General features: G+C 35.0%; 18 protein-coding genes and 1 long non-coding RNA gene across 31 annotated transcripts; 9 read left to right on the top strand and 10 right to left on the bottom strand.

Moving 5' to 3' along the window:
• Positions 1–1,532: 1,532 nt before the first annotated feature.
• On the bottom strand, positions 1,533–14,408 carry LOC115960762 (AP-4 complex subunit mu). 2 transcript variants are annotated; one of them, XM_031079751.1, is made up of 13 exons: positions 14,227–14,407; positions 13,009–13,103; positions 10,937–11,140; positions 9,376–9,483; positions 9,134–9,262; positions 4,988–5,114; positions 4,439–4,542; positions 4,221–4,325; positions 3,630–3,724; positions 3,114–3,201; positions 2,856–2,916; positions 2,643–2,716; positions 1,533–1,976 (listed from the first exon to the last, which is right to left on the bottom strand). In XM_031079751.1, the coding sequence occupies exons 1-13, from the start codon at positions 14,282–14,284 to the stop codon at positions 1,878–1,880; spliced, it is 1,347 nt and encodes a 448-aa protein (XP_030935611.1). In that variant the 5' UTR covers positions 14,285–14,407; the 3' UTR covers positions 1,533–1,877. The 2 variants fall into 2 exon arrangements, with proteins under 2 accessions (XP_030935611.1, XP_030935612.1); XM_031079752.1 differs by lacking the exon at positions 9,376–9,483 and having other exon boundaries at positions 14,227–14,408.
• A 2,902-nt stretch (positions 14,409–17,310) lies between these two features.
• Positions 17,311–21,466, bottom strand: LOC115960763 (beta carbonic anhydrase 5, chloroplastic-like). The gene is made up of 10 exons (XM_031079753.1): positions 21,350–21,466; positions 21,013–21,155; positions 20,819–20,871; positions 19,358–19,519; positions 19,211–19,259; positions 18,915–19,028; positions 18,757–18,810; positions 18,249–18,331; positions 18,035–18,140; positions 17,311–17,732 (listed from the first exon to the last, which is right to left on the bottom strand). The coding sequence occupies exons 1-10, from the start codon at positions 21,363–21,365 to the stop codon at positions 17,535–17,537; spliced, it is 978 nt and encodes a 325-aa protein (XP_030935613.1). The 5' UTR covers positions 21,366–21,466; the 3' UTR covers positions 17,311–17,534.
• An 824-nt stretch (positions 21,467–22,290) lies between these two features.
• LOC115960764 (transcription factor bHLH30-like) lies at positions 22,291–23,707 on the bottom strand. The gene is made up of 2 exons (XM_031079754.1): positions 23,279–23,707; positions 22,291–23,149 (listed from the first exon to the last, which is right to left on the bottom strand). Exons 1-2 carry the CDS (start codon positions 23,513–23,515, stop codon positions 22,649–22,651), a joined length of 738 nt encoding a protein of 245 aa, XP_030935614.1. The 5' UTR covers positions 23,516–23,707; the 3' UTR covers positions 22,291–22,648.
• Positions 23,708–37,369: 13,662 nt separating this feature from the next.
• On the bottom strand, positions 37,370–41,670 carry LOC115959352. Of its 5 annotated transcripts, none has more exons than XM_031077703.1 (9): positions 41,561–41,670; positions 41,323–41,436; positions 40,100–40,249; positions 39,902–39,987; positions 39,754–39,796; positions 39,538–39,594; positions 39,228–39,282; positions 37,926–38,041; positions 37,370–37,718 (listed from the first exon to the last, which is right to left on the bottom strand). In XM_031077703.1, the coding sequence occupies exons 3-9, from the start codon at positions 40,226–40,228 to the stop codon at positions 37,599–37,601; spliced, it is 606 nt and encodes a 201-aa protein (XP_030933563.1). In that variant the 5' UTR covers positions 40,229–40,249; positions 41,323–41,436; positions 41,561–41,670; the 3' UTR covers positions 37,370–37,598. The 5 variants fall into 5 exon arrangements, with proteins under 5 accessions (XP_030933563.1, XP_030933562.1, XP_030933564.1 ...); XM_031077702.1 differs by having other exon boundaries at positions 40,100–40,253; XM_031077704.1 differs by lacking the exon at positions 41,323–41,436.
• A 3,133-nt stretch (positions 41,671–44,803) lies between these two features.
• LOC115962333 lies at positions 44,804–47,781 on the bottom strand. The gene is made up of 3 exons (XR_004085384.1): positions 47,677–47,781; positions 45,047–45,156; positions 44,804–44,921 (listed from the first exon to the last, which is right to left on the bottom strand). It is a non-coding gene; the product is annotated as an uncharacterized LOC115962333 (long non-coding RNA).
• Positions 47,782–50,954: 3,173 nt separating this feature from the next.
• On the bottom strand, positions 50,955–53,620 carry LOC115960930 (chaperone protein dnaJ 49). 3 transcript variants are annotated; one of them, XM_031079964.1, is made up of 2 exons: positions 52,268–53,620; positions 50,955–51,119 (listed from the first exon to the last, which is right to left on the bottom strand). In XM_031079964.1, the coding sequence occupies exon 1, from the start codon at positions 53,449–53,451 to the stop codon at positions 52,336–52,338; it is 1,116 nt and encodes a 371-aa protein (XP_030935824.1). In that variant the 5' UTR covers positions 53,452–53,620; the 3' UTR covers positions 50,955–51,119; positions 52,268–52,335. The 3 variants fall into 3 exon arrangements, with proteins under 3 accessions (XP_030935824.1, XP_030935825.1, XP_030935826.1); XM_031079965.1 differs by lacking the exon at positions 50,955–51,119 and adding an exon at positions 51,226–51,652; XM_031079966.1 differs by lacking the exon at positions 50,955–51,119 and having other exon boundaries at positions 52,070–52,854; positions 52,965–53,620.
• A 55,370-nt stretch (positions 53,621–108,990) lies between these two features.
• On the top strand, positions 108,991–120,482 carry LOC115959879 (MADS-box protein AGL24-like). Of its 2 annotated transcripts, none has more exons than XM_031078518.1 (9): positions 108,991–109,138; positions 109,407–109,589; positions 117,467–117,545; positions 117,851–117,912; positions 117,987–118,086; positions 118,198–118,239; positions 118,800–118,841; positions 119,299–119,459; positions 120,189–120,482. In XM_031078518.1, exons 2-9 carry the CDS (start codon positions 109,408–109,410, stop codon positions 120,205–120,207), a joined length of 687 nt encoding a protein of 228 aa, XP_030934378.1. In that variant the 5' UTR covers positions 108,991–109,138; position 109,407; the 3' UTR covers positions 120,208–120,482. The 2 variants fall into 2 exon arrangements, with proteins under 2 accessions (XP_030934378.1, XP_030934379.1); XM_031078519.1 differs by lacking the exon at positions 108,991–109,138 and adding an exon at positions 109,145–109,268.
• Positions 120,483–139,725: 19,243 nt separating this feature from the next.
• Positions 139,726–159,907, top strand: LOC115962311 (probable ubiquitin-like-specific protease 2B). The gene is made up of 16 exons (XM_031081221.1): positions 139,726–140,190; positions 142,066–142,397; positions 142,517–142,607; positions 142,707–142,756; positions 143,530–143,727; positions 143,819–143,894; positions 144,540–144,648; positions 151,048–151,104; positions 152,063–152,194; positions 152,570–152,770; positions 152,863–152,918; positions 152,992–153,085; positions 155,019–155,109; positions 156,164–156,283; positions 156,725–157,141; positions 158,321–159,907. The coding sequence occupies exons 1-16, from the start codon at positions 140,031–140,033 to the stop codon at positions 159,677–159,679; spliced, it is 3,543 nt and encodes a 1,180-aa protein (XP_030937081.1). The 5' UTR covers positions 139,726–140,030; the 3' UTR covers positions 159,680–159,907.
• A 7,617-nt stretch (positions 159,908–167,524) lies between these two features.
• On the top strand, positions 167,525–172,501 carry LOC115960546 (O-fucosyltransferase 31-like). Its single transcript, XM_031079482.1, has 10 exons — positions 167,525–167,875; positions 168,009–168,071; positions 168,758–168,839; positions 169,142–169,209; positions 169,364–169,452; positions 169,542–169,745; positions 170,358–170,628; positions 171,155–171,382; positions 171,535–171,732; positions 172,092–172,501. Exons 1-10 carry the CDS (start codon positions 167,747–167,749, stop codon positions 172,299–172,301), a joined length of 1,542 nt encoding a protein of 513 aa, XP_030935342.1. The 5' UTR covers positions 167,525–167,746; the 3' UTR covers positions 172,302–172,501.
• A 1,213-nt stretch (positions 172,502–173,714) lies between these two features.
• On the bottom strand, positions 173,715–175,041 carry LOC115959687 (mechanosensitive ion channel protein 2, chloroplastic-like). Its single transcript, XM_031078188.1, has one exon. It carries the CDS (start codon positions 174,531–174,533, stop codon positions 174,048–174,050), a length of 486 nt encoding a protein of 161 aa, XP_030934048.1. The 5' UTR covers positions 174,534–175,041; the 3' UTR covers positions 173,715–174,047.
• A 1,186-nt stretch (positions 175,042–176,227) lies between these two features.
• On the bottom strand, positions 176,228–183,328 carry LOC115959686 (mechanosensitive ion channel protein 3, chloroplastic-like). Of its 3 annotated transcripts, none has more exons than XM_031078186.1 (14): positions 183,065–183,328; positions 182,337–182,505; positions 182,166–182,225; positions 181,524–181,681; positions 180,418–180,541; positions 180,225–180,322; positions 180,012–180,125; positions 179,721–179,781; positions 179,178–179,327; positions 178,888–178,998; positions 178,561–178,728; positions 178,337–178,450; positions 177,671–177,727; positions 176,228–177,419 (listed from the first exon to the last, which is right to left on the bottom strand). In XM_031078186.1, exons 2-14 carry the CDS (start codon positions 182,415–182,417, stop codon positions 176,541–176,543), a joined length of 2,175 nt encoding a protein of 724 aa, XP_030934046.1. In that variant the 5' UTR covers positions 182,418–182,505; positions 183,065–183,328; the 3' UTR covers positions 176,228–176,540. The 3 variants fall into 3 exon arrangements, with proteins under 3 accessions (XP_030934046.1, XP_030934047.1, XP_030934045.1); XM_031078187.1 differs by having other exon boundaries at positions 181,524–181,675; positions 182,337–182,510; XM_031078185.1 differs by having other exon boundaries at positions 182,337–182,510.
• A 9,111-nt stretch (positions 183,329–192,439) lies between these two features.
• Positions 192,440–203,175, top strand: LOC115959337 (kinesin-like protein KIN-4C). The gene is made up of 28 exons (XM_031077688.1): positions 192,440–192,649; positions 192,912–193,068; positions 193,191–193,337; positions 193,427–193,579; positions 193,675–193,928; positions 194,165–194,343; positions 194,553–194,677; positions 195,121–195,157; positions 195,276–195,367; positions 195,456–195,572; positions 195,664–195,777; positions 195,891–195,974; positions 196,081–196,288; positions 196,597–196,697; positions 197,068–197,166; positions 197,255–197,368; positions 197,446–197,562; positions 197,679–197,759; positions 198,873–198,944; positions 199,024–199,117; positions 199,214–199,245; positions 199,422–199,507; positions 200,290–200,361; positions 200,483–200,710; positions 200,837–200,981; positions 201,501–201,578; positions 201,886–202,461; positions 202,612–203,175. The coding sequence occupies exons 2-28, from the start codon at positions 192,934–192,936 to the stop codon at positions 202,951–202,953; spliced, it is 3,882 nt and encodes a 1,293-aa protein (XP_030933548.1). The 5' UTR covers positions 192,440–192,649; positions 192,912–192,933; the 3' UTR covers positions 202,954–203,175.
• A 467-nt stretch (positions 203,176–203,642) lies between these two features.
• LOC115959339 (kinesin-like protein KIN-4C) lies at positions 203,643–206,811 on the top strand. The gene is made up of 5 exons (XM_031077689.1): positions 203,643–204,011; positions 205,100–205,213; positions 205,293–205,409; positions 205,496–205,576; positions 206,743–206,811. The coding sequence occupies exons 1-5, from the start codon at positions 203,871–203,873 to the stop codon at positions 206,761–206,763; spliced, it is 474 nt and encodes a 157-aa protein (XP_030933549.1). The 5' UTR covers positions 203,643–203,870; the 3' UTR covers positions 206,764–206,811.
• Positions 206,812–206,907: 96 nt separating this feature from the next.
• Positions 206,908–212,771, top strand: LOC115961321. The gene is made up of 5 exons (XM_031080319.1): positions 206,908–206,947; positions 207,008–207,043; positions 207,116–207,147; positions 207,886–207,959; positions 210,648–212,771. The coding sequence occupies exons 1-5, from the start codon at positions 206,908–206,910 to the stop codon at positions 211,540–211,542; spliced, it is 1,077 nt and encodes a 358-aa protein (XP_030936179.1). The 3' UTR covers positions 211,543–212,771.
• Positions 212,772–214,125: 1,354 nt separating this feature from the next.
• Positions 214,126–220,940, top strand: LOC115959663 (kinesin-like protein KIN-4C). 2 transcript variants are annotated; one of them, XM_031078162.1, is made up of 13 exons: positions 214,126–214,244; positions 214,324–214,464; positions 215,344–215,458; positions 215,540–215,656; positions 215,741–215,821; positions 216,925–216,996; positions 217,131–217,224; positions 217,326–217,357; positions 218,109–218,191; positions 218,971–219,033; positions 219,156–219,300; positions 219,441–219,893; positions 220,330–220,940. In XM_031078162.1, exons 3-13 carry the CDS (start codon positions 215,378–215,380, stop codon positions 220,459–220,461), a joined length of 1,353 nt encoding a protein of 450 aa, XP_030934022.1. In that variant the 5' UTR covers positions 214,126–214,244; positions 214,324–214,464; positions 215,344–215,377; the 3' UTR covers positions 220,462–220,940. The 2 variants fall into 2 exon arrangements, with proteins under 2 accessions (XP_030934022.1, XP_030934021.1); XM_031078161.1 differs by having other exon boundaries at positions 214,126–214,464.
• Positions 220,941–222,264: 1,324 nt separating this feature from the next.
• Positions 222,265–226,781, bottom strand: LOC115959665 (argininosuccinate lyase, chloroplastic). The gene is made up of 6 exons (XM_031078163.1): positions 226,363–226,781; positions 225,277–225,657; positions 224,591–224,739; positions 223,771–224,062; positions 223,160–223,324; positions 222,265–222,774 (listed from the first exon to the last, which is right to left on the bottom strand). The coding sequence occupies exons 1-6, from the start codon at positions 226,678–226,680 to the stop codon at positions 222,526–222,528; spliced, it is 1,554 nt and encodes a 517-aa protein (XP_030934023.1). The 5' UTR covers positions 226,681–226,781; the 3' UTR covers positions 222,265–222,525.
• Positions 226,782–236,842: 10,061 nt separating this feature from the next.
• LOC115960579 lies at positions 236,843–240,058 on the top strand. Its single transcript, XM_031079522.1, has 3 exons — positions 236,843–237,025; positions 238,017–238,542; positions 239,911–240,058. Exons 2-3 carry the CDS (start codon positions 238,077–238,079, stop codon positions 239,958–239,960), a joined length of 516 nt encoding a protein of 171 aa, XP_030935382.1. The 5' UTR covers positions 236,843–237,025; positions 238,017–238,076; the 3' UTR covers positions 239,961–240,058.
• A 4,228-nt stretch (positions 240,059–244,286) lies between these two features.
• LOC115959412 (protein NETWORKED 2B-like) lies at positions 244,287–248,931 on the top strand. Its single transcript, XM_031077780.1, has 2 exons — positions 244,287–244,507; positions 245,320–248,931. Exons 1-2 carry the CDS (start codon positions 244,414–244,416, stop codon positions 248,751–248,753), a joined length of 3,528 nt encoding a protein of 1,175 aa, XP_030933640.1. The 5' UTR covers positions 244,287–244,413; the 3' UTR covers positions 248,754–248,931.
• A 2,706-nt stretch (positions 248,932–251,637) lies between these two features.
• Positions 251,638–259,557, bottom strand: LOC115960544 (AF4/FMR2 family member 4-like). Of its 2 annotated transcripts, none has more exons than XM_031079478.1 (6): positions 259,251–259,557; positions 258,959–259,151; positions 257,225–257,311; positions 254,521–254,913; positions 253,584–253,731; positions 251,638–252,738 (listed from the first exon to the last, which is right to left on the bottom strand). In XM_031079478.1, exons 1-6 carry the CDS (start codon positions 259,319–259,321, stop codon positions 251,771–251,773), a joined length of 1,860 nt encoding a protein of 619 aa, XP_030935338.1. In that variant the 5' UTR covers positions 259,322–259,557; the 3' UTR covers positions 251,638–251,770. The 2 variants fall into 2 exon arrangements, with proteins under 2 accessions (XP_030935338.1, XP_030935337.1); XM_031079477.1 differs by having other exon boundaries at positions 251,638–252,780.
• Positions 259,558–273,727: the final 14,170 nt, after the last annotated feature.

Consider the following 273,727-nt stretch of genomic DNA (forward strand, 5'->3'; position numbering starts at 1 on the left):
TATACCCACTCCATCCATGGACCATGGCGGACGACAGCAGTTTTAACCGTTTTATTAAGTGTCCCTTTTTAGACAAGGACGATGTCCCAGGTTTTCAAAAAGGGAACTATTTTTGTACATTGCAAACCATTTTGGTGTTTATGATTCCATTTCAAACGAACAACATTAATGTTTAAAAGTAAAACACAACTAAATAATTTAAGTCTGAGGAATGCTCAGAAACGTGCTAACTGCCAAGCAATTGCCAAAGATATCCATTAGCTCGCTCGTGTATGAAAATAGTAGATATTATGAGTTCTAATTTCTAACCAAGGAAATGAGAGAGAATAATTAGGAAAAGAAATTTTGAGTTTGCATTTTCTCTCACTTCTCAGTTCTCAAACATCTTTGAGTAATGTTATATATACATCGATCTTAACATTAGTTGAGTTAAGTTTTAATTGGTTCTCATTTGGATCTTCTACTAATATCACATTTTTACCTATTAATAGCTTCCCTTCATTTCATTTATTTTGTATTTTAAGTTAGTCACTTAGCAAATCGAGGTCATTTTTGCCTATTGCTAGGTTCTCAATAGTAAATCTTAACATGAAAATTGATAACGGATAAAAACTATAATATCTACCACAATTACAAGAAAACACATGGAATTTCCACACACAAAGAAAACACACTGCGGGTAATACTAACACCAATGCTGCACAAATTACCCAGATGGATCCTCCTATACTAGATTTAATAAGATGTGATTTTGAATGCCAAGCATGGAAACTCAAGGACTAGAAGTTGAGTGGGGTAGGGGTAAAGAAGAAACGGGTATGTCCTTTGGAAGGCTTGGGAATGGGATTGTAGGCAATGTTGGTTTTGGCAGATCTGGGAGATGGGGCAATTCAGGCAGTTTAGGCAAAGGAGGCAGTTCAGGCTTTGCCACATGAGGCAGTTGGAAACTCAGGTTTAGGCAAAGAAGGTAACTCCGGGTTTGGTAGAGTCGGGATGTGAGGAATAAGGGGGAGTTCAACCTTAGGTACTGGTACTTCAGGTTCGCAAGTTTGGGAGTGTAGGAAGAGGCGGGAGTTCAGGCTTAGGAAGCACGGGAACCTCAGGCAGTGTTGTTTCTGCTAGGAAGCGAGAGGCAAGAACTTCACTGCCACTTATTAGCAGCATTGCAAAGAATAGAATGCACATTTTCTTGGGACAATTCATGTCTGGATTACTATCTTTGATTGGCAATTCAAAAGAAAGTTAGGCTTCTTATGAGAATGGTTTGCAAGCAAAGTTTGACAGTGTTTTATAGAGGGCGATAAACAGGGATGTATGGAATGGCTGTCTGCTGTTGGTTGAACCACTTATCCATGGCACAATTATCAAACTGTTTGGTAGATGGGCTCGCCAGATATAGCAGAACTCTATCATGGAAGTCAATGGAAATTCATCTTTTTGTTCTTAGCTTCATAGCCTTCATTATACTACTACCACCTGGCAGTAGGCAAACTGATTGATTGGACCTCAACTCCTCCAATATCACGTGTGTCTTAGTGGCCAAGGGCTCAGAATCATTACATTTATTGTATCACACTCCATTCTTAAAAAATGTCCAGACACCTATTTAAATGTTGTATGTTGAACAAACAATGCCAACTAGAGAGACAAGAATCCAATCTAGATAAAAAGCAACTAGCACAAGGATCAAATGCAAAAAACATGAATACAACTTTGATGTATAATTCAACTAGAATGATAAGCTAGCAATAAAAGTGGGGGCAACTATGGTCATGTCCAGGTAGGGAAGCCATTTTGATCGCCCTCTCTTTTAACCCTTTTTTTTTTTTTTTTTTTTGGTTATAAAAAAATGGCGGCAACAGGAAGTTTTAACCACATCATATACGAGCAACATACGAATTGGCCTGAGTAACATATCTCACCCACCTATATGGATTATAAGTTCCGGATTTCTTTGCTATCTGCAAGTATTTCACCTGCACCAAAAACATGTAAGACTTGAGCATCTACAAAGGTACTCAAAAGGAAATAGAATTTAGCTCACTAAACCAGAAAACACATCTATTGCACAATAAAATTATCATTCAATTGGTTCCAACAATAATTACAGCCACAAAATTGCATGGTATAAACCCTCCTTGTTAACCACACACAAGAAAACTATAAGCATTAAAACAGGACCAAGCAATGCCCAATCTAACAGGCCCCAGTTTACTGGACTTTGTAACTTTTCCCAGGGGGAAGGTAGGGTGTTTAAGGGGTAAGAACCACAAGACTCTAGAGTATTCTGGCCATAAAAATACCAGCCTTACTTATGATCTGACCTAGTTCAGATCAAGTATTTAAATCATTATAAACAAGCTTTTGTTTTGACCCAAGTCACATTAGGCATTACTGCTGATTAGACTAGCAGCCTGATCTGACCCACACAACACATGCTCAGAAATAGCAAACAGGACCAAATCATAACAGCAAACGGTTCAATTGAATGTTCAAACTAATGACGGTAGAACAAAACAAATTAATATCAGAGCTTACAAATTACAATCCATCTCATGGGTTAAATGTGTGGGTACAATATGGTTAAGTTCCTAGCAATGAGCATATTATAACCAATGAGCAAAATCAGGACTTGGCTTTACCTGAAGCCTGGAAGCATTATACATTGGTATTGTGAAAGTCATGCTAACTGGCCCAGATTCTTTTGTAATATTTCCTGTAGTGAGCGATAAATGTTGCACACATAAGGAAATACATCAATCACAATGAATTAGTAAGAAATTAAACACAATTACTGGGATCATCAACTATGATACTCATATTACGACTGATCATAGCTGATTGATAAATCATACCATGTGATTCCGGAGAAAATGTTAGCTTTGCGCGCAGAGTATGTTCAGATCCACCAACAATCTGTTGTGTAGGACATGCATTAGTAACTTTAATCTATCTTTTTTTTAATTTTTTTGGCACAAGGAAACATAATAAAATTGGCTATGGAGCTTTATTTTATTATTTTAAACAATTCGATAGTTATAACAAAGGGGGAGGGGGGAATTGGCTATTGACCAAAACAAACAGCCATGAGAGTATTAATAAGAGATCATTGCCTTCTTTAGACCCCATTCAAGTCTCCTATTTGCTTCCTTGAAATTTGTTGTCTGTCCAATTGCTCCAGGTTCCAACTCAAAACTGGCTCTGAAAAAACATCAATTGATAATCTAATGAGTGAACATTGAATACTGTAATACAATGTGCTCTGTCCAACAGCGTGGCCTGTGTGTTGACTCTTGATTTTTAAAAAATAAAATAAAAATGATGAAGAACCATCTCATAACTAATAACAACCTTCTATCTCCATCCACATGAACATCAAAGGTCAAACTTTTTTTAACATAGCATTACTTTTCCACTTTAGTCTATTCAAAATCCATAACCGACCGTAAAGCTTTGTATTACTTTTCTGATTAATTACATTCACTAGAAGGTAAGCAAATTTATGCGGTTCATGGATAAATTTCTACTGCAAAATTGGTAAATCAAGGACCTCAGCTCTGAAGCATCAAATAGCATCACAAACTTTTGCTGACCTTATCAAATAATAGACAGATGGTATCGAATAATACCTCGTAGTATATTTTGGTAGTGGCATCTGAACCATAATTGTGTTTGCAGTAATGCTTGAGGAAAACTCCGCACGTACTTTAATAATTACTTCAGCCTACAATTGTAACTCTTAAGATGTTTGTGAGTTAAAGGATAACGATTTTACTATAACATCAGCATTTGCTTGGTGACCTTTCGATGGAACTGAAAGGTATTATTATGTTCAGTCACATGTTAAAATTAAAAATCATATAAAGCCAGGAGGAAAATAAAAAATTGATATGATGACATATGGCAAAGGCACCCATTTTATTACATACGAATAGTTCTTTATAAAAATTACATTTTCAACCTATAATTTAGAGGGAGTAACATATTCAACCCTATAGTTTTAAAAATAACAAATTAAACCCTGAAATTTCAAAAAATAATAAATTAAATCTTGAGGTTCCAAAAAGTAATCCTATAGTTTCAAAAGGTAACGTATTACTTATCCAATTAGGTTTAATACCTACAGCCCCTAAATTATAGGGTAAATGAAACTTACCCTAGCTCTTATTAACATTTCCAATGATAGTTCAAACTTAATTATAAACAAGGACAGTATTGACCTTAAGGGCTCCTGTTTCTTCAATCAAAGTGTTTACACGAAAAGGAGGTTTGAACTCCTGAGTCAATCGATAGTTCATGACCGTAAATTCACCATCTGGTGGTACCTGATAGAATTAACATGATTAAGCACCAGTTTAGACAACAAGAACAAATAAATAAGTTTCTTTTTTTTTAATTTAAAAAATTTTCCAAGCTAATTTATCTTGATTTCACTCACCAAGCTCAAAGTTTTGTCCATTTCAAAACTATCTAGATGTACAGATTCATGAAAATTACAATCATCCAATATCACTGCTCCAGTCCCAGATGAACTCCTGTAATCTATCATGGAAAGCAGCAGCACCAAATGTAATGGTAAAAGTAAGATTTAAAAGTATAGCGAATCCCTGGTAACATTTATTTGGACAATGGATACAAGGCATCATAACCAGCGACAGTAACCAGATATTTCATACTATAAGTCTATAACAAACAAAAAGCTTTAAAAAAATAATTAATTAATTAAAAAAAAATTTAAAGAAAGAAGGTAACCTCATAGAACAAACTTCAAAAACATATATCACCATGGACAATTTTAAGAATGAACTGCGTTACACCTTTAAAAATATTATCTTAAACAACATTACTGGAAATATGGCTTTTAAACTGGAAAGTTTTACATGTTGATGCAAGTGAACAAATTGAGAGCATCACAATCATAATGGAAAAGACAATTTTTAGAATTATTGTATCAGATATGCTGCCAGTAAAAACCAAAGAAATATACCAAATACTGATCTCCCTCCTCTTCCTATAGTCAGGTCATCATTAAGAGCTAATCGTATTTCTGGATTGCCAGTGAGATAGCTCTTCATTTGAATGGTGCCATCTATCTCAGAAGTCAGTATATATCCCTGTTTAAACAACTTTATACTGATTAACAATGGTTCAAGTAGTGATGAACTAAGAAACATATAACCAATAAAAGAATGAACGTAATAAATAAGACTATCTAGAAAAAGATCACCAAAATGAGACGTATGAAAAAGGAAGATTATCATAAATTTAATGTACCATGAAGAAATTTTTCAAAGAGAGATCAACCTTGAGTTTAGATCCACATGATGCATCCAACAAATTGATAGTACAGTCCACACAAAATTATTGGTTTAATTACACATTTGGTTCTCAACCTTTGCCCCATGTTTCAAAATGATCCCTAACCTTTCAAATGATTCAATTTAGGTCTAACCTTTTAAACGTGTTTCAAAAGGTCCCTTCTGTCAATTAGTTGATATGAAAGTCTGACATGGTAAACAGAAACACTTAAATCACACTTTGATGCTGACATGGAGCCCAGGTGACAGTTGAAAAAAATCAGCTGCTGAAAAAAAACCCGTGCGTAGAGGAAGGCCTAAATTGAATTGGATTTCCACTTGGAAGCCCCGAGAGGAAGGCTCTAAGGATGACTAAGCTTGATCCTCAAGATGATTGGCTTCCAATCACTGAGTCAAGTTTTGAATTTGAAGCCAGGTAGCACCAGGGGTTGTTGTGGTCAGGAAAGACAATGGTGGGCAGGTCAAGTTTTTGGGTACATCTGGGAGAGTACTAAATAGTGTTGTTGTTAAGGTGAGAGCAAGTTTGGACTTAGCCACTTCTCTCTGTGTGATGCCTCGTCATCACTCTCATCCATCAAAACTTCTCTTGATCCCTTCCATGTGGGTTCTTTTTGTTTCATTCAAAATCAAAAGGCTCCAAATTTTCACTTTCTCTAAATAAGAATTTAATGCCCACTCACTTGGTTTGAGTTCATGACTATTGACTACAGTGAGCTCGAAATGAATTCATTATTTCCTCCAAATGGGATTTTAGAATTTAGATCTAAAATTGGTCAAATAATTAGGGTGCCTTGTTAGAGGTCAGTTGCTGGGGGATAAAATTTCTTTCCTCTGTGGGTGTGTGTCAAGGATTGGAAATGGTAGGGAAACCACTTCCATTCCTCATAAAGAACAGGGTTAAAAAATGCCCCAAAGAAGGGATTTCCTGAAATCCCTCTTTGTTGACGTCTATATGTTGAGCTAGGGATTTAAGATGTGAAATATCCAAATTCTGCTTTTCACATGCATAGCACATGTTCTCTTTAACAAGCTGCTGTCTTTTTTTAAAAATAAAAATAAAATAAAATAAGAACTGCCACCTGGCTCCTTGTCGACATCAGTGCTTGATTTAGTGCTTCTGTTTGCCATGTTAGACTTTTCCATCCGCCAATCGATGGCAATGACCTTTTTGACACAACTTTAAAAGGTTAAGGACTAAACTAAAACATTTGAAATGATAGGGACCATTCTGAAACATGGGGCAAAGGTTGAGAATCAAATGTGTATAACATCATATTATTATTATTATTTGATAAGTGCAATATACTGTATACATAAAATTATAGAACTAAAAGTGAGCTCACAACAGATTGCTTAAGTTTTAATTAAGTAATGAACTGAGCAGTGAGGAACCAAAAAAAGAAGGGGGGGGGGGGGGGGCACAAAAACAAAAAAGCAACATCAATCTTTAGACAAAACCATCAACAAAGACATTTATTGACATGACACAAGCAATATAGGATTGATATTATGAACTTAAAATTGATTATAAAAGAATAAAGCAGATAGCTGTCATGGTTATCTTTAAATAGGAAAAAAATTGTATATTAAGTGCACACAATGCTTGTGGGCAATGCCTTTTTTTTAATGCATAAATTTTCCCTTGAGACTAAATAAGATTAAGAAATATACAATAGATATCATGACATAGTAAAATAAAAAGCAAATGGTTAGAAGATGGAGGCTAATGAGAAAGAAGATAGAAGATGCAATTATCACTGCTTAGCTATAAAGAAAGCTGAGGAATTTCTCATGAAGATCACAAAGAAAGGACGAGTGATTGAGAAGGAGAGATGAGGTTTGAAAGTGCTTACCCCCTAAACAGGTATATTCCGGAATATGTGTGGTGGTATGGTAGTTCTTTAGAATTCTGTGTGTTCAATTCCATGTAGTCTTTTTGATAATTTGATAGTTTTTTTTTTTTTTTTTTATAAGTAAAGAAAATTTTATTCATAGACATAATAATGAGTCACCCAAGTAAACAGGAAGTATACAGCAAGGGACCAAAATAATCAAATACATAAATTACAAGCATCCATCAAATCATAGACTAAAAAATAGAATGACTTCCTATGATAGACACCCAGTCCGATAGACTTATAAAGAAGAAAAGTTTTAAATCAACTATAGTCCTTTCAGAATCTTCAAAACACCAATTGTTTCTCTCCTGCCAAATGCATCACATCAAACAATGAGGGACAGCCATCCAAATAACACCATTATGATGATGACCAAAATTTCCTTGCCAACATGCAAGGAGCTCAACCATAGTCTTTGGCATCGCCCAATAGATACCAAACAAGGTGAACACCATAGACCACAACTCATAAACAATAGGACAATGTAGTAAAAGATGGTCTACCAATTCTCCATTACTTTGGCACATACAACACCAATCTAGAATCAACACCTTCTTCTTACGTGAATTATCAATAGTCAAGATAGTTCCTAAAGCTGCAGTCCAAACAAAAAACGTCACTCTGGAAGGAACCTTCTGCTTCCAAACACTTCTCAAAGGGAAGGACTGAGTACATACACCCAACAAAGCCTGATAATAACTACTTACCTCAAAGCCCTTGCTCTTAGCAGATGTCCAACACATCTTATCCTCACCAATACCTCTCAATAAGACTCCACATATAACATCCCAAAAAATAGACAAAGAATCTAATTCCCTCTCATGAATTTCTCGCAAAAATTCCAAGTCCCAAAAAAGAACCCCGTTAGGAAACTGCATGAGATCAGCCACATAAGCCTCCTTATCATTACTGATTCTGAATAAATCTGGAAAACACGTACTCAAAAGGATTATCCCCACACCAGACATCATGCCAAAATTTCACTCTAGTCCCATCTCCAATCAGCCACATAAGCCTTCTTGATAATTTGATAGTTACAGCAGGGAAGGGAGATTTGAACCCTGGATGTCTTGGAAATACCAGTAGATGCCAACTAATTGAGCTATAAGGCTCTTGGCTTCAATTTCATGTAGTCTTTTCCAATAAATAATTTATTTACTTTATCATAACCAAAAAAATGCAGTGGTATGGTAGTGGATTGGCTGTTTTTTGTGTAGAATTATCACATGTAGAATTTTTAGCTATCAATTACGAAGATTAGGGGCCTTGTGAGGAATTGCTACTGTTTTTTGTTTTTCTATTATTTTTTATTTATTTATTTTTATAAGAAACACAGATTTACCTTGGATTTGTCAAAATAGAATAAAATTGATGAAAGGCATATGATATATGTACAATATGAGCATCTGTAGGATGGAGATGGTCAATCATAGAGGCTAAGCTAGTTCCATTTCTACACTGAAGAAGCAAATTAACTACACGAAGATAAAGACTCTTAGAATTCAATGGATCTTGTGTAACGTTGCACTCTTTTAAATGCTGATTTAGTGTCAGTTTCTAGGCATTACTATTGAGACACAGAATTCACACCCCCTTCTACCCTGGCCAAAAAAATATATATATATCGATAATTGTGGGAGAGGGGATTTGAACTCTAAACGTCTCCATTGAAAACATCAGGAGGTGCCAGTTGAGCTACAAGGCTCTTAGCATCAAAGGATTCTGTTTTTATCTCATTACCATTAAAAATATGTACAGGGGCTTGATTCTAACTTATTATGTAGTGCCGCTAAACATAGTTAACTTCCTTCACCTGTCACTTATTAGGTAGATAATGTAAAAATTATACCACATGTGACAACACTGAAATTAGAATAATAGCTGATATTAGAGTGAAATGAAGACAGAAGTACGCACACTTGAGCTAAAGGTGATGCTGATTTTCTCAATTAGATCAACAAAAATCTCCTCCCTCCTCCTACCCGTAGGGTCATTTGCTACAACAGATTTTGTGACAGCTGTTCCTGGCATTCTTTTTGTCCCTTGCTGCAGACATCCATATATCAGGAATCAATAGGAAGAGACGTGCAAGAAGAAAAAAACAGACACCATTTAAAGTCCCATTATTGGAGAAGTAAATTAATCAGATGACATCATACCATAAAAAGGGCAGAATATTGCAAACGTGCATCTTCAACCACTATTGGCTCATTAAAAACATAAGACTTCAACATTTCGGTGGATGTTGTTTGTACATAACCAAAATCCTGGCAGTGAAATACAATCCAACATGCTTCAGAAAGTGCGATCAATAAGTAAAATCAAGCAGGTTCAATGAAGTGTCAAGACTTATTTACTGCAGAATGGAAATCTATAACACATCTAAAACAGAAAGAAAGCCACAATTATGCTCCATCAGAAACTCAATTTGATTTTTATATGTGCTATACTTTGATGCAAAACTCCAAATTGAATAATTTTCTCACAAGCATTACTCATACAAATCACGTTCAGATCTATTGCTTACAATTGTTATGGGGAATTTACAACAACGAGAACAATAAACCAAGCCTTAGTACCAAAATTTTGGGTGGCTATAGATCCTCAACAGACTAATCGGGATTGGCCAAACGTATTATTAGGAAGAATATATAAAGAAGAATGAACATTTTCAAATACAAGAATACTTTAAATATGCAGAACAGAATGCTCAAAATTCCTAAACTCATACAGTAAGGATAATGAGATAGTCAGTTCTTCAACACTAAGCAAAGTAGATGATAAATTGACAATTAATTAGCAAGATCAAGTTACTACATTCATAGAGCCAAAAAGAAAAGGAACGAAAATTTGGAGGGGACGGGGGAAGGAGATTTATAGTTAGCATAGTTATCATAACTGAACTGAGGGTTGAACCGGCTGAAAGATTGGTTAACTAGTTCAACCGGTGGCTCAATGGTTGAACTATAGGCTTATTACTAATTAATTAATATATTATATAATTATATAAATTAACTAAATTCAAATAAAATTAGGTCATTCAAATATATTAAAATAAAAAACTATATCATATGACATAAAATTAGAAAATATAAAAATAAAAATAAATAAATCAATTTATGTAAATATACCCAATCCTATAATCCAAAAGTCTACATATCAGATATCCCATAAAAGTTCAAAAATAAAAATTTTACCTTAAAAAAATTGGTACAGTCTTAATTTTTAAATTCAAGATTTTACCAAAGTAGTAAATAATAATAATAAAAACAAAATAACTTTTTAGTAGAGAATGGAATGACAATTCACTGTTGCAAAGGGGAGAGAATACGTTTAAAAGGCTACAAGCTAGTTATTATGTTTGAGTAATTGACTTAAACACGCACAAAAAAAGTCAAAAAGTAATTTTATTTTTGTCAGAAGTGTGATAACTTTTGCATCCTTTTTATGAATTTATATTCAAAGCATTATGTCTTTTAGCCGCAGGTCACGGTATGACTGCTTGAGTGGTATTACACTCCATACCAGTCCAGAAAATATCACAGAACATGGGTATTACCGTTTAATTGGTGGTACAGTCCGGTATTAGTAACACCGGTACATAGGCTTAATAAACATAAGACCAATGAATTAACTCTTTTTGATAGGAGTTTTTTTTTTTTTTTTTTTTTTTTTTATAGGAAAGACCAATGAATTGACTCAGCATGACAAGATGCTTACTATAACTTCATCAAGCAACTCGTACACAAGCACAAAATTTTTCCGCAATGATTCTTCATTCAGAATCCCAAGGTAATCTTTAATGACACGGGCAATCCTTTGTAAGAGCTCCAAGACGAGAGAGGGTGATACGTTAACTCTTGTGGTTGCAACAAAAAACAATCCAACAACCTTCACATGGAAGTAGTTTACACCATCCAGATTCTACCAATGGAAAAGACACATTAGAAAGAAAAATCAGCACACTGCACCATATAAGTCATTAAAGTAAATGAAATAATCTACACATCATATCAAAAACAGATAAGCAAATTTCACAAAACAATATCTGTGCAGGTGAAGTTTAATACTAACGAAATTATTGCCAACTTCTGAATAATAATATTTGTTTCTTTTGGGCACGTTTTGGTGTTGTGACCAACCGGAGAGAACATGAGGACGGGGAAATCACATCCTAATATCAACTTTAAAGGGTATAATGAAGAGTGTGAAGCCATTTTGCTAGTAAAAATCATCCCTGTCACAATACAGCAGGATTTTGAAAATTTTCATATTGACACAGAGCTCTTGATATTTCTTGTATACTAAGTACTAACATTAGTTCAAATGAGGGCCACTCTCCCCCCTTTTTAGGGAGGAGGGTAGAAATAAAGTTTTTTTTTTTTTTTTTTTTTGATAGGTAAGGGTAGAAATAAAGATAAAAGAGTGGTAAGACAAAATGGTTAAGAGAAACCAAATAGTAAATGCTTGCAATATCTTGAACCAATAATTCATAAAGATAAAGAGATTGAAAATGATGTGAATCATATTGAAACAGAGTAGGGCGGATGAAGCAAACAAGCAAATCAAGAGTATTGTGTGATAGCATACCTATTAAGTTAAAGGAAAAATTTTATAATATTTCTATAAGATCAACTACTAAGAGCCAGGCCATTAAGAAGAAATATGTTCATAAAATGAGTGTACCTCAAATGAGAATATTAAGATTGATACATGGAAATACATGCACAAATAAGATTTGAAATGAGGAAATTTGCATAAAGATAAGGGTGACCCCTACTGATGAAAAGATGAAAATGATACAGAATTGTTTGAGATGGTTTGGTGCAGAGGAGAGTGATTAATACAATAGCAAGAAATATTGAGTTGATTCAAGCTGAGTGAACAAAAAAAGTAAAGGAAGCTTAAAATAACATTAGTAGAGACAGTTAAAAAAGTCGTGTCAATTTAAGAGGTAACATAGAGAATGATTTTGAATATAGTAGACTGGGGGAGAAGAATATATACGATTGACCCTGATTATTCTGTTGGGGATGTACAGCCGAACTCAAAAAGTTTTGAAAATAAGGCTTTATTGTTGTTAGGGGTAGGGGGTGGGGAGAAATTTCTTAAGTTAGTGCAGATGATTAAGTCCTCTACTTTGGTTTATCAATATCTCTCCCAGAAAAGGCAGATGTGATAATATAGTATTTATTTTTACCTTTAAAAAATTCTCAAATATTCTAATCCAATAATAATTAATAAATAAAAAGTAATTACAATTAAGAGCAAAAGGTAATAAACGAAACAAGTAAAGAAGCTTAAGAAATTGAGTTAATGTATCCCACTAAAAGGACTCAAATCCACATACCATCCTTTCAAGACTTCTAGCAAAAGTGAATTGGATAGGAAGCAGACAATTATTTTTGAAATTTCAATGCAAAGATGAAAATATCCAGAGAACAACACCAACAATGAGATATATGATTTAAAGATATAAACTTAAAAGAGCTAGATTGATTCATCCATTCGATAACATTTCCAGCACATTACAGTCCTTCCTTTCAGAGACTTCCAATGAAAATTTTACTGTAATAAACCAGACAGTTATTGTTGAACTCTCAATGTAAAAAATCTACGTACCCAGAAGACATTTGATAAATTTTAGACCATTAACTATCAGAATGTTTTTAAGGACACATACAGGAACAGCAATGTGAAGTAATTGTGTGAATCTTTCATTTCATATAAATCAGCAGTTTGGCATCTAAGGAAACATATTGCCTGACATTCTTCAGTAAGATAATACCTACAAAGACAGGTGGTGCCTCCTCTTGCCCATCCTCTTTCCAAAACTTCACTTTACGGAAAAATATTTCTGTGCTTCCCTTTTGTATTTCACCACGATCTGCAAGACAGATATCATATATTCTCAAATGCTAGGTTTCATTATTAAATAGCTAACGGCAAAACAGTATAACAGTACTTCTATATATCAGAAAACTAAATGAACTAGATACTGACATTTTACAAGCACAAATTTATCATAGAAATATCGTAAAATCAGAGAAGACCAACCTAGAAAAGTGCATCTGCTACGTAATGCTTCAGCTATGATGACAATATTACTGAGAGATCATGTTTAGGTTAATTTATCACCAATTTTCTGTAACTACACAGTCATTCTTACTAAAATCAACATACATTAGGAACATTTTCTAAACGACCAAAGGGTGGAACATGAATAGATGGAATAGATTACTCGAAAAATAAATCAAACCCATATTTGTTACAAAACGATAAAAAGTACATACATCGCCGGTATTATTTTAATATGTTAAGAGTATAGGTAATTGCACAAAGTTCCATTTCATGTTTGAATTCATAACCTCTTTTTTTTTTTTTTTAAGTAGGGAGCCGCTCAAAAGAAGAGCCCTTTGGACTTGCTGCCAGCCAGTAAAACCCCGGGTAATCCAAGGGCATCCACCCCTGATCGGCTAAGAGTATAGCGTTTAGACCTAACAATCACGCACTTCATCATTACAAAAAACAACATGTTTCCTTTTCCCTAAACAATGTAAAGCCGATTCCGCTTACTATATGTCATTTTGAAGGAACAATACCACATTGTCATGCAAAATTCTTCATAAATATATAGCTCACCAAATCATTTCTTTATTTTTTATTTTTTTATTTTTTTTACCTTCTCTAAACCTAATTTTCATTGTTATATTTCAATTTTACTTTCTTACCAAGCCTCATTTTTACCTCAACTCCACATAAATCTAGTAGAATCACGTGTGATGTAGAAAATTTTCACTGGATCTATGAAATATTAACTAAATGCAAGAAAATTCAAATGAACCAGATATAGATTGAATTGAATCGAGTATAAAGCAAATCAAATCGCTTTCGGAATCGTAATGTTTCCGAGATCTAATTGGAGTACGAATTGCAACGCAACATTCTATTTGAAATGTACAGATTTGATTATTGAAATTTTGAGGTAAAATTCAGAGAAGGAAACTCACAGTCACGGAAGACAATGTTATCGCCACGCTGCGATAGAACGAAGAATTGCGAGATCATGATGGATGAACGATCTCTCTCTCGGTCTCGCTGTGCGAACTCTGTTCAAAGCTCAGATTGCTTTGGCTTTCGCTTTCGCTTGGCTTATTATTATTTCTTTTGTGTCTTTTAAATCTGCGAGTTTTTCACTTTCGACTATTTATAGAGCTCTAATGCTCTCGGTGTGCAAACGCGGATAAAATAGGTAACTAACACTAATTTTCTAACTATTTAGTTAGTAGGGTTAGGTATTATTTTATAGCATCTCGAGTCTAATAGACTCGATTTTGGCCCGTAAGTCGAGGAGAGGTCCACCTGTAAATCGAGTCTCTAAGACTCGATTTACATGTACATATTCATCTGTCTGGTTATCATTCTTCTATTCTCATTTCAAAAAACCCAAGAACAAAATCAAACTGAAAACTCAAGAAAAATCTGACCCAGGCCGCGCGGCCTGGGTCGCGCAGCCGATCTCTCCGGCGACCCAGGTCGCGCTGGCCCTGGTCGCGCGACCCAGGTCGCGCTGGCCCTGGGCCCGCTCGACCTGGGTCGCCGGAGAGATCGACCTCCTCGGCGGTCCAGAACGAGGCCTGCGCTAGCAATGGCTCTTCAGGTATTTGAAATTTGAAAGAAATTTGGATTCTGTGTTATGATTTTGGGAGTAGATTGTATAACTGTTGTAAATCGAGGCTAAAAGAGTCGATTTACACTCTGATGTGGAAAAAATACCACATCAGACCATGAAAATCGAATCTCTTATACTCGATTTACAGGCCAAAATCGAGTCTAAAAGACTCGAGATGCTAAAAAATAAATTAGTTTGATAACTGAACCAACTAACTAAATAGTTAGAAAATTAGAGTTAGTTACCCATTTTATCCTGCAAACGCAGGTAGTTTACTATTAACCAGAATTTGGGGGCTTAACTAGGTGAGTAATAAGAAAAATATTATATTCATGATATTTTCATAATTCTTGTTACCGCTGCAGGGTAATTTCAGCAGCGGATTCAAATTATAATTTATATCAACTTATCATTTAGGAGTTTTTGTAAAAATATTGTAAAAGTTACATTTCTCAAGTAATAAAGGGCTATAATAAAAAATAAAAAATAAATAAAAAGATATTGGCTAAAGGTTAAATGAATAGAGCAAGACCTAAGTACCGTACTTAGATGCTATTTCTTAAATTCCTCTTTTAAGATTCTGTCATATGAATTTTTTCTCAGGGGATGGAAGTGTATTTTTTAGATAAGTATCTGTGTGGCAAAATCTTAAAAGAAAAATTTAAGAAATAGCATTTAAAGTACTGTACCTAAGTTTTGGCCAAATGAATAAATGGACTTCTTATTAAGATGTAAACAATAATAAATTAGTTCTCATTAATTTTTTATTATCCATTTCAATATATCACTTATAGGGTCTTGATTTACAATCCAAACCCAAAACGTATAGGATATTGACCCAATGAGTCCAATACAATAAATTTGTAGAGAGTGAGTTGAAAAACTAGATCATAATGAACTGAACAACGGCTAGTTTTGATTTGAATGACAGTCAAATACAGATAAGAGATTTTGATCTTAATATACTTTCAGTCCGAGAATGTCCCTCTTGTATAAATTAATCACAAATGAATACAAAGATAATTTAGATTGCTACAGTGTTTTATCTCTATTTTTCCGATCTCCCTCTCATGAAGGCTCTCTCACATTATATAGCTCCCTTTGGGTAATCTTGGTCTTACACTTGTTAATCATTTGAGCCCCTACTTGAGTACTCGTCCTATCAAACACCCTCTCTGACTTTCTGTGAGTTGTGGTAACCAAGGCAGCACTGTTCGGAGGCCTTCTCCACATAAATGCGGTCAGAAAAGTAGCTGCGTGCATTTAATGCGGTAGTAACAACCTTTCCTTAGATATTTTTGGATTTCATTCTTTCTAATATGTTCATAAAGCACATTCCTATTATAGGAGCTTCTTGGAGGGTCACTTCAATTGTCGAAATACATATCTGAGCTGCTTTTATCATATCCGAGGAGGAGTTCCTTCTCGGATCATCCTCCACTTGTCCTCTACTTATGAGACTTTAATTGGGAACTCCTAATAGCTATTTATTCCTCCTCGAACCTATCAATATCCTCAGACAATGCCCAAGACTCAAGGCCCAATATATGATCTTGGGCCTTTATCCCTACAACTAATTTTCAATAATAAATAGTAGTGAACATTACCACAAGGTGAGTTGAGCTGGATAATAAACGAAATATCTCCCCATGCCTTAAGTGCATGGGGAACGTGGGGTTTTGGTTCAAGCTCAGGGAAGCAGTGAAATATTTATTTAATATTTCTAACCAATGCAAAAATAAATAAATAAAATAAGTTTTATTTAAAAAAATAATAATTAGTTACAATAGGAGAAAGAAAATTTAAATTATGAAAGTCTTTATTGAAAATGCCACAAAGTCCTTTTTGGAAATGCCACGAGATAAAACACATTAAAAGGTTTTTTCAATCTTTGCACATTAGGGTAATAGGGTTGTAACAGTCTATACTTTGGTTTCGATTGAGGATATGCTCTCATGTATCGAGTAATGTATTGCCCAAGATGTTTTGAGTAGGCAACAGCAGTTCACAACTAATAAATTTCAAAATAATTAATATTATCAACTTCAATTGTTCTTTGTACACCTACCAGGTAATATTTTACAGGTTTGATTTTTCTACTTATATGTATGCTTTGATTGAGTTAAAGAGTTTGTAACTAACCATACCTCCTAAAAACTCAAGTCAAATGGATAATGCACCCATCTTAGACCTATATTTTCATTACTCTCTCAATGAGCTGTAAAAAAATATCTTCATTTTCAATAAGCTGCTTGTATTGTCAAAATAAAAGGACTCAATTATCATTTTAATGGATACTGTGAAACTCTATGGTTGACAACATTATTAAATGAAAAAGGATTCATTATTATTACTGCTTTTTTTAAAAACCAAATTTGAAATCTTAATTTAAACTTACTATGGTTATTTAGTTAGTATAATATTTGTAAATCATTTGTGCAATTTGTTTGTTCAAACAATGACTTGAGTACATATTGAATGTTACTGTTAAATATGCCCGTGCATATGCAGGAATTACAAGCAAGTTGTAATTTCTTTTTACAGACAGATAAATTACATGATTTCAGTTGTATGAAAGAACACTAAGAAATTTAAGGGGAAAAAAATTAGAGTTTGTAAGGTCAAGCTCAGTTGGTGGCAGACAAGTCAATACCAAAATGCTTGATCTTTGAAAGAGTATCTGCCCCCTTCAATACTGCTTCCCTTCAAATCAAGAGTCCACTTCTCAAATGAACAATTCAGGAAATCATAATACCCTCCATGAATAGAGAGTAACTCTTTCCTGACTCTCTCTTGTATCCACGGGTACGTAAGCAAGTTCAGTAACGAACGGTTGATTGATTCCTGTTAACACATTAAACAATAATTACTTTAATGATCAAAACGTTTGAAGACTCAAAATCTCTACCATTTTTATAATTCTCTAACACCAATTCGCTCATAAGCTATATATTCACCAGCTTTAGAATTGTATATAACTATATATCTCAGTAGTGATGTTCTGCCAAGTTGAATCTATATAATCAAAAGTCTCAAGTAAAAGTACTTTCTAAAATGCTGACAAATTGTATAGTTCAAATAAGTATTCCAGGTAAGAATTTTCATGTGATAGTCTAGGAAGTTTGTGTTTTCAAATGGAAAGGAACCTTCTCACAGTGTCCGCATTGCTGGTCAAAGCTAGAGTGGGCCGCTTCAGCTTTTGCTCTTAACTTGGCAGATTTCCCATTAATGACCCACTTTTCTAGAAAGCTTCTGAAGAGAGAAATGAACTACAATAAGAAAGTAGGTAAAAAAAACTGCTACTAAGATTTAATATTGAACACGATCAGAAGCCAAAGAATTGAAAATGTATAACCAAACCCTGAGTCTACATCATCTTGCATGCTCATAAGGGCTTGTATTCCACCACAGCTACTGTGACCAATGACTAATATGTTTTCAACCTGGAGACAGTCAATATGTATTTTTCAACAATAAACAAGTATAGGGACATAAACAGAATGCGATTAAATATCCTTATACAATAAATTTTTTACATAAACTTTTATCTTGTGTATATACCCAATTATAAAGAGAGTTTTTATTCTGAGCATCTTGTCCAAAAACTTTCATTAACAAAATTGACTACAATTATACAAGAACCATATTAATTGTTACGACTTTGAAGGCCATTTTCCTTCTTCTTATTTCATGAAAAATTGCATTGCCTTTCCCTCAGCTTAAACTCATTATAGAAATTTATTTGCACTTCACTCAAATTATTGTTTAAAATTTTCATCTTCCAGAGCTTGCTTCAAATTCTTGTAATTTTTAAAATGTTATAAACTACACCTTTTTTTTTTTTTTTCTGGGTAAAGTCTTCACTTACTTCAAGAGTATTTACTGCGAATTCCAGAGCAGCATTAGTTTCTGATGGTCCATGCTGTAAAAAATAAAACATGTTATAGTGGCTACTGATAAAATCAATTGGAATGTTTTCTACTTTTGTTAGTATAGTACATAACATAAAGTTAATTTCTAGGATACCTCAAGTGGGGGAACAAGATTCGCAACATTTCGAATCATAAATGCTTCACCAGGTTGAAACCCAAGGATGATAGAAGGACATACTCTAGAGTCTGCACAAGCAATTACCATAAACTGTTCTTGCATTTGTCAGTTCAAAATATCTATCCCATCATATTCATAATAATATGGAGCAGCGAGGAAAGTAGGTATGAAAGACTATATAGTCATGTAGAGTATCTATATCAAAAAATAAATGAACAGACAAAGTTTGTGGTGTATCAAGATCAATTAACTGTATTGAGTTTGTTCATTACCTTAGGGTATTGAACTTCAGCAAGTGCTTGAAAATGCTCCAAATCCTCTCTGTTCAAATGCATAAGAGTTAACTGTTAATAGGAAAAGTAATTTCTTATAGCTAGGAAAGCCCTAATATTATCATACTAACTACTAGGACTACTCACAGATATTTCTGCTTCTTGAAACTAAGAAATCTTTGTTTCATTTCAGCAAACAAGTCCTGGTCCCCATCAGTTTTGCCCGTATTTTCCACTTTATAGCAGGTAAGTTCTTGTGCAAGTCCAAGGGAACAGCTTGAAGCCTCCGGTCTCGAAATTTGGTTTCTCCTACAGACACAGATGCCAAATATTGAAGGGCAGTTATAATATATGTACAAAGTTTACTTCAGACCCTTAAGGTGAATTTTCTCAGTACAAAATATTTAAGAAAAATGGACATCCTTATCTTCTGGGTCAGCAGCAAAAGTAACAGTTGCATTGATATGTCTGCAATGATAAATGTGCAGGATCCTTTCAGCAATTAAATTTAAAACTAGTATTGCAATACATGAAATAGAACTCTAGAATTGTCATGAATCACTCTCTTATTATGCAATGTCATCAGCTGAAAAAATTAGCCAGGTTGTCTAAATGCATAAACATCACAAGGAAAGAGAAGCAAGATCATTATATAAAGTATAAGTTTTATAATAAAAAAATACAGACATGTATACACATAAATATGATGTGACCGTTAGGTTGAGTAATTGGAAACTCAACACAGCACTACAGGGAGCAACCATTCAGAATAGTAGCAACAGTTAGAGCAAGTGTGTAATGCACAATGCATGACCTCTGAACCAAAATTGATGTATTTCATCACTGTTAACTGCAGAAACTAACATTCATGAACAGGAATGACTTCCATAATTTGTTCAAAAGATGAAATTCATTCATTTTAGAAACTTACATTGCCATTCTTGACAATAACATGGATATATTGTCAAACAGTGAAGGACCTATTTTTCTCATTTTCAAACCTTAACCAAACTAGATTATCCATAACAGTAATTTGTAGATCACAAAAACCTAACAGATATCTTTGCCCATAAACTCGGACCAAAGACCGGTAAAATTCCAGTACTCTACCTTAGGTTTTCCAATTCAATTCAACCATGTGGCTGCATTGACCAATGAACCACAAGTTTGAATTTTATCATCCTCGGAAAAGATAACACTAGTTGTGCTGCAATGGTCAATAGTGGTTGAATTCAATTGGAAAACCTAAAGTACAACACCTAAAGAATTATACCTAAGTTTTGCCCAATACTAGATTATGTTTCTTAATTGTTCAAAAGGAAAGGAACAAAATATAATAGCTTGGTGTGGCTGCATTGACCAATGAACCACAAGTTTGAATTTTATCATCCTCGGAAAAGATAACACTAGTTGTGCTGCAATGGTCAATAGTGGTTGAATTCAATTGGAAAACCTAAAGTACAACATCTAAAGAATTATACCTAAGTTTTGCCCAATACTAGATTATGTTTCTTAATTGTTCAAAAGGAAAGGAACAAAATATAATAGCTTGGTACTTAATTAATCATAATCAACCAATCTATCAAGGGGGCAAAAAAAACACCTTACTTGACTGAAGGCAGTAATCTCAAATGGGACTCCATATTCTTGCTCCACTGTGTCTGGGAATCAAACATTAGGAGAAGAAACGTAAGATTATTACTCAATAGGGAATAAATTGGATAGCTTTACCTTCAAATGCAACAAAAAACTTTCCACAACACAAATCAGATTATGCCTAAGAATTAAGTGTAAGAACTCACTGCGTTTGGATTAGGCCAATTTCTGGAAAACCCCACAAAGGAATTGGTTAAACCAGAAAAGGGTGAGCAATGAAAGGAGTCCCCATAGACCGAAGAGGAGCTTAGAACTGCCACTCTTGACATGACCGTACGAGCTCTAGAGCCTGTGTATTGTTTTTACTTTCAGTACTTTCGTAGGTTTGAATTGAAATTAAAGTTTTTGGTCGTTCAGAGAAGGATTTTTAAGACAGTAAATCACGTGCTTTATATGAAATGAAACAAATTCCAACGGTTTCCAATATATATATATATATATTGAGAAAACAAAATAAAAAACATTACAAACACATTTACTCACGAATTTGCCAGACCATCTCTGTTCCTTCCTCTACATTTGGCAACTATATCTTCTAAAACCATAATATATAGTTGGACCAAATAAATAATATTGTGATAAAAATGATATTTATATTTCATATTTTTGGTTAGTAACTTAGTAGTGTAGCTATCGTTTACAACAATAATTGATAATTTGAGAGGTGACGCGCAGACATACTTATCCAATTCAAAAGGTACCAATAGTTATCCATCCATTTGAATAGTGGAAAATTATCCTTTTGCCTTATTGGTTTATATCCTTTTGTACCGCTGGATGGACCATCAAAGTGATCAAACGGGCAAGACATAATCGGGGGGACCTCACAAAATTTACCAAGAGGTTTTTTTGGACAAGGCAACAAGCACATCACATGTCAGTCTCATTTAATGGTGTTTTATAGCTTGGCCACTCTGTGATCCCTAATTGCCGAAGCAGTCACTTTCACAAATTAATCCCAAAGTGAACAGTCATAATCATACAAGGCAACAAAACGTTAGGCCAACAAAGCTAGGATTGATGGAAACTTTGTCTCTGTTGGAAATAATTTATTTAGATTTTTTACTAAAAATTTTACTTAAAAATATATGTTAAAATATATTTGTACTTAAAAAAAAAAAAAAATTAATTAAAATTTTCAAAAACTGTGTACAAAAATTAAAAGTTTATTTTATAAACTCTAACCAAACAAAAACGTAAAATAAGCATAACTTCTATCAAATCTTCTAGATATTAGACAAAACTCAAAAAAGGACTGATTGGACCTTTTCTTGGGCTATAAGCTTCGGTCCAACGCTCTAATACGTTAGACAGACGAAACACCAAAATAAAAAGTAATCAAATTTAAACACCTGTCCCTATAAATATATATATATATATATATATATTTAATGTCTTTGTTGCATACTCTAAACAAAATATAGTATATTAGATCGAACACAAAAGTGACAAATAATCAGTTTTAGGCATATGTAATGTAATGTCTTATCTACCAAACTCCTCCAACATTGTTTTAAAACCCAATCAATCCATCTCATACTATTCCTTCTACCCATACAACTCTATTTCTTTTCTTCTCTTTTTGGCTTTTTTTTTCTTGGGACTGACTAATAATAAGACATTTGTTTTATTCTTGACATTTACAATACATTTGTAGGAATGATCGAATGAGAAACAACGTGGTAGAAAAATATACTCAACATGCAAATGCTCTTTGTCTTCTTCTTTTTTACACCTTTACATTCTAAAAAAGCCAAAAACAAATCCAAGAAATGAGTCAAATCAAAAAAACTCATTATCGCCCTCCTCATTAACCGAACCATAGACCCGAGCCCGTTTACTCCCAGACACAACCCGGCTCAACCCAGAATCCGAGACCCGGTTCTCCACCACAGCCTTCAAAGCCCTTTTCAAGGCCCCAATCTCCTCCTCTCCACCAATACTCTCAGCCCATTTCACCACCACCACACTCTTGGTTCGCCCACCAACCGTCATCATCTCCGCCCTGACCGCCCTGGCCCGACCCGCCCGAATCGCTCTGGCCAAATCAACATTCAAACCGGGTCGGTCCTCACAACACAAAATTGCTTTCATCTCCTTACAATTATTATTATTATTATTATCACCACCATCACCGTCATCGTCAAAATAACTCAGACTCGCCTCGTCCGACTCGCTCGGAAAAACCCACGTGTCCCCATCCTGTTTCGCCATGTCATCAGCTCGCTTCCTCAGCTCCTTCACGTGATGGACAACCTCTGCTAGCAACGAAGCCTTGTCGGTCTGTCAAAAGTAAATTAAAAAAAAAAATCCCAATTACTATAATACCCCGGCGTTTCGATCAAAATAACGTAAAGAATTTTAGTTCGTGAAAACAAAAACAAAAACAAAAACAAAACAAAAAAATGAAACCTTGGTGGTGTTAGGTAAGAGAGTACGAAGTGTGGAGAGATGAGCGTTAATCCTCTGTCTGCGTCTCCTCTCAGCTTCCTTGTGACTCCGACATGCTTCTTCCGATTTTCTCTCCACCTTTGACGCCGAGCTCATCGTTGAATCTCCACCGTCCATAAAGTTGACCACCAAGTTTGGTGGTTCATGACTCATCTTCTCTTGTTGATCAAAACCATAGTAGCTTTGAAAAGGAAGCATCTTTATTTGTTCACCAAGACCAAAAAAAAAAATAAACACAACGTTAATTTATATATATATAACCATAAAGAATAATAAAGAAGGAGTTCTTGTATTATTGAATGTGAAAACACATATAACAGGTGAGAAGAACTAGGAGGGAAGAGAAATATAGAGATTCTTAGTGGAGGAAACCGAAAAGGCAAGTTGAGGTTTAACTGTGAAGTGGTAACTGGTAATAGAGACCGAATGAGTATAAAAAGAGAGACAGTGTCACAGTGTTTTTTTTTTTTTTTTTTTTTTAAAAAAAAACCTCTCTACTGTTAAAAAAGTGAAACGTTAACCGAGGTAGAAATTGAGAGACTTAGATGTGTTTGAAATTTGTTTATTTTGTTAAAATTAAAATTTTTTTGCTAAAGATATCGTATATAAATGTAAAAATTAGCTAAAATAGTATAGTATGTTTCATAGTACAAAAATGTGTAATAAGTTCATAAATATTAGTAAAAATAAACATATTTTTTTAATTTAGAGCCAAATACACACTCAGCATGCGTTTGCTTTTTGTGGCTGATTCTATAACACTATTCATGAACCAACCAATACCTGAAAAACACATAAATAATATTTTATATTTTAAAAAATATTTTATTACAGTATTTTTATCAATAAATTTTTTTAGTAAAATAAACAAAACGTATCCAAATAGTTGAAACATAACCTAGAAGGGAATAAGAAGAAGAAGACTAAATTTGAGGAAGCTTAGGTGAAAAGTGAAAACATTAACTAGTCCATGACAAAGTGTACGTACACACAACTGGGTTTTGATATAAATTACAAGATTCTGATTGTTTGGATAGGTCATTTCAGGTATTTAATTTAAGCTCATTTTCCTTTATAATTTTGGATTTCTTTTTTCTTTTTAACCGGAAGTAAAAACTATGTGCTCAGACTTTAGACTGTTGATGCACATCCACTTATGTTGATTTTGGCATGGACCAGATTAAAAAAAACCGGGAAGTAAAAACTATGCGTTCAGACTTTTTAGACTGTTGATGCACATCCACTTATGCTGATTTTGGCATGGATTAGATCCTTCTATGTTTCAAAGGTATCATTGAGTGTGAATTGTCAACAGACAGGTTTAGCATAATTCCTGTTTGGTAAGGTGATTTTTGTTTTTGTTTTCAAAAAATATGAAAATAATTTTAAACAAATTGAAATTAAAACTAGTTTTCAAATAATAATTTTTACATTATATGTGTATTAATATCGTTGTGGTGGTATATTTTCCTGCTTTTCTTTTTCTTTTTAAATTTAGTTCCCTAGCTTGTCAAAAATTATACTATACTTCATAGTATTCATAAATATCATTTTGCTTCTACTTTTAAAAACAATTTTAAAATACTAAAAACAAAAAAATGATATTTGGGGTACCATTTCTATTATATATATATATATATATATTTTTTGGATAATGATAAGTTTCAAATTTGGAGCATGAGATTTTTTCTTTTCTTTTTTTGTGATGAAGATAAATTTCTTAATTTAAAAGATAGAAGAGTTTGAACAAATTTGTGGGGTTCGCTGTTTTCATTTTATTTACAACTATGCCATTAAAAATGTTTTATGTATCTTGAATATACCCTCTCAATTGTTTTCAAAATCCTGGTCTAAACGAGGAAAATATGATACAATTTTCTAAAAACTGTATTTAGAAAACATCCGCTAAACAATATATTCAAGTGTAGGACCCACAATTTTATGATTTGCAAAACAAAAAACTATATTTAAATTCTCTTACTAAACAGACCCTTAAAATCATAAATTCAATGTTAAGTTCTAAAATATTGTTTAATCGCATTTAGACATGTAGATGAAATACTAGAAAATAAGTTATATTGAACCCTAAGATATATTAAATAATTTTACTTATTTTTTTTATAATTAAAGACAGTAGAAGTATATCAATTAAATACCATCCTTGGTTTTAAAAATCAATAAAGTCAAAGAACCTAAAAGCACCTGATTTCAGCAGGTTTTTTTTAATTGATTTCTTGGGGGTTAATCGAATCGAATTGGCGTCCGGTTCTTGATTGATCAACCAGCTAATCCAGTCCAGTCCATTTTTTAAACTATAATACCACCACAACTTTCAGCAAAAGAAAAAAAATATACCACCACAACTAATAAAATTTACACCTAATAATACTAAATTAAGATTCTAAAGTGGTTCTTATGATTCTAGCGGTAAGATAAAAAATAAAGCACTGGGGAGGTTAGCAGTTAGGTAAGGGTCACTCCAAAACCTACTTTATGAGACCTAAACGTTAGAAAAATTTTGTCGACTATGTCCTCCTATCAAGGTCGAGTAATGTGGTAGAGCACTCTGCCAGACTGCCACGTCTACTTCATCCTATGTACTCTCGTTCCTCCACCCATTTATATAATATTTTTTTTTGTATTACTGTTGTTTATTTTTTTTAATAGAATTTCAACTTATGAAGTCTGTTTTTTAATGATATCTCTTTATCATCAGACCAAGATATCAATATGTCCGCTTCTAATAATAGCTCTTTTATCATCAGGTCAAGACACCAATCAATTTTTGGTATAGGCGGAGATTGAGCCACAGATCTCTTATACAACCATCAGAAATTTTATCAGTTGAGCTAACTGAAACCCACTTGTCTTATTAAATTCATATCATATTATTTTATTAGGTGAATTGTTTTAATTTATATATATAAAGTATCATGTCAATCAATACTAAATACATATCTAGTAATCATAGAGCAAGATACCAATATGCTTTTTTGTTTTTTTTTTTTTCCAACATATATAGGATTCAATCATAAAAGGCTTTTATTTGTTTTCATTAGTGTAGTTGTAATTACATCTGAAATCGAAATTGCTTGTTTTGATTTGGTTAAAAATATTATTACATAAATATTTCACCCTTCTTGAGCTCAAACGGAGACTTTCACGCTATTCCATTATGCTCAACTCACACAGCCTGTTGGATGATTAGAAGTTTAGAACTCTATCAATGGAATAAAACAAAATCAAACAGATTACTTTTATTTTAAAAATTAATCACAATGTATTGCTAACTCTGCCGCTCGAACAATTTCCCAACCAACTCAACCCTCAGCATCAAATAAATTACTTAGAGACTCGTTTGAATTAAGGGGTAGAGAGGGGGAGTAAACTAGAGTTTAATGAAAATAAGCTAATTTTGGATCAATTCTCCTCTACTGTATTCTACTCTACTCACTCCACCTCCCCCTTCATCCAAAACGGACTATAAAAGTGAAAAACTCAAAACAAAATTTACCACCCATGGTAAAATATCAAGGTAATTATAGAAGGCATGTATGGAATTTATTAGAGCATTCACAGTCGTGGAGTTATATTTTTAGCTATTTGGCACCATAAAAAGTTATTTTATCTATTTTACTTACTCACATGCTGCAGCACTGGATCTATTTTAGCTTTCGACACAATAAAATGATATAAACATCACAATAAAATAATATATCTACTACTATAATAAAATATAATATATCCCACTACCAAAAAAAAAAAAAAAAAAAAAACCACAAATATTCTAACCAACTGTGTAAACACAAAATAAAAAAATATTTTTTTTTACCTTTGAGCTGTGCTTTGTTAGAGCATTAGCATTAGGAAATGCTAATGCTATATCTAAGAGAAATTTAGCATTTTACACCTAAAAAACTATTGCATCAGGAAATTGTAAACAGCAATATTGCAAATTTTTTTGCAATACTGCTACAGTACAATTCTAAACATAGAATTATACTGTTCACAGAATTGTAAAAAATTAATAATATTATAATCCTCCTATTTCAACCGAAATTTCTCTCTCATCCCTCTCATTTTTTCTCCTCTCTTCTCACTCTTCCTTCTCTTTCTACATCTGCTCTCTCCCTCCATCTGCTCTCTCCTCTCCGAAGCATCATTGCCAAAATTTCTCACCCATCTCTGAAATTTCTCACCCATCTCACACGGCCACTCCTTCATCTCTCATCGCACGGCCTGCCTCTCTCTCGTTGCACCGGTGCTGGGTTTTGGATTTTTGAGGTTGGAGGTTGGATTAGCGTGGATCGGCGAGCTGGGTTTGAATCATTGGGCTGGGATCGGTTGATCGGTGGGTTTGAAATGGTGGATCCGTTGATCGGTGGGTGGATCGTTTGGGTGGATCATCGGTAGCTCCGATGGTGGCTCCGATGACGATTTTTGGGTATTTCGACGGCCTGGGTGTGGGTTTGTTGATCGGTGGTTTGGGTTTGCTGATCGGTGGCTTGGGTGGTGGCCGTTGATGGTTTGATCAGTGGCTTGGGTGGTGGGTTTGTTGATCGGCGGCCTGGTTTGTGTGGCTCTGTTGATGGTTTGTGTTTGTGTGTGTGTGGCTTTGTTGTGGTTGGGTTGTGGCTGAAGTGGCTGGTTATTCTGGGTTTCCGATGGGTTTTTTTTTTTTTTTTTATTAGTATGAGTTTTTGTTCCGGTGGGATTTTGTGGGCAGTGGGCAGTGGTGGCTTTGGTTTTTCTGGGTTTTTGTTCCGATGGGTCTGTGTGTGGCTTTGTGTGTTGAGCTGGTGCTAAAGGTTGAAGGAGAAAGAGAGGAAAAAAAAAACTGTTGGAAAGCCTAGGAAAACAAAAGATTCAGTTAGAAAAAAATAGTAAAGAAAGATTAAAAAATAATATTTTAATAAAAATAGAAGTTTGGGACGTGGAAGTATTGTAAAATTGGATGGTATAAATGATAAAGTAGTTTTTAAAATTGTAAAATAGAATAATATTGCAATTTTTCAATGCTAATGCTCTTATAGATCCACTGCTACAACTCCAAATAACTTTTTAATGGTGCTAAAAATAATTTTTTAACTTTTTTTGCACTACTGTTACAAGTGCTCTTATTATTACAACAAATAGAATATAGGCTGCTGCTACTACTATTATTATTGCTAGTGGGCGATGACTGATGATGAGTCCACTGCTCAGCATTGCCGTCAAGACCCAAAAAAAAAAACGAATCGGTGGGTGTGGAAATTGAAAAAAAGGAGAAAAGTGGCAAGAGTCATTTTCAAAGGCAAAGCACTATTACTTACGGCGGCGCAGACAGCTTTTATAATAGGGAATCAAAAAGTGACAACAACGATCATGAGCCGACAACCTCTTTTTCGTTTTTGGCCCTTTAGAAATTTTTGTTACAACAAAATATTGTTTCACACTTTCACTGTTTCAATTCACACTCATCCAGTCATCATTTTCCTTTTGTCTATAATGCCAACCCAGTCTGTGTTAGAAACGTGTACCACAAGTCCCATTTGGGTGGCTGTAAATGGATGTGGCAACCAATAACAAAAGCTGAGCCCATCTCCGCCGTCCATTTTTCTCATTTCCTTCTATTCACTATTTGATGACCAATTTTAGTTTATTTTACTTAAAATATAAATTAGATAAAACATATTTATTTATGGGAAAGTAATCTCATCAGAGTTAAAGTTCTAATATTTTTTTCCAAGTATAGTGCCACCTACTTTTTTTTCTAACTTTACCACAATTTTACTAGGTGACGACTCGTGATGAAATTTATGGTACTAGACTTACTTTTTATTTTTTTATTGACACAATTTATTAATTTGTAATAATTGATTCATTTGAAAGTGAGAAAAATATTTCTTTTTAAACTACTTTAAGAAAAATTATAGAGTTCTCTGGTGGATCAGGTCACTTGTTCACAATTTCACTAAAAAACTTCTATCTAATTAAAATTGCTGAGTCAGTAATTAATTTCTGTTTAAAATTTTTTTCTAACCAACAATTTTAAAAAAGTATAAATTTTTTAGTGGAATGATGGACCACATCACTTGTTCACCATGTAGATCTTATAATCTATCCTACTGTGGAAAGAAACTTTTTAAACTTCCTTTGTATCTTTTTATTCAATTTAATTTTTGAAAATTTAACCGTTAAATTACATGTTCTTAATATATACTCCATCCTTGAAAATTTTCAAAAATGTCAAATATTAATAACTATGTCATCAATTAAATATTTGAATTTCAAATTTGCATGGTCTAAAATTATGCATAAAAATAAGTTTATTAATCAAATAGTAAATAACATTTAATTTGAACCAAATTTGATTTGCGTATTATAAGAACATAAAAAACATGTAATCCAACTGTTAAATTTTCAAAATCTACATCTAATAAAAAGATATAAGAGTAGTTTGAAAAGTTTATTTCCAAACTAGATTTGAGAGAAACCTTATCCTGAAAGTGATGCTAATCACAAGGTTCACAACTAGAAAATATTAAGAAAAAGTTTATGTTTCTTGCATTGCACTTGACTAACCATTTATAGCATCCAAATTTTTAAAAGAGTTAACTACATACATTAATCATAATATTTGGGTACTAAAAAGATTTATATATATATATGAAAAAGGCTTAAATTAAAGGAAAAAAGAAGAAGATAATTATTACAAGTTTTGTTTACCACAAATCTGTTGTGTTGCTGACAACATATGTTGCTTTGGTACCATATCTTGTTAAAATAGATATATATATATATATATATATATAGAGAGAGAGAGAGAGAGAGAGAGAGAGAGAGAGAGAGAGAGAGAGGAAATACTTGTATATTTATTTTAGACAAATATACTTGTATATATTAATTTTTTTTTTGAAAGCTATATATTAATTATATTTATACCATATATATGTTGTTAAATACTTGTTAAAATAAATACCATATGCCGACAACATATGTTTCCACAAAACTGTTTGGTACCATATGTTGAAAAAATAAATAATTATTGAGTGGTGATAGTAATTAAAAAATAATTGCATATATAAATAATAAATAAATATGGTAAAAGGATAACATATACTCCTATATCTTTAAACAAAGATTCTTGTGGTGTTATTGTCATTTATCATTCAAACTTGATGATCATGACTGCACCTTACATAGTTGTTACATTTAAGGTGGAGGCTGACTTAGCTGATTTTATTGATGGCTTTTATTATTAAAAAAAAAAAAAAAACTAATTACTAAACATCAATTCAGTCGGTTCTGCATATTTGATTTGCAAAACCTAGCAAATCCACAAGTTTATTAATTTAACAATCGGGTTTTTCTTAACGAGTACCTTAAAACACATGTTAAAAAATAATATACATTCAATTACAAGTTATATAATATGTTTTTTGAGAATAAAAATATATTTACTAATAAATTCATTGATTGCACATATAAAATTATTGTGATAGTTTGTGTAGGTGTGTGTGTACAGTTTGCATTATATTCTAGATAATATCATTATGAGTCTTGCTGGGGCCTCCTTTTCCTATCATGTAGTTTGATACAGTTTCAACCCATCAAAGCAAGTAATGCATAAAACTACATTGCCCTAATCATAAAATCTGAAATAATGAAGAATGTTTTAACCACTACATTCCAAAATTTTCAAATGTGGGTATCAGAGAATTTTAGTTTAAATTTTTTGCTGGAACTCAGAGAAATCAGAAAATGTTTACAGTAAGAACAAAAGAAACGCAAATAACTCTGTCAAAATGCATGTGAGTATGTTGGGTGGACCCTCCACAAAGCTTATATAACTGTAGGAAGGTGAGACCAGCATCTGATGGCAGTACTGCATCAGACAAGAAGAACAGAGATAAGTTCAGAGAGACTGGTCAGAAGGCAGTTGGGGAATTTGTGGACCTCAAATCTGAAAAAGAAAAAAACCCTAATGGCCATTTTTGTTTTCTTATCTATATTGCTTGCTTAGAGCCATGAAAAACATGAACCCTTTCCACACTGCAATTGGCATGTTTCTTAGCTCTTAGAGTTTCAGGCTCAGCTAGGCCAGTCCCATGCTGCTAGTGCTAGTCTCTTTGGAGTTTTATAATTTGCATGGACCCCACATTTGCTTTGCTTTGCTTTGCTTCCAAGTGAACTCTCATGAATTGACATAGCTGACTCTGAGCTGATAGCCCTTATCCAATAATAATTCTCATCGTGCTGAAGAGGAGCTTTTTGTTTTTTGAAATTACAAGGAAAAAGGTGAAGAGTTATATGATTGTTTTAATTAGTTCATGGGTTTTTACTTTTGCCAATAAAAATCCTGTACTTATGAAATTGTTTCAATTTAAAACTTCCCTCCATCTTCATTATTTTGAAACAAAACCATTGATAAACATTACAGCAAATTAAGAAAGCTTCACGGTGTCAAAAAGTTAAAAAGGTGATAAAAATAAAATAATCAATTAGAGAAAAAAAAATTTCCTGATAACTTTTTCTAGCTTCTATAATTCTCCCTAATTGGATTTTCAGTTTTTTTTTTTTTTTTAAATTAGATGTGCAACGTATCATTTATTTAATTTTTATATGTTACATGCTACCTGCACTTTGAAAATAATTTTTTGGGTCAACGCTTTATCCTTTCGTGGTCTACCTGACGCGAACAGTGATTAATCTCTAGATGAAAACCTTGAAAATACACTTGAGCAAAAAAAAAAAAAAAGTCATATTCTCAATAAAAATTGAAGAATTTGATGAGAGAGAATAATTTGATAAAAATAATTTTTTCCAGAAAGAATCTCCAGTTAGTTTACCAACCTCCTCAGTCCTCACCAGTCATATTATTACTAGAGTTACTGGGAAGAGAGTGAAAACATAGGTTGAATACATGATCTGTTGTATTTTACTCATTTTATCCTTCGAGTAAAGAGAATGGAATTATGTAAGGTACTATGGCCTCACTTTTTGTCAGTCAAAGCCTTACCTCTCCAGTCCTGATGTACCTTCTGTTTTTTAAGCAATACCACTGTTATACATACACCGGCATAACATTTTTTAAAATAAATTGTGAAATTGTTATCAATTCTGGACCTACAACTGATACCATTTTATTGTCTACAATTTACAGGTTGACATTTCTACTTTTTTTTTTTTTGGGGGGGGGGTGGGGGGCGGGGCGGGAATGGCTCTAGATTTATTGTTTTTGTTTGTTTTTTAATACAATTACCTGCATAAAAAATTGACACAACTTTTTGTTACCATGTCAGCCTTCAAAGCAAGGTCAGGAATAAATAAACCCTTCACAATAATTGAGAGGATAAGTTATATATAATAGACAATTAAGTAGTACCAGTTATGGACTTATGTAATTAATGATAACTTGTCACCTCAATAAATTATAACAAAATGAAAATAGTGAAAATGTTGTGCTTACTCAAAGTCTCAAACAATGAATAAAAAAATCCATCACAACATTTTCACAACTTGCTAGATGATAAATTATTGTTACTTCAACAACATTTTCACATCCTCACACTACTACTTTATATCGATCACTTAGGAGTATTTAGTCTTATAAGATGGGCCTTGCTAATTCACACAAGATTCCACGCATCTCATGCTATTCGGGTCAGAGAATAAGCAACATGTCAAGCCCTAATAAGATTCTTTTGCTTTGCATACCACATGCTCCACCGCTTGCTGGTCTGTCAATTCCTTTTGAGTTCATTCTTCTCAATACATTACCTCACTTCTATTATCCTTCATCACAATTTCATAAAAAGCAGAAAAGAAGTCATAAAATGTTGTGTCGCTGATTGCAGAACAAAGAGGAAAAAGATGAGAGACAAAGGTTGGAGTTACCAGAAGGATTTTCAGGCCCTTCAATTGTATCAAAACCTTACAGATGGTCTGATTCGATGTCAACTTTTCAAAATTGGTTTCTGTTTTATTTCACACCAGAATCTCAATCCACGTTTCGCTAGGGGAAGAGCAAAGGGGGTACATGATTTACAGTGGTCGTGGGGAAAGATGTGCCTAAAGAGTAAAGATACACCTAAACAATAATTCAAGTTTCCACGTGAACATAAAAATTGACTTCGAATTGGTCTAAAATCCTAGCTAGAGAGTCCCTCCATTTTTATTTGGGTTCCCAATGTGGGTACTAGAGTTGTGATAGTTTTGGCACTTTGTTAATGCAATTGCAACAGAATTATTCCAAGGATGACACATTGACACAAGCCAAAGCATCAGGTCAGATCTCATAAAGTAGAGACCTAGGCGATTTTTGGCAATATATATTAAGCTTTTTAGGTTGAAAAATATCAAATTATGATTGTAGGGAATCCGGATCTTACATAGCCGGATTGTATGGAATATGTTTTTTTTTTTTTTTTTTTTTTTAATTTATCAAAAAAGTGAACTCGGATGTTGAACATTTAGTTTCCACTTTTTTCTCTCTCCAAAGCAAATTCGAATGTTCAACATCTATATTCCATTTGTTTTTTTTTTTTTTTTTTCTTCTAAAGCCAACATTAACATCTGGATTCCTTTTTTTTTCCTCTCCTCTGTCTCCCTATCCAGTTGGCTCTACATTGTGGACATTAGTAGCCTAACTTTTGAAATGTGATGGCCCTCCTTTTTATCCATCCCCACGACACATTGGCAAAGTCAAGCATCACTTTAATCCTAATGTCCCTTGTGCTAGAACACAAATGTGACCTTGTGAAGCTTCTTCACACACAACCCATCCCCAATCAAAGTAAAAAATTGCAGCTAATACGCACAAATCAAAGAGCTTCTACTTCCTTATCAAAAAAAAGAGCTTACTTCCAATAAGCATAATCACAAGTTCACAACCAAAACTCGTGAAAAAAAAAATGAGAATCGAAATTTAGTGGCTAGTTATGTATGGCCAATGCACAAGAATTATTGAAACAGCTTGTTTCGGAATACTCCAACTTCATTTATCTCTTAAAGTTACCAAATAGGTATATTAAAAGATCTGAGGTTCAATCCATGTCTTTATTAAAAACCAATTAGTGTCTTAGTCTGATGATAAAGATCTGAGGTTCAATAGGTATATTACGTTTCTTGTACCTTAAACACGCATCTTGATGTTATTAGACAACACTTAGTCTAGGCTTTTTATAAGAAGGAAGTTAGGTCTAGCACTCCGTAGAATGGGCTTCAAAGTACAATTCTACCGTTGCCAGTTTATGCGCAAACGTTGAGTCCAAAGTCCAAGGGAAGACGCTGCAAAGTGGTCTTATTCTCTGTTTTTGCCACAAAAGGAACTTTTCTCCAGTTTCTACCACAAGACTAACTTTTTTGTTATGCAGTAAAACATTCTATTGCATAGTAAAGCTTTCTGCTATGCAGTAAAACCTTCCGCTGTGTAGTAAAACCTTTTGTTGTGCAGTAAACCTTTTACTATAGAAATGCTTTTCTACTTCCTGCACATAAACAAATCTAAGACCCAAAGAAAATACCCGTCAAACAAATGTTAGTTTACATGGGTTAGTATATTCTCAAATATATACATACATATATTTGTATATGTACTTATACATATTCACATATACATATATAAAATATATTTTTGCAAAACATGAGAAACAATGTATATGTATATATACTTACGGTAGGATAATGATTAGTTTGTGTTAAAAGTAAAACACGTAATAACAAAGAAATAAGAAAGTTTCAACAAAAAATGTTTAGCTAGTAAAATAGCTAACACGGCAAAAATAATAAAAATGTGCTACAACAGAATAACTAGTACAGCAAGTAAATAGACCACAACAGAATAACTAATGCAACAAACGTGATAAAAACATGCTATAGTAGAATGACTAAATATAGAAGATATAAGTTCTAACGAATGAAATCAAATATATTTGCAATTGAAATCAAATATTGAATCTTCCTATAGAATAAGTAAACCAAGAAGGAACCCAAACTCTAATTTGAACAACCTTGTCATAGGCTTTTGCCATCAAAATTGTGCATTTTGGAGAATAGGTCTAAATGGCTACTGACTACTACTTTTGGGGGACTTGAAATAGTGGGTTTGCTAAGAGGGAGGAAAAAGATAGTCCATTAATGCATGCCCCTATTCCTGTCCTGTTTTTTCTCTTCTTTTTACCAATTTCTTTCTCGTCGTTCTTTTTATTCTTAGTTTCTTACTGCTCCCTTGCCGTGGGTTGTTCCCCCTTTAGTCTTACCTTTTCTTGGGTTCCTCTCTCTAGGTGCCTCCCTTAGGTGGTTACTACTCTCTTACTATAGGTTCCTCCACTTACGTATTTCCTCCGTTTCATCTATGACTACTTCTTCCTTTTATAGTGAACTAATTCAATGTGATTTTTCCTTTTTACCCCTAGGGCTCCACCAACTATTTTTGGCTTGTTGTGGACATTCCTTCAGGACTGCCCACCAACCCATTGGTTGCCTGACCACTACCTCTGCTCAGAATATGTTTGCTACACCACTACTCATTTCATGACAAAATTCTCTTTTGTTTGTTCTTGCTGTATACTTCTACCTCTATGTTCAAATGAATAAGGATTGGACTACCTCACCACCTACCTCTATGGCATGCATCATATAGTCCCAGCCATCTACTACCTCTTTTGGATAAGATACCATCCCAGCAGGGTACATTCCCAAAAGAAGTCACGACTGGAAACCAAATATAGATCCCTTTTTCCCCCTACCAATAAACCAAACTCTCTGAATCTTCTTGACCATGGGCCCACCTCCCTTGTATTGGCTGGGTACAAGTTGGTGGTGCTTCAGCCCTTGTGTACTTGTTCCACTATCTTCTGTTTTTGTCTTCTTTCATTCCCACACTGTTTTTGCCGCAGCAAATTAGTTTTGTTTCGTTTTGTTGTATCTCTGTCTTATTTCTTCATGTCTTTCTTGTGTTTATCATTTCCTTTAATTTGGCTTTTCTTTCTTTCACGCAATTCCTACTGCTAACACTTCCTACTGTTCCTTATATCTTTTCATCGTGCTTCTTCATATTAGTTTTCACACTTATCCTTTTATACAAAAGGATTTGGGCCTTTTGTGGGCCAAATTATGTTGCTTGGATCAAAAGGGTCTTAGGCCTAATTTGCGTTGATTTGTCGAAGCCATTTTGCTGCAAATCACTTTCCCTTGCACTTCTTTCTTTGGGCCTTTCTTGCTCTTTGGTTTTCTTTGTGGGCCTCTAGGCCTTGCTTTTCATTGGGCTTTCCTCTGTATGGGCTTTTGGGTACAGATTTGCAAAAATTGGCATCAACACTGAGTAATTTTTGGTCTACAAAACCTTCTATTTTCCTTCTGACAGGTAAAATTTATCCTAGGGCCAAGCACACCAAAACCCTTTACCACCTGAGTTAAGGTTCGGAGGAGTCTTAATTCTAAAACTGAATTGGTACCCAGTGAGTGGTAAAACAAAGAAAAATTATGATTAACAGATCTTTCAAGAGGTAAAACTCACTTAGAGTAAGAGTGATTAGCATGAAAACCAAATTTAACATACTTGTGCTGACTTGAATACAGCTTGTTTAGCAACAAAACTTTTAAGACATATGGCAGATTGCTAAACGCTAATCTGGATTGGATCACAACCCAAAAAAGAATGGAAAATGGAATTTGGATACGGATTCGGATTCAGATTCTTCAAATTCCTAATTTGTTCCAAACCACAAAACCTCAGTTATTTTGCTACTAACAATTATTTGACAATTTTATAAAAATGCACTGACTCAACTAATAAAAATGTAATAACATAAGAACCATTAAACTCGCTATTATAAAATCTCATGGGAAGGTTTTGATCTTGACCATAGCCATCATGAAAATGAATACTGGCATAGCATCTCTATGGATGATTTAAATGTAATAATGTATAACAAGAACCTCATAAATTAAAATTGAAAATGGGTCCAAACCCACTAATTCAACATGCCCTTTTTAATGTTCTACTATAAAAAAATTAAAAAAATAAAAAGGTAAACCAAATACTTGTCTCAATTTCAAAGAATTCTGTGCTAACCACCAGAGAGAGAACTTTTTTTTTTTTCCTTCTAAGTTTAGGATTGTTGCCATGACTGTCACCACAGCTAAGCTTCCATCAAAAACTTGCATTGGCCGAGCAAATTAAGCAAAGGATTGAAGTGTCAATGACCTTGTAAGCAAATAGAGATTTAGGCTGTACAATATAAAAGCACTAAATTTTCACAAAAATAATGGATCAGTACCAACTATTATCACAAACTCAGATAAGTGTGTCCATTTTGTGGAATGGTGACCCAGAAGGAGCAATCAGACCAAGACTTTGCATGACTTTCAGTTTTCGGGCACTGAGCTCTGGAGACTTTCCAAATAAAGTTGTGTCCTGAGAGCAATGATCCAACACTAATAGATTAATAGTCTTTAATTAGAAATTTACATGCACACAGTGATTCTTAATTAACGATCTCACCCTCGACGCTCTTATTACAAAGAAAGATGATGTTTCAGCTGAAGCCCATCGGCAACTTTATATACATTAATATAAGAAAACTTCTTTGAAAATGGGGGAAAGAATGTTAGGTATACTCACAGAGCTTGGGCTATTTGTCTCGCCATTATCAGCACTTTTGCTACCGCCATTATCAGCACTTTTGCTACTTTGCTTGGGTCTCTTCTGTTTTCTTTCTTTCTCAGGGGCTTCGTCATCTATGAACAATTGAAGAATCTATTTTAAATCCAAACAACTTATGCAGCAGATTAATTGAATTTAGAGACCAAGTTCTATATATTCCAAACAGATAAGTTCGAACACAGTTATTTACCCACAGTAAATATAACCAAATCAAAAGCAAAATAATGAAAGTAGCAAAAAGCATATAGATTTAGTAAAAAAAAAGTGGAAAACAATGAAAAACCTCTTCAATGGAAAAAATTAAGGGATTCAATTCCATAGAAAATTCTCTAGAAGAAACAGATACAACAGCCTGCTTGCAAGATTCACCGCAATTTTTAAATCCCTCTCACATCTTCTCTGACAACCCCCCCACCCAGAAATATATATATATATATATATATAAATCCTCTTTCTTTTTTGCTATAAAACTTGAACTGAATATTCTAATTTAAATAATAAATACATAAAGAAACAAGTATATCATAAACTTCCCTATTTAAGATTCTTTCTCTTAGTAAACTTCAATGCGGTTGGTACTATCAAAGCTGCCATTCTACTCTTTTTCCTTTTTCTTTCAATGGTATTAGTAACTCAATGACTTTGGCAATAGATAACAAGTATTGCGGTTGGCGTGCTATAAGTTCCAAAAACTACAAATTTTGATATGCTAGTAATCATTATACAGTATGACAGCATCTCCTCACCTTTTAAGAGGAGGTCTGACCAATTTGTTTTTTAAGGTCAGTGACTCTTCACCCTAATGTCCGCTAATTCAAATATATTCATTGGACATTGAAATAAACAGCAATACACACACACATGTACTTATTTATTATACCGTAGGATCTCAACATATGACCTAGGAAGTACAGACACGGACACGGGTACAGGTACAATGACACGAACAATTTCTGAAAAATTACAACATAAAACGGCCGGTACGACACCAGTATGACACAGATACGACACAAGTACAATACCCTAAATGAAGTGTTCATGCTTCCTATTTATAACATTGAAACATCAAGACCTTGCTCTTAGCTAATAATGTAGTTATTTATTTTATAGAAATTATAATTTATTATTCAAGTTTTTTTTATAGAAAACCCAGGGCCCATTGGATTCATGTCACCAACTCATGCATATTATGCAGCATGTTGTGCATTGTGCTGGGTGGGGAGGGAAACAACAAACACAACCACAAGAAATTTGGCTTACCTTTAGATTTGGCCCCTTGTCTCTTTGATCTACTTGGTTTTGAGTGAGGAAGATCCTACAGCCATATGCAAATAATAGGAAAAACCATCAATTACAAGCATCTAAGATCATTCATCACCCAAGAGGAGCAGAGTTTTGAGTGAGAACAATCCTATAGCCATATCCAGATAATAGAAAAAACCATCAATTACAAGCATATAAGATCATTCATCACCCAAGAGGATGAGGAACGGATTTAACATAAGAACCTCCTCATTGCTTGCTCAAAAAAAGAAAGGAAAAGTAAAAGAAAAAGAAAAGAAAAGCTTACCTTCTCTAGGGATTTCTCCAAAATTTTACTATAAGAACCATTATTCTGTTTGAGTTCCTGAAGAGTTAAAATGATTCAGTTTGATTAATCACAAAGTAAAGAATAAAAATTAAAATGGTGGCAAAAACAAAAAAAAAAAAAAAAAAAAAAAAAAAAAAAACTCAATTTATCTAAAAGGTAGTGTAATGATCATGTTAATCAGCATTAAACACTTACCAGCTCAAACTTCGAATGACATTTTACAGGATCCACGTACAAGCTGCAAGATAAATGCAAGTCATGTTAATGTGTATAAAGGCGTGTTAATGTGTATAAAGGCGTGGACCAATGGAAAAAGCACAAAGGTCAAGCAAGGTCAGGTTACTATTCATTGCTTCCGTAGAGCCTAACACGAACTTTCCCAGCTGACTTATCTCCAGGTTTAATGCTCCCCCTGTTCTCATCAATAATCTACCAAAACATTGTATATATAAACCAATAAACATCAAATATATGTTGGTGATATCAACATGTATTGTTGATGAAGACCATTTGAAGGAAAAATGAATAGAATTTCAAATACCTGTGCAGGCCACCATGAACCACCATCATGCTTGACCCATATCAAATCCCCCAGTGTGACTTTGTTAGTTGCAATCTCCTCCACACCTTTCTTGCCAATCTCGCCATTTGTGAGATTTTTGTTTTTCATGGCTTATCTTTGCAATGCAGACTGTCTAATTTCAAGAACAAGTGCATCAGATGGGATCCCATGCATTATCTCAAGCCATCAATAACAAAATAACATGATTAAAAATTTAAAACAGAACATTCATTTTTCAATTTAATCCTCAAAGTTGTACCATGTAATGCCTTGAGAGAATTTTATGATGCCTTTCCATTTTTTGTTGAAATCCTTCTATTACTAGAGCCAATTATCCAATAAGACAACATCTTAACACGCAGTAAGATGCATAACTCACTAAATTATACATATGGAAAATGCTAAAGCTTCTATCAATTTTACTATAAAAGACTTACGAACTTACATGTCAATGAATGCAATTGGTGCCTACATCAACAACATACTAAACAAATTTTTTTACCGTCCTTTTTGTGTTGCGTTTAAACAATTAAATGTTGACACATCAGTTTGTAAGCTATATGTAATATCCCTAGCATCGCTCTTTTACGTACGTTATAAAGTAGTCGCATACATGCGCTTTCCACTTTCAAGAACAAACTTATCTAGACAGAACTCTAGGGCACCATACTTAAAAGACCTCGAATCAACTCTTCACATTCTCCAGAGGGAGGTGGAAACCAATGATATAACAGAGTTAAGAATTGGTAGTACAGCATAGTTAGCACATGGAAGAAATTTCAAAAATGAAAGGCTCTCTACATTATTAAAATCAACCCTCACTCTAATAGTCCAAGCATCCTACTCACTATACAACAACATCAACCAAGCCTTAGCCCCAAAAAATTTTAGGCTCAGCTATGGATCCTCTACACACTAATAGGGATCTGCCACATATATTCTAAGCACCCTACTCAGTCTCACAAATCAAATATGGCCTCAATGAGAACGCTAACTGTGTCCTACACTACAATGACTGATTGCTCTAATATAACACATGAAAATGTTCATTAAAAACAAAAAAAAAAATTCAAAAATTACACCAACCCAGAAAATTTAAAAGCGACATTCTGGTTTCACTCAAATGGCTTGCACCCACATGCTCAAAAAAAAGTGCCGATCTCCTAAGAAATGAAAGCCCAAGCTAACCCCCATTGGCTTACCAGGTAAAAAAATTATCCATAACTTGTAAGGTTCTGAGAAAAAAAAAAAACGATTCAAAGCTTTGATTTTGCTTGTGTCTTTTCTACGTTTTCTGGGCAACCAAACACTGCAGACTGTGGACCCATAAAAAGAATTTGAATTTTGATCACATGGGAAAGTGTTACAGACAAAAAAAAGAAAAAAAAATCAAAAGTTGAAGCAAAAGAAAGGACAGGGTTGGTTGATAATGGTACTTACAATTAGACTAACAATGAAGAAGACAGAGGAAGAGAGACCAGACCGACCGCACGTGTGAAAGCCACGAACAAGAAGCAAATTGAACTAAACTAAAGCGAAGTGCAAAAGATTTTTGGGTCTTAATTGAAAGAGAAATAGTGAAGCTGCTTTTATTGGGTTCTGTGCCGGTTTAATTGTCTGTGTCACACACTGAATTTAGTGACGTGGCTATATTCAATTGGTTGATTGAAGGAAGATAAAAAAAAAAAAACTGAGATTTTAATTGAGGAAATCTACCGTCACAGCAATTTTAATAGGTGGTCTAAAAGCAAAAACAAAACAAAAAATTACACAAATTTTCTACCGAAACTTTGACGTGGTAAATAGTTTTTATCACTTACCCATCTACACACTATTTTTTTTCCATCAATAACACTTTCCCACATTATAATTGTTGTAAAAAAGTTATATAATTTTTTGTGTAAGTAGATTTTTTCATTTTAGGTTGCATTTGGAACTCTTATTTTTGCCAATTTATTTTACTATTTAGCTTATTTTTGTTATTATTCATGGCTTCATTGTACTTTTTGATACTATTCACGGATTTCATTGTATTATTTCAACTAATTTCTACTACTTTATCTACTATAGCAAAAAATTTAAAAATTTAACAAAAATAAGCGAAACCCAAACATAACTTTAATATGTAAGACCCATAACCTACTTTTTGCATACACGCACCTAACTTCTCCTAACTTCTCGCTGACTTCATCGTCCTAGAAGAAGTGCCAATTTTTTTTTTTTTTTTTTTTTAATGTGTCGAATTAATGTCTCTTCAAACATTTGGTTAAAACGTTGAAATAAATTTAGACAATATTCCTTCAAATCACTATCACTATGATCTTTGAGTTTGCTGTTGAGAAAAACGTGGGATATTAACAAGGATGTGTTTGGTTGCTAGAGAGTTTATAAGGTAACTCTAGATTGGGATGACCTTTTAATTGCTTAGAAAGGTAAAATTTTAAGGTGCTTTTTAGCAAGCAAAAAGAGTAAAGTTTTAATTTCTCTTTTCTTTTTTGTTTGGTAATGGAAGTAAGGTTGGCAATTCTCCTTATTCGTGTTAACGAGTTGTATTGTGTTAGGGTAAGAATATTGAAAATAGGGCATTTATTTATATAAGATAAAAATTTTACTTTAACTTAATCTAAATGTGTATGTATATGAAACTTCCTCATAGAGACTTGAATCTCAGTCCTTATCACCCATACCCCACAAGCACTTATACTTATAGAGTAACCATTACACCAAGGATGTGCAATGGTGAAAATGAGGCATTTGTTAACTAGAGTCTATGTTGTATTAAATATTGGGTTTTGTTAATAAGTGTCGTGTTGCATTCGTTGAGGAATCTTCAAATTGGTCTCACCTTTATTGAGAATATCAAAAGTTAACAACAGATATCTTTTTAAATTGAATGTTGCTCAGCTTCCTATAAATTCCCTTTATTCGTGTTAACGAGTCGTGTCGTGTTATGGTAAGAATATTAAAAATGGGACATTTTTAACTAGAGTCTATGTTGTGTTAAATATTGGGTTGTGTTAATAAGTGTCGTGTTGCGTTTGTTGAAGAATCTTCAAACTGGTCCTACCTTTATTGGAAAATATCAAAAGTTAACAACAAATATTCTTTTAAACGAAATGTTGCTCAACTTTCTATAAAAAGCCAATCAACTATATTATAATAAAAGTTATCATTAACAAATTACCTTAGGGGATCCATTACCCGAACCCTTAAATATAATAAAATACTGTTATTATTTTTATGAGATAAAGGAAAAAATGGTGGCAAATATATGCACCTGTGTCATAAGAGTAGAGAAAAGAAACTGTAACAAGACTGCATCAGGTTGCATTAAACACTTCCTTATCAATGCTCAAGAGAAGCCGTTAACTTGACAAAAGAAAAAAAAAATCAGTTCATTAATTATCAAAATATTGCTACCACTAACCCATCTCTTTTTTCTTTTCTTTTTTTTTCAATTTATTTATTATAAAACCCTCTTTCTTATATTTTAGTGATTAATTAACTTTCCTCCTTAACAATGGTGTGCATTAACTATGATGAACCTTTTTAACATTTCAAAATTACAATTTATTCAATAAAAACTTTGATTAGCATCGTTGGAATTCAAGTCAAATTTAACGAAAACTCAACCAAAAAAAAAAAGTGTCTAATAGAAACTTGGGTTTTCTGTTAAATTCGACAAAAATCTAAGAGGAAAAAGACAAAATGTCTATTATCAATAATAATTAATAGAGGACATTGCAACAACTCCATAATTGAAAGAGACGAGCCGAACCGAAAATGTTCATTTCATTGGGTACACCGTACACTAGAGCCATGGCCCATCTCACAACTGAAAACCCAAGTTTGGATGAAAGGGATGGAAAAATACCTCAAGCTTAACCAGTGGCAGCCCAAGCTACAATGTTACGAGCCGAAGAGTCTTGGCCTGTTTAGGAATACGCTTTACATCCCCACCACCGGAAAAAAAAATAATAATAATAATAATTAATCGCTAACCCGTGCGATGCACGGGAAAACTATTGGAAATAAGATTTTAAAAAGAGAATTTTATTAATTTTAGTTTATATCAAATATTTATTTATGGTAGTTTAAAATATTATTTTAAATCTTCATTTCATTTTATTTTAGTTGGAATAACTTATATAATTAATTGAAATGCTTATAAATAAGAGATGACATTAATAATATACTATATATAGTTAGTGATTATTCAAGATATCATTCAAATATGACAATTTTTTGGTTTTAAAAAAAGAAAAATATTAATGCATTTAAACACAAAATACTATATTGTCCAATAGATATTACAACTTTAAAACTAAAACATGAGTAGTAATTTTTAATGGATTGGTGTAATAGCACAACTTTTAATAGAAAAAAAAAAATTTGATTTAAAATTTTTTGGAGTATCACTATAGTAAAAATGCCAAAAGGAAGCAAGAAATTCCACTGAAAAATGCTACAAATACATTTGGGTTTTTTTTTTTTTTTTTTTTCAATGAGCAGGTACATTACTGTTTAGTAGAGTCTTAATACATGGGGGATACTCCTTCATCCAATACATCATTGTCTAGCAAACCCAGCTAGTTCTTTGCTTCAAATGCTATCTTCTCTGTTGGTCCGTTTGTTCAAGGAGCCACAAGAGAAAAATATATTCGTAATAGAAGAACCAACTACCAAGTAGTCTAACATCATTAAGGATGTGGCCAATGCTCAAATTGGTAGGTCCAGCTAACTTGCCTTTGGTTTCGATTTGACCATAATAGCCAACCTCCACCGCAACTAATACAATCAACTGGATTAGTTAAAACAATTATCAAATACTGGGAGTATAAAAATACAATCAACTGGATTGGTTAAAACAATATATCACATACTGGGAATATAAAAATACAAAACTTGGTATTATGTATATGATACCGTTGAAAGATTTAAATATCATTGCAGGCTTCTTGAATTCCACCCATCACAAAAGCCACGGCTTACATCAAATTGGCCTTTGAAATTTTGATCTCCTTCATCCCTGGAACCTGGAAAATCAAATTTCTGGACTAATTGAAAATTTGTAAATATTTCCAACTATCTTCTAACAATGAAATTATTATATCTTTTCAAGAACAAAAAGGAAAACAAAGACCAAATGTTCTATGTAGCAAATTTGAAACCTATCACCAAGAAAAAGAATTAAACCTATTGGAAATTCATTAATTGGTACCAATGCAAGTAATTGGTACGCTAAAATATATTGATGAGTAGATAATGGTGACGATGAGAGAATAAAACTTTATAGGAAAAAAATAATATGAATAAATTACTTGTGTATGCTTTGAAGTTACTACCATATCTATCAAAATTTTGAGGAGAAAAATAGAATGAAATATATTAATAAAAATAATATATAAATTTTATTATTGATGCAACGATTTCTCTGATGTTAAAGTGAAAAAATAATATTCACTCTCACAACAACTCAAAACATTTACTTAATATATTATATCATCCATACCATCTAGCCACCACTTCCATTCCGGGTGATCATCTCTAACCACCCTCTAAAATTTGGTGGTTGCCTATGTTTCCTGCCCAACAAAAAATTCTACTCCCCACCTTTAAACAAAACTTCACAACTTCGCAAATAATTCTTGTCACATTTAGAGATCTCAAACCAATAATTTTCATTGTAGAAACCAAAATACACACTCAGTAGTTCCACCACTATAAATTATACAACAAATTGAGCTATAGCAAATATTGGTAACACAAAATCTCATAAAGGATTTAAAAGTATATTCCAAGAGGAAAAAAACAACAAATTTTTAATACAAATAGTTAGAGTCTACCTTTTAATTTGGAGTATGTACATGTTTTCTTAAAGAATATAATCGTGTGAAACTTGAAAGCAAGTTCAAAGAATAGGTGCAACACTTAAAAGCCAGTCATTCATTTAAGTTGGAGAAAAAAAAATCCATCCTAGTTCAATTGAAAAAGCATAAAAAAAAATGACAGTCATGTTTTTACATCACACAAAAAATGACATTGAGAAATAAGGCCAACAAATACATCTCACCCTGATTAAATCAACAACACATCATCACATTCCCTACTTATCTTCCTTCTTACCACTCTCCATGTATTATGACTTCTAGAACAACAACAAAAAATCACTTACAAATTTTATCAAACGGCTTGTGTACATGTAAGAAAAAAAAAACTTAATGAAAAGAGAGAATTTTAAAAAGAAAAGAGAGTACCATGTTGCAGCAACACCAGCATCTAAGCATTCTATCAAACACATGTTCAACAATCTCAAACAACTATACTAACCAACCCCAACCTTCAAAAAAAATTCCCACGAAATCCAAAATAGTGGCAGCCCCAACATAACATTCCATAGGCTATCATATAATAAGATCCAGATATTATAATAATTTATAAAAAGGGAAAACCAATGTAAATGAAGACGACAGTAACACTATATATCAAACCAAAACAAACCCAAAATTGAAATCAAATAGAAGAATCCCAGGAAACAAAAATCCAATAAAAATTGCATAACCAAAAAAAGGGAAAAAGAAAATCCAAACCAATGTAAAATGAAGATGAGAAAAACACTATATATCAACTAAAACAAACCCAGAATTAAAACCAAATAAAAGAATCCCAAGAAACCAAAAATCCAATAAAAATTGCATACAAAAAAAAAAGGAAAAAGAAAATCTAATTACAAAAATTTTGTGATTCTAACACTATATATCAAACCAAAACAAACCCAAAATTGAAATCAAATAGAAGAATCCCAGGAAACAAAAATCCAATAAAAATTGCATAACCAAAAAAAGGGAAAAAGAAAATCCAAACCAATGTAAAATGAAGATGAGAAAAACACTATATATCAACTAAAACAAACCCAGAATTAAAACCAAATAAAAGAATCCCAAGAAACCAAAAATCCAATAAAAATTGCATACAAAAAAAAAAGGAAAAAGAAAATCTAATTACAAAAATTTTGTGATTCTAACACTATATATCAAACCAAAACAAACCCAAAATTGAAATCAAATAGAAGAATCCCAGGAAACAAAAATCCAATAAAAATTGCATAACCAAAAAAAGGGAAAAAGAAAATCCAAACCAATGTAAAATGAAGATGAGAAAAACACTATATATCAACTAAAACAAACCCAGAATTAAAACCAAATAGAAGAATCCCAAGAAACCAAAAATCCAATAAAAATTGCATACAAAAAAAACGGAAAAAGAAAATCTAATTACAAAAATTTTGTGATTCTTCTTTGCCATAGATTTGACAACAAAGTAAGAAGAAGAAAACGTGGAAATCTGCAAAGAAAAAAAAAAAAAAAACTTAAATCCAGAGCAACCCGCAACCCACAACCACAAACCAACAAAAATTCCATGAAAACAAAAACAAAAAAACTTAAATCCAGAGCAACCCACAACCACAAACTAACAAAATTCCATGAACAATTGAAGTGGATAGAAAGAGAGCAATATATAGAAATTAAGGAGAGTAAAAAACATGTTTTAATTACCTCAAAATAAAACATGATGGGCTAGATTGAGCGATGATGGAGAGGCAAAGAGAAATCGATGTAGTGGCGGTGATCCATGGCGGCAGCGGCGGCGGGAGGATTGAGTTTTGGCGTATATTAGAAAACAGAGAGATTTTGGGGTTTAGACGTGAAGGCTGAAGAGGGAGTTGTAACTTGGATTAGGGTTATAATTTGATAATATATATATAACGTTAAGAAGAATTTTAAAAAAAAAGAAGAAGAGGTGACGTGAAAGGATTAGGGTTATAATTTGATAATCTATATAAATATTTATATATATATATATATAAATATATAACGTTAAGAAGAATTTTAAAAAAAAAAAAAAAAAAAAAAAAAAAAAAAAAAGAGGTGACGTGGAAAATTGTGGAGCTAGCAGAGGCTTCGGTTTTATATATATATATAGACTAGTCGCTAATCCGTGCGATACACGGGAAAACTATTAGAAAATAATAAAACATGCATATATTAAAAGACAATTTAAGTTCATGTGTGCTTGCAAGGGATACATACCTAAATAGTTCTTGCGGTAGAAATAAAAGTCTTATCTTTGAGATAAAGAACTGATGTAAACAAACTAACCTTACATAAAACAAATTAAAAAAAAAAAAAAAAAAAACATAAAACTGATGTCACGGGAAATTCAGCCACATAGTAGTAATATATAAATCTCTTAATCTAAACATAAACCTAAACGTAAGGACTAAATATATAAACAAACTAACCTTACAAAAGCTAAACTTTATAAGCTAAAATCTATACCGTGAGTTGTAGATCTTGAATGCTATACCGTGCGTTTAGGGCTTCCTACATCTGGAGAGAGAGAGAGTTTGGAGAAATCAAAGAAAATCTCTCTATAACTTAAGAAACACAATATACTAAAATCAAAGAGATAAAATTTTCAGAGGACAAAATATTATAGATAATTTAAAAGAATTTTATAGATCTTGAATGCTTTAAGGCTTCCTACGTCTGGAGAAAGAGATAGTTTGCAAAAACCGTGGCTTTATATTTCTTAACTTGAGAGAGGGGTAAGGTTGCTAGGGTTTTGAGGAGTTATAATTTTTATTTATTTTTTATTTTTTAAATATTGTGCTGACGTGGAAAATTGTGGTGCCAGCAAAGGTTTCGGTTATATATATATATATATATAGATAATAATAAAATCCCATCACTTAGGCCTTGTTTGGATTTTGGTGAACTGAGTTAACAAATCTCAATTTTGTTAACTCATAACCCAATATCGGTGGGGCCCACGGGTAGTAGGCTTGTTTGGATGATTATTCAAACATTTAACTCAGTTAACATATCTCAATATTTTGAGATATGAGTGAGCTAATTCGGAAACATGGTGGAGGTGTTTCCAAGTAATGGATTATGAGTTATTAGTGGCAATTTTGTAATTTATGTAACAATATAGGTCCCACAGCTAGTGTTTCGTCTCATTAGTGCAGGTTTTGTGAACCCAATGGATCTATTGCCACTACTTTCCCAACCACTTCAGTCTCCTTTCTTCATCACTTTTAGCTCCTCTCAGTTCTCCCAAATCCACAACAACATCACAAGATCACAAGGCCTTGTGAACCCAACATCACAGCCACATTATAACAACATCACAAGAGCAGGAACAACTTACAAAGCTCTTAACAAACAATAATGTCTTATTATGTTAAAATAAAAAGAGAAAAAATAAATAAACAGTAGGAGTTGCAAATTAAGAACCGAATGAACATATCTTCGTAACCATCACAAGCCAACAACAAAGTCATCCAACTTTACATCTTCTATTCCCATGGCATACAAGCTTAAAAAATGGAAAGAGATAAATAGATTTGGAATCCCATGGCATACCCAACAAGATTAAATAATTTTTGCATAAAATTTCAGAAAGAACGAGGGATGAATCTATATATTGTTCACTCGTAATGCTCGGGGAAGTCGTTGAAGTTCCTTAGGCAAGTCAAGTGACCACCAATCTGGATGAGGAACAGTGACCAAGCAGAGAACTGACTCTCTTTCTCTATTTCTAGGTTCGGATTCAAGGTCGACACTAGAGGACGAAGGTGTAGTAGCTCAGGTTCAAGGATGAGAAAGGAAGATGATGCCGTAGTAAGGTGACATGGCGACGACGCAAATGGGCAAGGATGGAGGAGTTGATGCTTGGGTGGTCTTTTGGCTTTAGGGTTTAAGAGGTGAAGACAGAGGTTGGAAATAAAGCAAAAGCAAAAAAGGCATATGGAAACTAAAAAGGGAAAAGTAACGCAGGTAACCGTTCTGTGCCTTTGCAGGATGGACAGTAAGTGGATCCTACAAAAGGTGAGGTTTTTTTTTTTTTTTTTTTTTTTTTGTGTTTTTAAAAAAGAAAAGTTAACCGGGTTTAGTTGCCAAAAAGAGTTGAGTTTATTTTGGGGATTTTTAAGTGATGAATTATAGATTGATGAGTGACGAGTGATGTTGCAACCAAACAAGGCCTTATAATAAGAGTTTTCTCGATTGCGAGTAATGCTAGGGACACATAATAGCACAACATTTATGTGTCCCTGACATTACTCGCTACATTCCAAAAAGCTTCCTTGGTGAGCATTTTCGTGGGCATCCCATATTCCCATTTACCATTTTAATACGTGACGTGGAGGGCTGCTTTTGCCCGGAAAGATCTTTCCGATTAAATCCTTCAATTCTCTTTCATTTTTAGTTGGATGTAATGACACCTACCGTGACATTGTATATAACATCTAAATAAAAATAAGAATCTAAAAAATAAATAAAAATAAAAATAATAAGGAATAGGATGAGATCTTATCCCGTTTTTGCTTTAGCTCATGCGTGGATCCTTTCACCTTTGATCCAGTCCATACCTTGCAGATTGCACCTGTAGAGTCTTTACAAACTACAGCCAAATACAATGTATTGTACCTAAGTGCCGTGTCAAAAGTTACTTTCTACAACTGGGGGAGGATCGGATTCCAATACACTCCACTTCCTAAAGATGCTATATCTGTTGTCTATTTGTTTAACTAGCACCAGAAAATGGGTGTTAATGGCATGGAGTAGCTCATTTCTTTCCCACCATAGCCAATCAAAGCACAGCAACCAACGGAGTGAAGCTGTGTTCCTCAGTCTCACTTCCTCTTTCATCTCGCATGATTGACATGCATATATATTGTGCTATTTACCCGTTATGTAAAGAATTTGTTTATGCTAACAAGTAACAACATCACTGTAAATTGACATTTCATCACAAGCAGGGAAAAGAATATATAGCATTTCATCATTGATATAATAACAACAACTAAACCTTATGAATCCACAGCAGGCTAGTCAATTACATGTATTCATGATTGATGAACATAAAAAAATTTGATGTCTATTAACCATTCTCAGCAACTAACTTTTCTTCATTCCATCTTTCGATTTGCCATCTGTGATGTAAAGAGGGTCAAGGTGGCAGCTTATGGAGAAAAGTATTCTTACAAAGTACAAAACAATTCTAGCCTAAATCTTTATTTACTTAATCAGAAGTAAGAGCTGAAGGCAAAAGAAAATGCCATTTTGATTTATCATCATTCACAAATCATTCTGTCCTAACCATCTAGTTATGTGCGAAACATACAGGTTTAGAATAGTTATTAGAGAATCTCAAAACAAGCTTTACAGGGGACAAACAAACAAGCTGTCCAAGTATAGGGCCACATGATGTACAATAGCTCACATGACCCAACAACATGACATGGATTTCTAATTGCCGGAGTCGGCAAATCACAGGAAATGCTTTTACAATGTGGTAAATTTATTAGTTTGATTTAGCTGGCTAACTGTGGGGCCTTTAATTAAGTTACAATACAACAAAAATAGAGTCAATTTATAAAATCAAAATAAATAAATAAATAAATAATTCCAGCTTCCAAACATCCATGGTGCTCCAACAAACTTCAACTACCAATTGTGAAATTTACTGTTTAAACCAGAAAGAAAAATAAATAAGAAAAAAGGCAAAATAAATTTAGATGGTGTCCTTCAAGTTAAATTCAATCATATGGTTGTATTGATCAATTCAACACAAACAATAAAAGCCACACATGGTTGGATTTAATTAGAGAATTTAAGGCAAAACAGGCAAAGAATGGTACCTAAATTATGACCTAAGAACAAAATGTTGCTTCAACAAACACGAGCTTTTTTTTATTGTTTTCAGGGCTGAATAACATCAACTACTTCAAGATTAACAAGTAACAATTGATGCATTATAAAACTTGGATGAACGACAGAATAAAATTAGTGATTAACATGTAAGAAGTAACAACCAAACATCAAATAAACCAGCTATAGTTCCATACTACCAAATGCTATATATAGAAGTAGCCAAAAAGACTTTACTGAAAAGTGAAATCACAGTACTGCATACTATATATAGAAATAAAATTACACTATCATTTTTCATCATGATCCAGTAGTCAGTTAACAAAAGAAGATAAAATCAAACCCCTGAAATCTACAAACAACAATACAACCAACACCTACATTTATCAGTACATTACAACATCAACAACAACATTAACAACAACAATACCTCTTAAGTTTCCCCAATTCCGAGCATCTTCATTCTTCATCCAAATTGCCAGCCAGCAACACCAATCATCAAGATTGCACCGAATACTTCCGCGGCCTTCCTCTCTTCTTCGGCACCCTCATCCCCAAATTATTATTATTATTATTATTCCCATTCAAATTCACAATCACAGCATTTCTCGTCTCCCCCGCGGCCGCTGCAGCCACCACCGCGCTGCCATTTCTCCCGCTTTCTTGCGGCTGCGGCATCCAATTCGGGAACGTTGTGGCCCCACTAGTTGGGGCTGCCGCCGCCGCACTCGGCGGAGTCTTCGTTGCATTAGTATTACTATTATTATTATTACTATTACTATTGTTCTGATCCGAATTTCCAACCACGAACCCCATAGGGAAAAAACCCCAACAACAATAGTAAGCATCCTGGCCCGGAACAACCGGCGGCAAAGACGGAATAACCGCCGCATGAAAAGCCCTCTGACAATTCTGACACCTCAAACAACAACCTTCGTAAACCCTAGGATACTCAAACAGATTGTAACAGTACGGACACATGGTCCAGAAACTCGACATCCTCAGCCGTTGATCTTCCTGGTGAAAATTACCACTACTGTTATTATTATTATTACTACTACTGCTATTATTACCGTGCCTCTGATCCTTTTTACTGCTACTACTAGTGATATTGCTGTTGTTGTTACCTGTAGTAGTACTCGGACTCGGCCTCATGTTGCGGCGAACCGGCAATTTCGCCTGCAAAACCGAGGTGAGATCGACTTTCGAAAACAGGGTGAGCTCGTTGTCGTATAGGGCTTTCTTCGCCGTGTCGTTTAGGACGGCCCAAGCGTCGGCGACGAGCTTGAAAGCTTGATCTGCGAGAGGGAACTTGTTCTTGTCCGGGTGGAGGAGCAGCGCGAGCCTGCGGTACTGTTTCTTGATGAGTTCCTGATCGTCCGATCGGCGATCGAGCTGGAGAATCGAGTACCAGTCGTGGTGGTTGTTCATGCGCTTCTCGGCGGCCAAGAGGACGTCGGTGACGGCCAAGATCTGATCTGAGCCGTCCAAGAGCGGCTCGGTTTCTTGGGCTAAGATCGCGAAGTCGCGCGAACCGGTGAGATCTCGGGTTTGGAGGAGCTTCTCGGAGATTCCGAGTAAGCGTTCGGCTTCGGCTCTGTTTGGGTCTTCCATGTTTGTTTGTTTGTTTTTCTTCTTTTGATGGTGGTTTATTTTTGGGTGCTTGTGATTGGTTTTTCGTTTGTAACTGTGGAGAGTTGGTGTTGCTTCTGAGTTTCTACTTTTCTTACAGCAAAAGTTGAGATTGTAAAAAAAATCTTAAACGATGTAAGAATGTTATTGGCAAAATATAGCAAATAAATATGATATAAAATAAAATTTATTAATGACGGCTTTTTTTTTGGGCTAAAATATATTTCAGTTCTTTATTTTTATCTTCGTTCACTTAAGTTCTCTAACTTTTAAATTTATTCAATTTAATCTTTTGTTTAATTTTATTAAAAATTCTCCTTTAAAAAATATTATTTTCACATGGAAATGAATTCTATAAAATTAATAAAAATAATTTATAGATTTTCTTTTTCATTAGTTAATTGCATTCTTAATGATTTTTTTTAGTGAAATTAAATAAAAGCCTTAAATTAAATAATTTTGAAACTTAGAGAACTCAATTGAACGAAAATAAAATTAGAGGATTTAAATAATTTCAGTCAAACTTAAAGAGTGTACTCTACATTTAAGCCTTTTTTTTTTATCTATCTATAAGAAAATCTAGAAACATAACTTTTGAGCCACAAATTGTGTCTTAATTTTATAAATTTTCTGGTGAGTGGTTAGAATAATGATGTGTTTAAAAATGATTAGTCCACCACTCACAATTGATCCCATCATTAGAATATGGCAAATGATGTCATTGTGAAGAAATAAAAATAATTCATCTCATTTTAGTATTTATTTTATGGCTTACTAATTATTTTTTATTTTTTCTATTTTTATTGAATATTTTATTAAAAAATGTGTAATAGGTTGTAATGGGAGGAAGATAAAGAAAAATAATGAATCAAAATAAATCTTTAATAATTATAATAAATAAATGTCGTTTTTAATTACCACTTGTCACACGAGTGGCTTTAAAAAATTTGTAAGATTTTTATGATTAAAATTTTGTAATTTTTTAGCATCACTCCAAATGTTGTAAAAGACTTAATTGGGAATAAACTTTTCTTGATAATGACAGAGAAACTAAGGTGTAGCTCATGTTGGGTTGTGGGTATTATGGTCTTTTGACTTTCATCAGCATTGATTCTCGTTTATGTCGCTGCCATAGTTGGTTCTTTTTTCTGTCATTTTACGATTTTTAAATACCTTGCGTGTTACTTCCAAATTAACAACTCCTTCAATTTAGTATCACTATTAATTATTAAATGTTAAATGTTAAATATTAAATATAAATTATTTATTGGATATTAGATTATATATGATAATATGATATCTAATATATATTTTAAATATTTAATATATAATTTTTATTTATTTTTACTGAAATTCTAGCTTCCAAAGTTGATGAGGTGCCTTTGCTTGAGTGGTGAAAAAGAATAATTTATTTACCAAAAAAGAAAGATAATACTTTTTATCTATAAAAAGGAAATTTTTTCTTTTGGGAAAATTTGCAGAAAGAGCAAAGTATTGTTTATGGCAAGTTGGCAATTGGCAAGAGGCAGAGACAAATCCAAATTGGTATTCGTATTCTCTCCAACAAGTCTTTTTCACAGAATATGTGTCAGTCTCACACAATTATAAGAGAAATATTTGAAATTCACACCGTGTGATTCTGTGAAGCTCCAACTTCAAATGTTTTACCTTTTCCTGTCAAGGGATATTTGGGTTCTAGGGGTTCAAATCTCAATTCATGCAACATATGATTATGCCATGAGGCATGAGGCCATGTGGTTGGTATAAACTTATTTAACAAAACAAAACATGATGAGTTTCCATATTAGAGGTTGGCAGGAATTCATTCTATATAAAAAAAAAAAAAATTAAATTAAATTAAAGAGGATGACAAGAACTAAATTTAAAATGTTTTATTTGTTTTCAATACTTCAATGTTTTCAATGAATTAGATATGGCATGACATTGAACATGTTTAAAAATGACTTTATGTCAATCTCGTATTTTGTCTCGTATATCAAAGCACCAAATAACTTTATGTTAGGTATTCAGATATTATGAGGGGTAAAAAATTAAAAATGTTCAACTGCCAACCAACATTATTATTTATTAGAAGAGTGGGGGGAATTGATGTGTATAACAATATAAGATTTTTTTTTTTTTGGAAAACCATATAAAATTACATGGTTTTTGTAAGGACCAAATTTGAGTCCCGAGCCCAAACGATGGATGGACCAAGACCCAAAAAGCCCAAAATAATAAATTTGTAGAGAGTGGGTTGGAAAACTGGATTAAAATGAGTTGAATCACGAATAAAGTGGGCTCATTAGACAAGAACAAAAACATGGATTGAATTAAATTAGAGAAAATCGTCCTTGGCACAGTCTGAGGAGATCAGTTCTTATATATTTCTTACGAGTTTGGTTACAGAGTTAGTTCTTAATTACTACAGTGTTTCTCTTGTTATTTTCGGATCCCCTATTCATGGAGGATCTCTTACATTATATAGTTCACTTTCGACGATCTTGATCCTACACTTGTTAATCATTTGAGCCACTACTTGAGTGTTTGTCCCATCAGACACCCTCTTTAGCCTTCTGTGAGTTATGGTAGCCAAGACAGCACTGTTTAGGGTCTTCTCCACATAAATGCAGCCAAAAAGCTAACTGCAGGATATTCAATGCAGTGGCAGCAGTTTTTCCTTAGATATTTCCTAGCTTCCCTTCTTCTAGTACGTTCATAATGCACGTCCTTCTCAGTGGAATCTCCTAGAAAGTCACTCTGAGTGGTAGAATATACGTTTGATCTCAGCATCGTTTATCCGATGAGACAATCCTCCTTGGACCACATTCCCAAACTTTTCCACTTGCATGTTACTTATAGGACTCTGAACTTAACACCCTTACTATTGTTTATTCATTCTCAGACCAATCAATGCTCTCGGTCAAAACCCAAAGCCCAATATACAATTTTGGGCCTTTATCCCTACAGTTTTATTTGTTTTTTATATTTTATTTGTTATTAAAACTACATGGTTTAATTCGTTACAACCCTAACTTATAGGGTTTAAAATGTAGTTTTCATTTAAACATTAATAAAATGAGCCAAGTAAATTATGCAAACCTAAGATAACAACATCAACAACAGATTATGTTGTGATTGATGCTTGGGAGGGGAGCATTCATTTTGAAGACCGGATATCTCACTAAGGGTCTGTTTGGATACCGCTTATTTTACTGAAAACTGAAAATACTGTAGCAAAATAATTTTTAAATGTGTGAATAGTACCGTATGACCCATTTTTAATGTTTTTTTTATGAATAAAGTACTTGTGGGTCTCGTGAATAGTGCATGAGACCCACTGAACAGTACATATTGTCTCCTGAAAGCTGAAACGCGTGCATAAAAAAAAATTAAAAAAAAAAAAGGAAAATGCAAATGCAGCTAGTGAAACACCAATCCAAACGCATACTAACTAGGAAAAAAAAGATTAAACCAGTTTATTTTGGCACCATATTAAAAGTTTTTTTTTTTTTTTTTAAATCACAAAAATGTATGCCATGGGTCATCCAGTTATGCTACATAATTCAATATAGGGAATAATAAATTATAATATATAAGAAAATGGTGTTATAGTCTTTTACTAGACTATTTTATTTCTTACTCATTAGATATCTCAAAAATCCTATAGACCATAGTGTAGTAGATGAAATTTGGGATTTTTGAATTTACAACACGTCTTTCAAATCCATTGAACCTACTACCTGAGAAGACAGGATGTATTCCGACGAAATGCTATTGATTTTAGGAGGACTCTTTCTCTATTCTCTTCTTTCTTTTTTTCTCACGATCTACTAAAAGGAAAGTAGTTTGATCGGTTCGAATCCACTATTATGAAACAACAATGATACTACTTTATTGAAGTCAAAATTTAACAACCAAAAAAAAAAAAGTCTATGAAGTCATATAATGTTTCATGCCAAAAAATATGTAGGCCTTATTAAATTTTTTGAAACCTTTCCTTGATGACTTTTGCTAAAAAAAAGAGAAGATCCCTTTCCAGGTGAACCTAAGAGATGCACCAATGGTCCATGGGCCCTTTATTCCAATTTACGAGATACGAGGCACCTGGACGTGTAAAGTGTTACAGATTGGCTTTTGATGGTCCAGCCCAAAAGGTTACACTTATATGGAACTCGTTTTCTAATAATGCTGGTCCATTAAAAAAAAAATGGGACTCATAGAATTCGGCCTAACCCATGTAAAACCATGGGCCACTAAATATTTTATTTTATTTGTATATTGGACATGCGCCACTAAATAAAGCTGCAGTATTGCTCTGTATCAGCAAAAACTGGGGCCTGTTTGTAACTGTTGTTTAAATAATAATTTTTAGTATTTAAACAATATTATACATATTTTTATACACATTTTTATCCATGTGTATTTACAAAAAATACAAATAACGTTACTAGAAGTATCTTACTAAAAAGGCCCTTGATCTTTGGTGTAATTGAAATGCCACCGACTCGTTAAGAGCTTCTAATTCAACTGACACATTCTATTATTTATAACGAAAACATTTAAGTTTCAAATCACTTCATTCATACCGTAACTAATAATAATAGGGTCTGATTAATATATGTCTTTAGGTCATAATATGATTTACAAGGTTGTGAAATGGTGACACATGGGTTACTGATTGCCAAGTTAGTACAATTTATTAGCAGTGATACTGTGCTCCAGAGTCCAATAGATGTGAAAGGGAGGAATTATTGGAGATTGGCAGAAAAGGTATGTCAGTTCCTGTTTTGGGTGAGTTTCATTTTGGTCTCCTTTTTAGCTCTCTTGGTAAAATTTACTTCCTCACCTTCTTCTGATAGTGGCTGTTCAGCTATCAATGTGCTTATGTAGCCTTGTGCCTTCTCTGTGGAGCAATTGCTGAGTTAAAAGAATGTGAATTACCATATGATTTGCAAGAGAAGTGGAAATTTTTGTTGGTTCCCGTTTTGATGGGTAATTATTAAGAAATGTTACTTTATCTCAAGTAATAATAAATCTTGTTGATTAAGTTTATAATAGGATCTATTTATAAATACCATATGATTTGCAAGAGAAATGGAAATTTCTTTTGATTTCCATTTTGATGGGTAATTATTAAGAAATGTTACCTTATCTTAAGTAATAATAAATCTTGTTAATTAAGCTTATAAATTACAATAGGATCTATTTATAAATACCATACGATTTGCAGGAGAAATGGAAATGTCTTTTGGTTCCCATTTTGATGGGTAATTATTAAGAAATGTTACTTTATCTCAAGTAATAATAAATCTTGTTGATTAAGTTTATAATAGGATTTTTTATAAATATGAGATGAGGGAGAATGGTTCCCGTAATTTTGATTGATTTTCTCATTTGACATGTTATTTTTCATGAAAATCAATAATAAAACCTATTAAGCGCGCGCACACACACAGATATATATATATATATATATATAAAGATCTTCTAAAGTTTTTAAGTATAAATTTAATCTTAGAATTCTTAAAATTGTATTTATCCTTTTTGAAATGTGTAAATTGGATTTTGCCACATCATCAATAAAATATGTACCAAAACAATAAATATATGAAAATACCAAATTTCACACCCAACTAATATGTCTTGTTGTAATTAGTGCATAACAAGTTGTATTGGTCTATAAAAGGGATGGATGATCATACCATAATATGGTTCACCCTTGCTCATATACCAATAACCCTTACGTGGTGGATGGTGTTGCTTCACCAATCTGCAGTAGAAAATTAATTAAACGTTAAAGTTAGTTATTTACTGAATAGTCATGTTTCCTAGATAAGATACATCTATAGGTTAACAAATATATTTATTCCCAAGAGATACGAAGGAGTCTATAATTATTGACACTTCTCATTCATTATTAATGTTAGATTTTATTTTCTCTGTCAAAGTGGTGATTCCCACCCTAATGGGATTACCATCGACACTATAGGATCCAACAAGTTGAGTTTCAATGTGTGAAAATGATGTTGCTCACATAATAAATGGACAATTTAGCATAGTGAAAAATTGGACGTGTTAGTGGTATTGTTGATACCAAAATGTTGATAACTAATAGTTATTTTAAATTTCGATGACATAAGAAAATTATAGTCACTCATTTTAAAATGAGTAGATAGAATTTTAAAAATTGCATTATGAAATTATGCTACAAATTTTAAAAGACCCTATTAACATATACATATGGTAAGTGGAAACAAACATTTTAGGTCGTCGTTTTTGCATTATATTTGTCCTAAAAGGTAAATCTTTTAGATAATTTGTTCTTTATAAAAAGACTTGAAGTTCTGTTTGATGCTACTTTAAAACCATCATCTGAGAATTAGTTTATGGGTACGAGGGTAAGAAATTCCTCTTTTAATTATCTCTTAGCCATTATTTAGGGTGTATTTGAGAACTAGTATTAGAAAAGTGATTAAGGCCATGTTTGGTTTACTTTTTTTAATCACTCAATTTCTGTCACTCGTCACTCGTCACTCATCACTCATTACTCATCACTCATCACTCAAAATACCCTATCCGTTTGGCACCATCACTCACTTGTCATTACTCAATATTTTTCACACTATTTGTGGGTCCCATACTTGTCATACGGTGCAGGTTTTTTTTTTTTCATTAAGTATCACTGAACCCAGGAAAAAAAAAAAAAAAAGACCATGAAGACCGAACCAGTGACACCGAACCCAGTTAAAAAAAAGAACCAAACAGCCAACCTAGGAGAAGAAAGGGAAAAAAAAAAGTCAAAAGTGGTCAAAAGGTGCGGTTGGTACTGTTTGTGGGTCCCTTATGTGTGTTTAATTACAATATTGTTATTGAGTTATGAGTTATGGAAACTGAAAACAGCCAAAATGTGTTTTCAATTTCCATAACTCATAATTCAAAAATCAGAGAATTGAGTGATGGAAACAGAGTTATGGACTTCCCAAACAATCTTTTTGTTATGGGTCTCACAATTTTTGAGTTATGAGTTATGAAAACAGATATATGAGTTATGAAAATTGACAAACCAAACACCCCCTAAGCCTTGTAGATCTTTAACATAAATTATCGCAATATTCCAAATTTAAAAATTAAAAAGGATGGCAATAACTAAATTTAAAATGTTTTATTTGTTTTCAATACTCCAACGTTTTCAAAGAAATAGATACAGCATGACATTGCACATGTTTAAAAATGACTTTTTTTCAATCTCGTATTTTGTCTAGTATATCAAAGCACCAAATAACTTTATGTTAAATATTCGGATATTATAAGAGGTAAAAAATTAATAGGTTCAATTGACAGCCAGCATTGTTAGAAAAGTGGGGGGATTTGATGTGTATAACCATATAAGATATATATATATATATATATATTTTTTTTTTTGGAAAAACCGTATAAAACTACATGGTTTTATTTGTTATTAAAACTTCATGGTTTAAGTTGTTAAAACCCTAACTTATGAGGTTTAAAATGTAGTTTTCATTTAAACATTAATAAAATGAGCCAAGTAAATTATGCAAACCTAATATAACAACATCAACAACAGATTATGTTGTGATTGATGCTTGGGAAGGGAGCATTCATTTTGAAGACCGGATATCTCACTAACTAGGAAAAAAAATAATTTAACCAGTTTATTTTGGCACCATATTAAAAGAATTTAAAAAAAAAAACACACAAAAACGAATGCCAAGGGTCATCCAATTATGCTACATAATTCAATTTAGGGAATAATAAATTATACATAATATATAAGAAAATTGTGTCATAGCCTTTGACCATACTGTTTTACTCCTTACTCATTAGATATCTCGAAAATCCTATAGACCAATAACATAGTAGATAAAACTTAAGACTTTCGAGTTTACAAGACGTCGTTCAAATCCATTCAATCTACTAATTGAGACTATTAAGAAAACAACAATGCTACTACGTTATTTAAGTCAAAATTTAACCCCCCCAAAAAAAAAGGTTTACGAAGTGATATAATGTTTCATGCCAAAAAATAAGTAGGTCTTGTAAAATTTTCTGAAACCTTTCCTAGATGACTTGAGCTAAAAAAAGAGAAGATCCACTTCCAAGTGAACCTGAGAGCAGCACCAATGGTCCATGGGGCCATGGACCCTCCGATCTACTTCAGATTTGTTCGACTCTTATTTACGAGACACGAGGTTCCTGGATGTGTAAGGTGTTACATATTGGCTTTTGATGGTCCAGCCCAAAAGGGTATATGGGACTCGTTTTCTAATAATGCCGGTCCATAAAAAAAGGGGAATTAAAAAAGTTAGGCCTAACCCATGTAAAACCATGGGCCACTAGGCACTAATGTTGGCAAAAATGGCCCATTACCATCAATTTTGGAAATAATTTACTCAGAAACACTGTTTCCGAACTATATAGCAATGTACCACTTTTTCGGGCCTATAGCGGCGTTTTCCTGAAAAAAAATTTTATAAGTCCCATAACAGGTTCAAGGGGCCCTATAGTAGCGTTTTTAAGCCCTATAGTGACGTTTTTGGGCCCTATAGCGGCGTTTTCCTGCAAAATTTTTTTGTAAGTCCCATAACGGTTTCAAGGGGTCCTATAGTGGCGTTTTTAAGCCCTATAGTGACGTTTTTGGGCCCTATAGCGGCGTTTTTCTGCAAAATTTTTTTTTAAGTCCCCATAACAGGTTCAAGGGGCCCTATAGTGGCGTTTTTTAAGCCCTATAGTGACGTTTTCGAGCCCTATAGCAGCGTTTTCGGAAAAAGTGGTATTTCCCTAATTATTTCCGAAACAGTGCTCTGTTGCTAAATATTTCAAAAATTAATGCTATTGGGCCATTTTTGCCCACTAATGTTTGTATTTTTGTTTTATATAGGACATGGGCCACTAAATAAAACTGTGGTCTTGCTCTGTAACAGCAAAAACTTGATCTTTGGTGTAACTGAAATGCCACTGACACCTTCTATTGTTTATAACGGAAATATTTGAGTTTCAAATTACCTTGCTCATACCGTAATTAACTACCTACGGAATAATCACCCCACACTTGTAGGGTAGGAGGCAAGGATCGAAGTTTAAGCCTCTAAAAAAGAGTTTCATACAAAAGTAAAATTTCTATATTATATAAAATAAAATAAAAAATTATCAAATAATAATAATAATAATGCCACTGACTCTGGCCATTGCCCTTGTTAAAATCTGATTTACGAGTTTGTGTATAATGGTGACACATGGGTCACCGATTGCCAAGTTAGTACAATTTATTAGCAAGGATACTGTGCTCCAGAGTCCAATAGATGTGAAAGGGAGGAATTATTGGAGATTGGCAGACCTCACCAATAAAGGTCTGTCAGTTCCTGTTTTGGGTGAGTTTCATTGGTCTCCTTTTTAGCTCTCTTGGTAAAATTTACTTCCTCACCTTTTTCTGAAAGTGGCTGTTCAGCAATCAATGTGCTTCTGTAGCCTTGTGCCTTCTCTGTGGAGCAATTACTGAGTTAAAAGAATGTGAATTACCATATGATTTGCTAGAGAAGTGGAAATTTCTTTTGGATCCCATTTTTATGGGTAATTATTAAGAAATGTTACTTTATCTCAAGTAATAATAAATCTTGTTGATTAAGTTTATAATAGGATCTATTTATAAATGCCATATGATTTGCAAGAGAAACGGAAATGTCTTTTGGTTCTCATTTTGATGGGTAATTACTAAGAAATGTTACCTTGTCTCAAGTAATAATAAATCTTGTTGATTAAGTCTATAATAGGATTTATTGTAAATATGAGATGCGAAATTTTGATTGATTTCCTCATTGACATGTTATTTGTCATGAAGAACAGTAATAATAGTAGTACTACTTATCACCACCGCACACCCTTGGTGCGATAGTCACTCCACAAGTATAAGTGCTTGTGGGGTGTGGGGGGGTAAAGGCCGGGGTTCAAGTCTCCAGGAGGGAGCGTTACACACATATACACATAGATTAGGCTAGAGTAGAATTTCTATCTTGTATAAAAAAAAAAAAGTAATACTTATCCAAAAAAAAAAAATGAAGAACAGTAATAAAACCTATTAAGCACATATATTAAGATCTTCTAAAGTTTTTAAGTATAAATTTAATCTTAGAATTCTTAAATTTTTATTATTCATTTTGAAATGTATGAATTGGATTTTGCCACATCATCGATAAAACATGTACCAAAACAAGAAATATATGAAAATACCAAATTTCACACCCAACCAATATATCTCGTTGTAATTAGTACATAACAAATTGTATTGGTGTATAAAAGTGATGGGTAATCACATTATAATATGGTTCATCCTCACTCACACAATAACCCCAACTTGATGGATGGTGTTGCTTCACCAATCTATAGTAAAAAATTAAGGCGAAAATGCACTTTTGGTCCCTACATTTTGGGCCTTGTTACAATTTGGTCCCTAAATTGATTTAGATCCTAGGTCAGTTCCTGATTTTCAAAAATCGTTTTTAAAATAGTCCCTGCGATCAACCCAGTGACAGAAAATGCTGAGGTGGCAAACGGAGGTCCTAGCTGTCAAACCCATTTATTAAAATAATAATTAAAAAGCCAGTATGTCCCACTTACACCCACGTGACCCCTCACGTGACCCTGCCACCTCATCTCCCGCGGACTTAACCCTCACATGACCCTCACGTGTTCCTGCCACGTCATCTTTCCGCCTAATTAGCCCACACGTGACCCTCTCGTGACTGACTGAACTCATAACTGACCTTCAATCTTTACTATTCACTCTTCACTCCTTCACCGAAAATCCCAAACCTGGAAACGAAACCCTAACCCGTGTCGTCTTCATCCTCGTGTTCTTCCCCAACATCCAACCCAAAACCCATTCCCTTGAAACTGAAAACCCATTCCCCCTGAAACTGAAAAAAAAAAAAAAAAAAAAAAAAAAAAAAAAAAAAACCCATTCCCCTGAAATTGAAACTTGAAAACCCATTCCCCTGAAACTTGGAACCGTAACATTTCATCCTTGTGTTCTTCATCCATTTCCCTAAAACCGTAACATTCCCCTAAGAAAATCACTCACAGACAAAAACTCTGCTTCACCCATTCATCAAAACCACATTGAAGAGATGGAATCAAGCTCATCATCCACGACAAGCCTGAGGAGGAGAGCATCACCCACGTGTTATTGTCCCAGCCCTGGTAAACCAGTTGTAGTGGTTTCCTGGACGGAGAACAATCCAGGAAGAAGGTTCTATGGGTGTCCTAATTACTGGGTAAGGTTCTATAGGTGTCCTAATTTCAATTTTTTTTTCTTTAGTTCGTTTTTTTAGTGGGTTGATTGATTTGGTTTGAATTTTAGGTTGGACGGAAATGCAAATATTTTCAATGGATTGATAATGAGATTTGTTTGCGTGGTAAGGTCCTTATCCCAAAACAGAGGCAGACGATTCTCAGACTCCAGGATGAAGTTTCAACTTGCAAAAAGAGGGAGAAGTGTTTGGCAGTGTCTCTGATTTTGGCATTGCTGATGTGTGGGATCTGCCTTTGTGTAATTTTTGTTTTGGTGGTTTAGATGGGTGGGTTAAATGGTGATTTTAGTTGTGCTGATTGTGGCATTGCTGATGTGTGGGTTCTGACTTTGTGTAATTTTAGTTTTGGTTAGTTTTGGTGGTTTAGATGGGCGGGTAAGATGGTGATTTTAGTTGTGCTAATCGTGGCATTGCTGATGAAGCATTTTGTGGAGCATTTTGTGAAGAATTTTGTGGAAAACTATATCCCAATTACCTTTGTAATTTCTATTTGAATGAAATGAAATTATCATGGTTTTGTTCAATGTTATCTGGTTCAATGAAATGAAATGTAATTTTGTTCAATGTTATCTGGTTTTGTAATGAATGAATGTACTTAATGGTCACTGTGTGTAACTTACTGAACTGAAGTTACCAATTCAGTCATTGTGTGCAAACTACCCACTGGAAAATGACTGCACTAATCTAGCATGAGCTGCACATTTGAACTAAACTTATCTGGAAAATACTGAACTGATGTTACTAGTTTCACATGCACAGGGAAATAATGAACTAGTATAACTGCACTTATCTGTTATTATCTGGAAAATAATGAGTTGCACGTGCAACCATGATGTTACTAGTTTCACAACACACAATACACATTAATTGTGTGCAAACACAACACATTATTATCTGGAAAATAATGAGCTGCAACTGCACCATTGTGTGCAAACACAATACACAAACCAGACTGCATTATATACATAGCAGACATGAATCTATCCAAAATATAATTCCCTGCCATACACAAATCACAATACACAAAAACATAAATCACAATACACAAAAACCTTAGCTGCCATATAGAAAAACTTCTTTTCCATAATTTAGCCATTGTTCAGGCAACAAAAATGAAAAAGGCCAAAAAGGCCATTGTGCAGTACTTAGCTGCCATTGTTCAACACTACCAAAATGTACATAATTTAGCCATAAGTACAACATTTCACACTAACTACCACAAAAAAGTTCAAAGATACAAAAAACAAAGAAATTGATATTGCTCAGTCTCCACCAGCCTATCCCAGTGGCCCATGCACAGATGACTGGCTCAATGCTTTTCTGTACATAGATGCATTTCTTGATGCATTCAAAGTCTCACTTGTGACACTTCCCTTCTTTCTCTTCTTTGGATTTTCATGTGTGTTGCTGCTTGGATTGGATGCTGTACTATTGGGGGAGTGCACTGCTTGTAGCTTGTCTGGTAGTTGCTGCACTGCTTCCAGCTCTCGTGGTAGGTGGTGCCCTTGGTGGATTTGGCTCATTGATGGTCACTCCTCCACTTGGCTCATTAGTTGTCTACAAACAACACATACACTCAAGTTAACATTAAAAAATTGAAACAAGTGCAAACAAAAAAAAAATTAATGCACAAACAAGTATTATACCTGTTTTTGCCTAGAAATCCTGCTGTTTGGACCACCACCAACAGCTGTAGGCAGTGAAGAATTTCCTCCAACCTCACCTTTGCAACTTCTTTTATTGTTCCCTATCTTCCCACATGACTTGCACCTCTTGGCAATACCCAACCCCTTACTATGACCCCTTTTTGGTTCATTAGGTTCCCTTACTCTCTTCTTCTTGGGCCTGTCAGGTGGCCTTCTATTTATTGGAGGCTGCACAGGTGGGAGTCCAGTTGGGGTCCACATATTCTAACCATTAATGGGATCAATGACGAGCTCATAGCATGCCTTGTACGTGCTGACTTTGTAGCAGTCATTGGTGTATTTCTCAGCCGCCTCTCTGTTGAAGAATATGCATGAAATTGCATGGCAGCATGGAATACCAGTGATGTCCCATTTCCTACAGTACATATCCTCTTCTCCAGGTCCACAATGAAACTTTGTAGCCCACACTTAACCTCAAATTTTGTGTCAGAAGACCAACAAGCCAACCTTTTACTGCTACTCATCTTCTTCCTATGCAATCTTTTACAAACTTTAGGGCACAACTCAGACTCTACCTTCAAAATACTCAGTCTATTTTGTTGGGACCTATTCATCAAATACAACCTAATGTCTTCAAGCTGCATACATAAACAACCCACGTATTAGTGCATGCTAAAAAATATATAAATCAGACCAACATACATAAAGTATAGGAAATTTGCATACCATGCTAATAATGGGCTTCCCTCTAAATTTTATTATTCTACTGTTGAAGCTTTCACATATATTGTTGAGGACAGTATCACTTAGCCCATTACCCCTGAACACATGTCTAGCCTATATTGCTGTGGTGTGTCCTTTCAGCCAAAAGTATGCACCATCATCAGTATCTTTCATCTCATTCATTGCTCTCTCAAATTCATGTGCATAAGTTGCTTTTGCTGCTCTCCAAAACAATTCTCTAATTAGGAGACCAAGATGTTGCTTCCTCAAATTGTTGTACAAATGTCTACAACAACACCTATGTTCATAAAGAGACCAGTTATCTGCAAATGACTGCACTAATCCCTGTCAAATGCAAACAACAAGAAATAAGTATATATACATCACATACAATTGTTGTTTATATTTCTCATGTTACAAACAAACATAAAATATGGAAATACCTTCTGTTGGTCGGATATGAATGTCCACCTCTTACTATCACCAATGTCAGCTAGCAATAGGTTTATAAACCAAGTTCATGAGTCATTGGTTTCAGTTTCCACTACTACCACAGCCGAAGGGAAATATTCTTCATTGGGGTTCCTTGCAATTGCAACAATCAGCTGCCCCCCCAACTTGGTTTTAAGATGGCAAGCATCCAATCCAATTATTGGCCTGTAGCCTGCCAAGAATCCCTTCTTACACCCAGCCCAGCAAATGTACAATCTCTCAAAGTATGTCACTCCTATCTGTAAATCCATTTCAGCTGACAACTCTCCCTCATTATAGGTGTAAGTCTTCATCATAACTGTACTATGAGGACTAGATCTCCTCATTCTGCACAATAATCCCAGAGCTGATTGTACTGCTCTATGTAAGACCCATCAACAAACTCTTGAGCCTTTTCCCTAGCCCTACTGGCTTTCCCAGCACTGATATTCACCATATACTTCTCATGCCCTACTTCTTGAATATCCTTCAGCTTTATATTAGGTTGTCTCCTCACCTTTTTCATCAACTTCCTAGCAAGGAACTTGGTAGTGCACCTTGGATTTTTGTAGCTTCTGGTACATGTGTGCTCCAAGTTCAAGGTCTTAAGTTGGTAACTCACCTCCCTTGGCAGCTTTGCTAGGTAAGCTGTAAACTTGCAGGGAGGTTGACACTGGGCTCTAACCCTTACTTTATCATTCTTCACAAACTTCACCCCCCATCCACCCTTCACTGCATACTCAGTGACAGCATCCTTGAACTGTTGAGGGGAAACAAATAACATATTCTTTTCAAACCTCATGTGTTCAGGATTAGAAACTGGTTTAAACACTGGAAACTTCTTCCTCCTAGTGACATTATCCATATGTCCATGACCAACATCACCATCACCCTCACTGTCACTATCATTAAGCCCTTCATCACCACTAGATGATGACTCAGTCAGACTTAACAGCTCCTCACTGGTGTAATCTGAGTTCACTACACTAGCCCCCATCTGTTCTGGCAATGTTGCCTCACCATCATTGTCCCAGCTATCACTACTATCTTCACCCACATACCGTTGGTTGGGGTTCATTTCTCTAGCCCCTTCCATTTCAGTATCACTAGAACTGTCATTACTATTAGTGGTGACAGACCCATCCCCTTGTGGTACCTCAACAACTGGTTCCTTACCAGGTCTCCTACATCCAAGTATTTCAACATCAAAATTAGGATCATTCCTACCCGTATCATCCATATCATCCCTACCCCTATCATCCCTATCATCCTCATCACCCCCATAGAAGTACTGACCATCAAAATCATCATCACCATCACAGAAGTCATCTCTATCCTCATAAGCAGGTTCCCCATCACTTGAACTGTACCATTCGGGCTTAGGCTCATGCTTAGGCTCTACAACAAGGTCCAATGTCACACCATTACCATTATTAACCAGTATAGGTCATGTACTGGATGCTGGACATATACATGAATATGTCCATAACCCCCCACCAAAGTAGTCATGAACACTGCATCCTTGTCATCCTTGATCAAGTGGAACATCCTACCTTCCTGATCATCCTCCCTAGGTATTGTGTACCACAACCTACTCACACACGTGTACCCAAACTCTTTACAAATAGACTCAATTTCCACCTTAGACCACTTATCAGGATCACAGCCATCTACTATCCCCACATCACCCCCCACATACTTCTCATAATTTTCATCAAAATTTCCATCATGATGCACATACAAAGTAAAATACTCATCCATCCTGCATGCATGAAAAATTATCTACAGAATATTTTATTTCAATAAAGACAAAACTAAACCAAACAGTCAAACATGCATTGACTCTATATATTCTAAACATAAAACAATGCCAAAACATATAACATTTACTGATAACAGGGAACACACATGGTCCACCATGATCCTTAAAGGCCAAACAGAAAAATACAAATAAAAGTATAATAAAGCACTCAAACTGTGGTCTATAATCGATGAGAGATACAGAAAGTGTTAAAAGTAAGACAGAGACAGAGACAGAGACAGATATACACACATTCACACCTTTTCGAAGAGAGTCAGATACACACAAATACACACATAAATAGAAACACATAGAGAGAAATAGCTTCGCACCTCGCATATTATTAGCTCTGTTGTTCTAACTCAGTATGATTTCTTAGATTATGGGTTTTCAGTTTCAGGGGAATGGGTTTTCAGTTTCAGGGAAATGGGTTTCAAGTTGGATTTTGGGGAAGAACACGAGGATGAAGACGACACGGGCTGTTGGGAAAGAACACGATTTGGGATTGTTAGGGTTTTGTTTCGTTTCCAGGTGAACACGATTTGGGATTGTTTGGGGATTTTCGATGAAGGAGTGAAGAGTGAATAGTGAAGAATGAAGGTCGTTTATGAGTTCAGTCAGTCACGAGAGGGTCATGTGTGGGCTAATTGGGCGGGAAGATGACGTGGCAGGAACACGTGAGGGTTAAGTCCGTGGGAGATGAGGTGGCAGGGTCACGTGGGTGTAAGTGGGACACGCTGGCTTTTTAATTATTATTTTAATAAATGGGTTTGACAACTAGGACCTCCGTTTGCCACCTCAGCATTTTCTGTCACTGGGTTGACGGCATGGACTATTTTAAAAACGATTTTTGAAAATCAGGGACTGACCTAGGACCTAAATCAATTTAGGGACCAAATTGTAACAAGGCCCAAAATGTAGGGACCAAAAGTGCATTTTCGCCAAAAATTAATTAAACGTTGAAATTAGTTATTTACTGAATAGTCATGTTTCTTAGATAAGATACATCTATTGGTTAACAGATACATCTCTTCCCAAGAGAAACAAATGAGTTTATAAAAATAGAGATTTCTCATTCATTATTAACTTTAGATTTTATTATCTCTGTCAAAGTTGGTGATTCCCACCCTAATGGGATTACCACCCACACTATAGGATCCAACAAGTTGAGTTTCAATGTGTGAAAATGATGTTGCTCACATAATAAACGGACAATTTAGCATGGTGAAAAATTGGGCGTGTTAGTAATATTGTTAATACCAAAATGTTGATTACCAATATTTATTTAAATTTTGATGACATGAGAAAACTATATCCACTCATTTTAAAATGAGAAGACAGAATTTTAAAAATTGTGTTATGAAATTATTCTACAGTTTTTAAAAGACCCTATTAACATGTACATATGGTTAGTGGTAACAAACATTTCAGGTTGTCATTTTTACATTATATTTGGTCCTAAAAGGTAACTCTTTTAGATAATTTGTTCTGTTTAAAAAGACTTGGAAGTTCTGTTTGATGCTACTGTAAAACCATCATCTGAGAATTAGTTTATGGGTACGGGGGTAAGAAATTCCTTTTTTAATTATCTCTTAGCCATTATTTAGGGTGTATTTGGGAACTATTAGAAAATTGATTAAGCCTTGTAGCTCTTTAACAGAAATTATCGCAATTGTACCAAAGGGTTTTAAGGGGATTCTTAAAGCTCAAAGCTGGAAAGGCTACAATTGAAACTCGCATAATTCACTATTCATTCTTTATAAATTTAAGACTAAGACGTTAATTTTGTTATGAAATAAAATATTTTACATATAAGACCTTTCAGATTTTGGTATAACAAATAAAATTTTCAAGCAAATTATCAAAACTGGTGGCTAGCCACTGGAATTGGCAGCTAAAACGGTAGCTCTAGAGACCGGATTGTCAATAACTACCACCATAGCGATGTCTCTGGTGATCGCTGGCAGCACCGGTCAGTGAAATAGCGACTTCAAGCATCGGCTGTTCAATCCACTAGATTGGTGACCTCGCTACTTGATGCGGTGAGGAGAAACCACCATTTGTTTTGGCAAAATGTTTTACCAAAATTTTAAAAATAAAACATTTTACAACTTTTATAAATTATTTTACCAATGAAAAATATTTTATAAGTTTGATCACTTTTTCTTTTCTTTTTTTCATATGCAAACAAACTCCTAAAAATGAGAAAATATATATTTTAAAATATTATACTTTAAACATACCCGGCATAAAAATAAATACATTGTGTATCTGACAACCACTAAAAATGGTAAAGAGTTTTTCATCTAAACTTTACTTTCTAGATTCTACAACAGTGTCAAATGGACACTTCATAATGAAATTCAGTGTTCAGGTACACTCTCTTGCTGGGTGGGCCTAATTGACCATGTGGAGACTGATGAATAGTTTTTTAGTGTCATAGGCTTTTTCATCTTCTTGTTTTTAGTAGGGATGGTCCTGTATGGATGAACACTCTTGCTGGGTGGGCCCAATTGAGCATGTGGAGACCGATGAATAGTTTTTTAGTGTCAAAGGCTTTTTCATCTTCTTATTTTTAGCGGGGATGGTATCAACAACCCTCACTATCAAATTTTTATATCAAACAATTCTTAAATAAACATTGGTCATTGTTAAATTATTTAAATTCAAGTACGAAAATAAATATTTTTTATTGTTCTATTTGTTGATCATATCTCACTTAAAAAAAAAAAAAAAAAAATTCAACTTGGTTTTCATATTATAATGTAACAATTTCAAAATATACTTTATCATTTAACCCTAGCAAATCATTTTTCTCGATGGTTAAGCTTTACTTCCCAACTGTATCCCAAACAAGTTCTTAGGTAAATAACAATTAATTAGCAAAGAGACAGGCAACTTGGCAAGTGAAGAAACGAATTTCTAACCATTATAATATATAATTATATATGATATTTTCGGGGTTGAAATCAAATAATTTTTAAGGACTACTAATTAGGGTGGCACGTGCAAGGTACGTGCAACCTTTTGAGTGAGAACATTGAAATCAAATTTTTATTTGAAAAAGTATGAAACTATATAAATAAAAAAATGTCTATCATACAAAGTTAAACTTATTTGTATAAGAATTTTGATAGTTAATCACACACATAGTTAGGATAGCTATTTAACATATGAATATCTACTTTACTATAATAATTTCTTAGTACTTATTTGCTAAAGGAAATATTCACTCACTAAAAACTTCTAAGAATGATAATGAATATCATTATCTTCCAACAATAAACAAATGATTTATGTTAAGACATTGTCACAATATTTAAATTTTCATAATGAATGATGTTATATGTTACAATTAAATCTCTTCATCAAATACCTTCAACCATACACAATGAAAATTTTGTCATTCATACTTTTTTCTTTATCATTCTACATAAATCTAGGTGTAATGTTTAGCTTGCTTAGTTTTTAATGAACACCGATTTTAGACAATAAAAGAAAAAAGATAACAAAAGGCATATGTAATCAAATTTTCCATTAGATAAATTATAAGTTTTGAATATTTAAATCTAGAAAATCAATGTTCTTTAGGTAATAAATAAAACAATTTATATCACAATTCAAACTTTCTAAGTATTATTACCATCTAAAACTCAAAATACGTGAAGAAAATTGTTGGGATGTTAAAATTTAGTAGGAGTATTTTAGATATTACACAATTGATATATTTTAAGAATCATAAACTTTCATTAGGGTTTAACTAAGAGAATAACAATATGACATATTCGTTATTTTCCAAAATGTTAATGGAAAAATTGCTTGATTTTAAAGTTTAAGGAGGAATTGTGAACTAGCCCAAACATAAATGATGAAAAGTGTTTTAATGTTAATTTTTTTTTTTTTTTGGGTGTAAAATCATGTGTTTTCAGTTAAAATGGTGTGTAAATATAAAAATACAATAAAAAAATACAAAAAGTCAACCCAAGAAAACTGTATGTAAAACAATGAATTTTGGCTCAACAAAGTTAACTAAACTAAAAAAAAAAAAATATATATATATATATATATATAAGAAACACAACAAAATGGTACAACATTTTCATAATACATTTATAATTTTGTTATATTATATTTTAACTTGTAAATAATTGACACTTAAGCAGTTGTGAATAAATTATGACAATAACAAGATATCTTAACATTTTCACAAGAGAAATGCTATGTCTACATCATTTTCATAACAAAATCATAAGCAGTAGGTTGTTACGAGTTGTTATTGGTAGGCAAAAAAGTAATTTCATTAATAAGTTTAAATTAGAACCAATAATAATTTACCACAATATATTTGTTATAAAAGTGTTGTGAGAAATGTGGTGGATATATCACTTCTTTTTTCATAATATATTTATTTTTAGTTGTAGTTGATTCCAATATGATATTTTATTTTGACATATAGGGAATTAAAACTTTAGCAATTATGAAAATATTGTGTCAATTTGTTGTATTAATATATTATTATTATTATTATTATATATATATAAACAAGGTATCATATGTATATAAAAAAATTGACCCAACGATATTACTGGGAAAAAAAGGCCAATGAACAGTACATATTGAACAAACCAAAAGGTACTGTAGTTATTACAGTAGCTTTTACACATTCGTGCATTTATCACAAATGATTTGTTATGAAAGTGTTGTGAGAAATGTTGTGGATGTAACACTTCTTTTTTTACAATTTATTTTTAGTTGTAGTTGGTTCTAATATGATATTTTATTTTCACCTATAAAGAATTAAAACTTCAATAATTATGAAAATATTGTGACAATTTATTGTATTAATATATATATAAACAGGATCTCATATGTATATAAAAAAAATTATTAAAAAAAAAAGTTGACCCGGCAATATTACTGGAAAAAAAGAAGAAGAATGCCAATGAATAGTACATATTGAAGCAACCGTAAACTACTGTAGTTATTACTGTATTTTGTATATATACACGCTTTTTATATATAGAAAATGGTGCGCATGCACGTGGACAGTGACTTGTGGCCACTAAATTTATAAAAAAAAAAATAGTAATGTTGGGATTCGGAGAAATTGGAGTTGAAATTAAAACTAATATAGAAAGTTTCCCATCGTGCACTACTTTGTTGCATTGTGATTTGCATTAGCCTAGCCTCCACTTAGTTTACCATATTTTTCTAGATCAATCTGGTTTTGTTGCTATATAGCTTCCACGTTATTAACTTGGTTATTTAAATGGCCTTTGAAAAGAACAAGAGCCAAAAAGTTTTCGTAATTCTAAGTTCAGAGCTAATTAATAAAAGATTTGTCTGCTTCTAGAGATTCAAAATATAGATCCATCAATGCACGAATTTCCTAATCCCTTGCGTGTTCATGTTACAAGTTGAGATAAGAGAAAATATTTTTTCATAAAAGTTGTACTTAGAAACAAGCTCCCAAGGATATCCAATCCAACTCTCTCCCTAAAAAGGAGAGCTAAATATAGTACCATTTGAACCAATAGGATCGATAATATAAAACATATAAAAAGCCTAATAAGCATTAATTTACTAAAAATATGCATTTACAATTCAATACAAAATACAGGTGTTTGGTAGATGATGACTTACTTGTTCTTAACTTCTCTTTTTCGAGAATTGCTTACTAATGATGCAGTGTCATTGACTTCCCTATTGATTATTCCAGTTTGAGATTCAAATGGTGTCAATTTACATTGAGCGTTTGAAATTAGGATTTGTTACTTAGGGGCTGTTTGGTACCTGTTTAAATAACAGTTTTTAGTATTTAAATAATAATAACATTTTTTACACATATTTTTATAATACTAAAACACATATTTTCACAATATTAAAAACTGAACAACAATACTAAAAATCTTGAACCAAACGGGCTCCTATCTTGTTTGGTTCATGGTAAAGGCACTTTTAGGGCATGGGATATAATAGATTATTTGAGTAAAGTTTTGATACTACTTTTAAGAAAAATATAAAAATGTGTTAAAAAATTCAATTATTTTTTTCCCATACATTTTTTTATTTTTTATTTTTTATAAAGGTATCTCCTAAACCAAATTAACCAATACCCTTAGGGCATCAATTAATATTTGTCATCTTATTTTCATCAATCTCTAATGATATTAGTGTCTCTGTGTTTGTTTGAAAATAGTTTATTTATTTTTTATCAAATTTTTTTTTATTGAAAATGCTATAGATAAAAGTTAAAAACTAAATAAAATAAGTTGATAGATGTTTAATTGAAAATAGTCTAGCAAAAAATAAGAATAAAAGCTAAAAGCTAGTTTAATTATAGTGTGCGTTTGGGTTGCATTTAAAAATTAAAATTATTTCACTATTTAGCTTATTTTTGCTATTATTCATAGGCCCTACTGCACTTTTTGGCACTATTCATAGGTTTCACTGTACTATTTCAATTAACTTTTACTTTTATTTACAGTACTTTCAGCAATAATTTTTCAGTTTCAGCAAAATAAGTGGTATCCAAACACACTCATAATCTAATCTTAAACGCACACTTAAGTGCTCAAGCTACACATGATAACAACAGTAGTTCTTTTAATTTTTTTTTTCCTACTTTAACTTACATCATTTCATTAAATAAAGCATAACTTTTATTTGATTTTGATGTTAAGGATAAAATTACGTTCTATTTGTTTCAATGATATTGTTTTCTAGAAAATAAGTTATTTTTCAAAAAACATTTTCTATATAAAATTATCTAATTTTCCTATATTTGGTAGCAACCTTAAATGAGTTAAAAAAAAATCTTTTAACTTCTCTTATTTAGCTTGTTGTGAGATAGAGTTGTTCTTTTTTTCCTAAAAATAATTAGTGGAAAACAATCTCTAAAAATAAGTTATACTTTTATGTTGATTAAATATAACTTTCTTTTAACTCATTTTTTATGATGCCACCAAACATTGAAAAATACAGAAAACTATATTTACACAAAAATTTCCATCGAAACAAAAGAGCATAAGGGAAAAGTTAACGAGTATTGGTTTATAAAATATTTTTAGAAACTTTTTATTGGAAAATAAAAAAATAATTGACTTTTTTGACATTTTATTTATTTATTATAGTTTATATATAAATATATATATATATTTTTTTTTATATAAAAGTGGTATTAAAAAATTCCTAAAATAATCCATTAAGAAATGTCCCAATACCATCAATAAAAAAAATACTTTTTAAAACTTTCCAAAAAATTAATTGTTTTTTGAGTAAATTACAAATTCAAAAAATTAATTGTTTTTTGGGTAAATTACAAAACTAGTTCCTATCATTTACATCATATTTTAATTTAACTTTTAATTTTTCAATTGTGTCAATTCAATACCTGCTGATATCTTTTGGATGGAAATTACTGACGAGGTAAATAGTTTAAATAAAAAATTACATTTTCACCATTAAGAAATCCTGCGTAGCAGAAGCAAAGGCTCAAGTGAACTCAAAGACGCAATGATCAAGTGCAACGTGATGGTTCCAGTGAGGGGCGCCAATGATCACAGACAAAAGGAAACATGCCTATAGAAATGGTGGTGACTGCAACTAAGAAGTGCCATAAATGATGGTGAAAGACCACAAAACACCAACGATGGCCGGAGAACAATAGACACGATGAAGATTTTCGCAAACACCAATACATTGATGGAGAATGTAAAAACCAGTAACAAAGCCGAAAACAACGTTGCTGCAAGAAGACTAATAAAATACGAGCACCCCTGCTACAAAGTAGGTTAAATAATGCCTAAAGCACTGGGAAAAATAAAAAATAAAAATAAGGCTGTCAAAATGGCATCACTATGAGCAGGTCCGCTTGTAATGAAATAGAAGGAGATGGGTGGTGACTAACAAGAGAGAGAGAGAGATGAAGATTAGGGATTTCAAAGGGGGTGTTTGGTACAAATTTTCAAACAATAATTTTTAGTTTTTAAATAATATTACACGTATTTTCACACACTTTTTCATTTATACGTATATTTACACATGCTTTCAAATAATAATTTTCAGTTTTTAAGCGCATGTACCAAACACGAATTTTTGGAAAATATGTTTTTCAGATTTAATTTGTTTTTTTTTTTTTTTTTAAATTGATGTAGCAGTACATGTGTCACTGATATGGCAAAAAAATAATTTTTTATTCGAAACATTTGTCATGTTAGTGATTTCAGAAATAATAGCATAGACTAAATTAACACGTCATTGAAAGGTTAGGGACCAAACCAACTTTGTACTTTACTTTTTTTTTTTTTCATAAAAAATTTCTAAAAATAATTACAAAAACAATAATTTTAAGGCATTTTCAAAAAAAAAAAATCACATATTAAAATACTTAGCAAAATTTAGGTACAATATTTATTTGTTGTTCTTTAGGTTCCCTTCTTAAAATTTTGCTATGTAACTTTTTTCTCATGAGATGAAAATATATTTTTTGTTAAGTACGGTCATATAGCATAATTTTAAAAAGAGAATTTAAGAAATAATACTTAAATATTATAACTAAAATTTGTTAGAAAAATTATTAAATATTTCAGGAGTACCATAAATGCGTACTCCTACCTCTTACATGAATTATAGGTCCCTCCATAAATTTAATTAGTGAGATCTATAATTATGTGAGAAGAAAAAATATGTATTTATAGTATTCCAGAAGTACTCAATAATTACCCAATTTGTTAGGATAGCTGTCACGGTCTTACTGTTTAATACCCTGTTTAATACGGTATTTTGAATTGGTAAATGAAGTGGTTTCTGGTTTGCAAAAATGACGTAATGAGATGCATCATGCAACATATATGGTTACCAAGTTATGCTAGTACCGAGCACAATTTTATGTCATATAGTGAGTTGTAAGTAATAAAAATATATCAATAGACCATATAAAGACACATTTTTACTATTTACAATTTATAATATTACGAGTTGCGGCATAAAATTGTACCCCACCTCAGTGGTCGCAGCATTACTCATGGTGACCGGCTGTCAATGCAAAAGTTCTGGCTTTAAATACGATTCTGAAAAGGCTGACTAGAATTCACTGAAGCTAATCAATGGTTTCCTCTCTCGGGAGGCAAAAAAAAGAGAAGAAGAAGCTTTATTTGGCAAACATGTATACAGGCGAAGGCGATGTGTCGTACTATTCAGAAAAAAAAAAAAAAAAAGGGTAGTAGACTGGTAGTACATATTTTCCAGAAATATGTCTACAAATATTTAAAAGATAATGAGTTCTGAAAAATAATGGTAGTATTTTTTTTTTCCTTTTGGTAGGCGTAATGGTAGTGTGTGTATACATATAAATATATATATATATATATATATATATATCATATTTATATCTATAATAAAAATTGGGCTTTTTAGACGTTGGGGTTGTGCCAAATAGGTTCACCAAATTGTAGAAATTTTAATAAATTTTTAGATTTTAAGAATAGATATATACATATTTTTTGGATAAATATAACAAATCAAGTAATGAAAGAAATTAGTATTTGATTTACAACTATAACAGTTATATTTATCTAAAATGTTATCAACAAAGTCTAAAATCAATAGAATAGAATTACCTAAGGATAGAATTTAAATAAAAAAGAGAGATAAAAAACGTAAAATAAAAAAAAGATCGAAATTGCATTTTTTTTCCAACATTTCTTTAAAAAACGTAAAAGGAAAAAAAGATAGAACTTGCATTTTTTTCCTAAGTTTTTTTTTTTTTTAATGGATAAATTTGCATCTTATGTCATCTTTTTTCTAATAATAAAGTTAAAAAAAAAAAAAAAAGTATTTGAGTTTCACCTAAACTACTTTTTTTTGTTCGTATCATCTTCTTCACAATCTAAAATTCCCACTATATATACACACAGTTTTTTGGTGTTTTATTATTTCTACTATGTACTTTATCATTATTTGCTATATTTTTCTTATCTCCTCTCTGCCCTACCTACAACCTTGCAGGTTATTTTTTTTCTTTCATCAAATTGAATTGATTTTGTGTATTTGTTGCCTTTTTATTATATATAATATGATTTTGTGAATCCCAGCAACACTGTCTACGGTAAAATTTCTAATATGACCTTTTAAAAAAAAATTATTTATTAGAAAACGACGACGGTCGTTTTGATGTAGTGAGATTTGATTTGTAAATGATTGTCATGTTAAGGAAACTGTGATTTTGGAATGGTTATGTAGGTTTTATTCTCTGGTTTTTTTTTTTTTTTTTTTAATTTTTATGTGTATTTTTTCCTTTCTTATTAGATGAAAAGAGAGCTATTTCTATGAGTCTGTAGAAGTTATGTAACAAAAGTTCTTTCATTTTTGGGTTTATTATTATTATACTATTTTTTAGAATTAGATGCGACAATTTTAGATTAATTAGAGAAAAAAAAATTGCTAGATTTATGATGTTTTGTAATCTAATAATCTATATCATATCATATTATATATAATAAAAGTTTAAATTTTTAGATTTTAAGAATAGATATATATATATATTGTAAGGACGCGTTTCGTGGCGGACCGTAACAGTGTCGGGTTCGCACGTGAAAAGGCCTCTAACAATATCATTTGTAGAGCGTGGGTTTGGAATGCTAGGCCTTGGTTGATAGGCGGTGGGTTTTTCACGGTGTTCGTACCAGTTTAAGTTTTCCTACACCCCTGGAGTCTTTCTCCTGGAGGTGGGCTGGGAGGCTCAGGTTTCTGGCCATTTTTCCCAACCTCCTCTTTAGGTTGCTTATTTTTCCTTTTATATTTTCCTGCGTTCATTGTCTTTCGTCCACGTATTGGATCAACCTTTCCTAGATTGATACTTGTCCCATCAGCCCATATTCAAAGTCGTTGGGGGTGGTTGTAAAAGCCAAAGAATGCGGCTTTGTCAGGTTCAGAGCACTGAATGGCAGTAAGGGCAGCTTTCCCTGGATATTTTAGATCTTTTTTCCGAGTTTCAGTTTTATACCATTTTTACCCTTCTTTACGAGGGGGAACTTTGGGTCTGCCGAGGACTGAACTACCCTCGGCGGTACCCAAAGTCTATTTCGTTGAACTTGGGCCATAATCCTCCTCGGCTTGGCCCATAAATCATTTACACCCTACATTAGCCCCTCAAAACCCGGCTGTCCAACCCCTGGGCTGGACAGGGGGGTTTTGGTAACGCCAAACTTCTTCCTGTGGCCCAATCCATTCGGCCTATTAAACACGCTGGCGGTTCCTCATACGCCCAAGAGATTCACCGGTCTACGAGATAGTTTTTAATTTCGCGCTTGAGGCGTTCTTATCGCTTGGGGTATCCAAAACGAGCTTTGAATAATCACTATTTACGAGACTACTTTAATTCGACGGTTTATTCTGATGGGGTGGAGAAGTGGAACCGGCGTGTTTGGGTTTGCTGATTCCTTTGGAGATCTGAACCTATTAAATGCCTCCCGCTCCGCCCTCTGTATAAGTAGGACAGGAGGAGGTTATTGTTTTTACCAAAAATCCATTTTCATCCCCCTGCGACTCTGGAATACTTAGCCTCCCTTAGGATTCGGTTTACTCGCTGGTTTATACGCTTAATCGTAAAATACTTTACCATAACAATAAGGGATGCAAAAGCCCCACCCCTCCCAAAAACGCCACGTTCCGATAAAGCTTATCATGGCTCGATCGGGACAAGGATGGCGAAGACTCAAAATCAACCTCATCTTTCTTTCAGTCAAAATCCGAAGCAGGGACTCGTCACGTCAAACTTTCGACGTGACGGAGTCGAGAACACCCAAGACCGTTACCACCCGGCTCCTCACGAGCGTACCTAATATGGCACCGGCGTGTTAGGAGTCAGGGCTGAGGCAGGGGCTAAGCGTTTCTGCTTCTCCCTCTTTTGCTCCTTGGTGCCCTCCCCCTCCCTCTTCTTATTGTCTTCCCAGCACCAGTTCCGCCCTGATGCTGTTTCTTTTCTATCTTTTACTCCTCTCTTTGTCTCTTCATCCCTCTCTCTTCTTCTCCTCCTTCTTTACTCATGTCCTCCATTTTCTTTATTCATCCCCTTCGTCTTCGTCATTGATTTCTTCCTTACTATTTCCTTCTTCTTCATTCATTTTCTTTTTTAAAGTGAGTCCCTCTCTTAGTATGAGCAGCAATGAGGCAGAGATTGGAGAAACTTTGAAGACGAGTTTAAAAGACGCTTGACAGTTTACCTTTCTGTACTACAGATGTAATGGTTGCTTAGGCAGTTTACATTTTGTATAGGCTCGTTTGAGCCCCTTTTTGTATGTTGTAGCAATTTTTCATATCAATAAAGATTGTTGTCTACCTTGTTTCGCATATTATGTCTTTATGTTTTCATAAATTTGCAAGCACTGCTTGGCACAATAATATAGCATCTAACTCAATGACGACTAAGACCAAAATATTTGATAATAAAATGATGTCGCCATAGCTTTGATAGAAGTGCTTGGCACAATAAGGCCGACCCGTAAAAAATAGTACTTACCCGGAACTAACCGAGGAGAGAACCGAAGGCTTGACGCAGTGTGAGAAATAACCGTCCGAGGACATATCCCCTGCCAAATGAACAGCCCTCTTATACGACTAAATGCTGGGGCGTTCCACCACCTTCCTTACCCCCTTATTGGCCTTAACCTTCTATGGTGTTTAAGCCGTAGACGAAGTGACTTGACGTTTTTATCAAGTAGCCCATCTTACGAAATTCAAACCTTTACTTACCCAAGTATTTGGTTTCCCCATAGGCTTGAGTCCGAGGACCATGCAAGACATAGGTTCTGTCCAACACTTGTAATTTTCATCTTTCGTACTTGGTTTCCCATAGGCTTGAGTCCGAGGACCATTCAAGACCTAGGTTCTGTCCCCGGGCCCTTGTGCTAAATCGGGCCTGGGCCGTGAGTTGACTGGGCCCAAAATTAGGGGGTATTTCCATATTCTCAGGCCACGCGATATTTTCTGGGCGTCCCAGTATTCGAGGTGCGCCTTCTCGAGACTCCTCTAACTTCAGGGTTGCAGATGACGTTGGAAATCGAGCCAGAGACATTTTGTCTGTAGCGTTCCTTGGGACGCTGCGTGAATTAAATGCCACTATCTTATCTTTTGATATAAATAGGAGAGAAAGTTACTTTTCCTACGCACAAATCCTTCAGCTTCCTCCTTTAGGAAATCATGTTTGAGGCGAGGGTTAGGGAAAAAGAATTTTCTCCACCGCGGAGGCGCCGTGTCCTCCCGAGACTCGAAGGAGTGATGCACGGACCAAGAAAGCATAAATTTAAAGAGAAATTTACACTTCTACGGAGGGGGGAGGGTGTCTCCCCTCCTTTCAGTCAAAATCCGAAGCAGGTTCTGGTCATGCCAGATTTTTGGTATGTCCGAAGAAGGAATTTCCACCATCAGCACTGTCTACCTTGTAACTGGCAAATTCTTGCGGGGGCTTCCCAACTTCCGGCTCCCTGCGCCTTTTCTGTAGACGGTGTTAGCCTGAGGTCAGGTTCTTTTGCTGCCTGAGTTATGGGCATGCAGAAGTGTCGAGGAATAGTTTCCTTAGACAACAACTTGGCGCAGTAGCCAACCTCTCCTCTGAGCTGTCCCCACGGCCTTATCTCCACTCGCTTGTATTTTCCTTTACTTATGTAATCAGCTTTAGTGTAAGCTTGTTTCAGCTTTTCATTGTACACTGTACTGTTCCTTTGTCTTAATAAAATATGTGTCTATTTCTCCATACATATCTTCCTTCTCCGTAACAACTACTTTATGCATGAATATTAAATGCAAGCTTGCCCTTAAGGATATTCCAGGCAGAAAAAATGCTTTAACACAGGTTCCTTCTAATTTAAACTCACAAATATTATCAAGTATAACAATGGTAACTTTCAATAAATTAAATTCCTGGAACTAACCGGGATAAGCGCTGAATATTACGCGATGCATGCTAGACCGATGTTCGAGAACGATAATCTCTAAATAATTCGTCTGAAAGGGTAGCTAAGTAGCGAGGGACCTTGGTTGTGCTTTTGGGGTAATATGTTGCGCCGTATCGCATCAACCCCTTTGATACTGGGGATCCGAGGGTAGACCGAGGAATCCGCGCAATCAAGGTGTTAACCCGTCTGCTAACGCGGAATTCTCTTCGGAGGGATTTCGAGGTTTACGGGCCGTAGTTTTTTTTCTTTAAATAGTTGGTTCCTCATCCAAGTAGTTGGTTTCCCCATAGGCTTAAGTCCGAGGACTATGCAATGCCTTGGTTCTGTCCAAAACCTAGTTTTCATTACATCCGGGTAGTTGGTTTCCCCTGAGGCTTGGGTCCGAGGACCATGCAATGCCTTGGTTCTGTCCAAAACCTAGTTTTCATTACATCCGGGTAGTTGGTTTCCCCTGAGGCTTGGTCCGAGGGAGTCCAAAACTAGTTTTCATTACATTAGGGTTTCCCCTCCGAGGACCATGCAATGCCTTGGTTCTGTCCAAAACCTAGTTTTCCACATCCGGGTAGTTGGTTTCCCCTGAGGCTTGGGTCCGAGGACCATGCAATGCCTTGGTTCTGTCCAAAACCTAGTTTTCATTACATCCGGGTAGTTGGTTTCCCCTGAGGCTTGGGTTCGAGGACCATGCAATGCCTTGGTTTTGTCCAAAACCTAGTTTTCCACATCCAGGTAGTTGGTTTCCCCTTGAGGCTTGGGTCGAGACCATTGCAATGCCTGGTTCTGTCCAAAACAGTTTTCATTACATCCAGGTAGTGGTTCCCCTGAGGCTTGGGTCCGAGACCATGCAATGCCTTGGTCTGTCCAAAACCTAGTTTTCCACATCCAGTTAGTGGTTTCCCCTGAGGCTTTTGGGTCCGAGGACCATGCATGCCTTGGTTCTTCCAAAACCTAGTTTTCATACATCCGGGGTAGTGGTTTCCCCTGAGGCTTGGGTCGAGACCATGCAAGCCTTGTTCTGTCCAAAACCTAGTTTTCATTACATCCAGGGATAGTTTGGTTTCCCCTAGGCTTGGGGTCCGAGGACATTGCAATTGCCTTGATTCTGTCCAAAACCTAGTTTTCCACATTCCAGGGTAGTTGGTTTCCCTGAGGCTTGGGTCCGAGACCCATGCAATGCCTTGCGTTCTGTCCAAAACCTAGTTTCATAAACATCCAGGTAGTTGGTTTCCCCTTGAGGCTTTGGGTCCGAGGACCATTGCATGCCTTGGTTCTTCAAAACCTAGTTTTCCACATCCAGGTAGTGGTTCCCCTGAGGCTTGGGTCCGAGGACCATGCAATGCCTTGGTTCTGTCCAAAACCAGTTTTCATACAAATCCAGGTAGTGGTTTCCCCTGAGGTTTTGGGTCCGAGGACCATGCAATGCCTTGGTCGTTGTCCAAAAAACCTATTTTCCACATCCATAGTTGCTTTCCCCTGAGGCTTGGGTCCGAGGACCATGCAATGCCTTGGTTCTGTCCAAAACCTAGTTTTTCACATCCAGGTAGTTGGTTTCCCCTGAGGCTTGGGTCCGAGGACCATGCAATGCCTTGGTTCTGTCCAAAACCTAGTTTTCTCCTTGTGCGGGATCTTGGCTTTAGGGGAGTTAGCTCCTCAGCCAAGCCCCTAGAGTTTATCCATACGGTTAACGTTGCAAGGTACCTAGTTTACTCTTTACAGGGGACCTTGGCTTTAAGGGAGTTGGCTCCTCAACCAAGCCCCTAATCAAGAAACGTAGTTCCTAACAGAACTTTATACTTAGAACTCTGTAACCAACGGCTAGACATATCGGAGAAACTCTATCGACCCACTTCCTATACCAACACACAAGCCCTCCCCACAGACGGCGCCAATTGTAAGGACGCGTTTCGTGGCGGACCGTAACAGTGTCGGGTTCGCACGTGAAAAGGCCCCTAACAATATCATTTGTAGAGCGTGGGTTTGGAAGGCTAGGCCTTGGTTGATAGGCGGTGGGTTTTTCACGGTGTTCGTACCAGTTTAAGTTTTCCTACACCCCTGGAGTCTTTCTCCTGGAGGTGGGCTGGGAGGCTCAGGTTTCTGGCCATTTTTCCCAACCTCCTCTTTAGGTTGCTTATTTTTCCTTTTATATTTTCCTGCGTTCATTGTCTTTCGTCCACGTATTGGATCAACCTTTCCTAGATTGATACTTGTCCCATCAGCCCATATTCAAAGTCGTTGGGGGTGGTTGTAAAAGCCAAAGAATGCGGCTTTGTCAGGTTCAGAGCACTGAATGGCAGTAAGGGCAGCTTTCCCTGGATATTTTAGATCTTTTTTCCAAGTTTCAGTTTTATACCATTTTTACCCTTCTTTACGAGGGGGAACTGTGGGTCTGCCGAGGACTGAACTACCCTCGGCGGTACCCAAAGTCTATTTCGTTGAACTTGGGCCATAATCCTCCTCGGCTTGGCCCATAAATCATTTACACCTTACATATATATATATATATATATATTTTTTTTGGATAAATATGACAAATTAAGTAATGAAAAAAAGTAGTATTTGATTTACAACAATAACAGTTGTATTTATCTAAAATGTTATCAACAAAGACTAAAATCAATAGAATAGAATTACCTAAGGATATAATTTAAATAAAAAAGAGAGATAAAAAAACATAAAAGAAAAAAAAAAGATCGAATTTGCATTTTGTTTCCTATGCTTCTTTAAAAAACGTAAAAGGAAAAAAAGATAGAACCTGCATTTTTTTTTTCTTACTTTTTTTTTTTATGGGTAAATTTGCATCTTATGTCATCTTTTTCCTAATAATAAAGTAAAAAAAAAAAAATTATTTGAGTTTCACCTAAATTACTTCTTTTTATTCATATCATCTTCTTCACAACCTAAAATTCCCAATATATACATACAGTTTTTTAGTGTTTTATTATTTCTACTATGTATTTTACAATTATTTGTTATTTTCTTCCCTTCTCCTCTCTTCTCTACCTACAACCTTGCTGGTAATTTTTTTTTTCATCAAATTGAATAGATTTTGTATATTTGTTGCCTTTTTATTATATATAATATGATTTTTATCAACAAGTTTTACAGATAGACTAAAATTGGATAAAAGAAAATCCATCCGTCCAAATTTCTATGTAAGTCTATCTTTACTTAACTCATTTTTTTTTTTTTTTAAGTTAAAAAATTTTGATATTTTTTCATTAAAGAATTGAGGTTTTGGCTTAATTTTGTTTTCAACCATTTCAATTATTGAATTCATTATTTTTTCATGTGTAATATTAATATCTGTGTTTTTTTTATGATAAAGAAAATAATATATGTGTTCTTAAAGGCTAAAACACAATACAATTACAAACATTACTTTAAGTTAGGGTTGATATAACTTATAACCATTTGAATGAAATCAATACTAAAACAAATGATTTAAATATCAAAATAAGAAATAAAAATTGAATTTATTTCAAGTGTACAAGCACAATTTATTTTTTAATCTTAAATTTTGAATTAATTATTTTTTCATTTTATTTATTATTAAATTTAATTATATTATCAAAATATTTTTTATTAAGCCGTGCATTGCACGGGTATAATACTAGTATATATATATATATATATTTGGGGAGGATAATGGTTTACTAGTATACTATTAGTACATATTTTTAGATATATTTCTACAATTTTTTAAAAGATACTGAGTTATGGAAGATAATGGTATAATAATACAATAAGGACAATATTAGTTGTAAATGGAAGAGAAATAATAAATAAAGACAACTCATGCAAGCAAAAAAAACTGAAACCCTGAAAGAGTATTCGTGATATATAACATAATTTTTAGGCTAAAATGTAAAACTAATCCTTCAAGTTTTTTTAGAATTCATTTTAGTTTTCTAATTTTGCTTTCGTTCCTTTCAGTTTTTTAAGTTTCAAATTTATTCAATTAAGGTTTTTTTTTGTTAACTTTTTTTAAAATATTTTGAAAAAACAAATCTGGAAAATATTTTTCAATTATGAATTGATTTTTAAAAAAATTTAAAAAATTTGAAGAAGAAATTTAAAAATTGGAAAATTAACTACAACATATATCAAAAGTTGATGGAAAAGTCTTAATTGAATAAACTTGAAAGTTAGAGGACTAAAATGAACAAAAACAAAGTTAAATGACTTAAATGAATTTTGATGAAATATAAATGGTATATTTTGCATTTTAACCTAATTTTTATTATTAGTAGGTTTTAAAACATAATACATAGATATATAATTTTTATTATTTGTAATATCTCTAACATTACTCATATGATGAATGTTTATTTCTCCTGATAATGATAAATATAAGAATGAAGTTAGAATGTAGGATAAAAAATCCTTCAACCTCATATAATGTTTTTGCACGAATATAACCATTTTTATATCTAGAGGCTTCGAAATAACCTCATTTAATAGGACTTTATAATATAAGAATGATTACAAATAAGAGACGTTGATCGATGAAATTTGAGCGGTACAGAGTTTTTGGTGACTCCTGGCTCCAATTATCATTGTAAGGACGCGATTCGTGGCGGACCGTAACAGTGTCGGGTTCGCACGTGAAAAGGCCCCTAACAACATCATTTGTAGAGCGTGGGTTTGGAAGGCTAGGCCTTGGTCGAGAGACGGTGGGCTTTTCGTGGAATTCATACAAGTTTCGGTTTTCCTACACCCCTGGAGTCTTTCTCCTGGAGGTGGGCTGGGAGGCTCTGGTTTTTGGCCATTTTTCCCAACCCCCCACCTTTAGGTTACTTATTTTTCCTTTTATACCCGCCTGCGTCCACTGTCCTTCGTCCACATATAGGGTCAACCTTTCCAAAATTGATACTTGTCCCAACAACCCATATTCAAAGTCGTTGGGGGTGGTTGTAAAAGCCATAGACTGCGGCTCTGTCAGGTTCAGAACATTGAATGGCAGTGAGAGCAGCTTTCCCTGGATATTTTAGATCTTTCGTCCTGATTTCGGTCCTATACCGTTTTTACCCTTCCTTCAGGGGGGGACTTTGGGTCTGCCGAGGACTGAGCCGTCCTCGGCGATATCCACAGGCTATTTTGTCGAGCTTGGGCCATAACCTTCCTCGGCTTGGGCCTTCGGATTTTCCCCAGGTAGACAGGCCTGGCCCGTAAATCATTTGGGCCCCACAATAGCCCCTCAAAACCCGGCTGTCCAACCTCTTGGTTGGAAAGGGGGGTTTTGGTGATGCCAAACCTCTTCCTATGGCCCAATCAATTTGGCCTTTTAATAATGCTGGCGGCTCCTCATCTGTCCAAGAAACGCGCCGGTCTATGAGGCAGCCTTTTGATTTCGCGCTTGATGCGCTCTTATCGTTTGGGTATCCCAAAACGTGCTTTTAATGACCACTATTTTGGACAAGTATCAAGCCTCTGGGGAAACCAACTACCTGGATGTGGAAAATTAGGTTTTGGACAGAACCAAGGCATTGCATGGTCTACGGACTCAAGCCTTTGGGGAAACCAACTACCTGGATGTAGAAAACTAGGTTTTGGACAGAACCAAGGCATTGCATGGTCTACGGACTCAAGCCTCTGGGGAAACCAACTACCTAGATGTGGAAAACTAGGTTTTGGACAGAACCAAGGCATTGCATGGTCTACGGCCTCTGGGTGAAACCAACTACCTGGATGTGGAAAACTAGGTTTTGACAGAACCAAGCATTGCATGGTCTACGGACTCAGCCTCTGGGGAAACCAACTACCTGGATGTGGAAAACTAGGTTTTGGACAGAACCAAGGCATTGCATAGTCCTCGGACTCAAGCCTCTGGGGAAACCGACTACCTGGATGAGGAAAACTAGGTTTTGGACAGAACCAAGGCATTGCATAGTCCTCGAACTCAAGCCTCTGGGGAAACCAACTACCTGGATGGGGAACCAACTATTTTAAAAAAAAACTATGGCACATAAACCTCAAAATCCATCTGAAGAGAGCTCCGTGTTAACAGATGGGTTAATACCTTGATTGCGCGGATTCCTCGGTCTACCCTCTGATCCCCCAATATCAAAGGGGTTGATGCGATACGGCGAAACATATTATCCAGAAGCACAACCAAAGCCCCTCGCTACTCGGCTACCCTCTCGGACGAATTACTTAGAGTTTGTCGTACTCGGACATCGCTCTTGCATGCATCGCGTAGCACTCAGCCGTTATCCCTGTTAGTTCCAAGAGTTTAATTTATTTGATGATTAACCTTGTTATGTTTGATAATATTTGTAAGTCTAAACTAGTAGGAATCTGTATTAAGGCCTTTCTCTGCCTAGAATATCATTAAGGGCAAACTCATATTTAATATTCATGCATAAAGTAGTGGTTACGGAGAAGAAAGATATGTATAGAGAAATAAACACATATTTTATTAAGACAAAGGAACAGTACAGTGTACAATGGAAAGCTGAAACAAAGCCTACATCGAAGCTAACTACGTAAGTAACGAAGAATACAAGAGAGTGAAGATAAAGCCGAGGAGGCAGTTCAGAGGAGAGGTTGGCTACTGCCTCGAGACCTTATTCCCCCTCCATGTTTTTGCACGCCCATAACTCAGGCAGCAAAAGAACCCAACTTGGGGCCTGCACCGGTACAGAAAAGGTGCAGGAAACCTGACCTCAGGCTAACACCATCTACAGAAAAGGTGCAGGGAGCCGGAAGTTGGGAAGCCCCCGCAAAAATTTGCCTGCTACAAGGCAGACGGCGCTGATGGCGGAAATTCCTTTTTCTGACATACCAAAAAACTGGCATGACCAGAACCTGCTTCGGATTTTGACTAAAAGAAGGAGGAATACCATCTTCCTCCTGTCAAGGCGGAGGACTGGCTTGAATCTGTGCCATCCTTGTCCATACCATATCACCTTGAGGATTCGGTGCCTCTGAAGCGCGCGGAGACCTTTCATCCCTATCCAAGCCTCAAACATCTTGCTTTGGGGCAGTGGCACTAGAAAAAGAGATCGCGGATATGGAAGAAATATAGTTCTGAAGGGAACGGGAGAGTTCATGTGCAAGTGAAGTGATCCCCTATCCCATTTATACCCAGAAGTAAACCGATGGCATTTAATTCACGCAGCGTCCCAAGGAACGCTACAGACAAAACGTCTCTGGCTCGATTTCCAACGTCATCTGCAACCCTGAGGTTAAAGGAGTCTCGAGAGGGTGCACCTCGAACATGGGGACGCCAAAAGGTACCGCGTGATCAAAGGTTATGGAAACACCTCTTAATTTGTGGGCCCAGTAAATTCGCGGCCGAGGCCCGTTCAGCATATGGGCCCAGGGACAGAACCAAGGCCTTGTATGGTCCTCGGACCCAAGCCTATGGGGAAACCAAGTACAAAAAATTATAAAAATTACAGGTTTTGGACAGAACCAAGGTCTTGTATGGTCCTCGGACCCAAGCCAATGGGGAAACCAAATACTTGGATAAGAAAAGGTTTGAATCTCGTAAGATGGGTTACTTGATAAAAATGTCAGGTCACTTCATCCACGGCTTAAACACCATAAAAGGTTAAGGCCGATAAAGGTGTAAGGAAGGGGGTGGAAAGCCCCAGCACTTAGTCATATAAGAAGGCCGCTCATTTGGTGGGTGCTATATCTTCAAATGGTTATTCCTTACATGATATCAAGCCTTCGTTTTTCTCCTCGGCTAGCATGAGGTAAGTATTACTTTTCACTGATCGGCCTTATTATGCCAAGCATTTCTATTAAAGTTATGGCGACGTCTTTTTATTATCAAATCTTTTGGTCTTAGCCGTCATTGATTTAGATGCCATATTAATATGCCGAGCAGCGTTTGTAGATCCAAAAGAAAAAAAAAAGGCATAGAGACAAAACATGCGAAATAAAATAACAACGATTTTTATTAATACGAAAAATTATTATAATGTACAAAGAAGGGCTCGAACGAGCCTATACAAAATGCGAACTACCTAAGCGATAGTTACATCCGTAGTACAGATAACTAAACTCCCAGGCGTCTTCTAAACTCGTTTTCAAAGTCTCTCCAATCTTTGCCTCGATACTGCTCATATTATGATAAGAACCTTCTTTGGGAAGAAATGGCGGAGAAGGAAATAGTAAGGAAGAAATCAATGAAGAAGATGGAGGAGATGAATGAAGAAGATGGAGGACATGAGTAAAGAAGGAGGAGAAGAAGAGAGAAGAGATGAAAAGAAAGAAAAAGGAGTAAAAGAGGGAGAAGTGAAAGCACCAGGATGGAACTGGTGCTGGGAAGACTAAGAAAGGGAGATGGAGAATAGCCCCAGTGAAGGAAGAGAGGAAGAAGTAGAGACACTTAGTCCCTGCCTCGATCCTGACTCCCAACACACTAGAGCCATACTAGGTATGCTCATAGGAGAGCGGTTGGTACTGATGATGGGTGTTCTCGACTCAGTCACGCCGGAAGTTTGACGTGACGAGTCCCTGCTTCGGATTTTGACTGAAAGAAGGGTGAGGTTGATTTTGAGTCTTCGCCATCCCTGTCCCGATCGAGCCATAATGAGCTTTACTGGAACATGGCGTCTATGGGAGGGGTTTGGCTCCTGCATCACTCGTTGTTATGATGAAGTGTATCACGATTTAGTTTGTGAACCAGTGGGTAAAATGAACCCTCGGGGAGGCCAAATATTTCAAAATCTCAGAAAGATGAGAAGGAATTCTTTGCAAAAACAATAACCTCCGCCTTTCCTTCTAATACTGAGTGTGGAGTGGGAGACATTTAATAGGTTCAGATATCCAAAGGAATCTGCCAACACGAACATGCCGGTTCCGTTTCTCCACCCCATCAAAACAAACCGCCGAATTAAAGCAGTCTCGTAAATAGTGGTCATTAAAAGCACGTTTTGGGATACCCAAACGATAAAAGCGCATCAAGCGCGAAATCAAAAGGCTGCCTCATAGACCGGCGCGTTTCTTGGACAGATGAGGAGCTGCCAGCATTATTAAAAGGCCAAATTGATTGAGCCGTAGGAAGAGGTTTGGCATCACCAAAACCCCCCTTTCCAACCAAGAGGTTGGACAGCCGGGTTTTGAGGGGCTATTGTGGGGCCCAAATGATTTACGTGCCAGGCCCATCTACCTGGGGAAAATCCGAAGGCCCAAGCCGAGGAGGGTTATGGCCCAAGCTCGACAAAATAGCCTGTGGATATCGCCGAGGACGGCTCAGTCCTCGGCAGACCCAAAGTCCCTCCCCTGAAGGAAGGGTAAAAACGGTATAGGACCGAAATCAGGACGAAAGATCTAAAATATCCAGGGAAAGCTGCTCTCACTGCCATTCAATGCTCTGAACCTGACAGAGCCGCAGTCTGTGGCTTTTACAACCACCCCCAACGACTTTGAATATGGGTTGATGGGACAAGTATCAATTTTGGAAAGGTTGACCCTATACGTGGATGAAGGACAGTGGACGCAGGCGGGTATAAAAGGAAAAATAAGTAACCTAAAGGGGGGGGGTTGGGAAAAATGGCCAAAAACCAGAGCTTCCCAGCCCACCTCCAGGAGAAAGACTCCAGGGGTGAAGGAAAACCAAAACTTGTATGAATACCACGAAAAGCCCACCGCCTCTCGACCAAGGCCTAGCCTTCCAAACCCACGCTCTACAAATGATGTTGTTAGGAGCCTTTTCACGTGCGAACCCGACACTATTACGGTCCGCCACGAATCGCGTCCTTACAATAATATTTTTACAAACTGTTATTATGGACAACTGTTTATTAGTTTTCATTCAGGTCCACCACTAACAGCATTTTTTTATTTACCAATATTCACTTGATACATCAATAGTTTGTAAAAATGCTATAAAATAGTTTGTATCTTTTGCATTACTCTTTATCTTTAATGGTTGATATAGACTTTTAATACCACTTGTCATACATGAGGCATATATTTTCATTCTCAAATATTTTGGGCAAGAATTGGGGTTGAATTTATAGATATCACCTGTCCACAAATTCAGCAAACTTTAGAGAGAGCAAAAGATCAATGCAGGATTTGAATCATGATCTGGCAGTTTTTGGGTATATGCATGGGAGATAATAGGCATGATCAAGTTGCTGGATGTATATATATTTCTTTAAAAAAAACAAGTTGCTGGATGTATATCCTGAGCATTTCTAAGAGTTCTTGCTACCTTGAGGATTAAATTATTCCTTTTGAAATTAACTTGGAGTTATACTTATAAACCCCATGTTACCTTCTTCTTCTTCTTTTTTACACCAAGGGAAAAAAATTACTATGCCATCCTACTATCCTATAATATATACAGTAATATATCGAAGTGGAGGTTCAATAAAAAATCATAATTAGATTATAATTGTACTCTAATTAATTTTGTGCAAAGTGTCATTTCAATTTAAATTTTATGTTTATTTTTTTATGAATTAAATTTTATGTTTATTATATTTATATGCATATGTATGTTTATGAATTTGAAAATTATTAAAAAAAACTAAATTCAAATTTTATTATGCTTCTATATAATAATATGAATATATACAATTTATTACTGTGGGTGTGTAGTAGTGGTACACTCATGGTCGCTCCAGAAGCTTATACACCATGAGTGGGAGGGTTACTTAGATGATGTGGGACAATCCCATCATTTCGTAACAAAACCGTGAGGGACTGGCTCCCCAAAGCGGACAAAAACTACTTAATGGCGGGGCAAGCACCCACAATTACTTATTAAGTAGAAACATTTTATATAAATAAAATATAAATGTGTGTGTGTATATATAATTGTGATTCTTAATTACACTTGTGTACATGTAGAATTTGAAAGCAAATATTTTTGTTGAATGCTATATAGAGACTTTGAGTTACTTATGTACCCACAATGGCAGCTCTATAAATTTTTTTAGGGTAATAATTAAGAAACTTAAATTATATAAAATTTAATAAAAAAAAACTTCATATATCAACTATTAAAAAAAAAAAACACAAATATATAAAATTTTATAATTTTCTTTCATATTTTGAAATCCTTGTATAATATCTCTTACAAATTTCAGTTCAATAAAAATTTTCTCTGGTCTTTTCTTTTCTTTTGAAATGGCCTAATACATTGTTAAGGAGACTAAAGTTTAATTTTGTTAGACTTACAAAAATTTAGGATGGTCATAATTTTTTTTAAGGATAAACAAATCATAAATTTTTTTTTTTTTGAGAAAAAATCATAAAATTTTTGAATGTATTTATAACATTTATTTATTTTCCAAGTCAGAGTGACCAATCTGCATTTAATGTGGAGCCGCCCTATGTACCCATTTTCGACCATACATTTTTTTTTTTTTTTTTGATAAGACGACCATGCCTTTTAGGCATACACACCCAATCCCGTTGATGTCCAATGTTAACCCCTATCTCGCATAGCTCTTGTTCAACGTCAATCTAAATTAAGATATTGTTTGGGTTCTTAGGACAACTTGACAATGGAGGTTTTTTAAATCCTACCAACTCATCATTGTGAAACAAGTGGATTTTATTTTTCCATATCATCAATTATTTGAATAGATTTCAAAATATTATTAGTTAATGTTTGTGAATATTGATGGCTTGAAACAATTGAGTTTACTCAACTTAATTTACAGTGAAATAATATTAAATTATCATAATCTAGGAGAAATTGGCATTTTACGTTTGGAGAAAAAAAAATTCGGATGCTGGATTTTATTTTTCCATATCATCAATAATTTGAGTAGATTCCAATTTATTATTAATAATTGTTTGTTTAAATATATGACGAAGAGAAAGAATTGAGTTCACTCAACTTAATTTACACCACTGTGCATTCTTGGTGCGGTGGCAAGTATAAGTGTTTGCGAGGTGTGAGGGGAAAGGATCGGAGTTCGAGTCACCAGAAGAGAGCTTCCAACACATATACACTTAGATTAAGCTAAAATAGAATTTTTATTTTGTATATATGTAAAACTTAATTTACAGTAATATAATGTTAAATGATCATGATCTGGAAGAAATAGGCATTGAATTAATGTTTGGGGAGAAAAAAAAAATTTGGGTGCTTTTTGGGAATTTTTAGGGGATGAAATAATTAGCAAGGTGCATAAGATGAAATTTTGTTGTTCATTTTGTCACAAAAGATTTGATGTGCCATGTTGGAATATGAGTGTTGAAATCAAGGTGGTCGATACTGTATTGTACCAGCCAGTACGACCGATATTTACCCTTTTTGGTACGTGCATCGGTATCGAAACGCAGCTATTTCGTATCGATGGCCGTATCGATCAATTTCAGGTATACCGGCCAATACAAAAAAAAAAAAAAAAAAAAACCTTTTTTTAATTTTTAATTTTTTAGTTTTGTAATTTTCAAATTTTTGTAAGGGTAGAATGGTAACTTACTTGTATTATTTGTTTTCTTAGTATGCAATAAACAATTAAGCTTTATATTTTTTTTATATTGTGTTTATTTATTTATTTATTTTTAGTTGCTGCTAAAGACTAAAATCATGAATAATTTGTTCTAAATTGAGGTAATATTTTATGGTAAACTTTTATTTTTATTATATATATTTATTTATAAATATAAAAAATAGCTGTAAACTTGAAACAGTACACAGGTATTGACTCCCTTAGTTAAAATGCCAAACTTATAATATCTTGGAATCTAAAATAATTTAGGAAATATAATATGGGTGATTTAAAATTTATATTTCTAATAAATTCCCTCATTTAACAATGAGATTTAAATTTAAATTAAGTAATTCAGATTCTAATGTAATCTCATTGTTTCCCTTCAATTCTCTCTCTCTCTCTCTCTCTCACATATATTATACTTAAACGATAGACATGAAGCTGGTTTACAAATTAAAATTCTCCAAAGTTCTTCCATTTAAATCAACCATAAATTTTTTTAAATCCTATATATCTATTATGAGATATATATATATATATATTTATATAATTGTACACATCATCAATATTCTAATAAATATTTACTCATATTATTATTTTTTAAATTAAAATTGACAATATTCAATCCATTTACTACAAAGCACGGATAAGGTCAACTAAATTACTTTGATATTATTGGAAATATTTGAAACTCATGGTCAAGAGAATTTCTCATTTTTTATTTAAGTCCAGAAATAAAAACTGACACGACCAGTATGATCAGAGTGGATTTTTAGATTAAATAGGTGGCGGTCCACATAAGGCTGCAAGCCTGCAAGTGTAAAAAAGGTGTTTGCTATGTTTCCTCGATCTACATCATTTCACGTGCATCATGGTCCTTCTGCATTATGAAAAATGGTTTCCAACAATCCACTCTCAATGTCTCAACCAACCAAAATCAAGTTGAGTTACATTCTGACTTCATAAAAGACTGTTACATATGAGGAACACACCCTCACCCACTTTTGCTGCTAAATCCCCCACACCATATCAATCATTTTATTCGATTGAGATATAGAGGTTTAGGTAATGGGAATAAGGGAATATTGTTATTGAATTTGAAGGCAAGCATATAATGGCTGTTTCTTTTGGCCAGCCACTCCCTTTATATAAATCATTAGAATGTTCTTTCATTGATATCACAATTTCTATGGAGTTTATCTTTGGCCTTGGTTAATTAGATTAAACAAAACTTGAGATGTGTAATAGTTTTGTGAGTTACATGCATGAATTTTATTATGGATTGGCCTTCTCAGTTGGCATATGTTAGATTAGTAACTAATTCGTAGTCCTTGTTTGATCACTTTGGTAACATAATTATGGTTTTAAAAACTAAGTGTGCGTTTGTTTGCACTTTTAGGAGTTGAAAACGCGCATATTAGAAAAAGCGGTAGAAAAATTGCGTTTGGCTCAGCCCAAAACGCAACTTTTTGATAAAAGCTGCGTTTTGGACTCAGGCAAAAATAACGTCCAAAACGCGCAAAATTTATGGACCTCCTGAGGTCCATAAATCAAAACGTGAATGGAGCGTTTTGATATATCCGTTGGGCTCACAGCAAATTACCAAATTACCCTCTATTAAACAACAAATCTAAAATCAAAACAACAACAGCAGCAGATCAAGAACAGAAAAAAAAAAAATTAGAACCACAACTCTTTCGGAAACAGCAGATCAAAAAAAAAAAAAAAAAAAAAGAACAACTTTTTTTTCGGAAACAAAAGATCAAGAACAGAAAAAAAAAAAATTAGACCAACAACTCTTTCGGATTAACAGCAGATCAATAACAACAACAAGAAAATTAGAACAACAGCAGATCAAGACCCTCTGGCGGATTAAGAAGACTGACGAAAAAAAAGGGGGGGGGGGAGAGATTTACCGACCATCCAATCTTCCCGATCATCCAAGAACAAGAAAAAAAAAATAGAAAAAGAAGAAGGATGAGTTCTGGAGTTGGTTCCGATCATCCAATCTTCCCGATCCAAGCACTTAAGGTTACATTCTGGAGTTAGATGAGTTGGGTGAGTTGGGTTCCTTCGTTCGTTTTGAAGTGCTAAGAGGAAAAAAAAAAAAAAAAAAGAAGGAGAGCTGTGTTCTGGACCGAAGTGCTAAGAGGAAAAAAAAAAAGAAAAAGAAAGAGAGCTGGGAATTTTCTGGACTGAAGATGGTAGAGGAAAGAAGGAAAAAATAAAAGAAAAGGGTGTGGGTATGTGGGTGGATGAGAAAAAAAGAGGGGAAAAAAAAAAGAAAAAAAAAAGAAAAAAAAAAAGGAAGTAAGCCCACGTGTGTGGAGAGAAAAAAAGAAATTATATCACAATATTTTCAGAATAAATCTTAAGGTAGGTTATTATTAACTAATATTGGTAAGAAAAAAATAATTTTTTTAGAAAGAGAAAAAAAATAATTTTAATAGTATGTTAAAATTAAAATTAGTATTAATTTTTATCACAATATTTTTACAATACTTTCACAATAAATCTTAAATGGTAGGTTATTATTAGCTAATATTGGTAAGAAAAAAAATAGTTGTGGGGTCCAAATGATTTACGGGCCAGGCCCATCTACCTAGGGAAAATCCGAAGGCCCAAGCCGAGGAGGGCTATGGCCCAAGCTCGACAAAATAGCCTGTGGGTATCGCCGAGGACGGCTCAGTCCTCGGCAAACCCCAAAGTCCCCCCCTGAAGGAAGGGTAAAAACGGTATAGGACCGAAATCAGGACGAAAGATCTAAAATATCCAGGGAAAGCTGCTCTCACTGCCATTCAATACTCTGAACCTGACAGAGCCGCAGTCTTAGGCTTTTACAACCACCCCCAGCGACTTTGAATATGGGCTGATGGGACAAGTATCAATTTTGGAAAGATTGACCCTATACGTGGGCGAAGGACAGTGGACGCAGGCGAGTATAAAAGGAAAAATAAGTAACCTAAAGAAGGGGTTGGGAAAAATGGCCAAAAACCAGAGCCTCCCAGCCCACCTCCAGGAGAAAGACTCCAGGGGTGTAGGAAAACTTAAGCTGGTACGAACACCGCGAAAAACCCACCGCCTATCAATCAAGGCCTAGCCTTCCAAACCCACGCTCTACAAATGATGTTGTTAGGGGCCTTTTCACGTGCGAACCCGACACTGTTACGGTCCGCTACGAATCGCGTCCTTACAATTGGCGCCGTCTGTGGGGAAGGCTTGTGTGTTGGTATAGGAAGTGGGTTGATAGAGTTTCTTCGTTATATCTAACCGTTGGTTATAGAGTTCTAGTACAAAGTTCTGTTACGGACTACGTTTCTTGACTAGGGGCTTGGTTGAGGAGCTAACTCTCTTAAAGCCAAGGTCCCCCGTAAAGAGCAAACTAGGCACGTGGTAACGTTAACCGTATGGATAAACTCTAGGGGCTTGGCTGCGGAGCTAACTCCCCTAAAGCCAAGATCCCACACAAAGAGAAAACTAGGTTTTGGACAGAACCAAGGCATTGCATGGTCTACGGACTCAAGCCTCTGGGGAAACCAACTACCTGGATGTGGAAAACTAGGTTTTGGACAGAACCAAGGCATTGCATGGTCTACGGACTCAAGCCTCTGGGGAAACCAACTACCTGGATGTGGAAAACTAGGTTTTGGACAGAACAAGGCATTGCATGGTCTACGGACTCAAGCCTCTGGGGAAACCAACTACCTGGATGTGGAAAACTAGGTTTTGGACAGAACCAAGGCATTGGGGACTCAAGCTCTGGGGAAACCAACTACCTGGATGTGGAAAACTAGGTTTTTGGACAGAACCAAGGCATTGCATGGTCTACGGACTCAAGCCTCTGGGGAAACCAACTACCTGGATGTGGAAAACTAGGTTTTGGACAGAACCAAGGCATTGCATGGTCTACGGACTCAAGCTTCTGGGGAAACCAACTACCTGGATGTGGAAAACTAGGTTTTGGACAGAACCAAGGCATTGCATGGTCTACGGACTCAAGCCTTTGGGGAAACCAACTACCTGGATGTGGAAAACTAGGTTTTGGACAGAACCAAGGCATTGCATCGTCCTCGGACTCAAGCCCCTGGGGAAACCAACTACCTGGATGTGGAAAACTAGGTTTTGGACAGAACCAAGGCATTGCATAGTCCTCGGACTCAAGCCTCTGGGGAAACCGACTACCTGGATGAGGAAAACTAGGTTTTGGACAGAACCAAGGCATTGCATAGTCCTCGGACTCAAGCCTCTAGGGAAACCAACTACCTGGATGGGGAACCAACTATTTAAAAAAAAAAACTATGGCACATAAACCTCAAAATTCATCCGAAGAGAGCTCCGCGTTAACAGATGGGTTAATACCTTGATTGCGCGGATTCCTCGGTCCACCCTCTGATCCCCCAATATCAAAGGGGTTGATGCGATACGGTGTAACATATTATCCAGAAGCACAACCAAAGCCCCTCGCTACTCGGCTACCCTCTCGGACGAATTACTTAGAGTTTGTCGTACTCGGACATCGCTCTTGTATGCATCGCGTAGCACTCAGACGTTATCCCGGTTAGTTCCAAGAGTTTAATTTATTTGATGACTAACCTTGTTATGTTTGATAATATTTGTAAGTCTAAACTAGTAGGAATCTGTGTTAAGGCCTTTCTCTGCCTAGAATATCATTAAGGGCAAACTCATATTTAATATTCATGCATAAAGTAGTGGTTACGGAGGAGAAAGATATGTATAGAGAAATAGACACATATTTTATTAAGACAAAGGAACAGTACAGTGTACAATGGAAAGCTGAAACAAAGCCTACATCGAAGCTAACTACGTAAGTAACGAAGAATACAAGAGAGTAAAGATAAAGCCGAGGAGGCAGTTCAGAGGAGAGGTTGGCTACTGCCTCGAGACCTTATTCCCCCTCCATGCTTTTGCACGCCCATAACTCAGGCAGCAAAAGAACCCAACTTGGGGCCTGCACCGGTACAGAAAAGGTGCAGGAAACCTGACCTCAGGTTAACACCATCTACAGAAAAGGTGTAGGGAGCCGGAAGTTGGGAAGCCCCCGCAAAAATTTGCCTGCTACAAGGCAGACGGCGCTGATGGCGGAAATTCCTTTTCCTGACATACCAAAAATCTGGCATGACCAGAACCTGCTTCGGATTTTGACTAAAAGAAGGAGGAATACCATCTTCCTCCTGTCAAGGCGGAGGACTGGCTTGAATCTGTGCCATCCTTGTCCATACCATATCACCTTGAGGATTCGGTGCCTCTGAAGCACGCGGAGACCTTTCATCCCTATCCAAGCCTCAAACATCTTGCTTTGGGGCAGTGGCACTAGAAAGAGAGATCGCGGATATGGAAGAAATATAGTTCTGAAGGGAACGGGAGAGTTCATGTGCAAGTGAAGTGATCCCCTATCCCATTTATACCCAGAAGTAAACCGATGGCATTTAATTCGCGCAGCGTCCCAAGGAACGCTACAGACAAAATGTCTCTGGCTCGATTTCCAACGTCGTCTGCAACCCTGAGGATAAAGGAGTCTCGAGAGGGTGCACCTCGAACACTGGGACGCCAAAAGGTACCGCGTGATCAAAGGTTATGGAAACACCTCTTAATTTGTGGGCCCAGTAAATTCGCGGCCCAGACCCGTTCAGCATATGGGTCCAGAGACAGAACCAAGGTCTTGTATGGTCCTCGGACCCAAGCCTGTGGGGAAACCAAGTACAAAAAATTATAAAAATTACAAGTTTTGGACAGAACCAAGGCCTTGTATGGTCCTCGGACCCAAGCCTATGGGGAAACCAAGTACAAAAAATTATAAAAATTACAAGTTTTGGACAGAACCAAGGCCTTGTATGGTCCTCGGACCCAAGCCTATGGGGAAACCAAGTACGAAAAATTATAAAAATTACAAGTTTTGGACAGAACCAAGGCCTTGTATGGTCCTCGGACCCAAGCCAATGGGGAAACCAAATACTTGGATAAGAAAAGGTTTGAATCCCGTAAGATGGGTTACTTGATAAAAATGTCAGGTCACTTCATCCACGGCTTAAACACCATAAAAGGTTAAGGCCAATAAAGGTGTAAGGAAGGGGGTGGAAAGCCCCAGCACTTAGTCATATAAGAAGGCCGCTCATTTGGTGGGTGCTATGTCTTCAAATGGTTATTCCTTACATGACATCAAGCCTTCGTTTCTCTCCTCGGCTAGCATGGGGTAAGTATTACTCTTCACTGATCGGCCTTATTATGTCAAGCATTTCTATTAAAATTATGGCGACGTCTTTTTATTATCAAATCTTTTGGTCTTAGCCGTCATTGATTTAGATGCTATATTAATATGCCGAGCAGCGTTTGTAGATCCAAAAGAAAAAAAAAAGCATAGAGACAAAACATGCGAAATAAAATAACAACGATTTTTATTAATACGAAAAATTATTACAATGTACAAAGAAGGGCTCGAACGAGCCTATACAAAATGCGAACTGCCTAAGCGATAGTTACATCCGTAGTACAGATAACTAAACTCCCAGGCGTCTTCTAAACTCGTTTTCAAAGTCTCTCCAATCTTTGCCTCGATACTGCTCATATAATGATAGGAACCGTCTTTGGGAAGAAATGGCGGAGAAGGAAATAGTAAGGAAGAAATCAATGAAGAAGATGGAGGAGATGAATGAAGAAGATGGAGGACATGAGTAAAGAAGGAGGAGAAGAAAAGAGAGAAGAGATGAAAAGAAAGAAAAATGAGCAAAAGAGGGAGAAGTGAAAGCACCAGGATGGAACTGGTGCTGGGAAGACTAAGAAAGGGAGATGGAGAATAGCCCCAGTGAAGGAAGAGAGGAAGAAGTAGAGACGCTTAGTCCCTGCCTCGATCCTGACTCCCAACACACTGGAGCCATACTAGGTATGCTCATAGGAGAGCGGTTGGTACTGATGATGGGTGTTCTCGACTCAGTCACGCCGAAAGTTTGACGTGACGAGTCCCTGCTTCGGATTTTGACTGAAAGAAGGGTGAGGTTGATTTTGAGTCTTCGCCATCCCTGTCCCGATCGAGCCATAATGAGCTTTATTGGAACATGGCGTCTATGGGAGGGTTTTGGCTCCTGCATCACTCGTTGTTATGATAAAGTGTATCACGATTTAGTTTGTGGACCAGTGGGTAAAATGAACCCTCGGGGAGGCCAAATATTTCAAATCTCAGAAAGATGAGAAGGAATTATTTACAAAAACAATAACCTCCGCATTTCCTTCTTATACTGAGGGTGGAGCGGGAGACATTTAATAGGTTCAGATATCCAAAGGAATCTGCCAACATGAACATGCCGGTTCCGTTTCTCCACCCCATCAAAACAAACCGCCGAATTAAAGCAGTCTCGTAAATAGTGGTCATTAAAAGCACGTTTTGGGATACCCAAACGATAAGAGCGCATCAAGCGCGAAATCAAAAGGCTGCCTCATAGACCGGCGCGTTTCTTGGACAGATGAGGAGCCGCCAGCATTATTAAAAGGCCAAATTGATTGGGCCGTAGGAAGAGGTTTGGCATCACCAAAACCCCCCTTTCCAACCAAGATGTTGGACAGCCGGGTTTTGAGGGGCTATTGTGGGGCCCAAATGATTTACGGGCCAGGCCCATCTACCTGGGGAAAATCCGAAGGCCCAAGCCGAGGAGGGCTATGGCCCAAGCTCGACAAAATAGCCTGTGGGTATCGCCGAGGACGGCTCAGTCCTCGGCAGACCCCAAAGTCCCCCCCTGAAGGAAGGGTAAAAACGGTATAGGATCGAAATCAGGACGAAAGATCTAAAATATCCAGGGAAAGCTGCTCTCACTGCCATTCAATGCTCTGAACCTGACAGAGCCGCAGTCTTAGGCTTTTACAACCACCCCCAGCGACTTTGAATATGGGCTGATGGGACAAGTATCAATTTTGGAAAGATTGACCCTATACGTGGGCGAAGGACAGTGGACACAGGCGAGTATAAAAGGAAAAATAAGTAACCTAAAGAAGGGGTTGGGAAAAATGGCCAAAAACCAGAGCCTCCCAGCCCACCTCTAGGAGAAAGACTCCAGGGGTGTAGGAAAACTTAAGCTGGTACGAACACCGCGAAAAACCCACCGCCTATCAATCAAGGCCTAGCCTTCCAAACCCACGCTCTACAAATGATGTTGTTAGGGGCCTTTTCACGTGCGAACCCGACACTATTACGGTCCGCCACGAATCGCGTCCTTACAATAGTTTTTTTAGAAAGAGAAAAATTGATTTAAGTATGATGAAGAGTAATTGATTTAAGTATGAAACAAACTCACATAAAAAAAAAAGTATGAAATAAATTCCCTTATATATACATTGTCCTTTTTGGTAATTTATCCCTCAAACTGCCACTTTTATAAGTGCTAGCCAAACACTTAGATTTTTCATTATGCACTTTTTAACAGTTTTTACTAAACACTCGGTTTTTTGAAACTCCACTTTTTCATTCTGCACTTTTAACAAAACTCCACTTTTTCATTATGCACTTTTACAAAAAGCTGAACCAAACTCACCCTAAATAGGACTGGCCGGTTGAATTGGGAATCAAGTACAAATTCTTATGGTAAAACCTCTAAAACCGAGAGTCAAGAGCAAAAATAGTTATTAAACCGTACCGAGTTTTAAAACCATGGATATAATGCATTTTTTAGGGCAACGTGGAATTTGTGAAAATCTCTGAGACTATAAATTTAGTAGAACTCGCAATTTTTGAGGGTAAAAAATATTCATTTATTATACTTCTGGAGTATTTTATAATTTTTTTGTAGTGTGTAGACAACCTATAATACAATTGGTGAGACTTTAATATTTTCGTTGAGGTTTAAACTTCAAGGAGAAATGGTCATTTTAGACTAAAAATTTTATTTTACATGTTTATCAAACTTTATATTTGACATTAGTTAAAAATTCACATCATAAATTCATAATGGGTGATATAGTGGAATTAAGGGGCAAAATTGTAATTTTCCTAAGTGAACATTTGGGTTTTTGATTAAGCCATGTGAAAGAATTATTTACATTGATATAAAAATTATTTCAAAGTGAGCTTTAATGCATGGAATTAAAATTAATTGATTTTAATTGGTCCACAAGAATAACAAAAGTCAATCAAGTCGTAGTTTGAAAAAGATATAATTCATATAAGAATCAATTTATAAGAAAGAAAAATCAGATTATAACCAATCTTATTTTACTCTTAAAAAAAAAAGTTTTTAGTTCCTAGTAGTTCAGATTATAACCAATCATGATCTTGCATGCATTGAAAAATTACAAGACAAATATGAAATTTCTATTTATTAAAACTAATTAATTAGCTTTTAAAAAATAAATAATTAAACTCATAATTTGAAAGATCCAATTCCAGTTGGAATCACCCTCATCAAAAGAAGAGTAAGTCCATTATGATTATACTTTTTTAAAACATGGATTTGTCGTTCAAAATAACAAAAAAGAAAATTCACAAAAATTAAAAATCTAGGTGAAAGTGACACTCAACTAGGCCTTGAAGTCTATTATGAGAGATTGAGAGGTCAATTGGTACTCTAATTTCCCATCTTAAAAATATTCCACATTCATCTTATTTTTCTTGTCAAATTTTGTTAATTTTAACATTACGATGGATAAATGCATCATTTTATAACTCAGAAGATCCCCAAGTTACTGGAACTCTTAAAAGATTTGACTATAAATGAATAATGTAATTATAGAAAATGGGGACTTTTGGCTAAAATTTATTAAAACCCTTTAAAGATTCCGCCCTTACCTCTAAAAGCCACCAGCTTCATAGATAAATTCATCGTTTTCCCTCATCAAGACCTCCATTTTGAGGCTCAATATTTTGGAACATCGATCATGATTTTCCTAAAAGATACTATGTGTACTATTCTTGCTACTTAGGCTGTGTTCGTTTTGGCTTCAAATCACTTTCGGAAATGCTTTTCCGTAAATGTGGGTGTTTGGGTGCGTAAGGAAAATTGGGTCAAACGGAAAATCATTTCCATTGACCGTAAAACATGCCCTCTGACCCTGTAAAACCATTTCTGCTTGTATTTTACCTTCAAATCAATTCCGCCCCAAGAAAACAGAAGAGAGAGAAAAATAGCAAGGAAGAGAGATCGCACACCAGCACCGGCGAGCTCGCGCCACCTGAAGCACCACGGAGATCGCACACCAGCACCGGCTCGTCGCACCTTAGCACCGGCGAGATCGCACACCAGCACCAGCTTGTCGCACCCCAACACTGGCGAGATCGCACACCACCATGAGCTCCGATCCACATCCAAACTACCCAGAGAAACATAACACAATCCCCATTTCGGCAAACCCACACCCACCCGATCTCTCTCTTTCTCGATCTACCTCTCCCTTTCCCTCACTTGTCGATTACTCTCTCTTCCTCCTTCTCTCCGTTTGATCGAGTTTTTGAATTTTGGAACTGTTTTGTTCTGATTTTTGTTTGGTTTTGTTTTGATTTTTGTTTGTTTTAAGTTTATATATTGAAATTTTATATTATAAAAATTGTTTGGTAACTGAGAAAATGGGTGAGAAAATGTGAGAAATAGTAGGAAAATAGCATTTTTAGAATGCAACCAAACATATGAAAACATTTTCTAGAACAATTTTCATAATGCAGTCAAACACTTGAAAATATTTTCATTTCCCGAAAATAGCATTTTTGAAAAATATTTATTTTCCGGAAAATATTTTACATGAACCAAACACAACCTTAATTATTAATGAAAAATACATGAAGCATGGACAATTAATTACGTTAATATATAAGAAATTGCATGATTTGTTAACTTAAAAAAGATTAAGGTCATATTTGGTAATAGTGTTTAAACAATGAAAACTGTTGATTAAATACCACAACACGTATTTTCACACATTTTTTCACTCACACGTATTTCGACAAAACTTAAACAATGTTACTAAGGCTCTGTTTGGATTGGCGTCTGCCTCCAAGGAGTCTACGTTTTTGGCTTTTTTTTTTTTTTTTCTTTCTTTCTAAGGACCAGTGCCTCTTGCACTGTTCATGGGACATGAACAGTGCATTAAGGCAAATGAACAGTGTAAGGACTCAATTTGTAACGATCCCAAACTGGTATTGGGTTCATATGTTAAAGGCCCAAACAATAAAATTTGTAGAGCGTGGGCAGAAAGGCTAGACCTTGATCACCGGACAGTGGTTAGTTATGGTGCTCATAGTGGACGCTCAGAGGTGAACCAAGTTTGCCCAAGAAGTCTTTCTCCTTGGCACGGCTTGGGAGGCTCTGGTTCTTGGCATTTTTTCCCAGTCCCTTTTCTAGATTGCTTACTTCTCTTTTTATACTAGCCCTTACCCCCCCTTCAACGTCCACGTGTAGGTTCAGTTTTTTAGGGCTGATACTTGTCCTATCAGCCCATACCCAAAGTGGTTGGAGGTGATTGTAAAAACTGAAAAACATTGCTCTGTCAGGCGCAAAGTATTTAATTGCAGTAATGACAACCTTTCCTTTGTCATTTGTCACCATATTGTTCAGGGGTCCTTTCTCCATCAATGCGGAGGTGTTTAGCTTTTCCTTAAACTGTTCCTATACCGTACTTGTCATTTCTTTCAGGAGCGCTTTGGGATGCCGAGGACAGAATTGTCCTTGGCTATATCTCTAGGCCATTTGGACTTTCACCGTATGTCCTCGGCATTGTCCTTCCTCGGCTCGGACCTTGGGCCCTAATGTAAAGTGGGCCGGGGTCACAAGTTCTCTAACCCTACAAACAGTATTTTTTGTGTGAACAGTAATCATAAATTATTTTTTTGTTATTTTCAGTTTTCAATAAAATAAATGATATCCAAACACACTCTAAAAATTTCTTAACAAACAGACCTTAACATCCTTGATTTAAACTGATTCCTCCTGTAGAAGCTTGTCCTAGATTTCCCAGTACAGTGTCATCAATGTTTAGCTTGAAATAGCCCACTATAGGTGGTGACCAACCTATAAGTCTGCTAACATTTTTAAGCTTGGTTCCTCTGGTTGGTAAAGGGTAAAAGAAATCAATGCATAGAGTTTTGATTCTATCAAAATTGTTCATTGATTAAAAACTTTCTTGTTACGATCATTCTAGATTTGCCATAAAGCTATGGGAAAAACAAATCTCCAAAAGGGATTTGTATTGATGGAAGTTGGTGAGTCGAGGTTAGAAAGGGATTTGGAATGATCATAAAATATCTAATAATTTCTTAAACATACTCTAAGAACATGTATTAAAGTCTTAAGAGCATTCTCACATATTGGGCAAGTGTTATCCATGTTTTCAAAGATGATATTATTTCGTTTTAAAATATTTTTGATTGAGAGAAGTGTTACGTTTATAATATTTTTCATAACAAATTATAAATGATTACTTGTTATTGGTTTAAACTTGAACTTACCACTAAAATTACTTTTTTACCTTAATAATAACAATTAATAACAACATATCACTTAAAATTTATTGTGAAAATATTAAACATAACATTTTTCCTCGAGAAGTCAAGCAAATGAAAGTGAGGACCCTAAGAATTATATTGATTTCCCAAATGCACTTCCAAGACGGCAGTTTAGGAAGGGGGTTAGTGATAGAATTCATTAAATAAAAAGTAAAATCTATATAGAATTTAAAATAAATAAATCAAAAGTTTCTAGATTGAATTTAATTGTTGACAAAAAAGAAAAGAAAAGAAGATGCATTTGTGATAACAATAAATAAAATAAAATAAAGTTATGGAAATGTGCTCGTCCAAAACGAAAAAGAATCGTGAGCACTGAGCAATAATATATCGTGCGATAAATAGGGAGTGAGAGATCAGTGAAGTACACGGTAGGAGTAATTATTCGCTGTGAATTGATGGCGGCATGGCTAGGATTGTACGGAAAGCGAACATCCACATGTTAAACCTAAAATAAAATAATAAAAGCAAAAAAGAAAAGCACCTTATTTTGTCTATGGCCCCAAGAAATAGTAATAAAAAATCTAAGAAATATCCTAGTTTTCACTGATCCAGGTCTCATCTCTCTCTCTCTGTCAGTCACACACGAATATTTCTTTCTTTAACTTTTTAGGCAACAAAATGTCAAAAAAAAAAAAAACTCGAAGATAAATATAAAGAGGACCTGTTTAGCTATAAAAGGGAAGGCACTCTTTCCTTTCTTGAACACAAACCCAGTGTATATATATATTTTATCTTTTATCTCTACCATTTAAGTGGTGTGACTTTTAGTCTTAGCTCATACCTAACAGGCTAACTCGGTTCAAGTACCTGACCAGCCACCTGCATTTCCACAAGAAGGTAAAGAAGAAAAACCCACCAGTACCAGCTCTTTCATTTTTTTATTTTTGGGTACTGACTTTGCATTTTCATGAGCTATGATTGGTAGACTTTTCTGGGTTTTCCCTAACTAGATCTGTGCTATAGCTAGGTACTTTACTAGGGTTTCCTGCTAAATTTGAAGACACAATTTTTTTTTTTGCAGAAAAAAACATGCTATTTTTTGTTTCTTGCTATTTTATGTGTTGGGTATTATATGAAATGAAAATGTGTACGACTTGGTTTTAAGGATGGCGAGGGAGAAGATCAAGATCAAGAAGATTGATAACGTGACGGCAAGGCAGGTTACTTTTTCCAAGAGAAGAAGAGGACTTATTAAGAAAGCTGAAGAGCTTTCTGTTCTCTGTGATGCCGAGGTTGCTCTCGTCATTTTCTCTGCAACAGGAAAGCTCTTTGAGTTTTCCAGCTCAAGGTATTGCACTTTCTTCTTCTTCTTCTTCTTCTTGTATTTTTCTTTTATAGAGATGTGGCTTTGAAATAGAATGACTGAAAAGAATACATATGGTCAACCCTGACTCGTCTGTTGAGGATCCGTAGATAGTTGACCCCAAAATTTTAGGACTAAGGGTTGGTTGTTTTTGTTGTTGTTGTTGTATAGTTTTCTTTGTAGAGATCACTGTAAGTTTTGGTCTGTGTATGAATCTTCTAGTACTCCAGTATTTTGGTTTCTCTGTATGTGTACGTGTGTGTGTGAGAGAGGAGAAAGAGAGTTTGCGGTTAAGTTAGAGGGTTCAAGGCCGTGTCATCCTCGTTTAAATCAAGAAAAACGAGATAAGTTTTGGTCTATGTATGAATCTTCTAGTACTCCAGTATTTTGGTTTCTCTGTATGTGTACGTGTGTGTGTGAGAGAGAGGAGAAAGAGAGTTTGCGGTTAAGTTAGAGGGTTCAAGGCCGTGTCATCCTCATTTAAATCAAGAAAAACGAGATCTTTGCTCAAATTTCATGATTTTTGCGAATAAGAAATCTCTTACCTTAAACTCATATATGCAATCTGTTGTGGAACTTTTAAGGTTCTCTTAGGTGTTCAAGGGGATGTGAAATCAATTAAAGCTCATAAGGGAGTTTCCTAGATCGTCTAGGCTGAGCTCATGGAATAACAGTTTTAATTTTGCTTGTGGTAGTAGCAGCTAGCAAAGTTGCGTTTCAACCACAGGTAAAGAAAGATATGAAAGTTTGCTCATCAAAACAATTAACTTCTGGGTGTTTCAGTTTTCTGCTGTGGAGGCATAACTATTAGAAATTTTCTTCATGTTCCTTTTTTTTTTTTTTTGGTTTTTCACATGAAATCCTTGTATCCCATGTTGGAATGTTTAGAAACGTGCCCTCAAGGCATTAATTTCTACTATCATGATCTAATCTGTGGCTAATTGTGTAAAATTTTATAATAAATTAGATATTCCGTATGCTTTTCATCATGTTGTACTGCAAGGTTTAGTACCATGTAGCTTTTATCATCTTCACAGTCATCAGGTATTGGATATAGCTAGGTACCATTGGTACTTGGGTGGGGCATGCCTCGAAGAATGTCCATTTGTAAAAAGAACTTTCAAATATGCAGTTTAGGTGATGGGTAGGGGTCATTTATAAACACTCCCACCCAAAAAAGAAAGTCAAATGTTAATGTGTCTAATCAAGTAAACTTGGAAAAATTCTACATCAATGTTACTTAATTATGTTATGAGCTAATTAATGACCTTTGAATATGCTGGTCCCTATTCCTAAAGCCCTTCACTTGCAGTAGACATCTGTTTGTGAAAACATATAATTGAAGATTATGGAAGTTGAAGTCTGGAGACATATATGATCGTGTTCATGATGTTCCTCTCTATAAACTTCACTAAATATGAAGTGAGCATGTTTTAGCTCTATTTTGGTCTCTTAGCAGCCGAAAGTTTGAGTGAACAAGCTAATTAAGTTGGTCCTTTTACAACAATGTTTTAAGTAATGGTTGTAATTAATTAAAGCGTGCATGTCTGAAAACCAATTGAGAAAAATGATTAGCCTTGGTAGATGCCTATATGTGCAGAAAACGAGTTCAAGCAAAATGGGAATTGAAAATTATACTGAATAGTTTCAGATGGAATGCACTAATTATAAAGTAGCCACCATCTTTATTAAGTAGTAAACGAGAGGAAGTTATGTAAGATGGTCTGGTTTTGTGTAATGAACAATGGTGGATGGGATAGGATAAAGAAGTCTGAACAAAAGTACCAAATGTATGAAGGAGTGAAAATAGAGGATTAGATAAAGAGTATGAAATTGCCAATAATCTGAGGTAGAATGCTAATATTGTATATGGATCTAAATAGCAAAATAGAAGGAAAAAGAAGAAGATTCAATTAGTAACATCTTATGATTGGTTGACATTACAACTTTCTTGTGTCAGTTTAGAGAGTAAACTTTGCCTTGAATGTCCATGACACAAATTAGAAGATGTTTTGATCTTAGAGCATCTCCAATAGAGTAGGTAAAGCCAAAATATAGAGAATGAAACTAGAAAAAAGAGGTAAAACGAGCTCCAACAGCTTCTTTAAAACTCAAAAAGTTTTTTGCTAATGAACAACTATTCTTCGAACCTGATGTGCTACTGTTCATTAGTAAAAGAATAAAACATAATAAAAAATTAGCAAATAAAGGAGTGGGGATGGGTGTATGGGGATACGTGTGTTAAAAAATGAATAAATAATGAATGAAGAAATAATATTTAAATGAGATAGAGAAATGATAGAAAATCTGTTGGAAGATGTATTTGAAAAAGTAGGTAGGCAAAAGGTAAATGTCACTGTTTACTGTCCAAACAATACAAGTTTAGGGGGTGTTTGGTAGGTAAGTTCAAATACACTTTTGAGCATTTTAAACAACATTACACACATTTTCACACACTTTTTCACTCACACGTATATCGAAAACACTCAAACAACATTACTCAAACTCTACCAAACACCCCTAAACTTTCTAGTTTACTTCCTTAGAACACTTATAGTACAGACCTTCAGGCTTTCGCCTCTTTGTTCAAAAGAAGAAAAAAAATGTGACATATGAAAAAAATAAAGTTCTGATTGGATGTATGTCTTGTCAACCAATACTCATCAGTAGAATCTTATAACTTCAATTTCTCATTGCAATTTCCAGGTCTATGTATGTAGTGTAAAAAAAGTAGCCCTTTTGATATTGTAAATCTAGCATAAGAGTAACAATAAAGTAAGTTTAAATTCTACATTTAACATAAGAACTTTACACTGATATTCAAATACCTTAACCTGACATTACTTTGTTATTTAGAAGCAAATACTTGCCTAAAACCATCTTTTTGATGTTAGGGGTATTACACAATTTATTACATATATATAAGTATTATAAAGTTGTGTGTTAACTTTTAAAGACAAAAAAGAAAAAAAAGAGAGTAAATTTTAGTTTCATTTTTTATATTGTTGATGTGACACTAATTACATTCATTATCATATTAATTTATAAGTTATTTTGTAGTAATTAAAATTAGAAGTAATTTTAACATTTTCCTAATTGTATTGCTTAGGTTTAAATTAAGCCAACCCAAACAGCTTCATAGCCATCATCATATAGCCATCCTCACATTAATTAAGAGATTCAGTCATAGTTATATACTTAATTCCTAGGCTCAGTCTTCTGTACATAGTACCTTAATTTCTCTGTATAGCATCCCTCTCTCTGTATAGCACTTTCTTCTTAATTGGTTAACAACTTAACGTATATGACCAGAGGCCATCGAAAAATGAACATTATGGTAAGGCAGACCACCGTTATTATAGATCTTCTCTTGATTTGATAAGATAGTTTGAGTTGACTAGACTCACTTTTAGGCACAATGGTCAGTAAACTTGCAGGCAGTCCAGTGTTTGAGTTGTCTAGACTAGTTTGGCTGTTTGTGTGCATTTTGATTCAGAACTTGAGTATTTTTTACCTCCAGAAGCCATGGTTTCTTGCGAGTATTAATTTAGAGGATCAAAATAATATTATAACTTTAATTGTTAGGGGCATAAATTGAAGATATAAATTATAATCCCATATCCCAATAGCTTTGAGCCAATAGCTCTATAGCTTAATTGGTTTATTTTTTAATGTTTCCAAGACATCTAGGGTTGAAATCCTCATTTTCCCATTGTAACTATTCAATTGTTAAAGAGACATAAGCTCATATTGGATATTGTCCAAGAATTATCATAAATTGATTACACATTATTAAATTATTAAATAGCTCCTGTCTACTCACAAAAGAAATGCAAACTAGCAAAGTATTGGCATTTTTTTTTTTTTGGTGTTTCATATTTGTAATTCGAATCCCACCCCTCCCTCCTCTACTATATTCTATATACCTCTCTCTATATATATAAAATAAAATAAAAAAATAAAAAAGCAATACCAAAGTTCTATTTATAGTATATATGAATATTCTTTTATTAATCTTATTTGAAAATAACGGTCCATTTAAAAGGATGAGATTTTATTATTTACTTTAAAGATAGTTATAATATGCTGCTAACCCTACAACTAGAACCCTTTCTCCTATAGATGGTTACAATATGGTGCCAATTAAGTTATAAGGCTTTTGACAAGGATGAGGTTCTCAAATTAATTTGATGCTAACAATTTGCTAATTGCCTAGCTAGGTGCAGTCTTAAATATGACAAGCCAAAGAAATGAGTGAATAATATAAATTGTCTTTGAAGGTTATGATGTTGTATTTGAATGTACTACAATGATTTCCAAAAGTAGTTATTTTCAGTTTATCAAAACTGAAGTTGTAGCGTTCCTTTTGTTATCAACTGTATTTCTTAATTTCGTTAATTTCTGCTAGTCAAGTTATATGATCAAAGTGTGGAAGAACTTAACACAGGTCAGTTCTTCCCCTAGGTCACTTAAACAATTGTTTTAGGCCTCTAAGTGGAAGAATATCGTCCCCTATAATACTTATCAGCCTATAGTAAATATATATCATATCCAAGGAGGGGTTTTTCTGCTTTATTATTTTTTTTATAAAGTGGTTAATGTTTAGCTAAAAAAGAAAGAAATCTATATACCATTATTTCTTTCTCTAACTTCAAAAAGTCTTTCAATCATTTAAAAAAAAAAAATCTATCCATCAAATCTCTCTCTCTCTCTCCAATATCAAAATACATGTTTTTTACATAGATATTCTTAAGGTAAGTATTTTATATATATATATTTTTATATTCACTAATTTGGTTTTAGGTGAATCCATCTATTAGGTTTATTAATTGAAGCGGCAATAGTGTTGTTGATGAATTAGAATTTATTGCTTTACACTTCAAAAATTATTTTATAACCATATTATATATAGTTAATAATATCCTATAAATTTATCCTTTTTTATAAATATTCTTTAATTATAAATGTTTATTAGAAAATATGAATTTGGTTATGAAAAACTGAGAGAGAGAGAGGAGAAGAATAGAAACATTAATTGAATCTAAATAATAATAGCAACAAACAAAATGTAATAGCAAATTTAGATGAAAATCTCATAAATGAGCGAAAAATTCATTAAAAAGAGTTAAAAGATAACAAAATATTAATAAAATATAATGGTAATAATGAAAATTGAAAATAAAGATAATAATATTCAAACATGTAATATTAATATATAACAATTTTTTATAAAGAATATACACACACAAAAAAAAAAAAAAAAATTGAGAACATACAAAAATTAGAACACGCAATATTAATGAAAGTATTGCTGTAAAGAAAATGGAAAGATCTCATTTGAAGTTCTTACTATAGACCTCAAATTGTATCAAAGTGACCTTAAATTTATGAGTTGACATCAATGTTCGATCAAGATAAGGCTAATGTACAAGAAAAGACTAACTTCTTTTGATATTTGATTATGTGGTGACCTTTTTAGGGTTAGCCTATTGGACAATAAATCTAAATGGAAAAAGAAGAAGAAGAAGGAAAGGAATACATTGGAGTTAGGGGGCTGCTTATATGTGAGAAACAATAATTTCCAACAAATTGGCTATAGTTATCGTGATTGTCCTTTAACTTGGGAAAGAATGGTTGCATTAATCAATGATTAGTGAATTGGTCATTCTCTCCTCCCTTTGAAGTTAAAACTATCCCAAGCTACTTGACATAGAATCCTTACATTAAGTACGCTGGGGGTGGAAGTGACATAAAGTGCATAATTTAAACACTGTTGTGCCCATGTGTCCTTCAATTTGGCATGGAAATTTGATGTTTTAGAATGAGAGACATGAGCTTTTTTTAGAGATAATTACAATGTGTTGTTAATCCCGCAGCTTGAACCATTTTTCCCCTAAACCCTCAAGCACTTTAAGCATACGGAGGTGCCAGTTCAACTACAAGGCCCATGGCGAGACATGAGTTTGATATGAATACAAATCCTTTGTATCAATTTTTTGTGATTCACTTTATATTTCACCAATCACAACTTATTTTGTATTTATCTTACTTTTCTTATAAAAGAATTAAAATTTAAAATGAAAAAAGTGGTACAAAGGATTTGTAATCGATTTGATATCACGATAGAAAAGGGGAGATATAACTCTTTTACCATGATATAAAGTATATGAAATGAAGCTTTTGAACTGTCTTTTCCAGCCAAATAGTGAGCAATTGCTCAACAATGAACACTTCTGAAAGCGGCTGAGAATGAGTACCTATCCCTTACAAGATCGAACCTGTGTCTTTGACATGAAAAAGAGATGTCCTAAACACTACATAGAAGGGACCAAAAAATTATTCTTCATATAAAGGGGAGAGGTTCACTAGTGGAGGTTGGGGATTTGCACATATATCTAACCCCAATTTTGGGGATGAGGGGGTTTGATTTTGTGGCCCTATAAGATAGATCTCTCTAGGGATGAAAAGAAGTAGGCAAAGAAAATCTTTCTCAAAGAACGATTCTTTAGAGTCAGGGATTTCGTTGAAAGAAATTATGCCGATAATGATCCTCTCCTAATCTATACTTTCCAAGATAGCCTCACTGGACCAACAATAGAGGGTTGAGGTTCACTAGTGGGAGGCATGGGATGTGCTAGCTTGAATTGCCAGGTTGGTTTGATTACAACAACAACAACAAGTTTTAATACCAAATTTGTTGGGTCGGCTATGGATCTCCCAATTTTTTTTGTTTTATATATATATATATATATAATATAGAAATTTTACTCTAGCCTAATCTAAGTGTATATATGTGTGAGTCTCTATCCTAGAGATTTAAACTTTGGCCCTTACCCCTCCTTCCCCAAAACCACACAAGCACTTATACTTGTGGAGTTACCATCGTACGAAGGCTTCCGTCTACAACGAAAAACTTTGGGCAGCTACTTGGTTTCTTTTAAGTTCTAGGGTAAATTATACCAACCTTACTTGAGATTTTCTAAAATATCTCCCCTAAACATTTCATGAAATGATACCTCCCCCCCCCCCCCCCCTCTTTCTTGAAGTTACAGTAAAGTTACAATAAACAAGATTCCTAGTAATTATAAATACCTCAAGGGGGAGTGTCATTTATATTTACATTTAGGGGAAGTGTCATTTTGATAGACTTTAAGGGAGGGTAGTGTAAACTACTCTAAATCTAATGAAGAATACAAATTATATATATATATATATCAAATTATATATATATATAGAGAGAGAGAGTTACAAATGTTGCACTTCATGTGGGTATAGGAAAAATGAATCAAGACTGTTGATGTATGACTGACTTGGGCCTTAATATCACTAACATGGAGAATGCAAACATGGATAGGATAAACCTAAAACCTAGGAAAAATACCTCGCTTGCAAGCTTTAGTGATTGCTAATCTCATATATAATTGATTCCTGTTGTGAGTATATATATATGGTGGATCCTTCAAACCAATTGGTTTGAACTTAAGGTTGGAGTAGTGATGCGTACATCAATGGGTTCTTCGTGGACATCCTAGGCATCTCCTTCCCTTAACAACTGTTATAGATATAATTGTACACTTTAAGAAAATATAAACTGTGTTAGAAATTTTTTTGTGTTTGGTCCTTGTGCCTGCTTGCTATAAGCTAAATCACCGATTCTGTTAGGCTTGGTATGTACAAACTTCTAAGGACCATTGCGAAGATCACCTTTCACCTATATATAGATGAATGCTCAGTCAAGAATATATCTAGTCTTTTTTAGTTATAGAACATTCACTTCTCATCCGTTATCTATTTGATGTTTTAGAAATTCAGTTCCATGAGTGGACCATCTTCTAACTATGTAATCCTTTCGTCTTGTGAAGTATGAAGGAAATACTTGAAAGGTATCATCTGCACTCTAATAGCCATGAAAAAATGGACCAGCCTTCTCTTGAACTGCAGGTAATATATTTGACCAGATATTTTGTATTTTAGGGGGAGAGGGGGTGTGCATAAAGGAATAGAACCATCCAATATATGCATCTTTCCTTTTGTAATATGTGGATCCCTAGTTGTAAGGTCGATACATTCTGAGAGGGAGGGTGCATACATTTGATGCATGAGACGATGATTTCATTGTAATGCTTCATACAAAATGTTATGGATGTGACAACATTTCATATATTGTAAATCTGAATACCATATAGGGATTTCCTGTCCTTCAAGCCTTATGGTTTTTTTAACTGTCAACTCTTTCTCATTTTCAGCTGGAGAATGGTAACCACGTTAGATTGAGTAAGGAAGTGGCAGATAAGACCAACCAACTAAGGTATATTATCAGTTGCTAATAGGATCGCCCCTCCGTATATTTTCTGGTATTAATTCCATTACCTTTGATAACAGGCAGATGAGAGGAGAGGATCTCCAAGGATTAAATTTAGATGACTTAGTGAAATTAGAAAAAGTTCTTGAAGCCGGAATTAGCCGTGTGCTTGAGTCTAAGGTTTGTGCTAAATTTACTTGGTCTCTTAGTTTCTGTGTGTGCGTGCGCATTAAACTTTTTTTTGCATGGGCTTACGAACATAAATTGACATGGAACTTCCTTTTCTTTCAGGAAGAGAAGATTATGAATGAGATTAGTGCACTTGAAAAAAAGGTTAGCAGACAGTTTTATTGTATCCAAATCATTATATTTCAAAAATATATTACAATAATAATGACAGAATATACCTTTCTTCTTTTGTCGTTATATGGGATGAACTTCATGGTTCAATTGTTGTTGAAGGTTATGGTAGTGTTAGTACCTCCTATAAACCTCCAACCTATCTGCACATTCTTAAACAGGAATAGGTAAACAAAAATGAAAGGTGGTGTGGTGGTAATTATAAGCTCAAATTTTATGTGTTTATTGTTTGTGGCTTGATTTCTAGATATGCGGATCAAGTTCTGCGCAAAAGTTTGTTCACTTAGGCCGACATCTGGTGAACCTGCGTTGTGTTTTCTTCATCGGACAAAGATGTCTTGAATAAAATGTTTGAATATAGAAAATAATTCTTCTTCTTTTTCTTTTCTTGAAGTGTGTCTAGCTTGTTATCTAGGCTACATTTAGTTAATTACTCTTAAGATGTATTATTACTACCATTGACAGCTAAGTTAGTCCAAATTTCACTGGTGCCTTTGTTCATTTGCGCATTCTTCTACTGATTACAAATGCAGGGATCTCAGTTGTTGGAAGAGAACAAGCAACTAAAACAGAAGGTAAGAAATGCTACATGTTTTTTTTAGGCCTTCTAAGTGTTATATATTTATTTATGCGATGAATTATATGAATCTTTCCTAAGTGTCGCAGACCTCTATTCATAAATGATATTCCGCTTCTAAGGTTTCCAATCCATAAACTTCTTCACTTTTAGGACCACATACATACGTAACATACCTTTGCAAACTGTGACAAAATATTCTTCTTCTTCTTCTTCTTTTAATTAAATTTCCATATTCATACTAGCTTGAGAGAATGGCTATTTACTATACCAATTAGACGAGGAGGAAGAGCAGGAAAAAAATATGTAATTGCCTTAAGGGTAGAGTGTTATTTTAAAAGATATAAGCCGCAAGTTTTTACATTTTCTCAAACCCTTAGATGAATTAGCGTATTTTAACAGCCCCTTTACATGCCATCATCTATGAAATGATGGATGAGATTTTTGAATTGCAGATGATGATGTTGTCCAAGGGAAAAAGATCCAGTCTTGTGGACTCGGACATCATGATCCAAGAAGAAGGCATGTCATCGGATCAGTCTGTCACCAATGTCTATAGCTGCAACAGCGGTCCTCCTCCAGAGGATGATAGTTCTGATACATCTCTTAGATTAGGGTAAGTAGTAACACTTAAAAGGAAGTTATATTTTGTGTTGCTTCTGTTTTAGAATGTGAGGCGTCGCAAGTCACAAAATCTTCTTGAAATGCCTTTCCCATGCATGATATTGTCTAATAAGGGCACTGATGCACTAAGAATTATCTTATACATCTGGTGAAAAAAAAAAAAAAAAAAAAAACCCTTAATCCAACCCAATCCGACCCGAACACACTCCTAGTACATGTAACTGATGTGATGTGAGAGACGTAAGAAGATTATTATTTAGTATTATTTATGTTTGCAAGTTAATTGTATTTTTATGTTTTAGGTCCTAGTAGTTTATTAGGTTTTAGTATTTTAATTTGGAAGCAAGGTTATTTTTGTAATAAGGCAATTAGGGTTTCCTAGCCAATTAAAACTAGAGTTTAGCAATCCTTTATAAGCAACCTATTGTACTCCTTGAGAAGATAGTTGATATTTTGATGAATGAAAAAAATGATCGTTTGGTCTTTCTTTGGTCTGGTGTTGACTCCAAGTCTACCCTAGATACTGACTCCTAGGTCATATTCCTTTATTTTATTGTTGTTTAAGTTTTGTTCTACTTGTCCTGCATCATGATGTCTCACAATTGGTTAGAATCACAAACCTGTAAACTGATGTCTCAATTGGTTAGAATCACAAATATTCATTGAATACAAACGTCTACTTTAGGATATGATATAGTGATTTTTCATTGAATCTCTGCAGGCTTCCCTTCTCTAATTGAAGCTGGTGAAAAATGGAGCAGACCTGATGATGAATAAGGCTGAGAACTGGTCATATTAAAATGTTTTTATGTAACTAAGTTTAGTTAAAATGGAAGAAGTGACGATGGAACTTGTCTCTCCCTTGTGGCTGATGTGGTTGTTTTTTGTATTTTATGCATATGGATTAACTACTTCATCGGGCAGTTTGCAGTCAGAACTCCTGGTTGGTAGTGTTAAATTAAATAATGACTTTAGGGGATATTGAAGGAATCCATTGTTGCTTTTTCATTATGTACGTACATCTTGTATCTTTGAATATATATATATATATATAAGTTGGGCATAGAAACCGTAGTTGCGCCAAATGGCTATGTTGGATTTTTAAAAATTTATTAAATTTCTTTTAAAAAAAATTAGTTAGTTGGTGGCATAAAACAACTATGATAAAATAATCTAAAATAATATTCTAATTACAATTTAATATACAATACAATTATATTATACAATAGTCTAAAACCGTTATAAAATAGGTAAGATAACAACTATTGAATGTATAAATTAATATAATTAAATTGCTTATCATAATTTTTTGTCAGATTAATAATAACTTACTATATTTATATGTAATATCAATTGTATAAAAATATATGATAAAAAATTATTGGTGTCTTGATCTGATAATAAAAAGTTATAATCAAGAACGGACGTCATAAGTTGAAACTTTCTTAAAAAAAAAAAAAAAAAAAAAGTAGGACTAGGAGTAGATGTGAAACTAAGAAAAAAAATAGTAACTAATATAAGTTTTTACTTTTGAAGTCGATGACTTCTTAACCATACACATAGACGTAGTCGCTCTCTTGGAATTGGAGATAGAAAGAAAAACTAAGAAAAAAATAAAAGGGAGAAAGCGAGATAGAGAGAATGAGGAAAAAATTACAGATATAGATATAGATTTGTTAGTTGTCACAGTGATGTAATTTTTTTGTTAATGAAAAAGAAAAGTGTAAGGAAAAATAATTTCATTTCATTGTCAACTGCCAAGTAAGCCAAAATCTTAAAAAGAATATTCATACATTTTTTTTTAATGAATGAGCAAAATTTTTGGAACTGGCACAATACTTTCAAAAAAAAATTTCACAACAAAATCTAGGTGACCAATTGTTAAAGGTTGATAAAAAAAATATTGTTAGTGGGTCTAGATAAAAAGTAGTTACAACTTGCCTCATATTAATGTAAAAATATTGTGAAATTAAAATTAGGGTGATCATATTCAAGCTTATTTTAATTGGGTTCAAACAAAATTTAGGATTAAGGTATTCAAATTTTTATTTTAAGGGGTTAAAATGAAAAAATTTTGTTTAGGCCAAGTCAGGGGGTTCATTTGGACCCCTTGGCAACCCCTTGACCTTAATGTAGCGCCGCCCATGCCTAAGAGAGACGTAATCAATTTGAATAACAAAAACTAAGTGAACATGTGATCATTGTTTATTTATATCTATTCTAATTCTTGAGAACGTCTATATCCTTTTTGATACTGCATACACCTCATGGGCTCTTTTTTTTTTAGGGTATTTTATTTTTATGTGAACTCCTATTAGGTGGAGTATGTATACACACACACGATTATTGGGTGTTGGGCTTAGAAGTTGTGGTTGCTCTAATTAAGTGGTTGCACAAAATTGTAGAAAATTTATTAAATTTCTTTTTAAAAAATTAAATTTAGTTAGTTGGTAGCATACAACTACTATACCTAAGAGAGACGTAATCAATTTGAATAACAAAAACTAAATTAACATGTTGTTATTGTTTATCTATATATTTTCTAATTCTTGAAAATGTCTATATCCTTTTTGATATTACATACACCTCATGAACTCTCTTTTTTTTAAGGGTATTTTATTTATACGTGGACTCCTTTTAGGTGGAGTACGTATATATACACACATGGTTATTTGGTGTATTTTTTCATTCTCCTACCAATTATATGGTTTTTTTTATTTAGTCTTTCCTTCGCCTACCTACAACACCTACAACCTTATAAGTATGTATTTGTTGCTTTCGTTTAAACTAATTTCCTTAAATTTGATATATTTTATATGCTTATGGTTTGAGAATTAATGATTAAATGTTGTTAGACATGCTTTCATAGTGGTGTATCTTCCACAAGAATTGATATATTATTTTTTACAAATCTCTTATTCTCCTTTTGGAAGATCTATTATTTTGTATATCATATATGAATTACATGTTTATGACATTCTAATGGTGGTATATTGTTTCCATCCCCTCAATTTGTAAAATTAATTTGTTTTTATCGTGTAATTCACAAATTATTAATATAGACTCAACATATATAACTTTTAATTAAGTCATGCATCACATAAACATAATACTAGTGTATATATATAAAGAGGATTAAATCACTAGGCCCCAACTCGTCCCATGCAATAAAACTAAAAAAGGCATCCATATATAAGAACTTTTTTGATGAAGATCTTGATTAATAAATGTTATATCTCTTGTTTATACGGCCCAAGAGATTTAAACCTTAAGGCCGGCAAAGGGTATGGAAATTTTTTTTTTTTTTTTTTTTTTGAGAAATAATTACAATATGTTGTTAATCCTGCAGTTTAAACATTTTCCCCCCTAAACCTCCAAACACTTTGTGCATGGAGAGATGTCAATTCAGCTACAAAGCCTTTGACAAGGGTATGGAAAATGATCTGCATGTTAGTAGGATAAATTTGAATGAGAACTTAATTAGCCCTTCATTCTAGATCCCTTGCATGTGAATTTGGTTATATGTAAATGTTTCCCCATGATTTTTTTTTATACAAAATAAAATTTATACTATAGTATAATCTAAGTGTATATGTGTGTGAAACTCCCTCCTGGAGACTTGATCCTCGGCCTTTGCCCTTACACCCTACAAGCACTTATACTTGTCAAGTGACCACCACACCAAAGATGCGCGGTGGTCTCTCTGATTTTTTAATTCCTTTGTGTTTCGTCTTGATAGTGAAGAGTCATCATTGTAAGAGGACTTCATAAATTTAAATTGTATAATAATTTTTTTAAAATTTTTTTAAGAAGCACCATTATGCAATCACAGTTACAGTCAAGCATTTATTTGTTTTAATTTTCTCCTTCAGCACACCTCCACAACTAAATGGTAAATAATCCAAACTTCTTTTGAGGCTGGAAATATTGACAATGATTTATTTGATGGCATAAATTTTCTTCTACTATTCAAAATTAGTCATTAGTACGTGTAACACACAAGAAAGTTCAATAAAAAAAATTATATATTATGCAAATTTAATTAAAAAACAAATTAATAAAAATTCAAGCTAGAGAATTTTTTTAGAGATTATCAAAGTTAATTAATTTTATTCAAAAAAAATTGTGTGGTGATTTGTAATATCCAAAAACACAGATTGTTTTAATTTAAATTAATATAGTTTAACATTATTCACTCCAATCACCTGCATGCAACATTAATTGCGATTCAAACTATCTTGAAATGAGGATTGAGGAAGGCAGCCTTGGCAAAAATCCCATTAGTTGACTATTAGGCCTTTTAAGCCATTGTGAAATCAACCAGATCTAAGGGATTTAATATATGGAGAGAGGAAAAACAAAATATAAAAAGCTTTTCCATTTATGTTGGATATGGATAATTTTTTTAGAAAATTGTTGTATATGGATATTAAGTGCTTATCCAACACTTGTATATGCATTTTATTATCACTTAAGATTTTATTGAAAATATCCTTCAACCATTTTACACCCACATCACCCAAGCACTTCTAGACTTGAATGGAAACTTCATCAGGTCAAAAGGCTTTTCTTGTTTCTGTTAGTATATAATAGTAGTAGATGATCACACCATAATATAATGCACTCTCAGCTATATTATAACACCCATTTGGTAGATGGTGTTACTTCACTAACTAGCAGCAAAGAATCAATTAAGCGTTAGAGTTGGTTATTTAAGTGGTGTCTTTTAAATAAGATACCTATATAATAACACCCATTTGGTGGATGGTGTTGCTTCACTGACTAGCAACAAAAAATCAATTAAGAGTTAGAGTTTGTTATTTAAGTGGTGTCTTTTAAATAAGATACAACTCTTGATAAATAGGGATTTTATTAAAAAATAACTATAAAACCCAATCTATATTATTAGTTAGACAACATTTCAAACATATTTAGTTTCTAACAATTCGAGTTCTCTGCACTCGATTTTGCCCAGTGAATTTGCACTTGAAAATCGAGTGTCTCACACTCGAGTCCTCTGGACTCGATTTGCTAGAAATGAAATTTATTTTAAACCTTGCCTAACTAATAATATAGTTTGAATTTTATTGCTATTTTTTAATAAAATCCGATAAATAGACATATCTCTCCTCAAGAGATATGAGGAGTCTATAAATATTCCGACTCCTCATTCATTGTTGCGTTATATAATTTTCTCTTTGTCTGTGTTGATGATTCCCAATATAACGTCATTACCATACCCAAGAAGGGACTAACAGTGGTAACAGAGCCAATGGTTTCTAAGCGCTAAAACACACCACCACCACAACACCGACCACCACCCTCACCCACAACGTATAATCATTCTATCAAATTGTTGAAATTAATTTTTCAAACAATTCGTAGATAGGTATTAGGCTTAGTAACATCAGTGTCTTATTATAATTATCATCAAAACATTGTCTATCCCAATGAACCACCGTTTTGAGTGAGAATTTGTGGTTTACCATTAACCTGTGATATTCATCAGGTACATGAAAATTTTGTTCTTCAAGAAAAATATTGGGATTCTTATACTGAACAAGAAAAGAAACAAGAAGAAACACTGAATCCACAGCAATCTAAGATCAACGATTTGGAAATTGAAGAACAAGAAAATACCCATTTTTGGATTGTCTCGGAAGATCTAGATCAACTTTATTTCAATATTGTAGTAACCCCATCTGCAAGTGACCCATCTGAAATTTCAGATTTGGTCGAGAAAACTGCAATATTTGGAGAAGTTGATGCCAAAGAATATGTGTTAGAGGACTAGAGAAGTGGAGAAGAAGAACAGTTAGAAGAACATCGCTATAAGCATCAAACCCAGCAAGCACCGCTTCAAAAAGACACCGTTTCACGTTCTTCTAATTTCGCTAAGTTTGCAACATTGACAACATTGACTCCAAAGCAATCTGAAACTATAGTATATCCTAATCCTAATCAGCCGTTTATTCAATCCAAGGTAGGCCCACGTGTTAGACAAACTGCCAGGAAAACAATTAGGCCTTAAACTCCACTTCCTAGTCCACTACGTAAAGCAATAAAAACTTGGAGTTATTCAAGCCTTGAATCAAGCCCACCAGCAAGCCTCTCTTGGAGTCCAATTTGTGATTGTACCCAAGAAGAGCATATTGGAAGGCATCAATCAGTTTTTGGTGTAGGCAGGGATTAAATTTCAGATCTCTTATTCAATTATCAGAGACTTTATCAGTTGAGCTTGTTGGAACCCACATTTTTTTTTATTGTACTTAATTTGCTTATATAATAAAGAGTTTGGTGTGTTTATTAATTCTATTGTGTTATTACATTAAACACCTTTTTAAATATATTTATTGAGTGCTATATTTACTCTGCAATGGCAATTAAAACTTCATTTGATTCTAATTGTATTGAAAATCTTAATGGCATTAATTTCCGATCATGGAAGCGTCATATAAAATATTTATTGACGCATGAGAGGACTTAATATACATTGTCAACAACAAAACTTGTACCAATAGTTAAAAATGACAATGAGGGATTTAAAGCCAAAGATAATTGGGAAGTGGATGACTCAATTGTTAAAACTTCTATGTTACACCATATGAAAGACAATATAATACTTTTATTTGGAGATAATGAAACTGCTAAGGAATTGATAGAAGCATTAGAAGCTAAATATGGACCAAGACCTGACACACATGTACAATTATTATTGGATAAATTTAATAGTACACAAATAAACGAAGGTGATTACATAGGTGATCATATAAATACCACGGAACTTTTAGCAAAAAAAATGGCTGATGTAGATAATTCTGTATCGAACAAAATGCAAGTAACAACCATTTTAAATAGTCTTCTACCATCTTAGAATCATATAGTTACCACACTTACACATGGAGATAAAGAAGTCAATATGATATTATTACCTGCTTTTGTAGTACTCGAAGAAGAAAGAACGTAAAGAAGAAATACTGAAAATCAAAATCACAATTTGTGGATGACTCAAACAATTCCTAAATTAAGACCCCCTAAGCGACAATGGAAAAATACATCATTTCCATATAAGAAAAGAAATTTTCAAAGACTACGGCCAAATAAGCAAAGAAATAATGGAAGACCAAAAATTGCTTATTATCATTGTGGAAGATTTTGTCATATTAGGAAAAATTTGTCCAAATAATAATAATAATAATAACAAAAACAATTGAACAAAGCAAATTATAATGACCATTTTTGAAGTAATGATAATTGAACCATCATCAGACAATTGGTGGATCGATTCAACCGCGACTCGTCATATAGCAAGAAGTAAAGAATTGTTTGTTGATTTGAAGGAAAAGAAGATAGGGGAATATAAAGTCTATATGAGAAATAATACTTATAGTGATGTATTAGGTGAAAGAAACTGTAAATTATTCATTAATGGTATTGTTGTAAATTTAAGTAATGTATTATATGCACCAGATATTTGTAGGAGTCTTATTTATGTTTTTGTATTAGAAAAAAAGGTTATGAAATTAATTTAAAGTCCGGTTGTGTGACTATTTGTAAAGGTAAAGTAAAACTCAAAGGAGTAAGAATCGATGATATGTATGTACTTAACAATAATATTTATAATAAAGATTCAGTTTGCAGTTACTCTATTGTGTCAAATTCTTCTTATTTATGACATTTTTGATTATGACATATAAATAAAAATAAAATAGAAATGATAGGCCAAAATCGTCTTGACCATTTGTGATGAATTAACCAATTAATTTAACCAAGTGAATTTATTAAGTTAATTAACATGTAAATGCGTGGTAGTACAAATAAATCACCAAAAAACTAATTATGTAACGGAAAATAAATAATACGGTGATTTGTTTACAAATGGGGAAAATCTAACGACAAAAACCCCACCAGGTGATTTTCAGGTCACCACTCTTGAAACTCCACTATTATCATAACAAGCGATTACAAGTAAAGGAATCTCAAGTACCTTACCAACCTACAGTTGAACCCTTTCCCTAATGCCCAATTGGACTTGTTCTGTAGTGACAGTTCCTCCTTTCGATGCACGGCTCCCAAGTATGTGATTAACCAATTGTGCCGATCCCAGTACGTGACTTCAATCACCAACTAAGAAGGTTATTGGTTGCAAAGTTCTTCAATTCATCCACACGATGAAGATCAAGAAAATGCTTGGTCACAAAACCCTACGGTGCACACACACAGCAACTTCTTTAATAGAAAGAGATGAACTAGGGTAAGAACTTCGTCTCAGATCACAATTTGCTTGAACAAAGTTTGCTCAATGCTTGTGCAACTTATGTACTGTTTGATGACCCTTAAAACAATCCTTTTATATGTCTAGAGTTAGGAGAAAAGAAGGCCGAAAGACACATCTATGAATCCCAAGAAAAACATATCAGAAATTCTGTTTTTGTAAACCTTGACAGATAGAAGTTGTCGAGCATCTGTCGAGATAGCTGTCGAGCCACGGGGCTGAAATAGCTTCTTAAACCTCGACATATGCTAGCTGTCGAGCTTTAATAACTCTGCACTTTTAGCTTGTTTTCTTGGACAGACTTGAAGGTTTCAACACTTAATCTTGAAACATGGTTTCTTAAAGTATTTAAGCACATCCTAAATCTACCCAAATACAAGTAAAGTGCGTTTTGTCAAAAGATAAGTCAATTACATAAAATAGTGACATATGTTCCTAACAAATGAATCACATATGTCCTAACAATCTCCCCCTTTGGCAATCCGTGACAAAACCACAACAAACAAATGAATATATGAGAGAAGTCATAAATCACTCAACTCATATTCGCTTGTTGAATATAATAAAATATATCCTAACACAAACTCTTTAAAAATTTTGCAAGAAAAGAGTTTATGGCAAGTAGACTTTGACAACTTGTATTTCTGAAACACTTTAAACAAAACTAATCAAGGCATCTCTGTGTGAAATAGAAATAATAGATTGCATACACGTAATAAGAAGCATGTGCATAAAGAGAAAAAAGAAACAACACATGTGAGGGTAGGTGAAAGAAACATACATCAACATATATAAAGAAGATAAGTACAATGTATATCAAAAATGGTCACAAGACCTAAAGTACAAGAACACATGTATCTAAAATAGAGAAAAGAAAAAGATACAAGTAATCCTCACTACATCCCTCAGATATCAACACTCCCTCTAACAAAATGTCCTATACTAACTCTCCCCCTAAGTATAACTACTCTCATATCAAAACTACTCCCCATTTTTGTCACGAGTGATAAAGGGTAAGAATGTCAAGTAGACATCTCTTCGGTAGAGCTAGCATCTCCATCATCATCATCCGAAGTATCATCGTCATCACAATCATCATCATCCTCATCCTCAGAATCAAAAGCTACGGGAGGAGGTGGTGAAGGAGAAGCCTCAAAAGCATAACTACCCATGGACGCCTGTCGCCGTGCAATACAACCGACAAGAATGTTCACCTGATATAACTCCATAGAGAGAGTATTAAGGTGAGCATTCATGCGCTGAAGCTGTGCCATGATGTCTCCTAGAGTCACATCACTTGAAGAAGAAGAGGGAGTGGATGTGGATCGAGCAGATCGAGATGGAGTCGGACGGGTGGAAGATGCTGAATCCGTCTATCGCGACCTAAACTGAGTCTCGCTATGTTTAACGGTAGCGTAATCTATGGCACACATGAAGGTGAAAGGGTCGGACGTTGGAAGAGGGACGGAAAAATGGCGTAAGATCCTTGCGATAGCAGAAGGAAAGATGAGTTTATCATGAGACGCCGAATCTAGATGAACATCTATGATGGAAAGAATAAAATGAGAAGGGAAATCAATCGTAAGAAGCTCAAGAAGGGACAACAAAAATCGAGCACGAGGCTCGGTGATAGAGTTATAATGAGAGAGAGGATGGAGTACAAAGGTCATCACCATGTTCAAAAATCGCGAGCCTTTTGCAAAGGCCGAATAGTAAGTGAATTGGCGCTCACCCCACTTGGAAGGACATTCACAAAAAACTGATTTGAGTGTATCCTTGGACACAGTCCGCAGACGCTCACAACTAGGATAGTCATGAAACTCTACCCTAGGAATCCTAAGCACATCCGCAACAAGTTGCGGTGTGACAAGAATGCGCATACCTCAAATGCGAGTAAAGAAAAGAGGTACTGAACAATCAATCTCGTGCATGTTGGAGTAAAATTCTTAGATAAGCACGAGAGGACATGTGACCAGGACGTCACACAATGACTCCCATCCCCGACTGTGAATGACAGTGGAAAGGTCGATGTCGGCGAAGTCCACCAGAATGACTTGGCGTTTAGAATGAATGCCGCGTCTAGAAAAGTTCTCCGAGAATGCCTTGTGGGCATTATCATCATGGAATCGAAGAGAGAGAGAAGCAGAATCAGAAGATGAAGAGGCACCGGAACGAAGAGGGTTCCGAGCCGGAATGGACTTACGCTTTGGTGCCATAGACACAACTAACGTAAACAGAATAAAGAGGGGGAAGAAAGAAACAATCAGAAAAACTCCAAAACAGTTCAAATATAACAAGTATATTGAAAAGTAGATAACGTATGCATGGAAAATGCATGAACATGTGACATGCAAAATAAATTGCATCATGGGCTCAGCCCAATCCAATCCTACTAGCACACAATCAATTACACACATCTAAAATGCATGATAATATTGTTATTATGCTAATGTGATGCAATGCACGAGATTTTAAGATCAAATCTTTAAAACCCATCCCAAAATTTCAACAAAAACTCAACAATTTTGAAAAACCCCAAAATTTTTCAAAAACCCCAAATCCTAGGTTTCAAAACTTGAAATGCATGAATATGAGAGATTAGAATCTTACCAAGTGAAGAAGAACTTGAAAAAGCTTGAAGAAACCTTGAGGAAGAAGATTGCAGTAAGTGAGAGAGGATTGGGAGATGAAAAGACAGAGGTATTGAGAGAGAGATCGACATAAATGAGCTGCGGATTGCACGAGGAGAATATATAGGCTATTAGTAAATCTTGACAAATGAAGGTGTCAAAAGGTATCGAGAAATCTGTTGAGGTAGGTGTCTAGAAAAAGGTCGTCGACAGATGCAGGTGTCGTGCATGTGTTGAGGAACAAACCACCATATCAAGAACAGAAGCTCGATTGATCGACTTAGCTATCGAGAATCTATCGAGGAGACATGAACTTTCTCGATCGATCCATCAGGTGTCGAGGAGGTGTTGAGATTGTGATAAGAAAAAAACTTGGAAGCTCAACAGATAGCCAGGTGTCGAGGAGGTGTCGAGCAAGTTTTTAAAAACAATTTTTCGAGAAGAGAAAAACACAGATATGAATGTAATCAAACATGTAACATAACCAATGATCCAAACACCATATAAACCTCTCAAAATCATCTCTTAACAGCAATTTTAAGCACGTGGATCCCAAAAAACACACACACACACTAAACAAGTCTAACCAACTTTTATATTTCAAAAAACGTCAAGACAGTTTAGTGAGCATACATTAACACATGTAAAACCTTGTGATGACCAAATCATATTGTACCTGCATATGTATTAAGAGTAGCAAAGAATATTGTGTGTTGTGTGTGAAAACCATCGCAAGATTGTATAAGTGTATACATGTTATGACGATTTAAGATATAAGAAAATCACTTTAACTCACAAACAATCATAACTGCTTGATGGAGACTATTACCTTCGAGGTACATCCTATAACTCCCACATCTCCTAAAATACACGCTTGCAATCATATTTAAAACATTTTTGATCTTTTTGCTTTTTATTTTCTTTGCATATTTTTCTTTTAAGCAGATCATGCATGAGCATATAAGAGATAAAAAAGAAATACCTAATGATGGTAAGCATTTGACATTCCAATTTTGTTATGCCGAAACACACAAATGTCATTGACACTGCACTTTTGCTATGCCGAAGCATACATGTGTCAAATTATGATTGGCGGGTTATAGTGGTAAGATGGTTATTTATGTCTTTCTCTTAGAATTTTCTAGTCCTTCCCGTCAAAAAAAGTGATACGAGTGTTAAGTACAAGAGATAACTTAATCTTACTCATCACAAATAAGAGTCACAAAACTCACTTGCTTAGTTGTGCATAGAGATGCTCATCTAAACTACAAGAGATACAAAATTTAGAAAACTTTATTTCAATGGTCATTCAAGGTACACAAGTACCAATGTACACCAAAACATACACTGTTTTTGTATTTTTCTGATTTTTCAATTTTTTTTTTAATTTTTATATGGAAAAAAAAACAAAACAAAACTAAAAAAATAACCAAACAAAAACATGTTAAACAAAGCAAAGTATAAAAACTAGACTGACTCAAAACTTGAAAGCAAAACACACAAGTAATACACACATAAAAACAAGAACAGAGAAGGAGAAAAGTGATAGAATCACTTGGATCCCTTTTCCTTCCACACCCTGGAAGAACTTTTTCTTTAATTAAACCCTTGAACCGGCGGTGAGAGGGAAGAATTAAAACCGTTCAAGTTCGAAATGAACATGAGAGCTTTGAGAAGATCTCCAAGGGGAGCAAGAGAGGATTGAAACTGATTCTGGCTTCCAGATGCTATCATGCTATTGCTTTGTTAAGTGATAAGCCACTTATAGCAATTTGGTCGAGTATTACCGGTGGCTTCACAATGATGACAAAGATGCTACTTCTTTTTTTTAGGCTTTTGAGAGTTAGCCTTCTTAGTCCTAGAGTTCTTAGCTTCCTTCTTATCTTACTTAGGGGGTGCTCCTAAGATGGATTTACTTTTGTCTAAGTTCTCATTAACTAAATTAGTTTTAACATCATTGTTCTCAATTTCAACATTACTGGTAGGAGGAACAAAAATAGTAGTATTAGTATAAGCAATATTAGAGGAAGAGAAATCATACCCTAAACTTGTTCGATCAGAAGCAAATTTCTGAAGACTGAGCATCTCATTAAACTTTGCACTTCAAGCTTCTTGGTCTTCTCAGCCAAGAAATTGTGAAGCATCTCAAGCTTCACAAGAAATTGTTCTCAAACCTTAGTGCTCCAATAGTTTGATTAGCCTCATCAAACTTTGTGGAAAGCTCTTCACGATCAAGTTTCACATCACCAAGCTTCTTGGTTGTGAGCCTATACAGTTTCTCATGCTTCTCAGAAAGCTTGTACAATTTCTCATAGGCTGTATGGATGTCATCTTGATCATCCATTTTCTCAAACTTGGACTCCACAAATTCCTCTTCTTCAACCACATCTACAATAATCCCATCAGTAGGATTAACAGCAGCAATGAAGGCATTCAAGATTCCGTCATCTTCATTGTCGGAATCATCCTTAGGCTCGGTGTCGCTTAAGGTAGTAGCAAGCACCTTGCTCTTTCCAATGCTCTTGAGATATATAGGACACTTGTGTTTCATGTGACCGAAGCCTTGACACCCAAAGCACTTAGGTCTTGTGGGAACAGTGTACTGACCATCATCCCTTGCATCATTCTTCCCTTTATCTTAGCTCTTGAACTAAGAAGAACTGGATTGCCTACGGTCCTTGTCAAAACCCTTCCCATTGGCATTCTTCATGAATTTCTTGAACTGTTTGGTGATGTAGGACTTCATCATAGAATCTTCATCATCTAAAGACTCATCTGTCTCGCTGCTTTTGACCTTAAGTGCCATGCTCTTTCCTTTACCCATCTTGTCAATCCTAGTCAAACCTAGCTCGTAGGTCTACAGATTTCCAACCAATTCTGTCAAAGGAATCTTTTCAATGTCCTTTGATTCCTCGATTGCCATAATCTTAGCATGGAATCTCTTAGGTAAAGATCTGAGCACCTTTCTCACAATCTTGGGTTCAGGAATGGTTTCCCCAAGATTAAAAGCAGAGTTCACTATGTCCTTCAGCTTGGCATAGAATTCATCAAACGACTCATCTTCCTCCATCTTAATCTCTTCAAAGCTTGTAGTGAGCCTCTGAAACTTTGAATTCTTGATAGCCTTTGTTCCCTCATAAGTTGTCTGGAGGATGGTCCATGCTTCCTTAGTAGTTTCAGTAGATGATATCTTCTTGAACTCCTCATTGGTGATTGCACTGAATAAGGCATTCAATGCTCTGCTGTTGAAGTTTGCTGCCTTGATCTTGACATCATCCCAGTCGGCCGGCACTTCCTTCGGCTTGGTCTAGCCTATCTCAACAGCTTGCCACACTTTCTCGCCTAAAGACTGCAAGAAAGCTCTCATGCGTACTTTCCAGTATGCATAGTTAGTGCCATCAAATAAAGGAGGTATGATTAACGATTGTCCTCCATCTATTACAAATAGGGGTCAATTGATCAACATAGCAAATATTAAACCTTAATCAGAGTGTGCCTGCTTTGATACAACTTGATAGGCCAAAATCGTATTGACCAATTATGATGAATTAACCAATTAATTTAACAAAGTGAATTAATTAAGTTAACTAACATGCAAATGCGTGGTAACACAAACAAATCACCAAAAAACTAATTATGTAGTGGAAAATAAATAATACAGTGATTTGTTTACGAATGGGGAAAACTTAACGGCAAAAACCCCACCCGATGATTTTCAGGTCACCACTCTTGAAACTCTATTATTATCATAACAAGCAGTTACCGGTAAAGGAATCCCAAGTACCTTACCAACTGACAATTAAACCTTTACCCCAATACCCAATTGGACTTGTTCTGTAGTGACAGTTCCTCCTTTCGATGCACGGCTCCTAAGTACGTGACTAACCAATTGCGCGGATCCCAGTATGCGACTTCAATCACCAACTAAGAAGGTTGTTGGTTGCAAAGTTCTTCAGTTCATCCACACAATGAAGATCAATAAGATACTTGGTCACAAAACCTTACGATGCACATACACAACAAATTCTTCAAGAGAAAGAGATGGACTAAGGCAAGAATTTCGTCTCAGGTCACAATTTGCTTGAACAGAGTTTGCTCAATACTTGTGCAACTTGTGTATTGTTTGACGGCCCTTAAAACAATCCTTTTATATGTCTAGGGTTAGAAGAAAAGAAGGCCCAAAGACACATCCATAGATCCCAAGAAAAACGAATCAGAAATTCTGTTTTTGTAAACCTCGACAGATAGAAGCTGTTGAGCTAGCTGTCAAGCCACGGGGCTAAAACAGCTTCTTAAACCTCGACACATGCTAGCTGTCGAGCTTTAGTAACTCTGCACTTTCAGCTTTTTTTCTTGGACAGACTTGAAGGTTTCAACACTTGATCTTGAAACATGGTTTCTTGAAGTATTTAAACACATCCTAAATCTACCCAAATACATGTAAAGTGCGTTTTGTCAAAGGATAAGCCAATTACATAAAATAGTGACATATGTTCCTAACAAGTGAATCACATATGTCCTAACAAGAAAGAATGAGTAAAATTGGTATATTACCTAATTTAAACATTAAAAATTTTGATGTCTATGAATCATACATCAAAGGAAAGATGACAACAAAACCTTTCGCTAAACATTGGCAATCTTCAGAGTTATTAGAACTAATCCACTTAGATATTTGTGGACCTTTGAGAACCAAAACACACAAAGGAATGAAATACTTTATCACCTTTATTGACTATTATTCTCGATATGGATATGTATATCTACTCAAACACAAATTTGAAGCACTAAAAAAAAATTCAAAAATTATAAAACGGAAGTAAAAAAGCAATTAAAAGTATAAATAACGACAGAGGTGGTGAGTACGAAAGCTTTGATATGTTCTGTAAGGGGGAATGAATTAGGTATTTTTACACTATGCCTTATAAACCTCAACAAAATTGTATTACCGAAATACGCAATAGAACTCTAATAGAGATGTCAAGATCAATGATGGCTCATTCACAATTTTCACTCACTTTTTGGGGGAAGCTTTGTCAACTGCCAATTATTTATTAAACAGAGTTAATACAAAATCCAAGGATCTTACACCTTATGAATATTGGACTGGTCACAAACTAGATTTATCAAATTTAAGGGTTTGGGGATGCAAAGCCCATGTACTAATATCGAAACCATTAAGAGATAAGTTAAAAAGGAAGACACGGGAGTGCAAATTTATTGGATATGTTCAAAATGGTAGTGGTTATAGATTTCATAATCAAGAAAAGGGGTTAATAGAAAGCAAGGATACTATTTTCTTTGAAAGCACCAGTCAAATTACACCACTTAAAAAGATAAGGTTACAAGAAGACCTTGATAATGAACATCGGGATCACTATAAGGATGCTTCTAAAAGTGGGAGCAAAAGAAAATCAAATAAATTGGTACCAGATTAACAAACCTTTGATCCTGAGAATAGTGGGAGTAAAAGGATTAGACGACCATCAACTATGCTTAAAGATAATCATTTGTTTAACATAGAGGAAAATTCAAGTGAGGACCCAACTAATTATGGACAAGCAATGGCGCGCAATGATTCAAAACAATGGTAAGATGCTATGATGGATGAACTAGAATCCATCAAGAAAAATGATGTCTGGGAATTAATAGCTTTACCAAATGGAAGAAAGGCCATTGGATGTAAATGGGTTCTAAGAAAGAAATTTAAGGCTAACAGTAGTTTAGAAAAATATAAGGCAAGATTGGTGGCTAAAGGGTTTACTCAACAATCCAGTGTAGATTTTGTTGATACATATTCACCAGTAGCTAAATTTGCTTCAAATAGAATAATTACGTTTGTTGTGGGAATAATGGATTTAGAATTGCATCAATTGGATGTCAAAACCGCTTTTCTTAATGGTGAATTAAAAGAAGACAGATTCATGTTACAACCAGAAGGTTTTGAAATAAAAGGACTTGAAGATGGAGTTTACAAATTAAAAAGATCCTTGTATGGACTCAAACAATCTTTTAGACAATGGTATTTAAAGTTCCACCAAGCAATATTGGAGATTGGTTTTGAGATGAATCCACTAGATCATTGTGTTTACATATGGAGATGCTACGATGAGTTAACAATATTATCATTATATGCTGATAATATATTATTAGCTGGAAATAGTCCAGATATGATGATAAAGACAAAATCTTTCCTAGCATCAAGATTTGAAATGAAATATATGGGCCTTGCTACATGTATTAGGATTTAAAATAATTAGAGATAGAAATGCAAAATTATTATATTTGGATCAAAAGTACTATTTGGAGAAAGTATTTGAGAAATTTAATATGGCAGAATCTAAAGTTTTGAGTACGCTTGTAAGTAAAGGAATGATATTAAGTAAGAAAATGCACCCTAAAGATAAAGAAGAATAAGAATTTATGGAAAATGGTCCCTATGCCCAAGCTGTGGGTAGTTTAATGTATGCAATGACAAGCATAAGGCCATACATTTGTCATATAATAGGATTAGTAAGTAGATATCAATCTAATCCTGGAAAGACATATTAGTAGGAAGTCAAAAGAACTTTTAGATATCTCCAAGGTACCAAAAGTATGAAATTATGTTTTGGGATCAATGATCTAGAAATAATAGGATATACATATGCTAATTTTGCAGGAGATGTAGATGATAAAAAATCTACTAGTGGTCATGTATTCCTATTTGGTGGAACAACTGTCTCTTGGTTAAGTAAGAAACAAGGTTGTGTTGCAAAACATACCATGGAGGCATAATACATATCATGCAATACAACGATGAGTGAAGCGGTCTGGATTAAGCGATTTGTCGACAATTTAAAATTAGGTATACCAAATAGACCAGTTGATGTGTTTTGTGACAATAAATCCACTATCTCGTTAATAAAAAGTGGAGCAATATCTCTAAAGGCAAACACATCGAAACAAATTATCACTATATTCAAGATATAGTGGAGAGGGGTGAAATACGAGTTTAATTTATCCCCTTAAATGAGATGGTGGCTGATCCCATGACCAAAGGATTGACTTTAGATAGATTTAGAGTGCATGTAGGAAATATGGGACTCATGGATCCAAAAACCTAAGTGGGATACTATATGTATTTGCATAGATGGAAGGATTGGAGACGCTCGAAGAACATGGCTATGCATCTTTTGCTTTGGGGACACAATTGGTCAGCACTAGGCAGAATAGCATTGTATAAGAAGTTAGTGTATGAATGTAAAGTTCACTAATGTGCATCATATATAACACAACTTGTACAATGAAAAGTCGTTGAAGTCGTATGAGAAAACCTTTAGAATACTAGCTTAAAGGAAGTATCAAGCGATTCAGTGCAGGCTAACATGTCTGATATGTGTGGCTGAAAGACGTCGATTGGTAGTGTGGGTGTGGACTAAGATTCCCAGCTGCATGTGGTAACAAACGTTCCACATGTTTGATGCCATTCATTTGAAATAATAGTGAATGATAAGACATCTTGAGTATACTACAAGAGTGATATATAACGAAGGGTGCGGTTAGTGGTGCATGACAAGATGTGTACATAGTTTTGCCAGAGTCAGACATTGATTCCGATCTATGCAGAGCATAGATGAGAATTAACATTGGGCAATACCGCGATGACACCATAGTATATGATGATTGTAGTCAGCACCATTTATTATGGTGTGATCAAGTGAGGGATGTTAGTATATAATAGTAGTAAATGATCACACCATAATATGAGCACCCTCACCTATATAATAACACCCACTTGGTGGATGATGTTGCTTCACCAACCAACAGCAGAGAATTAATTAAGCGTTATAGTTATTTATTTACAGAAGTGGTGTGTCTTTTAGATAAGATACAACTCTTGGTAAATAAACATCTCTTTCCAAGAGACACGAGAAGTTTATAAATACTGAGACTCCTCATTGATTGTTATGTTACATAATTTTTTCTTTGTCTGTGTTGGTGATTCCCAGTCTAGCAACATTACTGTACACAATAAGGGACTAACCTCAATGTGTTATATACATACATCATTGATCCAACTCATAAATACTATCTTTAATTGGTTATTTAGTTCATTCAAATTTCTTGTATGACTTCCATTAAGAAGTTTATCAAAAAAACATTTTCATTTTAATTTATGATATTTGGTTTTGTTTTTAGATGTGTTGAAATTTGTGTTAAGGGGTTAAATTTCTTTTAGCTGAATTTGGTAAATATTTGGCAATTTCACACTAAATAACTTTAAAGGAGTCATTAGAAATTAAAACAATTTTAAGGATAAAGATTTACAATTTGCTATTCATGGTATTTTGTCAATTACTCAAAATGCTAAATAGCTACATCCTACTCGCAATGCCAAACACCCTGTGAATCTCTTACTCCTTTATAAACAATTTATTTATTTATTTTTATCTTCATCTTTAATGCATTTAAATAAAAAGTTTAAATTTATTGTTTTCATGGAATAAAAGTGGGAAAAAAAAAAGAAAAAGAAAAAAGAGAGAGGAAGAGATATAATATACAACAATATTCTCAACTTATAAGAGGTTTGCCAATTAGGGATGACAAAATTTTCCTACCTTACTTGATTGTCTTGCTGTGCATGGGTTTTTCTTGTCTTAAAGGAGAAACGTGGATTTAATTTTTTTTCATTCATATCTTATCTCATTTATGTTGAAATCATCTCATCAAGAATGATGTAAAATACTCTAAAGGTATGTTTGGATACTATTTATTTGCTGAAAACTGAAAACTTATTATTGAAAATATTGTAACAAAATAATTTTTAAAGGCATGAATAATGCTGTGGGATTCAATTTATCTAAAAATTTATATTTTGCTGACTTTTATGGCTATATGAACTATACACCCACTAAAAAAACACAAACCATGAATTGGGCAAAACGCGCAATCCAGTGTGACTGTGTGAACACCTCTAATCTGATTCATCCCCTTGCCGCTCCAATCAACAATAAGGGGTGACCAAAGTGGTCCAAGTTCAATGAGTCATTGATTTTACTCAAAAAGGGGAAAGTGCTCTGAAATTTTAGGATAGACCTACATAATTTGAGTAAAAAAGACAGAAATATACCTACACTTTCACCGCGGAAAAAAATAATTGTAAATTTCCATTTTTTTTCAAGTGTCTCATTGTCCTAAATTGCTAGGAAGTAGGAAAGCAAGTACGTGGTTACTTCCATTATCCAAAAAAATTATAAAAATAAAAAAAGAAAGAAAGGAAAGGAAAGCAGCTACTTGCCGCATTTTTTTTATATATAAAATATAAACTGCTAAAACCCACAAATTCCAAATCTCTACGCTCCGTTAAAACGAGTAGAAAATACTTTCCCCTTACAAACCGCGGAAAATCTTTTCCACGCTCCGTCACTGCGAGTGGAAAATCATCACTAAACCCTGCTAATTCCACAACTATTAATTTTTTCATTGAAAACTGGTTACCGGCTCTAATTCGTTCTTACTCTGTACAAAATTAGGGCTCTATTCAACTCGCCCAAAATTCCCCAATCTCTCTCTCTCTCTCTCTCTCAATTTCAGCGATTCTCCTAAACCCTAAATGTTCCTCACTCACTGACTCGAGCTTAACCGAGTTTGAAAACCATAATTATTCGCGATCGCGATGAAAAGCTCTCCGCGAAGAGGAGCTGGTGGTTTCGATGTGTTCGATTTCAAGGAAGAAGATGAGCTTGCTGATTTGGCTTCCGAAAAATTCCTCGAGAAGTTCAAAAGCTCTAGCGTCGATCACCATTCCACTTTGAAAGAAGAGTTTGTCGAATGTGGTAATGCTTTCCTCTATTTTCCAACAGTTTCCGGGAACCAAACAGACTTTTTGTTTGTTTGTTTTATTTGTCAATTTTCCGAGAATTCGGAAAATAGTTGTTCTCTACGTGATTATTTATATATATTTGAATAAATTGGCGCTAAATTTGTAGAGTACGTATGCTACAGATAGTGAACGTGTTCGATTTCGATACAGGTTTGATTTTGAATCTCTCATTGAGAATTTGATGCGCCACTCGTTTTTTCTTATTAATTGTTACTTACACACGCACTTGAGCCACGATCTCACACTCCACCATTAGTTTAGCTCTCAAATTGGAGCTAGGCATGTCCAGTTGACTGTGATTTGTCGATTTTGGAACCAATTGTCCAGAGTAGAGGAAGTTCCATCGTGTCTTACACATTGGCAAGATTTGTAAAACCAAGGCGGTTTCTTATGATTCAAGAAGGGTTTGTCCAGTTAGAGTTTAGATTTTCACTTGCTTTATACTCGTGCGGGAGTAGTTAATGGACGTCTCGAGGCTTGACTAGCTGTATGTGTGTGTTGGTGCGTTTGGTTTAAGATACCGAATGTTTTTTCACACACACAGATGTAGGAGGAATTGGAAGTATAGTATATGAATAAACTGTAAGTCAATGATCCAGACTAGGCTTAATGTATGCAGTTGTTGACCTTTTCTTTGTTTGGTAATTGCTGAAAATTTTGGTTGGGTCTGTTAAGTTATTATGTTATTTAGAGAAAAAAATATTGAATTTCATGAAATCCTTTCTGATTAGTTGGGGTTAAGGAATGTTGAGTTGAATGAGGTGTGTTTTCACTTTTCAAGCAGAGGTCTTTACACTTTCCTGTACATTTTGAACCGCTCATTTCTTGAGTTTGTCTTGACTGAAGGAGGATATATTCTGGGACCCTTTAGTAATTTATATTTAAATAAATTGCATGGCGAAGTAATTTCTTATGTTACATGCACTACAGTACATTAGAGGGAAGTTTTAGCAAGATGCTTGAGGAACTACCTTGCATAATTGTGTTGATGGTTTTCACATGTGTTTTTTTTTTTTAATATATATTTTTTTTTTTGGGGGGGGGGATTGTATTAACCAAGCTCACTTTTTGAGTTCAATTAATCATTAATCTGGTGAAATATATAATATTAAAACGTCCTGTTTAAAGTTACTGTAGACAGCATAGATTGAGCTTCTGTACCAATTCTAAATTGGCCGAAATTTGTGTGTAGCATCTTTTTTTTTTTTTTTTATTGATTTTTTAAAGGTGACACTGAATGCTTGTTTAAGAAGTTTGTTTCAGTTTACAGACTTTCATATTAAATGGATTCTCTTCTAAATTGCCCTCATCCAATTGCACAAGAAAAAAAAAAAAAAAAAGAGAAGAAAAAGGAATGGAACAATAGAAAAAGTATGACCCAAGATACCCTAAGAAGCACTAGGTAATGACATGTGGATATCCCTGTCAATTGTGTGTGTCAAGGCTTGTAGCTGAGCCAAACTGTTGTTTGAAATTCTTTCTTGACAAAAGGGAAAGAAAGGTTTCTGGGCAAGAATTTTGTATCAGTATGGTAAAGAATTAGAAAATCTTTAGCTGTATTTCTACCTGCATAATTTGGTAAATTATTTGCATGTGGTCATGAACCATAAATATAGACTTTGCTGGTTATGCCGGTTGCCAGGAGTTAATGTTAAACCTGTTCTTATGTTTGAATCGGTTTTTCTTGCCTCTGAATTTTTTTTTTCTTATTATATTTTTTTAAGACTTGTTTAACTTGTTATTTTAATTAAGTTGGATCTAAACTGATTCAACTTTAATATTATAATCCATTTCTATGTTTTCTTAATGCATTTTTAACTGTTTGCAGTTACTGAGGGAGCCAATCATGGAACGAAGGAAGTTGGTAGTATACATTGTGTAGATGTTGATGCAATTGACTGTAAACATGGTTGTGACAATGCTAATTCATTTAAACCTCTGGGCATAGAGGGAGAGAGCTTTGCTGACAAAAAGGAGTTCTCTGGGTTGGATGCTACCCAGGATTCCGATTCTATTAGTCACGAACAACCTGATTTAAAACCAGATAGTAATGGATCCAGATGTTTCATTTCTGAACTGGAGAGAAAAGATTCAATCCTTGAAGCTCCTACTCCAGAAAAAGGGCAGATAGATTCTGCACTTTTGGAGGCTCCATCCAAAGTACTTCTACTTTCATATGTTTACTTTTTTTTTTTTGTTTTTGTTTTTGATGTGACATATGTTTACTAATTATAAATGAATATTCAAAATCATGTTTACATTATCTGGAATTTGTGCAGAATGAGCCAGTTGATGTGATCTCAGATGCTGATGAGAGCATGAGTGGGAATTCTCCCTCAAGTCCTACCTCTGAAACTGCAGAAGATGGAGGTATTTCTCAGGATTATGATACTTATTAACTACATTGTGTGTTTTACATTTATGTGGACCACCTCCATCTTCTTACTATACTCTGTTGTATAATTTCAGTTTCATTGAATGGTTATGCAACAGAGCAGTCCTTTGGTGATATGGGAATGGTAATTATCTTTTCTTTTTATAAATTTGAAAATATTAGGATTATTTAAGTAGAGATTGAGCAGAATTTACTGACCTTTGAGGGTTTCAAAAATGATGTTGTTTAGATCTGAAAGACTAAACCGTCCAGGATTTCTTGATTATGTAGTCCTTTACCTAAATTCTCCATATCTATTGGGGCATTATCTGTTGATTGGCTATGTAAAACATTATTGTGCCATTTTTCCCACCTACTTTGGATGGATAATGTAATGCTTTGGAGAGCCACTTCGCACTTATGGTATTTTTGTCCGCATTTTCCTTGCAATGATTGCATGTGGTGATTTACAGCTTATCATCAAGGGAAAAATTGACCACTATTTGTTCCCCACGCCCATCAAGTAATGCTTATCGCATTTATAGATTATAATAAATGGCTTTGTAAGTTACTCAGTTCTGTTGTCACCTCATATTTTTTGTTCATCCTTGGTTGCATTCACACTGGCTTGGGATAATGCTTTACATCCAATTGGAAATAGCATATGGTTTTGCTTGGACTGAAGACACTAGCTTCTGTCTGACTCTTAGAATTCTTTTAAAATAAACCATAATTGTTTGGGGTGTATGGTTTTTGCAAATAGGATTAGTACTTATTCTCTAGATAGCCTTTTAAATTTTTAGGTAATTCTTGGCACCATTGTTGTTAAAACTTGGGCACATTTTACTAATATCTCTATTTGTAGTGGTTAGAAGGCCTCTTGAGTTGTGACTATTTATCATTTTTTGCAATTAACAGGATGACACAGATATGGAGGTCGTTCTTTATACGGATTATGTTTTATATCGGGATATTTATTGTACGGGTCCCCAGTTAACTTTCTCATCCAGTTGCATCAAAATTAGTGGTTCAAATCCAAATGGAAATGAAGGAACCTTTAACTTTGAATGTGGAGTCGATGATGTTATTGATATTGCTTGTCAGTGGACTCGAAGAGTGAGTTCTAATGCTCCTGTTAGGTTATTTAGTGATATTCATATATGTTTGGTTTTGAAGTTCTGTATTTTCTTATATGGGCTGCATTCAGGTTGAGACTGTCATTATAAAGCTCCGTGTAATTACAGAAGATGCAGTTCAAACAAATAATGAATGTAGCACTCCAGGTCAGTGCTCTTAAAATTCACATCCATTTAGTTCGATTAGCACTTCATATCGTAATTAGTCAACCGTTCTGTTTTCTAAATTTTGAGTGACACTGACATTTATTGGGTAAATTATCAAATATTTTGTTAGGTGAAAGAAACTAATGTAAAGTCCTGTGTTTTTTGCTATTATTCATCCTCCCTACAGTTTTTGTTCAAACAGTCACTTCCTTTTCAATGGCATTTAACCTATGGCTATGAGTGAAGACACAAAATTGGGCAACAGCCAACGTGATATATTCACAGTGACATTATTAAAGAAATGGGTGTGGATAAATTGGGCATATTGCAATAACAAAAAGTTACTTTATTAGAATGTAATTTTATGGTTAGTAAATACTAATAATTAGTCTTCATTGTAAGTATTGATGAGCTGTTTATTGTTATTCATATATGTATATAGATATTTTCTTGCAAAGATATGCTATACCTTATTGTAAGACAACATTTGCTTTTTTTTGGTCTAGAAGAATAAATATGTATGAACTTTCATTTTCTTGAATAGGATGTGGTTTAAAGTTTTTATCTGTTTTGCAGTATGCTGTTTTATTAAGCTAATAGTAGGTTCTAACTTTGCTGATTTACTCCACATGCCTGGATTTCTAGGCATTGAGGAGTTGAAGATTGCTGTAGTTGAGCCTGATTGGTCCCACAAACAGGAAGTGATCACCTCTATGAATGTGAAATACGAGGCTGTGTGGGATATTGTGGATAAGTAAGTTTTAAATTCTCCTTAATGTATTCATATGTATTTTTTTTCTTCTAGTTTTTCTTATGTTTTTTCTTCATAACTCAAATAATGTTTCATGTTTCTTGTGAAAGCTGAATGGTCATATGAGCCGTCTAACTAGATAAAGCTGTTGCTTAATATTGGAATTTGCTAAATTATCAAATCAAGAGAAAAAGATTTACGAATGCTATTTCTTTTATTTTTGATAAATTAAAAATGCTATTTCTTTAAACTTTTTTATTTTGATAGGTAACGTAAAAATTTTATTAAAAGAAAAAAAAGGAAAATACACTTTACCACCCTAAACTATACACTAGATTACATTTTGCACCCTAAACTATTCAAATGCACACTTTGCACTCCCACATTACTTTTACTGTTAAGTTAGACAGAAATTAATATCACAGAAATTAAAAGCAAAATGCTTATTTTTTTATTTTTTATTTTTTTCTGGTCTTTCTCTCTCTGCATACAGTCCTTCTCCTCTCTCCTGCCGAGCAGCTCTTCCCCTGTATGACTGACTGTATTTCTTTTCCAAGGACATCAGAGGTCAAAGCTAGCACTGTATGACTGACTGTATTGTATTTTATAAAGCGCTGAAGGACATTGCAATGAGTTTTAATTTTCAAAGAACTACGTAATATTGCTAGTCCGTTAATTCCATTAAACAAGAGCCAATTCAACACCATCTTTGCGTTGCTTGTAATAACTAATGAGCTAATCTTAGAAATGAATAGTAAAACAAGACTGAAATGTTTTAATCTGTTTCCCTCTATTTGGAAAACTGAACATAAATTCAAATAATTCCCAGAAAACAAGGGTGGTATGTTTAGGCAAGCCCAAAAGTAGGGAAACACCCTAGCTACCAATCACTTCATTTGACCTTAGGAGGACTTGTGCTTATCAGCAATTGATTTGGGGAGAAGAGAAACTGAATAATGGTAAAGAGGAGAAGAGCTGCCATGGGCAAGAGAGAGGGGAAGAGCTGTACTTGTACGCCCGAGAGAGAGAGAGACCTGGAAAAAAAAATGAGAAAAGAAATAAGCATTTGATTTTAATTATTAGTGAAAAGGGTGTTTTGGTCTTTAACAGTGTGCCACCTAAGTAAAAATCATGTGCAAGTCATGTGATATTAATTTCTGTCTAACTTAATAGTAAAAGTAATGTGGGGGTGTAAAGTGTGATAATTGTGATAGTTTAGGTTGCAAAGTGTGCATTCGAATAGTTTAGGGTGTAAAGTATAATCTAGTGTATAGTTTAGGGTGGTAAAGTGTAATTTCCCAAAAAAGAAAAAGCGAACTTGAGTACATTGGGGATGTACTATCAGGGCACAAATCAAAAACCAAAATTACAACGATCAAGTAAAACAGGAATGGAAAAATGGGATAAAGCCACACTCCAATCAAGGAGAGTTTGCAAGAAAAAAGACTTAATCTCTAGCCTAGAACGTTCACATCTAATCCCTATTTCTTTAAACTTAGCATCCACAACAAAATCTGTGATGACTTTTGAATTGAGACTAGTACTTTTCTTATGTTTTTTTGTGCTTCCAGTTTAATCTTTATTTGATTCATGTTAACCCTAAACCCACTACAAGCACAAATTCCCTTTCTTGACATGGGACAAATTCTGTGTGCTTGTGGTGGGTTTAGCGTTAGGAGAATTTGTGGGTCTAGGCTTTAGAATTGTTGAAAAAAGGGTTATGGGGTTGATGGTAGGAATTAAAAAGTAGTTTGATGACTTGTTTGGTGGCTATCTGGTAGAAGTATGTGGGGTTTTAGGCTTTTGAATTTTGATAGGTAAATGAAAGGGCTTGATTTGGGGTTGTAAAAAGGAAGAGAGAATTTTATGGTTTCTTGGAGCTGTATGAATAGTATATGTGGGCGTGTGTTTGGGGTTTTATGAATTGTATTTCCATTTTTGAATTCTTACGCTCTATTAGATTAAGTTTTTGAACTTGTATCTTTTCTTGATCAAAATGTTCACCATTGTGAACGTGATGTTCAACATTTTTGAGTAAAAGTTTTATTACCTATAAAAAAAATGTGAATAATACCACAAGAAATGAGAGAAGACAACGGGAGAAAATAAATGATGAGGCCAACTGTGCCTCACCACTAAAAACACTGAATAATATTCTTAATCAACTTCCTCTTGCTTTAGTACAATAAATTTTTTTTTTTTTTTTATAGGTAAGAAAACTTATATTTACTATTTAGAGAAGACTACTACATTATTTTTCATTAGAAAAATGAAGTAACCATAAAAAAAAAATATGTACAAGAAGAAAGGGAATCTAAAAACAGCGGAATGGATTCCCTAGAAGTAAATCCCCACACACAAGACCAATCAAACAAGGTCCCTGCAAATAAAGCTTCTAAGCTGATCCCTAGTAAGCTCCACATCTTCAAAAGTATGACTATTATGCTCCCTCCAAATAATCTACATCACAAAATGTAGCTTCTGCGACATCAATTACCAAATTCCAAATATTTGAAGAGTGCTTCCCTAGACAGTTTCTCCATCTTGCCAATAAATCAAAAACCTTCTTGGGTAAAACCCAAGCAACATTGCACGATCTAAATGCAAAAGTCCATAACCGAGAACTTTCTAACAGTGCAACAGGAGATGATCAACACTCTCTTCACTACACTGGCATAGGCAACACCAATCCACAATTGGAATGCCCCTTCTTCTCAAATAGTCACCTATTAGAATCTTCCCCCATGCAGCTATCCAATCAAAGAAAGATACTTGACGTGGGGCCTTCATACCCCAAATGTTGTTCCAAGGAAAAGTAGTGGAGCTAGATCCCCTCAAACCAACATAAAAGGATTGTGTGTCAAAATTCCCCTTCGACTTGAACCTCCACCTCATCCTATCCCTGTCCTCATTTGGAGGATTTTGGGACTCCAAGGCATGAGAAAAGACCCCCACCAACTCCATTTCCCAATCGTTGAAACCACGTTGGAGCCAAACATCCCAATTCCACCCTTCCTCTGCCGTTTGACTCACCAACATATTAGCCACATATGCCTCCCTATGAGTAGATGTGGCAATCTTAAATAAATTTCAAAGCTATCACCCGCCTCCATATGCGAGTCTCCTCAACCCCATACTGCCACAACCACTTGCCCTGAAGGGCTTTATTAAAGGATTTTCCTAATCCCCAACACACCACCAGCCATAGGAGAACACACCTTATCCCACCCTACCAAATGAATTTTATGTTCATCCCCTAAACCTCACAGAAAATCCCTCTATAACTTCTCAATCCTATTAGCCACTCTAATAGGAATAGTAAACAAAGACAAATAATAAGTGGGAATGCACTTATCAAAAAAATAAGTGGGAATGCTCGAAAGCAAAATCTTAAGCAAGGTTAGGCGACCCCCCATAGATAGATACCTTTTCTTCCATCCTGCCAATTGTCTTTCCATTTTCTCCAAAATCGGATTTCAAATAGAGGATGGCTTCTACTTATCAAAAAAAAAAAAAAAAAATGAGGACGGCTTATAGGAAGTTCCCAATGCTATACCAAGTAAGACATAGGCAAAATTCCAACCTTGCAGCCCAAAATGTCAGCTAGAACGTCTACATTATCCACATTACCAACTGGAACTATCTCACATTCCCTATGGACTTTTATGCTTCAAGCTTTTGGGATTCATTGGGTTATGCCAGGTTCAGTGGCGGGTTTGTTATCTTGTTGGCATCAGTGGCTTGGGAAACATAATTCGGACATTTGGAATTTGGTTTCAGGGTGCTTGATGTGGATTGTGGTTGGAACGAAATCGTCGTTCCTTTGAGGACATTGAAAAGACATTGGATGAGTTAAAGGTTTTATGCCAACGAAGTCTTTTGGAGTGGTCTCGTTGTTGGGGTTTTATTGATTGTTCTTCTATCACTGAGTTTATACTTTCCCTTAGCTTAGTTTCCTGATTTCTCTTTTTGTTGTGCTGTTTGTTCTATATTTTCTTGTTGTTCATAATCATGAACAACTTGTACTTTTCCTTTTTTCTCATTAATAATAGTTTTCTGATTACCTATCAAAAAAAAAAAAAAAAAAACATTTATCCTTAGCCCTGTAACCGCTGTGAAGCAAGTCAGCAACATCCTAATATGAAGAATATGCTCGACACTGGTATAACAAAAAAAGAATAGTATCATCTGCAAATAACAAATGAGATATACATAACTCTTCACCTCCAACTCCATGCACCTTGAATCCCTTGATAATACCAGCCCCCTCCATTCACCTAAGCATTCTAGTACACTTCCATCATCAAGAGATAGCATAGGAGATAAAGGATCCTCTAGTCTTAAGCCTCTTGAATTGTGAAAAAAACTGATTAGAGAACCATTAACTAATACTGAAAACTGGACAGAAGATATACATGTATGGATCCATTGTCGCCATTTAACTCCAAAACCCATCCTCTCTAACAAGTAAAGCAAAGCCTCCTAAATTTCATGTTCATAGGCTTTTTCTATGTCCACTTTACATATTACACCTGATATGTTACTCCGAATACGACCATCTACATGCTTATTCGCAACCAGAACTGAATCCAAAATCTGACGACCCCCCACAAAAGCAATTTGAGATTCAGAAATGAGACCATCTAGCACCCCTCTCAACCGATATGCCAACACCTTAGCCAAGATCTTATAGACATTACCCACTAAACTTATCGGTTCAAAATCTCTTATATTAGGTGCTTTATATTTCTTAGGAATACGAGCAATAAAAGAAGCATTCAAGGACTTCTCGAATTTACCATACTTGTATGGATCCTAAATCTTAACTTCCCCTGATGGCCTAATAGAATTATGACTCCTACCCCCAATTGAATCAAACCAAAGCCCACACATAAAGACCAATAAACTAAGGGGAGAAAACTTACTATTAATAAAATAAAACCCAAGGTCCACTACTTTGGTCCATACTCAACAATTATAGAATTACTAAAATACTTTTGACTCTTGAATAACCAAATAAAATATAGGAGAAAATACAAATAACACCCTTTAAGTTTGGTCAATTGTCATTTTGGTGTTGTAAGTTTTATTTTGTCATTTTGGTCCTCTAAATTCGCATTTGATCGTCCTTTCCATCCATAAGTCTTGTTAAATGTTAAAAACATATTAAAATCTCTCTCTCTCTCTCTCTCTCTCTCTCTCTCTCTTTTTAAAGAAAAAAAGTACAAATTACATCCTTTAAGTTTGGTCATTTTGGTTGGTAAAGTTTAAATCTTCTACCATCGCTTAAGGCTAGTTTAAGGCAACTTTTTTAACGGAATGGAGGAAGGACAAATGGTGACAACTAATGTGTACTTACGGGACCAAAATGACAAAAATGAAACTTACAGGACCAAAGCAACAATTGAGCAAACTTTAAGGGCGTTATTTGCATTTTTGCCTAAAATATAAAAACCTAATTTACTAATTACTACCATAGATACCTTTTCTTGGGCTTTGCCTTAACCTTTGGAAAACCTTAGGAAAACCTTAGGCTTCCAAAGAGGATATTGCTTCTCTAACCTTGCTATTGCTGCATCATGCCTTTGGAAGAAGGGGGGGGGGGGGAGATTGCTTGAAGCCATTGGTATTGCTACTATTACTGAGTAGTGAATATGCATTGGATAAATTTTTTTTTTTGGTAAGTAACATAAGGTGAAAACTCAAAATAGGAGCTTCCTCAAAGAATATGGCTTGGATATAAAAAATATTTGATTCTGGTAATGAATATGCTGTGTGTGTGTGTGTGTGTGTGTGTGTTTTTTTTTTTTTTTTGGGGGGGGGGGTGGGGAGGGAGATTAGTTTTGGCACAAGTAAGCCATTCTTTTGTGTCATTAAACCAGTTTTGATGTTGAAACTGCCACGCAAGTCTACCCCAATTAACCACCCATGTTGGGTTTCTGTATCTTACTGCTTAATTTTCTTATTTTCCTTTGTATCATAATGATTTACAAATTAGGTAAATTGTAAATAAAATAGTACTATTTTAAGGTCCGTGGTTTAGCCATGTACTGCATTTACAGCAATATGAAGTTGCTTATGGATTGTAGTGTGTACTGATTGCAGTATCATTTTGGTTTTATAAGAAGTTGTCAATCAAGATAGAATTTGAAACTGCATGTTAACTAACTTATATTTTATGCTGTCATTAACTGTTACACCATGCTTTGTTGTATTAATGACGTGTGGTGTGGATATTTTTCTCTGGATCTGCTTTGATTTGTGTACAATTGTGAAGATGCTGGCTGGGTGCAAAAATTTTGCAGATGTTATTTTCTCAACTCTGTGTTTGTGTTTGTAAAAAACACTTGCATATTAATTCTTTAATCTGCTGGAATATAACTTTCCACATTTTTCTTGTAGTATGGACATGGGAATGGAAGAGGATCATCTACTTGGAAGGAGGCGCTATTTTCCAAAGTGAGTGAAAGTGATCTTTTGCTCCTTTGTTTGATGTAACTGTGAAGATGTAAACTTTGATGCATCAGGCTGGCTTTGTCAGAATGTTCTTTGGTCATCTTATATTATGTCATCTGTCATATGCCTTTGAGGATTACCTCTTTTTTCTTTATTTCCTTCTTGTGTTCTCTTTCTCTTTTGAAGCTTGGAATGTGCTGAGATCCTTGCACTTTCCATGTCCTGGCATATTGTGCTGATAATTTATCAATTTAAATATAGGCAAATTTCTTTCCATGTGATTAACTTCTATTTGATTCCAAAATCAGTTTGTTCTAAATAGTATCTTGAAAATGTTTTCTTACATTTTTTGGACGTGCATTTTGTGGATTTTTGTTAAGTTTTCAGTGATTTACATAGGATGAATGGTTTAGGATTTATACCTAAATTATACCTTCTCTTCTCTTTTATTGGTAATTTTTTATTAGTAATACTTGTGATCCATAACTGTCAAAAGTAGAAGCATGCATGTTGCATCTTGCATTAATAGTCAATTTTGCATGAAATTCCTATGTAATATTTCTAATGATTGCTTAAATTATTAATAAAAGAGAAAATACAAATGCTGAACTGAAGGTAGCCTTTCTGTTCTAAACTGGCTATGCTGTTAGTGCTTATTAAACTGGAAGAGACTTTTGTATTTTGGTGCTTAAGCTTCACTTAGTGTCAAGTTATCCTCATCAGAAGATTTAGAATTTTCTTTACGTTAGATAATAGCATCATATTTTCTGAATTTTAGAATGATTTTCATTCCTTCACTATTTGTAGAGATGGTGTATTTTTTTCAAACTATTCATGTTGATACTCCCTAATGATAGCTCATGTTCAACTTGTGCTATAGAGAACGGTATGCTTTGGTGATATTGATGTGGTTATGTGCTGTATCATGTTTATCGAATAATTGTGAGATGTTTATATACAGTTTCGACGAGCCTTTTGAAGAAGTTATATATCCAAAAGGGGATCCTGATGCTGTTTCCATTAGTAAGAGAGATGTTGATTTATTACAGCCAGACACTTATGTAAATGATACAATCATTGACTTCTATATCAAGTAAGTAATATGCAGACATTATTGTTTTCATTCAATTATGACCTACCTATTTTCTTTGGTGGATCTTAAGTTTCAACTGGATTAATTTATGTCCTTACTTCATATTGGGACACAATTGAGTCCTCTCTCCAAATAAAACATATCTTTCACTGTCCATGTTTGTCAAAAATTGTTTGTTCTCATTGAGGCATAATATTTGCCCAGGTTGTAGTTATGATCTATATCCATTGGCTTATCTTTTAGGCTGGAATTAAGCATGGCTTAGTTACTAATGGAGCTTTACTCACCATTGTTTGAAAAGTTTGAATTTGTTCTGATTATGAGTTTTTGTTCCTATGTTAATGTTCTTGATTTAAAATCTTAATTGATTGGCAGGTATTTGAAGAATCAGATTCAACCTGAGGAAAGGAACCGTTTCCACTTCTTTAATAGTTTTTTCTTTCGGAAGTTGGCTGACATGGACAAAGATCCAAACAGTGCTTCCGACGGAAGGGCTGCTTTTCTACGTGTCCGTAAATGGACAAGGAAAGTTGATATTTTTGAGAAAGATTTCATCTTCATTCCCATAAACTTCAGGTAAGATTGTCTGAAAAAACATTATTCTTGTTAGAGTAGGCTCTAGTTAAATTTGAGCACTGATATGAACTGTGTCTGCATTCTGATGACAGTCTACATTGGAGCCTAATAGTTATATGTCATCCTGGTGAAGTGGCTAGATTAAAGGGTATGCTCTTTTTTGGAATTTGCTACCTCTTTTTTTGAATCTCCCCTTCATTCATGATATAGTTGTATTTCAGATGAAGGTTTGGACAAGTCACCTAAAGTACCATGTATATTGCATATGGATTCTATCAAAGGAAATCATACGGGTATCAAAACTCTTATTCAAAGGTATCCTTGAACTTTTGAAGTTCATATGTTTCTGTTTTCTGATAGATTTGGCATGTTATTATAGGAATGTGCCACATTATATGGAATTATCAGTGCCCTTTTGTGTCTTCCTGTATTGCCCTAAATATTTTTCTCTTTATGTAGAGTTCCACAACCACCCCCCCCCCCCCCCACATAAAGAAAAGAAAAGGGATGGTGGTTGCTCCAATGTTTTGTTCAAACATGTCGCTTTGTCTCGAGATATTTGCATGTTATCTATTTAATGGTTAATCGTTTGCTTGTGAGATAGTTCTCTCTTCTTCTTATTTTCAGTAATTATAAAAAGTTTGTATTTGAGTTTGTTTTATATGGTAAATTGCTTTTTTATAGTATGACTATTAATTATAATGATTTTTGACTGATGAAATAATTAGAACGCATTTACTAGTACTATTAATAATTTCAAATAATTAGTGCTTTGTGTCCCCTCAATCTGTTAGGTATTTTTCTTTTTCTTCTTCAGATTTGATTCTAATGGAAGATGGTGGTACTACATTTATTCTCAAACCAAAGAACCCAAGTATTCTTTGAGTCCATTTTACAATAACAGATTTTCTTCTTGTAACACTTTAATAACATAAAGAGTGAATTATTCTTTTGGTCCTAAATACTTAGAATAAGTTCCATTTTGGTCCACAAAATTTTGAAAAGTGAGCAATTTCATCCCTTTGTCTGTGGGTTCGATTTGATTTTGATCCCTCTAATATGTGTTTAGTTCAATTTTGGTCCTCTGAAAAATGGGGTGCCATAGCATGGAGAGACCAAAATTGTTGCCCTTTAAACATTTCAATGACCAAAGTAGAACTTCTTAATTGAGGGACCAAAACCGTACCTACACCAAATTTCAGGGACCAAAAGGATGACTTGCCCTGACATAAATTGTTACGTGACAATTACTTTCAAGTTTTTGCAGAAGATTGTTTATGCTTAAATCAGGTTTTGTTAAAAATAAAACTTGACCTAAGTTTCATTTCTTTTTTTGTCCTGTACATGACTCTTTTTGTGTCTGTGTGTTTAGGTATGCTTTTATCAGTTATTATTATTATTTTTATCAATGTCATTTCTCTTGAATGATTGGCTATTTCTTTTTATACCAATTGAAAAATTAGAGCATGTTATAACTTGTGTGCATATTATATCTACATGGGCAGTCTTTTTCTGATTGCACTGCTGACAGTAATAAACATTTCTTTTCATTCAACAGGAACCATTTCTGAGTCATATATACTTTTTTTTTTGTTGCCTTCTAAATATAATAAAAGTGGGTACTTTTTAAGTTGTTCTCTATATCTTTTATCCATTTATTAAGTTTAGGCATGATTATATTGGCAATTACATCCATTTCTTGTGTTAGTTAAGCCAAATCTGCACTAGGTCATGTGTAGTCATTTTCCATTCACAAGTAGATTAAATTAGTGAATAGCGTTACTTAGATAAGAGCTGATGAGAGGTATTAGCTACCTCTTTCTGTTTGTCATTTTAAGGCCTGTTAATCGTCACTTCTGATCCTCTACTGCTTTGTAAATTTGGACCCTTTTTCTTTTGTTACTTTGAAAATTTTATATACATGACTGATGAGCAGGCTGAATTTTATTTTAGATGGAGTAAACATCCGAATTGGACTTCATTCTTTAGCTAGCATTTTTTTTTTTTTACTTGGGGTTTGTCAATGAAATAACTACATTGCTTATGATTCAAAATTTCACATTGTGTTTCTTAATATTTCTCTGTTTTTCTCTCTCCATTTTCCCTTTCAGAATTTGTATCTCTAATATTTTTAAATTTATTCTTGATTAATCATTTCTGTTTCATTTTAAGCTTCTTTTGTTAAAACCTTTTCAAAAGTTACATCTGGCAAATTGTGCACATACTCATTACAATCTTGAAATGGCAGTTATTTGTGGGAAGAGTGGAAAGAGAGGCAAAAGGAGACGCCAGAAGATCTCTCTTCTAAATTTCTTAACCTGCGGTTTGTCTCACTTGAGGTATTGCCTCTAGTTTTAGTTGACAATCTTTTTTCTACTTTAAAGTGGAATCATGGATAAAAAAAAAATTGCTTGTAAAGTTGCTTCTAGCAGCCAAGCAACTATGGGTAAGCTGTGGGTTTGGAAGGGAATTGGCCCAACTGAATGTTTTGTTGATCATCAGAATAACATTTTAATGTTACTCAATACAGCAGAGCAAATATTTCACCTGTGATTTTATTCAAAATCATGTTAGTGAGTCTCCTTTTGTCATTATGGAATTTCAATGCTATGGAAATTACAATGAAATGTGGCTAAATCAACCTCCATTCTTATGATTATTCCATTCTTAGCCACAATACCTGCAAAAAAAGTTTGAACTGTGAAGAAGTTGGAGATGTTTGATGGAGCTTGAATTCAGTTAGTATTCTTCCATATGGGGCCCCCTACTACATACCTAATTGAATTAAATTAAGTTAGTTAAAATATGCTTGATTTATCCAGAGATATTTATCCAATTTTGTTAATGCTATTTCATATCAGTTAAAGAATTTTTTTCCCTATTATTCAAAGAAATGGGGTTAACCACAAATGTATTAAATCCCAAGAATTTGATTTTTATTTTTATTTTTTATGTGGCTTAATCTCATTAATCTATACAAACGATTGTATTTGAAATGTAAATCTTTTTTGTTAACTATTCAATATTATGGGTTTAATATTGAATTATTGACCCCTGTTTTTTTTTTTTTTTTCTTTCCATGTGTGAGCGGGTGGATGGTATGTGCACTCTATATAATGAGCCTGTTATAGATATCTCATATGAATGAAATACATTAATGTATTTTGTTGCATCCTTTCTAACACTTACTTTTGCTGATCGCTAATCTGTAAAGTTACACGATAATAAAATTTACATGAAGATGCATTCAACTTTGTTTAGTTACATAGATAACTAATCTGTAAAGTTACACAAGACAATAAAATTTAATAGAAGATTAATTTTAACATACAAAAAAATCATGGGTTATGTATAATTTTTGTTATTCTGACATTAATTCACATTCCATGTCAGCTGCCACAGCAGGAGAATTCATTTGATTGTGGTCTATTTCTGCTCCACTATCTGGAGCTCTTCCTAGCAGAAGCTCCTGTTAATTTCAGTCCATTCAAAATAATCGAGTCCTCCAAGTTTGTAAGTAGACTGCTTAATTGTCATTGTTCATCTAGCATCATGAACATTTTAATATGTTTTTGCGTTTTAGTTCCTTGAATTTTGATTGTGGCATGTAAAGTATTGAAATTGATTGCATGAAATCCTGACATACTTAGTGGAACCCTTTATTAAAGGTGTTTTGATTGTGGTGTAAGCTTTATAATTTGTTTGAATTGCAGTAATTAGCTCTCAATTTGAATTTAAGCCAATCTTTTTTTATGTTTCTTTTTCTTTTTTCCCCTTATTTAAATCTTCTCTATTTTTGCCGCCCCTCCCCCCCCACCACCCCTTTTTTTCCTTCTCTTCTGTTTGCTTGTGCTGTGTGGACTGTGTATTACACTATAACCTATTGATTATGCTCTTTCATTTATTTGATTCTTTAGATGTTATTCATGCATAATTACACTTGTCTCTCCCCAGCTTCATGTGAATTGGTTTCCACCTGCTGAGGCTTCTCTGAAGCGTACTCTTATCCAGAAGCTAATATCTGTACTCCTAAAAAATCATTCTCCGGAAATCTCGTCAGCTGCTTGCAGTGACGAAGATGGGCCCTTTGAATTTCCTGGGAATAATAAGAGTGAAACTGGTGTGGAGTTTCTTTCTCAGAGATGCAGTCCTGCAATAGCTCCCCAGGGCAATTTATCTAGTTCCCAGGCTGGCCAGGGGATTGAAATGACTGTTTTATCAGTATCTTCGATCAGTTCTCAATGTGTCAACGACACAGGCTTGGTTCTCAAAGAGTTTCTTGAGTCAGGAGCAACTGCAGGATCATTACTTGGACGGTTACCATCTTTTGACCATCCATCATCTTATTACCATCTCAATGGTCCAACAGAGGTATTAACTTTTCTTCCTTTTTTCATTAAGAATCTCTCAGTTTTATTTTTATTTTTTCAGTTATAAGAAATTAAGAATATTAACTAAGGATGCCAATTGTTCAAAACAACTGGTTCTATTTAAGGAAGTTTTTTATTCCACTTTGTGCTACTTCAGTGTTTCTGGATGTTGCTTGCTAACACTTTCTGTTTGTGTGAGTGTTACAAGCTGTTCTTTTTCAAGGAAGTTTATTAAATTTCGTGCAGCTTCAGTGTTTCTGGATGTTGCTTTCTAACACTTTTCTTGTGTCTCTGTATTATTTGCCAATTCCCTCTCATATCATTGAGTTTGAAAGGAGCAGTGTTTGGTGATAACATGAAACTGATTTAGAATTTTATTTTCTCCCTTTGCTAGTTAATGCATTGGAAATAATATCTCCCTGCCAATTTCTGGGTTAGACTAACCTATGAAATAAACCTAATGGATACTCCTGTCTCATTTCGTTTGTTCATTCCTTCAAATCTTTTTTCTCAATAAATAAATTATTAAAAAAAAAAAACCTTTAAATCTTAACTATTTAAGGGAACAATATTTATTGCTTTCACATGCAAATAAAAATCCATTGCTTTTCATATATATGGTTTTTCGTTTATTATATTTCATAATAAGTACACAAAGTTTAGTGAAGTAATATAATTATGTTTTCCCATTTTGGAAAGTGAATAACTGAACATCTATTTGTGGAATTTCCCAAAATGGAAAAAGGGACAGAGATTAAAGAGCAAGCAATTTTTCTAATCAATAACTGAAAACTGTTTGGTATAAAGCCAGGAGCCTTGTAGCTCAACTGGTTGACACTTCTAGGTATTTCCAAAGGAGGCATCCAAGTTCAAATACCCCTATCCCCCAACTGTTTAATTATAAAATAAAAAAATAATAAAAAGAAAGAAAAAATAAGATTGTGTACTGTTTAAAAATAAAATAAAAAGCTTTTCGTTAGTAATTACAAGTTTTATTATATTTATGCAGCTCACAAGTAGTGTTTTTCTGTTCAATAAAATAACATTTAAGTCACATGCAAGCCTTCAGAACCCATGGAAAACGGTATCCATTTTGTAAGATACATGTGATTCTAAATTCTTGTGAAACCCGACTGCCATATTTGCAAGTCTAATGCCTTATCTTTCTGTGTCATCATAGGAAGATGCAGAAAACAGTGACCATTTTGTGTTTTTGCCTTCCGGTGATACTGGTTTTCAGCAAATGGTTGGCATCATACCTCAAGAAAGTAGCATTCCATTTTCATCAAGAGATCTTGGAATGGAAACTTCATATAATTTAGGGATCTCCATGCACACAGAGCATGACAATGTTGTTGACTCATCTCCTGAGACATTAAGTTGTGCCTCTGATGATTCAGATGTAGGGATTATTGAAAATTGCCCAGTCAGGGAAAATGTGGGTACAAATCAGAGGGAAGAAACAGATGATCAAAGACGTCTATCAACGGCAAACATGGAATGTTTGACAGATAGTGTTTTGCTGGATGCTTTTGCTGTTGAAGGTTCCGAAGACCCTGATAAGATGTATGATGGTAATGAGAATAATGATGGCCTCCCCTCCCATCAAGAAAATTCAGATATCTTGTTGCATCAAGATTCTGATATAATGGGTAATGGGGAGGTTGCTTGTGATAATGTGCAGGAGATTGGTGACGATCAGATTGCAGAGACACATGAGCAACAACCTGCAAAAGAGCTGACAATGGGTAACAGGGAGGTTGCTTGTGATAGCGTGCAGGAGATTGGTGAAGATCAGATTGCAGAGACACATGAGCAACAACCTGCAAAAGAGCTGACAATGGGTAACGGGGAGGTTGCTTGTGATAGCGTGCAGGAGATTGGGGAAGATCAGATTGCAGAGACGCATGAGCAACAACCTGCAAAAGAGCTGATAATGGGTAATGGGGAGGTTGCTTGTGATACCGTGCAGGAGATTGGTGATGATCAGATTGCAGAGACGCATGAGCAACAACCTGCAAAAGAGCTGTTAATGGGTAACGGCGAGGTTGCTTGTGATAGCGTGCAGGAGATTGGTGAAGATCAGATTGCAGAGACACATGAGCAACAACCAGCAAAAGAGCTGTTAATGGGTAACTGGGAGGTTGCTTGTGATACCGTGCAGGAGATTGTTGATGATCAGATTGCAGAGACACATGAGCAACAACCAGCAAAAGAGCTGATAATGGGTAACGGGGAGGTTGCTTGTGATACCGTGCAGGAGATTGTTGACGATCAGATTGCAGAGACACATGAGCAACAACCAGCAAAAGAGCTGATAATGGGTAACGGGGAGGTTGCTTGTGATAATGTGCAGGAGATTGTTGACGATCAGATCGCAGAGATAAATGAGCAACAACCAGCAAAAGAGCTGATAATGGGTAACGGGGAGGTTGCTTGTGATAACGTGCAGGAGATTGGTGACGATGAGCAACCACCTGCAAAAAAACCACGTCTTATATCACCCCTCGAAGGGGAAGGAAATCTTACAATTATATAAAGTACATCAAAGGTCTCCCCTCTGTAAGTAGGACCGAGGATGACTTTTTTGTTTATCTTTTATCTACTCTAGGAATGATTTGCCAACCTGTGAATAGGTTTGTGTCTCTATATATAGTACCGTTGGTGGATGGATGAACTGATAGAACATGTTTAGGTACACCTTTTAGTTGAAGTTAAAATTCATTATTTTCCTTGCCTTGCAATGAATTTTTTTTTTTTTAGGTCATAGGAAAAATTTATTGTGGAAATTATGCTAATTTTCTTTGTATTAGAGTAGTCTCCTTAGTTTACTTATCTAAAAAATAAAAAAGATTGGGTCTCCTTCGTTTTGCTTTAATTTTGAGGTCTTCTTTAGGCTTCTTTTGAATGCCCCATACTGGTCCAAATCCAAATCCATCACCCATTATAGTGATGATTGTGTTTAAGTGTTGGAGCCACATGGGCCGTGTTGTGATGTTAATTGGGTTTAGCCAGCCCACTACATGGGAAAAAAGAATAGGGCAAGAGAGGGAGGGGAAAAAAAATGTAATTTCACTTCTTCTTTTTCAAGCAACACAAATTATAGAAATGACAGCTTTCCTCCAAACCAGATTGGCGGACTCTTTCAAATTATTACGTCATGTTTCATAAATAACATGAATAATGCTACGTGATTAAAAGTATATATGGATGGATTTATGAATCGTTATGTAATGGATTGTGATTAAAAGTATATATGGATGGATTTATGAATCGTTATGTAATGGATTGGATTGATAAAATTTTTGTACAAGTAGGCCCTTCATTATTAATTTTTAGTAATAACTCTATAAAAGTAAGGAGTCTTCCATTGGATTCTATATGAAGTTACTATAATCTTTCTTTGAGTTTATCAATGACAAATTGCAATTTTAAGGAAAACTTGTAATAAATTTTCAAAGGTTTCTTTTTCTTTCTTTTTTTCTTTTCTCATGTAGTGCCAATTGTAAACATTAAAGTGGAGAAAAGGAAAACTTTAAAGCTAATATGATGGATGAAAATTTATAGAATATTTTGGGAGTCAACTTTTCCTCATTTCATATGAAAAGTGAGTCTCATTAGGGATTTAATTAATGGAATCATTCAAGTGAGAGGGGGAAGAATGCATTTATGGTGCTTCCGGTGTTTTTCTCTAATAGATACCAGTATTGCAATACACATCTATCTCCCATGTAAGCTAGAAACTAACGTACAACAAGATGTATAAGAGTACAAAGAGGTTGAATGATCCATCAAAGGGAAAAAAAAAAAAAACATATTGCTTTAAGAAGAAACTAATGTACAACAAGATATATAATGGTCCGTTTGGATTGAGGGAGAGGAAGGGGGAGTAGAGTAGAGTAAAGTAAATTTAGCACAAAATTAACTTATTTTTAGCCAACTCTACTCTACTCCACTCCCTCTCCATCCAAACAAGCCATAAGAGTACAAAGAGGTTATCATTGTTGCAAAAGACATATTGCTTATGTCCATTCACTCCAATTCGATTTTCCTTTTTTTTTAGTACATTTCAATCCACTTCGCTTCAATTTGGTCCATTTAGGTGCACTTACTTAAAGATTGAAAAATATAGGTTTTGGATAAAAGTGCTTGTGGGGCTCAAAATTTGAGGTCCCAGCCCACTTTGTATTTAGGGCCCAAAACTCAGGCCGAGGAGCCCTACTGCCAAGGACGCGCAACGAAAATTCCTTGAAGGCCCAAAGATGTGGCCGAGGACGACTTTACGTCCAACATCTCACAAAAACGTCTGAAGAAAAGGACAGATTCAGTACAAGAGCAGCACGAAGGAGAGGGCTGCTAGCACCTTAATGTGGAGCCCAGCGCCTGACAAACCCATACTCATACCATGCTATCTAGCTTTTCCCAACCACTCTGACGTGAGGATTGACAAGACAAGTAACCACCCCAAATAAGGAGAAACGGCCACGTAGGTGAAGAATGGGAAGGAAATACTAGTATAAAAGGGAAGCTCGCTGCATTGACTAGGGGCGGCTTATGAACTAGGGGGAGAGAAGGAGGGACGAACCTATAAAAAAAGAAGAATGGCAAGGTTGGGACGCTCCTCGGACTAAGTCCGAGAAGATAAACTTTTCAAACCCCATCCGTGTAAGGCTTAGCCCTAGAGGCTAAACAAACCTTCGTATGGGCTTCCATGAAAATCCTAACTAAACCGTTGCCCAACGACCAAGGTCTAGCCTTTCCAAACCCACTCTCTACAAATCATATTGTTTGGACCCTTTACATGCGAGTCCAAGGTCATTCCCGGGCCGTTAAAAATCGTGTCCTTACAATTGGCGTCGTCTGTGGGAAAGGCTTGCGCGTTGGCACAGGTGGCGGTGGAGTCAACTCTCTAGCAAGTAGAAGTTCGTGGGGTTTCCTCCATCTCCAGCGACATACAGTTTTTGCTCCGAAAAAAACTTCTGCTAGGGGCTATGCCTTGCAATGCCAAGGGCGCGGGCATCTCTAGGGGCTTCTGGCCTCAAGCCAACTCTCCTCGTCCTGGTCTAGGGACTTACGTTCGAAAAATAAATAAGTACAAAAAAGAAAAAACTACAAGTTTTGGACAGAACCAAGGCCTTGCATGGTCCTCGGACTCAAGCCTATGGGGAAACCAAGTACAAAAAAGAAAAAACTACAAGTTTTGGATAGAACCAAGGCCTTGCATGGTCCTCGGACTCAAGCTTATGGGGAAACCAAGTACAAAAAAGAAAAAACTACAAGTTTGGACCTTAGAGTCTATCCAAGGAGAACTCCCCATTAACAGTTGGGTTAATCCCTACACTGAATGGATTCCCCAGTCTACCCTCGGATCCTCAGTACCAAAGGGATTGATGCAATATGGAGCAATATGCTACCAAAAACACAATTGAGGTCCCTTACTGCTCGGCTATCCTCTCGGATGAATTATTTAGAGTTTGTCGTTCTCGGACATTTGTCTAGCATGCATCGCACAGCGCTCGGCCGTTATCCCAGTTAGTTCCAAAAGTTTAATTTATTGAGGATTACCATTGTTATACTTGATAATGTCAGTAAGTTTAAACTAGTAGGAATCTGTTTTAAGGCATTTTTCTGCTCCAAGTATCATTAAAGGCAAGCTTATATTTAATATTCATGCATAAAGTAGACGTTGCAGAAAAGAAAAGTATTTAGAAAGAAATAAACTCATCTTTTGTTAAGACAAAGAAATAGTACAGTGTATAATGAAAAGCTGAAATAAGCTTATACTAAAGCTAACTACGTAAGTAAAAAAAAAAAATACAAGAGAATGAAGATAAAGCCGAAGAAGAAGCACAGAGGAGAGGTTGGCTGCTGTTCCAAGATGCTGATTAAGGAAACCATTCCTCAATACTTTTACATGCCCATAACTCAGGCAGCCAAAGAACCTAACGTGGGGCCTGCACCGTTGAAGAAAAGGTGCAGAGAGCACCTGGCTTTAGGCTAGCGCCGCTGAAGAAAAGGTGCAGGGAACCCAACTTGAGGCCTGCACCGTTGAAGAAAAGGTGCAGGGAGCCGGAAGTTGAGGAGCCCCCGCAAAAATTTGCCTGCGACAAGGCAGACGGCGCTGATGGCGGAAATTCATTCTTCTGACATACCAAAAATCTGGCATGACCAGAACCTGCTTCGGATTTTGACTGAAAGAGGGAGAAATATCATCTTCCCCCTGTCAAAACGGGGGACTGGCTTGAATCTGTGCCATCCTTGTCCGTACCATATCACCTTGAGGATTTGGTGCCTCTGAAGCGTGCGAAGACCTTTCATCCTCATCCACGCCTCAAACATCTTGCTTTGAGGCAGAATGGCACTAGAAATGGAGATCATGAGTATGGAAGAAGAAGTATAATTCTGAAGGGAACAGGAGAGTTCATGTGTAAGGGGAGTGACCCCTTACCCTATTTATACACAGAGCAAACCGGTGGCATTTAATTCACGCAAGTTTCCAAGGAATGCTACGAACAAAGCAGACTTGGCTCAATTTCCAACTTCATCCACAGCCGTAGGATCTGAAGATCCTTGTGAAGGCGCGCCTCGAGTACCGAAGTGTCAAAGGACTCCGCGTGAGTGAAAAATAAAGGAGTGCCACCTGTTTTGACACGTCTCCCATGTAAATGAGAAAAAAACACAAATACTAGTAGAGCACAGGATTTGAGCGAGTCATAATGGGGGCCTAACGTCATCAAAACCCTCATCCCCAACTAAAAAGTCGGGCAGCAGGATTTTGTGGGGCTCAAAATTTGAAGTCCCAACCCACTTTGTATTTAGGGTCCAAAGCCCAGGCTGAGGAGCCCTACTGCCAAGGACGCGCAACGAAAGCTCCTTGAAGGCCCAAGGATGTGGCCGAGAACGACTTTACGTCCAACATCTCACAAAAACGTCTGAAGAAAAGGACAGATTCAGTACAAGAGCAGCACGAAGGAGAGGGCTGCCAGCACCTTAATGTGGAGCCCAGCGCCTGACAAACCCATACTCATACCATGCTATCCAGCTTTTCCCAACTATTCTGACGTGAGGATTGACAAGACAAGTAACCACCCCGAATAAGGAGAAACGGCCATGTAGGTGAAGAATGGGAAGGAAATACTAGTATAAAAGGGAATCTCGCTGCATTGACTAGGGGCGGCTCATGAACTAGGGGGAGAGGAGGAGGGATGAACCTATAAAAAAAGAAGAATGGCAAGGTTGGGACGCTCCTCGGACTAAGTTCGAGAAGATAAACTTTTCAAACCCCATCCGTGTAAGGCTTAGCCCTAGAGGCTAAACAAACCTTCGTATGGGCTTCCATGAAAATCCTAACTAAACCGTTGCCCAGCGACCAAGGTCTAGCCTTTCCAAACCCACTCTCTACAAATCATATTGTTTGGGCCCTTTACATGCGAGTACAAGGTCATTCCCGGCCCGTTAAAAATCGTGTCCTTACAGTGCTAATTCTAAACTTGAATTTATTAAAAAAAAAAAAAATAAATGCCAAACTCGTTTCAAATTCTATTAAATTTGAGCAGTTTAATCCCAAATTTGTTTCACATATATTTAATGAATCCAAATTCATTTCAAACCCATATATTTATTTATTTTATTTTGCTCAAAAGAGACAACTTAACATTACTTATTGTTAAGTTCTAAAACACTATTAGATCATATTCAACTTTTAAAGCCACTATATTTAGTCCTGAGACTTGACATACATTGAGTAATATTAATCTATAAATATTTTTGTTGAAAATTTTGTGATTATATCTACCAATTACTATTACCATTGGTAATATTTAAACCATCTAATAATATTAATATTCCAAAAGAACATTCAAATTATACTACAAGACTGAGAGAAAGATAAATAAATAGTGGATAAAATTTATTATTTAAACCATCTAATAATATTAATATTCCAAAAGAACATTCAAATTATACTACAAGACTGAGAGAAAGATAAATAAATAGTGGATAAAATTTAGGACAAAGTTTAGCTATAAAATTAGTTGTAGTCTAAGGCTACAACCATACTCAACAAAATAAACATTATTACATATTTTGAAAATCTAACTGTCGAATTGCATGTTCTTTACGCTCTTAATACACAAGTCAAATTTTGTGTTAATCGGATATTATTTACTATATAATCTATAAGCTTATATTTTAAACTACAAAAATTTGCAATTCAAACAATTTATTGATGACATAGCTATTGTTATTTAATTTTCTAGAAATTTTGTAAGCATGGAGGATATAAGGAGAAGAAAATAAAAAAATTGCAATACTTAATGCACACAGTGTTTGCTAAGTATCAGTCAAAACTAAGATCCTTTTGCAAGATTAATGCATATGGTGTTTAAATATTTCACCACATTAATAGTTTGACATAGATTCTCAATTTAAAATTTATGAAAAAAAGGCAAATTTTTAAAAGTCAAATGTAACAATTTTCTTGGCATAATACACTTGAAATTAAGAATGAAAATGTGAGTAGTTTCAATTTGCTAGATTGTGAAAAGAAATACAATTTGATTTTTTTTAAACCTCTAATACTAACAAATTAATTAAAAAAATGAGCAATTTCCAAAGTGTCACTGACCTATCAACTTCCAAACTGATGATATATGAAAGATACTATTACCAACGAAGTATCACTTAAAATTAAACCAATGAATGTATAATAAAAATTTGGGGTCAAAAACACTTGGAAGCTCAACGAAAATCCTAAGGTTCTAATTGTCACAATTAATTTGTTAAACAAAAAGGTAATCCATAATAGGAAGATTGAACATGTAAGATCAATGATTGAAATGAAACACTTATATTTCTAGTATGTAACTACACCTCTGCCGAGATTACAAGGAAGCTTTCATAAGCAAGAACACTCTTAAGACTTTGACTCTCTCTCCTAATTTTTCCAGTCCCCCACTTAGTAAGTGGGTAGAGGTTATTTATACCCTCAAAATCATCCTTCTTCTCAATGAATTATCCAGATGTTAGCAAATCATTGTCCTCCTCCAATTTCATGATGAAAATGGACTTTTGGGGTGTCAAACACTGTTTAGGTCAGTCATTCATCATTAAATGCGACATACATTAGGTAGGAACACCTAATTAATGCAGAAGTAACTATTGCTTGGATTGTGTGCCACTGATCATGGCTCATCAAAAGTGTTTCTGGGCAATTCCTCCCTCAGCAATTTTCAGGGTCAAGAATAGGGGTGTTTACCAAACCGCATAAACTGCAAAAACCGCACCAAAACCGCCCGTAGAATAGCTTAACCGCACCGCATGGTGCAGTACGGTTTGCGGTTTTATAATAAGAAAACCGCACAAACAGCACCGCACCCTCTCTATATATTAATATATTAAATTATTTTTAATATTAAATATATTATTAATAGTTTAATAACTTTAGTTTTCAAAAAAAAAAAAAAGTTTGATAACCCTAGCAAGCGTTGATTAAGAAAGCCAGCCCAAAATAAAGAAAAATTAGCTCAATAGTTTAAAACTTTTTTTGCTCAATAGTTTAAAACTTGGACCAAAGTAAAAGGAAAAATTTGTTTTAGGCTGAGTAGAAAAAGCCTAAAATTTGAAATATATACCAATTTCAAATCATTCAAACCGCATTTTATACACCGAATCGCATATGTGACCGCAAAAATGAGGTGTGGTGCGGTTATGGTTTTGACTAAACTTTAAACCGCACCACACTACACTGCATCGCACATGTAACCGCAAAAATAAGGTGCGGTGCTAAAAATGACCCAAAACCGCACTGCATCGCATCTTGAACACCTCTAGTCAAGAATCTTCGAGTGAAACTTTTCCATGACTCAACAAGTTTCACCATCTTTTCTCAAGTATAATGGATCCAGACTGACTAGGTCTTTCCCTTCATTCTTGCGATGAGAACTTTCCATGGATTATGGATCGAGCCTAATACCTCGGGCCGTTATCCAAGCCCAACATCTCTGACCGACCTCGGGCGTTATTCAAGCCCAACATCTCTAGCCTATTTTACTCCTTAGTGGAGGGGTCGTCCTCCTCCAAAAATAAAAGGAAAAAAAAAATACTAAAGTCATAAACTTTTTTTTACAAAGTGCTGATATGATAAATGGTTATTGATAAGTGAAAATGTGATATTAGTGATAAGTCCAAATGAAAACTAATACAAAATTGTCACAACAACGGTCAGTAAAAATATTGTAAAATAATTTGCATTCATAGTATTCCTAAAAAAAATTATGAAAATAACCGAACCAATACAATTTCAAAAGTGCTATTGGTTCTTATTTAAGCTTATAATTGAAATTATGAAAATAACACACTTTATTAGTATTTATTACTACAGAGTCCACTCGATTTGTGTTGGGATTCCATTACACACAGACACCTCGAGATTTGCTATTTCACACTTGTCACGCAGTTCCAACTTCCACCACCTCCTCTCCTCATCAAAAATAATAATAAAAAACACGAAAATGGCTTCGCTATCTCTTCTCCCAAGCTTTTCCACTCTCAGTTTGGAGTTTCAATTCTAGGGTTTTAAGAGTTTCAATTCTTATTTCTCTCAACCATGAAGCTCAATTTCAGTGGGTCCCATTCCCAGAGCCACACTATTGCTGGGCTTTTCTTGCTCCTCTTGCCGCTTCTCCTCCCCAATCTGTTCGGCCCACTGGGCCGTGCCTCTCCTTCCATGTTCTCTGTAATTTCGCTGTGATTTAGTTTTCATGATCTCTATGAAGAAGTTATTTTTGGTTTTGGGGAAAAATTGTTGTAGAACATTCTCATTGTGGGTTCTTATATATAAAGCTAAACTATGAGTTATTGAATTGCAGGAATGGAATGCTCCAAAACCTAGACACATGGCTTTACTACGCGGAGCTTTACAGCGACAAACTGTGAGTAGGTGTTAACTTAACTTTTACCAAGCACTTCTTACTTGGGGCGCACGTAATTTCATAACTCGTTGAGGTGGCAAATTGTGATTGGTGCAGCGTCACTTTCACATAGGCACATTGCTAACACGGCTTTTTATTGTATATATATAACATGCCACATCAATAGTTGTGAAAAAACTTGTAAAATTTGTGCCACTTTGTTTTTGTTTGTTTTTAGTTTTTTGTTAGTAATGCTAGGGACTGTAAATTATGTTTTTTATAACTGAGGCGATAAGTTGTGATTGAAGCAATATTACTTTCACATGGGTACCAACACTGACACCACTTTTACCGTATACATATCATGACATGACGCCTCAATAGTTGTGAAAGAAGTTGTAATTTTTTGTGTCATCAGACTTATTGTTTTTATTTCCCTTTTCAGTAAGTCTGTTTTTATTTCCCTTTTCAGTTTTTTTATTAGTAATGCTTGGGACACTGAATTCTTACAATGTTTTTCATAACTACTGATGTGACAAGTTGTGATCAGAGCAATATCATTTTCTTATGGATCCATTATTGATGCTACCTTTATTAGCACCAATCACAACATGCTGTCTCAACAGTTATGAAAAATTGTGTGTCTAAACTTATTCCTTTCTTTTTGGTTCCTTCTAAGATTTTTATTGTTGTTGTTGTTGTTTCAGTCAGTTCAACAGCAGAGTAGACTCTGGTCTCCCTTGGCTAACCAAGGATGGAAGCCGTGTGCTGAGACTTCAAAAGTACCATGTGAGTGCTGAAATTAGAGCATATAATGGTTTGTTTATTACTAGTTCTTGTATTTGAGATGGAAGTGTTGGGTATAGATAATCTTGGAGATAATGTGATTTCAATATTTGTGGTGACTAGAAGGTTTTCTTACATTGAGTATGATTTTAGATAGGATAGAATGTCAGAAAAGAATACATCTGGCCAACCTTGATTAATTTGTCGAGGATCCATAACTAACCCCAATGTTTTGGGACTAAGGCTTGTTATTGTCGTTGAGAATGTTTTCTTGTGTTAGCTCACACATTTAATGTCATGTGCAGTGCCGGAAAAATCTAGGGGGTATATCCAGGTGTTCCTTGATGGAGGATTGAACCAGCAGAAGATGGGGGTAAGTGACCAAGAATATGCTGTGAAAATGCATTTAGGAGAGAATGGGAAAGAAAATTTATGCAGTAAATGTTATTTGTTGTGGCAACTGTAGCTAACAGTTTGCATGTATAGTATATTTCTATTTAACTTCAGTGTTTTCCTCTTTTTTGAAGATATGTGATGCAGTTGCTGTTGCCAAAATTTTGAATGCAACCCTGGTTATTCCACATCTAGAAGTGAATCCTGTATGGCAAGATTCAAGGTAGTTTATACTTGTTACATTACCTGCATTTTATTTTTATTTTTAATCAGAGAATAAGTTATTTATAATATCTGTCTATGATTTGGCAGTTCATTCACAGAAATATTTGATGTTGATCATTTTATTGATGTACTACGTGATGAAGTTTCTATAGTGAAAGATCTACCTAGTGAGTATTCTTGGAGCACAAGGGAGTATTATGGTACAGGCATTCGAGCTACTAGAATCAAAACAGCTCCTGTTCATGCTACAGCTAACTGGTATCTGGAAAATGTCTTGCCTGTATTGGAGAGGTCAGTGAATAACTAGATCTTATTTTTTGGGCTTAAGAATTCTTGCTAGATACTTTAGACTAAATCCTTTTTTCGTTGTTGATGATTTTATGATCAGTTGATTCTATGTTGCTCTTGTCCGTTAGAGTCCTTCCTTTTTTTGCAGTTAATCTGGATTCCTGGTATTGTTTGGGGACTTAGTAGTCTCTAGGGAAGGCATTTGACTGTCACTTCTTTTTCTATTGGTCCATGATAGATGTGGTTTTTAAAGAAACATGGAAAGCATCTGTGCAATGGAGAGGTGGTCGCAATAGGGGGACGGCATGAAAGATCTAATTTTCTGGGAATGTTGTTTTGAAAAACAAGCTACTCAGATAAGATGTGTAGAGTAGACACACTGAAGTAGTGAATTAAGATAATCATGAAGTGTTCCTATCTAATCCTGTGGAGCCACCTGTTTCTTAATATAGTTAATGATTTGGAATCTTAATGCCAAAATTTGATGATATAATGGTTAACCAGTAGCATTTAGCCAAATTTTACTTATCAAAGAGAAGGAAAAAAAAAAAAAAAAATCTTATCAGTGTTCAAAATATATCTATTGTTTACGTAGAAAGTTTTTCATTGATGCAGTAATGGAATTGCTGCTATTGCTCCATTCTCTCATCGATTGACTTTTGAAAACCTGCCTGCAAACCTTCAGCGTCTACGTTGTAAAGTCAACTTTCAAGCACTAGCTTTTGTTCCGCATATCAGAGCATTGGGAGACACCCTTGTCAATCGCCTCCGTTCCTCTCCCAACAAAAACCAAGCAGCACAGACTAAGTACCTACTGCTGGGAAGAGATCAGATCGGGAAACAGAACGCTGGGAAATTTGTTGTATTACATCTTCGCTTTGATAAGGTATATACTTGTCTGCTTTTATAAAGAACCATTTATGGTTATTTTTTCATTTTTTTATGGACCAATATCTTAAGGTGATACTTGGGGCTTCCCTTATTTTGTTTTGTAGAAATCTTAATGCTTTTCCTGTGGACCATAAATACTATGTATTATAAAAGGCTAGTGCTGGAGCAGGTTTACCAATGAAAGTTTCTGGGATAGATATTTAGATTTTATGGTGTATCTCTTATATACTTACCATGTATGCGGCCCCCTTGCACTTTTAACGGATTATATACTTTTAAAAAGAAAGTATTTAGATTTTAGTCTCGGGAAGTGGTAGTGGATCCAATTCCAATAATAACCCCCAGAATGGATTCCTAACAGTGCCATCTTTCTATGACCATCTCACATGACTATTTTAGCATTACAGGAATATGTTGTGAATTTTTGGGGCAGGGTAAAAGAATAACCTTTGTTACTTGTTATTCAGTTTAATGTGTTAGGTAATTCCTGGTGTTCTTAATGCTGACTTGTCCTCAAGCAGGATATGGCTGCTCATTCAGCTTGTGATTTTGGTGGGGGTAAAGCCGAGAAACTGGCTCTTGCAAAATACCGGCAGGTGCTTTGGCAAGGAAGGGTCCTAAACTCTCAGTTCACTGATGAGGAGTTGCGGAACCAGGGACGTTGCCCATTGACTCCAGAAGAGATTGGATTGCTGCTAGCAGCTTTGGGCTTTGACAATAATACCCGCCTTTATCTTGCTTCCCACAAGGTTTTTCATGACTTTTTCATTGAGTGCAATCATTTGACAACTAAGTGGTTTTTATGTCTGTTAGAGATTTCTCATTCAATAGTGGTAACAGGTGTCTTCTGTTAGGACTTGAGACCTGGATCAATGATTTTTATTTTTATTTTAAAAATCAGGTTTATGGTGGAGAGGCAAGGATCTCAACTTTGCGCAAGTTATTTCCACTAATGGAAGATAAGAAGAGCCTTGCCTCTGTAGAGGAAAGGGCCAAGGTTGAAGGCAAAGCTTCTTTATTAGCAGCAGTTGACTATTATGTGAGCATGCAGAGCAACATCTTCATTTCTGCTTCTCCTGGCAATATGCATAATGCTTTGGTAAGTATCTCCAGAAATTTTGTGAAATTGCCTTCACAAAGACTGTAGTAAGACAAGATTATCAAGATCATAAAATCATGACTTTTTTGGTTGGCCACATGATACGGTAGGACCAATGGGATAAAGGGTAGTGTAATGGCACAAAAGCCTGTTATATGTTATAAAATAAATGTAAAGTTACATATATAGTTAAGCATGGTATATAATTTAGGGTGGTAAAGTGTAATTTCATATATATATATATATATATATATAGTTACAAACTTACAATATTTCTTATTCTATGACATTGAAACATTTAATTCTTCTGTCCACGTATCGAAATTCTGGATCAAATGAAATTTTACTTTTATCAACAGGTGGGACATCGAGCTTACATGAACTTGAAGACTATAAGACCAAACATGGCACTCTTGGGCCAGCTCTTCCTGAATAAAAGCATGGAATGGTCAGAGTTCCAACGGGCAGTTCTTGATGGACATAAAAATAGACAAGGACAGATCAGGTTAAGAAAGGAGAAGCAATCCATATATACTTATCCTGCCCCTGATTGCATGTGTCAAGCTTAATTGAATCCAATCTCACAGATTTTGACTCCACTTTCTGTATGTTATGATTGCCAAGCACATTTATCTGTTTGCGGCTTGTGTATCAAAAATATTTGTGATATCGGTTTTCTCAATATGTATAGACGTTGATTTCACTTGAGCTCATACTATTTAAGGTTTCACCTCTCCATGCCAGTCAATAAACTAAGTGTTCTCTCTCCTATCTCTCTCTCTCTTTCTTGGTCTGAACCAATCTTCCATCTTCTCTGCTTATGCTGCGAAATTGAAAGACACGAACATACACATAAAAGGGAATGAATGAGGTGCAAATTTTACATCAAGAAGTTTGGCTTCTTGATTCAATTGAATATTGTTGCCAATGGGCTCAACTAACACTTTTATTTCCCATAATAATAAGCTAGAGATTGAGGTGCGTGTGTAACTTATCTGTATAATATTTAAAACTACACATTATCTATATAATATTTAAAACTTGAAGCATAACATCTATTATTGTTATGCTCCTGTTAAACCATATTAGCGTTGCATTTAGATTCATTTGGTCTATTTTAGTCTATTGCTGTCAACTTCAGTCTAATTTGTTCACTTCGATCTATTTGGTCCACTTTGGACTAGGCCTTAGGCCTTACATTGATTCTTTTTGTAAGTTGCATTTTAAAATTTGGGCTAAAAAGAATGAGATTTTATTTTATTTGGGCAATATTCTATACAAACAAAATAGGCATTAGTTATTAGAGACATGAACCCTAAAAATGCAATAAAAATGATAAAAATTTCTAAAACTACTTTAAAATTTAAGTTTCAATAATGTAGGCACTATACTTATATTTGGAAAGAAAAAAAAAATGCTACAATTCTAAACTTATATAATATTTAAACTTAATGTAACATGTTACATGTATTCCATGGAATGAGGATGTACATTTAAAATAAATAAAATAAAAAATTCTTGGATATGGGGGTGTACATTTATTAAAAAAAAAAAAAAATCTTGGATATGTTCAAATTAGTCCATCAATTATGGCTTATAAAAAAAATCCTTTTAATAACATCTTCTCCATTTATATAAACAATATTATAATTATGTAATTTAAATCTTTTTATTATATATATATAGTTAAAAAAATGGTTAGGGGGCCGATCAGTGTAACTTTCCTATCTGGGCGTAACCATAGTAACACCCTAACCGCTCCCTATCAGGACCCCATACTCCTAATCAGTTAAGTTAGGTTGACCGTTTGGGATGAAAATGGGATATAAGAAGCACTTACACGCAGTATGAGATAGAAATTAAATATATTACCTTTCCTGTGCATAGTATGAGTTTGCAACTAGTAAATAATAATAAAATAAATAAATAAATATGAGGTACAGTTGTACGTTGCATAGGGCATGCCCGATCCCCTTGTTATGCAAGTAATTCCTCTACAAGGACAGGACTAAAGCCCTCTTGACGAATTGCAATATAAGACTTGCAAAAACACTTCCAATGATGAAAAACAATGCGTACACTATTTTACGAGTCTTTAATCTACAGCAATGGCAAATCTTCATGTCTGCAACTGATAACTGGCCCCTACTGAACCACCACAGAATGTGCCTAATTGACTTGAAAATTATTTACAATCATACATCATGTAATGCAGCTTTTAAAAACTCAGCTGCATGCACTTGTACACAACTTGAATCAATAGGAGCATAGATGAATAGATGATCACATCAGCAATTATCACCTTTCTGATGCAGCTAATCACTTTGTGGTCCACTAGGAAATGCTGTACTTTGACAGTCTTTCTTATCATGGCTAACGAGAGGAGATTCACTCCCATTCCTGCGAGCAGTCAATTCTTTTGACTCAGCAAGCGAAGGAGATGGAGCCACTTCTTCCTCGATTGGAAGCGTTCGTTTTGACCCCTCCAAAGCCACACCAAGAACAATATTCTCTTCTAAGGGAGGCTTTGCAATTGATGGCAATGTAGTAGCCCTCCCACCATCTTTCTTTGCATGAGAAGTGGCTGAAGAAATATCCATTTTCTCACTGCCAGCTTCCTGGGAAGTAGATAATGATTTCTCAGACATCGATTCAAGTGGGTTTACATCTTTGGAATTCAATTCTGCTGTCTCCTTCCCTGCACCTCCTCCGCTTTCGTTCTTGAGCTGCAGCGTTTCGGAGTTGTTTTGGACCGAACTTTTAGTCACCGGATTCCCAGTTTGGGTGTCAGATATCTGCATTGCTGAAGCCTTGAAGTTTGAGCTTCCATCTGAGGCTGATATTGCCTCAGACTTATGATCTGTTTTGGGGTCAAGACTTGATACTGATCCAGCCTTGGTATCTGCTTTAGAGTCAGGTGTTGACACTGCTTCAACCTTGCCATTGTTTTCACCATTATGTGTGGGACGAGCTTAAGTCTTACTTTTAATTCTATGAAATTGAAACATTTAATTCTTCTGTCCACATATCAAAATTATGGATCAAATAGAATTTTACTTTTATCAACATGTGGGACATCGAGCTTACATGAACTTGAAGACTATAAGACCAAACATGGCACTCTTGGGCCAGCTCTTTCTGAATAAAAGCATGGAGTGGTCAGAGTTCCAACGGGCAGTTCTTGAAGGACATAAAAATCGACAAGGACAGATCAGGTTAAGAAAGGAGAAGCAATCCATATATACTTATCCTGCTCCTGATTGCATGTGTCAAACTTAATTGAACCCAATCTCACAGATTTTGACTCGACTTTCTGTATGTTATGATTGCCAAGCACTTTTATCTGTTTGCGGCTTGTGTATCAAAAATATTTGTGATATCAGTTTCTCATTATGTATAGATGTGGATTTCACTTGAGCTTATACTATTTAAGGTTTCAGCTCTCATTGCCAGTCAATAAACTGAGTGTTCTCTCTCTCTCTCTCTCTCTGGGTCTGAACCAATCTTCCATCTTTTCTGCTTATTCTGTGAAATCGAAAGACACAAACATGCATAAAACATCTATTGTTGCTATGCTTCTATTAAACCATATTAGTGTTGCATTTAGGTCTATTTGGGCCAATTTGGTCCATTTTGGTTTATTTGATTCATTTAGTCTACCTCGGTCCATTGTTGTCCACTTTAGTCTAATTGATCTACTTCAATCTATTCGGTCCATTTTGAACTAAGCTTTAAATTGATTCTTTTTTAGGTTGCTTTTTCAATTTTGGTTCAATTTTTTTTTTTTTAAATTAATTTTTGTGCTAAAAAGTATGAAATTTAATTCTATTTTAGCCATACACCATACAAACAAAATAGACATTAGTAATTAGAGATATGAACCTTAAAAAAGCAATAAAAATGATAAAATAGATTACTTTAAAATTAAAGTTTTAATAATATAGGTATGAATATTCATATTTGAAAAGAAAAAAAAAATGCTACAATTCTAAACTTATATAATAATTTAAACTTTAATGGAATGAGGGTGTATAATTTTTTATTAAAAAAAAAAAAAAAAAAAAAAATCTTGGAAGTGTTCAAATTAGTCAATCAATTATGGTTTTTTTTTTTTTTTTTTAAAGTCATTTTAATAACATCTTCTCCATTTATATATATATATATATATATTATAATTATGTAATTTAAATTTTTTTTATTAAATTATATATATACACTTTTAAATAACACATGCACATTGCACTATTTAACTTATAAATTTTACATTATATTTTTATAAAATAAATATATTATATTTTTCTACTCAGCATGAGTTTGCATCCAGTATATAATAATAAAATAAATAAATAAGAGGTGCAGTTCCCAGGGGCATGCCCGATGATCCCCTTGTTATCCATGAATTGCTCCAGAGACTATGCAAGTAATTCCTCTACAAGGCTGCCCTAAAGAGGATGTACTTTTAATGGGACTTAAGCCCTCTTGACGAATTGCAATATAAGACTTGCAAAAACACTTTCAATGATGAAAAACAATACGTACACTATTTTACGAGTCTTTAATCTACAGCAATGGCAAATCTTCATGTCTGCAACTGATAATTGGCCCATCCTTTACCACACTGCACCCCCACCCCAAGAGGGGCTGTGGTGGATGAATTTGGGCATGAATGTGCCTAACTGATTTGAAAATTATTTACAATCATACATCATGTAATGCAGCTTTTAAAAACTCAGCTGCATACACTTATACAACTTGAATCAATAGGAGCATAGATGTCTGCATCGGCAATTATCACCTCTCTGATGCAGCTAATCACTTTGTGATCCACTAGGAAACGCTGGACTTTGACGGTCTTTCTTATCCTTGCTAACGAGAGGAGATTCACTCCCATTCCTACAAGCAGTCAATTCTTTTGATTCGGCAAGCAAAGGAGATGAAGCCACTTTTTCCTCGATTGGAAGCGTTCGTTTTGACCCCTCCAAAGCCACACCAAGAACAATATTCTCTTCTAAGGGAGGCCTTGCAGTTGATGGCGATGTAGTAGCCCTCCCACCATCTAGCTTTACTTGTGAAGTGGCAGTAGAAATATCCATTTTCTCACTGCCAGCTTCCTCGGAAGTAGCTAATGATTTCTCAGCCATTGATTCAAATGGGATTACATCTTTGGAATTCAATTCTGTTGTCTCCTTCCCTGCATCTCCTCTGTTTTCATTCTTGAGCTGCAGCATTTCAGAGTTGTTTTGGACAGAACTTTTAGACACCGGATTCCCAGTTTGGGTGGCAGATATCTGCATTGCTGAAGCCTTGAAGTTTGAGCTTCCATCTGAGGCTGAAATTGCCTCAGACTTGTGATCTGTTTTGGGGTCAAGACTTGATACTGATCCAGCCTTGGTATCTGCCTCAGAGTCAGGTGTTGACACTGCTTCAACCTTGCCATCATGTTCACCATTATGTGTGGGACGAGCTGAAGTCTTACTTTTATCATCACTACTGATTCTATAAGAGGGTGGTTCAATGAGTAGTAAGGGACGGTTAGTAGCTGCTCTTGAACGACTAAAAATTGTGTCAGCAAATGGAATATTTTCCAAGTCAGCATCACTATATATTTTCTGAACTGTGCGGATGGGTGTGGCCAGCCGGGCTCTATGATGACTGATAACTCTGAGAAGATCCAAGAGTATTACTTCCTGTTTAATTGCATTAATTAATCATTAACGAGGTCAACTTTATGCTAATGACAAAATACAGCATGGTAAATTACTAGAAAAAATATTCCAGCTAATTGAGTTTAAAGATATAATCAAAAAACCAAAATGAGAGGTTTAAAAATATTCCCATACAATTTCCCAGCTTGACTTCTAGAGATATAATCATAATTATTACATTACTTTGCACAAGATGTACCACAATTGCATGAAGCATTTAGTAATAGTCATACCTTGACACGGAGGTACTCTTCAAAATGAGAGGTTTTCACAAAGCAAGAAACCAAAATCTGCAACAACATCGCCCAATGGATAGGTGTTAACACTTGTAATAAAACCAAGTCATTATTAACCATCATCCACTCGAAGCAAGGCACTATAGCAGAGTGTATATCTTCTGATTATATAACCGGGATAGAAGCAAGAAAAAGATGAACTCAAATCGTGGGGAAGAGGGCCCACCGGATGCTATATAGGGTATAAACCTTTTTTAAAACTTCTGTAAGCTAAAAAAAGTTATCTTACATGAAGCAATTGAATAGATGTTTACTGGCCTGTCAGTAAACACTATTTTCAAAGGTGGAATGTAACCCTCAAGGAGTTTAGATGATTAAACCAAAACTTAAGTCGAAATTGTTGACACAATTAAAACACTTCATTCTCATAATGCGTTTTTAAGTCTTCTTTCTACAAGCAGTAAAATTTATTATTAAAATAAATAAATATATATATATATATATATATATAAAAATACAAACTGTGAATACATCATTGAAACATTCTCAAGAAATGAAAAATCATACAATAAAAAACTATAAAAAAAATTTATTGCTGAAAAGAAATTTAAAAATTAAAAACAAAAACTAAACTAAACTAAAAGGTCAAGACAAGGCCCTTACCATAAGAGCCTGATTTTCTGGATTGATGCTTTCCAGGAAAACTCTTCTGTGCAACTTTTGCTGCTCTACTTGCGGATTTTTGGCCAAAACCTTACGCATATCGGCTACAATAATCTGCACACAGAAAAGAGACAACCAAGTTGCTCATAACAGGTGATAGAACCAACAGAAAGTCCCTAGTTACCCAAGTATAATGGCACAGATAAACCAAGATTGCTTCTAACATTGATCTTGTTGACATCCAAGTGACTGATGGCTAGATAGTTCTTGATGCGCCAATGCGTCTTCTGGCTAAGGTTCCTCACAACATTAACAGTGAACTTGTGGTTTGGAATGTGAACTGCTTCACGATCATCACCTCTTATAATTGTTGGAGACCACCAGCCCACATGCTGGAAAAATAGTTGGAAATTAAATATATATTTATTTAGAGGTTAAATAAAATAGAAGAAAAAGCTGTAAATTGTGAATATATATATATATATATATATTTGCCGCTCATGCAAATTCCCTTTCTTAGAGAATTTAGTAAAAAGACAGGTAATACAAACCTCTACTGTTCCAGAAACTTCATAGCCTTCAATCTTTGTTTGAATCCATTCATTTAAAACAAATGGCCGCGTTGCGTGAATCATTACACTTGAAAGGAAATTGGTAATTATCTGAACCCATAAAGAATATGAATCAAGTTTTGTTGTTTATCTTGACAACAAAAGGCTTAAGGAAAACATTGACAGGTAGCAATTTTTGAACATATATACAAGGATGATGCAGGGCACGCTACAAACATAAAAACTGCAATGACTTCAATAGACTATATGAAAAGAAAATGTGGTGGTACCTCACGGCCAGAAAGGGTAAGCAATACTGTACCAAGACCACCAGCAGTTAGCCACTTTTGGGTAGAGAAACCTAACAACTCCATGAACAAGGAAACAGCAGCAACCCAAACTGCAGTATAAACAGCTTTCCCGGCAAAATTGAAGCCCATCTGCCAAAGAAAGAATCAAATATTATAAAACGAGACTTTTTATTTGCTCTCAAATTATTCTCTCAAAAGAGCTAAATCATTTCCTGACCACTTGAACCAAAAAAATAAAAAATAAAATCAGACAAAATAAGTAAAAAGTAAAATGTGGGGGAGTATGCCATGATGCTTTCTCAGAAAGGCTAAAAGGTGTAATAGATGAGATACTATCTTACAAAGGTGTCTTTTAAATATGCGTTCGTTGTTTACTAGCCTATGTGATTCCTAATTTCACTGCACTTTTTTCTACATACATTCACTTTCCCAAAATAATTATTGCAGCAAACCAATATGCATCAAGGAAACATGATAAGGAAATGAAGAAATTCACATGATGAAAAATTAACAGAAGCATACATTTCTTGCATCACTGGATTCATTTGTCTCCATAAAGAATTTTTGTGCTTGTTGAATCAAGCTGCAAAGGAAAAGATAATGTCCAAAAAGAATCATAATTCAAACCACACTACCAGATGTGACATATGGAATAACTGAACAATCAACAGCAAAGATCAACCACAATGAATATAGATCAAACCGATTATAAACAATGACAACAGATCAAAGTAGAATATTCTAGAAAACCAGTGAATCTCCACACACACACACAGAGGCGTGCATTAAGAGACACCATAGCACCACACTCACCTTGAAAAACAATAGGCAAATGCTAGGACCGTTGATAGTGATCGTACAAAATTCAGAAGTCGTTGTTTAACAGCCTGGCTGGCTTCTGAAGGTAGGACTACAGGATCCAATGCTCTGAAACAAGAAGGCTGTAATTAGTACAGATAGAGTGAATGAAAATTGATGCTCTGGAAAGACAGTTTAATTCAAATTACTTGCAAAATATTCATGCACCTGCAGATGAGTATTGCCCCAGTCCATAGCAGCAAAGGCTGAAGATAAGAAGTCATAACATAGTGCGTGCTACTTTTCTTCCAGCTACTATCAGTTCTCTGCAGCAAATTGTCATAAAGGAGAGAATTAATTCATTAAGGGATTTGGCCACTGTTTAAGAAAAAGCATGATAGAAGGAAAGTAGAATAAATACATTAAGAAATACAATCCTGCCCAGTTGCATGAGTGGTCCAAGACCCCAAGCAGCAAAAGCAATGATACCAACTGCTGGAATCAATTTATGTATATGAGGGTTTCCACGTAACACATCATAGGACCTGCAAGATAAATTAGAAAATTGTAGAGAAAAAAGTACAAGACCATGGAAGAAAAATGCGGCTAATTTTTAGCAACACAGGACAGGAACATTGCCCCTTCTAAAGTGGAGAAAGAAGGATTTTTTTTTTTTTTTTTTGGGGGGGGGGGGGGGGTGTGGGGGAGACTACAGCATAATGATTGGTTTAAAGTGATAAGAAAATTTTCTGATTGAAACATCTTTTACCTGAATATTTAGTAAGAATTCTTTCCATAAGGCCAAATTATATGGAAGAGCCAAATGGTTTAGAAATGAGAAAACAATTCAAAACCTTTTTTCCACCACTGAGAAGTAATTTAAGGCCAATAGAACCATCAGTCTATCAAATACATCAAAACACACACACACACACCTAGCTACCTGAGAACTCCCAAAATAGAAAGTAAAGGTACAAAAAACTCAGAAGCGATCCCATTAGTACCATTCTCAGATATGTTCACTACGTTACTGATGCAAGTATAGGCAGGATGTCCACCTAGGCCATAAATGGAGCTCTTATTCGCATAATAGACAATAATTTTGTGAACTTAAACAATGTATTTGATGCCCTTCATATAATCCCCATTCACCCAGTCCAAAGGGAGGGAGGAGCTAGAAGGAGGAGAGAGAGAGAGATTGAACTCCAGAATTAATTGGGCTCCTCAATTAAACAGTTAACAAGCTACAAAAGGAATACCCCAAAAGTAAGTGCATGAAGCGACATCATAGGATGCTGATCCACTTAAAGAGTCACAATGACATTCACAAGATGCTATTAAATCACAACCTTTCCATGAGTCCAGTGAAACTAGATTCACCAACAGACAATCACAAAATGCAGGTAATTCTAATATTCTGAGAGTACAAATAATATTAGGAACTACATTAGCATGTTACCTGAGCTATGAAATAGAAAGAAAGAAAGAAAAAAACTGATAAAATACAAAGACCGAAAATTGATATACCTTGTCAAAACCACAGTTGCAGATTTCAGAAGAGGAATCTCATTTCCTCCACCAGGTACTAGAACAGAACGGCACAAGAAAACATTACATCTGGAGGATACAGGACATATTGGACCTCGCACACTGCTCAAGAGATGGAGACTCCAGGCATCCTGTCGCTGACATCAACAGACAGAATTTTCCATAGGTACAGATTCTATAAAAAAGAGAACTCTTTAATTTCATCTCACATACAAAGAGACATGCTTGCACTTGCAGGCTTTGCCCGCTAAACTATAAGCATGGACCTGTTGAGATCTTAGCATGCAGAATAAGGAATAGATAACCACACACAAGAATGCAAATGAAGTTTCCTCTTGGAGACTTGAATCCCGATCGTTGCCCCCGACACCCCATAAGCACTTATATTTGTAGAGTAATGACTAAATACGTCACACGACCAACTTAACAATCATGTAATTTAATACACATCGATGGTCTTCTAAACTACCACGTAATGGGTTGAAGGATATTTTCCCAATCCAGTTTGGAAGAAAACTTTGTCCTTTGAGAAACAATGTTGAAAGCAACATAAGTAAACATGCAGCCATGCACAAAACAACAAAAAAGTCGCATGAAATTCTGAAGCCACAGAAACCATACCAAACCATTCGATGAAAGATTGGTGCTAACTAAGTTTAATCGATCCTTTCCCATCACACTCTGTGATCAAAACAAAATAAAAAAAACAAAAACAAAAGCTTAGCATTGTAGGCCCGAAAAAAGAAACTCTAAGGCACGAGTAAACACATTAATAGGATAATAATCACGTACAGCATGTTGGTTGCCACATATATGAACACCGTATATCCCCAATTCATGGGACAATTGGATAGAACCAGCAGCGGGTGCCATTATTGGATCGAGGTGTAATTTGTGCAAATGCCACTAGTAACAAAATACCATTATGCAGTCCAGACTCTAAAATCAAGTTATATAGCACCTGCCCTGCCAATGTAAAGAGTTCAAAATTCAGTGCAAGGAAAAGCAAATACAGGAAATGGCCCAAAAACACACCCAAAAAAAAAAAAAAAAAAAAATTTCCATCTAAATAGTAGTACTATTTGGTTTCGTTAACTCATTTAAATGTAACAATATTTAAATACTAGTACTATTTGGTTCCTTTTAGCTCATTTAATAGTACTATATGACTTAATTAAGTACAATTTTCCTTCTTAATTTTTTGTAAACAAAAAAATGATTAATATATAGGGTCCATTTCGTTAGGCGGAGCTTAAAAAAGCGTTTTTAAAACCCAAAACACTATTTCGCAACAAGAAGCAGCTTTTTGCTAATTTTAAACCCAAAATATCGTTTTACGACGGCTTATCCAAACCGCACCCATAATATAATACCAATATTCAAAGAATCTAAACCAAAAAACCTAGATCTCAAAGAATCTAATACTTTACACGTCCTGTTAACAAATTTCATACTGTTGAACTTAAATTAACAACAAAAGCTAATATAAATAAATTCTCAGATAATTATACTAGACATACCAGACTAACTTCAAATTCACTTAGCCGAGAAAAATTCCAGCTGCGAGAGATATCCAACAACTTTCCTGAGAAACAAACACAAAGAACCAAAAAAAAAAAAACACTCTCCGATGTCCGATCAATTTCGAAGAACAAAAAGCAAAATAGAACAGAGAGAATACAATTCAACAGTTGGCGTGACGCTAAAATACGCCAGTGGGTAAAAGTTCAGGAAGAACACGTGTTCCAATGGGATTGCGAGGTTTTGGATGTGTGTATGTGGCGACCGACGGGGATAAAGACTATTTGAGTTGCGTGCGGTTTTTTTTTTTTTTTTTATTATAATAAAATTTTAAAATGTGGTTTTCGCTGCCGCCAACGTGACGGTTTGGTTGGTGATATTTCATTGTTGCTTGTTTGGGTGTGTGCTGACTGTGGAGCTATCACGCGGTTTGGGTTATATCAAATAAAAAAAATGTGTTTAAATTGAATTTGAAATTCTTAATTTTATCCTCGGTTCACCCAAAATTAAAGGATAATGGAATTTGATGGTTGATTCCTTTGGTTTGGTTCCTTTTTAAAAAGAGTTTGGTTAACGGATAATTTTAAGACATTTGTTAATAAATTAGTTTAATAAAAATTTTAATACTAATTTTTTAGGAAATATAAAAAATTATCAATAAAAAAAAATTTATAAAAAGTTTCTAAAAATATTTTATAAATCGATGTCTATCGGTGGCAGCTCCAGGAATTTTTTTTAAATGGTCATTAAAAAACTTAAATTAAACAAAATTTAATAAAAATAAAACTTGAATATATTGCCATAAAAAAAATCTCAAATGCATCAAGTTTTAAAATTTCCTTCTATGAGTTTTTCATATTTGAAATTATTGTATGATAGCTTCATTATTAATGCTATCAACTACATCTTTATCAATACACACAATCAAGTAATTTTAAATTACCAAAATCTTACCTAAATAAGTAACAATATAAACAAAATGCATCATCCTTTTTTATGACATGTTCCAACTAATATTTTATATTCTTTAAACTAATTAGGATTAAATCCATGCAATGTTCCACTGATTTCCTTTGTAGGGAAATCATGGTTAAGAGGTTGACAAGAATATCTTCGTAAATATACTCTTTTTATTTTCTCCTTATCATTAGGATGAAAAATATAAGACCTTTTCTCATAGTCTAGAATCTAAAAGAAAATTATTCAAGTAATTATGAATTTGCTTAGAAGATAAAATTTCCAGTAAAAGTGATTTCCTTATAAGAAATTTGTTAATAGTGCTAACAAAAAAATAAATGGTAAACTATAAGTTCATTCAAAATATTCAACTCATGCATTAAACCATTACATTAGTCATATTCAATAAAGTATTGAAACATTATTTTAGTGCATATGCGTATGTATAAGATGTATCATATAAATCCAAAAAGTTCAACCAAAGACTAAAGCAAGCACTAACCAACTAGTTATTTGAAAATATACCTTTTTATATATAAAAAATAGCAATTTAAAAATATGTCTTTTGAAAAAATAATTTAAAATATCATAATTGAACATTTGATTTGGACTTTTAGACTAATTTATTTGTTTGGACAATATTTGAGAAATACTGTCCACAAAATTTTCACAACAAATCTTAGTTGACAATTATTATTGGTTCTAATTTACATATAACTTTTTTTTTTTTTTTTTGTTCATCAGTAATAACTTACCACTTAGAATTTGTTGTGAAAGTATTGTGAATATATAATTTTTCACAATTTTTTGGTTCAATCTTTAATAGAACAAAATTTTGGAGAGGTCAAATTTTATTTTTAATGGGCTCAAATTTTTATTTAGGGTGTTCAAGGTTTTTTAAGGTGGTCAAGTTTTTTTTTTTTTTTCTAAGGTGCAGAGACAGACCTACAGATATTGGATATGTCTAAGCTTGCGAGCAAAGTCTTTGGTACTGAGTCATTAAACTTTGTCTTTGACTCTTTGTCACTTTGTATGGTGTGGGCCGTGTGGCCAATATATATATATATGAACTTGTGTTTGTCTCTTGTGATTTAATTTAATTCTTTGTGTGGTTGTGATTTAAGTCTTTGTGTGGCCAATGCCCAATAGTCAATAATTAGATAGCATTAAATAACTATTTAAATCATGGCTTTAGCAAACATTTTAGAGAGTAGAAACATTGGTGTCATGTTGTGGGCGTGGTTGTGTAATTGTATTCCATTCTTTTAGATTTTTTTTTTTTTTGAGAAGTCCTTTTTTTTAGTTGGTGACTCTAAAACGTTAACAATTTAACATTAATATTGTTGTGGCTTGTGAGGGCATATTTGTTTGTTTGTTTTTTTATTTGACTAGGTACAATAGAACTATGAAATATGGAAATAATGAATCTTTTTTTTTTCTTGAATATGAAATAGATGTTAGTTTTATTTTCATAATTTTTTTTTTTTGGTTTTAAGCTTTGGTCCCCCTTGGTTTGAATCCCGGTTCCGTCCCTACTAGGGTGGTCAACAATCCATATTGATTTAAAATTCATTTTGCTAAGGTATAAAAAAAAAAAATCCAAACTCATGATGGTCTTGTGACCATCCTGAATCATACATAGCGCTGCCCCTGATGTCCTTAGAGTATCCATTAACTTCTCCCTTTTAAAATTATTGAGATTGTTATTACTCTCTTAAGGGTCATTAATGATTTATGATGCATATCCAAATGAATGTGCTACAGCCTTTGATGGTGTCAGGAAATGAACCAACTCCAAGCTCGTCCATGAGGGTCATCCAGGGCAAGAATAGCAGAAACAAGCTATATATGTTACTCGTCCTTGACAAGCTCATCTATAAAAGTTTCTAAGACAAGCTTGATACGTTAACTACAGCTTTTGGGTGATCTCTCGTCCATGCAAGCTCAGGATGAGCTCCACACTTATAGCCCGGAACGCAAGAATCAAGGTTCTTTGTCATAGACCATTCCCAACGACGATTATGAAAAGTAAGGGCAAAGCATACAACTTCCATAGCAGTTATGGAAGTTAACTCCAAATTTTATGGACTCCTCAATAGTAGGGGAAGTTACTAAATAAAAAACCGTTTCCATAAATCTATATAAACACGAACCTCCGACAAACAAAGGTAAGTATTTTCCAAACACAATCCCCAGAAGTTTGGAATTCCATTTATCAGAAGAGAGAAACTAACTTCATCATTGGAGGGTTTATAGCCGGTCAACCCCAGTCTCTTTTGATCTTTTGTTTCTTCTTTTTTCAGGCCCTCTGAATCATCAAAGCCAGCGCCATCCAGCCTACTCATTTTCTAAGTATTATTAGGCTTAATCTGTGTTTTCCATGCAGAAGTAGTTTGATCATTAATTTCTATATGGTAAATGCCCACAAGTCTAAAATCTTCATATGTTTTTCCATGATGTACATAGGATATGCTTGGTGTATCAAGCATAATGAGTCCACGCTAGATGCTAAGTACGTTTTTACTTGATGTTGAGCATAGTAGATTCTACTTTGCTCAACCTTCCTTTTATCATAACCTAAAATATGGATGTTACCAATGTAGAGCAAACCAAGGTTGGATCATGAATGTATTATTTTCAAAATAGAGTACGTTTAATAAAGACGACAAAACCATTGGCCCTAGAATCGGTAGAAATTCCCCATGCCCATCTTCATCAAGTGTGGCATTGACACTTTTGAGAGTGACATTGTGAGAGACAAGGTCAGAGCCATGATTTATTGTTTGAAGGGAGGACAAATTTTCATGTCCACACACACATGCATATATATTATACACACGTTTTGTTTTAGAGGTAGTGAAAATTTTCATCTTTTATGAGAGAGTAGCAAACCAACACATGCATAATTATTGATTTAATTACTCTTTTGAACTTCTTAATTATATATATATATATATATATAATGTCTTAAAATTATAAGTTTTAATTAGATATCACTAGTTCATAAAAAATTGTATAAATTCATTAAGATATCGTCATACAAAATTAAGAATTTTAAAGACTTAACTTTTATACTAAAAGTAAATAAAATATACATTTATATAGTCTTTATGAAATATTTATAGCTTTTTGCTTGATTATCAAAAAAGAAATATTTATAGCTGTATTCTCATTTATAAGTTCCCCTTTAAGAATTAATAAAATTAACAGATTTTTTTATTTTGAAAGATAATTCATATATTGGGTGCAGGGGCGTGCCGGGGAGGGGGGATCAAAAGAGTAAAAATCTTAATTATTTATCTAAAGGAACCCTTGAACGTAGCTTTGTCTCTTGTGAGAGAGATAAGAGAGAAGGGAAAGGATGGCGGTGAGAGTATTGGGAGAGATGAATGTTTGCATAGGGTAAGAGACTAATCAAGTTGGATTAGAACCCTAAAATATTTGGGAAATATTATTGTTCATTTATAAAGGGTGTGTGTAGATCAATTTTTTAAGCTAATGAGAAATCAAAGTACTTAGGTAACTTAAATAATTAATGAACTTAGTTCAAACATAATAAAGTGTTCGAGAATAAAATTGTGAGTATGAAACTTTATTTAGCTCTATATAATATTATATTTTGTATGTATATATGTATTAAAAATATACTTTTATTAGATTGTATATGTTTATAATTATATTCATAAGATATGAATATAATTATTTATAATTTATTGATAATATGTACTTTATCTTGTAGTGAAATGATACACAATTTTTAACAATAAAATGTTTGTGAATATAATTGTTATAAGGTAATAAACAAAAATTGCCTCTCTAATTAACTCAAATAATACAATATCAACTATAATTTCCTTATTAATTATTAACATATGTTTGCGAAATGGTAAAAACTTTGTTCATGATATTTATTATATATATATTAAAAAAAAGTTAATCAAATATGTCAAGAACAAGGTCAAATTTATTTGACATGAAAATGAACCAAATTTATATATGTAATTTAATATGCTTTATGAGCTACAAGCTAACTCTCAGATTCAAATTAAAAATAAATGGAAAATCCTAAATTTTGAATACTAAACACTCATTGAAAATCCAAATTTTGTGTTAGGCTCATTGGAGTTTTACACACGAAGGAAGTTGAATTAAATGGTATGCCCTTTTACTCATATCAGGTCGAATTGGTTCCACGTGAAGCGATTGGGTGAGGATGAACAGTTGGATGAGGATGAACACTAAAAAACCAAAAAAGGTCTATGTGTATATTTTGGAAGGGGAAATGTTTTAACAAGCACAGATGAGCGCTTGTTAAGATGCAGAAAAGACAAAAAAATTATCAGAAAAAAATCAAAAAAGACATCAAAGCAGTAATTATAAAACTGAAAAAATAAGATAAAGTTGTAAAACAGACAAAATATTTTTAAAAAAATTTCAAATAAATTGTTAACGGCACTTTGCGGTGCTCCTTATGATGGCCCTTTTGGAAGATATGAAAGTATTGTGTAGGAACTTTGAGAATGTATCTTTTAATTTTGTCCCTAGGGCCAGGTAGAGTGGACTTTTTTTTGTTATAGTGGGATGGGCCATGGACCATCTATGCTATTTCTCAGTCCGTTTCTAGGGTACTCACTAAGCACCATAGTTGGTACCTGCACTTCTCCCAGCCCAAGTAGTGATGGGCTTTTTTTATTTTTTTACCTTAAAAAAATAAAAAATAAAAAAAGGAAAAGAAGAAGAAGAAGGAAAGAAGAAGGGCCATCGCTACTTAATAAGTTAATAGTTTTTTATTCATATAAGACGGAAAAGAAGAAAAAAATAAAAAAGTTCTGTAAAATAAAGGAAATATAATGATAAGAAAAATGAAATATAAGGATGAGATTATATTTAAATTACTTATTTTCTTTTCTAGTGGTTATCTACTACAGCATATTATTTATGAAACTAATATGGAGTACACATATATTTCTCTTTGCTCTCAATATTTCTCAAAATGCTTCTCCTTGTGTGAGAGCTTAAGTCTATATATATATATATATATAGAGAGAGAGAGAGAGAGAGAGAGAGAGAGAGAGAGAGAGAGAGAGAGAGAGAGAGAGAGAGAGAGAGAGAGAGAGAGAGAGAGAGAGAGGTTGAAATAGCTAAAAGATGACAAGATCTCTTAAATTAGCCGTCTCTATTAAATGTGATGGATATATGTCCATCACTCGTGGATAATGAATAGTATATAATGAAAATCTCATTTTATAGTATAAATGCTTTCTAATTGAGATTATCCTAATTCATAAAGTCTTTGCAATGGTGAATTGCTGATTAAGAACCTCCTCATAAGAATTGTAAATTTATTCAACGATTAAAAATACAATATTACTTCCACAAAACAAAACAAGCAACTAGGCTGCAAACACCTTACCCTCAGGGGCGGAGCCAGAAATTTTGGTTTTGGGGGGGCCAAGTTGTGATGTTAATATATTAGTTAATTAAGACAAACCTCTACACGCACATATAAAAATTAATTTACTCAAAGAATTTATTATCTTCTAAATTTTAATGAGCATACAAAAGTAATGTATTTCTTCTATTAGAGATGTACAAAAATTTATCATTTTTTACATAGTTCAATTTGTTAAATCTCTTAAATTATATGATTTTAATATAATTTCTCTTTCTTTTAAGAGCACCATTGAAATGACTCAAAATTTGGGGGGACCAACTTCAATTTTTACATGCTATATTTTTTAAAATATAAATAATATAAATACTATAAAATAATTTTTTAAAACTTTGGTGGGGCCTTGGCCCCCACCCTTGTGTGTGGCTCCGCCACTGCTTACACTTATTGCGTGTTTGAATGAGCTAATTTTTATCAGTTTGTTTCATATATTTTGTTTGTCTTGCACCAATATCACTGTGCAGTGAAAAATATGATATTTAAAAAGTTGTACATTATGATTAAAATGCAAAAAAGAAAAAAGAAGAAGAAAAAAAAAAACTCATCTAAACAATTCACTTGAACATATTTCTCTAAACTTTTTATGGTTTGAAATTGTCATTTCAAAGACTTACGAGAGTATTGTGTAGGAACTAATTACAAACTTAATCTCAGAGTAATTAAATACAGTCTCTTACATCTTTCTAATTAATTAATTCAATGAAACAAATTCCCAAATTCATGAGTTTCTTCCACCATGATTACACCTTTTCTCATATATTCTTCATCTTTCTCCCTTTTTGGACACTATTCTACGTGACGTGTTTTCTTCCTCATCTTCTCCTTGGTGCACATTTGAAATGATGGCTGTTAAATTAAAAAAAAAAAAAAAAAAAAAAAGGTAGTAGTAGGTGGAAAAGAGTTAACGGTTAGTCGGTTACCGTTGTAATTAAGAGTTCAATTTGAAAATCTAACCCGCCTGTTCTATACAAATTACAATCGTGTTGGATTAAACTTAAATTTTTATTTTTAATTTTTTTGTTTGAAAGAGGCTTTGCTCTAATTATGTGTCATTATGGGCCAATCCAGTGAGACTCTGCAACCTGTGATTTTAGCCTTAAAAAATATAGATTTTACTCATTTTAGCCTTTATTATGTTTGGAGGATTTTTAAAGCTTATGTGAAGTATGGATAACTTAAACTCCCTCCTGTACCTCTTCATATTAGAAGTTGAAACTGACAATCTTTTATTCTAATAAGAAATATTATGAACTGATTATTGGAATACATGAAATTGCCAATGTTACTGTAGCCTGTAGGGCAAAACTCTTGACACTTATGATAAGCATTATTCTTTTTAATTATTATTATTATTTTTGGGTTGAAATGATAAGCATTACTTATTACTTATGTTTTCTATTTATTTATAAAAAATTTTAATTTATGACGTTTGTTCTTGATGATTAATTTTTATTATTAGATTAAGACACGCAATTGCCTTTTGGTTTAAGCGAAGATTAAATTCGAAATCTTTTATTCGAAAACAACAGACACTATCATTTTTTATTAACAGTTGAAATTGGCAATTTTTTTTTTCCATAGGAATAGTAAAAAATGACAAATTTTTATTCTAATAAGAAATATTAAATGAGCTGATTATTGGAATACACGAAATTGGCAATGCTACAGCTACAGTAGGGCAAAACTCTTGACACTTTTTATTTTATTTTATAATTTGTTATAAAAAAAAAACTATTGACACTTACGATAAGCATTGCTCATTAACATTGTCGTTATCTAATTCGATATTAAAATGTAGGACTATACCTTAGTGAATAGAAGGAAAAAAGAAGAAGAAAAAGTCACGTAAATACACATTTGAAACTTGCTAAAAGTTATTGGCTTCATCCAGTTATAACTTACGAGTTAAAACATTTTAAATTAGAAAAACATTTTGCAATGAAACAAACGGAACCTAATGTATTAATGTATTCAGAAGAACCAGAATAACTTGATTACTTTAGTTCCAATATGATCAAGCTCTACGATTCTATATTTATCACTTAACACTTGAGAAGGAACTAAGGTGGTTTTATTTTTGATTATTTATTATTATTTTTAATACAAAGAAGTTGTGTCTAAACTATTCCACTATCCATAAGACATCCCAAAAAGTAAAAAAAAAATCTCATAGGTTGAAACTCTGATAAATAAAATTTAAAACGTCTAAATTTATAGCACATTCTTTAAATTAATTAAACTTATCACCTGCATGTCATGGACAATGAACTAAGGTGTTATTACGAGAAAATTGAACAAAAGTATAGTGTGTAAATGCCTTGGCATAGAATGGATTCATGCAGACTAAAGAATTTGTTTTACTTGAAAACTCATCGCGCTTAAATGTCTAATGTAGAGAGTCTCTTTGGAGTTTTGACTTAGCTAATAGCTTATAGGTAAACTTTTATTCTATTTAATGCTATTTCCTATTAAAATTAAAAAAAAAGGTATAATTGTATTTAAAAAACAAGGTTTTAAAAAATCGTACATAATTAAATAAGATAAACAAATTGAAAAAAAAAAAAAGTAAAAAACTAATCCAAATGCATGTACAAACTCTTTTTGTTTTTTTTTGAGAAGAAAATATGTGTACAAACTTAGTTGGGTTAACCTAAAATTTTTGGACTTTTTAGCTAAGTGTAGCTCTTTTAAAAAAAAAAATTAATTACTAATTGAGTTGGATTATTAAATACACCCATAATCGATAATCCAATCCGATACCAATATAGTGAATATACTTGGTACCATTTAAAGCGGGCCAGCCAGCCAGCCTGTTCGGCCGGCTCCAATAAAATTCCAAATATGCCCGCAAATTAGTACCGTTTCCCAACGCACATGACGTGCACGTGACCAATGCTATATTTGAATTCGGACCTAAGCGCCTTTTCTCCAATTCATTTTAATTCAACCCCTCTCGTCCGCTTTCAAATTCTCACAACTCAGTCAGGCCCCCCCCCCCCATTGTGTGTCTCTCTCTGTTTCGTTTCAAAAAAAAAAACCAAACCAAACAAAACAAACGCAACCAAAAAAAGCCCATCGATCTCTCTCAATCTCTTTCTCAGAGAGACTTTTTCTTCGATTTCCACTCTCCAATTCTATATCACTCGCTCACTTCTAACACTTCCATTTCCTACAGGTACTCTCTCAGAAACTCTCAGATCCAAGCTTCATTAGCTCATCTTCAAGCTATTGAATCTTTGAATCCAGATTTTATAGCATTTTTACATGTTCTACGATTCAAATCTTGCTCTTCGCATTGCAGCCTAATTTCAATCGCTGAATGATAAATGTTTTTTTTTTTGGTAGACGGATGACTTTTTTTTTTGTTAGATAAACCCTAATTTTGCTATTGTTTTGTTTGTTCGTTTTTTTGGATTTGGGGGGATTTGTTTATTTAGGGTTTGAGATTTGGGTTTGGAGATGGAGAATTCGGAAGTGAAAAGTGTAGATTCTTCACAATGCGTCCGAGTCGCGGTTAATGTCAGGCCTTTGATTACGTCCGAGCTTCTACTTGGCTGTACAGATTGCATTTCAGTGGTACCTGGTGAACCTCAGGTACTTGATTTTTTTTTAAAAAAAAAAAAAAATTAGTTTTGATCGAATTTGAAAATTTTAGGTTTTCATGATATGTGTATGACTGAGCTGATAGAATTTTGAAATTTGGTGTTTAAAATTAGGTGCAAATTGGTTCGCATTCGTTCACCTTCGATTACGTTTATGGTAGTACTGGCTCGCCCTGTTATGCATTATTCGATGATTGTGTTTCTCCTCTTGTTGATGCACTCTTCCATGGTTATAATGCCACTGTTCTTGCATATGGCCAGGTATAACTTTCATTTTATCTTATAGAGTTAGAATACTCGAATATACGTTTTGATACATTGCTGAGTTTACTCTGTTTGTGTTTTTTAAGACGGGGTCGGGGAAGACGTACACCATGGGGACTAACTATTCAGGGGAGGGAAGTAATGTAGGAGTCATACCTAAAGTAATGGAAAGCATATTCAAAAGGGTTGAAGTGACGAAAGATTCGACAGAATTTTTGATTAGAGTCTCATTTATTGAGGTAAAAGAAATACTTCTATTTAGCTTGTTTTGTTTTGTTTTCCTTCGCTTCACTACTTGAGTTTATTTGCTTGATGTGGTATGATGTGATGACAGATATTCAAGGAAGAAGTGTTTGATTTACTAGATCCAAATTCGCCCGTCTTCTCTAAAGTTGAAGGGGCAGCTCTAGTAAAGCATGCAGGGCCTGCAAGGGTTCCCATACAAATTAGAGAGACGGTGAATGGAGGAATAACACTCGCCGGAGTCACCGAGGCAGAAGTTAGGACAAAAGAAGAGATGGCAACATATCTATCTCGTGGTTCCCACGCTCGTGCCACTGGGAGTACTAATATGAATAGCCAATCAAGGTGCAAATTTCATAATGCTATATATTTTTGAAATGTTGCCAATGAACATCTATAGCTTTGTAGTTTTAAATGAACATTTCATAATTTGAACTGCTGCCAATGAGCTTTAGCTCAACTGGCACCCTCTTTGCAAGTGCTAGGTGTAGGGTGAAGTCTTGGGTTAAGGATCTATTATGTTGAAAGTTGTATAATTTATAATGTTGAACTTCATGTTAACTTTTTGTATCGTTTTCCAGTCGCTCACATGCTATCTTTACAATTACTATGGAGCAAAAGAAAGTTGCTCACTTCGTAGCCGGAGTAACAAATGAAGACATCGGTGATGACATATTATGTGCAAAACTGCATTTAGTGGATCTTGCTGGTTCTGAACGTGCAAAACGAACGGGTGCAGATGGCATGCGTTTTAAAGAAGGTAGGATGCTAGAGACTTAGTCTAGGGGTTTCAATCTGTTACAATATGGTTAATAAGATAGTGGCAAGATGAACATCTATAGTTTTGTAGTTTTAAATTCTAAAATAGTTATCTGTTGTGAATGTGATATATGGAATGATAAGTATGTTACATAATTTAAATTGGAGTTTTTCCTGTTTGTGTTTGTTTTAATAGTTTATTTGATGTAGGAATTCATATCAATAAGGGTTTATTGGCACTTGGCAATGTGATAAGTGCCTTGGGAGATGAAAAGAAGAGGAAAGAAGGAGGTCACGTTCCATATCGTGACAGCAAGTTAACACGCTTGTTACAGGCAAGTGAATAAATATTTATTTTTCTTACCTAAATTGTAAGTATAATTTCTCAAAATTTGTTTGTACCAATGAAAATTGAAGATTTTTTAAAGCTCTTAAATCTCTTTACTTTTTATGTAGACACATGTAAGTAATGGACTTCATTTACCTATGGTCAGTTAAACGGGAATGCTTTTTGTTTGTTGAATCTAGATGATCTACTAGAAAACAAGTATACATAAAGAAAATTGACCTAGGCTTTTGATTACGCTCAGATAGATGCAAATATTTGTGGAAATTGGATTAGTACATTATATTTTACATAACACAAGAAAACATAGTAAGAAGGTGTAATATGGAGACTGCAATAAGGGTTAATATTAACATTTTTTGATATTTAAAGTGAAAATTTGACTTTGTAAAAAATTCTCTCATGATTGTTTATTGAAACTTGAATCTGTAGGATTCTCTTGGAGGAAACAGCAAAACGGTTATGATTGGTATGTGTCAATATACTTATTCAAGCATCTTAAATCTTTCTTTCTTGTAATTCCTACTTTTTTTTTTTTTTTTTTTTAATTTTTTAAAAATGTTTACAATGTTTTGTATTGATTGAAGCTTGTGTAAGTCCTGCCGACACAAATGCTGAGGAAACCCTGAACACATTGAAGTATGCAAATCGTGCTCGCAACATTCAGAACAAGGCAGTTGTAAGTATTCTCTCATAATTATATTCTTTTTTCACCTCCACATGTTATGCTTCTCTTTCTGATGATCTTTCCCTCTTTCTTAATTTAGATCAATCGTGATCCAATGGCAGCCCAAATGCAAAGAATGCGGAGCCAAATTGAGCAATTGCAGACTGAACTTCTATTTTATCAAGGTGGAATGAATGCACCATTTGAAGAACTCCAGGTATGTCATTGAATGATAAAAGTCTGTTTGTGCTCCTAAGGTCCTAATTTGCTGGTTTTGGATGTTTATTAACCTTTAGTGGCTTTTCCAGATTCTCAAACACAAAATATCTTTACTTGAAGCAAGCAATGCAGAGTTACACAGGGAGCTTCAAGAACGTAAAGTTACCTTTGAGCATTTAACACAACGTGCTCTTGATGCTCAGGTTTTATTCAAAATTCTCTTTAGTAGTTATATAAGATGTCATGATTTTCTTATAATCTTCCCTACACTAGTTAAAATCCAGCTATATGATCTCACCTACATTAAACACTTCAGGTTGAAAAAGACAAGTTGGTCATGAAAATTGAATTAGCTCGAAATGGTAAATCTTGGGATGAGATCGATTCTAGTTCAAATCAGGTTTGAGTGCATTGATTTTTTTTAATTTTTTTTGGTTGCTCCAAGTTATTGCATTTTTCTGATGAAAGAAAAGACTTTGCTGACACAACATCATTAATTATTTCAGGATTTTGACGTGTTGAAAAATTATGCCTCAAAAATTCAAGAGTTAGAAGGAGAATTATTGCATCTGAAAAACTTGAATAGCTCAAAACGCAGTCGATTTGTTGAATGTGCTGACTTAGATGATGATGGGCTCCACTCAAAGAACGAATTATTTCCATGTACTAACGAGTTTTCATCTGATTATGACATAAAAGCCATGAATATTCCAGGTAGCATTTGTAAAGCTCTTTTTATTGTTTTACTGTCTTTCATTTTGTTGAACACATTGCTCTTTGTTACAACTAATGCCAATCCCTTATTAGTTGTTTTCCACAGGATGAAAGCCGTGTCATGCCATTTTTATTTTATTTTATATTTAGTGATTAGGGTACCACAGTAGTTAGGAATATTCTGCATTTGACAGGACATCTTTGCTCAACAGTTCCTTTTGTTGTAGTGATCTTTGCATTTTATCTTCCATCCTAAGAGTTGGCTACTTGACAATGAGCAAATTTAATTATATAAAACTGATGTACAGATGAGACTGTAGATGAAGAAAAGGAGCTAGAACATTCCTCTCTCCAAGAAAAATTAGATATGGAGCTCAAAGAATTGGACAAAAAACTTGAACAGAAAGAGGTAAAACAAATCACATTTTTAGTTACCCCATCTTGGCTACCTAGATTTACTTGTATGTTTGATTTAAGGAGATTAAAGCATTTTGTTGATAGATGTTTTCTGACTCATAAAATGGGACATGTTTTTGTTTTCCTCTGAAAGACTTCACACGAATCACTAGACTTTTGTAAAAAGTTTCTAATAAATAACTAGCTTAAGTTTGTGGGCATCTTAAACTTATCAGGACAAAAAATAACAACTATATAGTCTCAGCCATTTACATATTTGGTTGTGAATCTAGTGCTAAATATTTACATTTCTTACTATCTTGGATCTGCATTGTTGTCTGTTGCTGTGGCTGTTCACATCTGTCATAATTTACTCTGTGAAGGCTGAAATGAAGCGGTTTGGAAGTGTTGATACTTCGGTTCTTAAAAATCATTATGAGAAGAAAGTTCAGGAATTAGAACATGAGAAGAAATCATTGCAGGTTAGTGCTCTTTCTGTAAGCCTTGGCTTCTGATTTGAATGTCCTCTTAGTAAGGCTTTTTTAAAATACCTATGCTGTTAATTGGCAGAGAGAGATTGAGGAACTGAGACACAATCTTGCAAATATTTCATCTACTTCTGATGATGGTGCTCAAAAGTTGAAGGAAGTATATCTTCAAAAGTTAAATGCCTTGGAGGCACAGGTGAATATTGAAATTGAACCACTTTAGCCCTTTCAATGGCATTTACAATTTCAGGACTCATATACTTTTTGTTGCAGGTTTCAGAGTTGAAGAAGAAACAGGATGCTCAAGCTCAACTTTTGAGACAAAAACAAAAGAGTGATGAGGCAGCAAGACGATTACAAGATGAGATTCACAGAATAAAGACTCAAAAGGTGCAATTTGATTGTAGAGGAGCTTGTTGCAGTCAAATAGATACAATAATAATTTTTTATTTTAAGTAGATAAAATAATCATTTCTCTCATTATAGTACCATATTGTGTTTTATAGGTTCAACTGCAACATAAGATTAAGCAAGAGTCTGAGCAGTTTAGGTTATGGAAGGCATCACGAGAAAAAGAAGTTCTCCAGGTATGCAAAAATTATAGAGTGATCCTTTCTTGCATGTTCAATTGATGGCTTTATAATACTTTAGAGATTAAATGCTAATACTGGATATAGATTGCATAAGCTTAATGATGAAAGTTGGGTATGAATGTTCACTTATGAAAGATTTAAAAATAAAATATTCTTATGCATATAAACTAAGGTTACAGCAACTGGATGAAGAACATAAAATTAATCTACATGATTCAGAATCAAGTGTTTGATGCTCAACATACTTTATTGGTTGAATCTACTGTTGAACTTTGTTTGTGGGCCTATTAGATCCCATCTTTCTTAGGGTCTGGTCATGGATATGGTAGAGTGTAACCATACATACATATGTCAATCTATGTGTCTACCCATCTCTCTCCCTCTCTACGTGTTTTTTAATTGGCTTTATCAAATTATGACAACTTTTTCTTTATTTCATTTTTTTTTTTTACAAAGCAAAAGAAATTATGATTGAATGCAACTTGTGAGTCATTTTTTGAGGCTGTTATTTCATTGAGTGCAGCATACTGAGACCAGGTAATTTCTCTCTAGTTGATTACTTAAAAAATCAAAACAATATAAATTGAAGATATTAGATATAATAAAAAAGCACATATTTGTGTAACAAAGTTGCCTGTGTATAGTTGACTGTCGTTTTTATCATCATTGTGTGTTATCTCTGCTTACGTGTAGGGCTTTCACTATGTACATGAAGTCTAGGAAACAATTTTTGACGTACTTCATTATGAAATACTGATATAAAATCTTGTTCAACTTTGTCTTTGGAAAGTTCATTCTTTAAAAATAATTTGTGTTGATAAGTGACATCATTTTATCCCAAAAAAAAAAAAAAATGACATCATTTTTAAATGTGGGAGAATTGTTCTCGAGTCCTAGATTTTAACTTAAACCATTTTTCCATTTTGAACTTTTATGAGACAGCAGATATCTGCTTTTGCTAGATGCTGAACAATAGATATAGTTTTTATTTGTTAAGTTTTAAGATGCTATGCATAGAATAGCTTGACTATCGTGTCTTGTATTATCAACATTGTTTATTATCATACAATAGCTAGTCATTTGGATTTCATTTTTGTCAATTGCCAGCTTAAGAAAGAGGGGAGAAGGAATGAGTATGAGATGCATAAGCTATTAGCCTTGAATCAGAGACAAAAAATGGTAAGGTGATGTTTGCCTAGGATGATATGGTTTTCCCAGTTCAAGAGAGTTATTTCATACATTTTTTTTTTCATGCCAGGTTTTGCAACGAAAAACAGAAGAAGCTTCTATGGCTACAAAAAGGCTAAAAGATGTTTTAGAATCTCGAAAGGCTTCCTCTCGAGAAACTTCTGGTTAGGAGATATACTACATCATGCTGTTCACTCCCCCTCCCTTCTCTCTGCAGCATGTTGATTATAATTTGTTAACAGGTAAACTATTATGTGCAGGTGCTGGAAATGGCACTGGTCCTGGAATTCAGGTATTTATAATGTATAAGGAGTACTTCAAGAAGGAAAAAAATAAACTGTTTTAGGAGGATTGCTTTGTGTACACAATGATGTGTAAATGTGTAAATGGGATGTCATTCATTATTTCATGTTTTTGTTGAATCTGGGATGTCTCTCTCTTTACTAACATATTTTTATTATTGAGAAGGCTTTGATGCAGGCAATTGAGCATGAGCTTGAAGTTACTGTGCGGGTACATGAAGTACGTGCTGAGTATGAGCGTCAAATGGAAGAGTGAGTTGTCCTTATTTCAATTCTTCCACTTTAGGAATTCACTTAGATGCCTTTGTGCTTTTTGGAATTGACAAGGTTGAAGATGATCAGTTTTCATTTGATTTTTCTTCTAGTGTCTTGGGTGTGTTGATCAAAAGGCTTCTTCTTCTTTTTTTCTTTTTTTTTTTATAATATAAAAAATTTGTTGGTCAGATTTACAGGGTGTATATAATCTATTTGCAGGTTTTTGTGTATTCTGATAGGCATCTTTAAATGGTTTTGCATTGTAGTTTCATGCATTTTCTGTCTAAACTCTAACAAGTTTATTTATTTTTTTGCCCATTTTATTTGTGAAAATGATGAAGAATGTATAAGGAGTACTTAGAAGTTATTTTCACAAAGCTTTATTTTTCCATTGATTGAAAATATTTTTTTAAAAAACCAACATTCTGTAAGCGGTTAAAATACAACTTTAATGTTTTATAAATGGAACTCTATTTAATTTGATGGCATTATTCCTTAGATGAGAAGATTTGGATATTAATCTCTTTCAAGCTTTGGTTAAATTAATGTTGACTCAATGTTGTCTCTAATGCTTGAAATTTCTTTGTTGTAGCCATATTAATTTAGCGTTGGTTTCGTGCTTAGTACATTTTATTATCCTTTGATATAGAAACTCCAGAAATTTTTTTTTTTGCTTGTATGATATAAATTTTCACATGGAATGTTGAGACTTTAATGGCTCTTTTACTCAGTTCTTTTACTGCCTGAGTTGATCCAAGTGATGTTTGTTGGTATTATAGGAGGGCAACGATGGCCAAGGAGGTTGCAAGATTGAAAGAAGAAGCAGACTTGCTCAGGCAATCAAAATTAAGGTGATTTTTTTCCCCTAATTGAATGTTCTCTGTTGGGTTTCTTAAGATTATCATTAGATGGCAACCAATGCTTAAATAACATTGTTCTCTTTTTTTATTTATTTAATTGTTTTTGATGTAGTGACTGCCCTGATGCAATATCTCCTGGTGCAAGAAATTCAAGGATCTTTGCACTTGAAAACATGCTTGCAACTTCATCTAGCACCTTGGTTTCGATGGCGTCACAGTTGTCAGAAGCAGAAGAGCGTGAGCGGGGTTTTAGTGGCCGGGGTCGTTGGAACCAAGTCCGGTCCCTTGCTGACGCAAAAAATATAATGAATTATTTGTTCAATTTAGCATCCTCCTCCAGGTAGTAATTTTGTCAAGTCAAAGTTTGTACTGCTAACTTTGCCAAAATTTAAGGGTTTTTTTTCATGTGTTTTTTATATAAATTCTTTGTGATAAATTTAACTGATTTTTTCTCTCCATTCACCAGGTGCATGGTACGAGATAAAGAAGTTGCCTATAGAGAGAAGGACTCAGAAATAAGAGATTTGAAGGAAAAGATTGTGAGACTCAGTAGTTATGTCAGGCAGTTGGAGATGCAAAAAGCAGAACTTATACATCAAGTGAAGTCACAGGTAAGTGTGATCCATGCCTTTTACGATTCCTCTAATCTGGCCATGAGTAATATATCTTGGGAGAGGGAAAAAACAATTGTGATACAATCTACATATATACATAACATCTATTGGATTTGGGTGGGCCATCTATTTCATTAAATTGGATTTGGATCAACATAGCTATGCTTATTAAGTGACATCATACGTTGTTAAACTGTCCATTTGGTGTTCTAAAATTTTATATAGCTTTCTATGCCATTTTGATTTGTAAACTTATTTTAATATTTTTACCTGGTAATTGAATGGATGAATTATTCCTGGCTTGCAATTTGAAAGAGAACCTTTTTCCTTGGCTATGTATCTGACGCAAACAAATGCACTATTTTTAAAAGATTGCCTAAATGTCATTACCCACTATTCTATCTGATAATAAAAAAATGCAAACCTTTTGACTTTCTTGGAAATGATTGTCTGTTATTATTCTTATCCTTTTTTTTTTTCTTTCTTTCTTTTTTTTGCTATTTTACTTTGCAATAGAATTCAGCCTTGAAAATGAGAATGGCAATGGATGGGGACCTGAACAATGGAGGGCATAAGTATGACTTGCGCAAGCAGGTAAGCGCACCCTTCTGTAGGCCTCTTAATTACACTTGTGGACAACAATGTTTGCTGAATTTCCAGTCACATATTATTGGTTACTTGTTTCTATTTCTTTTCTTCTTCTATTTGACAAACAGCCAAAAATAGTTTGCTTTTTTTTTTTTGGGTATTTTACTTGCTGAATTATTCTATACATGATTTCCAGTCACATATTATTGGTCAATTGTTTCTATTTCTGTTCTTTTTTTTTTTTACCATCAGCCAAAAAATTGTTTCTTTTTTTTGTATTTTACTGGCTGAATTATTCTATGCATGATTTTAGGGCTACCGGAGCTCCTTCATATTGGAAGACATGGATACATCTGAATCAGAACATTCAGATATTGAAAGAAATAACGACGATGATGATTGGGTGGTAGAGTCAGTGGTAGAGTCAGAAGAAGAAGAAGAAAAACCTATTAAGAAAAGGATTTCTAGAACAAGTGTAGCATCCAATACATTAGATACCAAAGATTCAGGAGGCTTGAAATTAGACACTTCAGGTGGGGGAATTGTTGCTGTATCAGGTGTTTGCTGCTCTTGTAGTAAATTCTCTTCTTGCAAAACTATGAAATGCCAATGCCGAGCTTCTGGAGGTAGTTGTGGGACTTTGTGTGGTTGTTTGCCTAGTAAGTGTGCCAACAAAGGAACTGTTTTGAAGGACTTGGGTGGCTCACCAGAGTCAGAGAGTGTTGAAGGGAACGGGAGTGGCTCAGGTTCTGACGAAACTGAGAAGAGTCACAGTCTTGCTTCTCAGGGAGCATTGTTACTACAAAGTGCATTGGTTGAGAAGCCTGTTGAGGAAAATGATGATAACGGACCTAGAAGGAAGGCTCTTGCTGACATTGGAAACAAATTGGTATGTCTCATTCTAGCTTTGCCTAATTTCGATAAGCTGATTAGTATTATTCCTTTGTATAACTCATTATTCTTGTGATTTACTTCTCATGCTCATTCCACTTACAGAAATCTGTTTGGTTTGTTGATCATAATTTTTAACTTGCTACAGGCCAAGCCAAATGCACCAAAGCCTATTCAGAGAAAGAAATGGCGGAAATCTACTATTGTGCTTGTTTCTGATCCTCCTCCACCTTCCTCACAGCCAGAAAACACTGATGTCCCTCAGAAGCCCGAAAGTAACAGTGCTAGCGAGGTAGCAGATATTCCTTTGAAGTTACCGAGGGCTATGCGTTTGGCAGCATCCAATAGTAGCAACCCATTAAGAGATAGGAATGTCAGTCAATTGGATGAATCAGTTGTGAATAAGGAGTCTGTAATTCTTCCTCCAACAAGTCCTGTCCAGCATAGAAGAAAAAAGCCAGAAGAAAAAGAGAACAACAATGGCCTTTGAGCTAATATTTCTCCTTTGTCCCTGATTGGTGATATTTGTACCAACAATGTGACATGTACTGCTATCATGTTTCCATGAATGAAGCTTTTTTCAGATTCGTTGAACAGACATGATATCAAACACCTGATCTTTTGCTGTGGCTATCGCTCTAAGCCTTTGTGCAGTATTCAATTGTGTAGGGAAATGTAGTACGAGTTTTAATACATGAGTTTTTATTTTTTATTTTTCTGCTTTTGATCTTTGAGTGTTTGGGGAAATGGGCTTGCCATTTTTTTGGGCGACGAAGATGATTGTTTTGCAACATTGTTCATGGCTTTCTTAAAAAAAGAAAAAAAAAAGAAAGAATAAATCCATTACACTCTTTGGAGATTTAATTTTAGATTCACTTTGTTTTTCTGAAAAAGTCTATTTTGAAGACAAAAAAACAAGTATGAATTGTTTTCAATTTTGTTAAGTAGATTTTTCTCTGTATTTTAAGCAACTGGAATATGAAGTTCTTTATTATTTTTTTTTTTAATAAAAAAAAAAAGGCTGAATGGGCCGAAATTGTCGTTTTGTGTATTGGGTACAGACCAACGTTCCACACGTGGGCCGAAGCTCGGGTTGTTCTCGGCCCAAAATACTCGCCGAAAACGGCAGAGATCCCATATCGAAACGACCACTTTCTTTTACCGTTCCAAATTCAAATTCCAACTTAACGATTTTTCGCTCCATTGTACTAGTAGCGAATAGTGGTGACGTGGCAAAGCCATTGAATTAAACTCCAAATTCTTTGCTCCATTAAGCTCGAGACCTTTATTATACACAAAATCATCACAATTGATTAATCGATTTTTAGGGTTCTGAAATTCCATTTTCCAGTTTCTATTAGCTTAAAATCTCAGCCTTAATTGCATTGCAGAAGAAGAAGAAGAAAGATGAAGAAGAAGAATCGTGGTTCAAAGCAAGTGAGCCCAGTCGATGCTTCTTTGTCATCGTCAGCTTCTGATGATAAGCGAAAGCTTCAACATTACGAGGAGAGAGTTCGTCAGCTCGAACAAGAAAACAAAGCGTTTCAGGTCCAAGTCATTGTTGTTTTGTGTTCTATTAGTAGTCTCTGTTTGGTTGCCAAGAAAATGTGAGAAAACAATTGAAAGCAATGTGATACTGTGCTAATTATTGGTCCTTAAAGTTTAGCCCTACATTTATCGCTATATTAGACATGTTAGGGACTAAAAATGATTGCTTTAAGTTTGTTAGAGACTAAAATTGATGGCTTTTAAGATTTGTAGAGACCCGAAGCGATTACTTTTAAGTTTGTTAGGGACTAAAATAAAAATGATTGGCTTTTAAGTTTTTTAGGAACTAGAAGCAATCGCTTTATTAGACACATTAGGGACTAAAAACGATCATTTTAAGTTTGTTAGGGACTAAAATGTATAGCTTTAAGTTTTATAGGAACTGGAAGTGATCACTTTAACTTTGTTAGGGACTGAAATAATTCGCTTTAAGTTTTTTAGGGACTAGAAACAATCACTTTTAGTTTGTCAGGGACTAAAATGATCATTTTAAACTTGAGGACTAAAATGGCTCATGGGCTAAAGTTTAGTGACCAACAAGTCTTTTTGCCTGATTTTTTTTTTTTATATTTTTTGGGGGGTGTGGGGTTGTTTTTGAATTACTTGAGAAAAGGATGAGTTCCACTTGAAGTTGATACAAGATATTTGGTTTTGTGTTTACGAGTCTGTTTGGCTGGTAGGAAAATCTGTAAAAGTCAAAGCCTAAGTGTCAAGGTGATTTTGACTCTTTAAGATTTTTAATTTCTAGTCCTGGGAAATTGAAAAATAGGAAGACTAGAAACTCGTATGTTGCTAAGATTATGGGTTAAAATATTTTGGCATTGTAAAGCTATTTGGCTTATTTAAATTAGAAAGGATTTTCAGCCCCCGCCTTACCAATAATTATTTCATGAATTGGTGTTGTAAGGCTATTATTTCTCAATCCAGATATGAAAATGAAAGCACAGAAAAGAACTTTAAAAAAGATTATTTGCTTTTTGAGAGAACCCTCTCCCCCTACCCATTGAAAGTCAGTTATTTAAAACATCACCTTAAAAGCCAGGATATTGGTATTGCTTACTAATCATAATTTTTGTCAAAATTGGCAAAGGGAGATTGAGGAGCTAAGGGGAAAGCTTGCAAATGTTTCGTCTGCCTCTAATGACAGCTTAGAAAAGTTCAGAGAAGACTATCTGCTAAAGCTGAATGTCCTTGAAGAGCAGGTGAATTTATTGTTTGCGTTGTAACCAGATGTCTTGATAACACTATTTCATGTTCTGAAACCTTATTCTGTGTTTGCAGGTTAAAGAGATGGCAAAGAAACAGCATGTTGAATCTCATCTATCAACTCAAAGACCAAAAGGTGACGAAGCAACAAATGGGTTGCAGTTCGAGAATCAATGTTTGAAAGCTCAGAAGGTGCCTTATTGTTGAAGATGAGCATGTCTATGTAAATTATTGTTCATATTTATCATTTACACCATTAATGCTTCCCTATTATTTAGGTTCAATTGCAAAGTAAGATCAAGCTAGAGTCTGTGCAATATAGAGAATGCAAGGCTTCATTGGAAAAAGAATCTCTTCAGGTATATGCAATAAGCATTACTACAGGATTCAACATCATTCCATCTTTTGGTTAAGCTTGTATTTTAAAGATTAGCCCATGTTTAAGTTGGAAAAATAAAAATAAAATGTTTGAGGAGGGTTGAGTTCGATTTGTTTGATTTTTATGTATTGGTTTCAAATTGTCCAGGATTTCATGTTTGAGTTTTTTATGTTATCATTGTTCGGGTTCCTCAGAGGTCTCTGAGATGCATGCTTCAGATATTCATTATTTATCTAAATATATCTGTTTTGAAATATTGAACTAAATTGTGACTATTGTCATAAAAAATATTATAAAAGGGTAATTTGATGATCTTAATGTTTTATAATGCTCCCATCTTTATCTAGCAGCAATTCTTGTTTAATTTTTTCTTGCTTTCTGATTTTTATTGACAAATCTTTGGGAAGATTGAGTTCTTTTCTTTAGGTTTTACTATTTTATATATGATTTTCCTTGGGCCTGTTCTCATTATTTGATTGACTTTTTTATATTTATGTCAAAAGGCTGAAACACATAAAATTTTCAATTTCTTATGAGACCTTTTATAGATAATATTCATTGAATATGGTGCCACATTGGTAAATTATAATACTCTTTAGAATTTGGATATCTTATATTTCACAAAATGTTCAAAGTGTCAGTAACTCACATGTAAACTTCTCCATCAGAAGTTCCTTTAAACTAAAATTATGTAATAGAATCTTATTTAGTCTCAATATAGAAAAAGGTTGCTAGCATGCATTGTCAGATTGTGCTTTGAGTATGTTTTGGTGTATCAGGATATCTCATAGTATTGTCTAACACTTCATGCAGTTGGGGCATTGTATTATATTGCCTTGTCTGAAGTATGCATAGGACTTAGTTGAGGGAAAAATATTTTACTCAAGTTATGTTAGTTTAAAGTGGTAACGTGGTGCGTGCTTGATGCCATTGAATTTTTAGCTTGAGGGGATTGTAAAATAGAACATGTGCTCAAATATTTTATGTTATCCTCTAGCGGTAAAGAGATACAAGCTAGTAACTTGCTCTGCTTTGTTAAGATAGCTATTTATACATCTGGATGATTGTTGAATTCTTTTTATGATCTTAGATTTCTATTATGTCAATGTGTTTTATTTCTTTGAAATACCTGAATCAACAGCTTAGGAAGGAGAAAAGGAGGAATGAGTATGAGTTGCAAAAGCTATTAGCTTTGAACCAGAGACTAAAGATGGTGAATCTGTGTTTTCTTTAAGGCACTATAAGCCTACTACTAATTGAAACTCTTCTTTTTTAGTGAGACACTTCTGGACAACTATTTTTCCTACGTTTATGCCTCTTTTCAGGTTTTACAATGAAAGACAGAAGAAGCGTCTGTGGCTAGAAAACGGCTAAGGGCTCTGTTAGAATCTGGAAAGGTTTTGTCATGCAGATCAGCCCGTTAGGAGATCTACTGACCATCAAAGCGGTTCGCATTTATTTAACACAACTATAATACATTGACATTTGTTTTTCTTATTTTCGGTTAAATCTCATGTAGGTGCAAGAGTTGGCAATATTCCTGGAGTTCAGGTATAACCAAATTGGAAGCATTAAACTCTCAGTGATTTACACATGTGCTACTACATTTAGTAGTAAATGCTCTTTGGATGTACTTGTTTTGTTATGGGATGACATTTTTGCATATAATCATTTTGGGGACATTTACTAGCAAGTGAATTTAGGGATTCCTCATTGTAATTCCCGGTGCGTGTGAGTTGGGGATTTGGTTTGGTTATATTATTTGTTGAAGATATTAAAACCTTATTATGTTTTCATAATTTAGAAGAAGAAGTACTTGCGCACTTATTAAGTGCAAATAGCTACAAAATCATGGCTAGATTGCAGACAACTTTCTTCCATCCACTCCAATCCTAATTTTGCAAAATTGCAGCAAGTTCCCTTTGATACTACAGTTTGATTTGAAAGATTTGAATTCTTCAAGATTGCATGACACCCATTAAGCAAGTAGTCTTTTACCCATCATATTTATTTTGGACAGTAAAGCCTTCACATTAAGGGTGCACCGAACGTCTATTACACTGGGACTTCTTAAACATTTTACTATTTTAGTTCAATCATAAAGGCTAGGGACCAAAAGTTATATACGTCATGTGCATGTGTAATTTCTGGCTGCTGGATGGTAATCCTCTGTCTTTGAGTTTAATCCATGCCTAAATTGGTTCATGGGTTTTTGTTGGTCTATATTTTCTTTTGGGTGAGTTCTTATATTTCTTTTATATTACACTTTACTTGAAATGGTTGGTGCAGGTTGTTGAGCATGAACCTGAAGTCACAACACCATTACATGGATCATGTTCTGAATATGGAAGTCGAATGGAAGAGTGAGTCCTTGTATCTTTTCTCCTTTAGAATTACTACTAATGTAGTCCTTTCATCTGTTCTCATTGCTTCCCTCTCAAAGGTTCAGTCTTTGGCATGAATCAGTTCAGAATATTCTTCTTTAGTTTTGGAGAACTCAAGTTTGTGTTAGTTGTAGCTGTAAGATCTTTTTCAATTGGCACCTCCTTACCTCTCTAGAACAGAGTTGAGGTTGAAGTCGTGGATTTAAAACCCACCGGGTCCATGTGTAACCTACTTCAAAATGTCTTTTAGCAGTAATATAAGAATTTAATTCTTTTCCCACTTTTTCAGATTTCCAAATGAAAAATGGAATTATCATAATTTTCCTAAAGCATTGCATGGCTTCACGGACTTTATCAACAAGCTTGAATTGCTGGATTTTCCATTAGAAGGGAACTCCTTCACATGGGTAGTAACAATGACCTACCTTCTCTGTCTCGCATTGATTGCTTTTTAGCTTCGATAGAATGGGAGGAACACTTTCTGGATGCGGTACAGAGGTTGATTTCACGACTAGTGTCAGACCATTACCCCATTTTGTTGGATTGTGCTGGTTCAAGTAGAAGTAAATGTGAATTCAGATTTGAAAACACGTGGCTACAAGTACCTGGGTTTGTGGATAAAGTGCAGAGTTGGTGGGGAAATGTATAGGTTTATCGGCTCATCCAGCTTTGTATTGTTCATGAAACTCAACCAGCTAAAAGATAATCTGAAAACATGGAATAAGGAGGTTTTTGGAGATATTGGGATACAGAAAAGTAGAGCTTTGTGTGAGATATCATGGCTAGAGTTAAAGGAGGAGGACAGTGGTTTAAATGATGAAGAAATGAGAAGTAGAGATGTATTAGAGACTGAGATACAAAAGATTGCTCTGGTAGAAGAAATGAGCTGGAGACAAAACTTCAAGAAACATTGTTTGAAGGAAGGGAGTGGTAACAAAAAATTATTTTATATGTTGTCCAATTCCCACAGACAAGTTGGGTTTATTGGGAGTTCGGAAGTGGATGGCTTTATGCTCACAGAGGAGAGCAACATTAAAGATGGGATTGTTGCTTTTTATGAGAGCTTGTACAAAGAAACAGAGGAATGGGGCCCCAAGTCGCACGACGGTGGATGGTATGAAATTTTCTTCACTTGGGGAGGACGACAGAGAATGGCTTGAGAGGGTGTTTGAAGAAGATGAAGTGTTTTCAGCAATAAATTCCATGAATGGGGATAAGGCTCCTGGTCCCGATGGCTTCACCATAGCTTTTTTCCAAAAATGTTGGGGAGTGATCAAAGAAGATGTGATAAGATTCTTACATGAGTTTCATATGGAAAGCTCCTTTGAAAAGAGTTTAAATGTGTCTTTCATAGCCCTTGTTCCAAAGAAACGAAGTGCATCTAATATTGAAACCTTCTGTCCTATTAGTGTGGTGGGAAGTCTTTACAAAATCTTAGCAAATGTCTTGGCAAATAGATGGAGGAGTGTAGTGGGTAAGCTGGTATCGGATTCACAGAATGCATTTGCAAGGGGAAGACATATTTTAGATTCTGTCCTAATAGCAAATGAATGCCTGGAAAGTAGAGTTCGAAGCAACTTGCCAGGACTAATTTTCAAAGTCAACATTGAGGCTTATGACCATGTTAGTTGGGATAGCCTTCTATATTTGTTAGAGAGATATGGGTTTGGAGAGAGATGGAGAAGATGGATTAAGATGTGCATATCTTCTGTCAGTTTTTCTGTACTTGTTAATGCTAGTCCTTCAAGCTTTTTTTCAAGTTCAAAGGGACTGAGACAAGGAGATCCATTGTCATCCCTCCTGATTACCCTTACTATGGAAGTGCTCAGTAAAATGATTGATAAGACAGTTATGGGAGGAATGATGTCGGGGTTTAAACTGGAGGGAAAGAATGGTGATGCTTTGACTATCTCGCATTTGTTGTTCGCTAGCGATACTATAATTTTCTGTGGGGTGGACTTGGAGCATATTACAAACTTGAGATGAATTTTGATGTGCTTTATGGCAGTCACGTGGTTGAGGGTGAACCTAAACAAAAGTGAGATAGCGCCAGTAGGAATTGTGCCGAATGTGGAAGAATTAGCTGCAGTTTTGTGTTGTAAAGTAAGCTCTTTGCCCATAACCTTTTTGGGTTTACCATTGGGATCTATTTTTAAGGCTCATCAGCTTATGATGATAAGGGAAAGCAACATTACAGAGAGAGAGTTAGTCAGCTCAAACAAGAAAATAAAGCGTTTCAGGTCTCTGCTATATCCATCTTATGTATTTAGATTTGGATTTTCTGATTTTTAAAATATTTTTTTATTAGTTTGGTAGAGTGATCTACTTTTCAATGACATCAGTTGTATTCTTTAGTGACTGTTTGGTCTATGTCCTTTTGAATTAAGGCCAATATGGTCCTTTCATCTGTTCTCGTGGCTAGTCTCTCTAAGGTTCTGTCCTTGAATCAGTTCAGAACTTCCTTAGTTAGTAATTTAAGCTTTGTACAACTCAAGTTTCTGTTGGTTGTAGCCAGTAAAATCTTGTTCAATTGGCAACTCCTTACCTTGTAAGAACAGAGTTGACAGCGGAGTCATGGATTTAAAACCCGCCGAGTGCATGTGTAACCTACTTAAATAGTTTCTTTTAGCAGTAATATAAGAATTTAACTCTTTTCCCTCTTTTCAGATTTCCAAATGAAAGATGGAATTGTTGTGATTTTTCGCAAGCATTGCATGGTTTCTCAGACTTTATCAATGAGCTTCAGTTGCTGGATTTTCCATTAAAAGGTGACCCTTTTTCATGGGGTAATAACGAGGACAAACCTTCTCTCTCTTGCATTGATTGTTTTTTGGCTTCAATAGCGCGGGAGAAACACTTTCTGGATGCAGTGCAGAGGTTGATTTCACAACTAGTGTCAGACCCTCACCCCATTCTGTTGGATTGTGGTGCTTCTAGTAGAGGAAAATGTGAATTCATATTTGAAAATGTGTGGCTACAAGTACCTGGGTTCGTGGATAAGGTGCAGAGTTGGTGGGAAATGTATAGGTTTATGGGCTCTTCCAGCTTTGTCTTGTTCATGAAACTCAATCAGCTAAAAGGTGATCTGAAAACGTGGAATAAGGAGATTTTTGGAGAGATTGGGTTGCAGAAAAGTAGAGCTTTGTGTGAGCTATCGTGGCTAGAGTTAAAGGAAGAGAGTGGCTTAAATGATGAAGAAATAAGGACTAGAGATGAATTGAAGATCGGGATAGAAAAGATTGTTCAGGTAGAAGAAATGAGCTGGAGACAAAATTCCAGGACACATTGTTTGAAGGAAGGGGATGGTAACACAAAATCCTTTTATAGATTGTCCAATTCCCATAGACAAGCTAAGTATATTGGGAGTTTGAAAGTGGATGGCTTAATGCTCATGGAAGAGAGTGAAATTAAAGATGGGATTGTTGCTTTTTATAAGAACTTGTACAAAGAAACTGTTGAAACACGCCTGAAGATGGATGGTTTTGAATTTTCTACCCTTGGGGAGGAAGATAGAGAATGGCTCGAGAGGGTGTTTGAAGAAGATGAGTGTTTTCAGTCCTAAAGTCCATGAATGGGGACGAAACTCCTGGTCCCGATGGTTTCACCATAGTTTTTTTCCAAAAATGTTGGGGAGTGATCAAAGAAGACGTGATGAGATTCTTACACGAGTTTCATATGGGAGGCACCTTTGAAAAGAGTTTAAATGCCTCTTTCATAGCTCTTGTTCCCAAGAAACCAAGTGCATCTAATATTGAAGACTTCAGCCCAATTAGTTTGGTGGGAAGTCTTTACAAAATCTTAATGAAGGTTTTGGCAAATAGATTGAGGAGTGTAATGGGTAAGCTGGTATTGGATTCACAGAATGCAGTCGCAAGGGGAAGACATATTTTAGATTCTGTCCTAATAGCAAATGAATGCCTGGAAAGTAGAGTTCAGAGCAACTTGCCAGGACTAATTTTCAAAGTTAATATTGAGGCTTATGACCATGTTTGTTGGGAGAGCCTTCTATATTTGTTAGAGAGATACGGGTTTGGAGAGAGATGGATACAGACGTGCATATCTTCTGTCAGTTTCTCTGTACTTGTTAATGGTAGTCCTTCAAGCTTTTTCTCAAGCTCCAAAGGACTGAGACAAGGAGATCCACTGTCATCTCTTTTGCTTATCCTTATCATGGAAGTGCTCAGTTCAATGATTGATAAGGCAGTTAAGCAAGGAATGATGACGGGGTTCAAAATTGAGGGAAGGAATGGTGATGCTTTAACTATCTCTCATTTGTTGTTTGCTAATGATACTATAATTTTCAGTGAAGTGGACTGGAAGCAACTTGTAAACTTGAAATTTATTTTGTATTTTTTTAAGTTATTCACGGGGTTGAGAGTGAACCTAAACAAAAGTGAGATAGTGCCAGTAGGAACTGAGCCGAATGTGGAAGCATTAGCTAAGTTTTTGAGTTGTAAAATAAGCTCTTTTCCCATAACTTTTTTGGGTTTACCATTGGGATCTTTTTTTAAGGCTTGAAATTTCTAGATTGGAACTATATAGAGTATGAAAAGAGATTGATCAGGTGGAAGAATTATACCTCACAATATGGGTTAGAATTATTCATATTGAGTTACCCTATGCAATGGGCTGCATCAAATAGTAGCAATCTATTCAGTGAAATCTATTCAGTGAGATGGGAAGAATGTTGGTCAATCGGATGAATCAATGGAGGAGTCTAGCATTCTTGCTCCCGCAAGTCCTTTCCATCCGAAAAGAACATCAGATGAAAAGAGAACAATGGCCTTTGAATTAATATCCTTGCCCCTACTTGGTAAGTGGTACCAACATAGTGAACTTTGAGATATATGCAATTATCAGGATTCCATGAAAGAAGTTTTTTGTGGGTTTTTACAAAAGACATGATATCTACCATCATATGCTTACTACTTCCTTTGAAGTTAAGCTAGTTGTTCAGATTATTTAGTTTATATCTGTTGGAATTATGATTAAGTGAATTAAATTCACAATTTTAAAGTTGAACAAAGTGGTCAAGAATCTTGCAACTCAATTAACATCTCTTGGTGTGTCCAACAAAGATGTCCATAGTTCAAATCCTTACTTCCTCATGTAACTATCAAATTATCAAAAAGATAAAGTTGAACGAAATTGTTTTTTTTTTTTTTTCAAAGATGACCTGCAAGAAGAAGCAAGTCCATGTATACCAGGTTATGTTTTAATTATAAATAAATAATTTTTAGAAATTATTTGCTAAATTAATAGTTTTTAAAGCTATTTGGGAAATAGCCTTCTAGTAAACTCGTCTAAAAGACAAGTTCCAAGTTTCAACATTGAATTGTCTCTCCAAAACGAGTTTAACTTGAACTCCCTACATAGACACTATTATCATGTCAACATAACGAGTTCAAATGGAGGGTATGATTGTGCATTCAAGGCTCATTGGTTCTGGAGGGGATTTAATATGTGACCATAGTGAGAGATGGGTTAAAGGGTTCATTCGATCTATAGGGGTGGCATCAACACTAGGGTTGATTTGATACTTTGTATTAGATTAAACCTTTTGGCAATCGAGAAAGAGCTTGACAGTATAGTTGTGCTTGGCTGGGTTATTGAAGAGTTTATAGTAATTTATATCACGCTTCTCTTATCATAGATTGCAAGACCTTCATCAATCAAATTCCTCAAGTGAGGATGAAACATTGCTTTCATGAAGCTAACAAATGTGCGGATGCTTTGGCTTAAACTAGAATGAGATTAGATTCAAGCCAAGATGTTATGCTTTTTGATAGTCCACATGTCCACATGTGGACTTATGTATTCTGTTATTTTATGACAATGCTAATAAAAAACTGAATATTCACCCCCAAATAATCCCCCTTTGTGTTTTTTTTTTTTTATAAAAAAAAGGCTCGTCGTTTTGTAAATCAATCCCGGACGACAACGTTCCACATATGGGCCAGATGGGCCACAGAGACAGAGAGTCTGGGTCGTTCTCGGCCCAAACTCAAAAAGTCCAAACGACAACTTTTCGTTTACAAATTTGAATTTCAAAATTTTCGCTCCCATTGTAGTAGTACCACTGCCGACGTGGCAAGCTAGGAGTTGTCGTGGTATGAATGAATGAACAATGAAAGAGAAAATCATTGTAATAATTAAAAAGAGCAGTGAGCAATGAAACATGGATCTCTATTCTCTACCATTAACGATATTTTTTTAGCTTTTTTAAAAGCCTCCCTCGGATTCGAATCCGATTTAAACAAATAGGTTAGTCCGTATCAATTAGGGTTTCATTTCAGAGAGAGAGAGAGATTGAAGAAAAATCTTAGCCATAATTGAATTGCAGAAGAAGATGAAGAAGGCGAATCGTCGCTCTAAGCAAGCGAGTCCAGCTACTTCTTCATCGTCGCCAGGTTCTGATGATAAGCGAAAGCAGAATTACGAGGAGAGAGTTCGTCAGCTCGAACAAGAAAACAAAGCGTTTCAGGTCCGTTATGTGTTTAGATTTGGATTTGGATATGGATTTTCTGTTTTTGTTTTTGTTTTTTTTTTAATATTTTGTTATTAGTTTGGATGAGTGATTTTCTGATTTTCAAGGTCATCGGCTGTGTTCTGTGGTGTCTGTTTGGTTGCCGAGAATGTGATCGTGTGCTATTTTTGGTTTTGTTATTGTTACGAGTCTGTTTGGATGAAAAGAAAATGTAGGAAATGTCGAAGAGTAGCTGCTAAACTGTGTTTGACTTTTGAGTTTTTTCTAGGAATTTTATTTTCATCTGGAAGTTTAACTTGATTGGGCTATAGGTATTACTTGAAAATTTTCATTCACAGGGACTTTGAGTTAACAAAGAAACTCCGTTAGATTGAATCTGATATTGCTTTGGTAGCTGAGATTGTGTGCAGAAATGATCGAAATCCTGCTTTTCAGATATTTGGATCTTAGGGTTTATTTGATGAAAGTTATAAACAAGACAAGGATAAGCTCTTTGAAAATAAAATTTCCCTCAATGCAATTGAGTTTTCAGAGAAAACTGATAAATTACTGGTTGTTCTAAAAGTTTAAGTTGTTAAGAAATGATGAAATTTGAACCATTATTCTAATATTACTCTCATGTGTGAGTCAAAACTCCCCCTTGATAAATAGGACCAAACACGTGGGAAATTTTAACTTTCTAAGTGGGAGGTAAAATGGGTATAAGGTTGAACTTAGGACTACCTACTCTAACAACATGACAAATTACCGCATGTCCTAAAAGTTTAAACCATTAGAAAATGGTGAGTTTAATTATTTTTGTCCATTATTCTAACAAAACTTTGGAAGAGTATTTCAGTATTGCTTCCTTATTGAAATTTTGTTCAAAATTGGCAGAAGGAGATTGAGGAACTAAGGGGAAAAGTAGCGAATGGTTCACTTTCACCTGCTTCTAATGGTGGTGTTGAAAAGCTTGGATTATCTGCAAAAGCTGAATGTCCTTGAAGAACAGGTTACTTTTTATTTGCATAGTGATAACATGTTTTAATAACAACATCATTGCATGTTCTGAAACCATATTATGCTTTTGCAGGTTACAGAGTTGAAGAAGAAACAACATGTTCAGTCTCAACTCTCAACTAAAAGGCCAAAAGGCAATGAAGCAACAAGAAGGTTGCAGTTTGAGATTCAAAGTTTAAAGGCTCAGAAGGTGCTGTATTGTTGTAGCGAGCTTGTCTATATAAACTGTTGTTCATTTCATGGTTTCCAGTATTAACACTTTCTTAATATTTAGGTTCAACTACATTGTAAGAACAAGCTAGAGTCTGTGCAGTTTAGATTAAGCAAGGCTTCACTGGAAAAAGAAGTTCTTCAGGTATATGCATTACTACAGGATTCAGCATCATTTAATCGTTTTCTTAAGATTGAATTTCAAAGATTGGCACCATAGTTAAATTGAAAAAGAAATCTTTGGGGATCTTCGTTTGATTCTTATGCACTGGTCTTAAATTTATGCTTTGAATTTGGCTTCTCCTCCTCAGACTGTCCAAGATTTAAAGTTTTAGTTTGTTATGTTTAGGTTATTCAGGATGGTGTCTTTCTACACATATTTGGTTTCATCTTATTCATTTATTTTTCTATAAATATAGCCTTACTGAAATATGGAAATATTTTGTTATGAAGTCCAATAAAGGCTCTAATCATGATCTCTACCTTGCAAGATGTTCTGATCTTTATCTATCACCATTTCTTGATTATTTATTTACTTGCTTTCTGATTTTTACTATCAAACCTTTGGGTTAATGTTTTTCTTTGGGTTTTTTACTCACAATTGTTTGAGTTTTAAACTTTTTATTTATTATGAGACCTTGTATTTTAAGTATTATTCATTTGAAATGTGATGCCAAGTTGATTGATTATAATATTGTATAGAATTTGGATATCTAATACATGAAAATATGTTCAAGGTGCCTATAACGCAATATGAATTATCTTCTCCATCAAAGTCCCTTTCAACTGACATTACATAATAGAACCTTACTTAGTCTCAATAGAAAAAAGATTGCTTGCATGCATTGTTTGATCATGCTTTGAGTATGTGTCAGCATATCAGGATTTGTCATGGTACTGTCTAACACTTCATGCAGTTAAGTCTTTTTATTATATTTCCTTGTATGGAGTCTGTGTTGGACTTAGTTGAGGAATTACGTATTGCTCAAGTTGTCTTGATAGTAAGTGTAAACTTGGTCAGTTGATCATACACAGCCATTGAATTTGAAGCTAGAGCAAATTATACAATGGTGTGAGAACATGCGCTCAAATAATTTTTATTACCTTTAGCATTACAGAGATTTATGCTAGTAACTTGCTTTGCTTTCTTAAGGTTGCTGTTGAAACATCTGGATGATTGTGGGCATTTTATCTGGGATTTCCATTATGTCAATATATTTGATTTCTTTGGAATATCTGCATCAACAGCTTAGGAAGGAGAAAAGGAGGAATGCGTATGAGATGCAAAAGCTATTAGCTTCGAACCAGAGACTAAAGATGGTAAAGCCTTGTTTTCTTTATGATGATATAAGCCTACTTTTTTTTTTGGGGGGGGGGGGTATGTGGAGGGGTGGGGGAGGGGAAGTGAGTGCCTTCTGGAAATTTGTTTTCCTACCTTTGGTCCTTTTGTGCAGGTCTTACAACGAAAGACAGAAGAGGCATCTGCGGCCACAAAACGGCTAAGAGAGCTGATAGAATCTCGAAAGGCTTTGTCACGCAGATCAGCTGGTTGGGAGATCTAGTGCTTCATTCTGTTCTTGTTTGTTTTCCACCATTAAAATACAATCTGACATCTGTTTATCTTTGTCTTGGTTAAATCTTATGTGTAGGTGCCAGAGTTGGCAAAACTCCTGGAGTACAGGTATTTTGTTATGGAATTGGAAGGATTATTTAAAATCTGTGGCTGATTTACACACTGCATTTACATTGATCAGTTAAATATTTGGTGATATATGTAAAGTGCCATTTGGCTGTGCTTCTTATGCGATGACATTTTTGCATAGATTCATTTCATGGGTGCTTACTTGCAAGTTAATTTGGTTAAATTATTTGGAATATTAATACCTTAATATGTTTATATATTATTAGAAAAAAAAAAAAAAAAAAAAAAAAAACCCCATGAAATAGTCAAATAGGTATGTACTCCCTAAGCCAAATAACTACAAATCATGGCTGGAATGCGGTCTTTTTTTCTTCCATGCGCTCCTATTCAAAATTTCTGGCTACTTGACTTTGATACTATAGTTTGATTTGACAGACTAAAATTCTTCAAGATTACATGACATTTTTCACCAATTGACCAAGAAGTTTTTTCCCCCTCATATTAGAATTTCAAGACCAAAATCTGAAATGGTGCTTCTATTTTGGACAGTCCAGTCTTGCAGATAAAGAGCAAAGTGTACCTTTATAACACTGGGAACTCATATTTTTTAGTTCAATCATAAAGGCAATGACCAAAGTTATATACTACAGATGCATGTGAAATTGCTGACTGTGCTGAACGAGATCATCTATTTGATTTTAATCCATGCCTAGATTGGTTCATGGGACTTGTGGTCTCTAGTTTCTTTTAGGGGAGTTATATTTCACCTCACTTGAAATGGTTGGTGCAGGCCCTGCAGGGTGTTGAGCATGAGTTTGAAGCCTCATCATGGTTACATGAGTTATGTTCTCAATATGAACGTCAAATGGAAGAGTGAGTCTTTGTATCTTTACCCCTGTTGAGCTAATACTAATATAGTGCTTTCATATGTTCTCTTTGCTAAAGGTTCAGTCCTTGGTATGAATAAACTCAGAACTTCATTATTTTAGTAGTTTTTCCAACTCAAATGGCGCATTGGCTCCTCTTATAACTTGTAAGAACAGAGTAAAGAGTGAAGTCATGTGTTCAATACCTGCCATCCCACCAAATGTGCATGTTACTTAAAAAGTTTCTATTTCTTGTAATATAATCTGTTGTTATGACTAGATTTGGTCTAGATGCTGACAGGCTCTATGTACCTGTAGGGAAAAGTAGTTGACACTTGACACTAAATTTTATTATTGAAACTTTAACTCTTCCATTAAGAAACTATGTACAGAGAGGAGCGTGGATGCATACTGTATTTCACATTTCTGATTGCCTTGAAGGAAAACAAGTTATATCTCTTGTGCATCTTTTGTTAGAGTCATGTATATCCCTAGCTAAGTATCAAATATGTCTCACAGCATATGCTTTTTTTAGCATTTTGTTTGAGGTATATATATGCATATTATATTTCCCTCCCATACCACTATCCAGAATTTTTATGGTAGGGTATCATGGAGACTGAAGGTGATAAAACTGGGCAATATTATGTACTACTGCATTTCTAGAGGTTAATTTGAAAAAAAAAAAAAAAAAATTAAAGCCTCTATTTTTAAGAATCTCAAGCTGCATGTGGAACCATTTTCCTGGTATGCCTGTTTTATTCAATTCATGACTGGGATGGCTAGGATGGCTGAGGAGGTTGCAATGCTCAGGGAAGAATCAGAATTGCTGAAGAAAGAAAATCTTAGGTGAGAAACTTTATTGCTGATTTTTTCTTCCTGGATTGTTCTGTGGTCTATTCCCTGGCAGTTTATTTGGCTATTCCATGCTTATAAATCTTTGATGAACCTTTCCTTCTTGAACTTTAAAGGTGCCCATTACAGGAGAAAGAGGTTGATTGCTTAGAGCAGGATGAAGATATAAAAGATCTGAAGGAACAAATAGTCAGCCTAAGTGGTTTGGTTAGACAACTACAAATTCAAAAGGCTGAATTTGTTCTTAGGGAGAAATCACTGGTTAGTTTATTTGGCTGTAACACATATAAAGATTTGATGTACGAGAAATTCATATTGTACAAAATTAAATAATACATTAATTCACTTGTATGAATTTGAATAGACTATGATATTTAAATATTTAAACATCTGTTGATCAGGATAATTTGGGCCAACCCTCCTTTTCTACTGGGAGTAGCAAAGATTTCTTTCACAGCCTGGATACATGTGAATCAGAACATTTTGGGGACACTAATGCTGCAAAGGAGAAAAATGCAGTTGCGATTTGCTGCTCATGCAGCAAGAAGTCTTTGTGCAAGACAACAAAATGCAGATGCAGATCTACTGGTGCTGGCTGTGGAAAATCATGTGGCTGTGCACTTTCTAAGTGCACCAATAGAGAAGCAGTTCAAGTCAAGTTGAGTAGCACCCCACAATCAGAGATGGCTGAAAGTGTTCTGAATTGTTCAGAGATTGTTGAGGCAGAGAAGACTGATACAGTTGCTTCGCAAGGTGCAATGCTACTTCAGCGTGCACTAGACGAGAAGCCTGCTGAGATGAACGGCAATCATAGGACAAGAAAGCAACCGTTATCTGACATTGGGAATAGGATGGTATGATTCTTCCCACAAATTTTTCTTTTACCCAAGCCATTCCCATATTTAGTACTTAAAAATGCATGTCTATTTGGCACTAGCCTTTTCTCTTAGCCTTTTAACTAATTTGCTCATGTACGGTTTTTTAAAGTCTTAAGCTACAACTATCTTTAACCTTTAAACAATTAAGCTTTCAGCACATCCAAACATGCTAGGAAATGATATTTTGCTGTCTACTTACCTTATATGTTCTGGCACCTGGCTATCTGCATTGTCTCATAAGAACTTTTGAAACTCTCTAGGGACTGCAATCCCCTTATTGCAACTGACATTCGTAACTTAATGCTTGCTGGTGTTGTTCTTTTTTCTTTTAGCACTATGGATGGGATCCATCTTGTGCTACACTGCTACATATTTCTCCTTGCTTGCTAACTGAGAATTTGAATCCCTGCAGATTGAATCAGATGATTTAAAACCTGGCCGGAAGAAGAAAGGGCGAAAACCAGAAATTCAGGTTGTAACCGTAAACCCACCTTCCTCACTTCCTGAAAATATCAAAGGCCCAAGAAAAGCAGATAAAAAGTGAAGTGCAAGTAGATATTGTTTTGAAATTAGCCGGGCCTGTGCAGCAAGCAGTCCTCAAATAACAGACCATTGATATAGTGTAATTCTGATCAGCTTGATGAATTTGTTTGTTAGTAAGGTGACTGGTGTTTCCGTCTTCAAGATATCTAGTACGGCAGGCTAGAGCATTGAATCAGAAAGAGAACTGCTGCCTTTGACTTGACAATCATTCCTTAATCCCCTCTTCATAGATTACTCACACCAACACAGAAGTTTGAAATGTATGCCATCAGTTTGAAGTGAAAATTTCTATTTGAATTTTGGGAGTACATGGATCTAATATAAGGAGTGGATTATTTTATAGTGAAGATTGATGGATCTTTTACAGAATGGGTTGTGTATTTGATATGGTGTAATAATTTGATACTCAACCTTGGTTGCTTGAGTGCTGTTGAATTTTTGTTTTCTATAGGAAAAATTGGGTTTTCATCTTCTTCTGCAGCCTGCAGTCACCTTCGTAATTGAGGTGAACCATTGCTTATTGCTATAGCTTATGAAATTCAGTTCAAAGTATTGTTTGGTCAGAAGCCCCTCAAACTCAGCATCGGCTGGTATGAAATGAAGTTAAAAAGTATACATTTAAACTCCATCAAAGCAGATAAAAGTGATGGGTTCTCAAAAATTTCCTACATAATTGAATATAGAATTTCGTGTCAAAGATTTCAATCCAACTAATTCTGTTTGCATGGGACATTGAAACAGGGATTTTTAAAAAAACTTACTACAAAACCCAAATAATATCATTAGTTAGCAAACGTTTCAAACTAATTTCGTTTATAACAATTCTAGCTCAGTGGACTCGATTTAGGAAAAATTGATGTGCAGAAAACATGGAAATCGAGTTCAACAAACTCGGTTTCCATGTACAGAAACCGAGTTCAATGAACTCGATTTCCATGTATGGAAAACGAGTTCATTGAACTCGTTTTCCATGATCATGTACCCACAAGAAATTGATTTGCCAACAAGAAGATCTCTGAGCACGATCTGATAAGAAGACGATCTGATAAGGTCCATCTTTTGCAGACGATCTGATGGCACTAGACTTCATTATCTGATCAAGCAAACCCAACAACAAGCTCTCTGAGCACGATCTGATAAGGTCTTCTGCAGACGCAGCCAAACATTAGATGGCACTAGTTTTCCATCTTCTGAGTTCAATCTCCATCTGCCGAGTTCAATGAAAACGAGTTCAATGGAAACCGAGTTCAATGAACTCGATTTCTGTGCATGGAAACCGAGTTCGTTGAACTCGATTTCCATGTTTTCTCCACATCAGTTTTTCCTAAATCGAGTACACTGAACTCGAATTGTTAAAAACGAAATTAGTTTGAAACATTTGCTAACTAATGATATTGTTTGGGTTTTGTAGTTAGTTTTTTAAAAAATCCTTGAAACAGGCCCAAACATATGAATTGACAATTGTATAATCATTCCTCTAGGTCTTGTACTTAAACCAACATAGAGATCTCAGTGCCATTTATGAGGCTCCATAGCAAGATACCCTGATTTAGCTAATATGATTGAATTGCTTACCTCCAGGATCCCTATATTACAGAGAAAAGATTTGGTTGTCCCAGTGAGGAGTAGAATGGGAGACAAAATTTCAGTCATTTTTTTTATTTGCCCTCAATGAGCGTTTACGATGGTGGAAACGGCATGAGCATATGAGCATCAGAACGAGATAATGTTCACGGCATGAGCATCAGAATGAGATAATGTTCTCTAATTACATTCACAGGGATGGGGGGTCACATACTTTCCCTGTCCAATGTATAATATAGATTAATTTGAAAGGCACAATATTTATTATATAACTCATGAGGAACTTTTTCCATACAACAAAGGATTGGCTCTATTGTTGATCTAAAAATAGTGTTTATATCACCGATAAAACATCCCATTATGATGATGTTCGCATCTTGATGCCTAACACAAATCCTATTGCTAAGTCCTCGATGCTCACTGCACTGCCATTTCTAAGTCCCAAAGTGATCTCTAGCACCACTTACTCCCAGAGTCAGCTTCATTTGATTTCAAGTTTAGTAACCCAGTAGTCAAGTTGACTGGCAACACACTCAGATCCTGTGGAACCATATGAGCTAAATTTCTTCACTGCATTTTCTACTCCAAGAAACTCGTATACATCCTCATCGAAAAATGGGCTTATAGTTCTCAGTTCTTTTAGATGCAGTTCCTGAAGCTGGCAGCCTTTTGAGACGCACAAGGCTACAGACCTTCCAACTATGTCATGAGAAGTTCTGAAAGGAACACCCTGAAAGAAAATAACAATAATAAATAAACTATGAGTAACAAACTTTTGAGAAACCAAAGAGAGAGAGGAAGGTTTGGTATCTAAAAATTCTAGAGGTGAAAGTATAAACTGCAATTCCTCTCTCACTATCTCTGCTTGCAATTTATGGGTCATTTGAATATTAGAAATGTCAACCAACTTGAACTTGAAATATATTTTATCCCAGCGCGATGCATAAATTAGGTGGTTAAGATCAACAATTCCAAGGGTGTCAAAAACATACTAGGATCAACTGTGGAACTTCTTTCATGGCAGTTTCAGTGCTGCATTTCTATTAATGCTGGAAATTTGAAAATCAAAGAACTATGGCCATTGGTGAAAAAGTTTATCAAAATACATGGCTAACCTTTTTCACAAGATAATCAGCAAGAGTGGTGGCATCAAGATGACCAGCAGGTAAGGCCTTTCGTATTCTCTCCTGATTGAAGGTAATGTTCTGAGCAAACTCTGCAGACACTTCAAGCATCCCCAAAATTGTCTTTACACTGTCAAATGCAGGTTCCTTATCTTCCTGTGTCAAGGAAAACACATTTAAAAGACTGATGGGATTAAAAAAATGAAAAAGGATGAGTGTATATATATAGGTAAGCTAGCTTTTTCAAACTCTGTCCTACAGAAGATTCATGGCTCAAACAAGACAGCTGCACCAGGTTTCATGGAAAGAAGTAAAGCATCTATAATATCTTTTTTGATAAGTGTAAAGCATCTATAATATCTTCAACAACTTTCAAAAGATTTATAGATTTAACACATAATACAAGCATGCAAGCATGATTTGTGTATGAATCATTGTTACATGCATACATATGTATGCTAGTAAGCAGGTAAGCTAGACATGAAGTGGGTTATCAGATTTCAATGCATGAAGGCTGAAATAGACACCCCCCCCCCCCCCCCAAAACAAAAAACCCCTCCTTTTCTTTTCACTCAACAAATGAAGAAGTGAAAGCATTCTACCTGCAAATCACGATTGTAAGCAAGAGGAAGCCCTTTGCACAACGTGAGAAGAGTAACCAGGTCTCCAATGACTCTGGCAGATTTTCCACGAACAAGTTCCATTGGATCTGGATTTTTCTTCTGAGGCATTATACTACTTCCAGTAGAAACAGAGTCACTTGGTGTAATAAATCCAAACTCCTCTGAAGCCCACAGTACCCATTCTTCACCAAGCCGAGAAAGATGAACAGCTGTGATGGAATTAGCAGAAAGAAACTCCAACACAAAATCTCGATCTGAAACTGCATCAATACTACTCAAAACATAAAATGTCACTGGTTATTTGTGGATCACAGAGATCAAGAAGTATGTAAAATACAAAGCAAAAACGTCCAGCAGATGAATGCAAATAGACAAGAAACCATCACTGCCAGGCTCTTCAAATTGATCATGTGGGGCAGAGTCAGATCATAGATATTCTAAAACAAATTCTAAGGCACCATTCGAAAACAAATTTGCTTGTCCATATGGTATATGTTTGCTTTCTCATTTTGTATATTAGCATCAAAATTCATCTTTAAACCAAACAAGGAGATCTCCAAAGACAAAATTTAACGTTAGATATATGCAATTTCTTGTAGTCTGTTTACCACATTGATAAGCTGAGATCATTACACAACAATCACCATGCAGATGCATTTGTATTACATAATGTGAGGTTGGAATTAACAGAAGACTGCTAGGGACATACTACCACAAACTGTTAAAACATTTTGCATGTTGCCACGGGACCAAAAATTCTCACCTATGACACCTAAGGAGTAAACTATCAAGGGAGTACCTGTTCCTCAGGGGAGCAGTGAATCCCAAAGCGTCTGAAGTCATGAATCGATCGATGGGAAGGCCAGTGCCAGCCAATGCACATGCACCTAAAGGGGAGAAATTCTGCCTAGCTCTGCAATCTAATAACCGACCGGCATCACGTTCAAGCTACAAGACAACATTATGGCCAAGTCTCTTCAAGTTCAAAAAAAAAGGGAAAAGTACATCTGAGTAAATGTTTCAACTCTTATGATTATGCCAGTAATAACGTTATCAGTAATTTATACATGGTTAAAATAACAAAACAAAAATGGTAGTGAAAAATTGTTGTTTTTCCAACAGCCTGTCTTGCCATTTCATAATGAATAGAATCCTTTAATTGTACATCAAGCATGCCAATGCGCTCTAACTCATATGGCACCTCCTCGTTTAAGAGCATGGTAGAGGTGAGTTCATGGGTTCAAAATTCGCCGAATTGTGTGAAATGTACCACTTAAGCAAAATTATTTTGTATCAAGCAATCATGCACTTATATTCTTTTCACCTTTTATATATATATATATATATATATATATATATATTCTTATTAATTAAAAAAAGGATTTTAGAAAAATGTCCAGAAAAACCAGCATCTATAAACACAGCTAGAACATGTACAGTAAACCATATCGTCTTTGATAGTGCAAAAATGTATCAAATTCAAACCTGCTCAACATATGCTAAGAGAAGATGTTGCAGCAAAACAGGCTGCGCCCTTTGCAAATGTGTATAACCGGGAACGATAAGTCCCTCGTTCTTCAATGCCAAAATCACCATTGAAACCTGAAGATGTCTGATGCGTGCAACAATCTTATCAATAGCATCACGACACCACAAGCGAAAGTCTGTCAAGACTTGATCATTTCGGCTCCGAGCAGTGTGGAGTTTCTTGGCAGGTTCACCAATCTTATCAGTAAGCGCTGCTTCAATGTTCATGTGCACATCCTCCCTATCAGTTCTCCAAACAAATTCACCATTCTCAATGCTCCTCTCAATCTCATCAAGACCTTGAAGAATACTATCCCTATCACTCATACTCATCAATCCCTACAACATAATGACACATATCACCACCCATTGTCTATGAGTTTTAAATTTTTACAACAAAAATAGAACATGCACTATATTTGTACCCAAAAAATAAAAAAATAAAAAACCTTGACTTTGAGACTCAACCAAGTATCAGTACTACATGTAAATCACCTCACTCATTCCAAAAATCACAATTCCTCATTTCCACTTCTTTTCCCTTTTTCCATCAAACATTTTCTCAGGAAATAAACAGACTCCAAATATAATAGAACATGCAACATTATAACACATATCACCACCCATTGTACAACAAAAATAGAACATGCACTATATTTGTACAAAAATTAAAAACCTTGACTTTGAGACTCAACCAGGTGTCGGTATTACATGTAAATTACCTCACTCATTCCAAAAATCACAATTCCTCATTTCCACTTCTTTTTCTTTTTTCCATCAAACATTTTCTAAGGAAACAAACAAACTCCACATATAATAGAACATACACTACAGTTGTACACACTTCCAAGGACTTTGAAGAATATTCTTGCCAAAACCAAAACAAACAAAAAAATCAAAATCAAAATCAAAAACCTCGACTTTGAGACTCACAAAGTGTCACTCATTCCAAAAATCATAATTCCTCATTTCCACAAGACATTTTCTCAGGAAACAAACAGACACCCAAAAAAAAAAAAAAAAAAAAAGCAAAAAGAGGAAAACCTGTTTGGCGAGCATGGAAGCGTGGGCTCTACTCCCCATGATATCTTGCTTGTAAAGCTCCTTATCGAAAGATATCGACTCAGTGAACCGCTCCACCGCGTCAGTCACACTCTCCTCGAACCTTCCACCCCACAGCTTCACCTCCTTGTCATTCTCCGCGGCGGCGCTGGCGTTGTTCATGGCTTCCAATACACACCGGACCTCCAACTTGGGCTTGACCCAATGGGTTAAACCGACCAACGGTTTTCGGGGCTTTGAGAATTTGGATTGGAGCGACAATAGCGTAGAAGTTGAGGAAGCAGAGGTTAGAGATTCCATTTAAAAAAAGCGAATTTGTTAGGTGGGTTTGGGTTTTTAGTGGCAACTGTGTGCTTGTGTGTCAGCAAGCACTTCGTTTTCGCTTTTTTTTTGGGAGTTGCCGAGGGAGGGTTTAGTGGGTTTTGTCGTCTGGTAAATGGGTCATGGGTGTGACCCGGTTTTAGTTTTGAACTTTGGGTAATTGGGCTTTGTTTAGAACGGATTGGGTTTGATGAGTCCGATTTGTTATGGGGATATTAGGCCTGGGGAAATCAGCCTGTTACCGATTGGTCTATGAGAATGTGTGCTAAGCCATGTTTGGGACAAACAAAAAAGAGGTGAAAATGATATATAGTTTTTCGTTCATAAAATTTTGTTATTTAAAATGTTACAAATTTTAATTATTTGAAGTTTTATAAGATATGAATTTCATCTTTTTGGTTTGTTGTTATATAGATTACGTGTGTAGCAAACAGAGTGTTGTTATAATTTTTTATAAATAAGATAGAATTTCAACCTATGATGTCTGCTCCATAATAATTGTTTATTATTATCTCTAGATCAAGAAACCAGTTAGGTTTTGATATAGGCGAAGTTTGAATTCTAAATGTCTTATTTCACGATCAGAAATTTTATCAGTTGAGTTAACTAGAATCTACAAACGTAGTGTTATAATACATTAAAAAGATATTGTAACTTAGAATAAATTTAATGGAAAATAAATGGAATGGTGTGTACAATTTAGATATTTTAAGTGCGAAATTGTTACTTATTAATTTTTATGGATAAAAATCAAATTCGCACTTAATTTTAGAGATGAGAAGTACATTTTAGCTATTGAAACAACAAAAACAAAACAACAACAACAACAACAACAACAACAACAACAACAACAACAAAAAAACAAATCCTTAATAGTTCTTTTTAGATAAGTAGATATTGGGAGAGTAGAGAGGTGAAGTTCTGACCAAATATTTAGATTAAGAAAAAAGAATGTCATTACCACTAGAGTATCATTTAAACCTTAAAATATATATATATATATATATATATATTAGAATAACAAAACATAATAGTTTAGAGTACAACTATTTGCATCTTTATAGTGTGAATAAGATATATAAGGCTGATTTTTTTTCACTTTTCAAATACAATAAATGCACGTACTTCATTTTTGCTTATCATATGTAAGGCCCGTTTGAGATTCGCTTATTTTACTGAAATTAAAAACTTTTTTGTTGAAAGTACTGTAGATAAAGATAAAATTTAGTTGAAATAATACAGTGGAACCTATGAATAGTACCAAAAAGTACAGTAGGACCCATGAATAGTAGCAAAAATAAGCTGAATAGTAAAATAAATTGGCAAAAATAATCCATGCCAAGGGAGAGTTTAGTGGGTTTTTTTTGTCGGAAAATGGGTCATTGGTGTGACCCGGTATTTATTTTGAACTTTGGACAATTGGGCTTTGTAAAGAACGGAATTGGGTTTGATGAGTCCAATTTATTATGGGAATATTAGGCCTGGAGAAATCAGCCTGTTATCTATTGGTCTATGAGAATGTGTGCTAAGCCATGTTTGGGGCAAACAAAAAAGAGGTGAAAATGAAATATACTTTTTCGTTCTTAAAATTTTGTCATTTAAAAATTTAAATTATTTGAAGTTTTTATAAGATATGAATTTTATCTTTCTGGTTTGTTGTTATATAGATTACATCAATAGCAAACAGAGCGTTGCTATAATTTTTTTTATAAATAAGATAGAATTTCAACTCATGATGTCCGTTCTATAATGATTGTTCATTATTATCACCAGATCAAGACACTAGTTAGGTTTTGATATAGGCAAAGTTTGAATCCTAAATTTCTTATTTCAAGATTTTACCAATTGAGTTAATTGGAATCTACAAACGTAGTGTTATGATACATTAAAAAGATATTGTAACTTAGAATAAATTTAATGGAAAATAAATGGAATGGTGAGTATATTTTAGATATTTTAAGTGCGAAATTGTTACTTATTAATTTTTATGGATAAAAATCAAATTTGCACTTAATTTTAGAGATGAGAAGTACATTTTAGCTATTAAAAAAAAAAACAATAACAAAATAGAAACTTAATAGTTATTTTTAGGTAAGTAGATAATGGGGGAGTAGAGGGGTGAAGTTCCAACCACATATTTAAATTAGCAAGAAAGAATGTCATTATCACTAGAGTATCATTTGAACCTCAAAACATAATAGATTTTTTTTTTTTTTAGTAAAACAAAACATAATAGTTTAGAGTACAACTATTTGCATTTTTATAGTGTGAATAAGATATATAGGGCATCACCGCACACTCTTGGTGCGATGGTCACTCCACAAGTATAAGTGCTAGTAGAGTATGGGGGTAAGAGTCGGGGTTCAAGTCTCCAATAGAGAGCTTCACACACATATACATTTAGATTAGGTTAGAGTAGAATTCTATCTTGTAAAAAAAAAAAAAAAAAGACATATAAGGCTGATATGTTTCACTTGTCAAATACAATAAATGCATGAAAATTAATTTTTCACTATAATATAGACATTCATTGTATGCTTTCAAAGGTCATAAGTGTTTGGATTTGAGTTATTATTAATATTTAATTAGGTTCTCGGGTCATATATGTAGAGGGATTATTCCGTGGAGTAGGAAATGACTAGAACCATGATCTTTTTTTTCTTTTTTTTAATTAAAAAAAAAAAGAAAAGAAGAAGAAGAAGAAGAAGAAGAAGAAGGATGAAAATGATTTAAAAAAAAAATTATGAAAAGGTACAAAAAGAGATGAAAATGATTATTTTTCAAGAAAAGGAAAAGCACCGTGTTGACTCAGGTAGTCAGGTTGGTGTTTGTTCCACGTTAAGGATAACTTTTCAACGAATGATTTCCTTATTTTCAAGACAATATCGGTTTCATACATGTTATTCCTATCCTAAGCCTTACAAAGATACTTTACTTTTAGTGATCTCTAACGTTGAAGACTCTTAACTAAAGAAGAAATAGAAATTCAAGACACTTAAAATGAGCTTTTTTTTTTTTATAAAATTTTAGAAAAGTTAAAATGAATTTTAATGCAATACAATTATTCAAAATACAAAATACAAAATACAAATGCGGAAAAAAAAAAAAAAAAAAAAAGGATACGCGACTTCTAAAATCATTAAAAAAAATTGAAAAGAAAAATATATCATATATTGATAGAAGTGGAGGAATTTTGAAAGAGACAATGAGTAGATTTTTTTTTTTTTTTAAGAAGAAAATAATAAGAAGAAAGTAGAAACTAGAAGCTATATATTGATCTTTAAACAATGGTTAGGCATTTGCTTGCGCATTCTCCTTCCTTTTTCAATTAGTATCCTTCCAACCGTCCACGTATATAATTCAAGTACATGTCTCATGTATAATTCCCATCTTTTAAATAAACTTTGTGCTATTATTTGAAAAAAATTTGTGGTGTATATATATATATATATATATATATATATTGAGTTCAAGTTACACATGATATAACTTTAAGTAATATTACACCACTCAATATTTTTTAATTGGATGCGAATATTTGACAAATCCACTGTTAGACTATATTATCTTCGTATATTCTCCATACTTACAAAATTTTAAGGTGATCAAAGATTAATAGTCATGTTATCAATCAATTGTTAAAATTCAAATTTTTGTAGTTTAAAATAATATATAAAAGATGAGTTTATGGAAAATGAGTGTGAGTTAAAGAGGTTTAAATCTTACACTGTGTATCCAAGAGTTAGGCTCTTTTAGATATACACCATTGTAAGTTTTTTTTTAAAACCTTCTCCCCTCTTCCCGTGTGTGTGTTAAAAATACTTAGCATTCTCAAAAGAAAAAATAGTGAGTTAATCCCACATTGAAAAATGAGTGTGAGTTAAAGAGATTTAAAACTTGTTTTGTGTATTCAAGAGTTAAGCCCTTTTAGATATACACCAATCTAAGTTTCTTAGTATTCTAAAAAAAAAGATGATATTATGGATCAAATGGTAAATAACAACCGATTGATATGAAAATTGGCATGCATGTTAAGAGCACATAGAACATGTAATTCAACGGTTGGATTTTCAAAATATTAATTCAATAACAAGTTATTGGATGTAACTTGAACCCCCAACACACACATATATATTGATTGAAAAACATTTTTTTCTTAGACATGGACTTCTTATAAGATGATGACCTTTAACTTTCCTTGACATTGTATTAAGTTTTAGGTACTATTTTTTATTCATTGTTGATAAGTGTTAATCACAACCTCTCAGATCCCCAATTCCTGCCTAGAGGATCAGCACCAACGTGTAACCGGCCAAACAATCTTTTAAGTTTTATAATTGATGTTAAAATATACTAGGTTCAGTATTTGGTGTGTGATGTGTCTTACCATCATTCTTCTTAGAGCCAAAGAGCTATATATAAAATTCACGACAAAAAAAAAAAAAAAAAAATTCACAACATTTTCCTTAGTTGTTAAGTTGATATAATAAAAATTGTATTTGTAATGGAATCATATAAAAATAATATTATTACACGTCATATTATTCTTACCATCACATAATGTAAAGTCAATAAGTTTACATCGAAAACTATATTTTTTTAATTGTCATATAAAATTAAAATTAATGTTATATTAATCCCAATCGATAGTTTGCATGCCTCAAACACTCGTTTAGGATAGTTTGTGCAATATATATCATATTTGTATAAAGTTGAAATATATCACCAATGTGAAATTTTCATGGCCTTAATTTGTCACAGGACCGAGGTGGCAGTGGCATGTGGCTTGCGCAAGATTGTCTGGTCGATGAAAGCAATAATTGTCATTGTCAGCCATGAATGATTGAATAAATAACCTGATGGAATCATTCATGGACAACTTGTTAAATCACAGTAGTGGGGTGGGTTGTGTAAGTTAGAGCTTTGTGGACCTGTCTTTTTTAGGTGGAGGATTGGCATTGTAGTACCAACATGTTTATTTTTGTCCTCATCTTAGGCCTTGGATGTGGATGAACTAAACAAGATTAGCCTCAACTTTTTATTGGTAGGATGTGCGTGGAATTGGCCATATGAGCCTTGTTGTTTTTTAAGGTGGAATCGCATATGTTAATGGATTATTCAATCTCTAATATTTTGAGAATATAATGTCAATAGAATTACTTTTTATTTATTTATTTATTTATAGAGCTTCAATTTATAATGTTAGTTTCTGACGAATATGTTCACACTAGTCAATATTGAGCGTAAGCAGAAATTGAACTACAAATCGAGAATTCAATCATCAAAAATTTTATCAAATAAGTTAACTGTAATCTACTAATAGTAGAATTACTGAATTATAGTTTTATGTTATATAATCATATAAGTTACTAGCAAATATGATAAATTTATTGTCATGTATGACCTTACTATTGACTATTAAGATTAAAAAAAAAAAAAAAAAAGTTATCATATTCATATGACATGGTAGAACTTATCATCCAATTTATTTTTATATATTATGTTATTTAGTCTTATCACAATTATATATATAAATATAGAGTTATAAAGCAATGTGATGTAAGAGCATTTTCATCAGCTCTCTAAAAAAAATGTCATTTTAACACACTAAAAACCCACTTTATCATTTTAGAACATCATTTTACAACATATCATTTATCAGATGTTCTATACTTCAATTCTATACATTAAAATAATATTTCCTACACATTAAAATAATATATTTATCCAAAACACAGCAAAAATACAAATGCACAGCACAGTCACCACCGGGTCCAACAGCCACCGCTACAACCACCGCCACAACAACAACCACCGCCACAACAACCACAATCATCAGATCCTCCAACAAATTTCAACTCCAAAAACCTCAACCAAAAAAAAAAAAAAAAAAACTCAAAATCTTCAACAAAACCCAAACCCAACAGATCAATCAATGACCAAATTCAACCAACCATCGGCAACGAGATCGGCGGCAAGAGCTGTGGAGGACGACGAGCAAAGAATGGCGACTGTGGAGGACGACGAGCAAAGATCGGCGACCACCCCTGGGCGAGCAGAGCTTCAGATCGGTGAGCTTCAATCGGTGAGCAGAGGTTCAGATCGGAATCGCCTTCTTGGGAAAAAAAAAAAAAAAAAAAAAGAGAGAGAAAGAGGCGCCGAGACGGAAAGATAAAGAAAATGAAACTGAGATCGGAATCATCTTCTCAGGAAAAAAAAAAAAAAAGCGAGAGAGAAAGAGGCGTAGAGACGGAGAGGAGAGACGGAGACCAGAGAGCAGAGAAAGAGAGAGAACTGAGTTGCGGAGAGAGAGAAGAGAATAAAATATGGAAAAAAAATTATAGCACATGAGTCCGTACCGTCTCATATTTGAGACGGTACTGTAGCGGTGTGCCAAATTTTTTGATATTTGACACACCTCATGAGAGCCTATTTTTGTTGTTTGGTGTGCCAAATGTCAAATATTTGGCATTTGGCACACCTGATGATAGTGCTCTAAGTTACCAATAATATGTGTATAACCCTATTGCTAGCATGAGTGCCATATACCAAGAAACGTGTTAGTATGGTAGACTTTCTACTTTCTAGTTGTAGTGAATGTATTTTAAAAAGTACAAATAAAAAAAGACTGTTTAATAATTAATCATATGCCCCAGTTCCTGGAAAAACTTGTAGGACCATAAAATACGTGGTCATATTCTCCTTCTCCTCTTGTGATTTGATTATCATTAATTTAATAAGGTGATATTAATGGCATTCATAGGAAGAGTTATTTTCACATCCACTAAATGGTCTACTCAAATCAGGTTTACAAATAAATTCAACAGCCCACATGTGAGAGAGAGAGAGAGAGAGAGAGCCGCATATTGTTGACCGAGAAATGGTTGAAGTTTCTGTAATGCAACAACATGAACATACTTCTCAATATTAATGATGAAAATGCTGAGCGGAAACGACAAAACTAAATACTTTTTTTTTTTTTTTTTTTGAGAATCAACAAAACTAAATACTCACACATATATACTCAGCAATAAATAAATAAATATCAAAAGATAAATTATATATAGGGATAATCTACCTATAAATTTAGAGAATTCAAGTCTATTTTTTGTAAAATATAGTGAGATATATATTTACTAATATCTCTCAACTGGATTATTACTTATCTAAAATTTTTCTGAATAGTTAATAAAAATATGACAACGCCATCAAATAGTTGACAGATAACAGTGACACCCTCTTTTTATAAGTTTATTTTTTATTTTTGAGAAGAAGATTATTTTTTATTGAGTGGTATAATTTAGAAATAAATATAGAATGTCCAAACTATAATAATATAAGGTGAAGTTTTAACTTCAATTGGAGTGAATAATTTTATTTGAGCACAATTTTCTTCGCTTAGAGGAATCCCTTTTAGTCCATCATGTGGGCCGCTGCTTGGAAAACTATTCACATTACTTATTAAATAAATAATGTGACTAAATATGCACATAAAATAGTAAATGGTTTTATCAATCATCTAGTAGTGGGTTAGATGAATTTTCTTCCAAACTAATTTAGAAGAAAACTTTTAATTTCCATATTAGCACATGATAGATAAAGATGTCCAATAATTTGGTTTGAAATAATCGTTCAAAAACCTTGTAATTTAATAACATTGTATTATCTCTTTTATAAGAAGGATTGAGGTTCGAACCTTCACATTGTTGTGACTATTGAATTAAAAAAAAAAAAAAAAAAAATCACCTCAAAACCTATTACATGGAGATTAAGATGAATTGTTATTTGGACCACAACATAATATATATTTGAAATAGGTAAATAGTGAGGGTGGAAAGTGGAGTCTAAATCTCAGACATATGATATCACAAACTGATGCAATGACAATCAGAGAGTTAATTCTTGGAATTTTCTTCAACTCTTCTTAGGCCAATTCTATGTAGTTGGTAGGCATTTCTCTCTTTCTCTTTTCCTCATGTAATTCCTCGACATCAAGTACTTAGCCTAATGAGAGTTGAAGGAAACTAGGAATCAGCCTATATGTTAAGTTTCTAAGCTATATATCCTAAGTACGGAAATGTTGGAATTTTATAAGAAGTATGGCAGTGATTAGTTCAAGGGAATCTGACCTCCTAAGATAGAAAGAAATGAGAGTGAGAGAAGGAATACTCTTCTAAACATAGTTGGCACGATCAGTTATACCACAGTTGGCCAATACAGTTAATTAGTTAGTTATCCCATCTAATTCTAACCATAAACTCACTCTACTACCTGTACAACACTCTTGATACAACCCACATGTAGAACACAGATATACAGTTAGTTAGTTATCCCAACTGATTCTAAACACTAGAACTAACTCTACTACCTGTAAAACACTTGATACAACCCACATTTACAAAGCTACAAGTATACAAGACTAACTTAAAATTAAGGTCCTAAGACTATAATTTTTCTCTATTAATATATTCTTCTCACAAATATCATTACCATTAAGTTATCACTTAAACTCCTATCACATAATATATTATTTTCTATTTAAAAAAAAAACATAAACTTCAATATGAAAGTAAAGTCAAATCGGTCATAATTATATTTTCACTATCTAGTAATACATCTTCCATTCAAACTGGTAAATTGAGAGATAAATTTGCACGCCTGGTAAGGTGGGAAGCTACTCTATTCCATTGCCGACTAACATGAAAATTGGGAAAAACAAAAGTTTAGATTAGATTCAAGGAATTTTAGTCAAATCTATATTATGTTTTTAATTGTAAAGAAAACTGTTTAAATTGGAGCACGTGCCGCTCGTGCGTCATTGTGGAGTAAAAAATACCCAAAAACTAAAGGCGGAACACACTAAAACTGTTGGTATACTGTTGGGTTAAAGTTGCTTGGGCAATTCATGCACGCAACACAAGTGCGTGGTCATTCAAGCCACCACGTCGCCATTATCATTTATCATGACCAAAATTGACAATTTCTACGAGCCCCTTCTGTCCAATTTCCAAGTAGCCACCCATGACCCAGCACATGGACTCAACTTTGTAATAATTCAATTCCACGCTTCTCTCAAGTCTCATCAATACTCTATAGTGACCTTAAAATTTTCATAATTTTGTTTTTCACTATTTTAGGATTCGTATATTCTAAAGTAATATTATAGCAATTGCAACTTCTATCATCTTAAAATCTTGACTATTAGAATTCATATAAAGTGAAATGATTGTTTTAGCAAGTTGTGAAGAAAAAAAAAAGAGGCTTTATGGGCATCCAAACAATAATTCTATGACCCAAAAGAAAAAGAAAAAAATCATTTTGTCCCAATAATTGTAATTACATATCATTTTGTTTTCATTAAAAAAAATCATGTTGTAATTGATTATAGTAAAAAATAAAAATCATGTCATTAATATGATCGTATAAAAGTAATGTTATGTTTGTTTTTAATTGATAAAAGTAACATTATATCAAATTACAAATCGACATTTCAATAAATTGTAAAAAAATGTTATATCATTGACCCGTATACAAAGCTACATGCACGGTAGCACCTTCTACTTGTGGAAAAAGTATCTCATAGCATCCTTTTATGGATTGCTTGTGATAGATTTCCTAGCGTGAAAGTAGCTATTTATAAGATTATAAGATACATTTTTCTAATTGTAAAACTCACATACCCTTATTTTTAGATGTACACACGTGTAAGCAACTAGTGCCTCAGTTCTACACATATTAGTATTGTACAATATTAAATTTTTTTTAAATAATAAAGTTTACTTTCAAACTAAATTAGAGGTTCCTCAAAAAAAAAAAAAAACACTAATTTAGAGAAACCTCGAAATTATTATTTGGTGATTTATAAAATCATCTATACTTTTAAATAGGTCATATGATTAAAAATGCACCTGATTAAATTGTGAATTTGAATAATTTTCCAAAAAAAATTTTGAATAATCTTCCATTAATAATCTGATTTGGACTTTGGAGATAAACCTTTGTCTTAGTTTTAGGTTTTATTAATAAAACTGTTTTGAACAATTTTCCATTAATAATCTGGTTTGGACTTTGAAGATAGACTTTTGTTTTGTCTTTGTTTTATTTTTTAGCTGTCAAACTATTGGGGGACCTTAGAGTAATCCCAGGGTGTCCAACACGCTATAAAACATTACAGAAGAATAGAACTCCAACTCTCTTTCTGTTGTTTCTCTGAGTGATTCTCTCTTAAAAAAAAAAAAAAAAAAAAAAACTGATTCTTTCTTCCGAGAGAGGTAAAACTTAACAGCCCAAGATTCCGTTGCTTTAATGTAAATCTGGCTTCAAGGTACATGGATTAAATACTATCTGTTTATTTCTTTATCTGGGTACATTGAATCTTCTTCAAATATTCGAAGTCTGAGGGACACGGCAAGAATTTTAGTGTTTTTTTTTTCTTCTTTTGTTTGTTGGGATTGTTGGTTTTCAAAAAGTAGTCTTGGCTATTTTTCTCATTTCATAGGATTTGAAGAATCCAAGAATTTATATAGAAGCTGGATTGTTTTTTTTCTTCTTCTTTGTTTTATTCAAGTACTTCTATTTTTAACTTGTTTTGTTCGATATCATATTTTTGCGTTCATTTCTGTGCTTGATTGATCAGAAAGTCCAAAACTAAAACATGGGTTTTGATTGTTTTGATGATTTAGCAAACGGGAAAGTTTGTATTTTTTTAAAAAATTGTTAAGATTTGGCTGTGTGAATGAGTCATCTAATTAAGGTCGACTCTGAGGTTTTTATTTTTTATTTTTGGTATTGTTAAATGACTCGTTTATTGCATTATTTTAGAGCGCTAAATTTGGTAAATACGTGTTTTCTTCTTTAGGAAAGATGGGTTTTTTGACTATCTAATTCAGGAATCTGTGTGTGCGTCTCTATCCAATGTATGTTACAGTGGAGGTTATGTAACTCTGTGTTGTGTTGTGTTTTTTTTTTTCTTTTTTTTTTCTTTAAACACCCTGCATTTGGTTGACAAAAAAATGAGAAGGAAAGAAAAGGGAAAGGGAAATAAGCTTTTCAACATTTTTGGTTGTTAATTGATAAAAAAGGCACTTCTTAAGATTTCTCTGCAAGCAAACTAACCAAACTTATATAAATTTCATTTAAAGCTATAGCTTTTGCTGCTTATGGTTCATGAAAGTGAGTGTTTTTTTGTTTTTTATTTTATTTTTCGGTTTATATATGTATTTCTTGTCAGTAATGTTTGAATTGAGCTTTCATATATGACTTCCTTTTGTTGTTCATATATGTTCATTGTTATTGATAAAATGTTCTGAATGTAGATTATTGCTTCAAGGCAGAATAGTTGGTGCCAAGTGCTTAGGAATTTTTAAGTGAATTTTATGGCTGTGGCTTTTACCAATCTCTCATGGTGGTTGTGGAGTGGGAAACAAGAAGAGCCTAGAATCTCCAATGGGTCTTCGATGAATCCTTCATCTGATTCGAGTATGTGGGAATCTGATGCTCTGAAATTCCCTTTGGTTAAAGGGACCAAAATGTCCTTCTCATCAAGAAGGATGAAGCGCAAATGGCATAGTCGGGAAGAGCGGAAAATTGATAGGGAATATGATGTTGTTATTGTGCCATCTGATGGGGAATGTGTTTCAGGTTCAGAGTCTGATGATTCAGATTGGTCAATTGGATGGTTAGAGCCTCATGGACCTGGGTTTCAGAGTGATGATGATGATCCTGATGACAGTTTTGCCGTGCTGGTTCAATGCTATGGTCATGGATATCATGATACGGTGGAGAACTCGAAGAACGATATCTTGAGCACTGTTGGGAACATCCCACATAGTTATATAGATGGTGAGAGCTTCTTCTTCTTCATGTTCCCTCCTACCCCTCCCCACTCCCTCCTTACATGAGTTTTATTCCTGGGGCCCAGAAAGTTTTTAGTGTTTTTGATACATGAAATATAATTGACTAAGTTACCTTTTGATCATTATATTAAGAGATTTTGCTTTTGTGTTGAATACATATCATAACTTTTATGCTATCAATCTAGCAATCATGTAGGGTCACGTCCTTTAGTATTGCTAATAGTTTAGGATCATATCAGAATCAGAAAAGGGTAATCTTTCATCTACAGAAATAATATGTTGGTTGGACGCAGCAGCCATGGTTATTTGGGTTTGTACTTACATGTGATGCAAAGGAAAAATCTTAATTTTGTATTATTTGCTAGTCATTCAGAGAATTAGATGGCTCAAGTGAGCCTGTTAATTTTTCTGACATTCAATATAAATAAATAAAAAACTTGCAATTTCTGGGTCTTAACAAATAGAAAGTGGGAGAAGGTCATATAGGAAGCAACATCTGTCAAAGCCCTGACGCAATAACCTTGAGTTAGCTAAAACGTGGACTTGATGAGATGTGTGGACATTGTAGGCCATAGAGTTGTTGCATATAACTAAGTTCTGATATTGGGTTTGTAAATTGCATCATACACTTGCTAATGAGCTCTAGCTTAATGGTACTTCCTCTTTCATTAAGAACAGGGTGGAGGGTGAGGGTGAGGTTATGGGTCCAAAATTCATTGTGTGTTGTGTAACTTGAAACACACATTCAAAGAAGCTCCTGATTTTCAAATTGTGTATTGGATGTTGCATTGTTCACTGAGCTGAGAATCAGAAAATGCCTAAGTTCATACCAGGAGAATAGCTGCAGTACAGTTCATCTTGTTGAATTTTAAGATTGCAATCTTTCCCTATTTCTTTGCTTAACATATAAAGATACAGGATACCAACCAAGCTGTCAAACTAATATGACTGATATCTGCTGATACATTTACTGTATTGGTAAAGTCTGCCAGTAGAGGATATAGTTATCAATTTGAAGCATGAGAGAAGTGAATGTGGGTGGGACCTGGGGCTGCCAGGACCTGCACAAAGAGGATTGTGTCAATTTTAGCATGATATAATTGATGGGGTAATCAACAATCAGATTATGTCTAGTACGAGATTTCAAGGCCAACATAGTTAGGGAAGGGGCATTCAATTGATCGAATGTTCTTCAACTTTGTGAATCCCAAGTCCCCTTTCCCTTTACCTTCCATGGCATTCGGCCTGTGCATTTGAAATTTTCATGCATCCAATTGATTATTGTTTAACTGCATTATTTCCATTAGTTGATTGTCTTACTCATTTCTTCTCTGTATTTTGCTTCACTGTGCAGAAAGTGAGAAATTCATGGAGCAGTGGCTCTCTTCTCTTCGAAGCAGCTGAGATCCAGGACTTGCTGGCGATTACATTTGGTACTTCTCATGCTGCTTTTGTAAACAATTCTACATTTTGTATATAGTAGAAGAAACAAAAATTAAAAAGAAAAAAAAAGTTATAAAAAAAAAAAAAAAAAAAGGAAAAGAAGAATATGTAGTTTGAAGTTTCTACTAGAAAGGATTGGCTCAGACGAATAGCAATGGCAAAGGATGAGGGATGGATGGTTTTCCCAGTAGAAGAAACAAAAATTAAAAAGAAAAAAAAGTTCTAAAAAAAAAGTTCTAAAAAAAAAAGGAACAGGAGAATATGTAGTTTGGAGTTTCTACTAGAAAGGATTGGCTCAGACGAATAGCAATGGCAAAGGATGAGGGATGGATGGTTTTCCCAGTGTTGGGAGGGGACTTACTTTCTCACTATTTCTATCTGGGTTGACTGGGAAGGAAAGACCTGCTGCTATTAAGATTTGAGGGTGTATATAATCTCTGTGATATAATTGTAACGAGTGTTTAGCCATAAAAAAAATAGAAAAAAGAGAAGGAAAAAAAACAAGGTGAGTTAACTAGGAAATTTTTAAGAATGTGAAGCCCAAAATTGGGTTAAAGTGACAGAGGTGTATGAGTGTGTGCTGCAATTCTTTGATGTATAAATGTCTGTACATATGGGAAATAGTATTATGTTTGATTCTAATGTAAATATTTTGTGAAATACTAAGATGACCTCTCTCTCTCTCTCTCTCTCTCGTGCACGCATGCAGGTTGAATCACATAGAATTCACTCATTGAATTTTTACATTAGGTGATTTGGTATACCTGTGTAAGAGTGTGCACGCCCGTGCATGCTAAATCACATGGAATTCACTCATTGGATTGTTACATGGGTGATTTGGCATACCTATCACAAGAGATACTTTCTTGTGTATTGTGTGGATATGCATATCAAATTAAATATTACTAGGCATAAGCAGAAGGTATGCATAACTTAAATATATGGGATGGAAGGATTTTAACCACTGCCACTATCATCAAAATTCTGTTAATTCCTCAATTGAAAAATGAAAATGGTGTCGAAGAGAATGCAATTTGGGAACAGTTGAAGGCCTTGTATACGAGAAGAATGAAACAGGGAAGTTACTAATCACTTCCAAATTTTGATTATCAATACCGGACACATTTGTGCACTAGTGAGTTCCAGCCAATATCTATCTGACTAATACATATACATATAATTGACAAGAACCTCCCGTTTTATGAGTCACAAAACAGAGATGTGTATCAAAGCAATCTTTCTTAATCACTCATGTCAAATCATTTAGACTCAACAGCTTTCCTAAAAATGCTCCGCCTGATCATACTTTATCATGGCCTTGGGGGAAAAAAAAATACTAAAGTAACAATATTGAGTATACATTTCATATGATTGTGCTAGGTGAAAAAGACCCAATAGATCTTCTATTACTTTTTAACAAATGGAATCCATACACAATAGGGTTATGCATACTGTGAAAAATCCACACTCTTTACTTATATATATTAAAAACAAAAAATCACATACTCAGCTCAAAAGCTCACCTCATTGGGACTGTTTTTTTTTTTTTTTTTTTTTTTTTTTTTTTTTGACCCAATAGATCTTCTATTACTTTTTAACCAATGGAATCCATACACAATAGAGTTATGCATACTGTGAAAAATCCACACTCTTTACTTATATATATTAAAAACAAAAAAAAAAAACAAAACAAAAAATCACATACTCAGCTCAAAAGCTCACCTCATTGGGACTGTTTTTTTTATTTTTGGTGTAAAAAAAAAAAATGGTTAGAGAGGAGCGACCGGTGTGGTTTCCCTACCTAATCGTGATCATAATAGCACTTTTTCTGCTCCCGGGTTAAGACCCAACGGCCAACACCACAGGTGCTCGCAAGCCCACCTCATTGGTAGTTTGGTACTCATCACTATCCAAAGAATACACCATTTCGGTGAAAGTCTTCAACACAATATTCTTAAAGCAACCCGTGAATCAGTCAGCAATAATAAGCTGTTGAAGTAGCTTTTTTGCACCAATCTTCAAGCTTAACATAATAAATGTTTTTCGCTTGAGATACTTGGTCCAGGTGTTCAAAATTCTTTGATGGTGAAAAATGAAGGTGCACGATCTTGATTCAGTCAATTAAGTCGGGCGTAATGGGGTTACATCACAAAACAAATTGTTCATTTCAATTTTGTTTCTGGGTGAAAGTGAATGCAATGAATGGAAACACAAAAAAGTCAATGTCCATAGAGACTGAGCAAAAGGTAGTCTAAGCTCAGTATTAAAACAAAGACATAAAAGGGTGTGAATTAAAGCTGGCAAATGCATGTTTTTCCTACTAGCTTCCTTGGTTAAATTAATCAGCCACTTGATCGTTGGTTCTTCTTTCCAATTATAATGCAATAGTATGAACATCACGGTTTAATAAGGGTCTGCAAGAAGAATACAAATCCGCAGCCCTTGACCCCACTCCACAAGAATTTTCATTTGTGCAGTGGTAACACTGTCTGTATTATATATATATATATATATATATATATATATTAAGCCAAAATTGGAAGAAAATCTAATTAGATTCTCAATTTTGCATCATGTATCTATTTAATTTTTTATTTTTAGAGTCAAGTAATTTATTGGGTTCAAAATCCTAAGAGATTATCCATAGTTTTAATCCACAATTCCTAAAAACTTCCAAATTCTCTCTCTGTCTCATACCGTTGGTCTCTAAAGAGTTTTATTTATTTATTTTTTTACCTTCCTCTCTACTTATCTACAAAGGTTGTCCATCTTCCCATCAAACACAAACACCTAATATTTCTCCACCTCTTACCTCTTTCAAGTGACAAAAGTCTCTAAGAAAACACTAAATTCTATTCCATTTTAAATCATAACACATTACAATTGTTAATAGAATAAGAAATAGTCTCCGAAAACTCAAAACATGAATCAAATCTTTTTACCAAAAGAAGACACTGATTAAACTACTTCAATTCAACCGTACTTCATTTTTTTTTTTTTCAATTTTAAAAAATAATAATATTAATAACATTTAACAAATCTCGTGCACATGTTGCATGCTAGTTTTTAACAAAGGTCAAATACGATACCTACATTAACAAGGTTGTTTTGGGTCCATTTTTTTGGACTCAAAAGTTAATACCTTTTGTTAAGACTTGGCCATCTCTGCGGGCCCAAAGTGATAGGCAAGTGGTTGTTGGGCTCTCATTTTAACAAGGCTACTTGGTGATTGTAAGGTGGGTTTTTAAAGGTAAGTTTGAATTAACTTTTTACAATATTTTTAAAATGCAAATTTTAAGATAGAATTTATTTTTATTAATTTTCAGCAAATCTTCCAATAGAAGAAAACTAATACAACACACTAAATTTAGAAGGAAACACAACTCACAACAATGTAGACTCTTACAATATTGGCACAATCCACCAGGTCACACATTCCAATCCTAAGGCACATGTTGTTATAGACCAGATATTCCAGTTGTAATACACTCAAGAGTATTTCTAACCATAGCAGCAATATTTCATTCTTTGCTAGCAACAATTCCAGTTCATGGGGGTTGAAAACAATATCAGGACCATGTTAAAAATGATGTGTTACAACTTAATAGATGGTCAAAAAAGTAGTAATCGATCCCCAAAAAAAAAAAAACCAAACAGAGACATCTATAATCTATAATATATATAAGATTGAAGCAATTTTATTTTTAGTTGACCTATAATAAAAGATTTTAAAATCTCACAATTTTACAAATTATTATTTTAATTAAATTTAAGTTCCATCCTATATTTAAACTCTCAATTATTATTTTGGCACATCTGTTTTCTTCAAATAAAAGAAAAAAAAAATCATTCATCCTTATCAAAAGGAGTACTCCCCTAACAAATGCCTATTAATAATCACTATAATTATTAAATAACATATTTAAACAAAAAATAATTATTATGTTTTTTTTTTTTTTGAAAATGAAAAATAATTATTATGTTGATTGTTATGTCCACAACATTTTCACAATACTAACACAACAAATACTATGTGTCATTCAAAAAAAAAAAACTAAAACTACCATGTGCCAAGTTGTTATTTTCAAATGTAGATTCAGATTAGAACTAATAACAACCGCCACCTAAGATTTGTTGTAAAAATATTGTGCACTTAGCCGATTAATGAACTTTTTATGCGCATTGAACTTTTAAGGCCTCCAAAATTAGCTTTCAATTTCATATGATCTATCACCTATACCTGTGGCGAAGTATCCTCCTCTCCATGCCTGGTTCCATAATCAGGCATTGCACCTAGCTGCTTTTCTCTTTTGCCATCTCTTCCTTCCTTTCACCTTCACCTTCACCATCAAAGTTTTTTCCTTGATGGGTTGCTTGTCTTTGGCTTTTCTCTGAAAAAGAAAAAGAAGAGAGAATGTTGCAGAGAGCAGCAAGCAATGCATATTCATGGTGGTGGGCTAGCCACATCAGGACAAAGCAGTCAAAATGGCTGGACCAAAACCTCCGAGGTATATACAATGCACGTTTGGTTTTTATTAATTAATACCAATCTGGGGGTTTCTCAGTTTTTATTTTTTGATGGGGGGATATTTCTTAGTTCTCATATTAACACGTTATTTCAATGTAGAACATTGCACTTTTACGTTGGTTTGGTTTGACTCTTATTTGGTTCTGCCTTTGCACTTCGAGTCTATTTTAATTTTCTCAACTTATCCTTTTAACCGTGTTAGAAAACGGTTGACTACATGCGTAAATTATACCTTCATCTCATATAAATGTGGGGTTCATCTTTACGTAAGAGTAAATTATACCTTCATCTCATATAAATGTGGGGTTCATCTTTACGTAAGAGTAACGTGTTATACACTGCATGCATTGAATAATTTTACATTAACTTTCATGGAATTACGTTCATTTGTTCTTCATTGGTATCCATTTATATAGATTCCATTGATCCATTTTCTGAAAGCCTACACCTAGAACATTGTAACTCAAAGGATCACCATGACATAATAATTTAAGATCAATTATAACTTGAAATTGGCATGAAAAATATAATAATATTATGTCAACTGCAATCTGCAATACCTTCAGGTACGTACGGTGGTACCATTATCATTCAAAGGGATATAAACATTTCTTCTAAACTTATTTTTGCTTTTGCAAGAAAGATTGTTGAATGGTTTCATTGCTTTCAAATTTGTCTTTGAATTTCCAAGTTGGGTAATGTAGATTTTACTTGAATAAGAACAGTTACACATTTATATTTTGAGAGACTATTGTAACCACTAGCTATTGACATGCATTTTCAAATTAACAGATATGGAGGAGAGGGTGAAAAACACTCTCAAAATCATTGACCAGGAAGGGGACTCCTTTGCACAGAGGGCAGAAATGTACTACAGGAAGAGGCCGGAACTTGTAGGCTTCGTGGAAGAATCATTTCGGGCATACCGGGCTTTGGCAGAGAGATATGATCGCCTATCAACAGAGCTACAAAGTGCCAACCACACCATTGCTACCGTTTTTCCTGAGCGGGTTGAGTATGCAATAGGTGATGATGATGATGATGATGATGAAGAAGAAGAAAATCTCCCTGGAACATCCACTTCTTTTAATGATCCAAACAATTTGGACATGGTTGATAAGGCTGTCCCTCATTCAAGTATCCCAAAAGTCCCCAAGATTCCAACTAAAGATTTCAGGAGCTTATCTATGTCGATCTCAAGGAAAGGTCCACCCATGAGGACCTCTAGTTCTGCTAAAGCTGCTGTTATTCAAACTTCAGGACTGAGCAAAGCTGAGGCATTAAAAGAGATTGATAAGCTTCAGAAAGAAATTTTGGCACTACAAACTGAAATGGAATTTGCACAAAGGTTGTATGAACGTGGATATGAAAAGTACTGGGAATTTGAAAACCAAATCACTGAAACACATAAAAGAGTTTGCAGCTTACAAGATGAGTTTGGCATAAACAATGTTATTGAAGATGATGAAGCGCGAAGTTTGATGGCTACCAGTGCTCTAAAATCATGCCAACAGACTTTAGTTATGTTGCAAGAGAAACATGAGAAATCAGTGGAGGATGCAAACGCAGAGCACCAAAGGATTAAGAAAGCCCATGAGAAGTTTGGGACCCTTAAAGGTGAAATTCTTTCGAAACAAATGAATTGGCAGGAGAGCATGAGACCTGAATTGAAGGACTTAGACCAAGAGATAATTGATGAGGAACAAGAGAGACATGATATTCTTTCAAAACAAACAAATCGGCGGGAGAGCATGAGATTGGAATTGAAGGACTTAGAACAAGAGAAACATGATAAGATTGTGAAACTAGCTGATGTGAATTCAAACACCTCTCTCACTGTGATGGAACTGGCAGAGAATATTGATCAACTTGTAACTCATGTTGTTGCTCTTGAAACTTCTGTCTCTTCTCAGGTTGTTTTGGTGAATAGACTAAGGTCAGAAACAGATGAACTTCATGCACACATTAGAAGCTTGGAAGAGGCCAAGAAGACTCTGATGCAAAGTTCGGACATAATGAGTAACAGGATAAAAGAGTTAGAGGAGGAGGTGCTGAGAATGAAAAATCAGATCCAATGTTTGACAGACCAAAATAATAACCTCCAAACACATTCCACAGAAGCAAGTTGTAACCTTGATCATCTTTCTGGGAACTTGCAGAGTGTGAAGCAGGATGAGGAGGTTGAGGATACAGTCATGGTCGACAAAGTGAGAGCTGTTCCTGATGCCAAAGCAGAAGAGAACTTGGATGAAGAAAGTGATAAGATCGCTCCTTATGGATCAACTATCTCAAAGGATGTGATGGCAGAAAAGGCAGAAAAGAATGATGATGACACTCTAGCACTCAATAATTCCGTTGAAGTTGAAGGAGAAAACCAGCCTAACTCAAGCAATGACCTCAGTTTGATGCCTGAAAAAGAAAAAACTCAAGAAAGTGATAAGATGGCTCCTTATGAATCAATTATCTCAAAGGATGTGATGGCAGAAAAGGTAGAGAAGAATGAAGATGACACTCTAGCACTCAATAATTCCATTGGAGTTGAAGGAGAAAACCAGCCAAACTCAAGCAATGACCTCAGTTTGATGCCTGAAAAAGAAAAAACTCAAGAAAGTGATATGATGGCTCCTTATGAATCAATAATCTCAAAGGATGTGATGGCAGAAAAGGCAGAGAAGAATGATGATGACACTCTAGCACTCAATAATTCCGGTGAAGTTGAAGGAGAAAACCGGCCTAACTCAAGCAATGACCTCAGTTTGATGCCTGAAAAAGAAAAAACTCAAGAAAGTGATATGATGGCTCCTTATGAATCAATAATCTCAAAGGATGTGATGGCAGAAAAGGCAGAGAAGAATGATGATGACACTCTAGCACTCAATAATTCCATTGAAGTTGAAAGAGAAACCCAGCCTAACTCCAGCAATGACCTCAGTTTGATGCCTGAAAAAGGAAAAACTCAGGAACCAATACAGCAGGAAAAAGATGAGAAGCAAGATTTACCTGAGACGGTAGATGGGAATCTTGACGTTAAGCCACATGATTCAGAGGCCAAGGAGGAAGAAGATCAACCAATCTGGAAATCACTTTTTGTAAAGGGGTTAGAGGACAGAGAAAAGATTCTGCTAGAGGAGTTAACTACAGTTTTTACTAATTATAAGTCAGTAAGGAACACGCTCAGTGAAGTGGAGCAGAAAAACCGGGATAGCATCTTTGAACTGGCAATGCAGGTAAGAGAAATGAAGAGTGCTATTACCTCGAAAGATGAGGTGATCCAATCTTTACAACAGAAATTAGGCCGCCCAACAGTAGGTCCTTACACTACACCAGAAATTAAATACATACAACAGAACATGCCTCAAACATCTCTGGGCCCCCAGGTCTCTAAAAATGGTTCGGACCAATATTTACTTGCTGATTTCTTTGGTGAACTATATCCTAATTCCACAGAAACAAATGAAAAATCACATGGAAACTTGAAATTATTACTAGAGAATGACAAAAATAAGATGAGGAGGCTAAATCATATAACGAAACAAAATGCTACTTTAGCTATTGAAGAAAAAATTCGCTCAGACATTGATGATCTGTTGGAGGAAAACCTGGAATTCTGGTTGAGGATTAGCTCTTCAGTTCAACAGTTACAAAAGTTCCAATCTTCAATCCAAGATTTGCGTGAAGAGTACCAGAAACTAAAAAATAAACAGCATGAAGGAAGTGGTAAAAAACATTCTTTACAATCAGATGCCAGACCAATATACAGACACCTGAGAGAGATACAAACTGAACTATCACTATGGTTGGAACATAATGCAGTACTGAAAGATGACCTACAGAATAGATTCTCATCCTTATGCATCATTCAAGCTGAGATATCAACAATATCCAATACAGATTCCAAAGCAGATAAGACAGATCTTTGTAAATATCAGGCTGCAAAGTTTCAAGGTGAGATCCTCAACATGAAACAGGAGAACAATAAGATTTTTGAGGAACTTCATGCAGGGCTCAATCGTGTGAAATCACTGAAGGTTGATGTTGAGAAGATGCTGACACAACTGGATGAGGAACTTGGGTTAAAGAAGTACATAACAAATCGGGCTCGAATTCCCTTAAGGTCTTTTTTATTTGGGGCTAAGTCGAAGAAGCAAAAGCCATCAATCTTCTCATGTGTTACTCCAGCATTGCAGAAACAATACAGTGATATGGCAGCTGGAGTTACAAAGTAGATTAGCCTCTCTCTACTTTTCTTTGTTTTATTCACTTTTTAGTGTATCAAGAATCATTGTCTGGAATCTTTTCTCTTCATTCTGATTGTCTTAGATAACCTTTGCAGATAGAAATTGAAGAGAGGTTATTGTTGCCCTACATTGTGTTTGTTGTAAAAATAGATGATTTAATAGGGATCATCCCACCCTTTATTTCAATCTTCATTTCTCGTATTTCATTTCAGTGAAACGAAAAACTTTTCATGTCTTCATTTCTGTATGGTAATGCATTTATCTTCCCATGGATTTCCACACATATATATTCGTACAAGAAAGCCGTAAATATGCATTTGGCAAATTCAAGTCTGCTAATACTGGCCAAATCCCTTTATATTTAGACATGGCAAAACGGGCGGGTCGGGTCGGTTCGGGTCAATCGAGTTGCGGGTCGGGTCGGGTTGGGTTGGGTTGACCCGTATTTTTCACATGAATTTTTTTTTTTTTTTTTTTTAATAAAGAAAACAATATATATTTGCCATTTGGATAGTTATGCAACATATTACTTGATGTAAAATGCATTATTTTGCATTCACTACTTATATCAAAAATAAACTCAGTTAAACTTATTAATATTTATTCAATAATTTTAAAATTATACAAATCCTAACATTGCTATCTAAAACAAAACAACACAAAGATAAGTAAAACAAACATACAAGTTTTATTTTTACACAATATCAACATTCCAAAAAAAAAAAAATTACAAATGACTTATTAGATAACTCATTTGATAAAGAATAAAAACATATAAGAAAGTTACAATTTTAAAAATTAATTTTATAATCTATTATCAATTGTGGTTGACACTCTATTTCAATTTGAGATATACATTAAAGTTTGATTGCTCACTTATTTATACCTAGTCTCTTTTATGAAGATCATATCATTGTTAAGCAGCACACACTCTAGGAAATATCATAATTTATTTTGAAAAGCCGTTTATTTTGAACATAAATTGTTAAAAAATAGATCTAAGCATTCATAATTTATGCTAATTTGATACTTTGGCTTTACTATTTTCACACTCGTGAATGTGTCTCATACATATCTACAATTTTAAATCTGTTTTTAACTTTACTGTAACCAGATTATCTTGGCATGTACTTTGCTATTTGATATCTAAAAATCTTTACTCATTACAGAATGCTCAACCATTTATTTTTCAACTAATTTGCATGCAGTTATGTAAATGTATCAATTATTTCCTTAAAGCTCACAATAAACAATTAAACCAATATTATCTTAATTTCACTATTTTTTTTACCAAAAAAAAAAAAAGTTTTAAAAAAATGGTTCGGGTTCGGGTCGGGTCGGGTTGACCCGCACAAAACACGGGTCGAGTCACGGGTCAACCAGTTTTTGCTTCGGGTAAAAAAATCGGGTTCGGGTCGTGTATTTTTCGGGTCGGGCCAGAAAATTCTGACCCGTTTTGCCATGTCTATTTATATTAATGGCATTACTTGATCTTTCTACGGGAAGAAATTGGATTCAAAACCTTCTCCACAACTCATTGTATGTACACACGCTCGCACACGCTAGTATGGTAATACCGTGGCCAAGAGTTGTTAATAGGAACCAAGATCAAGTACATGGTCATCCAAAGAGGATAAATCAAAGCTGGGATCTTCTGCAATTATATTTCTTAATTACTTGAAATCTCAGAATAAAAATCCTGAACATCCAACTAAAAGTGCCTCAGTTTCAAGAATTATGCAAAAGAGAGCTGGACTCAATTGGAGGGTCATATAATTGACATAAATGAATATACACAGGTGTTCAAACATGCCCTAATCTATCTATCTACTTATACAGGTGTTCTAACGGTAAATGCAAAATAACAGGTTAACTTCATTGTAATCCTAATCTATCTACTAAAGGGGTCTTCATAAACATAGAATCTTTAAGGTGAGAATCAATTGCACATATTTGAACCATCCATGCAGTGGACTTTACTACTGTGCATAAATGTATGGCACCAGAGATTTTATTTTTCTTTTATATAATTTTATTTTTGGTTATTCCGTAAAGGTTAGAAAATGTGTCACTATAGTAGTTTTTTTTTTCTTTGAGATACTCTAGTAGCATGTAAATCATTTAAAGATGAAGACAAAAAATATTCACATATCTAAAAAATCCTAAAAAGAAAAGGCAAACCATCATAAGTCTCAATTCACAAAAATAGATATTTTAAAGATGAGATGGCAAGTTTAATCCCACCCAGGGAATGTATAATATTTATGGCACCAAAGAATCAGAATTCAATATAATCATAGGTTAAGTATATCTTTCTTTATTTCTGCATACACCACATTCAGGCATTAAAAAAAATAAAATAAAATAATTGCATTGCTCTAGTGCCTATAAAATAGCTGTCCTTGGATATTAACACCTTCACAACCTTGAAGTGCAACCCACTTGACGCCTAACAAAGATAGTTCCCTAGCAATGTAGCTAAGAAGAAACAGATAGTCAACTGCCTTCTGGCTTGATGGCACCCTGCTCTCATTTGTCCAGGATGAAGGTTGTTTTAACGGTCTAAATTTCCGGTTTTATCTAAGGTTGTGTTTGGATGAAAACATTTGGATTTGGATTTGAAATCCATTGATTTGAAATACATATTAATTAGCTACTTTCATTACTAGCTTCCTTCTGCTCAGTCTCATCCGTGCATACCATAAGTGGACAATTTCTGCTTTTTTTTTTTTTCTTTTTCTTTTCTTTTCTTTTCTTCAATACATTAATAACACCCTACTTTCTTTGCTCTCTCTCTCTCTCTCTCTCTCTCTCTCTCTCTCTCTCTATATATATATATATAGGGAAACTATCGTAATAACACATTTTAGCATAATATTACAAAGATGCTCATCTTATCATTTAATTTCCATATTCTTTAACATTTAGATTTACACTAACACGATTTTCCCAAAACAATTCAAAATAGAACCCAACAAAATCCTGTTAAGAGTAATTTGCACAAGTTACTTAACCTTCTCCCCTTCAATCTCATTGCCAGCCTCAATTTTAATTAGAACCTCCTGCTTTTCACCACATTCATCTTCTATCATGCTTGGCAAATTTGCCCGTTTCTCATTTGCACTTTGATTCTCAGAGTTCACCTCAGGGGCAGATTGATTGTCACCTCTAACTGGTGAACTCATCATCTCGTTTTCATTTGCATTTTGTCTAGTTTCAGCCTGGTCATCAACAACAGTTCCTTCAGCACTATCATCTGTCTTCTTGTTCAAAGAACTATTAGGGTTCTTAACATCAGTCATTTGTATTTTAGACACTGTTTCAGTGTCTGATGACAGTGCTTTATCTTCTTGGACTTGCTCTTTGGGTGCATTGCCTGATGCAGAAGCTTTGATCTCTTCTGCAGTCTTAACCTCCTGTTTTGGCAGAACTTCAGAGGGCAGAGTAGAGCTAACAATGTTAGTATGTTCAGATGACGTCTTCAATAATGTGGCAAAGGTGGATGGACTATGCTGAATGGTTGGTGAGACAGCCTTTACTGAACCAGAATGCGAAGCAGTAGGTATGACTGTGACAGCAGGATGGGAGGAAGATGATGCAGCTTCAAGGCCAGTGCCAACATAACGTACATTGGTTTGAGTTTCTATTTGAGTTGACACACCACGAGGCATGGGCAATTTTGTTGAAGAAACACCAGTGGGTTTGATATGGACAGCATTCTTTGCCTGTGTAGCCTTGATAAATGATGCAACGTCTGATGGAGAAGCAATTCGTGCACCAGCAGCAACTGCAGTTTCTCTTAACGCAGAATCTGAACAAATACCAGGCTTTGTTAAAGGCTTTTTTGCAGCTACTCGAGATTTTTCTGTGGAACCCAATGATCCCACGGGAGATGTTTTTTTAGGGACAGGGCCCTGTTGAGACTGGCCTTTGGCTTGTAGTGAGCTGCTGCCAATCTTAACAGCTTCAGCAGCTGTAGTTGGAAGAACAGAGTTACTGGTTGTATTTGTGCCAGCTGATCCAAATTCAAAGGATAGTCCATATTTAGAAAAGGCAAGTACCAAAAACTAATTGCATTAGAAACATCATAAACCAAAAAATAGTACGCAATCAATCATGTGACGGAAGATAACCATTCATACAAATTTAAGACAACTTTGTAAATTGCTTTCAGCTAAAGTATAGAAGTTTAAAGCTTTAAGAAACACACATCATTTATCTTATCTTCTCAGGGAAATTCATTTTGCCTTGTCAAAATTATATCCAATCTGTCTTACAGGAAAATTTAATAATTCTGTAGGAAAGTATATACTTTCCGTATTAGTAAAGACCAAACAAAGCATTAAATTATTGGAGAAAATCATGGGGATTGGAATAAATCAAGAAATTGATTGCTAAAAATTTCATACAATTCAATTTTCTCCATATATATATATATAGAATATAAGATCTCCACATGATCAAACACTGCAGGCTAGCAACAAAGAAGATTCAAAACATTGGCCTGAACTACACATAGAACGCTATGATGAGAAAATAGCATCAGCTTTGGTTGACCTTCCACCACAACTTCAGGGATAAACAAATAAACAGCTTATGGAGGTTATCAAACAAGCATGTCCCCCAAGAAAGAGGTGATTCACCCACCAAGTAGTTGAGATTCATAATAAACCGTGAATGTAACATCTCTTCATCTTGCAAATACATCCAATAAGAATGGAACAGACTGATTGGTTAATCAAGCAGTAATAGAATTTGATAAATTGTTTGCCAGGTATTTCAATAAAGTCAAATAGATCAAAATGGAGAAGAGATTACCAGGGCGAGCTGCTGTTAGGCTTTTAACAGGCATGAGGGCTAGGGTGATTGCATGATGAGCTGCCCGCCGTTCCTCAGAAAGTTGAGAGCCAGAGGGATTGGTTCCCATATTCAAGTTGCCACGTCGCTTCCTAATAATGGCCCACCTCTGCATATGTAAGAAAAGCCCATAACAATCAATATTAGGAAGAAAAGAAAAACCATGCAAAAAGATAAGGAAGGGCAAAACAGCTCTATGAGTTTAAATTTTCAGTTTTTCACCGGCTTGACCTACATTGTATCAAATGTTCAGAAAAAAAAAAAAAAAATGTAAGTCATCCAAAATACGCCCTTAATTTCAAAATGATTTATTTTAGTTCATTCTGCATACAAAATACTGAAATACTGTCTCAGTTTATTTCCTTTATAGAACATATATGAAGTGAGATGCAGAATAGGAGACCATAATTCATATAGAGGAAGTATGTTACTTTAATAAGGCAAAAACTAAACAGCACCATGTGAACTAAAAAAAGACTTTTCAAGATGTTAAAAAGGTTTATGGCCCTAAATTGTAAAATCAAGTGATTCGCAGTTCATGTGGTTTACTAGAAAATGAAATTTACAAAAAGCAAGAACCACTGTAAATGCATCTCACTGCAGTAGAATGCTTAATTAGTCTGTCTAACAGATGGTACATCTGAGTGATTTCTTAGAGATGAGTCAGCTATCATCCATCCCACAGCCTAAGTGGTTCAACTAGACTACGAAGCTGAATTTCTTGATCAATCACAGATGGGATCCAGTGACTCTAAACACTTTTTTTTTTTTTTTTAATTATAATTATCCATAAGGAAACGGCTTTAACCTATAAAGTTTCTATTAACTATTAATCAAATGCTTACTAATGAAACAACCAAGTAAAGTTTAATGTGTTGGTTGACAGAAGGAAAATAACCTGAGATAGCTGTGTAGCAGTCCTATCACCCTTGAAGTCTCCCCTTAAAATATTTGCCCAATTTCCTTCACCACATTTCTGCACAGCAGCAATCAGTTCCAGATCCTCATCCTCTGACCATGGTTTTCTTTTCCTTCGAAGAGGCATGCTGCCATTTGCTGATCCATTTGCATCCAATAATTCATGAGGTGCAGCAGCTGAAGGAAGGGGCTGTTTCTGAACAGACACAGGAACAGTAATGTTCATCCCTTGCATTGAACAAGTGGCTTCTGAATTTTCAGAAGGAGAAGCTCTTGATGAAGAGCCACTAGGTATATTTACGGTTAATGGAGCCTCAACTATTGAGCTGGTTGGGATACTAGTGTCACTTGGTAATCCAGAAGCAATTAGTACCTGAACAAAGCAACCATTCCCATAAAATAAGCAAGAGAAAATGAAGATCTATAAATCAGTTAAATCAACAAATAATTCAAGCACCATCATTGTTCAAACATATCAAACCCCTATCGGATGTGAAAACATGACCTGCCAGAGAAAATAAGAATCTAAACGACTGAACAGATATTTGATGGCATGAATACTCCAGAAGTTAATCAAAATGGATAAAAGCTGAACGCATATACAACTGGGATAAAACCAGAATCAATAAAATGCAAACCATCAAAATGTTATTTTTTTGAGAAAAAAATGTCAAAATGTCATGAATATCTAATCAAACCATTTTGATGCAAAACCTCAGCTGTCCCACCCATTCATAGAAGAACACGATCAAGATGTATTACTATCTACAAATGGTAAATTGTACACAGTGGAATTTCGGAGTGGATTGGTCAGGGGGAGGGACGGCACATGCTTCTTCGCCCTAATTGATGTCACATACCCAAGTCTTTAGCCACAATTTTTATTCTCTATGCTAAAAACCAATTTTAAAACTTCCTCTGTGGAATATGTACAGTTCAGAATCAGCAAGTTGCTGGCAGTTTATGGAATCCTACTTGAGCCAGAACATATATCATGGGACAGCCTCTTTGTATTTCAATCATCAATCTTCTAAGTGATTCTAAACAATAATAAATTCATGAAGTCAAAGCTTTCTAATTACTTGTATATTCTTACACATGTCTAGATTGGATTCTAGATCTTTTTGTCAGCAAAGCATAATTGTAAGCTTATCTGACGTAGGACAAGGGGAAAAGGGTTTAATAGGGCTTTAGGAATGAAACAAAGGTGAAAATCAAGATTTTGGTTGCAGTGAACAGTGCTGTGAATAGTAACCATGTACAGTAAATAAAAGATTATAGCTCTAAAGTCTGAAAATTTCCTAGTAGAACTAGGATTTCTTAAAAACCTAATAAAACTTGGACTTGGACTCCTTGGGCTATAATACTAAACCCAAATTAAATAACTAAACTTAAATAAAACCCAATGGACTAATAACACAGCCCATTCCAGAAAACAAAAAATTACTAAAATACCCCTAACACTTAAAACTAATTAAAAGTCTTAGGACGCATTTTATATGTCTTCAATGGTTGCTGCCATGGTCCTCCATCATTATCTGATACAGGTCCGTTAAGAAGTTCAACACTGTACTAGGTTTCTTGATGAATTCTTGAATAAGGGCTGATGTTTTGGAGTTTAGGTTAGGAAAGAATGAATGTTGATGGCTGTTTTGGGGCTGAAACAGGGGATAAACAGAAAATAACATAAATAAAACACTAGGCAATCACACCTAGGTCTTCCTAAGCATCACTCCTAGGGTTCCTTGGCATCACACAAACAAAGTTTAAAAATAAGCTGCTGAATTTTATTAATCAATCACAATATTCTCCATAACATGACCATAAAAGAGCCTTTATATAGAGGCTATAGTTATCCTTTTCCTAGTAGGACTTGGACTCTAAATAACCTATTCCTAGAATGAAAAGGAATACTAATAATAATTAAATAAAAGACTTAATAATACGCAAACATTAAATAAGACTCTGGGCCTTTGCTACGGCCAAGGACAGCCCATACCAGATTTCTGAAAATTACCAAATTGCCCTTATTCTAATAGAACTTAATTAAAACTGATCCAGCAGCTTCTCAACCTAAAAGACTTAATACTAATAACTTAAATGACCTATCAAAGGTGCTAAGAAGGTCCAACATCAAAACTAGACCACAATTCTTGAATCTTTGTATATTTAATCTTCTTTTTCCTAGAGCTCTTCCTTGTCTTCATCATATCAGTGGATCATTTATTGATTCATTGTGAGAAGGCTAATCACTTGTGGCATTTTGTCTTTAGATCTTTTGGGGTCTCTTGGGTCTTACTAAGAACGGAACCAAATCTCCTTTTTGGTTGGATGAATTGGTTGGGGAAGCTCGGAAGCGCAATGAATGCATGTCTGAGGATGTGGAAAGCTCGGGAGACTAGCTGCTTGCTTCATTTATTGGTTCTATGTTTGATTGATCTCAGGCTTAGGGGCTCACATCTAGTGATTCCCTTCCATTTCACTACTCATGAAGTAGTTTTTAAAATAAATTTTCTTCTTACATATAAAAAAAAAATAAAAGCATAATTCTAAGCAAACTGGCAGGGCTATTTGGCCATCCAGTAAAGTAAAAAATAGAAATAGTCAATTCATCAAGCAAAACCTATTTCATTAAAAGTATTTACCAAGAAAATCAAAATAATGAAAACACATCAGTCACTTACCTTCACACATGCTGCAGCCTCTGTTGAAGATTCACAGCTAACAGGGGGAAATGCTTCCACTTCAGATTCCAAATCACTATCATCATCCTGCAAGCCAATGTTAACATCGGTGTTATATGAAAAAGATATCTATCTTAAGTATAACTCTGGGCATGTGAGGAAAAGTTTATTTTTTAGACAAAAGACAAAGTATAGCTTGCAATTTGGTGGGGCGAAAGTTCTGTCTCACAAGAGGTGGACATTTTAATTTATATAAATCTGAGAAAGTTTTAAGATGATAACGTATTTATGCACAGTACAAGTATTTCATTCTATTATGATAGGACCAGAAATAAGTACCATTTCACTAAAGAAGTGGGTGTGCAAGAAGCTAATAAATTTTTACTTCAAGCTCGCAAGATAACTTGACTATATTTTTAATGTATTCATAATTAAACTTAAAAGAATGTTCTATGGAATGCCAAAACCTGTTCCAATAGGATGTAATCACTATCATCACATAAAGAGTTCAGTTGCTTCCATCCAAAGACCGGAAGAAAAAATGACCAAGACAAACACATTTTCAATGTTACGCTTAGTCTTATAATTACAAGACTCCACACTGTGTTGCCAAAACATTTAGGCTGTCAAATATTCATTGCCAAGCCAAAATCTTAGTTGGCAATCTTTTACTTGCTAGCCAAAAAAAACACCAACTAGGGTCATTCAACATTTTCTAAAATACCACCCTGTAGTATCCAGATAATTTCCCCAATCCTTATAACACATTACATATTTAGCACCTCTCCCATGTGCCTAAATGTGCTTCAAATTCAACTATTTACTATCAAACCATTGAATACCAAAACTTCAATACTAGCCATCATATTAACCTTCTCACAAACCCCATCATATGCATTAGGTAAGACCTTTTCTTTTTTTAACATACTTCAGCATTCAATTATAGTTTCATATTATCCATTCATTTTGAAATAAGGCGGATCGGATTTTGTCACATCATCAAAAATTTAATAAATACCAAAACAATATTAGTTAATGTTTATTCCATGGTAAAATCTAATCTACTCATTTCAAAAAGAATGGTGTTAAGGATATTATAAATTTTACTACAACAAATCAATTCACGCACATTTTGAAGTGAAATTTGTAGCAGCTTAAACATTCAAATGAATTTCTAGATTACTTTTTGCAATTGATGATACATCACTTTGTTATAAACTTATGTAGTAAAATTTGTAATATACTAGTTACTCTATAGTGTATCTCCTAAAAACTCAAGAAAATACTAGAACCACTACAAATTTTACTATTGATGTGACAAGAATATGATTGATGTGAAAATGCTACAAACACACAAAAAAAAATTTACAACTTTTTTCGCAACAATTGAGTTGACAAACTTTTACTAATCTAGAGCCACCATTGGCATCATTTTTTTCACAAAAAATTCTAAGACAGCATAAAATGGCACAACTTGTGCCACATGCGGCAGACTATGAGTGGCGGAGAAAAAATGGTGGGATCAGGAAAAAGTGTAAGATAGTTGTGGAAAAAGTTATGACATGTAAACTTAGAACTACTCTTTTTTTCACCTGCCACTAACAATCTGCCAGGGTGTGAAGTTTTTTGACAAATTTTGTGTGTGCATAGACACACTGGATTCCAATACATTTGGACACTTGGATACCCAAAAAAAAAAAAAAAAGAACTAATAAAAGTGGCAGAGTGACTGACCAGAGGCTGAGCTCCATGATCGAATTTATGAAGCAAAGTATGGTGGTAAGCTAAATGGCGCCATAGCATCTGGTACTCTCTAGCATCAGAAATCCCAGTCGAAGTATTCTTCACCAACGCATTCCAATCCATATTCACCTCTGCACTGTGCGTCACTTCTTGAAGCAAAGCCAGCACCGTCGTCGCCGAGTACCTGCATAAACCCAAACCCAAACACATATTATATATATTTCACAATCCAATTAACAAAGCTGAAATTGAAAGCGAGAGAGAGAGAGAGAAGTGGCGGAACCTCTGGAGGAGAGAGGAGATATCGTCTTCGCTGATGAAGCTTTTCTTTTGCTTTTTAGTTTTCTCAGTCATTGTTGTTGTTGTTGTTGTTGCTTTTTTGAGCTATGGTGATAATAATAAGGGCATGGTTTTTTTTTTGAAGAGCGAGAAACCCTAGAAATGGAATTGAGAGAGAGAGAGAGTGTGTTGGTCGGAAGAGAGTTATGGAAGGGAAGGGAGAGAGCGTGGACGACACGCGCGCGCCCTTGTGAGGGTGATTTTATGGTCGCCAGAGAAAAATTGATTCTTCTTCGGTGGTACGGGAAATAGTGGAGCCGTTAAAGGGAGACAGAGCTAATGACTGTAGTGCCCCTGGTCTTTGTTTTCTTTTGGAGAAAATATAATTTAAGGTAAATTTCATTAAAATACATTGAGAATTGGGTTAATATCAATTAGGTCCATGATTTTTTTAAATTAGTAAATTTAATTCTTAAAGTTAACTTAATCTCTCAAACAATTGAGAAAAATGACTAACCGGTTTAATAGTGTTTTAGGGTCTAAGTTGGATTTAGGAGCTAATTTGATCAATTTTAAAAAGTTTTGAACCTGATTAATACTAACACAAATCTTAAGATATATTAATGGAATTTACCATATATTTTATACATAAAACCATTATTAAGTTCATTTCTATTATTATTTTTGTTATTCTAGAGAGTAAAAAAAAAAAAAAAAGGAAACTAGTGATAAAATCATGCTACAAATAAGTAATTAGTTTCCATTTATTTTTTAATCATTTTCTCACTCTAACTTAAATTTTTTCTTTTTTCTTTTCTTCTAAAAAAATTGTTCTTTTTAAATTGAGTTCTCTCTCTACCCTTTATGTTCAATAATTGCCAAATTAATTCCCTTAACAAGTCTCAATTGAAACACATTGTTTAATCAATTATTTCCCGCTTTTTTTTTAACCTTGTTTATCACCGTTTGTATTTTTAATCACAGGTTTTTTACCAAAACTAAACCTGTTATTAAATTATTTATTTCATTTTCACTTTGCTAATTAATCCAAGGTTTTTTTTTTTTTTTTTGAGAAAGTTTAATCCAAGGTGATTGTGTAGTTTTCTTAGGTTTTTATTTTTTATTTTTTTGAAACTTTAGTTTTCTTAGAATTTAATTATTTATGTATAATTTACTTTTACTAATTGTGGGGATCATTCGGTTGATAGGCCCATAGGATTCAGAATTGGTTGAGGATTGTTGGGCCAGTGGCCCATCCGAGGTCGTGCACCCGTCCGAGGACGCCATGCTCCTCGGCAGTATGCGTCCGAGGACGATCGCGTCCGAAGACGATCAGGACGTGGTATCACCACGATCAGATCTCAGAAGTAGGTCATCTCAAGGGGTAGAGTAGCCGACTAAAGATGAAAGAGATAAGGCAAACAAATATCTGAAACTATAGCTGCCTCCGCATTAATGACCTCTCAACCAACTCTCTGGCCGCATTAATGTGGAGGTGATACCTGAGCAGTAGGGAAGCAGCCTTACAGCTGCCCATAGGAAGTTCCAGGAGGCGCCAGATGGGACAGAAAGAAATCCCACGGACACAATCTACACGTGTTCGGTGAAGATGGATCGCGAAGGGGAGTATATAAACTAAAAGAGGGACATGAAGAAGGGGATCGAGAAAAAAAGGAGAACACACATAAAACTGAAGAGAAAGAAGGAAGAAGAAAGTGAGAGAGAGTAACACTAGGGACTTAAGAAAAGACGTTGATTATACCAACAAAAGAAAAGGAAAACATGGTATGGGCTTGAGAGAAAATCTTGGAGGTAGATACCACAGTTAATCTAGCTCTTTACACCCACGCTCTACAAATCATGTTGTCTGGGCCTTTTACGTACGAACCCAATACTGTTTAGGTTCGTCACCAAATCGTGTCCTTACAATTGGCGCCGTCTGTGGGAAGAGCTTGTATTAGCTTGTACAACCTCCGACACAACGTTTTAGATGGAAGGAGTGGAACTGCCTCACCCCGCAGCGGGGCTGCATCAGGGTGATATCAGCCCGCATCAGGCGGAGTCAAGGGGCTCTCAGCATGATGGTCCTCGAAAAAGTCCCGAACGGAGGGAAGTCCAGGAGGGGAGCATACATACTACCCACACCACGAGAACCCGTACACGCGGGAAGAGTCACGTTTCCCACGTGAAGCATGATGGGGATCTGCAACGTGAAATTGCAGACTTGAAGAGAGAGTTACGTCATGCACGACGGGAGCGTTCCCCACCTCGCTCCGAACTATCATCCGGGGAGTCGGATGGAACTAGTTACAGGCGGAGATCGAGAACTCCGCAGAGGGAGACTTTCTCCTACGAGGAGGAGCGTCGCCATAGGCGTAGGCGCAAAAGTCCAACTAGTAGGGGCGTGGGAAACGATGCCATGAACAAAGCCTTGAGTTAAATTTCCAGGTCACCCTTTACAAGAAGCATAGATGATGCTACCCATCCTCGGCGGTTCAATCAACCTACGTTCTCTCTGTATGATGGCCATTCGGATCCGGTGGAACATGTAAGCTATTACAGCCAGAAGATGGCTATTCATTCCAGAGATGATGCCCTGATGTGCAAGATTTTTCCGTCGAGCTTGGGCCCGACGGCGATGAGGTGGTTCAATGGTTTAAGGGCCAACTCTATTGGATCTTTCAAAGCACTGACCCAGGCTTTTGGTGCTCGTTTTATTACATGCAGCAGGACTCCTTTGCCGCTGGGGTCCTTGTTGACCTTGTCTATGCGAGAGGGCGAGACTCTCAAGAGTTATTCGGATAGGTACTGGGAGATGTTCAACGAAATAGGAGGGAAGAATGACGCTGTGGCCATAACTACTTTCAAAGCCGGCCTCCCAGCTGATCACGACTTGAGGAAATCCTTGACGGGTAAACCTGTTACCAGTGTGCGCCAACTGATGGACAGAATAGAGAAGTACAAAAGGATAGAGGAGGATCAGTTTCAGGGGAAAGGAAAGGCCAAGATGATCCCTCAGGAGAGGAGGGATTTCAGGTCGGATCGTTATAATAACAACCGACCAAGGCGGGACTTTGTTGGCCAGTCGGTCTCGGCAGATGCCCAGGTCGTTAATGCGGTATTTCGGGAGCCTGTTCAGCAGGTTTTGGAGAAGATAAAGGACGAGCCATTTTTCAAATGGCCTAACAGGATGGCAGGAGAGCCTACAAAACGCAACCCGAGTTTGTATTGCCATTACCATCAGGACCATGGACACACGACAGACAACTGCAGAAATTTATGGGACCATTTGGAGCAATTGGTCCGGGAAGGAAAATTAAGGCAGCTCTTGCATCACTCTAGTGGAAGGGCGAGCCAAGCAGGTTCCGAGGTGCGTGGGGATGCTTCATCAAGGCTCCCTCGGGGAACAATCAACGTCATCTTTGCGGCCCCAGGGAGGACTGGATCTTGCCCTACCAGAGTGTTGTCGGTGTCCCGATCCCCGGCTGAGGATCGTTCTCAAGCATGGAAGAGAGCTAAGAAGCGTGTCTCCTTGGTTTTGGGTTTTTCAGACGAAGATTTGGAGGGAACCATACAACCCCATGAGGATGCCTTGGTGGTAACGCTGAGGATCAGTGGGTACGATGTCTGAAGGGTGATGGTTGATCAGGGAAGTGCAGCGGATGTGATGTATCCGGATTTGTACAAGGGGCTTGGTTTGAAGCAGCAGGACTTGACAACCTATAATTCCCCTCTGGTCAGTTTTGAGGGAAGGTTAGTCATTCCCATGGGACTAATCAGGTTGCCCGTGCAGTCAGGCACGGAGGTGGTGGAGGTGGATTTTATTGTCGTAGATGTTTTTTCTCCGTATACGGCTATCCTGGGCAGACCCTGGCTTCACACACTTAAAGCGGTTTCATCTACCCTGCACCAGAAGGTGAAGTATCCGTCCGGAGACCAAGTGCTGGAGATAGTAGGGAACCAAGCGGCTGCTCGGCAATGCCAGGTAGCGGCTATACTGCATCGGCCTGAGGCAGAAACCTCGGCTACAGCCGATAATGAGTCATAGCAATTAAAGATCCCAGCATCAGGTTTAGACGTACCAACCAATGGGGTAGAGTGCGAAGATCTGGAGAGGGTGACCGTTGCTGATGATCCAGAGAAATTCTTTCGGGTTGGGGCCAAGTTGCCTCTGGAAGAGAAAGCGAGTTTGCTGGAGTTCCTTCGAACTAATGTGGACGTCTTTGCATGGGACCCGTATGAGGCTCCAGGAGTAGACCCAAATTTTATTTGTCATCGACTCAATGTAAACCCTGTCGTTCCCCCTAGAAGGCAAATTCCTCGGCGACCATCGAAAGAGCATGCCGAGGCAGTCCGAAGTGAAGTTGCCAAGCTCAAACAGGCTGGGGCTATCAAAGAAGTCTTTTACCCCCAATGGCTGGCCAATACGGTGGTAGTAAAGAAGAAGACGGGAAAGTGGCGAGTGTGCGTGGATTTCACGGATCTTAATAAGGCATGCCCCAAAGACCCATTTCCTATGCCAAAGATTGACCAGCTGGTGGACGCGACCGTGGGCCACCCTAGGATGAGCTTCTTGGATGCCTTTCAAGGGTACCACCAAATACCGTTAGCCACCGATGATCAAGAAAAGACCGCTTTCGTGACCCCGGTCGGGAACTACCATTACAAGGTGATGCCTTTCGGTCTGAAAAATGCTGGATCTACCTACCAACGCATGATGACGAAAATGTTCGAGCCACAGCTGGGCAGAAGTATTGAAGTTTATATTGATGACATGGTGGTGAAAAGCAAGGTAGTGACTGAACATGTGGAGGACCTCACTAGCATCTTCGGGATACTGAGAGAACACAGGTTGCGCCTGAATGCTTCGAAGTGCTCCTTTGGAGTAGGTTCAGGAAAATTCTTGGGGTACATGGTGACCCATAGGGGAATTGAGGTTAATCTAGATCAGATTAGGGCTATTAACAGTTTGCAAGCGCCCCGGAATCCAAAGGAAGTGCAGAGGTTGACGGGGATGACTGCTGCGTTAAACCGATTCATTTCCAGGTCAGCCGAAAGGTGTCGTCCTTTCTTCCGTCTGTTACATAAGTGGTAGGGATTCGAATGGACCGAGGAGTGTGTTGAGGCGTTCCAGCAGTTGAAAAATTATTTATCCAAACCGCCGATCATGTCTAGCCCTGAAGTGGATGAGATATTGTATGCTTATCTGGCGGTAGCTCCACACGCAGTCAGTTTTGTCTTGATGCGAGAAGACAATGGCGTCCAGAGGCCGGTATATTATGTAAGTAAATCCCTCCATGAAGCGGAGGTGAGATATCTGTCGTTAGAGAAGGCCATACTGGCGGTCGTCCATGCGACACGTAAACTCCCACACTATTTTCAAGCTCACACTGTAGTTGTTTTGACCCAATTGCCTCTCAAATCCATACTTAGAAGTGCTGACTATACCGGCAGAATTGCCAAGTGGGGAACGATTCTGGGTGCTTTTGACATCAAATACATGCCCCGCACCTCTGTGAAGGGTCAAGTACTCGCCGATCTAGTAGCGGAATTCGCTGAGTGCCCTGAGGAAGTTAGTAAGAGTCAAGACCACATGGATGAAAAATCGGTTGGCATAATATCCGCGCCAGGAGGGCCGGTATGGAGGGCATACGTGGATGGGGCCGCAAACCAACGGGGAGCTGGACTGGGATTGGTCCTGATATCTCCCGAAGAGGTCATCATTGAGAAGTCGCTAAGGCTGGGGTTCTCAGCTACTAACAATGAATCAGAGTACGAAGCTCTGATAATGGGAATGAGTATGGTCCGTAAAATGGGTGGAAAGGCAGTAAAACTGTTCTCGGACTCGAAGCTGGTCGTTGGCCAGGTGACTGGAGAGTTGGAGGCCAGAGACCCGAGAATGCAAGGGTATCTGAACCGGGTTAGGCATATGCGAACAGAGTTCGAGTCGTTCGACGTATTACATATTCCACGAGGCGAGAATACCCACGCGGACTCCTTAGCGACCCTTGCCACCTCCTCAGCACGAAATTTCCCTCGGGTAATTATCGTGGAAGACTTGCATACTCCCACTTCACCAGAAAAGGAGATTTGCCAAGTTCGTCAAGCTAGTTTGACGCCGTGCTGGATTGACCCTATATTAAAATTTCTCGACAGTGATGTGCTGCCCGAAGATAAGGTAGAAGCTGAGAAAATACGAAGGAGAGCACCTCGGTACTGGTTATCCGAAGATAAAAAGCTATATAGACGGTCCTTCTCTGGGCCATACTTGCTCTGCGTGTCTCCCGAGGCAGCAGAATTAATCCTGGAAGAATTGCATGAGGGTATTTGTGGAAGCCACACAGGAGGAAGATCCCTGTCATGCCGAGCACTAACGCAAGGTTATTGGTGGCCGAATATGCAGAAAGAAGCGCAGGAGTACGTTAAGAAGTGCGATCAGTGTCAAAGATATGCTCCGAATATCCACCAACCTGGAGGAGTTCTTAACCCTCTCTCAAGTCCTTGGCCCTTTGCACAATGGGGGCTAGACATCGTCGGCCCTTTTCCTAAAGCTATAGGAAACAAGAAGTACCTGCTGGTCGGCACAGACTACTTCACCAAATGGGTTGAGGCTGAACCCTTGGCGAACATCCGGGACATAGATGTGAAGAAGTTTGTCTGGAAGAACATTGTTACGCGATTTGGAATCCCACGAGCTCTTGTTTCGGACAACGGGCTCCAGTTCGATAGCAATGCCTTTAGGAATTACTGTTCAGAACTGGGAATAAGAAACAGATATTCCACTCCAGCTTATCCGCAAGGCAATGGGCAGGCTGAAGCTGTTAACAAAGTCATTGTCCATGGGCTTAAGAAGAGACTAGACGACGCGAAAGGAAGATGGGTGGAGGAACTCCCACATGTGCTTTGGACGTATCGGACAACGCCCAGGCGTTCGACGGGAGAAACTCCTTTCTCCATGACCTATGGAGCCGAGGCCGTTATTCCGCTGGAAACTGGATTCCCGACATTAAAGACCAGTGCATTCTCTTCGAGTAATAATGATGCGATGTTGGAAAAAAGTTTAGACCTGATTGAAGAACGGAGGGAAAGCGCGATGGTTCGGCTAGCTTACTACCAGCACAAACTCAAGCAGTGCTACGATAACAATGTGAGGATGAGGCCATTAGCCATAGGCGACCTGGTGCTAAGAAAGGTCCTGGGGGCCACTAAGAATCCAAGCTGGGGAAAACTGGGACCCAATTGGGAGGGACCGTATCGAATTACTTCTATAGCTGGAATAGGGGCTTATTATCTAGAGGATCTAGACGAAAAACCTGTACTCCATCCTTGGAATGTAAATAATCTCAGAAGGTATTATTATTAGTAAAGAAGTTTTAATTCAAATATTCTCTTTTAACTTACGTCAAATATGCATTCTATGAGTTTCCGCATCCTGTCATATCATACTGAATTGTTAAACAGAAACTGAGTTATGCCAGGTCTTCGGATCGCAGACTTAGTGGAAATTAACATCCTATCATACTGAATTGTTAAACAGAAACTGAGTTATGCCGGGTCCTCGGATCGCAAACTTAGTGGAAATTAACATCCTATCATACTGAATTGTTAAACAGAAACTGAGTTATGCCAGGTCCTCGGATCGCAACTTAGTGGACATACTGAATTGTTAAACAGAAACTGAGTTATGCCGGGTCCTCGGATCGCAGACTTAGTGGAAATTAACATCCTATCATACTGAATTGTTAAACAGAAACTTGAGTTATGGGTCCTCGGATCGCAAACTTAGTGGAAATTAACATCCTATCATTCATACTGAATTGTTAAACAGAAACTGAGTTATGCCGGGTCCTCGGATCGCAGACTTAGTGGAAATTAACATCCTATCATTCATACTGAATTGTTAAACAGAAACTGAGTTATGCCAGGTCCTTGGATCGCAAACTTAGTGGAAATTAACATCCTATCATTCATACTGAATTGTTAAACAGAAACTGAGTTATGCCAGGTCCTTGGATCGCAAACTTAGTGGAAATTAACATCCTATCATTCATACTGAATTGTTAAACAGAAACTGAGTTATGCCAGGTCCTTGGATCGCAAACTTAGTGGAAATTAACATCCTATCATTCATACTTAATCGTTAAACAGAAACCGAGTTATGCCAGGTCCCAGGATCGCAAACTTAGTGGAAATTAACATCCTGTCATTCATACTGAATTGCTAAACAGAAACTATGTTATGTCAAATTCTTAGACCACTAATTCGGTAGAAACTTACCTGCTAAGTTGTGCATTGAATTATTAAACGGCAGAAAAAGTGGTGATGAGTTTTTCTAAATCATAATCCTAGTAAAAGTAATGCCTTATGAATATTCGTTAAGGAGTCAGAAAGAGAGAGCTTCAAATGCAAGATTGGCGTACAATGAAAGAGGCGTCTGAAATAAATCCATCCAAAATTACGACGAAGTAAGTAAGTGTAAAGATAACTTAGAACCATCAGAATGATAAGAAAGTAAGCAAGAAAGTCCTCTATTAAGTGTCTAAATTAAAATTACAAAGCAGTTTCTATCTTTTTACTTTTTGATGATGCCCCCAGCCGATTGAACTGTGGAGTCCAATTCTTGTTGAAAACCCTGTGAGACCGTATATGCCTTCGAAGCAGTGATGGATTGGCTTGGGGAAGCTCCTGGAGAGGAGGTGCGAGGTAAAACCTCCTCGCTGGGGTTAATAGCTGGGGCTGGAATATCAGCTTGGTGTGGTTGAGGAGCTGAGGGGCGTATCGCTTCGGGGTAGTATACGTTCTCTGGCTTACGTAGTTCAGATGAGGCTTCAACCCCAGCGCGGTTAAGAGCCTCGCTCCAGGTTCTCGCACAGAAAATACGGCAAACCTCCGGAACTTCGGCTCTTAACGCTTTCTCAGTTTCAGTTATCCCGATTTCGTAGCCCCTCTGCTCGGCTTCATCCTTTGCCTTCTCAGACTCGATTTTTGCTTTCTCGGCTTATTCTTTAAGCTTTTCAGCTCTCTCCCTTAACCTCTGAGTTTCTTCTAGATGCTTCTTAAGAACAAGAACTTGCTCCTGAGTCTTCTTCAGTTCGGCATTCGCCTCACGTAGAAGCTTGGCTTGTTCCTCGGCCTGCTTCTGGTAGCCTTCCGATGACGATTCAGCACTCTTGCGAGCTTCTTCCTCGACCTGTAGCTTTTTCCTTGCGACGGTTAGATCCTGTTCAGATTTGGACAAGGTTTGAACAGCCGTTACCCTTCTTTTCCTTTCACCATCTAGCTGGTTGGAACAAGCATTGAGCATCTCATCTAGCTTGAAGGTATTTTGGATGATCTGCAAAAAAATAAAAATAGAAAGGGGGGGGTGAGTTAGTGTTATAGTCAATGAAAAATGCGCATTAGTAAGTAACGGTCACAGAATGAAACAGTATAAAAGACAGCTTCTCACCATGCCCAAATATCGTTTATTGTCAAGGATGAGTTGATTCTTCCTCACATTCTTTAGCTCAGCCATATCCTTTGGGAGCAATAAGGCCTCCTCTATGGCCGAGGCCACATGACACCCTATGCCGCCGTTATAGTCCCTTACAGAGGCATCGTCTCGCAGGGGTTCCCCACCGAGCATAGGAACTGGCAGCCATGCTTGTGAATCGGGATGTGGGGAATCGGATTTCTCTTGGTCCCGCGTAGAGGGCTGTCTGGTTTTCTGCTGCTTCGCCGCTCGTTGGATATCTTCCTCTCGAGTGGGACGGGATCTGCTCGCATCTGCCACCCCCTTACCTTTCTGCTCTCTGTGCTTCTTTAGCTCGGCAATGCTTGGCGGTGCTGTTTGCGAAGATGATTGAGGAGGGAGGCGGGGGACTGGAGGAGGAGACCTGGCTGGAAGAGATGAAACCTGGGATGGTACTGTTTGGGCAGGTGCAGACTTTCCCTGTTGACCTCCTATCAGTTCCATTAGGCTTTTTTGGGGTATCCTTTTTACCCCCATCTCGTCAGAACTTTCCTCGGGGTTTGAGGGCTGATCGAGAATCTCAAAATCGTCCGTGGATTCCGATACTGTTACAACGGTTTGCTTGCTTTTTTCCCTTTTCCTTCTCCTATTGGTGCCCTTTTTCTTGAGGAAAGGTGAGGGTGAAGAAAGCCCCGCTGAGACGCTGGCCACGGAAAGAGGTTCTGTGAGAGGTGTGTGTTCGGGAAGTGGAATACCCTCTGGAACAATGAATCCTTCGTAGGCCACACTGATACGGCGAAGCCGAGGATCGCGTGCCCTAATCACGCACTTCGGCGCCTGAAAGCCAAAAGAAAGGGGGGTATATCCGAGAATTAAATGTGCTGCTCGTAGTTGACCATCAGCCTCGTTCACGTATATTTCAGCTCTCAATAATCTGTCTAGGCTCGCTTTATTGACCAATCTGAGATTGGGCTTTGTGTAGCGTCTATCTGCAAGACCGTTGATTTTAAAGTTAAAAGTTGTGAGACGCGAAAATAATAAAGGTGATTAAAATGTGATTATGAGCTAAGTAGCATAGGTCTATAACTTCGCACCCACCTGGCGTTCCCTCCACGGTCGGGCAAGATAGACCATCATGCCATTCCCCAGAAAAAATGAGGAAATCTTCTTTTAGGTGCTTATTTGAAGTAGGGAGGCACTGAATCAACCTTACTTCAGGATATCTCGACTTGAGATAGTAGTCCTGGTCAGCTAGGCGGTGAAGGCTGTACACCCAATTCACGTCGTGATGGGATAGATTTAGACCCATTCTCTGATTCAGAGCGTCTATACTTCCCAGAATCCTAAACATATTGGGAGCGCATTGGGTGGGGGATAGCCTAAAGAAATTAAGGTAACCCCTAGTGATACTACCCATGGGGATGGTCATCCCTCCTTCAATAAAGGCGATCATGGGGATAACCACTTCCCCAGTTTGCCTGGCGTCAACCCACTCCCCTTGGGCCGCATACCTCATCCCTACCGTTGGTGGGATACTGTACTTCATGCGGAAGTTTCTAATACCCTCCTCGGAGTCAACGAGACACCGAAAGGGATTCCTCTGCTTCCCCATTTTTTTTTTCTTTTTTCTAAAGAAACTTAGTAGAGAAAAAACTTTTTGATTTTGAATAAAAATGGTAAAAGCTTCGAGAGGACTTACAGGTTCAAAGGAAGGACCTCGGACAACGTACGATTATTTGTAGTCGCCAGGAGAACAGTGAAGACAGGAAGAAGGCAGGTTCAGTGTATAGGCCTTGGAACCGCGTAACCATTAAGGGTAAGGTACAGGTTTAATCTGGGAACGCCTTTATAGTCATGTGAAGATTGTGAGCGGCGAAATTCCCGCTCACAAAACAAGAGAAGCCCCCTACCGTTCGATTTGGATCTAACCGTCGAACGTGGGAGACAAGGGAGTTGTCAGAATTTAATGCTGCCAAAATCGGGGCGCTGAAGCGTCAGGGGCATGCCCCGAAACGCGCACAGGTGCAGGCTCATGACGTCAAAACCCACCTTTTCTCCTGAGGAGTCGAAAAGTAGGATTTTGAGGGGCTATTGTGGGGATCATTCGGTTGATAGGCCCATAGAATTCAGAATTAGTTGAGAATTGTTGGGCCAGTGGCCCATCCGAGGTCGAGCACCCAGCTGCAGGCTCATGACGTCAAAACCCACCTTTTCTCCTGAGGAGTCGAAAAGTAGGATTTTGAGGGGCTATTGTGGGGATCATTCGGTTGATAGGCCCATAGGATTCAGAATTGGTTGAGGATTGTTGGGCCAGTAGCCCATCCGAGGTCGTGCACCCGTCCGAGGACGCCATGCTCCTCGGCAGTATGTGTCCGAGGACGATCGCGTCCGAAGACGATCAGGACGTGGTATCACCACGATCAGATCTCAGAAGTAGGTCATCTCAAGGGGTAGAGTAGCCGACTAAAGATGAAAGAGATAAGGCAAACAAATATCTGAAACTATAGCTGCCTCCGCATTAATGACCTCTCAACCAACTCTCTGGCCGCATTAATGTGGAGGTGATACCTGAGCAGTAGGGAAGCAGCCTTACAGCTGCCCATAGGAAGTTCCAGGAGGCGCCAGATGGGACAGAAAGAAATCCCACGGACACAATCTACACGTGTTCGGTGAAGATGGATCGCGAAGGGGAGTATATAAACTAAAAGAGGGACATGAAGAAGGGGATCGAGAAAAAAAAGGAGAACACACATAAAACTGAAGAGAAAGAAGGAAGAAGAAAGGGAGAGAGAGTAACACTAGGGACTTAAGAAAAGACGTTGATTATACCAACAAAAGAAAAGGAAAACATGGTATGGGCTTGAGAGAAAATCTTGGAGGTAGATACCACAGTTAATCTAGCTCTTTACACCCACGCTCTACAAATCATGTTGTCTGGGCCTTTTACGTACGAACCCAATACTGTTTAGGTTCGTCACCAAATCGTGTCCTTACAACAATAAAGTAATACAACTGATAAAAGCACCACTGACTCACTTCCAATATACAGCATATTAGGTCTATTTGATAGAACTTATTTTTACTGAAATTGAAAAGCTAAAAAACATGTAACGAAATATTTTAAAATGTGAAAGTAATGCCGTGACCCATTTTAAATGAAAAGTTAATAAAAATGAAATTTGTGGTCCGTGAAATTGCATAAATGCACTGTTCACCGATTCTGTTCATGTATACAGTGCATGAACAGTAACCACTTGTGGGGGGGGGAAAGGAAACTGCGCTGCAAAAAAAAAAAAAAAGGAAAACGCAGGAAACTAAACGCATCAAAACACAACGTGTATCCAAACATTGCCTAGCTGTCTTTTTTTCTTCTATTTTTTTTAGTATATAAATATACCGATTACCAAGAAAGAAAACAAAGCCAAACGTGCAATTTGGACCATGTGGTTTTATATTGACAACGAGAAGACAATAAAAGAAAGCAAACAAAAGTTTTGGAAATAAACATCCCATTGGAGATCGCAGGCAGGTGTTTCAGAGAGCCATTGGATAAAACAGTCATTGAGATGTCATGTTTTTTTGTTTTTTTATGTAAATTCTGCTTTTTATTATTCTTAGTTATACAGAAATTTCATATATTTTTCTTAGTAATTATGAGATGTCATGTGTTTATTGGTGTAAAATTAAAATAGTGTATCACTAATAATCTGTAAGAAAGTGATATTGCACCTGTCAATCTCTTATTAATTCAAGAAAAATGTGAAAATGAAAGTTTGCTGTGTCACCATGTGCTTGCATTGTTGCATTCATCTCAAGGACTTAAAAGATATAATCTTATCTTGTTCCAAAATACCAGAATAAGGATTGGTCATAGATAATATAAACACTGCTATGTTCCCAATAACTTGATTTGGGAATTGAACTTCTAGAAGACCAAAAACAAAGGGTATGAATTCAAGATAAATCTCCAAGTGGTTGATTTAGGAAAATTAAAAGTTCAAACACATTCTCATGCTATATTCTTTTAAAGAACACACACCCACATTCCAGAATTACTTCCAATCTGGACAATCAAGCTATAAAAGAACACAATAGGCTACCATTGTTGTAATGTCCAATAACTAAGCTAGGGCAAGGTGAATAACCAAGTGGTTCTTTGTACCAAAGTTTTCATTCACATTTTTACAATCTGAACAGTTGAATGACTTGATCTAGCAGAAGTATTCCGACAACATATTAGGGTAAGTTAAAGTAGTATCCTTGACCCTTGGACTATGCCCATCGTTTTTGGTCCTTGTACTTTTTATATTCCAGCTATATTTTTCTAGGTAAGCCCATCAAAGCAATGTTAAGAAAACACGGTATGTTTCCATCACCAAACCCTAAAAGAAAGAGTCAGTCCTATTCAAGGAAAAAATTCAACCATCAAAACTTGTTCATTTTTAAATCATACACAATGGCACTGCCACAATGAAGTTGTATCAGTTTAGGCCCCCTGGATGAAGGAATTAAATGTCCATAAAAAAAGAGCAAAACTCAGTCATATTCTACTTTATTATAATTATTCATACAACACAATCCAAAACAACCTGTGAGTATTCTGTTTTGGACATGGACATCTTTGTGTTTAGCAACTATTCTGTTCCCTAAAAATAATAAATTTTCCTTGTATTTGAAAAAGAAGAAGAAAAAAAAGGAGGGGAAAAGAAGAGGGGGACAAACATGTTGCAAACCATAAATAGAAACCAGGTTTCAGTTTTCATCATGCTTGTCCCAACCTGCTGCCATGACTCCAGGAGAGCAGGACCTTGGCATTCAAAGAGGCTTGAGCTTGAAGAAAAATGAATCAACTGCTGCGTTTTGCTGCAGATACTACAACCAACAAAGGACTGTCACCAGACATCTCTAAGGTATCGTCCATCCATCTGGAGTTTCTTTACTATAGCCTCTGCTTTTGATGGTTCCACATTTTCCTGAAATTCATACCATAAAAAGATTTTGAAACATGATTCCTCCAATCAAATACCAAA

The sequence above is a fragment of the Quercus lobata genome, chromosome 9 (genome assembly GCF_001633185.2).
Source record: "Quercus lobata isolate SW786 chromosome 9, ValleyOak3.0 Primary Assembly, whole genome shotgun sequence".
Classification (NCBI taxonomy): Eukaryota; Viridiplantae; Streptophyta; class Magnoliopsida; order Fagales; family Fagaceae; genus Quercus; species Quercus lobata.

Bases quoted from the DNA above. Each gene is read 5' to 3' on its own strand.
- LOC115959412 (XM_031077780.1), top strand. From the start codon at position 244,414: ATGTTGCAGAGAGCAGCAAGCAATGCATATTCATGGTGGTGGGCTAGC. The intron at 244,508-245,319 runs GTATATACAATG...TCAAATTAACAG, and splicing joins GCTGGACCAAAACCTCCGAG to ATATGGAGGAGAGGGTGAAA.
- LOC115959352 (XM_031077704.1), bottom strand. From the start codon at position 40,228: ATGAAAAACAAAAATCTCACAAATGGCGAGATTGGCAAGAAAGGTGTG. The intron at 39,797-39,901 runs GTAACCTGACCT...TTTATCTTGCAG, and splicing joins CTCTACGGAAGCAATGAATA to CTTGTACGTGGATCCTGTAA. The intron at 37,719-37,925 runs GTGAGTATACCT...CATTGCTCTCAG, and splicing joins AGACAAATAGCCCAAGCTCT to GACACAACTTTATTTGGAAA.
- LOC115960764 (XM_031079754.1), bottom strand. From the start codon at position 23,515: ATGCTTCCTTTTCAAAGCTACTATGGTTTTGATCAACAAGAGAAGATG. The intron at 23,150-23,278 runs GTTTCATTTTTT...TACTTTTGACAG, and splicing joins TCTTACCTAACACCACCAAG to ACCGACAAGGCTTCGTTGCT.
- LOC115961321 (XM_031080319.1), top strand. From the start codon at position 206,908: ATGCCTCTTTTCAGGTTTTACAATGAAAGACAGAAGAAGC. The intron at 207,148-207,885 runs GTATAACCAAAT...TGGTTGGTGCAG, and splicing joins GCAATATTCCTGGAGTTCAG to GTTGTTGAGCATGAACCTGA. The intron at 207,960-210,647 runs GTGAGTCCTTGT...CCCTCTTTTCAG, and splicing joins TATGGAAGTCGAATGGAAGA to ATTTCCAAATGAAAGATGGA.
- LOC115959339 (XM_031077689.1), top strand. From the start codon at position 203,871: ATGAAGAAGAAGAATCGTGGTTCAAAGCAAGTGAGCCCAGTCGATGCT. The intron at 204,012-205,099 runs GTCCAAGTCATT...CAAAATTGGCAA, and splicing joins AAGAAAACAAAGCGTTTCAG to AGGGAGATTGAGGAGCTAAG. The intron at 205,410-205,495 runs GTGCCTTATTGT...CCTATTATTTAG, and splicing joins AATGTTTGAAAGCTCAGAAG to GTTCAATTGCAAAGTAAGAT.
- LOC115959665 (XM_031078163.1), bottom strand. From the start codon at position 226,680: ATGGAATCTCTAACCTCTGCTTCCTCAACTTCTACGCTATTGTCGCTC. The intron at 225,658-226,362 runs GTTTTCCTCTTT...ATTATGTTGTAG, and splicing joins CTTCCATGCTCGCCAAACAG to GGATTGATGAGTATGAGTGA. The intron at 222,775-223,159 runs GTTAGCCATGTA...ATTTTCTTTCAG, and splicing joins CTGATTATCTTGTGAAAAAG to GGTGTTCCTTTCAGAACTTC.
- LOC115959879 (XM_031078518.1), top strand. From the start codon at position 109,408: ATGGCGAGGGAGAAGATCAAGATCAAGAAGATTGATAACGTGACGGCA. The intron at 118,087-118,197 runs GTTTGTGCTAAA...CTTTTCTTTCAG, and splicing joins GCCGTGTGCTTGAGTCTAAG to GAAGAGAAGATTATGAATGA. The intron at 118,240-118,799 runs GTTAGCAGACAG...TTACAAATGCAG, and splicing joins TTAGTGCACTTGAAAAAAAG to GGATCTCAGTTGTTGGAAGA.
- LOC115960579 (XM_031079522.1), top strand. From the start codon at position 238,077: ATGGCTGTGGCTTTTACCAATCTCTCATGGTGGTTGTGGAGTGGGAAA. The intron at 238,543-239,910 runs GTGAGAGCTTCT...TTCACTGTGCAG, and splicing joins CCCACATAGTTATATAGATG to AAAGTGAGAAATTCATGGAG.
- LOC115962311 (XM_031081221.1), top strand. From the start codon at position 140,031: ATGAAAAGCTCTCCGCGAAGAGGAGCTGGTGGTTTCGATGTGTTCGAT. The intron at 152,771-152,862 runs GTAAGATTGTCT...TTCTGATGACAG, and splicing joins TTCATTCCCATAAACTTCAG to TCTACATTGGAGCCTAATAG. The intron at 155,110-156,163 runs GTATTGCCTCTA...ATTCCATGTCAG, and splicing joins TGCGGTTTGTCTCACTTGAG to CTGCCACAGCAGGAGAATTC.
- LOC115960763 (XM_031079753.1), bottom strand. The intron at 19,520-20,818 runs GTAAGGTGTTTT...CTGTGTCTGTAG, and splicing joins AGATTACTGCCTTCAGTCAA to GAGAAACCAAATTTCGAGAC. The intron at 19,029-19,210 runs GTAATGAACAAA...ATGCAAGAACAG, and splicing joins CTGAAGTTCAATACCCTAAG to TTTATGGTAATTGCTTGTGC.
- LOC115960762 (XM_031079751.1), bottom strand. From the start codon at position 14,284: ATGATCTCGCAATTCTTCGTTCTATCGCAGCGTGGCGATAACATTGTC. The intron at 9,263-9,375 runs GTATGATGTCAT...GGATGTCTGCAG, and splicing joins AATATTCTGCCCTTTTTATG to CAAGGGACAAAAAGAATGCC. The intron at 4,543-4,987 runs GTATATTTCTTT...TTTCCATGATAG, and splicing joins AGGAGGGAGATCAGTATTTG to ATTACAGGAGTTCATCTGGG.
- LOC115959686 (XM_031078186.1), bottom strand. From the start codon at position 182,417: ATGGCACCCGCTGCTGGTTCTATCCAATTGTCCCATGAATTGGGGATA. The intron at 182,226-182,336 runs GTACGTGATTAT...TTTTGATCACAG, and splicing joins TATGTGGCAACCAACATGCT to AGTGTGATGGGAAAGGATCG. The intron at 180,323-180,417 runs GTATTTATTCTA...AATTTGCTGCAG, and splicing joins GCAGGATTGTATTTCTTAAT to AGAACTGATAGTAGCTGGAA.
- LOC115960930 (XM_031079964.1), bottom strand. From the start codon at position 53,451: ATGGAAGACCCAAACAGAGCCGAAGCCGAACGCTTACTCGGAATCTCC.
- LOC115959687 (XM_031078188.1), bottom strand. From the start codon at position 174,533: ATGCAGATATCTGACACCCAAACTGGGAATCCGGTGACTAAAAGTTCG.
- LOC115959337 (XM_031077688.1), top strand. From the start codon at position 192,934: ATGGAGAATTCGGAAGTGAAAAGTGTAGATTCTTCACAATGCGTCCGA. The intron at 193,069-193,190 runs GTACTTGATTTT...GTTTAAAATTAG, and splicing joins TGGTACCTGGTGAACCTCAG to GTGCAAATTGGTTCGCATTC. The intron at 194,678-195,120 runs GCAAGTGAATAA...TTGAATCTGTAG, and splicing joins AGTTAACACGCTTGTTACAG to GATTCTCTTGGAGGAAACAG.
- LOC115959663 (XM_031078161.1), top strand. From the start codon at position 215,378: ATGGTTCACTTTCACCTGCTTCTAATGGTGGTGTTGAAAAGCTTGGAT. The intron at 215,822-216,924 runs GTATATGCATTA...CTGCATCAACAG, and splicing joins TGGAAAAAGAAGTTCTTCAG to CTTAGGAAGGAGAAAAGGAG. The intron at 218,192-218,970 runs GTGAGTCTTTGT...TGGGATGGCTAG, and splicing joins TATGAACGTCAAATGGAAGA to GATGGCTGAGGAGGTTGCAA.
- LOC115960546 (XM_031079482.1), top strand. From the start codon at position 167,747: ATGAAGCTCAATTTCAGTGGGTCCCATTCCCAGAGCCACACTATTGCT. The intron at 169,210-169,363 runs GTAAGTGACCAA...TCTTTTTTGAAG, and splicing joins TGAACCAGCAGAAGATGGGG to ATATGTGATGCAGTTGCTGT. The intron at 171,383-171,534 runs GTTTTTCATGAC...TTTAAAAATCAG, and splicing joins TTTATCTTGCTTCCCACAAG to GTTTATGGTGGAGAGGCAAG.
- LOC115960544 (XM_031079477.1), bottom strand. From the start codon at position 259,321: ATGACTGAGAAAACTAAAAAGCAAAAGAAAAGCTTCATCAGCGAAGAC. The intron at 257,312-258,958 runs GTCAGTCACTCT...ATTGGCTTGCAG, and splicing joins ATCATGGAGCTCAGCCTCTG to GATGATGATAGTGATTTGGA. The intron at 254,914-257,224 runs GTAAGTGACTGA...TGCTTTGTTCAG, and splicing joins AGGCTGCAGCATGTGTGAAG to GTACTAATTGCTTCTGGATT.